Raw genomic sequence first — 241,692 nt, 5'->3', positions numbered from 1 at the left:
TCCTTCCACACAGTTTTCACTTCAATAATTAAATTAAAATCACGGACTTGTCGAGTGAAATGACATGTCTTGATTCCTGCTCCTTTCTTGCGCAATGTCCAGCTGTTCTAGTTTCCTTGCAAAAGTGAAGCCAGTAATATTAAACACTAAAAATAAACCCAGGGAGGTTGTGCTCAATGGCCGCTCTATTTATTTCTGCAAATTCCTTATATGGGGTCACATCGAACGTATCAGATTTATTTCCCCTCCTTAAGAATACAATGTGGCGCAAGTGGCAATACTGATGCACATTTCTAAACAAGAGGTCTGTCAGACAACTAAACATTACCCACAAAGGGGTCAAATCTACACTTACACAAATATAAGGGGGTGTTTGTAATTACACTAGGTGACAGGAGTGAAGGAGTAGGCAAGGCTTGTGGGTGGCACAGGGGTATAGTTAGTAGAGCTGCTGCCTCCCAGCACCAGAGACCTGGGTTCAATCCTGACCTTGGGTGCTGTCTGTGTGGAGTTTCCTCCCTGTGACTGCGTGGGTTTCCTCCGGGTGCTCCGGTTTCCTCCCACATCCCAAAGGCGTGCAGGTTGGTAGGTTAATTGGCCACTGTAAATTGACCCCATTGTGTAGGTGAGTGGTAGAATCTAGGGGGAGTTGTTGGGAATGTGGGAAGAATAAAAAGTGGGATTAGTGTAAATGGGTGGTTGATGGTTGATGCAGACTTGATGGGCTGAAGCACCTGTCTATATCCCTCCTTGACTCCATGTATATTGGGTGGGTGAGGGAGCAGGGTGAGAAGGCCAAGTGGAGTGGTGGGAGAGGGAGTAGGGCAGTGAGGGGCAAGGAGATGAGGATGGGTGAGGGCAAGGTCATGGTGAGTAGGTTAGTTGGAATGGCGGGAAGGACAGGTGAAAGAGTGGGCAGAAGTGTGAGGTGTTGGTTGAGGGTGCAAAGATGGGCGAGTGGCTGCATGGGACGGTGAGAGCGTTTAGGGTATGGGAATGAAGGTAGGGTGAGAAGGTGGGGGAGGGGAAGGTGAGTGGGGTCGGAGGTGTGTTGGGGGTGGAAAGGATGGTGAACGAAAGATTTTGCATGCAGTATATTTGCTATGTTTTGGTTTTCAGCCGTCATAAAAGGTTGTTTTATGAGGCCAGTTGAGGGCAAAAGGTTATAAACATTGTCAGCTACCACTGGAACCTGGAGGGGTATCCCGAGTGTTTAGCAATGAGGCTAGGGGGCAGGAAGTGGACAGAATGAACTCTGGTGCCTTGAGGGCCAGTCTTAGCCATATAATCATAGGAACATCTTCTCACAGAGTGTGGTGAATCTCTGGAATTCTCCACCCCAGAGAGTTATGAAGGTGAGATCATTGAGTAAGTAGAAACATTCTTGAAAGATCAGGGAATTGAGGGGAACTGGCACAGGAATTGAGGCCTGGGGCAGATCAGCCATGATCATACTGAAAGGCAGGGCAGGCTCGAGGGGCCGAGTGGCCTGCTCCTGCTCCTCCAGCATTTTTTTAAGCTTGTGGGGAGATTTCAGTGGGAGTTCACCAATGCAATTGAAAGAAACTTCTGCATTTCGTTGGATACAGACAGTTAGCTGTTGGAGGTTTTTTTCCCAATGCACTGGGATGCTGGTGAGGAAGCCCACTACCTACACTGGGGAATCCAGACGAACAACCTCGGTGGAGGTGAACAACTGTAATTCAAATTATCTTACAATTTTTTGAAAATATTTAAGGATTCTTGAATGTTTGCTGTTTTAAAATATTTTAGGGTTTTATTTCATTTCTTTTTCATCATTTGGTTTCTTTTTAGTAGTACTCAATAGTTTTGTTAGTGTTTCTGAATGTCAGAAGCATGCACAGTTTTGGCTAAGAAGGGTCATTGCTTGGTTGGAACTGTCTGTGCCTTTTTTCATCATTTGCTGAGAGTGCTTGTTCTTGCCTCGCCCACATGAGGGAGTTCTACTGCAGAAAGCACTGCCTTCACACAGATCCTCTCGCAACCAGTGGATCCGATTCCAGACTGGGAGAACCATGAAAGTTAAGTCTGAAATTTCTTTGAAGGTCTGTAGTGAGCACAGGCAATCAATGAAGAAGAGCAATCACCCTGTTCCTCAGGCACAATCTGTTCAGCCCACTGAGACTATAGATGCTGGAATATGGAGCAACAATCTGCTGGAAAAACTCAGCGAGTCAAGCAGCATCTCTGAGAGGAAAGGTATTTTCAAGTTTCAGGTCGAAACCCTGCATCAGGGCTGATAGTGGAGAGGCGAGGTGGCCAATATAGAGAGAAGAAAGGGAGTGGTGAGAAAGGAGTCTGTGGTGCTATAGAAGCGAGTCTTAGTAAGAATGTGGTTGAAGAGCTGGAGAGCAGCATAGACCACAGAGGGGGTTCAGTGAGAGAGGGTCTCACAGATGCCAACTTTGAAGAAGTTTTCCTCCTCTCTCTGCCGGGAGTTCTGTGAGACCCTTGCTGATACAGGTTTTTGATCCAAAATGTCAACAATTCCTTTTCTCCCACAGATGCTGCTCGACCCACTGAGATCCTCCAACAGATTGTTTGCTGCCCTGTTCAGCCCACATCATGGGTGATGAGTTTATCATGTATGCTTCCTCCAAAATGGCACAGTTTGGTCTGGGAGCATTCATTCCTGCATTGAACTTTGATATCTAATTACCCAGTATGCCAGAACTGCCTGGAGTGAGCAACCAATATTTCTCAAAGTCCCACACTAATCCAAGCTTGGAAGCATTTTGGGAACATTTCTGAGCTATTTTTACCAGTTTCAGTAACGACACGTCTCAGTGAAATATGTACAATGAATTATGACTGTAGTATATGAAGACAAGACTGCCTAAACAGGATACAGTCTCACATATTTTGACTAATCCTACAATCTTGCTGTCTTTAAAAAGGGACTAATTCCTGCCACTAATTTAAAAATGACTGCAATATTTCTCTCTGTCAAAACAGATCAAGCAAACTTCAGGAGACCACAACAGATCAGGAATCCAAGTAATCTCAGCTCTTTTACACATTTTCCAGCTCCTTTTTGAGTATATACTATTGCATGTTTCTGTAACCCAGAAAGTTACATGAAAGACTTATCAAATTCTTTCCACTGGGGACTGTCAGAGTTCATCTTGCTGGTGGGAGTTAGGTGCCAAATGGGTTATGTAAAATGGTGGAGCTAAAAAGTACCCGAAAATGGAATGGGAATGAATGAGATGGAGCATGAAAAGAAATAAGTGACTGAGTGAAGAGTTGGAGGAATTAGGAAGTGGGTAGTGAGAGTTCTAAAATATCTGAAGAGAGGCAATGTTCTGGTGGAGAAGCAGCATACAAAGCTTGTTGCTGCACAGATAACATGCAGAACATGCCAGATCAGAAATATAAGTAGAAACCATTAGGGAGGTGGATCATGTGCATCCCCAGTTTTAATTGCTCCACATTTGTTGGCTATAATTACACCTGCTATGACCCTGAAATTCCCCCTTGAAGCCACTTTTTCTCATGACCCTTTTTATCTCCTTTACAAACTTCCTCTTTGAGCTGGCTTCTGGTCATCTGTTGTAATGCAGCTTATTAGTTTTTTATTATTGATGACTATTTCTCTAAAGTGCCTTTATACATATTAAAGCACTATATAAATGCAAGCTGTTGTTACATTTCCTCAGTGTGGATGTATAGTAAATGTCTGAACTCAGGGCCAGAAACATGATATTAATGTGGCATGGTACTTGTGGACAGAGGTAGCTGTGTGAGTTAGTTAGTGCTACCTCCTTGCACTGCCAGTTATGTGTTTGGGTAGGGAAGGAGATTTTCGTGGGTTGGAAAAGCTGAATGTCAGCTTTAATATTAGCTACTATGGGACCAGGAAAGGTATTGAGTGGGTAAGGCCTGGATGGAGGGAGGTTCAAATGGGAAGGAGGTGGGTCCCATGGAAGAGATGAATTCAGAGAAGATTGGAGAGGTAATGAACTGATGGGAATTTGAATTTCCCTACATAAAGCTGGATAAAGTTGGAAGGGACGAAATGGAAGATGCAGCCTCACAGTCTAAGGAAGACAGAATGGATATAGCCACTCATGATACAAAAATTGAGGGCTTTCCTACAATATTTCTTCAGGATAGTCAGAGATGAGCAGCAAATTGCCCATCTTTCATGCAAATTCAAATTTCTGACATAAGGTTTTCGAAGTGCTAAGCAGGTGATAAAAATGAAGAGAAATTGAGAAAATTGTTCATCTCAAAATGAAACAGGTATTACACAGGTAAAAACAAAGGTAGAGTCATAGAGATACAGCACAGAAACAGGCTCTTCGGCCCACTGGGTCAATGCCAACCATCAACCACCCATTTACACTACACCTACATTAATCCCATTTCTTTTATTCTCCCCACATTCTCTAACCACTCCTCCAGATTCTACCACCTACCCATGTTTCAAGAAATTCCCTGACATACCTCTCCTAACCCAAGTTTTGCTCTGCATCAAAGACATTCACAGAAGAGTCCTTGGAAATGGGAATTTTCTTCAAAGTAAATGCAATGAATTTATGTTTATTTTTCCTTTTAGTTGACAACTTCTGGAAATTATGTATAAAACTCAACAGGCAAATAACATCTTAGCCATAATAAACCAACAGTTTATTATTCCTCAACATTCCTTCAGAGAACTCTACAAGGAGTGAGCAAAGACAAATAAGAATCTGGGCAGATATATCAATGTACATTTTGAGACTTGTGTAGGAACATTTGTTTTTAACATCCTTAATTTGCTCTGTTGCAGAGATAGACTTCCACTCATGTGCCATTGCTTGCAAAAGTGAATATCATTGAGAACATTCCAAATAATTTAACACAGTTGCTTTCAATATGCCCTGAACATATTTGATGAGATGCTAACAATTACTTAGAAAGTATTCGTAGGATAAATATGAATTGAGTTGAATCAACGTTTAATGTTCTCAGAACTGAAAACACCATTTGTTAATGTGAACTAAAAACCATTCCAATTCCAACACTAATCCCAGAAACACTCTCCTGAACAATTCCACTATCCCCTAACAACTCTCTACTGCTCATGTTTCATCATTTTTTAAACCATTCTCAGGCTTTACATTAAATTTCCATCATTTTAAACTTGCTCTGATTCAGAAATTACTTCCTTATAAAAAAAAGTCAAGCCTGAAGTATTAAATGTAACTCAAAAGCATGGCCACATGTTCCAGTCAGTGGGTATGCACTCTTCAACAGAACCTTCTCAGGTTTGGTGGAATGCACTTCCAACTTTCAGCTATTTGCCCTTCTGTGAAAAGTGAATGAACATAAGCGAATAGGATCTCTCCCAACATTACCCCTTGTGAGGGCTAAAATGGATTCATATTGGGATCTCATGCAGCTCAATACAGGTGTAGGGTCAGAAGTGAAAGTTTTAGGTTGCAAGATGGAGCAAGATGTAGTGCACATTCTATTATATGCATTGAAGGTGGTTCTCGAGAATCACCAAAACTGGTCAACTCAAGCACTGTGAAAATGCTCCATCTTTAGAAAATTGTAACAGAAATAGAAGAGTCGATTGAGTAAATGTCAATACAAGAAGTGCTCAAAGTTCAATTGCAGTAGCTGCATAGTCAAATAGATTTTTACTTAACCTCTGGTGATGATCTTGCAAACTTGTATCTTCAAAGGATAGACAAGCACTGAAGGCCATTCAAAAGATTGATTGGGGCTTATTCCTGAGATTAGAGGGTTGCCTAATTACATGCAGCTAAAGAGGTAGGATCCATATTCTTTGGATTTAGAAAATAATTGTACTGAAACATAAAAGATCCTAAGTGGGCATTACGGGGTAGACGTTGAGATGGTGGGAGAGTGTCAAACAAGGGGATACAGTTACAAGGGAGCAGTCAATTAAAACTGTGGTGTGTAGGAATTTCTTTTCACAGTGGCTGCTTGAGGTTAGATCATTGGTATTTAAAGAGAAAGTAGACAAAATTTTTTTTAAGATCATAAATTGAGGACTATGTAGAACCGAGGAAAGGAGATAAAACCTGAGACAAATCAGTTATTATCATATTGAATGGTGGAGCAGGCTTGAGGTGCTTGGTGCCTACTACTGCTCCTATTTTCTGGTCTTTATGTGTTTACAGGACAGATGCCTGATGCTGTGAAGAAGGCCTGTGACACATCCAGGTCAGCTGGGTGCTACATAGTACAGTAGTTATACTTCGGCACAACCTGTTACATATCGCAACAACAATAATAACCTCTGTCCAAGTAACATGCTCAGCACTTAAGAAGATAATACAGTAGATGACTACAAGTTTGGTCAAAGGCGCAGGTTTTAAAGGAACATATCAGAAAGTGGTTTCAAGAGGCAATTCCCAGGTTGACTCAATAAAGGAAATATTCAACAGAAAATAATGTTGATGTAGTGGGAAAACCTTGATATGATCTTAAAAATACGTGCATGTGAACAGCACTGTTTCAATTGCATACTTAGAGAGCTGAATGCCCACCCATCAGTATTTAAGCTTCAGGGTCCAGTCACACCCTACATTAAGTTGTAGACTTCCAATGATTAATAGGCACTTTTCCAAATCGTAGTCGAATTGTACTGGAACCTCCTGCATATCTGAAGGAGGAAATGAACAAAATTATTATTAACATCAAAAATGACAAAGTGGCAAGAATCAAGATGCTTCACAAATACTAAAGATGCTTCACAAAAGCAAATTCCACAAAATCTGACACCAAACTACATAAAGAGATAATTGGAACAGATGAAAAAATGTTGCATCACAATAATCAGGATTTTAGGACATATGCAAGGCAAGAAGAGCAATAGAGAGGTAGAGAGATTTAGTTATAGTGTTGTAAAGCTTAGAGCCTTGGTAGTAGTGGACAAGCTGACAATGGTGGACAAATTCCCATGAGGCTATTCAAGAGGATGGAATTGGAAGTATTCAGATATCTTAATGGGCTGGATTAGTATACAGTTGAAACATCACTTAACCAAGAGCTAACATAGGCCAGTGAGCAGAGCAATGATGAATGAATGAGATGGTGCAAGTAAGGAACTTGGGCAACCGAGGTATGGTTGACTTCATGGAGAGTGTAATGGGGCTGTAGTAGAAAGTTCTGGGATAATTAAGTGTACAGACAATAAAGACACAATAGACAGCAAGAGCTGGAGATGTATGGGGAAGGAATTCCAAAGCTTAGGATTTGGACAGCTGAATTCAAGACTGCTGGTGGCTGAGTATTTAAAACTTGTTTTTTATTCATCTAGATTCCAGCACCTGCAGTCCTTTGTTTCTCTAGGATACAGCCAGTCATGTTTTGGATATACTGAAGTTCACAGAGGATTTGAGCTAACCAAGAGGGCCATGAATTACCAACTCTTGAGATAATGAAAGGAAAGGTGAGACTTTCAGTATCAGTTACATTAAACCAGGGTCAGGGAAGGCAGACATTAAAGAGATGTGAGTAGCCAGTCTTCATGATAGAGCAGTTATGCAGTTGGAAGCTCCTGGGGCTCAAGTAGTTTGCCAAGCTTGTGAGCAACAATAGTTTGCATTTATACAGTAAAAATTCCCAAGGCACCTAACAGTGGCATTATCAAAGTCTGGCAGAAAGACACATGCAAGCTGTTTAGGCCTGGTTCTGGGTCAGACAGCAGGTGGTTTAAGAGCATATCTCATAGCAAATTATGAGAGTCACTCCCTTTCATCTTTGAAACTTTTCTTACAAAATTAAAACAAAATTTTACATGTAGCAGCCCAGAGATAAATATTTGGATTATTCAACTTCCCTGATCGCAGCAGTAAGAGTACTGCTTGGCCAAGAACAGAAAGAGGCTGGCGAATTAGTACATTATTTCTCATTTTCTCTCTTTCCCTTTAGCCTCACTGAGATAGTAAGTGAGCAATAAGTGTCCAATTAACTTTAAACCTCATGAGTTACCCCATCTATGTGCTACTGTTCCACCCTCTCAATGAATGGCCAGTCAAATATTACTGGGCCTTCTGAGTATGCCAGAATTCTTTATTACTTACTTTCAATTGTTGCAGTCTCATTTTTTTGTTATTTTGTTGCTGGAAAACTAATAGGTTTACAAACCCTCAGCTGAATACAATTCTACTATAAAATGTCAGCATGTTTTACCTGGACACTGTGTTGTCACACAATAAGGTTGTGCAGCTCCCACTATGTGGATCTTTTCCACCAGACATTCAGTGCAATACTGTCCTCTCTGATCAGCACATCTGGATACAAGGGGAACACATACACAGGTCAGCCTTTATAAAGATAGTGCGCATGTTAACATAAATGATAAACGTTGAATTCAGAGAGGCTATGAGTTGGTTATATACATTCATCTGCTTTCCTTATTAACAAAGGTGGGATTATGCAACTAATACATTCAAACTAGACCTTCTGGATTCAACTGCTGGTCCATGCTGAACCAATTGATTTCAGCTGCAGCCAGTTTAGGGCCTTGGTGCTCCTGGCTTGAGAATAGCAAAGTAAACCAAGGTTTTCAGCTCCCCAGCACTTAGCTGCCAGGAAATCCATGTTTGGATGCTGGGCCTTTGCTGTCATTCCTGTAAACAATTGATGCTTTGCCTCTTTCATGAATCATCGCATTTGGTCTGGATCCCAGAGAACAGCCTGTGTCCACCGAGAGATATTCCAGAACAAAGCATGGGAAGGAAATTGACACAACAAAGGAAATGTGAAGTCCTATCCTTCTGTGGACAGATTGGACTGAATATCAATGTGCAGTTTGCCAATAGTTCACCTCTCATTACCATCTGTGAATAATCTACTGTGATAAAGTTCTCTGTTAAAAAACATCAGACACTCCAAAAATCTCCATGTGAAGGATAATTAAACCTGCTTGCCTGCTGTCACTGATTCTTCACAGGATGATGTGAATATGCCCTAATCACCTTATCAAGACCTTGAAAAACTTTACATGTTTTAACCTTCTCTGCTCAAGTGGAGATACATTTAGTATCTCAAAACTCTCTTCATGAGAATAGTTTCTCATTCATGGTAACATTGTTATGCATCAATGCTCTTAAAGCTTCGTTCTGTGGTGGGCATTCCTCTCTCCCACCCTCTGGTCCCAATCCTTTCAGCTCTCAGTCTCTCTCTATCACTCCTCAAACCTGCCATCCATTCCCCAGTCTTACCCTCCTTTCCTGACTATAAGCCTTGTCACCAGTCAAATCACTTCCCTAATGGCCTCCCAACATCAGTCCACTGACACCCCTTGGTTCCCCTGTCTTTTGTTACCTTCTTGCCCAGCCACACACTTCACATGACTCGGTGCACTTGTTCCTTCCCACTCAAGATTTCCATTTATGGGCTTCCCCAAGTGTGTCTGACTCTCTGCAGTAGTCTTTGCAGGACAGGGATAGGGTGAAAGGAAAAGAGGGTGGTTGCTGCAGGAAGGCTGTGGTGAGAAATATTCAAAGCAGGTTTTCCCAGGCAGTAGCTTCAATGCACAGGAAGTTCATGGCCCAGCTGGAAGAATCCTAGACAACCTGGGAGAGCAGGCAATCTTAAAGTGTAATCTGGGCTAAAGAGCCTCTCACCATTTCCCATCGACTGCCAAATGGTTTTGATCAGGTTACTGGGACTTTGAGGTCCTGCTGTTGATATAAGATGAACTTCCCAAATATTCTTAGGAGCCAACACCTTAAGAAGGCAATTCCTGTAGGGAAACTAAAATCACCATCATTACTTTCTAGATAGGCTGCAAAATCCACACCTTTAGCATTGATTCTGCTCTTCAAGAACTTACTTCTCTCATCACCAAGATTACTCACTTCCACCACTGCAATCCTCCAATTGTTACTCTGTCACTAGAAGCCTGGGCATGGCTTCTTTCAGCACGGTAACCATACACTCCTCAGCAGACAACTAATCTGAGTGAGATGGCAAGGTATACCAAGACAACCAACCCCTTGTAGCCTTCATCTGGCATTGCACCAAGAAGTCAGCTCTTGTCATCTGCCTGCTTTACTGTTGAGGTTTTAAAATAAAATGGCTGTCTGTTATCTTCCCATTGAACTTGATGACCCATCAGGAATGTCGCGCTGGAGATAGGGTTGCACTAAGATTCAATGGTGCAGTGCAATCCCTCTACAACATCAAGGTTATGACCCATGGGTAAAACCAGCACTAGATCCTTTATGCTTTCAAAACCTCCCATTTAGAGATTTCCTTGCTATATTTGGATACCTTCCACAAAGGCCAAAGATTACAAAACAAGGAGCATCCAGTCCAATGCTTATATATGATCAAAGTCAAAGTCAAGTTTGTTCTCATATGCACAAGTACATGTATGCACAGGTGCAATGAAAAACTTACTTGCAGCAGCATCACAGGCACATAGCATCAGATACACAACATTTACAAGGAAAACATACATTAACAACAGAAATTATACAAAATTATATGAGAAAGAACACAATTAGAACAAAATAAATAAAATACATTGTAGTGCAAAGTAGTCATAGTGTTGCTATACTGAGGTAGTGATTAGGGTTGTGCTGGTTGGTTCAAGAACTGAATGGTTGAATGTTCTTGAACTAGATGGTGTGGGACTTCAGGCTTCTGTACCTCCTGCCTGATGGTAGTTGTGAGAAGATGGCATGGTCTGGATGGTGGTGATCTTTGATGATGGATGTTGCCTTCTTGAGGCAATGCCTTATGTAGATACTACCGATGGTGTGCAGGGATGTGCCAGTGATGTATTGGGCTGAGTCCACTACTCTTTCCAGCTTCTTACATTTGTATTCAACTACTTGTGTGTCTCCTTTAGATCATAAAAACTTCAGCTACTTTGGCCTTGTGCTCAACCCAACTTCTTCTGAAACTTCCCAACTTCCAGCACAAATTTAAATAAAAATTTTCAAACATAAATTTCTCGTATTAATATTTGTGCTCTCTTAACTCCTCCACAACAGCTTATTGCCTGGGATCTACAAAGTTCCTTGGGATATTTTCCAAAACTTCAGAACTATAAACTGAAAACCAATAAACTGCAGCTGCAACAAATCCAAAATAAATGTTAAATCATAATCTCTGAACTATAAACTTTAAAACTAGAATGTTAAATTGTTGCTTTTGAACTCATTTTGAAGATTTGTTCTCTCATTAAGTCTCTTCTTAGGAAAGGCCATTATTAAGGCTACAGTATAGAAAAGATTCGTATAGCAAGCCGTCTTAGCTAGATTCAAAGAAAGACTTATGTGGTAAAGTCTCCAGGTGAAAAGTGTTCTCATAGCAGCACACTTCCTTAATAAGGATTGACTACTGAGATATTCGCCCTCTGGAGACTTCATTATGAATATCAAAGCCTTTTATCCAGCAATTCCCCACATGTAAATGCCCCTCCAAATAAACTCAGACCTTAGCCCTGAATGAGTAACAGATGATACTCACACAGCTGAAAATATGTTGTCCTTGAAGATGAATTTCCGGAGCAAGAACTGGTTCTTACTCTGATAGTCAAATGAATGTCCATCATCAATGAATAACTTCCCTGTGGCTGTGTTCTAAAACAGGAATATGGGCTATCTTAGTCTCAAAGGTGATAAAACCAATAATCAATCAATAATACAGCATATTTAGGGGAATAGGACATAGATTATTTCTTTCCACTTATATAAACTCTTAAATGCAGTTTGGCAGAATGGGCTGGGATGGAATTACAGCCAGATGATTTTCAGGCTTGGGTGTTACACCAGAATGCCCATCTGGAGCCCCAACCCCATTCCAAATCACTGATATCAATTTGGTCTTAACTGTAAAGTGCTTCAGACCTCCCATTACAGCACAGGGTGAAATGCCAATATTACCACTATTCAGTGCCTGAACTGATAGCCTCCCCTCTGTGTTTAGAAGCCAAGCCAACTGCTCCACCCAGTCGAGCATGGTGAAGCATAACCATAACTGGAGAAGAGACTGATAAATAAAACTCTGCATAGACCACAGTAGAAGGATGAAATCTTCTGATCAAAAATTGACAGAGGAGGTAATAGTGCAATGGTATTATCACTGGATTAATAATCTAGGTACCCAGGGCAAAGTCCTGGGGACCTGGGTTTGAATCCCACCATGGTAGATGGTGATAAATTCAAATTCTGGAATTGAAAGGTCTAATGATGACCACGCATACCATTGTCGATTGTTGTAAAGACTCATCTGGTTCACCCATGTCCTGTAGGGGAGGAAATCTTACCTGGTCCAGCCTTACCTCCGTCCTGACCTAGTCTGGCCTCCAGGTGACTCCAGATCCACAGCAATGTGGTTGACTCTTAACTCCTCTCCGAAATGGTCTAGCAAGCCATTCAGTTGTAATAAACCACTAGAAAGTTGTAACCCTAACAGCTTTGTGAGTATACCCACACCTCAAGCAGTGCAGCCATTCAAGAAGGCAGCTCACCACCACCTTCTCAAGGGCAACTAAGGATGGGCAATTAAATGGTGGATCAGCCTGAGAAGACCACATCCCTTAAATTAATATTAAAAAAAGTGGCTCATGTCTGATCTCTAATTTGCCAGAGTGGGATTATCTGCAGTTATGATTCTCCAGTTTTCCGTAAGTGGGTCCATTATATGTGAATTTATTGGGCAATACAAAATTGGATACATGACAATTACAGTGAGTTATGAGATAACAGATATATCAGAGGTTACTCCCTTGGATCTTCTCCTAGCTGAACATTAAAACTTAGGTGAGAACACATTGACATGATGTACCCAGGAGTGGTTTTTGAAGCTACAACAGCCCAATCACAGTGGCGGTAAAGAGGTGCAGCAGGTAGTGCCGCTACATAGCTCCAGAGGCCCAGGTGCAGTCCTGACCTCTGGTACTGCCTGTGTGGAGTGTGCACGCTCTCCTTGTGACAGTGTGGGTTTTCCCCAGGTACTCTGGTTTCCTCACACATCCCAAAGACAAACAGTCTACTGTAAACTACCTTGACTGCAGGAGAACCAGGTTGGAGTTGATAGGTATGTGAGAAAGTTACTGTGAAATGAGTGGGCATTTGGAATTGATGGGTTTGCTCTGAGAGCTGGCATTACCTTGCTGGCCCGAATGACCTCCTTTTATGATGCAAGGAATATGAGAAACATAAACATAGCTTCCTGCAATGCAAGCTGCAGGGAGAACAATCATCAAGAGTAAGTGCAAGATGTGAGTGAATTGCCTTTCGTCAAAGAGAGTGCGAGTTGCCACTATCCGCCACCAACATTGTTGGATCAGGGACTGAATGGACTGCCTCTGGCTTTGAATATCTGAACATCTACGTCAAATACCAATGTGATATTTACAGTTTTTACAGCAGCCATTATTCCACTCTGAGCACTCACATCAATCAGAGCAGAGCTCTGGCAACCCAGATTCAATTTATTTGCATAGTTCAGCACGCTGACAGCAATGTCACTGGTAGTACAATTTAATTGAACAGAAACATCCATTACCTCAGAACTCAGTGCAACATGGAGGAAATAGGACACTGTCTCCATACTCTTTGTGGACATTTGTACTGATGTTTTCCTGGGGATGATGGTGCCACCGCGTTGGTAAACAGGTATCTGCAAAGGCACAGTTTCTGTCAGAAATTTTGTTTAAGGCTTATGGCGGAAGGAAAACTTACTTAGCTGGATCTGCAGAGTTTCGGCCTGGCGAAACCACAGAAGTCTCACTACATAAAACACGCAGTTCCTTTTTAGAAGAAAATGGATCATTAGAACTATGGAGGCGTAGGTGCTATTGGGGAGGGAGTTCCAGGATTTAGACTCGGTGACACTGAAGAAATGGCAATACATGAAATAAGAAAATAATGTCTCACTAACTTGATGGAGCTCTGAAAAAAATAACAGCAAGAGAATGATGAAGGTGTTGCAGAAAGTCTACAAATGGATTTTTAACAGGCTTTTGATAAAAATTAAAACCAAACCCAACATCATCATGGCTGATCCAAACTGAACTGAGCCCAAGTACTTCAAAATGTTTCCACTCATCATCAGTATAACCATCTCAAACATGCTATTAAGTGCTTGAGGGTGAAACATTAATTATTGATCAAGAAAAGAGGACACATGCAGTAATACTGAGCAAGTCACCCTGACCTGAATAAAGTGGCAAGATGGCATTGCCTGAGTCAAACCAGAATGTTTTATGAGAGTATACCCTGACTAAACCTGAACCCAGCACATATAGTTGGGTCCCATCAGGATCAGATCACTTGGCCAGGCTTCACATTGGGAAAAATGACATGCATTGAAGTGATGATGGTAACTTGGGCAAGTAATTAGCTGATGACTTAATGGAGTGGAGGATGCAGTGGGATTTGCAAAATAAAAATCTGTATTCAGCCCCATTGCTTATTTTACTACTTGTAATCATCTAGAAGGGTATAGGGAATTAATTTTGAAGTCTGCAGTAGATATAAAACTTAACAAAGTAGCAGACTTCTGAAGATGGTAGGGTCAGTGGTGGAATAGCCAGTGCATGGCAAGTATAATTGTAATGTGGATTGGAGTGAAGTGACACTCATCAGGAGGAACAATATAGAAACAAAGTATCATCTAAATAACTCCATCTTGAGGACTGGATTCCAAGAATGCAGATTCACAAATCACCCTGATCTGAATAACATTGAGAGAACTATTGGATATTGAACTTTGTAAATCAGGGCACTGAATACAAAAGCAAAGAAGTCATGCAAAATCTTTACAAGTCCCTGGTTGCATTTTAGCTGGAGTAGTGTTTATTCTGCATATGATAATTTAGGGTGGCCAATCCTTGAAGAAGGTTTGAGGAAATTGGGGAGACTGGGACTATTATCCTTAGTGTGGAAAAAATTACAGGGAAATCCACTAGAGATATCAAAAATGATCAGTAGTTATGGTGGAATATGGAAGAAAATCCCCTCTGACCAGTGGGTTGATAACCAGAGGTAATGAATTTAAAATAATTGGAAAGGAATGCAAAGGAATGGGAAGATCTTTTCCAAGACAGATCATTAAGACCATTAAGATCAAATATGCACAATCAGACAGGGTGGTGAAATCAGCTTGGAGAAAGCTTTTGAATGACAACTGGACATGCATTTGGAAAGAACAAATTTGTAGTAGGGGGTGAAGTTTGGGCAAGGGACTAAATTAGGTGGATGTTTCAAAGAACCAATACAGGCATAGCAGACTGAATGACCACATTCTGTGTGGTGAAATTCTCTGATATACTACTATTATTTCTCAGAATGCACTAAGTGTAATATACGTACCAGTACTAGCTCACTGTGTACTAGATGTAGATATATGTTCTGGCATCAGTTCATTGTGGACCATAAATATTCAGAAAAACACACATCGTAAATATTATCATGTATAGGGACATGTAACACTAATCCTAGTCAATGCAAAACTTCCCTCATTATAGGCAACTGTTATCTGTATTGACATCTGCTGGGCCAGGCGTGATCTTGTCTGAGTAAACTATCCAAATATGCCTGAACAAAGTTCCTTATTCGCGACTCCGCTGGCATTACATATTCATTCCTGGTGAGACCTCTCTATCTGACAGGTTATAATCTATAAAAGCACGCCTCCCCATGTAACAAAAGTTTCTCCTGACAATGATAGTTAACTTCCATGCTGAGTTATCTTCTCTTTGCTGAAATAAAGTTGAAAAGGGCTCCACTAGAGTAAAGCCTGAAACTACTTTGATACTTACATTGTCAAGGGTTACAGATACACACAGAATCTGATCACCATTAAACCGCTGTAATGTTCCAAGATGGTACCACACCTTAAATAAACAAAAACTATGGTTAAAATAACTTTGTCATCATTAGTGGTAAAGTGTGTAATTTCAAATAGAACAAAATGAGCAGGTTTGATTACACGGCAGCTTTAGCACAACAGAATGCCTCAAATATGCAACTAGAATATGCAACTAGAACGAGCTGGGAAGAGAGGAGAGAGGAGGGAGAGCAGGTGGGCATTACAGGAGGTGTGGGGCAAGAGGGTAGGGTCAAAACCAGCAGAGGAGAGAGATGGAATGGGAGGGGGGGTGGGGGCACAGGAGAGAATGGAAAGGTCAGGAGAAGAATATGTTGGAAGATCAGGATTAGTGATTAAAGAGGCAAATGAGATGGGAAAGATGAAGTTGAAGGTTTAGACGAGGGGAGTGAAGATGAGGTTGAAAAGGTAGATTTCAGCAGTGAATGAAAATATGGTTGAAAAGGGAGGCTGAACTGAGTGGAAGAACAAGAGGAGGTGAGTAAATATGATAGTGAAGAGATAGATGAAGTTTTCAGCGGCGTTTTGGAGGTAGAAATAAAACAAAGAAGTGCTGGCAATACCCAGTAGGTCAGGCATTGTCGCTGCACACAGAAACAGTTAACGTCTCAGGTCAATCATCTTCATCAGACAGACATCAACTCACCTCTCCTTTTCCAGGAAGTAGCACACTAACTTCTGTTGCCCCTGCTTCAGTCACAGGATGTACCAGCAAAGCTTCTCCTGCAGATTTGAAGGAAAATTAACAAAGTCATATTGATGAATTTAACAGACTGAGGTACTTATGCTGTGTTTTCATGCTTTCCCATTCCCAGGTGGAGTCCCTCCACTCCCATCTCATTAAGAGACAGAAGATTCCAATTCATCTCTATCAGGAGGAAGAGACCTCTCTTCATACCCATTAAGAGGAAGAGACCCCTCTTTGTCCCTATGACAGGGAGGATATTCTCCTCATTCCCATCAGAATCCCTATCACTCATCCCCATCAGTGGGTGCAGACCATCCCACCCCAACCAGCTCCACCCCATCAGAGGGAGGGCTTTTCCTGGACTTACCGCAGTGAATGCTTCAGTAAATCAACATTCTCAATTACACCTGCTCCCCTCTGTCATTGAGTGAAGCTCTCAAAAATTCTCTCTTTAATGAATTTGAAGGAAAGTTTAAAGTTAGAGAACAAGCAGTTGTATTTCTTGATTAAAGTGCAGTTGTATTTCTTGATTAAAGTGCATAGTGGCATTTTAAGCTGAAAAGCAGAGAGTGTCTATCAACAACCTGCCTTAACTCTAGGTTTTGAACATGCGATATTTTCATTCTATACTCAGCCCTCACACACCATCTCTGAATGAGATTTCTCTTTGACATTAACTCCCTGCCAGTAATTTTGTTTAGGAAGCAGGTAAACATTATCCAGCACAACTCTATGTGGAGCATTTATAATCAGCTGAAAGGAGACTTGTTTTTCGAACTGATTAGTCAGATTTTGTTTTTGCACAAATCCCAGAGATAAAAGGATGGTTAGCAAATGGCTAACCTCATGTACTAACCATCATCAAGGCAGCAATATTATTCAGGGCTGCCTATATCTTACTCCTACTGACACCATCATTGCTCTTCAAAGTCCTACCAGACAGTCACTGCCAATTTAGGCATAAATTCAAGCTCCAGTATTATGGTATTAATTACTCTAAACATATCCACCCATCACTCCAGTCCTCAATTACCTAGTCCTTGATAACCGCGCCCCCCCCCCACCCCCCACCTCACCAGCCCCTGTGGAGTGACATTAAAGCAAATCCACAATTGCAATTATCTCCAAGGCTTTGCCCTAAAGTTACTTCAGGACTTTTTTCTAGCTTTTTCTGCCTCTCCCTTGCTTATAGTTTGATCTCCTCAACTACCTTTTTCCTTCACTCAGTCAGCTGTATTGACCCCACTTTCTGAAATTTTCCACCAAAAACATTCCTTTTCTAATCTACATTAAACCCCTTCTCGAACCCTATGCTTCCTAATATTCTTCCTGGGACTTCTCCTAAACAACATGTTTTATGACTGCTTAATTCCTTATCCCAATGATGCAGGTACTGTTAGTTCATTCTGCGATACCTGTGAACACAAATCTGAACACCATCTTATACAGAATCCCACTTCCTCTTTCCACAGCACTGTAAATTCCTCTTTTACAAGTACGTTTAATTCCTTTCTCGAAGTTTTTTTACCTTTACCACCCATTCCAGACCATAAAGACATATTGTAAATCATGTTCATTCATCCACTGAATTTTCTGACAATCATTGTAAGCTTGTATCTTCTGTTTAGAGTTTCCTGCCACTGGGAACAGTTTCACCCAATTAAAACCTATTAATTGTACCATACTAATGTTTAACAGCTTCTCATTATTAAAACCTATTAATGTGCTTCAGTAATAATTTATAAAGTTTCTCCCCATTTAAATCTATTAATAGTGTCTCAGTGATAATTAATTAACATTTTCTCCCCATTAAAATCTATTCATAGTGCCTAAATAATAATTGTTTCTCCCTAATAAAACCAATTAATAGTGGCTTACTAATAATTAATTCTCTTTCCATTAAAACATATTAATAAGCTGTTCATTAATGATTAGTTAACAATTTCTACCCTTTAGTTTTGAACATCTCTACAGCTCTTTTGTTCCATATTCTATAACCTCCTTGACCTTACACAGGAACATTACAACAGGATTAGACCCTTGAGATATTCAGGTAGATTATGGCTGGTTTGTATCTTGACTCATTCAGTGTAGCTTGTAACCCTTAATACCCTTGCCTATCAAAAAGCTATCAATCCCAATCTTCATTAAAACCAACAGTCTTCGCAGTTCCAGTTTTCTGCTACCCTTTGTGTGAGGAACTGCTTCCTGATATCAATCTGAATTCCAGAGGTGTGGTGAGAGGTCTACCCTTGACCAAGTGTGACATCCAGGTATCCTGGAAGAACTTAAGTCAATGGACATCAAAGGGAAAACATTCCAGTGGTTGGAGTCATACTGTACACAAAGGAGGATGATTGTTGGAGGTCAATCACCCCAGTCCCACCACTGCAGGGCAGTATCCTAGGTCCAACCAACTTTGGCTGCTACATCAATGACCTTCCTTCCAACACGTTAGAAGTGGGGATGTTTGCTGATGACTGCACAATAAATATTGTGGCTACAAGAGCAGGTCAGAGGCTGGGTATCCTACAGTGTGTGACTCACCTCCTGACACCCTAAAGCCATTCCACCATCTACCAGACACAGAAAAGAGCTTGACGAAATACTCTGCACTTGCCCAGATGAGTGCAACTCCAACAGTTCTCAAGAAGCTCAACACCACCTAGCACAAAGCTGTAAATGCATTGCAATTACTCACCCAGGTTACTCCAACAGCACCTTCCAAATCCACAATCTTTACCACCAAAAAAGGACGAGCAACAGGTGCGTGGGAGCACTGCCACCTGCAGGTTCCCCTCCAAGTTGCACACCATCCTGACTTGGAAATATATTGCTGGTCCTTCATCAGTGCTGTGTCTAAATTCTGGAATTCCTTACTCAATAGTACTGTGGGAGTACCTTCACAAGGAGGATGCAAGGGTTCTAGAAGGCAGATCACCAGTACCTTCTCAAGGTCAATTAGGAATAATCATATTCACCTTACATCATGGGGAAATATGTTTCTCTTGAGCTCAGCCGAGTCTATGCTGCAGTACCCTTTTCAAGGCTAAGAGGAAGAAATTTGTCTTCATAATTTAACCCTTTTAGTGTTTCTATATTTCTAGAAAATCTCTACTGTACCCCTTGAGAAAATAATATAACCTTCATATGAACTGAACTCTAGACTTGGCTGACTACTGTTTCGACCACAGCTCTCGAGTTAAGAGACATTTCATAAAACTTTATAATTGCTTTTGTACCTGACTTCTGGCGTTTAGTAATTTCTTAAACCCCTAAGTCTTGAACCCTTACACCTTTGCTCATTCCCAGCTTCTTACCATATAGCAAATAAACTACCATCTTTTTAAAGTCAAAACTCCATCTGCTGAGGTTCTACCCACTGATTTCTATCAATGTGGTATTGTAACTTTCTGCTCACAATTACACTATCACCAGCAAATTTGGACACATTTCTATCTGTTGTTTATATATATTGTCAAGGTTGCAGCCCCAGAAGAACACCACCAGTCACATCTTCATTAAAGAGTTTATTCCCATTTTCCCAATCATCTGCTAACAAATTCCCTGTCCAAGCTAATTATCACTATTCACAATAAATTTCAAAACCAAACTTTAGCTGTTTTCCTTGATAGCCCTCAAAAGCTTTTACTTGCACTACTTGTTCAAGATGTTATTACTTCATTCCTTTGCTACACTTTGCATGTCACACACTCCACGAGTTTGCTTTTAGTTGAATACTCCCACCTCCCCTGTTGACACCAAGGTTAGTTGGTTCCACAAGATAAAGCCCTTTCACTTTAGGGCTATGTACAATACTTGTATTCTACCAATACATTTTTATCCATTTTAAGTCCCACACAGATTCTGTGGTAAACTTCTACCAAAGTCAACGTTATCCAAAATTTAGAACTATGATTTATGATTCTTCTTCCTCTTAAACATAAATTCAAATGCAATCAATATTAAGTTCACTGTTAGTTATTGAATAATATTGGCTCATTACTCGTTGATAAATTTAGCATGTCCAACATACTAACTTTAACAGTAACTAGTGAGCCAGAATTTCTGCAGGTAGCACAATGGCACTGCAGATAGTGCTGCTCCTTTACAGCTTCAATGACCCATGTTTAATCCTGAAATGCAGTAACACCCGTGTGGAGTTTGCAAATTCACTCTGTGACTGTGTAATTTTTTTCCCAGGTATTCCAGTTTCCTCCCATATCCCAAAAACATGTGGATGGATAGGTTAATTGGCTACTGTAAATTCCCTCTATGATGCAGATGGGTGGTAAAAAGATGGGAGGGAGTTGAAGGTGGAATAAAAGGAATACAAAACCTGATTTAGTGTAAACAGGTGCTTAATGATCAGTACAGACAGTGGGCTGAAGGGCTTGTTTCTATGATTATGACTGTAATTATTAGATGTAACTAAACATATTGTTCCAGAAATCATTCCCAACACTCGAGAAAATTGCTGCCTTTGCAACTCAATGGGTTCTGTTCTTGCACAGCCCTTTTCTCCACTGTACTTAGTCAGTATTTGGTTCTCTTCCCCACAGTCTTGCACCTTGTCCTCAAATATCAAGTAAATTTTGTCTGACAGAAACAACCGGTAGCTGGAACCTAATTCTCTTTCTTTTGTAGGCCCCTCCTTCCCTGATGACTGAAAGTCACATTTTCCGGTTTCTGCATGAATGTACTCTGGGACACAAATTCCTCCCCTTCCTTTTCAGCTCATGTATCTCTACTTCAGATTCCAACTGTGGCATGAAGAATAAGTTATCTAGCTATTTTCACATTAGGTTCTTCATCCAAAAGCTCTTCAAACAAAAGTTTTTCACTGTATCTCGGTACATGTGACAATAATAAACCAGTTAATCCCTGGTTCTTTCCAATAAATATCCTCTGCACTCTCGTCACGACCTTAACATCCTTCATATATTGTGGTGCTCAGAGTTGGTTACCGTACTCTCATTTATAGTGACATTGTAATATCTTTCCTTTCATACATTCTGGCTCTATTCATGAAGCTAGGGGCCATCTGTGCAGTTTATTTTTACACAGCCTGACAAACTTGTGCTGCTACCTACTACTTCTCAAGATTTCAAATTATACCATTTAGTTCGTGTCACTCTTTTCAGAATACATCACATCAGAGTCCTCTGGCTTAGCTTCCATCTACCATACGATGGCCTCTTAAAGCATCCTACTATCTTCCTCAGTCTTCACAATCTAGCCAGGTTACAGAATATGAATGCACTGACTAACCAAGTTATTATGTCATCGCATGACCCTAACATACCATACCTATCATATACTCATCATCAATTGCAAATGTGTTGTTCTCCTCAGGAAACTCCACCCATAAAGGCCTGTGAAAAGAAATGCCACCAATCATTTACTGAAATCATAAGGAGACACCATTTGTAGCAAAAACAAGGAAGATGAAATTCCTTCAATATTCACTTACTACACTTAAAAAGCGACTGCTTAGTTACTTACCATAACATCATAAAAATTACAGCATAGGAGAAGGTCATTCAGCCCATCATACATGCTCATGTTGGCATTATATTTGCAGCTCTTTACTCTAGTTCCCTCTTCATATTTCCATATTTTCTTTTTCATTTACATCAAACTCCTGAAAAGTGTGTAGTATTTCTAACTGATTTGCAAGCTTCTTAACCCTGAGCTCAGGTTAATGTCATCTGAAGACATGACACTCAAAGCCTGCAGGAGCTACAAGTTCCTCACAACAATGGTCCTCCTTGAACTCCCATACAATAGAAATAAAAAATATTGCCATAAGCAAGGGAAGAATAATTCAATTTTAAAGTAAATTGTTGAATCAAAGCTGACTGTACAGCAAAGGTCACCTTTAGTTTGAACTTGAATAATTAAATGAGGAAAGTTGGTTAAAGACACTTATGAAAATTAGTTCCTAAGTTTAAGGCATCTGACAAGTTTCGGGGGAAATTAATTAGGAATGCAAAAGGAAAACATCTGGGTATTCATCATCTTGTTAATTGGGCTCCCTCTAGACTCAGGAGTGTGACTGGTACTGAATGACACAGAATCAAAGACATAATTAGCAAAGAGGCCTGGTTTACCCAATGGATGTCAAAAGGAAGGAAATGTTTACGAACTCAAGAATCAGCTGTGATGGGAGGACGAGCAGGCATGGGAAAAGCTGCCACCAGCCGGCTTCACTGACTCAGTGAGTGAGCGAGTGAATCTGCTCAGCACTCCCAGCTCTGCTCGGCTCCACCCAGCCTCTAATTGTCGCAGCAGAAGATGCCTGCAGCCCCGCAGCAGCCGGCAAGTCCATCCCCATCCATCCTTCTGGTCTCCCAAATGCTCAATTGTATGTACAGGGTGCCCATAAGTTAGGCGTTTGTAACCTGAGGAGGACCTGTAGCGCAGCAGTTAGTCCTGCTGCCTTACCACTCTAGCAATCCAAACCTGATCTCCAGTGCTGTCTGTGTGGGGTTAGCACGTTCTACCTGTGACCACGTGGGTTTCCCCCAGATGCTCCAATTTCCTTCCACATTCAAAGATCTGTTGGTAGGTTAATTACCATGGTGTGGGTGAGTGGTAGAGGAATTGGAAGGAGTCAATGAGGACGCAAGAGAAAAATGGGATGAGTGTAGGTGGGTGTGTGATGGTTGGCATGGATATGGTGGACTGAAGGGCTTGTTTCCGATTTGTTTGACTCCGTGACTCTAAACAGTGAGAGAAATGGATAAAAAGTGGTGTTTGTAAAGGTATAGCTGGAGGAGTATTTAGGATATTTGATTTCAATCATTGTCTCACATTTGAATTGATTCAACCTCATTTCCAGTAGGTACAGGGGATCGAGATAAAGGTTAGAAAATAAAAAGCTGCAGATGCTGGAACCCTGAAATAAAAGCAGAAAGTTCTCCATGCTGCATACCTAGCTTTTCCCTGCTCTTCTCTACCTGCATCTCAGAGAAGAGGCACGCTGAGCATTTCTAGCACTGTGTTTTTATTTTTAATTTCAGCATGATTTTACTGCAAAATGGAGAATGGCAATCAGAGGAGGTCTGTGTATGCTGTGAATTAAAATTTCACATGGTGAAGTTCCAATCAAGGTAAATTGCTGGGACTAGACAGATGAATTTTGATCGATTTATATTTAACTTGTGAATGTTTATTGCTGAGACTGGGAATCAAAGTGAAGAATACTGGCTTGAAAAAAAACTTGATTCAGGACACAAATTATTTGCAAGTCACTCATTGTCAATTCCCAGAAGCCCCAGTGAGACTAATTCTGTGCATTGTATTCTGTTGCAATACATTTCTAAAATAACAAGGAAATCCAGTTACAGTATCCAAATACAGAATTGTGGTCTTTGCTGAGAAGGTCACATTTCTCAATGTATTGAGTGGGTAACCAAGTTTAATGGGCAGTGGTTAAGGACTATCCAATGATGATCTAACATAACAGCAAGGAAAAATATTCACAATGAGGTACCAGAGAAGCACTGGCAGTCAAGGAAATGATCCCCCAAAGCACCAACACTTTCAGGTAAAAGGTGAAGGTGAAGTTTGAGTAACAGTTCCTCCTACAGTGGTCAAGCCTGGGTTTCAAATACCTGTAATAAAAAACTTAATTTGTCTAATCCAAACCCTTCACTTTACAATTCCCTTATACGTAGATCAGCATTTGCCAATGAACACCTCCTGTTTATTGGAGGGCGTGGGAGCACTGATTACCTGATTACTGGCTCTGCTTTGGTGTGGGCCATGTAGAAGAGTGTGTACCAGAACGGCAGCAAGGCATATCGCTCTTGAATTGTTTTCCTGATGATCCTGGTATTTCCCTCTCCAAACAACCATGGTTCTCGTCGCTTTGTCTCAGTGTGGGAATGGTTCCTGAGGAAAGGCTGGTATGCACCAGCCTGGTACCAGCGAACAAGGAGCTCCGGTTCAGGATTCTGTACAAACCCACCTATGTCCGCTGAAGAAAAAGCAAAACATTTGTAAAGGGCAAAAGGTAGAACAGAAGTCAGAGTGCACTCCCCTTTTACTTGGGACACTTTTATCACTTCAAGGTTTGTTTTGAACTGGGACACAACTCGACGAAAAGCTTGGAGAAAGCAGCTTTGAAATAACTGCCAAATTGCTGCCACGTTGGGTCTAGTGACTAAATCTCAATACAATAGATACTGCACACATCACTGACCATGTGACAATTCTCCTCTGCTTGCAAATAAAGCAATGAGTTACAGAACAAAACTTAAGACACTGTGCTTTTTAATTTCAGAGTTGCCCTGATAATATTCAATTACAAAGCTGGAACCCTTTAAGCTATTTCATCCATTAATGTGTTGGCAAATGCATAACAATCAAACAAATTACTTTTGCTCTTTCCGTTGGCTTCTTACCTGCATCATAGCATTGCCTACACTTCAAAAAATACTTAATTAGTTATAAGGTGCTGTGGGATCTCGTGACAGCACAAAGAGTTGCTATTTAAAACTTCTTTTCTCTTTCTTTTTTATATTTTTTAGGTCCCTCCCCTGCATGTTGGTCTATTTCCTGATCATGGATGGCAAAGTGCCTTTCTCCCAAACCTCTGCTAAGTAACCAGCCTCCCTTGAAGCTTGCTTCTGCTTTGATTCTTTTTGTTACATAACTGCCCTTTTGGTTAAAAATATATTTACCACAGGGGAATTAGTTGAAGGGGAATTCCCTATATCAACACATACAACTTAGGTTGCCTGCTTGGCATTCCTTGAAGATGGCAATAAGTTAGACACAACTAATTCTGTTGCTATATGCTTTTTTTCTGACCAAGACTGAGATTTTTCTCCAGCTGCAACTGAAACGTCATACGACAGCTTCTCTGTCCCAACCAACTTTATCTGTTATAACATTCATTACCAAAATATAAAATCATGGTAGGACAAGACACAGAACTAAACAAAAGATTTCTAATTTTTAGGATGTCCTGTCCTCTGTTTTGTCCTTTTATTTCCCCATTCCTTCTAGGTTTCCAGCTCATGCAACATCAATCCACAGAACTCGGTGTTGAAAATCAAACAAACTGTGGGGGCTGGAAATCTGGTCTAAAAACAGAAAATACTGGAAACAGTCAGCAGGTCAGGCAACATCTGTGGAAAGAGAAACAGAGATAATGTTTAAGGTCAAGGGTCCTTCATTGGAACTGGGAAAGTGAGAAAGCAATTTAGCTTTATCCTGCAGAGGTTGGGGGAGGGGTGGATAAAACAAAGAGAATATCTCTGATAAGATGAGGTCAGGGTTGCCCAGGTATACAGAGACGTCTGGTTCACATCCAATGACGTACATTTGTTTTGATGATAATAGCAGTCAATTAGTGTACAATTAGACCTCATACAATGGTATCACTTGGGTAGCCCTGGCCTACCAGACATATTCCCTTCATCCCACCCATTCCACCTTACCCTCTCTGCAAATTAAAACTAAATTGTTTTCTCATCCTCCCAATTCTGATGAAGGGTCTTTGACCTGAAATATTAACTATCTCTCTTTCCACAGATGCTGCCTGATTTGCTGAGTGTTTTCAGCATTTTCCATCTTTATTTATGATCTCAATTTTATACATTCTAGCCTCACGTTAACAATACCTTAGAAACATGTTTGGAACGGAAGATTAAGCCATTCAAAATACTCCGTAATTCGATTAATTTACGTCCGATTTGTTTTATTTCAGTCTTGAAAGCACCAGCTGTCACATCACCCACAGCTTTTTGGAGCAGTGAACTTCAGATTTCTACCATTCTTCATGCTCCGAAGTAGAAAAAGCAATGTTTTATCAAGATGATACCATGTCTGAAATGTCTAATGGTTTGACGAGTGGCACTACACTCACCTGAGTTTACATGTTCAAATCCCCTCCTAAAGCCCTGAAAATGTGATCAAAGCTGACACCAACAGAGGCATTTTTCAAATGAGACATTCATCTGAATCCCTGTCCCTTCATTCAGGTTTAAGACCATAAGACGTAGGAGCAGAATTAGGTCATTCGGCCCATCGAGTCTGCTCCCCCATTCAATTACGACTGATTTATTTTTCCCTCTCAATCCCAATCTCGTGTCTTCTCCCCGTAACCTTTGATGCGCTTACTAATCAAGAACCTATCAACCTCTGCTTTAAATATACCCAATGACTTGGCTTGCAAAACCATCTGTGGCAATGAATTCCACAGATTCACCATCCTCTGGCCAAAGAAATTCCTCTCATCTAAAGGAACATCCTTCTATTCTGAGGCTGCACCCTCTAATCCTTGACTCTCCCACTACTGGAAACATCCCCTCCACATCCACTCTATCTAGGCCTTTCAATATTCAGTGGGTTTCAATGACATTCCCCCTCATCCTTCTAAATTCCAGTGAGTACAAGCCCATTAAATGCTCCTCATGTGTTAACCCTTCCACTCCTGGGATCATTCTGGTAAACCTCCTGTGGACCCTCTCCAATGCCTGTACATCCTTCCTTAGATATGGGGCCCAAAACTACTCACAATACTTCAAATGTGGTCTGACCAACACCATATGAAGCCTCAGCATTACATCTTTGCTTTAATATTCTAGTCCTCTTGAAATGAATGCTAACATTGCATTTGCCTTCCTTACTACCAACTCAACCTACAAGTTAACCATAAGCAAATCCTGCATTAATACTCCTAAGTCCCTTTGCACCTCCGATTTCTGAATTCGCTCCCCGTTTAGAAAATAGTCTACACCTTTATTCCTTCTACCAAAGTGCATGACCATACACTTCCCTACACTGTATTCCTTCTGCCACTTCTTTGCCCATTCTCCCAACCTGTCCAAGTCCTTCTGCAGACTCCCTACTTCCTCAACACTACCTGCCCCTCCACCTATTTTTGTATCATCCGCAAACATGGCCACAAAGCCATCAATTCTGTCATCCAGATCGTTAACATATAACGTGAAAAGCAGCGGATCCAACACCAACTCCTGTGGAACACCACTAGTCACCAGCAGCCAACCAGAAAAGGCCCCCTTTATTCCCACTCTTTACCTTCTGCCAGTCAGTCAATCTTCTATCCATGCTCGTACCTTTCCTGTAATAGCATGGGCTCTTATCTTGTTTAGCAGCCTCATGTCCAGCACCTTGTCAAAGGCCTTGTGAAAATCCAAGTGAACAACATCCACTGACTCCTTTGTCTATCCTGCCTGTTATTTCCTCAAAGAATTCCAACAGATTTGTCAAGCAAGATCTCCCCTTAATGAAACCATGCTGACTTTGGCCTATTTTATCATGAGCTTCCAAGTACCCTGAAACCTCAACCTTAATAATGGACTCTAACATCTTACCAACCACTGAAGTCAGGCTAACTGGCCTATAATTTCCTGTCTTTTCCCTCCCTCCTTAATGAGTGGAGCGACATTTACGATTTTCCAGTCCTCCGGAACCATTCCTGGATCTAGTGATTCTTGAAAGATCACTACTAATGCCTCCACAATGTCTTCAGCTACCTCTTTCAGAACCTAGACCCACCATCCAGTCCAGGTGACTTATTCACTCTCAGACCTTCCAGCTTCCTGAGCACCTTCTCCTTAAGTAATAGCAACTACACACACTCATGCCCCCTGACTCTCTCAAATTTCTGGCATGTTGCTGATGTCTTCCACAGTGAAGACTGATGCAAAATACTTATTCACTTTGTCCGCCATTTCTTTGTTGTCCATTACTATCTCTCCAGCAACATTTTCCAGTGGTCCGATATCCACTCTTGCCTCTCTTTTACTCTTCATATATCTGAAAAAACTTTTGGTATACCCTTTTATATTCTTGGCTAGCTTACCTTCACATTTCATCATTTCTCACCTTACGTTTTTTTAGTTGCCTTCTGTTGGTTTTTAAAAGCTTCCCAATCCTCTAGCTTCCCAATAATTTTTGCAATATTGTATGCCCTCTCTTTTGCTTTTATGCTGTCTTTCCCTTGTTAGCCATGGTTGCCTCATCCTCCCTTTCGAATGCTGCTGCTTCTTTGGGATGAACTGATCCTGTGTCTTCTGACTTATTCCCAGAAACTCCTGCCATTGCTGCTCTACTGTCATCCCTGCAAGGATCCCCTTTCCAACAGCTTTGGCCAGCTCCTCTCTCACACCTCTGTAGTTACCTTTATTCAACTATAATATCGATACATTCAATTTTAGCTTCTCCCTCTCAAACTGCAGGGTGAATTCTATCATATTATGATCACTGCCTCCTAAGGGTTCCTTTACCTTAAGCTCCCTAATCAAATCTGGTTCATTGTATAACACTAAATCCAGAATTGCCTTTTCCCTAGTGGGCTCGACCACAATCTCCACTAAAAAGGCATCTCGTACACAATCTACAAATTCCTTCTCTTGGGATCCAATACCAACCTGATTTTCCCCAATCTGCCTGCATATTGAAATTCCCCAAGACCACCGTAACATTGCCCTTTTTTATATGCCTTTTCTATCTCCTGTTGTAACTTGTACCCCACATCATGACCACTATTAGGAGGCCTGTATATAACTCCCAAAAGGGTCTTTTTACCCTTGTAGTTTCATAACTTTACTCACAAGGATTCTACATCTTTTGATCCTATGTCACTTCTTGCTAAGGATTTGATTTCATTTTTTACCAACAGAGCCACCCCACCCCCTCTGTCCACCTGCCTGTCTTTTTGACAGGATGTGTATCCTTGGATGTTTTGCTCCCAGCTCTGATCTTTCAACCATGACTCTGCGATGTCCATAACTTCATACCTGCCAATTTCTAATTGCGCTATAAGCTCATCTACCTTTTTTGTATACTGCATGCATTCAAATATAACACCTTCAGTCCTGTATTCACCACCCTTCTTCTCAAATTTGTCTCTATGTTGCCTGAAGTTAAATTCTTATCCCTTTCTAAACTTTCTGTCTTGTTCTTTATTCTGGAGACTTCAGTAACCTCTCCTGCACTCTCCTTCCCTTTTACTTTATCTGTACTTTTCCAATCTGTTGAACCCACCCCCCTACTATTTAGTTTAAAGCCCCATCTACAGCCCTAGTTATGCCATCTGACAAGACCCTGGTCCCAGCATGGTTCAGGTGAAGCCCGTCCCATCGTTACAGCTCCCTCCTTCCCCAAAACCGGTGCCAATGTCTCACAAATTCAAACCCACTTCTCCCACACCAATCTCTGAGCCACACATTTAACTCTCTGATCTTATTTACCCTGTGCCAATTTGCACGTGGCTCAGGTAGCAATCCAGAGATTATTACCTTCTTCGTTCTTATTTTTAATTTAGTCCCTAGTTGCTCAAATTCCCTCAGCAGAACCTCTTTCCTTATTCTACCTACGTGTTTGGTACCCACATGGACCAGAACAACTGGACCTTTCTCCTCCCACTCCAAATTCCTCTGTAGGTCAGATGAGATGTCCCAAACCCGGGCACCAGGCAGGCAACACAGCCTTTGGGACTTCCGATCCGTGCGAAAGAGAATTGTGTCTATTCCCCTGACTATACTATCCCCAATTACAACTACATTTCTCTTCTCTTCCCCATCTTGAAAGGCACCATGAACCATGGTGCCACAGTTCGGTTGCTCATCCTATCTACAGCCCCCACTCTCATCCACACAGGGAGCAAGAATCTCAGACCTGTTGGACAAGCTCAAGGGCTGACGCTCCTCCAGCACTACCTCTTGGATCCCCCTACCTGCCTCACTCGCAGACGCACCCTCTTGTCCCTGACCACAGACCAAATTTGAAGTAGTTAATCTAATTGGTGCAGCTGCCTCCTGAAACACAGGGTCCAGGTAACTCTCCCCCTCCCTGATGCGTCACAGTGTTTGAAGCTCAGATTCCAGGTCATCAACTTTGAGCCTGAGTTCCTCGAGCAACCAACACTTGCTGCAGATGTGGTCACCAGGAACCACAATGGGGTCCATGCAGCTACAACACCTCACCTGATCCTGCATCCTTATTTTATTTCGTCAGTTGTAATTTGGTGTCCTTTTATTTAACTGCCATAAAAAAAAACCTTGCCTGTTCTTACCTGTTACTCACCTGTGCCTCCTCGTCAAAGCCTCTTTGAGCCAAAGCCTCAGATTCCCACTCTCACAATGGCCACTCCAAAATGGCTGCTCCGCTTTACCCTACCTTTCTTTTATTGGCTGAGTTGTCACACACTTAGCCAATCACACAACTTTAAAAAAAACACTGCTAGCTCCTCCCCTCTGCTGTTCTGGCTGCTGCAACTGGAGAAAATCTGGAGGTTAAGTGAAAGATTCAATGGCACCAGAAGAACTGACAAGAGAATTCTTCTGACGTCTTGGCCAAAAATGTCAAAGCTAAGTATGGGGGACTATGATACTGTGGTTATTACTGAGACGCGGCTGATGTCAGGGCAGGAGTGGATATTGAATATTCCTGGTTTTTGGTGTTTTAAGAGGGATAGGGAAGGGGGGAGAAGAGGAGGAAGGGTGGCGATACTGGTCAGGGACACTGTTATGGCTGTGGAAAGGATGGATGTTGTAGAAGGATCATCTCTAGAGTCCATATGGGTGGAAGTAAGGAACAAGAAAGGAGCAGTTACTCTACTAGGAGTATTCTATAGGCCCCCCGGTAGCAGTAGAGATATAGAGGAGCAGATTGGCAGGCAGTGTTTGGAGAGAAGCAAAAATAACAGGGTTGTTATAATGGGAAACTTCAACTTCCCAAATATAGACTGGAACCTGCTTAGTGCCAAAGGTTTAGATGGGACGGAATTCGTTAAATGTGTCCAGGAGGGATTCCTGACGCAGTATGTCGACAGGCCGACTAGAGGGAATGCCATGCTAGATCTAGTTTTAGGAAATGAACCGGGACAGGTGAAGGATCTATTGGTGGGTGAGCATTTGGGGGACAGTGATCATTGCTCCATAACCTTTAAAATTGTCATGGACAGGGAGAGGTGCGGAGAGGACAAGAAGATATTTAATTGGGGAAGGGAGAACTATGAGGCTATAAGGAGAGAACTTGGGAGTGTAAAGTGGGATGTCCTTTTTGAAGGGAGATGTACCATGGATATGTGGTCGATGTTCAGGGATCTTATGCAGGATATTAGGGATAAATATGTCCCGGTGAGGCAGAGAAGGAATGGCAGGGTGAAGGAACCGTGGGTGATGAGAGAGGTGGAACAACTAGTTAGGGAGAAGGTAGCATACATAAGGTATAAGCAGCAAGGTTCAGACAGGGCCCATGAGGAATACAGAGGAGAGCTAGAAGGGGTCATGAAAAGGCATTGGCTAGTAGGGTTAAGGAAAATCCCAAGGCCTTTTTCACGTACATGAAGGTTAGGAGGATGGCTAGGGTAAAGGTAGGTCCGATTAAAGACAAAGGTGGGAGAATGTGCCTGGAGGTGGCGGAAGTGGGAGAAGTTCTCAATGAATACTTCTCTTCGGTATTCACCAAGGAGAGGGGTCTTGATGATGCGGAAGGGAGTGCTGGTAAGGGTAATGTTCTTGAGGTCGTAGATATCAAGAGAGAGGATGTGTTGAAGTTGTTAAATAATATCAAGACAGATAAATCTCTGGGGCCTGATGGGATTTTCCCCAAGCTGCTTCGAGAGGTGAGGGAGGAGATTGTTGAACCGCTGGTAAGGATCTTTGAGTCCTCGTTGTCCACGGGGATGGTGCCCGAGGATTGGAGAGTGGCGAATGTTGTCCCCTTGTTCAAAAAAGGTAGTAGGGATAGTCCAGGGAATTACAGACTGGTGAGCCTTACATCTGTGGTGGGTAAGCTGTTAGAAAGGATTCTAAGGGATAGGATCTATGAACATCTGGAGAATCATGGACTGATTAGGGACAGCCAGCATGGCTTTGTGAAGGGAAGATCTTGCCTCACAAGCCTGATAGAGTTCTTTGAGGAGGTGACCAGGAAGATTGATGAGGGTAGTGCAGTGGATGTGGTCTATATGGATTTTAGTAAGGCGTTTGATAAGGTTCCTCATGGTAGGCTTCTTCAGAAGGTCAGAGGCCAAGGGATCCAGGGAAGCTTGGCTGTGTGGATTAGGAATTGGCTTGCCTGTAGAAAGCAGAGGGTTGTGGTGCCCTCGGATTGGAGGGCAGTGACTAGTGGTGTCCCGCAGGGATCGGTTCTGGGACCTCTACTTTTTGTGATATTTATAGATGACTTAGATGAGGGGGTGGAAGGCTGGGTTAGTAGGTTTGCGGATGACACTAAGATCGGTGGTGTTGTGGATAGTGTGGAGGGCTGTCGGAGCTTACAGAGGGATATTGATAGGATGCAGAGCTGAGCTGACAAGTGGCAGATGGAGTTCAATCTGGAGAAGTATGAGGTGGTACACTTTGGAAGGACAAACTCCAGGGCAGAGTACAGGGTAAATGGCAAGGTACTTGGCAGTGTAGAGGAGCAGAGGGATCTGGGGATTCACATTCACAGTTCACTGAAAGTTGCCTCACAGGTGGATAGAGCAGTTAAGAAGGCCTATGGGATGTTAGCTTTCATAAGTTGTGGGATTGAGTTTAAGAGCCGCGAAGTGATGATGCAGCTTTACAAAACTCTATTTAGACCACACTTAGAGTACTGTGTTCAGTTCTGGTCGCTGCATTATAGGAAGGATGTGGAGGCGTTGGAGAGGGTGCAGAGGAGATTTACCAGGATGCTGCCTGGATTAGAGCTTATGGAATATGAAGAAAGGCTTAAGGTGCTAGGGCTTTATTCACTGGAAAGGAGGAGGATGAGAGGAGACATGATAGAGGTATATAAAATATTGAGAGGAATAGACAGAGTAGACAGCCAGCGCCTCCTTCCCAGGGCACCAATGTTCAAGACGAGGGGGCATGGCTTTAAGGTTATGGGTGGGAGGTTCAGGGGAGACGTCTGGGGGAGGTTTTTCACCCAGAGAGTGGTTGGTGCATGGAATGCACTGCCTGGGGTAGTGGTGGAGGCAGATACATTGGACAGATTCAAGAGTTTGTTGGATAGGCATATGGAGGAATATGAGATAGAGGGATATGCGGGAGGAAAGGGTTAGATAGTGTGAGGGTGGTCTGATGGACGGCACAACATGGTGGGCCGAAGGGCCTGTTTTGTGCTGTATGGTTCTATGGTTCTAACTAAATGATCAGTTATCTCATTGTTGTTTGTGAGATCCAGTTGTAAACTAACCTTCATCAATACAATAACACTGACTACTATCTTCAAACTTACATCATTGGTGGTGAAGCTCTTGAGACCTCTGAGAATGTGCTATGTTAATGCAAGTTCATTCTTTCCCCAAAATTGATTCTTACCTCCACAGAATGAGATGCCAGTTATACTGAGATTAAGTAGCATCGGGATTGAGATTTTAAGGTAGCTCCAGTCAGCGACATTGTCTCCTGTCCATACTGCTCCTAGTAAACACAACAGGCAATTGAAAAGTAGGTAAAGTAGTAAATAAGCTGTCCAACCTAGTCAATTTAGTGATTTTATAATTTTAGCGATATGGTTCACTTCATTTAAAAAGCACTTCATTTTTATACTCCTGTGAAGGGCAGTACCAACCACCCATCAAGCCCCCTAAACATTTACACCCTCCACTGGTGCACTATTGCAGCACTTTACATCATCTACAAGATGCACTGCAGTTCTTCACTCAGGCTACTTCAACAGCCACCCACCCAAACTCATGGCTTCTATACCAAGGAGAAGAACAAATGTGGTCAAAACCTGGGAACACCACCACTTGCTGGTTCCTCTTCAAGTAATATACCATTTTGACTTGGAAATATATTACCTTTCCTTCAGAGCTGCTGGGTCCAAATCCTGGAACTCCCTACCCAACAGTACTATCAGCATCTTACATGATCAAAACCAGTTAATGTTGCAGAATACCTGTGTTTTGTGAGATGACAACCTGCCAGGACAAAAAGAGGTCTGGGTTTGATCTGAAGAAATTTAGTGAATTAGTATTCAGTGCAAGGGCAAGGCAGCTACTTCTGATAAAGACTTTACATTAGGACAAAATGTCACACTTTTAAGCATTCTGCACCTTCCATGCACCAAATTGACAGGACACCACAGTTTTATACTTCATGGTTTGACAATGTGGAGAATGGTTTTCACAGCAGAAAAAATTCACCCAAAGGTCTACAACAATTTAATGAAGTGACTCAGCACTATCTTTGAGGGTGATTGGGAATGGACAATAAGTACTAGCCTTGCCAGTGATATCCATATCCCTGTAAATGAGTAAAAAATCTTGCATAACTCCCTCTGAAGTTGCACCAAAGAGAATTATTTGTGAACCTGGATACTCTTCCACCGTAGTGAAATAACTAGGAATGGACAAGTCTGTGGTAACTTATGGAAAGTACCAGGACCATGAGGACCTTGGAGCAAATTCCAGGTCACTGCAAGCCAAAAAGGCTCACCACATCCCCTCCCAAATAGCTGCCCCTCCCCAATACATAGAACTGTGTGCACACACAAGCTTAGAAATTTCAGAGTACAGGTTCCAATTGGTTCGTGAGCATTTGATATTAGGAGGCACTCTCATGCACACCTGTGTCCAGGCTGCATGTCTGCACCACAGATGAGTGCTGTGTACAAGTCAACGGAAGCTTGCAGCCTGAAAGATCTGAGTCAGCTCAATGGAAAGGATCCCAGCTATGAAACCAAGATTAGATCTTGCTCTCAGTCAAGATCCACAAATGTGCAAAGTTGCTGGCCAGTTTTCAATAGCGGGAACCTTTATTAACCCTCTCCCCTCACTTAGCCCAGTGATTGATGTTGTGTGCTATTTCAACTCCCCTTCCCATTCTCACACCAACCTCTCTGTCCTTGGCTTTCTTCACTGCCACGATGAGACCTAATGCAAACTAAAAGAACAGTATCTCATATTCTAGCTGGGTAGTCTACAACCCAATGGAATAAACATTGTATTTTCCACTTTCAGGTAACCTGCACCCTCTGTGTTCATTTCTCTTGTCTTCTGATTAACCCAGGTTCTCACACCCCAACTTCCCCCCCCCCACCCCAGCAGCAGCGCCCCCTGCCCTTAAGCCAGTATCTTTCCCTCCTCCCCCCTCCTGCACTGGTTCACCTGCCCATCATCCCTCCCTTATCTGACTCCACATCACTTTCCTTAATAGCCCTTTGTTTTCCATATATAACCTTCCAGCTTCTGCCTCTACACCCTTTCCTTCCCCCCACCTGGCTCCATCTGCCCATCATCCCCCAACTCACCTGATTCCACCTACCAGTCCCCATCTCACGCTTCTCTCTCACCTCTTTCTACTGGATTTCTCCCTCTACACTCTCAGTCCTGATGCAAGGTCTTGACCCAAAATGTTGATTATCCCCCTGCTTTCACAGATACTGCCTGACCCGCTAAGTTCCTCCAGCAGTTTGTATTTTGACCCAGAGTTAGAAGTGGGCCTTTGAATGTTAATGAAGACTTCTTCACTTTAATACTACTTTTTCCATAAATCAGGACTAAAAGGCAACAATTAAACCTCCCCTAAACTACAAGTAGACTATGATACATTTGAATAAAGTGAGGGTCAAACATTCAGGAAGGCTTGCCAAGATGGAGAAATCGATTGCCATCTAACTCTAAGGATTAAGTATAAGGACATTTAACTCTCAATGATCAATCCATGAAGTTATGAAGAACTTTCTCTTTGCATCCTAAACCTGGTGTGAGTTACAGGACAAGTAAAGACTTAGACTGTCAGCCAAGAGCTCCCTATCCTCACTACTTGCTTTGATTTCACTAACCATATCGCTGTGATCCAGCAAAGAAGGAACGAGTCAAAACAAATGGCCTTTCTCTTCCTCCAGACCGACGGATCAGACCTTCTGCAGATGCCCATTGCTGATGCAAAACACAAGAAAAATGTCAGCTGGCTTTGAGATTCTGTGACAGCGATTATAAATGGCCTTTTTTCTCTGGGAATTCAGTACAAGGAAGTTGTCTGTCTGGTTCCACCCTGCAATTTAAAGAAATTCTTCAATTTCCTCGAGGAAGAGGTTCCAGCCCTTGCTCGTTAGAAGATTTATGAGGACGTATGGAAAATGACAGAGCCCATCTGGTCTATCTAATCAGCCCCTATTCATTAAAATATAAACAATCTTCACTGAGACTATGTCCCTTCCTGGGGTTTGGTAGAAATTCAGGCCCATTTGGAGAAAAGCATTTCGGAATCTCCTCTCTGACACCACCTCATGTGATCAAAACAGTTCAGGAAACATTTTGGCACAAATTAATAGTCATGGAGAGTCATAGAGTGATACAACAGGGAAACAAGCCCTTTGGCCTTCTGGGTCCATGCTGCCCATGAAGTACCCATTTCACACAAATCCCACTTTATGCTCCCTACAATCCCAACAACTCCCTCCACGTTCTGCCCCTCACCTCCAAATTAGAGGCAATATACAATGGCCAATTACCCTACTATTCCACACACCTTTGGGACATGGAAGGAAACCGAAGCACTGTCAAGCAAAGCCTACATTTTATATGATTCATAGAATCATAGAGTAATACAGCATGGAAACAGGCCCTTCAGCCCAACTTGTCCATGCCAACCATGGTGCCCACCAAACTGGTCCCATTTGCCCATGTTTGGCCCGTGTCCCTCTAACCCTTTCCTATCCATGTATTTATCCAAATGTCTTTTTAATGTTGTTATCATATCTGCCTCAACCACTTTCTCTGGCAGCTCATTTCATATACGCACCACCCTGTGTGTGAAGAAATTGTCCCTCAGGTCCCTTTTAAATCTTCCACCTCTCACCTTAAACCTACGCCCTCTAGTTTTTAGTTCTCTTTCCCTGGGAAAAAGACTGTGTGCATTCACCCTGTCTATGCCCCTCATGACCTGATTCACCCTCCCCAGATGTGAGATCTTGCAACAGATCAAAACAATGGTATGCACTGAAACTGACTTTGTGCACTTCACACCAACAACTCTGATCTGGCAATCTTATGTTAGAAGATTGAGATTGTGTAGGTCTTTTAAAATTATTGTCAGCATTACACTGTTTTAGTGCCAGTAGATTCTGAGAAAGGAATTTCTAGGCGATACAGGCTCATACCACAAAAATTACCCTATCACCGCCTGGCCAGGACAAAAAGAGGTCTGGGTTTGGCGTGAATTCACCACAGGCATTCATTGCAAGAGTGAGAAGCCTGCTCTTGACAAAGTGTCAAGCTTTAAGCATTCTGCACATTCCATGCACCACAATTTTATACTTTATGGTTTGACAATGTGGAGAATGGTAGTTCACAGCAGAAAAACTGGTCAATACGACATTCATTGGTAATATCGTTCAATGGGAATGGGTAGTGTAGGAAAAAGAAAACTGAATGTGGCACACATTGGCTGATCTGAGCTTCGCCTGAGCTGTGTGATTGGCACAGCCTGTAGGAAGCTTTATATCTCATCTAATGCTCTTTTCATCTTCAGCATTAATGTCTCTCAGTTTAATGCTCATAAATGCACAAAAACTGAACACAAGAAGGAAAAATGCAATTATAAGTTATGCCATTTTACATGTGTATGAATTTTTTCTATCATCTATGTCATCAGCAGAGTCTATCAATTTCCAGAGAACAATCAACATACAAACAACGTCTGAATGGTAGAGTTTACCTGATAAAAGCCGTAGAGGTTGTGCAGTTCTCTATGCTCCCATCCACCTGCATGCACAGCATCCTTGGGCATGGTGAGCTCAGGTCCACTGAACACTGCCGGCTCATTCATGTCATTCCATACAAAGAGAATGTCTGTGGAATCCTGCAACACAGCAATGTATTCAATGAAGTTAAAAACTGCTCACTCAATTCTTTTTCTTCCCTGCTCAGAAGTATATTCCATGAGCACTCGTTGTCTTCCAATATCACGCTCAGTATCTCAAGAGTCTAGTCTCCACAACGGTAAGGAGATGAAACTGGCCGTCAATAGAAAAGCAAAATGGGCAATTACAGATCACCAGCATGTTTTACACCCAGCTCAAATGAAGACAAGGAAAAAGACATCAAATGAGGTGTTAAGTAACCTGACAAGTCATTACAGCTGCTTTGCACTATCACAAAATGAAAACAGTTTCACCACCTCACACAGGTTATTTACCAATGGAATACCAAATATGAGCTCGAGCCTAAACTTTGCTCTCTGCACCTCTGGTTTGTTTTTTCTCTCTGTTCTCTCCTTTCTTCACCCTCCTCTCTGCCGATCTATTCTCAGTTCCTTTGCCCCATTCTCAGATTCCCTCCATTTTGGGCACCCTTTCTCTTGCTCTCTGCTTTTTTCATCCTGAACTACCTTAGCATTTGCTTTGTGCTCCTCCAGCCTGGATCCTCATTATCTACTCCATGTCTCTCAGGTTTCTGTTCAATAAATCACTGTCCTCCACTTCCCCCAATTATCCAGGGAAGATCAGAGAAATTTCTACACAACAAATAGCTGACATGAGTGCCTGAATCTTAGATAACATTCATATTGCATCTGTGCTGCATGTTTAAGAGACAAATGTTCTAAAGTACAGACAAGCATATTGCAAGATGTAACTCACACTGCAAAAAATATCACGTCACTCGAGCATGGCGTAAGCACCACTTTTCTGCATATTTTTGGCTCCTGAAATGCCAGCAAAAAATATATGGAAATTGCAACTTAGAAAGAATGCACTAATCACACCCTCCCATCTTTTTTCCTACCTTTTGTGACAATGGGGCTTTAAAATGAGCATGAAATGAAACTTCACAATTACCTTATATTGGTCCAATCCATGCTTGTTGGCATACCAATCGCGAACTGTAGGGTTTGTGAAATCTAAATAGGTCGAGACACCTGGTAATACACAAAAAGAGAGAGAAAAAAACATTCAAACAGTGACACTGGAGACATACTTAATTTTTTTTAGATATTACATATCAGGATGACTCTTGAAGTTGCTGGGAACAGAGCAAGATTTGGAAAAATGCACTGGTGCCAAGGAACAAGCCAGAAACTAAACAAATAAAGAACTAATATTTGCATTGCAACATTCATAAACCTAGCTCATCCCCAAGCACCTCATTGTTTCTGTAATGGTAAAACACAACAGCCAATTATCCCACAGTGAGATCTCACAAATAACAGTGGGCTAAGTAACTGGACGTTCTGTGTCAATGATGCTGGTTGACCAGAATAACTTCCCTACTCAGTTTTGGAAAGTAGCAAAGGATGTTTTACATCCAACTGCCAACACAGAGAACTCTGTATATTATGTGAATCAAGTGGTGTGGAGTTGCTGCAATCAAGTGTACAAGGCGCAGGCTCAGCCACAATGTTGGTTCAAAGGTTTCCTTCTATTTCTTAAATTCAAGGAGGTCAGAGCCTAGATTATTTGCTCAATGATTTAGAGATTACACTTGAAACCAAGAGTTTTTGACTCAGAGGCAAAAGGTGCCATGACTAAGATGAGGTTAATCGCCCAACATGTGTTTTTGAAACCCTGGCTCAGCATATGTAGGTTAATTTGTGAACTACATGCACATGGACCAAAGCTACAGGAGACAGCATCACCCAAAAAGAAACTAAATCAGGAATATCAGGCTGCAAATAATTGTAAATATTTTACTTATAGTAATAGAGATGGGTCAATCTATCTTTTGAGGCTGTTCTTTATTTGAATTTATTTATCTTGCTTGGATCCATTGTACATGACACTTTTATTTAATAAAAATGTTTTATGTTCAATGTGTAAATATAGGATGTACTTTTGTACCAAGTGACACAGAACAAACAGAACTAATGGACCAACTTCCACCCTTAAGAGTGGATCCTAGTTCTGGTCATTGTGTATGCCTGTCCACATGCATCTGCTCTTCACTCAGAAGTTGTAACCTTTCCCTTACCTGGCCAACAGGAGCCTTGGTATTCCTCCCCATCTTTGTCCATCACAAGATACTTCTTGGATTTGGCTTCACAATAGATAGAGTACTTATTATCCACTTTGATGTGGGGGTCAATGATAACCACCAGCTGGGAACACAAGAGAAGATATTCTTAGCATTGAAGAACCCCAGTTTTCTTTCCTCTAATCTTTCTTTGCAGTCACTGAAGATGTTGGCTCAGGTACTATAGTTGCTTGCTAATGTCTGCTATCTGTCTCTCTCTTTCACCTTCCACTATTGGAAGGCTTTCCAAATGGACTAGGAGGAAAGATGTTGTGTTTCTGAGCCTATGCTTCATCTTTTTCTGGATGTATGTCTACATGGTGGCACCAAATGAAGTTCAACAACCTGAAACTATGACTGTTTCTCTCTCCACAGATGCTGCCTGACCTGCTGAGAATTTTCTGTTCTTATTGTGTATTCTATATTGATGAAACTTTACATTGGCTATGAAGGTCAATGGAAGTGCTTTATCAATACAGGAGTGATAAAAACAAGAAATGTGATGCTGAAAACTGAGAAAAATGCCACACAAGCAAGAGAACAGATTAAGGTCTGTTACCCAAAAAATCTGACAAACCCAAGGAATTCAATGAAAAAATTAGTAACACAACTCGACTAAAAGTTCATGATGTAACCATTTCTGAGATAGGGTGAGAAATGGGTATCATTATGACATACAGTAAATATCCTGGTGTCTCTGGGTTTTTGAAAGTACCAGGAATTTGAGAAAAAGGGGTATAATTTTGAAAAAGGTCACCATTACAGCATTAGAAAGAGAGAAATTCCTATAGCACGTGGTAGGAACACCCTAAGTAATAATGAGGAACAGAAAAGAATGCCAGACTTTGGGTGGAAGTTGATTACAGACCTGACAGTACGTGAACTGTTCTAACAACAGTAATAATTGAAGACTAATTTTTACAGATTAGGGATATAACAATCCAGGTACTAAGAGAGTGAATTTCTAATACATATTTGAGGCAGTTTTTTTTAAATTATAGCTCATAATTTTCTGCAAAAATAGCATTTTAATGATGAAGTCATATATTAATCTGAAAATATTCATGGGATAGAGAGCTCTTCCTCCTCAGCTTCAGGGAAGGAAGAACTATCCCATGAATTGCAACCAACCACGAGCTGCAGGTTAATTTGCCCCATTCCATTAGCTTTTCATTGACCTTTTCCTTGTTCTTTGCCATACCACTGTTTTTGTAAAGTTGCTGCATTTTCAAGTTAGATGCTGATGATACATAAAGTGGAAGTAATATTTTTCTTATGAAGTAATATTGTCAATGACTGTTAATCCACTTCCCTTCTCAAGAAAGTGCAGCATCTCATTCCTTCAAATTGTGAATTATTGCTGATAGCTTAAAAAATGTCAATTACTTTTAATTCTTATTTTTTCTTCCAGTCTTTTTTTCTCTCTCTTAACCCAGTCTTTCCCTTTGTTTCTGTACCTGATTTGATACTGAATTCAACTACACCCCCACTGTTCGTGCTCTGTGTTTTACTCAGTCTTCGATTCTCATTGCTTATGGAGACAAACTGGTTGTCCCAATGTCCTTCAGGATCTCAGTTACCCTCCTGTGCTCACAGCACTGCTATTAGCTGATACCTATAGTAAATAAAAATTAAAAACTTAAATGCACATCAACATCTCTAATAACCAAGCTACATCATGAGGTACTCCTTTCCAGCACAATCTGGACTAATATATTTTTAAACCAACAAGAAATGGTCATATTGGATGTAATGATGAGTAGAAAAACAGTAAAGTATCTAACATTAAGGAACAGCTTGCAAGTGGTACCAAATAACTTGACTGAATTTGATGTTGGCGTGAGGGAGAGAAGGACAAGGCAAAATCAATTTAGATACAGCTGACTGTGATGGGTCAATGAGAAATTTATCAGAGTCATAAAAACAAAAATATGTTTAGCAGGTCAGGCAGTAATCACGGAAAATAAAAGCACTGTTGATATTTCAGGTCTCTGTCCTTTCATCAGAATCAGACAACTTATTATAATAGACTAGATAGATATGTTGGCTTGTCAAAATATAAATGAACAGTGAAGTACACAAGGTTTCTATAAAGTAACATTCAAAATCCAGAGCTGGAGGAAATGCCCAGCCAGCCAGGCCATGCTAGTGGAGATAGAAAAACTGAGCCAACATTATGATGGATGACCAACAGCAGGACTGGCCAGGACTCAATGTTGAACTCAACAATGTCAAGTAACTCACTTTCTGCCTGTATCAGAACTGGCAAGTTTTTGTTTCAGTTTTCCAATATCTGCAGATTTTTTGATTTTCAAGACTTCAACCTGTATCTGAAGGGCAAGACCTTTGGAGACAGCAATAGAACTGTGCTAAACTTCTTATTCAACAAGGTGAGAGACAGTCTGAATCCGAAGGACCAGGCTTTAACAAAAATATCAATCCCACAGAAAGGGCAGATGAAAGATTTTACTTATAAGGTTAGGATGGAGGAACTGTGGTTGTTCTCCTTTGAGCAAAGGTTAAGTATTTGATAGTACAAATATTTAGTAAGGTAGACAAGAAAAAGTTGTTCTCATTAGTTGTCGGTGCAAGGACTGGAGCTCACAGATTTAAGGCTTTGGATAAGAGGGACAAAGGAAATGTGACAAAGAATTATTTTTAATGCAATGAATGGTTGTGACTTGGAATTATTTGCCTATGATGGTGTTGGAAGTGGAGACAATTAATGATTTTGAAAGGAAATTGGCAAGGCACGAGCAGGGAAATGGAATTGACTGGATTGCTCTACAAACAGCCAGATTAGATACAATGAACTAAACAATCTTCTGTGTTGTAATGACTTTTTGACCAGCAGCAAAGTGTCCCAATAAAAACAGACCAACAAAAACAAAATGATGCAAGAAAAATATCAAGGATCATGTTAAACATCTTCACAAAATGCGAGTCCAAAAATTGGTCTATGTTCAGGTATCAGCCCTGGAGGTAAGTCTTTATTTCACCCACTGTCAAGCAACCACCTGGAACTCATTGCTTAGACTTAAATGCAAATGCAATTAAGTCTACCAGGAATGTTAAAGGAACATAGCCAGTGCTATTGGAAATGTACTCCAGCATGAGCAACCAATGTCAGAATGAGAGTGTGGAAATTATTCATGCAATGCACCAGCTCTATAGAATAATAGCATCCAGTAATGAACAGACACATAAGTTGCTGGGCCTCCAAACACTGTGTAGACTGGCCTGCTGCATTCTGTCATATTCACCTTACGATCTTTGGCTCGTAGGTATTCCTGCATTTCCCGAGGAGTGGGAAATTTTGCTTTGTCCCAGGTGAAGTAGCGTTTCCCTTCAGTGTGGTCTATATCCAGCCAGAAAACATCACAAGGAATGTTATGCACATCAAAGCCAGAGTCCACCTGCTTCACCTCACTTTCATCCTCGTAACTGTAGCGACACTGGTGGTGACCCAGTGCAAAGAGCGGAGGAAGTGCCTGAGTACCTGGGGGGCAAACAGAATGATATTCAACAATCAGCTCCTACAAAAACTGCACAACTGGAACAGCTTCTGAGGATCATCACAAGCCAGAGAGATCCTTGCTCGTGTTGCTCGCTGAAGTTAGCTGGGGTGCTACTGTTAGTCTCAATTGCTCTGGGCTGGGGAGAGGAAAATCAGCCAGCAACCCTCTCTCCTGCTCACCCATCCAATAACTACAGCTACTGAACTTTGGGTGAGAACAAGATGATGCTCCAGTGCTTCAGATATTCAGCAGATTAGGCGATATCTATGGTGTCAAGAGCTGACCTTCCATTAGATCCAGATTTAGAGATGGCTTGCTTTCAGATTTCCAGTATTCACAGTGCATTGTTTTCATGTTGATTTAACTGTGTGGATCTCAGTCAATTTACCCGCCAAGTTACTGCAAAGTTTCAGAAAAATTTGAAAGCCCTTTGGGCAAGGTCTAAATGGGCTTTTGGCCAATGCAGGTCTGCTCTTCAGTGTGAATCAGTAGTTTCAGGAAAGTAGGAGCAGAGGGGAAAAGGAAAAGTATAGAACAAAACATCTTGCTTATTAGCTGTAGGAAATGGTCGCTTGTACATGAAAATATCAAGAATGGCAAATTCTACATACAGTATACATCAGTGAAATGTCATTGAATAACTATAAATCAATTCATAAATATATGTGATCAAACAAATAAGTGACATGTTTTCAAGATTAAACCATGTAAGTAACAGTGGTGTTTTAATTATATTCTGGACCAAAGAACATGTCTTGCCATACTGATTAAAGTACCCTTGTCTACAATCTGCTTATTTACTTGCCTATAGTCAGCAACCATCATACCTGTCAGCCTTGAGTACTGGTAAAACACATCCAAAGCACTGGGACCCATCAGAATATATGCATCGATTATCCCACTCTCAGACATCCAGCGAACATCTGTTCTCAGTGGTGCATCATCATCTGCCTTTAACTTCTTCATTCTGCCCAACGCTCCCTATCATTAAATATTTAGTTACTAGCTCACCAATGACCAAACAATTTGAATTCATTATTGATCCTTAAGTACATCTAAATATTCCCAATTCATTGCAGACAATATCAACATAGTTATGGTACCTTTCTGTGAATATAGACTCAGAGAGTCAGACATATGTACAGCACGGAAACAGGTCCTTAGGCCCAACTGGTCCATGCTGACCAAGGGGCCTACCTGAGCTAGTCTCATCTGCCTGCATTTGACCCATATCCCTGACACAATCTTATGGGTAGGCCTGCAATCCAGGAACACAGATTTATAGCAACCTTTGCAAATACTGAGAGAGTAGAGATAAGTGATTTCTGCTAGAGTAGCAGAAATCACTGCAGAGATTTCCATACTCATGTCTTAAGCATTGACCTTAAGCATGTCTTAAGTCTTGACCTTTTGCACCACCCGTTTGCAGAGCCCAAGATCCTACAGAGCCCAGTTTGAAACTGCATGTTGTAGGTTTCTGCAAAATTTAGCGGAAAGGATTTCACATCCTCTTACTGAGAGATGTAAATGCATTGGCCTTTCCACTGTCTCCATACTGTCAGGCTGCTTGATCAACATTCAACGTTGGATAAGGAGAAATTTCCTACAAGTACCTAGAAGGCCAAAGTCACTGCATTGAGTCCCCTCTTTCTCCAGCCACTGACTTGATCCCTCTGCCTGTCTGAGCCTGAACCAGATTTTGGTGTTAGAGTCCATAAAGTCATGCAGCATGGAAACAGGCCCTTTGACCCACTGAGTCTGAGCTGAGCATCAAGCACACAGTTACATTACTCGTACATGAATCCTATTTTATTCTTCCCACATTCTCTTTGACTCCCACCAGATTCCACCACTCAGCTACACATAAGGGTGAATTTACAGTCTCCAATTAACCTACCAACTCACAGGTCTTAGGACATGGGAGGAAACCATACCATCCAGTGGAAACCCATGCAGACACAGAGAGAATGTGCAAACTCCACACAGACAGTACCGGATGTCAGGACTGAACCATGTCACTGGAGCTGTGAGGCAGTAGCTCTACTAGCTGTGCAACTGTGCTACTATGTGCTGTATGCAATTCAAGAAAAACTTTAGATTACATATCCATACCATCACTGCCAGTTTATAACCCCTCTGTAAATTCATCCAACTTTGTCCTGACTCTGTTCCTGCACACCTTTGCTACCTCTAATCCTAACCATTCCAGTGCATTGCTGTCCAGTCTCCCTTTTCATAGCCTCTGTAAAGTTAAGATCATCTGAAACTCACACTGCCCCTTTCATATATCACTCTTGTGCTCACTGCTCTACACTGTGAATGATACTAAAATAGGTGGTGTTGTAGATATTGTGGAAGGTTATGAAAAATTACAGGGGGATCTTGATCAGCTAGGTAATTTGGCTAAGGATTGGCAAATGGCTTCCAATTTAGATAAATGTGAGGTATTGCATTTTGGGAGATCAAACTAGGGTAGGACATACAGTGAATGGCAGGCCCTTGGGAAGTGCTATGGAACAGAGGGACCTAGAGGTGCAAGTGCATAGTTCGCTGAAAACAGCATCACAGATAGATAGAGTGGTGAAGAAGGCATTTGGCATGCTGGCCTTCATCAGTCAGGGTACTGAGTATCGGAGTTGGGAAGTTATGTTGCATTTATACAAGTGTTGGTGAGGCCACATTTGGAGTATTGTGTATAATTTTGGTCACCCTGTTACATGAAAGATGTTATTAAACTAGAAAGAGTGCAGAAAAGATTTATCAGGATTTTGCCTGGATTTGGGGGCCTGATTTATAAGGAGAGGTTGTGTAGACTAGGACTTTATTCTCTGGAACGTAGGAGATTGAGGGGTGACCTGATAGAGGTGTATAAGATCATGAGGGGCATAGAAAGCAAATAGTCATTTTTTCCAAGGAGGGTGCTAAAAACAAGAGGGCACAGGTTTAAGTTAAGAGATTTAAAAAGGGACATCAGGGGCAGCTTCTTCACACAAAGGGTGGTGCATATTTGGAATGAGCTGCCAGATACAGTGGTTGAGGCAGGCACATTAGCAACATTTAAAAGCCATCTAGATAAGTACATGGATAGGAGAGGTTTGGAGGGCTATGGGCCAAACACGGGCATACGGAACTAGCTCACTGAACAACAAAATTGGCATGGACGTGTTGGGCCGAAGGGCCTGTTTCCATGCTGTATGACCCTATGACTCTATGACTGCTGGTTAAGCAATGTCTTGATTTTAAAGTTTTCATCTGTATATTCCAACACTCCATGGCCTTGTCTTTCCCTCACTAGATAATCTCTCCTAGTTTTATGCACTTCTTCACAATCTTATGCCATGGATGACCATGAGATAAGCTTCAGCCCAAGCTGGGCCACTACTTAGATTGACTATTCCCACCACTATTAGAATGCCTGAAAACCACAGTTAAAAATGCTTGGGTCAGGCAAAACAGGGCACTCTAAAAAGTATGAATGTTCAGGTTCACCATTACGGTATACCTGAAAGCTCGCTTCACTAGAACATTAACCTTTTAAAGTAGCATGTTCATTTTTGTCTCCCCCCTACCCCCCCTACCCCCCCCACCCCACCAAAGATGTCACCATTCTGACCTGGAGCACCCCAACTTTACTTGCTCCATCACTGCCAGTCGTGCCTTCAGCTGCCAAGGCCCTAAAGCTCAGGAATTCCCTCCAAAAACCTCTCATCCTCTCTGCCTCACTATCGTCCTTTGACACTCCTTAAAAGCAATATTGTTGTCCAAACTTTACTAACCCCTTGTGAACAAAATTTGATAAAAGCCCTCTTGTACACTTTGCTGGATTATAGATACTGTACAAATACAAATGCTTTGTGGGATATGTGAACTGACATAGTCTGACACATAACACCTACAAGAATATTCCTGGAGATTTATGGACCAGTATCTAGTGTTCCCTTTAAAGAGAACTGGTTAGGGCACATTAGAACCCAAGAGGTTTGGGGTAATATATTGGCATGGATAGGGGCTAGTTAACAGTGTCATGATGAACAGGGTCTTTTTCAGATGGGCAATCAATGGGGTATTTACAAACTACTGTATATTGAGGACTTGGATGGAGGGATCCAGGGTACTGTAGCCAGGTTTGCTGACGATACAAAGATAGGTGAATTGGCTGTGAGGAAGACACAAAGAACCTGGAGAGGGATATAGATAGGTTAATTGAATGGGCAAGAAGTTGGCAGATGGAGCATAATGTAGCAAAGTGTGAGGTTATCCATTTTGTAAGGAAGAATGACAAGGCATATTATTACTTTGAAATATGACTCCAAATATTGCAGTACAAAGGGACCAGTGGGTTCTAGTACATGAAACACAAAAAAATTAGCATGCAGGTAAAGCAAGCACTTTCAAAATGGTGGCCTTAATTGCAAGGAGTATGGAGTAAATAGATAGGGAAGTTTTAATGCACCTGGAGTACTGCATTGAATTTTGGTCTCCATTATTAAGGAAAAGTATGCTTGCATTGGAGGCAGTGCAAGGAAGCTGATGAAGTTGATTTCTGGAATGAAGGGGTTGATGTACACGGAAAGGTTGAGCAGATTGGGCCTATAACCAATGGAGTTTACAGGAATGTGAGGTGACCTTATTGAAACATATAAAATTCTCAGGGTCATTGACAGGGTGGATAATAAGAGGATGGTTTGTCTCATGGGGGGTGTCTAGAAATGGAGGACATAGTTCCAGAATAAGGGGTTGCCCATTTCAGATGAAGACAAGAAGCACTTTCTTCTCTTAGAGGGTCAAGAATCTTTGGAATTTTCTCAGCCAGAGAGCCGTGAGTGTGAAGTTATTGAATATATTCAAGGTGGAGTCTGACAGACGTTTATACCAGGGAGACCAGGTATAACCCTGGAGTGAGAAGGAAAGTGTTGTTGAGGCCAGGACTGGATCACCATGATCTTATTGAATGGCACTGCAGGCTTGAAGGGGCAAGTGGCCTACTCCTGCTATGTTATACTCACTGCCTGGGATGTATGAGGTCTGTTTTGGGTTGGTGTGGTATGCACCCATTTACAGATCTAATACAGTCAGGGAGCAGCAAAGATGCTTCCCATATGTTCAACTGCTGACCATGTATTAAGTCAAACAACAAACATCACACCACAGTTTACCAGACTGAAGAATCAGCACAATTTCACAGTAATTAAAACTCCTGGTGCCAACAATAATTAGAATCAGATAATTTAAATTGGGCTCAGTGTGGAGATGTAATTTACAGGCATGTGTAATATTTAGAACTGGACAGAAACTCGATTTATATTAAGGAAGTAAAAATAGAAACTGAACCTTAATATGTTTATTGAAAATATATAAAGCTTTAACCAATTTCCTTATGTACAGAGTAGGTGATACTAAACACAAACTCTGGTCTTACCTTATTCTCTTTGTTAGTACTGATATCCACCAAAGTCTCAGAGCTGTTCAGCCAAAAAATTCCCAGAGTTTGCTTTACTTTGTGTGCAAGGAGGAGTGGTATGGAACCATAAATACTCATTCGGCTGTACAACTTACAAGCAAAAACATCCAGGTTATAGAGCCTGTACGGTTCTTCCTGGCTGCAAAGACAAAGGTCAACAAATTAATGATTGGTCTTTTGGTTTAATTGATAGGACCCGGATTGCTTTTACATCTAAATGATATATCCAGCATTTGTGATTCATTGCAGCAATGCATTAATCATCCCCTGAACATTTCGCTTGTATGGGAGTAAATGACTGGGCCCTGAAAATCAGGTGTTGAAGTACTGTATCCAGACTGGGTTAGTTGACCACAGCAGGGACAACAGTGGTGCAGCTTGCAGAGCTGCTACCTCAGAGCTCCAGTGACACTGGTTCAAGTGCTGTCTGTGTGGAATTTGCATGCTCTCAAAGTGATCATATGGGTCACCTCCTACATCCCAAAAGTGTGTGGGATGGTAGGTTAATTGGCCACTGTAAATTACCCTTACTGTGTAGATGAGTGGGAGAATCCAGGGTGAGGGCAGTTCATGGGAATATGGGGAGAAGAATTTCAATTACGGTAGGATTAATGTAAAAATGGGTGCTTGATGGTCGGCATGGACTTGGTGGGCTGAAGGTCCTTTTTCTGTGCTGCATCTCTCGATGGCTCCTGTAATGCTGCAGATGGATTAAGCACTATGTAATGAAGATATGGCAGGGGCAAAATGATGTGTTTCTATCTCTGACAGACTTCCTGGTGGAAAAGTGTCAACAGGACTGTCACAAATATAAATCAAGCTCTTGTGAAGGGTGATGGCTTACCAACAGATGTTATCTGTACTTGAACAATGGTCAACAGGATGAGGAAACAGAGGGACACCAATGGAGTTGTGCTCAACAGCTGCCTACACATTCACTAGGTAAGGAGTAATGCAAAGAAAGTTGAAATGCAACTCAACCAATGAACTGCTAAATGGCATCCACAGCCCTTCTCCCAGCGTAGATGGAAGTCAAATTCTGCTTATGATAAATTGATGCAAAATTTCCATAATTCTTATTTCCAGAAATGGTGCATTTGACATTCTATCCCTATAGAACCATTATTAGCTCTGTCTGGTTTAGATTATTTCATCCCAGAATGAACCAGTGGATCCTTTAAACAACCTATAATCGTGTCTGAGAGAATCTACTTTGTGGACCGTCACTGCTGTTACAAGATTCTCAGGTTACTCCACTCAAAAGCTTGTACCTTGTAGTTTTCAGCCGTAGACCCTCAGTATGTTCTGGAATTCCGTAAACATGCTCAAACCCATGCAGCGAGAAATCCAACCCAACAGATGTAGGGCCTGTTAGTGACAGAAGTATTCCATAAGGCAATTCAGAATTATAAAAAGCCTCAATATCAATATTATTTGAAAACTAATTTTTTTCAAAACTTTCATTTCTAGAAGATAGCCACACACCATTTGACCGTGACCCCAGAAACATATCCAGTCATCATCAGGCTCGCTTCCACGGGATGCTACCCCTAATTTTCCTCTCTTCTTAACCAAGAGGACAGAGGAAAAGATTCAAGGATGCACTCAAAGCTTTCTTGCAAAAATACAACATCCCCACCAACTCTTCAGAATCCCTGGCTCATGACTGTTCAGAGTGGAGAAGGGGCATTCAGGATGTTTTGAAGACCTCAAATATCTGCATCAGGAACACATTGAAGCCCTTCATAAACAGCAGGAGTGGACTTGCTCACAAACTACCCATTCATCCACCAGGTCAGCCATCTCCTGCCCAATCTGTGAAAGAGTCTGCGGCTCCCACATTGGCCTCAGAACCCACAAAACTGGAGTGAAAGCAAGTCATCCTTGCCATTGAAGAGCCGCCTACTAAGAATATGGACTTGGTGAAATACCCTACTGTTACAATAATGGTGAGGCTGTTTACACCATAGTAAAAGTGATAAAATAATAGGATGTAAGTTTGTTCCGAAGTGCATTAGATTCAGAGTTTACTCTCAGCTGTGAAGTAGCAGTGAAAATGCAATACCTGTGCATTATTAACACATGACAAACTTTACCTCACAACAAATGAAAATCAAAATATCTGCAGATGCTGGAAATCTGAAATAAAAATAGAAAATGCTGGAAACACTCAGCGGTAAGGCAGCATCTATGGAAAGAGAAAACAGGGTTTAATATTTTAGGTCACAGACCCTTCATCAGAACATTCTTTGTTTCTTTTTTCCAGTGAGTGACCTGCTGAGTGTTTCCAGTATTTTTATGTTATTAACCTTGCTGCTTTGGCCACTGAGCAAAGAAGGCACATTTAGGCAGCAATGTGTAAATCAACCCACAAGCAGCAGAAACGGGATCAGCCACTGGGATTCTTTTGCCTTTGTTATTAATGAATTGCCATTCAAGGTGAGAAGCAATCTTCATGGGATTGCCTCAGTGCTGTAAAGCAAATGGATTATTGAAGGAAACAGAAATGCGGTTGTTCAGGCACCCCACTCTGTCCTGTCACCAATTAAATTGTGTTTGAATATTTTATGTGGTAATATAATTGTGTTAGCTAAAAGAAAACTCCCGGACAATAGGTTGAAGGCTTTAAGAAATACTACCGAGATGTATTACTTGCCATTGGCTTTGGTGTCTATAAACTCATGAAATTGCTCTTTCCACAGTCCTTGATCATCTTCACTCTCCTGAAAATGTAAACCACAATCAAAAATTACATAACCAATTGCTTCACCTCACAGTGAATCTAGCTCGCCAGTTTTATAGGGGCCTCCTTAATAGCAACAGGCACACATGATGCAGTACAACCTCTGCTGTCCAGGATCTCTGTGGAACCAAAGGAATATTTGACTACAATATTGTAAGGGATTTCAACCATTAAGGTGGAATGGGGAATGTTCAAAGCCTGCAAAGCTCATTGAGTTACCTATTTAAACCAGGGTATCCAGATACCTTAAAAGAAAGCTGAAAGATGGTAAAGAGGCACTTTAAAAGAAGTGTAACATTCAATTTGTGACAATGCAGAACTACTTTCAAAAGTAGCTCCACCTTCAGGATTGAGCTCCTGGGTTGGTAAAGGCATCGTTGGTTCACATTCCTCTCTGACAAACAGGATAGAATTGGAGCAAAAAAATGCAGTTGCTGGAAATCTGAAACAGACACAGAGAATGCTGGAAATGCTCAGCACATCAGGCAGCAGCAGTGGGGACAGAAACTGAGTCAATGCTTCAGTTTAAGGACTCTTCATTGGAAATGGAAATATGTGGTTGGTTTTAAATTGCAAGGAGGGGGAGGGATGGAGGAAACAGGGGGAACATCTGTAACAGAGCAAAGACCAAAGTCCTCCAGGTAACAATTATTTTAAAAACTGCTTTTCAGTACGTAACGGGGACACTGAGGTTCCAGTCATCTGTCACTTTAATTCTCTGTCTCACTCCTACTCTGAATTTACCTGTCTTCTGCCTCACTTAGACTTCATGAAGAACTATATTTCATCTTATAAGTTAATGCAAAACAAATGAGATTGCATTCCTAGGCATATTTTAGAGGCATGGGATTTTGTGATTTCTTGTGTATAAGTAACTAAGTGGAAAACAATAATTCTTATGATTATTGTTTAATGTGCCATTTCACCCATTTTATTAATGGCATAGTATAGGACTAGAAATTATTGCTGTCAACCACGTCTGAAGCCGTCTCAGTGCCTTCATTGGTTGTTCAATCACACAGTGCCTACCCACTGTCGACCGTAACATTTTAAAAAATAAATGCAAGTGGTTAACTCCATGGTATGTTGGTACTTATGTGGGTTTAAACAAATCTATTCTAATTGACTTCTCCACAGCTACAAATGTGGCATGTGTTCTGAGCAAAGGTGGCAAAACCTCTCCATTAACCAGCTACAACGTGATCCCAGCACGAGCTACATCTTCCCTTCATTACCCCTTCCTGCTTTTCACAGTGAGAACTTTCTCCGTGACTACCTGGTTCACCCATGCCTCCCCACCTATCCCTCCCGTTCCTCAGGCGTCTTCCCCATTAACCGTGTAACACCTGTCCCTACACCTCCTCCCTCACCACCATCCAGGGCCCTAAACAGCTCTTTCAGGTGAGGCAGAGGGTCATTTGCATCTTCTCCAACTTTGCTTACTGTATTCGGTGCTCTTGTCGTGGCTTCCTCTACATCAGTGAGACCAAGCGCAGACTAGGTGATCGATTTGCCAAGCACCTGCACTCTGTCCGCCATGGCCTTCTGGAGCTCCTAGTTGCTCACCATTTTAATTCCCCTTCCCATTCCCACACCAACATGCCTGTCCTCAGCCTCCTCCACTGCCAGAGTGAGGCCAAGGGCAAACTAGAGGAACAGCACCTCATACTCCATCTGGATAGTCTACAGCCCGATGGCATAAACATTGAAATCTCCAATTTCAGGTAACCTGCTCTCCCTCTATCCTTTTTCTCTCTCCCTCTCTTCTACTGATCCACCCAGTTCAGACTACACTCACCCCACCCGCTCCCCTCAACCTCCATCACCATGTTTCTTTTCCCTCCTCCATCCACTTCATCTGCCCATCACCCATGCACTCCTCCCACTGGGTCCCCTCCCCCTACTGTTCCCATCTGCCCTCCCCACCTCTCTTATTTGGTTTCATGCTGCACCTTCCTTTCCTATCAGATTTCATCATCTGCAGCCCCTTGTTGCTTCCACTTGTCACCTCCCAGCTTCTATTGCTATCTCCACCCTCTCCTCCTCCATCTGCCTATCACCTCTTCTCACCTAGATCCACCAATCACCTGCCAGCTCTTGCTCCATCCTTTCCCCTCATGTCTTTATACTGGCTATCTCCACTCTTTCACTCCAAATGAAGGGTGACCCGAAACGTTGACTATCCATTTCTCTTCACAGATGCTCCTTGACCCGCTGAGTTCCTCCAGCAGCTTGTTTTTAGTTCCAGATTCTATCATCTGCAGTCTCTTCGGTCTCTCCATTAACCACATAGGGTGAACTGAGTAGGCTACAAATAATTAGTCCTGGTTTCCTTGGGTCATCCTAACTACATTCTCCTCTTGTCCTAGGACTAAAAATGGGAAAGAAAGCAGAGTTTGAAGCTGTAGTCTGGCATCTCTGATATTTGGAGACTCAACGTTTTTGAGAAATTTCGACATTTAATAGTTTGTTACTAAAGTTTCCTCTGAAGACACCGTAACTGAGCCATTATGACCAGAAATTAAAATGCACACTTCCAATTTTGCACTGCGTTGGTTTTTTCAGTAGGAGTGCATAAAAATGGGTTTGACATGGCTCCTTTCAGAACTCCAAATATGGCAAAGTCAGGAAGGGTTTCTAGCAGTCCTCAGGGATTACCGGGACAGACCCAAAAGGTTAATTCACCAATAACAAAGGATGAGAATGAACTGTGCAACCAGTGGTCAAAAACCCCAGTTCACATACTTCAGGGGGAAAACGCCTCCGCTGGTTGGAATTATACCCAGCACAAAAGAAGATGGTCGTGGTGGTTGGAGGTCAATCATCTCAGCCACAGGACATCTCTGCAGGAATTCCTCAGGGTAGTGTCTGAGGCCCAACCATCTTCAGCTGCTTCATCAATGACCTTTCTTCATTCGTAAGGTCAGAAGTAGGTATGTTCACTGGTGATTGCACAATGTTCAGCACCATTTACAACTCCTCGGATACTGAAGCAGTCCACATCCAAATGCAGCAAGAACTGGACAATATCCAGGCCTGGGCTGATAGGTGGCAAGAACATTCACACCTCACAAGTGCCAAGCAATGACGATATTCAACGAGAGAAAATCCATTCACAAGAGACTGCAGAAGCTGGAATCTGGAGCAACAAAAAAAAATCTGCTGGAAGAACTCAGTGAGTCGAAAAGTATCTGCGGGACGAAAGGAATTGTCGACATTTCAGGTCGAAACCTACATCGAGGAAAATCCAGCTGTCACCTCTGACATTCAGTGGCATTACCATCACTGAATCCCCCCACTATCAATATCATGGGGGCTACCATTGACCAGAAACTAAACTGGAGTAGCCATTTACACAGTAAGTCAGGAGAGTGATGGAATACTCTCCATTTGCCTGGACGATTACAGCTTCAACAACACTCAACACCATTAAGGACACAGCAGACCATTTAATTGGCACAGATCTACAACATTTCACTCACTCCAACACTAATGCACAGTAGCAGCAGTCTGTGCCATCTACAAGATGCACTGCAGCAACTCACCAAGACTCCTTTGACAGCACTTCCAAACCCATGACCTCTACCAGCTGGAAGGACAAGGGCAGCAAAAGCATGGGAACACCACCAACTGAAATTTGCCCTCTTAACCACCATCCTGACTTGGGAATATATCACCATTCCTTCACCGTCGCTGGGTCAACATCCTGGAACTCCCTCCCTAACAGCATTGTGGGTGTACCCACACCTCAAGGACTGCAGCGGTTCGACAAGGGAGCTCACCACCAACTTCTCAAGGGCAACTAGGGATGGGCAATTAAATGGTAGCTCAGCCTGTGAAGCCCACATCCCTGGAATTAAAATAAATAAAACCTACTGAAAATATGATACAGATCATAATTTTTGGACCAATGTTTCCAAAGAAATCTGTGATTAAGACAGGTAGTCTTCAAACTTCTTTTCCGAAAAACACCTATACCGTCTACCCGAAACAACAGATCTGCTCTAATTCAAGGATTAAAATTAATTGAAATGAGTTCTTTATTCTAAAGGGGTCTGCAGGCTTTGTGTATGCATTGGCTGGACCAGAAATCCTTTTGGAAAATTATAACACTTAAAGTTGTGCATTGAGCTAAACTTTCAGGTGCTGTTAGCCTGTTGCAAGCTTGTATACTTCTCTCAACATCAACAATGGTCATGTGACAGACAGGGTGCGGACTGGACAAATCTGCTAAACAGATAAAAAGGTGCATTGAAAATGTTAACTCCCTACACCTTCACATTAAGAGACATAGGATAAATAGTGGTGACTGGTGTACATTTTTCATATCATTGGAAGCTGATTCTGAAATTCACTCTAAGTCATTGATTCACAAAGGAACTCCAGTGTCAGCCTGCCACAATCTGCTCTGGACCTCCTGAGACCACTTCCCTTAATCATTACGAGGCTGAAACAGAGCCTGAGAATACCTGCTCCTGAGAGATTTTTGTTGCTTTTACACCTCCTCTGCTTTCTAAGTTTGTGCAGGTCTCCAGGCAGCCAGCTAATTGTTACCTTCTGGGTCTCTGTGTCACGTTTCCTCTTGCTTTCCACTCTCTTTCCTTTTGTGCTTCTACTGTGAGGACGAAAAAGAAAGGTTAAAAAAAAGCTTTCTTTGGCAAATTCATTCAAGCATTATTTCTGGTGGTGCACTGGTAAATACATCTGAGTAAGGTTTCTTTTGTAGCGGTTGCTACCGCGGGAATAAAACAAGACGCTAGTCGGAGGATTGCCGAACAAGAACTGGTTTATTTTCCCGCCTTGCGCGGGCCCTTTAGGGAGACTGTTCCCGCCCAATGAAACCGGCAATGATGTAAGTATTACGTCATCAGGACTTTCCCGCGCGCGGGTTCTCCCCGTCGCTCGGAAAGACGAGGCCCGCCGCCATCTTGGGCCTTGTCGCTCCGACACTGCGCGACCCGACTGCCGAGCCGGTTCGCCCGACTAAATGGTGAGTCGCCACACAACCCCCCCCCAGAACCGGCAATACAGTCCCCAAGGTCCGTGGGCTGTGCCAGCTGCCGCTTAGGGGGGCCGGCCTCTGCGTCGCGGCGTTGCAACCTCGACAGGGTTGTTGCAGATCCAAATGGGCCGGTTTGAGGCGGTTCGCCGTGAAAACCTGTTCCCTGCCTCAATGTCCAAAATAAAGGTGGATCCGTTATTCTGTATGACTCGGGAACGGTCCCTCATATGGTCGTTGCAATGGCGCCCGAGGTGTGCCCCCTGCGAACGAAACCAAAACTTACAGTCCCGTAGTTCCTTGGGCTGGCAGGATGGGGCTTGACCGTGCCGTGAGGTGGGAATCAGGGCCAAGTTGCCAAGCTTCTCGCGCAGTCTTTGCAGGACTGCTGGGGGTTGTTCCCCTTGGTCCTGACGGGCAGGTATGAAATCCCCGGGGACAACTAGGGGCGCCCCGTACACAAGCTCAGCTGACGAAGTGCGGAGGTCTTCATTGGGGGCAGTGCGTATGCTGAGCAGGACCCAAGGCAGCTCGTCAACCCAGTTAGGACCCTTCAGGCGGGCCATCAAGGCTGATTTCAGATGGTGGTGAAAACGTTCCACCAACCGTTTGATTGAGGATGGTAGGCCGTGGTGGTGTGCAGCTGCGTCCCTAGCAGGTTCGCTAATGCAGCCCAGAGACTGGAAGTGAATTGGGTGCCTCTGTCTGAAGTGATGTGGGCCGGAACACCAAAACGTGAGACCCAAGTTGTGAGCAGCGCTCGGGCGCAGGAATCAGTTGTGATGTCAGTCAGGGGGGTTGCCTCAGGCCACCTCGTGAACCGGTCCACGATGGTAAGGAGGTACCGGGCTCCTCTTGAAACCGGCAGAGGGCCCACGAGGTCGACGTGTATGTGGTCGAACCTCCTACGGGTAGGCTCGAACTGCTGTGGTGGGACCTTGGTGTGTCACTGGATTTTTGACGTTTGGCAGTGCGGACAAGTCCTGGCCCACTCACTGACCTGTTTGCGCAGGCCATGCCAGACAAACTTGCTGGTGACCAGTCGGACGGTAGATCTGATGGACGGGTGCGCCAACCCATGTACCGAGTCAAAAACGCATCTCCGCCAGGCTGCAGGGACTATAGGGCGGGGCTGACCAGTCGCAACGTCGCAAAGTAGGGTCCGCTGACCTGGACCAACCAAGAAATCTCGGAGCTGCAGACCCGAGACTGCGGTTCTGTAGCTGGGCAGTTTCGTCGTCGGCTTGCTGTGCGTCAGCTAGGGCCGTGTAGTCGACACCCAAGGATAGGTTGTGGATGGTTGGTCTGGAAAGTGCATCAGCAACGACATTATCCTTTCCGGAGACATGTTGGATGTCAGTTATGAATTCGGAAATGTAGGATAAATGTCTCTGCTGACGAGCTGACCAGGGATCGGAGACTTTGGAGAAGGCAAAGGACAGAGGTTTATGATCGGTGAAAGCGGTGAAAGGCCTGCCTTCTAGAAAGTATCGGAAATGCCGGACCGCCAGATACAGTGCTAGAAGTTCCCGATCAAAAGCGCTGTACTTCAGTTCGGGCGGTCTAAGGTGCTTGCTAAAAAATGCCAAGGGTTGCCAGCGGCCTTCGAGTAGCTGTTCCAGTACCCCACCCACCGCGGTGTTGGACGCGTCTACCGTGAGGGCAGTCGGGACGTCAGTCCTAGGGTGTACAAGCATCGTGGCGTCTGCCAGGGTGTCTTTGGCCTTAACGAAAGCGGCCGCAGCCTCGTCAGTCCAGGTGATGTCCTTGCCCTTACCAGCCAGCAGCGAGAACAGCAGGCGCATGATACGGGCTGCTGCAGGGATGAACCGATGGTAAAAGTTGACCATCCCAAGGAATTCCTGTAGGCCTTTGACTGTGTCAGGGCGGGCAAAATGGCGGATAGCATCCACCTTGGCGGGTAGAGGTGTTGCCCCGTCGCTGGTGATTTTGTGGCCGAGGAAATCGATAGAGTCAAGTCCGAATTGGCACTTGGATGGGTTGATCGTGAGGCCGAAATCGTGGAGGCGGGAATACAGCTGGCGGAGGTGGGAAAGGTGTTCCTGGCGGTTACGGCTGGCGTCTAAGTAAATGAACACGAAGTCCAGGTCTCGGCCTACCGCGTCCATCAGCCGCTGGAAGGTCTGCGCGGCGTTCTTAAGGCCGAATGGCATCCGAAGGAATTCGAACAGGCCGAATGGGGTGATAATCGCAGTTTTGGGGACGTCATCCGGATGGACCGGGATTTGGTGGTATCCCCTAACGAGGTCCACTTTGGAAAAGATGCGGGCCCCGTGTAAGTTCGCTGCGAAGTCCTGGATGTGAGGGATGGGATAGCGGTCTGGGGTGGTGGCGTCATTCAGCCTGTGGTAATCGCCGCAGGGCCTCCACCCTCCGGTGGCTTTGGGGACCATGTGCAGGGGGGAGGCCCAGGGGCTGTCTGACCTGCGAACAATCCCCAGCTCCTCCATGTGACGGAACTCTTCCTTTGCCAGGCGGAGCTTGTCTGGAGGTAATCGTCGTGCTCGGGCATGAAGGGGTGGCCCTGTAGTAATGATGTGGTGTCGTACCCCGTGTTTGGGCCTAGAATTTGTAAACGAAGGTGCCAAAATTGATGGGAATTCGGCTAGGAGCTTGGTGAAATCGTCGCCAGAAAGGGAAATGGAGTCCAGGCGCGGGGCTGGTGGGGTGATTTCTCCCAGGGGATAGGTCTGGACAGTGCTAGAGTGGACTAACCGCTTCCTTCGCAGGTCGACTAACAGGTTGTGGGCCCGAAGGAAATCGGCTCCTAGGAGTGGTCGGGCGACGGTGGCAAGGGTAAAGGTCCAGGTAAAATGGCTGCCGCCAAATTGTAATTGAAGTGTACGGGTGCCGAAAGACCGTATCATTGTACCGTTGGCGGCATTGAGTAGAGGACCTGGTGGCCTGACACGAGTGTCGCGGCCGGTCGGGGGCAAAATACTGACCTCCGCTCCAGTATCAACGAGGAAACGCCGTCCAGATTTCTTGTCCTGAACGAAGAGGAGGCTCTGTCGGCGGCCAGCCGCCGTAGCCATCAGCAGCGGCTGGCCCTGGCGTTTCCCTGAAACTTGCAGGGTGGGCGGCATCGACGGGCCTCCGCACCCCACCTCTGATGGTAGAAGCACAGCTTGTCACCCGTGTCGTTGTCTGCATTCCTGGGGTGTGGCTGCTCGGTTGCTGGGGCTGGGCGAGGCGGGCGTTGGGCTCGCGGCCTGGTGATTTGACTGACGGACGAACCGCTCTCGCGCTTGGCCCTCCACAGGACATCTGCCCGGGCGGCCACCTCATGGGAGTTGCTGAAGTCGGCGTCAGCTAACAACAAGTGGATGTCATCGGGGAGCTGTTCGAGGAAGGCCTGTTCGAACATCAGGCATGGCTTGTGTCCCTCAGCCAATGCCAGCATCTCATTCATTAGGGCGGATGGGGATCTGTCCTCCAGGCCATCCAGATGAAGCAGGCGGGCGGCGCGCTCACGACAGGAGAGGCCGAAGGTCCCAATCAAAAGGTCTTTGAAAGCCGGGTACTTATCTTCCTCCGGATGCGACTGGATGAAGTCTCCAACCTGGGCAGCTGTCTCTTGGTCCAGAGAGCTAACCACATGGTAGTACTTCGTGGAGTCGGAGGTGATCTGCTGAAGGTGGAATTGCGCTTCGGCCTGGTCAAACCAGACGCTGGGCCGAAGTGTCCAAAAGGTGGGCAGCTTGAGGGCCACTGCGTTGGCTGCTGCGCTGTCGTCCATTGCGCGGGTCCAAAAGCCGTTTGGACCGTCGGGGTCACCAATGTAGCGGTTGCTACCGCGGAATAAAACAAGACGCTAGTCGGAGGATTGCCGAACAAGAACTGGTTTATTTTCCCTCCTTGCGCAGGCCCTTTAAGGGAGACTGTTCCCGCCCAATGAAACCGGCAATGACGTAAGTATTACGTTATCAAGACTTTCCCGCGCGCGGGTTCTCCCCGTCGCTTGGAAAGACGAAGCCCGCCGCCATCTTGGGCCTCGTCGCTCCGACGCCGCGCGACCCAACTGCCAAGCCAGTTCGCCCGACTAAACGGTGAGTCGCCACACTTTGTACAATACTTTATCCTCTAGAAGGAGCAAAAAAAAATCACTTCCTTATCACAGCAAATTAAACCCCATGGGCTTCACTGAAGGGAGTCACGTTGGAATTAAAGAACATATTCTCACTTCACCCAGGGAAAACAATCTCTGAGTGAATCATTTGGATTCAGCCTCAACAAGTCTCACTGATCTGGCAACAGTTTACTTTGCTCTAAACACATTATACTTTTAAGGCATTTTGCTCTTTTTCAATAAAAGTTTGGTACTAAATGAAACATAGAACAGTACAGCACAGGAACAGACCTTTTGGCCCAAATGTCTGTGCCAAACACAATGCCAAATTAAACTAAATCGCTTCTGCCTTTACATGATCCATATCCCTCCATTCCCTCTATATTCATGTGTCTATCTAAAAGCCTCTTAACCACCACTAATCTATCTGCTTCCACCTCTACCCCTGGCAGCCCATTCCAGGCACCTACCACTCTCTGTAAAAAAGAACTTGCCCTGCAGATCGCTCTTCTCACCTTAAATGCATGTCCTCTAGTATTTGACATTTCTACCCTGGGAAAAAGGTTCTGGCTGTCTACTCTCTCTCTATGCCTCTCAGAATTTTATAAACTTCTATCAGGTCTCTCCTCAGCCTCTAGCACTCCAGAGAAAACAACCCAAGTTTGTCCAACCTCTCTTGAAGTGCTTATTTCAAATTTGTTTCTCTTTCAAAGAAAACGTCACATTAATGAGACATTTCTCAATCCCAAAATGTGACTAAAAACTTACTGCCAATTAACACATCTGGAAAATCTGTGTTTGACTGGGCCTTGGGGAGCAGGGCTTGGAGATTGTTAAGGCTTTGGTAGGATCCCATCCGTAGTTTTCATTTCCAGTGCCCAAAGGATCTACTTGTCTTGGATTCACTGCAGTAAATTCACTAAATTGATTCCAGAAAGGTGGAAGTTGTTCTGTATGGAGAGATTGGGTAAGATTGGACAGCACTTGCTGGAGTTTAGAGGAATGATAGGTGCTCCCTCTGAGATGTAGAAGGGATTAACAGCATTGATACCAACCTGCTACTTCCTCCAGCTGGAGTATCCTGAACTGCACGCCATAATATCAGGATAAGAGGTTGGTCACGTAGGGCCGAGAAGAGGAATAATTTCCATATATTGAGGATTGTGCATCTTTAAAACTCTTTATCTCAGAGGATTTTGGAGGCTTGGTCATTTACTATATTCAAGGCTGAGAAGGGTAGATTTTTGGACACTAAGGAAGTCAAACAGTATGGGAACTGAGAAGCAATATTGGCTTGAAGCACAGATCAACAATGGTCTTATTGAATGGTGGGGCAGGCACGATGGGCCTCACAGCCTACTGCTTGTTCTCTATTTCCTATGTTTTTTTTCTGTTAGCTAAATATCATAGGCCATTAGGAGGTAGGGTGGTGCTGTTAATAAGGTCAGTGCAGTGGTGAGAATGATCTTGGCTTGATAGGTTATAATGTCGAATTAGAATCAGATTGAATGGAGCCATGTAGCAGCAAAGGACAGAAAGTAGATCTAGGAGTTATTTATAGATCACAGAACAGTGGTTTTAATATTGGGAATGACATAAATTAGAGAATTAGAGACGAATTAACAGAGTGCAGTGTTGTATGAAAGATGGAAAAAACATCCTACTTAGTTCATTAACACTTTGATATGTGCAACATATATTGGTTAAAAACCACCGTGGTAATGGTCAATATGTTGATAAGCTTAATTAAAGCTTGTTTGCTATGGTGATGTGTCATGTGACAAGAAGTTATTTGATCATGTGCTTCGAAGATTTTCCACAGACTTTGCTTTAGGACTGAGATCATTGAGTGGTGCCAAGAGCCATACACAGAAGATACTCTTGCATTTGCTATTGCCAGGAATCCAGAATAGCAGAAGCAATGCGAGAACACTGTTTTGCTTGACAACTGCTTGTTTCTTGGATCAATTGAGTGGACTTCACTTTTGAACAGTGAATCATGAGTGGTATTAAGGGCTCCTGATGACTCTTGCATTTGTTGTTAGCAGAGGTCTCCACTAGCAGTAGGGCTATGAGATTTATGTTTACTCTAATAGGGCAAGCTGTCTTCTCCTTGTTACTAACTGCTTAATAAAACAACTTTCTCAAATGTATTGATTGGATCAGAATCATGGTGTAATAACCAGCATTTTGCAACATTCAGTATTTTCAGAAGGATCCAATCAATATGTGAAAGAAAAAGGAAAAGTTTTCCAAGAAAGCAGAGAGAGAGAGAGAGAGAGAGAGAATATAGGACATTGGGGGTAGATGCTACCTGATGAGTTTAGTCTTGTTGCCCAGTTACTGATTAAAAATTGGGCTGCTGATTATTGGAATCAGGATATAGAAAACGCTGCAAAGAAACTACCCTATGCTATTAAGGAATGTTTAAATGGAAGTGGGTCTTCCAGATAATCCTAAGCAAAGTGTACATCAAGTTGGATGGATATTACTTACTACAGTTCAAAGTTTACAAAAAGAGAAAGATGTGTTAGAAGCTGAAAAAAGAGTGTGTGCAATTGCAGAGTTCCAAAGTTGCATTAGCAGAAGTCACCAAAGACTCTTACAAATTTCTATAGATGTACCATGGACAGCATTCTGACTGGTTGCATCACTGCCTGGTATGGAGGCTCCAATGCACAGGATTGCAAGAGGCTGCAGAGGGTTGTAGGCTCAGCCAGCTCCATCACAGGCACAACCCTCCCCATCATCAAGGACATCTTCAAGAGGCGGTGCCTCAAGAAGGCAGCATCCATCACTATGGACCCTCACCCCCCAGGACATGCCCTCTTCTCATTACTACCATTGGGGTGGAGGTACAGGAGCCTGAAGACCCAAACTCAATGATTCAAGAACAGCTTCTCTTCCACCATCAGATTTCTGACCGGTCCATGAACACTACCTTGTTATTCCTTTTTTTGCACTATTTATTTTGTAATTTGTAGAATTTTTAACGTTTTTGCACTGTACTGCTGCTGCAAAACAACAAATTTCATGACAATAAACCTGATTCTGACCCACCTGGTTTGGAGTTTAACTTATTATTTGTGATGCATCTCTTCTGTTTACTTTAAGTTGCATGCTGTTGAACAGGTAGTAAAAAGGGCAATGGGGTTACTAAGTAGAATGTAATTATCAAGGAGCAAGAACTTTGTAATCTGTTTAGAATAGTGATATTATACATACTAAGTTCATTAACACTTTGGTATGTGTAACTAATATTGTTTAAAAACCACTGGTAATGGTTAACAAACTTAAAGCTTGTTTGCTAGGGTGATTTGTCACATGATAGGAAGTTGTTTGATCATGTGTGTATACAAGGAGATTTCCACTGATGGAGTGGACCACCTTTGGACTGAGTGATTCCAAGGGGCAGAAGATACTCTTACATTTGCTGTTGCCAGGTGTCCAGACCAGCAGAAGGAATATGAGATTACTATTTTGCTTAAACTGTGTGTTTCTTGGATTAATTGAGCAATTTCCCTTTAGAACAATGGTCACCGGGGTCTCCACTAGCAGTAGGGTCATGAGAGTTGTTTACTTTAATAGAGCAAATTGGTCTCTTCTTGTTATTGATTATTTAAACAATTTTCTGAAATACTGGAACAGAATCATGATGTAATAAAACAGCACTTTGCATCAGAGGTAATACAGTAATCATGGGGAACTTTAATTTACATACAGGCTGGACAAGTCAAATTAGCAGTAACAAGGTGGAGGGTGAAGTCCTGAAAAACACATGACATGAATTTACAGATCAGCAAGTTGAGAAGCCAACTAGGGAAAACTATATTTGAGACCTTGTGTGATGAAAAAGGTTAAATTTGTTGTTAAGGGGCCTTTAAGGAACAGTGACCATAGAATGATAGTATTTTGCAATGTTCAAAACCAGAATCTTGTACCTAAACAAAGGAAACTAAGAGGAGTGAATTGGAGGCAATTGATTCCTAAAAATGTATAAGAAGATATGGTGGACAGGCAATGGCTAACAATAAAATAAATAGTGAGTTGCAAAGAAAAATATTCCATTTAAGGCACAAGAACACAGCAAGTGGTCCATCCATGGCTGAAAGAAGACAGTAAAGATGATATTAAATCAAGAGGCTGATAAAACTGCCAGAAATAGTAAGGCATGAGCATTAGGAGCATGTTAGAGCCAGCAAGGTAGAACCAAAAAATTGATGAGACAGGAACTTAAAGTTCCCTGACAGGAAACATAAGAGGCTGTAAAGAGCTGCTTCAGGTATGTAAAAAGGAAAAGATCAGTGAGGGCAAATGTGGGGCTCTTGCAGATGGAGAAGGAGAGTAATGGGGAGTAAGGAAAATGCAGAAAAATTAAACAAAAGCCTTATCTCTCTTCAAACAAGATACAAAAAATAGTCATAAATATTAGAGGATCAAGGGTCTGAGATTGAGGAACTGAAGGAAGTTAGTATTGATACTGTATTGGAAAAGTTTGAGACTGGAATTTGGAATCCAAAAGGATATGATCCCACAGTTTTGAAAGTGTTGGCAATAAAGACAATGTATGCATCAGTCAAAATCTTTCTAAATTCTACATATTCTGGAATAGTTCCTGCAGGTTGCAGGGTAGCAAATCTAACCACGCTATTAATAAAGGTGGGAGAGACAAAACTGGGAACTTGACCTGACAGCTTAACATCAGCAGCAGGGTGCTGATATCTACAATAAAGAATATAGTAACAGAACACCTTAAAGTATAGTGGAGTTAGCATGGATTTATGAAAAGAAAATAATGTTTGACTAATTTATTGGGATTACTTTTGAGGCTGAGATGAGTAGATGTGCTGTATTTGGATTTTTTTGGAAGACTTTCAGCAAGGTCCCACACTAGTGGTTGGTCAGTAAAGTTGCAGAAGTTAGAATTGGGAGTAATATACTGGCATGGGTTGAGATGGTCAATGCACAGAACGCAAAGAGTGGGAATAAATTGATCATTCTCAGGATGGCAAAATGTGACTGATGGTATACCCCAGTGCTTGTGCCCCAGTTATTTACAATTTATATTAATGAAGTGGCTGAGGGAATTGCATACTATTTCTATGTTTGCTGATGATACAAAACTAGGTAGAATTGAGTAGTAATGAGGATGTAAAGAGGCTTCAAGGTGATACCAACAAACTGAGTGGGTGTATGTTCCAGATGGAATACAATGTATAAAAACATGAGGACACCTACTTGGGTATGCAAAACAGAACAACAGAATACTCTAGAAATGACAATGTTCAAATGAACCTAGATATCCTTGTACAAAAGTCACAATAAGCTAACATGCAGTGTAGCAAATGGCTGAGAGGGCAATTGGTATGCTGATATTTATTATGAGAGGATTCAAGTAGAGCAGTAAAGAAGTCTTACACAGTTATACAGTTCCTTGATTTAACAGCATCTAGAATTGTGCATGTTTTTGGTCTCCTTACCTAAAAAAAGATACCCCTGCCTTAATGGGAGTGCAGCAAAGATAAACTAGACTGGTTCCAATCATGGTGGATTTGCCATACAAGAGATTGACTAGACTAGGGTTGTATCCTCTAGAGCTTAGAAGAATGAGAGGTTATATCATTGAAACTTACAAAATTCTTGCAGCAAAGAGGTTTCCCCTGGCTAAGGAGTCTAGAAACAGGATCACAATCTCAGGATAAGAGAGAGGTTGTTCAGGACTATAACATTTCTTCAGTCAGAGGATGGTAAATCTTTGGAATTCTGTGCTAGAAAATTATGGAGGCTCAGTCATTGAGTTTATTCAAAACAGATTGATAAATTTCTAAATATTAAGGAATTCAAGAGAAATAGAGATAGTACAGAAAAATGACTCTGAGGTAGATCAGCCGTGGCCTTGGTGAATAGCAGAGCAGGATCAAGGGAACAGATAGCTGACCCGTGCTCCTATTTCTTATGTTCTTCGCTGTCTAGATTGTGGGACTGGAGATGTGGTCTGACAGCATGAGAAAGGTGCTTTGACATTTGGAGAGAGGCCATTCCAGTAGCAGGAGAAACAGGGTTGTTTGGGAGAAAGATTCCAAGGCAGCATTTGGCCCCAGCTGATGATGCAACTATGCTTTGAAAATACTTACCCATACGCATACAAGTGTATGCCATCAATGTACAAGTCAATGTATCCTCTTTTTGGTCCTTACATTAAAATTATTACAAAATCAAATTACACAGCAGATTTAATGTTTATTAATATTGGAACCAATTTTCAGGGTTAGGTTCAGCAGTATACTTTCTCCTCAAAAGCAACAGTTAAATGCAGCACCATTTTTTAAAAAAAAATTCCTTCTCCTTTTCTTCTGTCTTCCTTTCTCACTGTCAAAGGCTTGAACTATAATGAATTGAACTATAATGAATTGAAACAAATTTAGCTTAAAGTTCAATGGCATGAATTTTTCGGCAGGAAAGTATTTTCAAACATGTAAGGTAGGTTTAGCCCTTGTTCAGGGTCACCTTATAGGACTGCCATAAATATGGAGCAAGCAAGTTGAATAGAGATGCAGTACTTAGTCATGTTAGAGGAGTATTGATGACTGGAAAGAAGTTCCTATTGTACTAACAGGCTTTACTTACTTTTGAGCTGGAACCTAGCCAACTGAATATCTCAGGCTGCAGGTTAAGCTTCAAAATAAACAATGAGAAATCATTTAGTAGTAGAATATAGGGTTAGTGCTAGAAAGTGGTGCAGAGGTGAAAAAATCAGTTTTTTTTATTGAATAGAGGAGCAGGCCTGCTCCTACCTCTTTTTGTTTTTAATGTGGGTCCCTCCGTGAAACAAGAGAAATGGTATTAGGGGATAAGCAAATGGAAGTGCAATTAAAATATCATTTGTCTGTATTCCTGGAATAAGTCACAAGAAAACCTCCATGGATAATAGCAATAGTAGAATTAAGTAGTTTAAGAATGTAAGAAAATAGGAGTAGGCCACTCAGCCCCTTGAGCCTGCCCCACTATTCAATATGATCATGGCTGATCTGCCCTAGGCCTCGACAACTCTTCTATTCCAGTTCCCCACAACCCTCAATTCCATGATATTTCAAAGTTATCCATTTCCTCTTTTAAATATTCCTGACTATCTAACTTCCACACCCCTATGGGGGAGAAAATTCCAGAGATTCACCACCCACTGCAAGAAGTTCCTACTCGCCTCAGTTTTAAATGACCGGCACCTAATCTTGCAACTATGTCCACTTGTTTAAGATTCTCCAACTGCTTTCAAATGTAACCTATGAAGAAGCTTTTGGTGTTGAAATGACAAAGACAGCTAAGTAAGCAAACACTGCTACTGTTAGTGAAGAGAGCAGACTACTGGCTCAGAGGAAGGCTATAATAGCTATGTTTTAAAGTGACAAGACAATCTCTTAATAGGCACTTGTATAAAGATTGTTAAATAATGTGATATCCATTGATACAATAAATTGTTCAGGGTATTAGAACCAGCCATTAAAAATGACACTCCTGAGCTTTGCACCATTGTAATACAGACAGGGGAACCCAACAAATAGGGTTTATTTCCAACCAAAGATGAGATCAAGGAAGTTTCCAGGCTGGCTATTTTGCACCTTAGCATATGGTTGTGGTCATATTTGTTCTGTCAATTGAGTCCAAAGAGCTCTTCACACTATCACAGTAAATGAAGGATATTTTGGGTGTCTGAGTTTTGTCCATGGAAACTTTCAGAATATTGACATGAACTATCTTGGGTTAAAAGTGTTTAAATATTTAGAGTTCTTGTCAGTTAAGATGGGCTCCCATTGTAAATGTGACTTGGTGGAACCATTTGTCCAAACACAAAATATTGAAATTATATTTAATCACCTGTTATCTTTGTACTTAAAGTATAAAAAATATAGAGATTCTCACACCTTGTATCTGTGCTGAAATAAAGACCTGTTACATCTACAACTCTAGTTCACAACAATAAATCAGTAAACTTTGTAAGATTATGATGCAGCTGCTTAATCTGGCCAAATATGAACTGATAATAAAGATATAGCTTGAATATGCAAACTCTTTTAACATAGAATCGCACAAGACAGAAACAGGTCCTTCAGCCCAACCAGTCCCCGCTGACCAAGATTCCCATCTAAGCTAGTACTGTTTTCCTGCATTTGACCCATCTCTCTCTAAACCCTTCCTATCCATGAACCTGCCCAAGTGCCTTTTAAATATTGTTAATGCACCTGACTCTACCACTTCCTCTGACAACTCATTCCATATGCAGACCACCCTCTGGGAAGAAAAAGTTGTCCCTCAAGTTACTATTAAATCTCTCCCCTCTCACCTTAAACCGATGCCCTCTAGTTCTTGATTCCTCAACCCCGGGAAAAAGACTGAGTGCATTCACCCTACCTATACCACTCATGATTGTATACACCTCTATAAAATCACCCCTCATTCTCCTACACTGCAATGAATCAAGTCCTAGCCTGCTCAACCTCTCTCTATAATTCAGTCCCTCAAGTCCTGGCAACATCCGCACATCTTTTCTGCACTCTTTCCCGCTTAATGGCATCTTTCCTATAGCAGGGTGACCAAAACTGAACATAATATTCCAAATGCAGCCTCACCAACGTCATGTGCAACTGCTACATAACATCCCAACTTCTATACTCAATGATCTGACTGATGAAGGCTAGTGTGCTAAAAGCTGCCTTCACCAACCTATCTACCTGTGACGCCACTTTTGGAAAACCATGTACTTTTACTTTTAGGTCCCTCTGTTCTACAACACTCCCAGGGCTGTCCTACCCTGATATGTCTTTCCAAAGTGCAACACCTTGCACTTATCTGAATTAAACTCCATTTGTCATTCCTCGGCCCGGTTACAAGATCCCACTGTAATTCTTGATAACCATCTTCACTGGCTATGACACAACTACCATCTTCACTGGCTATGACACAACTACTTTAGTGTCATCTGCAAACTTGCTAACCATGCCTTGAACATTTTCATTCAAATCATTGATATAGATGATAAATAGGAATGGACCTTGCACCAACCCCTGAGGCACACCACTAAGTCACAGGCCTCCAGTCTGAAAAACAACCTTCCTCCATCACCCTCTGCTTCCTACCATCAAGTCAATTGTGCATCCAATTAGCCAGCTCTCCCTGCATCCCATGTGATCTAACTTTATCAGAACATTATCAAAGGCCTTACTGAAGTTCATATAGACTACATGTCCCGCCCTGCCCTCAACCTCCTTGGTTACTTCTTCAAAAAACTCAATTAAATTTGTTAGACATGATCTCCCACACACAAAGCTATGCTGACTATCATTAATCAACCCCTGCTTAACAGTTTTACTCAGAAAAATGCTCAATCAAACAAAGCATCAAATAACAATAACCCTCTTTCTAAGAGCTTAAAAATATGAATGTGATCTAATTTTTACATTTCTCATTGAAGTTGATTTTGGGTAGAATTTTTATGTAAATTAATAATTTTAAATTAATAACTACTAACTTGAAAACCTTTTAGTAAGGTGACCTTTGTTCCACATTAACAACACCACAGTACAAATTCAGTATTTGGTTTCATCACCCCAGGACATCTAAGTGATGATACTATCAAAGTGTCAGTGCTTTCCTGATGTTACTTTGCTTTCTGTACACTTCAAAGGAAATTGATCTAACAGAGCAACTAACCTTTGAGTGCATCTCTCCTGGTATGAGACTAACACCGCTGTCACAATTGTTGAATGAAATTATCTTCTGTCAGCAAGATCTGGAGCTTAAAGGCAGAGCAATGCTTTTTACTCGCTCCCAGAACATGCAAGTAAATACTTGGTTACTTCCTCAGGAGGCTAAAGAAATTTGGTTTGTCCCCTTTGACACTCACCAACTTTTACCGATGCACCATAGAAAGCATCCTATCAGGATGTATCATGGCTTGGTATGGCAACTGCTCTGCCCAGGACCGCAAGAAGCTGCAGAGAGTTGTGGACACAGCCCAGCGCATCATGGACGCCAGTCTCCCCTCCCTGGACTCTGTCTTTACCTCTCGTTGTCTTAGTGAAGCAGCCAGCATAATCAAAGACCCCACCCACCTGGGACATTCTCTCTTCTCTCCTCTTCCATCGGGTAGAAGATACAGGAGCCTGAGGGCACATACCACCAGACTTAAGGACAGCTTCTACCCCACAGTGATAAGACTATTGAACAGTTCCCTTATACAATGAGATGGACTATGACCTATGACCTCACGATCTACCTTGTTGTGACCTTGCATCTTATTGCACTGCACTTTCTCTGTAGCTGAGACACTTTACTCTGTACTGTTATTTTTTTTACCTGTACTACATCAATGCACTCTGTACTAACTTGATGTAACTGCACTGTGTAATGAATTGACCTGTAAGATCGGTTTGTAAGACAAGTTTTTCACTGTACCTTGGTACAAATAACAATAATAAACCAATACTAATACTTGAACCCTGGAGCTTTGAGCATCTAACCAAATGCTTTCAAAGGAGAGATCAAACTGAATCTTTAGACTCAATTCTAACCTATTTATGCATTTGCAAACTAATACAGTACTCTGTAAACAGTAACATTTTAATTAGCAAAAGATACGATAGTTACAGTTAGTAAAAAGAAATGCTTCATGTTCTTTTTCTCCCTCCCCAAAATTAACCTCTTGTTGCTTAGGTCCAAAATGGATGGATTTAGGCAACTGATATTACATAGATAATGTTGGTGAGTTTCCTCCCCATCTATAAACGTCACCAAGATCAATGTGCTACTGGAATTGGACAGCATCAGGTTGCTCCTCTGCTGCCTTTGGGCATCAGCTTCAGAAGCATGTGCTGTACCCAGATGGCTAGATGTCTGCTGGAAATGAGAGCAGGCATTGCTTGGAGGGAGGCTGGAACTAAAAGGAAATTCCTGTCCACAAATGGCTCAAGTTGGTACTGTTTTCTGCTGCTTTGTATTGGCCCGATGGAGTGCCTGCTGATTCAGTGTGAATCACTCCATATCTATCAACCCATAACATTGTACGTGGCTTGCTGCACTTCTCGCCCCACAGTTAACAGAGCAATGGCTGTGGTTATGTTTATTCAGTAGTTCCTCAACGCCTAAGTTTTTATTAAATGGTGAAGACCCAGGAGAAGATGTGCTTATTCAATATTAATGTAGGATATTCATTCACATATAGATGACTGCTGTACAGTACCATTCTCATCACATTTTGATTAATCCTGAAGATGGAAATTTTAGCAGTTAGCTTGTTACATTTGAGATATGATCTTCCAAACATTCATTTAAATTGTGAGGAAACACTGCTTACACAGTTTTGCATACTAATTTTGCTAATATGAAATGATTAGACTACACAAGAAAAATAGTTAATTGGAATACTAGAGGCTTGTGTTTTATTGAAATTGCAGATTTTGAGATTTATGTTTTTTTAAAAAAAGTTCCTTTTATAAAGGGGAGCATATGCTATGTAGTTAATAATTGCTATGCAATTCTAATCATACTTAGGCATACCTGTCAAGCGTTAGTTGCCAAGACCAACATTCATTGTATTTGCATTAACAATTCTGTGGAACTAAGACTTGTTCACTGAAGGACACACTTACAGACAGAGACGATCGATCCCAATTTCTGATCTTTATTACTGTAAATCAGTTCTGATCCCAATTTCTGATCTTTATTACTATAAATCAGTTCTGATACTTGCAAGGCCATGGGAAAATCAATGAGACACAGAAGTTAAAAATACCAGAGTAAAAGACACCATATGAACTCTCAGCTTTCTTCTTTCCACTCATGCTACTTAGAGCTGTATAAGGCTGATTCATCTTATCATCCTTGCACAGTTTATATTTCAGATACATCATAGTAAAATTCTGCTGCCATGCACAGACCCACAGAATACTCTCAGTAAAACACATTTTACTAACCTGAGGCAATGCTGAAAAACTTGCAAGGTCAGACAACTGAGAAGACTTTCTTCCCAACAGGATAGCTTTGGGGTCAGACACCAACTTGTTACATCAACCCTTCTTCAGGTTATTTGATCATACTACCCCATGGGGCAAGTTCACAACCAGGGAGCATAACATTACATTACTGTATTGCCTACATGATAGCAACAGTCACTATAATCAAAACATTTTCATTAGCTGTAAAGTGCTGTGCAGAGTCCTGAGTTTGTGAATGCTGTTATTATAAATGAGAGTCTTCTTTTCCTCAAAGCTGAAGCCAAGAAATTCAAGGGTGAATTCAAATTTTAAAACAATGACTTACAGATTCTTATTTGGTATGGACATTAAGTAATATAAAACCAAGGCAAGCAAAGTTAGGAAACAGATCAACCATAAATTGGCATATTGAAAGCTTACTCTTCAGATTGTGACTTCTTGCGGAGATGTTCAAAGTATAAAAGACCGAGAGAATTCACACTCACGGACATTTGACCGTGTTCACGAACTTCCATTCTAAACGGCTTGGCTACAATTAGAATCCGAGTGCCTCCATCAACAGTGGCCAGTGTTACAGAGAGTCCATCCTTAGACACCACAACAAGTCTGGAAAACAGCAAAATGCAGTAAGCAGGGTGCCTGCCACACATTACAGCTTTTCACCTTGAGCAAGCTCCAGAAACAGCAACAAAGTGATTGTTAACAAATGTAAACAGAACAAAAATCATTCATATATCTTAATAGGTTAAAAAAAACAATTAATTTTAAAGATGACATTCCATGTATTGCCTAGAGTAGAAACCCGGGGATTACAACCACATTATTTTTGCCCACCACAACACCCAACTTTGTCTTGCTGACATTAAAACAAAGGCTACAAACAGTGTAAAACTGAAGCAGCTCATCGTGTTTCAAGGGTAATCTAGTTTACTTCAGCAGTAAGTAACCTGAAGTATAATTTCAGTCACTCTCACTTAAATTATGAGTATGGATTAAAATGCTTAAGAGAATAAATCTCCATTCATAAATTCACTTTCCAGAATTTTTCATGGTATCTGTTTGACTTTTCCTAGTTTTCTGAACAGTTTATACATTTCATATGGGTGTGAGGCTTTCAGATGTACTGAGTGAGCGAGAGTGAAGCAAAGCCTATAAAGTGAAGGTCTACAAAATCATGTAGCGAGGCTGTTATGAGTATATAATAGGAGTGTAATGCACTGAAGAGTGGATGAGGTTAGTGATGCAGTTGGTAGGATATGTGATTGGAATATCAAACTTGCCTTACAACTCACATATAACCATTCAACTAGTTCCTGCATTACTTGCCTGTCCCTGGAGCATTACTCTGGTCTTAACATCTGCTACTACTTCTTTCCACTGTCTTATGTCTGGATGAACTCCTGCCCCATGGGGATGGGGCAGGATGTCCTCTAGGATCTCTCTCCTTTATATATCTTGCAACAAAACTTCCAGAGTATTACCTGAAAACTTTAGTGCACACTCTTTCACAGTCTTAGCCATTCCACTATCACAACATAGATTCAGCATTAAGGCCAATATGCCCCAGCAAGTTACTGTTGTTACTAAGGAAAATACATATCCAAATTTTCAGTTATCCATAATTCTGTGATGATTTTCACAGTGTAATTCTCAATGATTGTAGTGAGTGTGACGAAGTGAATGTGATTTGCCTGTTTTACACAATGACCAATACAACAGGGTAGAGTTATAAAAAGAGAAAATGCTGGAAATACTCAGCAGATCAGGAGAGAGAAACAGGATTAATGTTTCAGATCGAGGACCTTTACTGAGTTCTGATGGAAGGTTATCAAATGAATTCTGTTCTTCACTCCACAGAGGCTTCCCGACCAAATATTTCCAATATTTTGTGTTTTTAATCTGAGATTTCTGGCAACTGCAGGTATTTGCTTTTAGATGTTTGATAAATACTAAGAGCACAGACTACAGACCCCCATCAAGGACTTATACATTTTAGGCCTTTCTCTCTACAGTATCTCTCCAGCACTTGAGGATCTGTCTTTATAGTGCTTCAGAATCAGACTGAGGCAGGTTTCACTATTCATCTGCATATTACACAGGAAGCATGACTCAGTATTTACTAGCCATAGTTAATCATTTAAGGTATTCAACTACCTTTTGGCAAACAAGTGTCATGTTATTAAATGATGAAGCCACAGGAAAAATAAATATTTTTCATTGAATAGTTTCCCCTGCACTAACTTGTAAACTTCAGACTGCAGGTCACAAAATCTTGAAGGATAGTGAAGGAGACTATTTGGCCCATTGCATTCTTTGAAACAGCAATCCAGTTCCATTGCATTTCTGCCATTCTTTTCAATTATGTATTCAATTCCTTTGGAAGATTATAACTAAATCTCCATGATCTTTCTGGACAGTATGTACATTTCAAATAAACACTTGCCCTGTAAAAAAATATACAACCCCTTGACTTTCTTACCAATCTTAAAGACGTTTTCCTAGCTATCATTCCTCTCACCTGTGGAAATAGTTTCTCTTTATTTTACCACAACTTTGAACACTTGTTAAATACCCCTATAACAGTGTCAGCTCAAAACAACGCCATCTGCTGTGGTCTCTTCATGTAACAGAACTCCCATATCCCTGGTACCATCATTGTACACATTTTCCTATTTCCTTATATCCCAGGGAATAGTGTCCAGGACTGGATACATTACTCTAGCTGAGGTCTAACCAATGATTTATAATGGTTTTCACAACTCTTTTGCTTTTATTCTCCATGTTCTGTTTGGCAGTCCAGAATCCCACATGCTTAATATTTTTTTTTAAAAATTGTTTATTTCTAGGTTAATCTGTCCTGGCTTCTTTTAAAACTTTACAACTTTAGTTTATATTTTCCTCAACTTCATTCTTCCTTCCAAAATACATCAGTCAGAATTTCTTCTTATTTTGCAACACTGATTAACATGTTAAACACATGTGTCTGGAACATTATTCAAAGAATGTTCAGATTCTAAATTTATACCAATTTACAACAGTTGAAAAATGTTGAAAGCATGTACACTTCCTCTTGAGGAGGACATACGGAAATATATAGAAGTCAAAACACAGAAACAGGTAATTCAGCTAAACAATCATGTTTGTGTTTATTTGCCACAAGAACATTAGCAGCAGATAATAACCCCTTGAATGGACAAGTAATAACTAGAAAAGGACTCACAGAATAGGGCTTAAGTAATACCAGAGAACAATACCACCAAATGGCAAAAAAACTGCAGATGCTGAAAATCTATAAAAACATTAAATGACTCAGCTGGTCAGGGAGCATCTGGGGAGAGAGAAACATTCAAGTCAATAACCCACAATATCTGAAGCAAAGTATCACAATTATTACATGGAGTTTAGAAGAGTGAGGGGTAATTTTATTGAGACATAAAGGATCTTATGGGAGCACAACAGGGTAGATATTAAGATGTTTCCACTAGCGAGAGATCTCGAACAAGGGGACATACTTATGAGATACGGGGTCAGTCATTTAAAACTGAGGTAAATAGGAATTTCTTCTCGTAAACGGTGGTGCTGAGCCCAGAGGGATTTAGAGGCTAAATCACTGGAGTCATTTAAAAATGATGCAATTACACTTTTGAAAGATCAGGGAATTGAAGGCTGATCGGCCATTATCATATTGAATGATGGGGCCAGTTAAAAGGGCCAAATGGTCTATTCCTGCTATTTTCTTGTGTTCTTGTGTAACATCTGTGTGCAGTGACATTCAGATATCATCCATGTACAGGCTGCAGCAGTTTCTAAAAAATCTTTCTACCAGGCTTTATATGTGGTACAAGATACCTGACCTTTGAGAGAGAAGCTCATTAATAATAACATCAGGCACTTCATATCTTGGCTTCAATGGATTCAACTCATTCACTTTTATTCTGATCACTTTATCCTCAAGGACAAAGACCTCTACAAAAAGTGAAACCTGAAACGAAAATAACAAGAATTATGCTTTTAATTTTATTTGCACACCTGCCTCTATCCATCCAAACTGTAATTACAAATAAAGAGGCTGTAATGAAGATATTAACAACGTATAAGTATGCTGCTAAAATCAACCTTGGATTTCTGATCCTAACACCTTGAATTCTACAATTACAACATGCAAGAGGTCGTTTCAATTTTGAACGATAATCTAGTCTGGATTACCTATTGTCAAATTTTCATCTCGCTCATTATTGTGATGAGAATTACATGGCTTCTAAAGTGGGTGGGCAATCTGCTCCTGAATATTACAACCCTTGAAATTAGACTAAAAAAGACCCCAAATATCAACATCGTTGACTGACCAGATTAACCATATCAATTCAATCCCAGTGACCGATGAACTTTCTTGCCACACTGTTGGTAGTGGGTCCCTTACTACAACAGTGGGAGCTGAACCTGACAATGGCCTCTTCCAGCGATCCGGGCTTCACTGAGGTTTTTGATGTCAGAATGGTGAGAGGCTAAATCCTTTTCTGATCTTCTCTCTCCCTGGTTAGGTAAAATTTGTAAAGATGCCCTATCAGCAAGTAAATTACAATCCTTTTATGAAGCAACTATCTCTTTAATTCTTAAAAAGGATAAAGATCCTACTGAATGTGCATCTTACAGACCTATTTCTTTATAGAATGTGGACTCCAAAATGTTTTCTAAAATATTGGCTTCTAGACTGGAAAAGGTACTTCCACAAATTATTTCTGATGACCAGACAGGATTTATTAAAAGTCGCTATTTGCATTTTAATATTAGGAGGTTAATGGATATTGTATATACCCCTTCACCTACAATTCCAGAACGTGTTATCTTGCTAGATGCCGAGAAGGCGTTTGATAGAGTCGAATGGGAATATTTATTCAACATGCTTGAGAAATTTAATTTTAGCCCAAATGTTATATCCGCGATTAAATTGATATACCATACACCTTTGGCTTCAATACTTACTAATATTCAGAGATTCCCCCTTTTTCAGGCCTTTTTTGAGGCACTAGACAGGGCTGCTGTTTAAGTCCTTTATTATTTGATATTGCCTTGGAACCCTTGGCAATTGCCTTTTGGGACTCTTCTAACATATTTGGTATCACTTGTGGAAAGGGGACCCATATCACTATATGCAGATGACCTGTTACTTTATATCTCTAACCCTGAGAAATCCATCCTTGCAGCATTATCACCGCTTGCTCAGTTTAGTGTTTTCTCTGGTTATAGATTAAATCTTAATAAGAGTGAGCTTTTCTTATTAAATATGCAAGTCCCAATTTATAGGCAATTACCATTTAGATTAGTGACTGATTATTTTACTTATTTGGGTGTTAAAATTACCAAGAAGCACAAGGACTTATTCAAAGTTAACTTTTTACCCTTAATCAATCATGTTAAACAATTGTTTACTAAGTGGTCCCCATTGTCTCTATCATTGATTGGTCGAATTAATGCGGTTAAGATGAATATTTTACCAAAATTTTTGTATTTATTTCAGGCAGTTCCAACCTTCATCTCGAAATCCTTTATCGATACTATTGATTCTAAGATTCTTTCATATATATGGCAGAATAAAAACCCAAGGTTAAGGAAGAAATATTTACAAAAATTAAAAAAGGATGGCGGTATGGCTTTGCCTAACTTTAGATTTTACTATTGGGCAATTAATATTAGATATTTAATTTTTTGGACACAAGATTTAGATGTAATTCAATGTCCCCGATGGGTGTATCTTGAGTATGAGTCTGTGCAAGGATTTTCGTTAGCTTCTATTTTAGGAGCATCACTCCCTTTTGCCTTTACTATATTGAGTAAACAAATGATTAACCCAATAGTTAAACATACAATAGGAATATGGTTTCAATTTCGTAAATTTTTTGGATTGAATAAATTCATTTTATCAAGTCCTACCCAATCCAATTTTTTCTTTCAACCATCCAGAATTGATTTAGCTTTTTCTTTATGGAAAATGAAGGGAATAACATGCTTTCGTGATCTATTCATTGATAACTGTTTTTTGTCTTTTGAACAGTTGTCTAATAAATACAATTTGCCTAGATCACATTTTTTTTTTGATATTTAGAGATTAGAAATTTTTTAAAAGTTATTTTACCCACTTCTCCGATGCCACATAAAATTGAAATTACATAAAAACATTTAGGTTTTAATCCTTATCAGAAGGGCTTGATAGCAATAATTTATGATCTGATTATGAAAATATGTCTACAGACACTTGATAAAATTAAGAATGAATGGGAGAGAGGACTCCAGGTACTTTTACTTATAGAGACATGGAAGAAAATTCTCCAATTAGTTAATACATCTTCAATGTGTGCCAGACACTCTTTGATACAGTTGAAGGTGGTTCACAGGACCCATGTGTCTAAGGACAAGTTAGCCCGTTTTTATCACCATATAAATCCTATACGCGACAGATGTAATTCGAAGGTGGCTTCCCTGACACATAACCATAGATACATAGAACCATACAGCACAAAACAGGCCCTTTGGCCCACCATGTTGTGCCGTCCATCAAACCACCCTCACACTACCTAACCCCTTCCTCCTGCATATCCCCCCATCCCACACTCCTCCATATGCCTATCCAACAAGCTCTTGAACCTGTCCAATGTATCTGCCTCCACCACCACCCCAGGCAGTGCATTCCATGCACCAACCACTCTCTGGGTGAAAAACCTCCCCCTGACATCTCCCCTGAACCTCCCACCCATAACCTTAAAGCCATGACCTCTCGTCTTGAGCACTGGTGCCCTGGGAAGGAGGCGCTGACTGTCTACTCTGTCTATTCCTCTCAATATTTTATATACCTCTATCATGTCTCCTCTCATCCTCCTCCTTTCCAGTGAATAAAGCCCTAGCACCTTAAGCCTCTCCTCATATTCAATACTCTGTAATCCAGGCAGCATCCTGGTAAATCTCTTCTGCACCCTCTCCAACGCCTCCACATCCTTCCTATAATGAGGCGACCAGAACTGAACACAGTACTCTAAGTGTGACCTAACTAGAGTTTTGTAAAGCTGCATCATCACCTCTCGGCTCTTAAACTCAATCCCGCGATTTATGAAAGCCAACATCCCATAGGCCTTCTTAACTGCTCTTTCCACCTGTGAGGCAACTTTCAATGAACTGTGAATATGAACCCCCAGATCCCTCTGCTCCTCCACACTGCCAAGTACCTTGCCATTTACCCTGTACTCTGCCCTGGAGTTTGTCCTTCCAAAGTGTACCACCTCACACTTCTCCGGATTGAACTCCATCTGCCACTTGTCAGCCCAGCTCTGCATCCTATCAATATCCCTCTGTAAGCTCCGACAGCCCTCCACACTATCCACAACACCGCCTATCTTAGTGTCGTCCGCAAACTTACTAACCCAGCCCTCCACCCCCTCATCTAAGTCATCTATAAATATCACAAAAAGTAGAGGTCCCAGAACCGATCCCTGCGGGACACCACTAGTCACTGCCCTCCAATCCGAGGGCACTCCTTCCACCACAACCCTCTGCTTTCTACATGCAAGCCAATTCCTAATCCACACAGCCAAGCTTCCCTGGATCCCTTGGCCTCAGACCTTCTGAAGAAGCCTACCATGAGGAACCTTATCAAACGCCTTACTAAAATCCATATAGACCACATCCACTGCACTACCCTCATCAATCTTCCTGGTCACCTCCTCAAAGAACTCTATCAGGCTTGTGAGGCAAGATCTTCCCTTCACAAAGCCATGCTGGCTGTCCCTAATCAGTCCATGATTCTCTAGGTGTTCATAAATCCAATCCCTTAGAATCCTTTCTAACAGCTTACCCACCACAGACGTGAGACTCACCGGTCTATAATTCCCTGGACTATCCCTATTACCTTTTTTGAACAAGGGGACAACATTCACAACCCTCCAATCCTCTGGCACCATCCCCGTGGACAACGAGGACTCAAAGATCCTTACCAGCGGTTCAACTATCTCCTCCCTAGCTTCTCGAAGCAGCCTGGGGAAAATCCCGTCAGGCCCCGGAGATTTATCTGTCTTAATATTATTTAACAACTTCAACACATCCTCTCTCTTGATATCTACAACCTCGAGAACATTACCCCTACCAGCACTCCCTTCCGCGTCATCAAGACCCCTCTCCCTGGTGAATACCGAAGAGAAGTACTCATTGAGAACTTCTCCCACTTCCGCCGCCTCCAGGCAAATTCTCCCACCTTTGTCCTTAATCGGACCTACCTTTACCCTAGCCATCCTCCTACCCTTCACGTACGTGAAAAAGGCCTTGGGATTTTCCTTAACCCTACTAGCCAACACCTTTTCATGTCCCCTTCTAGCTCTCCTCAGCCCTTTCTTAAGTTCCTTCCTCGCTACTCTATATTCCTCATGGGCCCTGTCTGAACCTTGCTGCTTATACCTTATGTACGCTACCTTCTTCTCCCTAAGAAGTCATTCCACCTCTCTTGTCACCCACGGTTCCTTCACCCTGCCATTCCTTCTCTGCCTCACCGGGACATATTTATCCCTAACATCCGGCATAAGATCACTGAACATCGACCACATCTCCATGGTACACTTTCCTTCAAAAAGGACATCCCAATTTACACTCTCAAGTTCTCTCCTTATAGCCTCATAGTTCGCCCTTCCCCAATTAAAAATCCTCTTGTCCTCTCTGTTTTGGTCCTATATGTTTCTATATGTTTTATGTTTTCTATATGGTTCTATATGTTTTGGTCCTGCCCCCTTTCGGAAAAATATTGGAAAGACATTTTCAATATTATTTCAACTGTATTGAATATTGATTCACAACCTCATCCTATTACTGCAATTTTTGGGATACCAGTGATGGATTCTGGCCATTTATCCGCTTCAGCTTGTCGTATGATTGCATTTGTTACATTAGTGGCCAAGAGATCCATTCTATTTGAATGGAAGGATCCTTATACCTCCTACCACATTTCAATGGTTTTCTCAAACTATAACATGTTTAAACTTAGAAAAAATTAGGAGTGGTACTGTTGATCCTTCACTTAAATTTGAGGAAGTTTGGGGTCCATTTATTCAGTATTTCCATATGATATAAGCAGACCTTTTTCACATCCCTTTCAATAACCTTTGAATATAGAGGAGTGGAGCTAACGACATAATAATGTTTTTTTTAACTGAAGAAATAACAGTCCAGCTTTTTTCTTTGAAGTTTTTGGTTTGCTTTTGTTTATTATTTTTTTTAATTTGGGAGTTCTCTTTTCATATAATTGAATTTCTTTTCAAATTCTTTTGTATCATGCTCACTTAGTAAGAGATTGGGAGGTTCAGATTATATATTTTACTCCCTGTGGGTGTATATGTTAACTGTTATTATTGTTATCCCGATCTCTTCGCACCATGTGTATAATCACTAATGTTTTGTATATTAATTTGAAGTTTAATTTGAAATTTAATAAAAAGATTGAAAAAGAGAATGGCGAGAGGCTTCTGATCGTGCGAGAGCCACGAAGCAATGGAGTCTTGGCTCAGTATGGTTTTCAGGGGAATGGAACAATTCCATATTCAACCTTTGCAAGTAACTATACAAACCATACCTTTTACATTTAAAAAAATCCATGTCCCATATAAAACCCAATTAACAGTGCAAACCTGTGTAGTCATGCTTATCTCTTTTGTCATCTCCTAGGAGAAGCAAGAAACACTGCAGCTAAGTAATAAGTAGCGATGAGAAATCTCTCTCTGACTTTCTCAGGTAAGCAAGACCAATAAGTTTTGAGGTTGTTAATGACCCTAATAATCACACTAAGCAGCAGGGAAGTCCTTGTAATTGCAAATGATTTTTTTTCCATGAGCAAGTTTGGATGTTCTTTTTCAAAGGCCTCCATGGCTATCAGTTAGTCCTGGAAGGTGACAAAAGGTTTCTGAAATACCACTTGTGAGCAACTATTCGGAGAGCCAGGAGCTGGAATACCTGTATATTTCATCCTCCCTTAGTCCTGCAATTACCATTTCTTTCAAATATCCTAAGTAACTGGTAACCTAAAAAGGAATCTTTCTGACGTATAATCTGTTGAATGCAGAAGTGTGGAAACAAGAAAAATAATGTCCCACAATTGTTTCCAGTCCTTTTATCATTTCAAAACTTCAACTACATCTCCTCTAGGTATATATTGCCACGTTAGTAAATAATTCCAGCCTGTCCTCATTACTCTAAAATTTGGCATTTTCATAACTGCATCTTATACAGAGCCAAAACAGCTTTGATCAAAAAGAAAAACTGCACAACAGTACATGCACAGACAAACCAATACATCTGTAGGTAAATATAATTAAGCCCTTGCTGTCCCTAGTAGCATACACTGGAAGGTAGGTCAATATCCTGCTTGGTTTACTACAGTTTGTACACCTTTTAAGGAATGATTGACTATCCCAGGATTTGTTCCTGATCTGTTACCTTTAATGGTTACCACTATTTGGGATGAATTTCCTAACTCAATTGTTGACATCTGCCAAATCATGCCATGTTCACCTCAGTGATAAAAATCAGCTTGCAACCTATTCATTAAGAATAAATTACTAAGCCAAAGGTAACATTCTTAAGGATCTACCTAAATTGCAAGATCAATGTGTAAAAACTGCAGCTGAATTTCAGACAAGTCAGATAAAAGTTTGAAAAAGTAATACTTTTGCTAACTGTGCTAATTTGCTAAAGTTAGCATGCATGTTTCTTTTTGTAGGCAAAACCAGTTTAACACACTATTTATACTTCTTTAAGACATTTGCATCATGCCACTAAATTATGCCTGTAGAATATTTTACCTTGGGAACTATCATTTTTCTCTAATAAACTACCTCTGGCACACTGCAATTCATCAATACAGTTGTCTTGGGTTTACTGCAGAAACAAGCAAGTCTGGGATGACCCAGGAACTGCTGAGAGGAAGGCCAGAAGCAGGAAAGATTATGACTAGCCCATTATTAGCCCAAAGATTAGCCCATTATGACCCCTGCATTTAAGGATGGCTTCTCTGTATCACTAATGAAAATTTATATGAAAGTCAGCCCAGAGCAGTAGCACAAAGTGCACCCAATTTGTAGATATAGTTATTCGAAATAAAGTTTACCTAGCTGCCACTTCAATAGTGTGATTTAAACCCAAATTAAGGAAACCATTCCTCACTGTGATAATTTTAACTTCCCACAGCAAATATCCATGCAGTCTGTTGAGTAAATTGTCAATTGTACAAATAAAACCTGAAACAAATGGTAAAATGAATAGGCAAGGGTTGTCTAACATTTTCTTCAGATATACTTGTGCACTGGAATGACTGCAAATATTGTTAATATAATTAATATTCATTAGGTTGACTGAATGTATTATTACGATGTATACTATTTATTCTGAGAGCTTCACACGAGCAAGGAATTCCATTGCACCCTGGTGTATATGACATTAAACTAATCTGAACTAATCTGATCTGACATTTCTTGCTGGAACATATTTATGATAACCAGCTGTGGGTAAGCTGAAAAGCAGGCTTTTGGGTGGGTGCATTTACTGCTGACATAATTGGCATGTGTGAGGTCTGGACAAGTGGTAAGAACATAAGAGGTAGGAGCAGAAGTAGGCCACCTGGTCCCTCAAGCCAGCTCCGCTATTCATCAGGATCAAAACTGCTCTTCCACCTCAGCACCATTTTCCCCACACTATCTCCATGTCGTTTGATTCACTTAATTCCCATAAATCTATTGATTCTCTCTTCATAGAGCAAACCAACCATTCTTGGAACCAGTCTAGTAATTTTTTTTGCTGCACTTTCTCATCCTTTCTTAGGTAAGGAGACCAAAACTGTACATAGTACTCCAGGTGGGATCTCACTCAGATCCTCTACAAGTGCAATAAAGATTTCATTACTCCTTTAATGAGGACAAATCTCTCCTAATAAGGGCTAGCAAGCCATTTACCTCCTATTCCCGCGCTGCATCTGCACATTGGCCTTTAGTGACTTGTGTACAAGCACACTGATATCCCTTTGAACATCAACACAACCCAATCCCACTCAACAGATTCTCTGCTTTTCCTCTATGTGCTCCAAAGTGGATGACTTCACATTTTCCCACATTACTTTCCATCTGCCACATTCTCATGAAGCTCATCCTGAATGAGATCTCCCACCTATCGGTGAATGGCACCAAGTCTGCTGATGCAGGGTCTCAACCCAAATCGTCGACTTACACCTTTTGCTTTCACAGATGCTGCTTGACCAGAGTTCTTCCAGTGTTCCGTTTTTTGCCACAGGATCAGCCTGCTGAACTCAGCTGGCAATTCAGCAGGCTTGTTGAGATCACCACAACTAGCTGGTGAGCGGTGGGTGGACATGGGTCGGAGGATCCAGCCCATTACATGGGTTGTAACAAATCACCTCCCAGCTCATCTGCATTCACCGCCTGATGAAATTCCTGCCGCAATATGGTGGTACAGCTGCTATCTCACAGATCCAGTGACCCAGGTTCATTCCTGACCACCAGTGCTAACAGCGTGGAGTTTATATGTTCTCCCTGTGACCAAGTGGGTTTCCCTTGGTACATCCAAAAGACAAGCAGGTCAGTAGGCCTCTGTAAATTGCCCCTAGTGTGCAGGTGAGTGGTGGAATCCAGGGGAGTTGACGGAAAAGTAGGGAGAACAACTAGGGATTCATGTAGAATTGGAGTAAATGGGTGCTTGACAGTCAGCATGGGTTTGGTGGTTTGTATGTCACTATGGTTCTAATACTTGCTTCTACTACAGATGTTTTCCCTGGTGAGGAACCTAAAATCTGGAAGTATAGTTTCAGGATAAGGGGTCGACCAGCTAAGGCTGAAGAGAAGTATTTGTTCTCTCAGTCTTTTCTCTGATATTGTGATCTATGGAATAATCTACCCCAGAGAGCTAAGGATGCTTTACTCAAGGCTGAGATGGACAGATATTTGGACTACAGGGGATCAGGCAGGAAAATAGAGCTTGGGCAGGGTATGGAGGAGGACATACGGCAGACAAAGTTTGTTTATAGAGTCTATTTTAAAAAAGTCTCCTGGATCTGTAGCAAGCAGAACTTGTAACTGAAACTGCAGCAACATTCTAATGAAAGGTAATTTCTTGAGGAGAATGCAGTAAATGGGGAATAATTACATACAAATTACATGTGAAATTATGCACATAAAATTAACCCAGTCACTTACAGCAGGTGTCACTGATTATGCAGTCAACTTCATCCCGGGCAGGAATAATAGTGTCACTGTAGGCACCCAACATTCCCCACAGTACTGCTTCTTGGTAAATTCAGCAAATACTCAGTCTACCCAAGCTGACTTCAGTTCACAGAGTCACAGCTAGAGCAATTATATTGTTAAGCCCAGACTTTTGGATACAGCTGAAAGTTTCAAGTAAAGTCTTTAATGATGTAATTTTAAAAATTCATTTGAAAAATTGTTACTGTAAAATTTGTATTTCTTATTAAATAATTTAATTCAAATTATGATTTTGGATATTAGAAATTTCAGTTGTGGAGGAAAAAAACATATACAATTATATTACAGACAAGTCAGTGCATAATATATACACTAGCTCAGTCACCCTGTGCACCAAAGACACTAGTCTCTACCATTTTGAGTGTAACAGACTATTATTTTATACCCTTATACTAATAATTCTGTAATATGCCAGTTCTTTTACGTAATCCTGTAGGTTTCACAGCCTAGCAACAGATTCACTGTGAAAGCAGACACTCTGGAAAATGTGTTAATTTGTGTTTAAAATATCTGCATTTCCGGGATAGTTATAGAGCCATTGGGAAATTAAGACAGAACCCTTTCTATCTGATGCTAACCTTATTCTCTTCATTCAGGAGTTGCAGTTTGGCTCTGCAATCTGATACGTCAATCGTATCCAGCAAGGCATGATACGGAGAATTCCCTGGCAACAACTTTTTCTGACGCCTGTAGAGGCAAGACAAAAAGTTTAAGATATTGGTGGCACACAAGGAATTTAATCAGACACACCAGTCTTCCACACAACCATCACAGATTCAAGTGCTGCCACAAGAGTAACCAACAGCCTGAACATTAACACTTGAACAAGCCTTTCTTGACACTTTGTAGATCAAAGTTGCTATTCACCAGCAAAATGCCCAGTGCCATTGGTGTACATGTAGTTCAGAATTTATTTCATTCTAAATGGCCGAATGTTAGCACCCCATCAAAAAATCGCCAGCCACATTCAGCAAGATTCTGCCTACTGTATCATTTGAAGATGATCAGCCAATGTCTCCTACCCAACATCAACAAAACAGATTATCTGGTCACATCTGTCATTTCCTGTTTATGGCACTTGTGCAAATTGGCTGCATTTGGCCACACAATAAATGACCACACTTCTTGGTTAGTGACTGTAAAGTGTTTCAGTCCATCCTCAAGCTTCAGTACACAATGCATTTTTTTCTCAAAATGTTTGAGAATGAAGCCTCCACATTGCACTAATAAGGCCCTCCAAATGAAACTATGACCACTTTTCCATTGTATTAGAGGTGTTCAGTCAAAACATCAATAATCTCACTACTTTGCACTACACATTTATTTTCATATTCTGTACAGGCCCACCATAAGCTAACTCTTGTATTATGCATGCAAGTCTTAATATATACAATGCACCAGTGTCTTTACTTTCTTAGAAGGTTAAGGAGGTTTGGTCTGTCACCGAACACTACCAGACCATGATGGATCCGGTCAGGGTAATTTCAGTACATCTGTAGAAATTTGTTAGTGTTCGGTGACAGGCCAAACCTCCTTAACCTTCTAAAGTAAAGACGCTGGTGTGCTTCCCTTATGATTGCATCTCTGAGTTGGGCCCAGGACAGGCCATCCAGTATGTTAACACCCAGGAATTTAAAGCTGCTGACTCTCTCCACTGCTGAAACCTCAATATAGACTAGCGCACATTTGCCCTTCTTCCCCTTCCCGAAATCAACAATCAGCTCTTTAGTCTTACTGACGTTGAGCAAAAGGTTGTTGTTGCGGCATCACTCAACCAGGTGTCCTATCTCTCTCCTGCATGCTGCCTCATCACCACCTGTGATTTGTCCAACAACAGTGGCGAATTTGTATATGGCCTTGGAGCTGTGCTTAGCCACATAGTCATATGTGCATAAGGAGTAAAGCAGAGAGTAAAGCAGGCAGCATCGAGGTGCACCTGTGTTAATGGCCAATGAGGAGATGTTGTTACCAATCCTCATTGACTGAAGTCTGCTGATGAGGAAGTCAGCATCCAGTTGCAGAGGGAGGTACAGAGTCCCAGGTCTTGAAGCTTGATGACAAGTTTGGATGCAATGATTGTGTTGAATGCCAAGCTGTAGTCGATGAACAGCAGCCTGACATACGTGTTCCTGTCATCTAGATGGTCCAGAGCAGAGTGAAGAGCCAGAGAAATCACATCTGGTGTTGAACTGTTGTGGCAGTAGGCAGATTGAAGCAGATCCAGGTTACCTGAGGCAAGAATTGATTCACGCCATAACCAACCTCTCAAAGCACTTCATTACTGTTAATGTACATGCTACCAGATGGTAGTCATTGAGACAGGTCACCATGTTCTTTTTGGGCATGGGTACAATAGATGCCTTTATGAAGCAAGTAGGAACCTCAGACCACAGAAGCAAGATGTTGAATATGTCCGTAAATACTCCAGCCATTTGGTCCACAGAGATCTTCAGTACTTGGCCAGGTATTGCTCAAAATTTTAACAGGTGCTCCATTAATCGCCTCCATTTTCTTGCAGGGTTTATAGAATATCAATAGCAAATACTTACCTTTTATCATCAGAAGATGGAAATTTTGCTTTTTTTAAATTCTCTTTGGTGAATTAATCATTGATTGTCATAATCACAGAGCTATGCAGCATGGAAACAGGCCCTTCGGCCCAACTCGACCATGCCGACCAAGGTACCTCCCTGAGCTAGTCCCATTTGCCTATGCTTGGCCCACATCCCTTTAAACCTTTGCTATCCACGTACCTGTCCATGAGTTTTTTTAAACATTGTAACTGTACCTGCTTCTACCACTTCTTCATTCCATATACCCACCACACTGTGTGTGAAAAAGTTGCCCCTCAGGTCCCCTTTAACTCTTTCCCCTCTCACAATAAACCGATGCCCTCCAATTTTAGACTTCCCTAACCTGAGAAAAAGACTGTTACCATCCACCTTATTATGCCCCTCATGATTTTAGAAACCATATTGTATCTGATTCCACCACCTCCTCTGGCAGTGAGTTCCACATATCAATCACGATCTGTGTTTAAAAAAAAACTTAACCTTCAGATCCCCTTTAAAAGTCCCTCCCACCTTAAACCCACATTCTCTTGTTTTCGGTATCCTGACCATGGGAAAAAGATTCTGATTATCTACCCAATCTACACCTTCTGATTTACTTTAGTCTGGTACCTCTATGTTTTAAAGTGGCTGTAAAAGTCAGGTTCCCCTTCAACCGAATTAAGAAGCTACAAAATAATGGAGGTGACATAATCATACTACATCAACCTAACATAATGTCACTTTGTAAATAAAACAAAAATACAGCAAAGTAAGCAAGCAAAAAAGCCGGCAGTTTGCATTCCCTCGATGCAAAGGTCTGTGTGTGTGTGCACACAAACATCTAGATGGCTAAACTGAAAGGCAAGCATTGCAGTAGATTAATCATTGGTCTCTACCCACTGAGCATGAGTTTCAAATCCAGTCCTTGGACTGCAGGGAATAAAAGTCTCCTCTGTCTTACAGATACAAAAGACCCAAATGTGTTAACAGCTTGGCTCCAAGCTAACTGATCTGAATTAGTCCCCAAATTTGTCTAATAAGTGACCGATGCTGATATTGTGTGAAAGTGTACCTGTGACATTTTACATTTTTAAACCACTATAATGAAATGCTTTCTTTGTGGCACCCAGTAGGCACAAGTCATTTTGTTTCATTTGCAAAGTCAGTGCCTTGACTAGGAAAGTCACTCAAAAGCCTTAGGCTCCAACACAAGGGAGGGATCATTTCAATCAGATGGCAACTCTGAATGACATCTCAATGTGCCTAAATCTTCAGTACCAGAGAGAACAATACCATGTAGTTGAACTCCAGTCTAGTTACCAGCAAAAGGAAGAAATAACTTTGGACTAGCTTAGCTACAAAAGTTGGGCTAGATAGAAAAGTAACATCCCAGTTTTGCACACCCTTGAAGTATAAAGACCAGGCTGATCTCATCGTCAAAGCAATGTACTGTCTTATATACTTTTTTCTGTGAAATGGGCCAATTTTCTGGAGTGAAATCGTGCCTCGTTCTCAGCAGTTTTTTTCTTTCATTTCAGATGTGTTGGCACACATTTGGTGCTGGTATACAGAGAAAGACATCTGTATCACAATCCCCAAGTCCTGCCAACAATATCCTGGACACTGAGCAGTCAAACATCAGTAATGGGCAGTTGCCAGCATGGATATGATGAGCTGAATGGCAAATTTCTATGATTCCAAGTCCACTTTCAGGAGTAGCTGGTAATGTGAATCTGAGAAAATCTAATTCAAAAACCTGCAAGCTGTTCTAATTGCATTGCCATCACAAACATCTATCACCTCGATGAGCATAAATCACAATTGGATTGGACAGAAGAAAAGAAAGAATTGGACAGAAGAATAGAAAAGTTAATTCCTGACCTGATTGCCTCCAAGAACAGAACTATACCTGTAGAATGCAATGTCTCCAATGGTCTTGAACTTACTGCTCTCAACTGCCTCAGCAAATGCACTATTAGAGATAGAAACAAAGAGAAGTTATTGTTGCTTGTGCTTCAATATTCAAAACATTTTTAACAGATCAGTATGAGATAAATGACAAAGATTAGAAAAATATCCTTTCCCAAAGATCAATACAATATATTCAATGAGATACTGAATTTCTAGGTTTTTTGTTTATTTTATATTATATTTATACATTTGTTCCAAACTCTCTCCTTGGCTTCCAGACCACTTCTAGAGCATTCCAATGCATCTCATTGCTGATCAACTGATTTAACAGAGAACATTGCTTTGAAAGAACTGGGACTTACTCAAATCTAGAAATGCTGTACATCTCAAATTTATTTCATCAGTCTATTTGAAGTCAATATTTATTTTCAATGCACTTGGTATAGTGTGAGAGACATCATATTTGAACCGTTTTAAGTCAGGTGGTTCAATTCTTGTCAATCCAGTTTTTCTTAAAAACATCCTGCAAAGGTATCCATTCACATTCTTGCACCATTGTATCTAGAGTCCCTTAAAGAACCAGTCAGCCTAATATGGTGACTGCATAATTTTCAGAGACAGCAGACTGAGACAGGGATGGAATAACTTTTAAAGACAACAACAACATAGGCCAAAATTAATTTGCACATGGATATAGGATGATAAATGAAAGCTAAGCTAGGCATGTTGAAGTCAAATTGCCTTTACAGTACTAACAACTTATTTGATGAGAGTTGTACCGTTCACGAAAATCAAAAAAAAACCTGCAGTGCTGGAAATCTATAGTAAAAACAGAAAAACCAGTAAACAGGTTTTGGTCAATACCTATCAAAGAGAAGAAGAGAAAGAGACACCACAGAGGGTGAACAAGGCAAGAGACAGAAAGAAATCCCATTGGAGAGTAGAGTAAGACTTCATTTTCTGTCTTTATTTTAGTTTTACATTACATATTGTGCATATGAACTTTTAAAAGGCTTGATAAAGTACCAGTTGTTGACAAACTGTGGCCATAAAAATACAAACTCAGCCATGGGTCAATAAGTAGAAGGTACTCGTGATAGCAGGCACAGTAGTATAGTGGTTAGCATAACGCTATCACAGCGCCAGGGACCCGGGTTCAATTCCGGCCGCTGTCTGTAAGGAGTTTGTACGTTCTCCCCATGTCTGCGTGGGTTTCCTCCGGGTGCTCCAGTTTCCTCCCACATTCCAAAGATGTACAGGTTAGGAAGTTGTGGGCATGCTATGTTGGCGCCGGAAGTGTGGCGACACTTGCAGGCTGCCCCCAGAACAATCTACGCAAAAGATGCATTTCATTGTGTGTTTCGATGTACATGTGACTTATAAAAAGATATCTTAGTTGTTTATAAGGCTATGGGATACACAGGTGCATCTCCCAGTGATCTTCATTAGGGCAATGTCCTTTCCTAATGTATTAGCAGCTAAGGCAGTACAGAGCTTTATTTCGAAGTTTGCTGTTAATACAAAATCCAGAAATATAACACAAAAATGAAAAGAATAATAATTTGATTTGAGACTTGAGAGGAGCATTAATGGACATGCAATGTGGTTGATAATGTGGTAATTAATGCAGGGAAGTGCAATAATTAGTTTTGGAGGAAGAACGAGGAGAGCTGTCATAAATTAAATACTACAACTTCAAAGGGGATTCAAGAACACAAAAAGTTAGGGTGGCACGTTTACAAGTTGAGAAGGATGTTTGCAAGACAAGTGAGATTATTGGCTTTATAAACATGCATAGAAGGGAAGAGCAAAGAACAGAGTTAAAGTTTATTCAACATCAGTTAACATTTATAAAACCAGTTAGACTCCAGCTGGTGTACAGGAGCACCACAGGTTAAGAAGATTGATAAGATGTTGGAGAAGGTGCAGAGAATTTTTTTTCTTTTCTTCCCCCCATAGGATTTAGTTATTTCTGGCAAGATCAGCATTTAATACCCAACATTAATTGGTTGCTGGGCTATTTTGGGGGTGGAGGTCTAGAGTCACATGCAAGACCAGATAAGGATAACTGAACTTCCTTCCAGAAAGAACATATTAGGTAGGTTTTTGACATCAGAATGGCAGTTTAATAGGCATTGTTCCAGATTCTGATATTTTTGATGTGTATTAATAACTTGGATATAGGTGTACAAGACAGAATTTCAAACTCTGCAGATGACACATAAGTAGGTAGTATGTTCACCAGTGAAAAGGATAAAAAGAGACTACACATTTTCTCCTACAAATTTACTGTATCGTCAGGAATCTCTAGAGATGGACAGCTAAAATAAAATAATATACTGACGTGTCCATGGGAAGTTACTGAGTGTATGAAACCCTCTTTTCTTGTTGCTGTAAAATGGCAAAAAGCATGAAGATGGGAATAGAGGGGGAGGGGAACCAGTGGAAGGAGTGTGTGGGTGATGGCAGATGGAGAGGGTGGAGGAGGAGAAAGAAACAGGGTGATGGAGGCTGGAGTGAGTATAGGAAGAACTGGGTAGATCATAGATGCTGCCTGACCCACTGAGTTGCTCTACTTTTTGTGTGTTGCTCCAGATTCCAGCATCTGCAGTCTCTTGTGTCTCCAGTCCTCAAATACGATTCTTTAAATGGTGCTAGGTTTATGGAAGGATTTAAATAATGAAAGAAGTCCTTAAAAAAATAAGTCACAGTCAAGTTTACTGTCTTATGTACAAGTACATGTATGCACAGGTGCGATGAAAAACTTACTTGCAGCAGCATCACAGGCACATAGCATCAGATAAGCAGCATTCACAAGAAAAAACTCCTAAAGTTTCATCAAAATATTTTCCGTATTTCCATACAACATAGAAGGAGGCCATTCAGCCTATTCAGTCTATGTCAGCTCACAGAGCAATCTCATTCCCGACAGGGAGAAACAAGAAACTGTAGATGCTAGAATCTGGAGCAACAAACCAGATGCTGGAGGAACAGTGGGTCAGGCAGCATCTGTGGAGGGTATTGGTATTGGTTTATTATTGTCACTTGTACCGAGGTACAGTGAAGAACTTGTCTTGCATACCGATCGTACAGGTCAATTCATTACACAGTGCAGTTACAGAGAGTTGATGGTCCATTGATGTAGTACAGGTGTGTCAAAGCTACAGAGAAAGTGCAATGCAATAAGGTGCAAGGTCACAACAAGGTAGATCGTGAGGTCAGAGTCCATCTCATTGTATAAGGAAACCGTTCAATAGTCTTATCACGGTGGGGTAGAAGCTGTCCTTAAGTCTGGTGGTACATGCCCTCAAGCTCCTGTATCTTCTACCCGATGGAAGAGGAGAGAAGAGAGAATGTCCCAGGTGGGTGGGGTCTTTGATTATGCTGGCTGCTTCACCAAGACGAGAGGTAAAGACAAGAGTCCAAGGAGGGGAGGCTGGTGTCCGTGATGCACTGGGCCGTGTCCACAACTCTCTGCAGTTTCTTGTGGTCCTGGGCAGAGCAGTTGCCGTATCAAGCCATGATACATCCAGATAGGATGCATTCTATGGTGCATCGGTAAAATTTGGTGAGAGTCAAAGGGAACAAACCAAATTTCTTTAGCCTCCTGAGGAAGTAGAGGTGCTGGTGAGCTTTCTTAGCCGTGGCATCTACGTGATTTGACCAGGACAGGCTGTTGGTGATGTTCACTCCTAGGAACTTGAAGCTCTCAACCCTCTCAACCTCAGCACCATTGATGTAGACAGGTGCATGTACACCACCCCCTTTCCTGAAGTAAATGACCAGCTCTTTTGTTGACATTGAGGGAAAGGTTGTTATCATGATGCCATTCCACTAAGCTCTCTATCTCCTTCCTGTACTCCAACTCATCGCTGTTTGAGATATGGCCTACAACGGTGGTATCATCTGCAAACTTGTAGATGGAGCTAGAGCAGAATCTGGCCACATAGTCATGAGTGTATAGGGATATGGACAGTCGACATTTTGGTTCAAGACCCTTCATCTGGACTGATTTTAGATCACTGGCTGTGCAACTGGGCTTGCTTAACTGCATTAAAGCAAGATATATTGTTTCAAATATGAAAACGTGCAGTTGGATGGATTAAACTAAAGCTTTGTACATTTCTTGATCCACTGTTCAAAATATTTTTGCACTATCAAAAACTTTTAAAATGGCATTTGCAGGTGGACATCTATGCATCTTCTCCATCTTGGATGCCTGACCTTTCTGATCAATAGTTCATAATTTTCCCAACATGAGCACTCAAAACAAGGGGCCAATTCAACCAAAACTGAATGTGCCTTGCTGCAAAATCGAAAGGTGGACACAAGCAAAATCCAAGAGGCTTGCAACCAGTCTTAATATTAATTAAATTCTGAAAATTTAAAGAAATATTTCAAACTATTTATGTTTAGAACACTTGATGTCCTTCCGTGGCAGGACCATTGATTAAGCATATTGACAAACACAGACTCACTGCTGCTTTGGCAGTTTGGCGCTTTGATGACAGTCTCATTCAGAAATTTCACAATAGCTGGTAAAAAAAAATTATTCAAGCTTGGTCAAAAGGCAATGCAAATGGAAGAACGCGCAGAAATTCAGAAAGCCAGGAGGGCTCTTAAAGCAACAAATGGATAAAATTGCTAAAGAGGAGTTAAAAAATTACAACTGAGCTGAACACAACTGATGCAATTGCAGGATTCTAAAGCGAGCAGAAGTATCTGAAAGAGGGAACAGGCAGGGGAGTGGGACAGCTGAAATGCCTTTACGCATTTCAAGACCTCCAACTCCTCCTCCTTAACGCTGATATGCTCCCTTCCTGAACTCACTAGCTTCCATGTCCTTCTCCATGGTAAATACAAGTGAGAGAGCTTCATTTAAAACCTCGCCCATTTCCTTTGGCTCCACACATAGATTACCAGACTGATCCTTAGGGAACCTACTCTCTGCCAAGCTACCCTTATGCTCTTAATAGACATAGAATATTAAAGGATTCTCCTCTATCTCATCTACCGGGGTCATCACATGGTCCCTTTTTGCCCTCCTAATTTCCTTCTTAAGTGTACTCTTACATCCCATATACTCTTCAAGGGACTCACTTGTTCCCAGCTGCCTGTACCTGACACATGCTTCCTTTTCCTGACCGGACCCTCAATATCCCTTGTCAACCAAGGTTCCCTAAACTTGCCAGCCTTGCCCTTCACTCTGACAGGAACATGCTGGCCCTGAACTCTCACCATCTCACTTTTAAAAGCCTCCCACTTACATGACATCCACTTACCTGCAAACAACTTTTCTCAATCAATCTTTGAGTTCCCAGATGATGCCATCGAAATTAGACTTATCCCAATTTGGAACTAACTTGAGAACCAGTCCTAAATTTTTCCATGACTGTCTTGAAATTAATAGAATTATGGTCACTGATCCCAAAGTGCTCCCCCACCAACATATCAACCATTTGCCCAGCATCATTTCCTAAGAGGATTTCCAGTGTAGCCCCTTCTCTCCTACAGCCATCTACATATTGCTTCAGAAAACTTTCCTAGACACACTTAACAAATTCTGCCCCATCTAATCCCTTAGCATTCAGGCAGCCCTAGTCAATATTAGGGAAGCTAAAATCACCTACTATTATATCTCTATTATTCCTACACCTATCTGTGATTTCCCTACATATATGCTTTAAATCCTGCTGACTATTGGGAGGCCTACAGTATAATAGGCCAGCCAAGTGATTTCCCCCTTTTTTATGTCTAAGTTCTACCCACATTGGCCTCACTGGACCTTCCCCTGGGATATCGCCTGAAGTACTGCTATGATGTTCTCCCCAGTCAATGGTCCAAACCTCCTCCTCTCTTACCTCCACCTCTGTCACGCCGAAAAAAATCAGTACCCCAGAACATTGAACTGCCAGTCCTGCCCATCTTTGAATTATGTTTGCGTAACAGTTCAAATATCACAATCGCATGTGCCAATCCATGCTCTGTTTATCTGCCTTACCGGTGAGGTTTCTTGCATTAAAGTAAATGTAGTTTAGTCCATTAGACCTTCCATTCTCCTTGTCCTGCCCTGCCTATTGGACTTTCATGTTTTAACCTTTATATTTCCTTCATCTTTCTCATTCCTACTTTGGTTTCCAGCCCCCCTGCCAGGCTAGTTTAAACTCTCCTGAGTTGCACAAGCAAACCTCCCCACAAGAACATTGGTCCCCCTCCAGTTCAGGTGCAACCTGTCCCTCTTATAGAGGTCACCTCTGCCCCAGAAGAGATCCCAATGGTCCAAGTAGCTGAAGCCCTCCCGCCTGCACCAATTCTTCAGCCATGCATTTGTTTGCCTTATCCTCCTATTGCCCACAGCACAGTGAGTAATCCTGTGATTACTACCCTAGAGGTCCTGCTCTTTAACCTTCTGCCTCACTCCCTAAATTCACTTTGCAGGACGTCATCTCTCTTCCTACCAATGTCATTGGTACCAATATGGACCACAACCCCGGCAGTAATTAAAATCAGGAATACACAAGAGGCTAGAACTAGATCTATGTAGAGATCTCAAAAGATTGCAGGGATATACTGATAGAAATTGGTATGAAGGAATTTGAAAGCATGAATGAGAATGTTGAAACCTTAGTGTTGCCACCCAGGAAACAATACAAGCCAGCAAGCATAGAAGTGATGGGATTGTACATAGTACAAGGTAGCATACAAGCTTTCCATGGTTTAGGATGAACTCAAGTTTACAGAGTGTCAAAAGTGGAAGGCTGGTCAGAATATTAGGACAATAAACCATGGATAAGGATTTCAGGAGCAGATAATATGAGCATGATTATTTTGAGAGATATTACAGAGACTTAAACAGATAACCTTGATCTAAAGCTCATACCAGAGTCAAATACATCATAAAGTCATTCAGGCAGCTGACAGGAAGAGGGAACGTCCCTTCTCAAACTATCCTTCCTACAGAAATATGATCTCACCCTATGAAGTTCTACTGAAGATTTATAAAGCATGGCCTCACCTGTTAAAAATTTGTGAGTTGAATCCAACTTGTGAAAAAGAAACTAATCGTGATTCTCTGTGACTTATTTCAATGCTTAAATGTAGATTCCGGCCATAAAGGATCCAAAACAAAAATGTAATTAAAAAACAAAAAAAAAAACAAATGAAGTGAATAGTTTTACAGAGGAAAGAGAGATAAAGGCAGAGAGGCAATTCCAGAATAGGGTTTTGGCAGCTAAGGCATGGTGGACTGTCTAAACATTAGAGCAAAAGGCCAGAATTAGGGGAAAACTGATATCTCACAAGGATATTGGGTTGGAGGAGATTACATAGCTAGAGAGGCTTGAGGCCATAGAGGGATTTGAAACCAAAAACACAAGGTTGCTTAATTTAGATCCACTATCATTATTTGGTAGTGATTGATGGAATTTGTCCAACTTGGGGCACAGATACCAGAATTCTGGATGACCTCATTCTAGATGTCCACTCAGGGTAGAAAACAGGTTGGCCAAGAGTGCATCCAAACAGGAATAGGATTTGTGAAAGGGACAAAACTATGATGGCTTCAATCTTCATAGTATTTGGAAGAATTTCTGCTATTCTTGTAACTAGATGACTGCATACAATCTGACAATTTAGGAGCTGTGAAGGGATCAGGAAAGGTGATGATGAGGTACAGCTGACTCTTTACACTTGCAATTTAACATCTTGATATCTACCATTTGCACCTCAGATAAATCTACAATCAACATTCAATATACTGGGTTTCCTAAAGATAAACCAATTACCAAAAGTAACCTGGGGAAAATGTTTGAGTGGTGAAAATCTGGAATGCACTGGTAGAGACACTCTCTATCGCCACTCCTGCCAGTGCATTTCAGATTTAATTCTATCATTTAAAAGGGAACTGGCTAAATATCTGAAAGGAAAGAATTTGGAAAGGAGAGGCTAGAAGAATGGGAACAGGCTGGAACTGAGTCAATGGGCCAAGTAGCCTCTTCTGTAGAGCAACTTCCTGTGATCCTGTGAATTATTTACTCTAATTTGATCGATGATTTGTTCAACATAGAAATTCGTTACCATGGCTACGTGTGTCACTTCATTTTCCTGTAACTACTCACTTCCCTGCCACATGCTCTATTCAGAATCATCATGTTATCAAGTTTCACAAGGACTAGACCTATCTTTATCAAGTTGTTAGCACCTCTACTCGCTTTCCTGGAGTGACGAATGTGTGTACAGGAAGATACAAGAGGTCAAAGTGTCAACGTTGTACAGCCCAGAAACAGGGCTTTTGGCCCAATGTCTATGCCAACCATGATGCCTCACTACAAAAGTGTGTATGTGTATGTGTTTATATATGTGTTAAAATAATTCCCATTTATAAAGTAACTGCCAAAGATCAAGTGGCGGTCTGATTAAATGCAAATCACACAGTGTTTTCCTGTACCTGGTCTCCTCGATATTTTCAGAATGGGATTCCATTTTAGTTGATTCTACGTTCAATCTTCCTTGCGTCTTGATAGTCTGTCAACATGGTGCCATTGAACAGGTGGTTTCTTTACTAAATTCTCTTTTGGCTCGCTACCAGCTGCCACTCTTTCTCTTCTATCCTGTCCTGTGACTTCCTTGGCCCATCACATGAGGGCTATGAAGTTTCAGAAATATAGAAATTCGGGCAATCAAAATCCAGAATTTACAGAGTAAACTACAATTCTTTAACTAGTAAATTAGAGTTGACGTGGTTGTAAGATGCAATGCTGAGATTTCTCTGCACTACTTCACGTCTTCTAACGAGGAATTTTATACTATTTGACCATGTTTCACAGCATTCATGCAATGCAATTTGGGAGGGTGAACTGCCAGCAGGGGTTGGTAAGTGCAAGCAGCAATAACAGGCGAGCTGAAGCACAATGACCATTAGCCCAAGGCAGATGGTGTAAAGTAAACCAGAGCCTCGCAACCTGGGCTGCAGCGCCCCCTGGGCGCGGGAGGACCGCAGTGTGCTCAGCCGGAGGCGGAAGTGACGGCGCGCTGGGTGACAGAGAGGTGGCTGCCGCAGGGCTGTGGGCAGTGATGATGTCTGGCCCGGGTGGAGGGTCCAGTTGGTTTTACCTACTCGTACTCGGCGCTTTCCGAGCCAGTGTTGCCGCCGAGGTGTCAAAATGGAGTATACCTGTTACGGAGGTAGGTTAGTGAGGTGACGGAGAACCTGTGGAAAATATGGGAGAGGAAGGAACGGAGGTGGGAACACGTTGTGAGGAATGGGAATGATGGTGTGGAGTTGGAGGAGAGACTCGGATAGTGGGGAGGGGGGAAGTGCGGCGGGGGTGGGGGAGTGCGGGACGGGCTGTTGTGGTGGAGGGAGTGCGGCAGGGGCGGTAATGTGGGGGGAGGGGGGCGGTAGTGTGGGGGAGGGGGTGGTGGGAGGTGGGAGTGGTGGTGGGGAGGGAAATTTAGAAACATAGAAAACCTACAGCACAATACAGGCCCTTCAGCCCACAAAGTTGTGCCGAACATGTCCCTACCCTAGAAATTACTAGGCTTACCAATATCCCTCTATTTTTCTCAGCTCCGTGTACCTATCTAAAAGTCTCTTAAAAGACCCTATCGTATCCGCCTCTGCCACCGTTGCCGGCAGCCCATTCCACACACTCACCACTCTCCGAGTAAAAAAACTTACCCCTGACATCTCTATACCTACTCCCCTGCATCTTAAACCTGAGTCCTCTTGTGGCAACCATTTCAGCCCTGGGAAAAAGCCTCCGACTATCCACACGATCGTTGCCCCTCATCATCTCAAACACCTCCACCAGGTCACCCATCATCCTCTGTCGCTCCAAGGAGAAAAGGCCGAATTCACTCAACCTGTTCTCATAAGGTGTGCTCCCCAATCCAGGCAACGTCCCTGTAAATCTCCTCGCACTTATCCGAATTAAACATTTTGATGGGAGGCATTGAAGGAGTGTGGTAAGGTGATGTAAGGAGGGAGTGGGAGAATCTGGGGAGGGTTATTGGGGTGGTTGTAAGGAAGTGGTGAGGGTGTGGAGTTGGCAAAATCCAGGGCTAAAGAGGAATTGGAAAAACTTTAATTATACAGCACGGTAACTGACCCTTCCAGCCCAATGAGCCCGCACCGCTCAATTATCAATTACACCCATTTCAAACTACTAACCCATACATGTTTAGAATGTGGGAGGAAACCAGAGCACCCGGAGGAAACCCACACAGTCATAGGGAGAATGTACAAACTCCTTACAGACTGCAGCAGGAATTGAACCCTGATCACTGGCGCTGTAATAGCGTTACGCTAACTTCTACGCTACCATGTCGCCTGGGAAGAGGGATCAGAGTGAGGTGGTTGTGGGGGGGGGGGCGCGGTGGAGGAGAGATACCAGGGAAGGATTTGGGGGGCTAAATGCAGAGGGAGAAAGGGTTGCAGTAGATGTAGTTGGGAGCATTGAAGTTCTGTTTCCAATTGGACTTATCTACTTTGAGCAAGACCATCAGAGGAAGGGTAATGTTGGCATTCAAAGAGTCCTAGATATCTTTGTACACAAGTCACTGAAAGCTAGCATGCAAGTGTAGCAAGTGATTTGCAAGGCAGATAGGATGTTGGTTTTTATTACAAGAGGATTGAAGTACAGAAGTAAAAATGCCTTTCTGTAGTTACATTTGTGTCCAGTTTGGTGTCCTGAAGTAGAAAGGATGTGCTTGCTGTTGACGGTGTGCAGCAAAAATTTGCTAGAACTGGATTCAGGAATATTATGTATAAAAATATGGAGGCATCCACTTCAGAATCAGGTTTATTACTACTGACATATGTTATGAAATTTGTTGTTTTGTGGCAGCAGTACAGTGCAAGACATAAAAATTACTAGATGTTACCAAAATAAATTAATAATGCAAAAGAGAAATAATGAGGTAGTGTTCATGGACCGTTCAGAAATCCGATGGCAGAGGGGAAGAAGCTGTTCCTAAAACATTGAGTGTGGGTCTTCAGGCTACTGTACCTCCTCCCTGATGGTGAGGGTCTTTGATGGATGCCACCGCCTTGAGGCACTACCTCTTGAAGACGTCCTCGATGGTGGTAAGGGTTGTGCCCGTGATGGAGCTAGCTGAGTCTGCAACCATCTGCAGCCTCTTGCCATCCTGTGCATTGGAGCTTCCATACCAGGTAGTGACGCAACCAGTCAGAATCCTCTCCACCATACATCTGTAGACCTTTTCAAGGGTCTTTGGTGACATACCAAATTTTCTTAAAATCTTAGTGAAGTCGAGCCACTAGTGTGCTTTCTTCGTGATTGCATCAATGTGTTGGGCCCAAGATAGGTCCTCCGAGATGTTGACGCCCAAGAACTTGAAGCTGCTCACCCTTTCCACTGTTGACCCCTCAATGAGGACTAGTGTGTGTTTTCCCAACTTCCCCTTCCTGAAGTCCAAAATCAATTCCTTGGTCTTGCTGATGTTGAGTACAAGGTTGTTGTTTTGACACCACTCAAGCAGCTGATCTATCTCACTCCTGTACACTTGATTCTGAAAATTTGCTAGAACTGGATTCAGGAATATGATATATGAAAATACGGAAGCATCCACTTGGATGCACAAAACAGAATCAACCATTGCACCACTCCCAACATTTACGCTAAGCTATCATGTCACCCCTCAGACTCCTTTGCTCCAGGGAAAACAGACCCAGCCTATACAATCTTATAATTCAAGCCCTCCACTTCAGGCAGGATAATAGTGAACCTTTTCTGCACCCTCTCTTGTTAAATCACATCTTTCCTATAGTGTTGTGACCAGAACTATGCACAATACTCCAAGTGCAACCTAATCAATGTTTTCTACAAGTGTAACATGATGTCCAAACTCTTGTACCTAACTGATGAAGACAAGCATGCCATATGCCTTCACCACCCTGTCTACACATGTTTACACTTTCAGGAAACTATGTACTTGTACCCCTAGTTCTCTGTTCCATGACACTCTCCAGAACCTCACCATTCACTGTGTATATACTGACTTGGTTTAACTTTCCAAAATGGATCACTTTGCACTTGTCCAAGTTAAATTCCATCTGCCATTCCCTTGCCCACTTTCCCAGCTGTTCTATATCTTGTTTTAACCTCAGATAACCTTCTTCACTGTCCACTCTACCACCAATTTTGGTGTCATCTTCAAACTTACTAGTTGTGTCACCACTATGCTCATCCAAATCATTAATAAATATGACAAACAACAGTAGACCTGGCACCAATCCCTGTGGCACACCACTGGTCACAGGCCTCCAGTCTGAATAACAACCTTCCACTAACATCCTTTGACTCCATTTTTATTTCTAGTTTCTACCCATATCGCCTTGCTGGACGCTCCCCTCGGGACATCCTCCCTAAGTACTGGTGTGATGTTCTCCCTTATTAATGATCCAACGCGCGCCCCCCCTCCCCCCACCTTACCTCCACCTCTGCCCTGCCAGAAGTATCAGTACACTGGAATATTGAGCTTTTTCTGTCCATTCCAATATCCACAATATTTTAATTTTTTTGCTAATTACATTTTATTGCTTTAAACTACTTTCTTTTTTTTTACTTAAGATACAGAAGGAAGCCATTTGGCTCATCAGATCAATTAGAGTTACCAGCAGAGCAACCCCAGCAGTCCCATACCCTCCTCATTTCTCTGTAACCCTGTAACTTATTCTCTTACATGACAAACAATTTCCCTCTTGCCACTCATATAAACCTAGGATAATTTATTGTAGCCATTTAACCTATCCTATCCTTGAGATGTGGGAGGACACAGGAGCACCCTGGGGATTCCCATGTGGTCATGGGAAGAAAGTACAAACTCCACACAGACAGCACCTGAGGTTAGGATCAAACCCTGATCCCTGGAGCTGTGAGGTGGTAGAGCTAACTGCTGTGTCACCATGCCACCCTATGACTTCTTTTACTCCTATGATTTACTTCAGAATTTAGGGCTTCCCTTTTCCACTTATTTCACTATAGTATGTAACTCTATATTTAAAAAAAATCAGGTGTTAATTATAAATATGCAAAGACTTCTCAGATGTATAGTGCAAAACGGGCAAATCCTTTGCACCACTCCCAGCATTTGTGCTGAGCTGAACTTTTCTCATGAAAGGGTATAGGGACCTGAAATATTAATTGTTATTGTTTCCACAGATACTGCCTGGTCTGCTCAGTACTTCCAACATTTTAGTTTCATGTACAGTATCATAGTAATTTGTTTTGAGTCCAATATGTGCATACTTAATCAATTATAGGTCGGCTCTCTTGTATCTGAAACAGATGGTTGTGGGTTCAAGAATAGATCTAAAATCTTAAGCATACAAATTTGGCTGATACTCCGGTAAAGGACTGAAGGAGTGCTACGTTATCAGAGATAAACATCTTTTTCATAAGACATTAAACAGAGGTCTTTCTAGGGTTCACACAAAAGATCCTTTGGCATTATTATAAAAAAAAGATGAAAGCAGTTACTCCCAATCTTGACTAATATTTATTTCTCCATTGTCATCACTAAGTAGATTGTTCATTGACATATTATTGTTATGGGATCCTGCTGTGTGCAAATTAAGTGCTTAGTTTCCTGCATTACAGTGCTCTTCAAAACTGCTTCATTAGCTGTAAAGCACCTTGGAACATCCAGTAGTGCTTAAAAGTACAAATAGCTGTGAGGAAAAAATGACAATGGAGCAATAGAATATATAGTTATTAAAAGCCTTTCTTAAGATGTAATTTGTCTTGTGTCGGAGCAATGTGACATGAATCACTGTAAAAATAGTTGCTGTTTTTTCTACAACAATGACTAAGAAAAGTATTTTGAAAGTCATAATATAATTAGGCAGTGTAAGTGCGGTTTCATGAGAAGTAGGGTTGCTGCAAATTTATTGGAGTTCTTTGAGAATGTGATCAGCAGGAGGAACCAGATAATGTAGTGAAGTTGGAGTTCCAAAAGCCACTTGAGAAGGTGCCACGCAAAATGTTACTTCCATCCATGGTGCTATGAATCAGCATGGATGGAGGTTTGGTAAACTGACTCAAAACAGAGAAGGGACAAATCTGTCAGTTTCAGGTTGGTAAACTGTATTAGTGGAGTTCCATAGAGATCATTCCTGGAGTCCAAGCTACTTAATCTATATTACACACTTAGTTGAAAGGAACAATTCTACACTGAAGTAGGAAAGTAAGTTGTAAGGAGGATGCAAAAAGACTTCAACAGCACATGGACAAGTTAAGTGATTGGGTAGAAAAAAGGCAGATAGAGTATAATGTAGAGAAATGTGAGGTTATTCACTTTGGTATGAAGAAGAGAAAAGCCGATTAGCACTCTTTTGACATGGGGCTAAAGAACTATGGTGTTCAGATAGATCTGGAGACATGGATCGACACAGCTAGTAGAGTTGTGACCTCAGTTCCAGTAACCTGGGTTCAATCCTGACCTTTGTGGGGAGTTTACATGTCCTGCCTGTGACCATGTGGGTTTCCTCCCATGTCACAAAGGCATATGGGTTGGTAGGTTAATTGGTCCTCGTAGAGGTTAGTGGTAAAATCTGGGGGTTTTGAGTTGATGGCATCGTGGAGAAAATAAAATGGAATTAGAGTCATAGAGTTATAGTGCATGGAAACAGGCCCTTCAGCCCAACTCATCCATGCCAACCAAGTTGTCAAGTTGAGCTAGTCCCATTTGCCTTCATTTGGCCCTCTAAACCTTTCCTATCAATGTACTTGTCTAAATGTCTTAAATGTTGTAATTGTACCCACCTCCAAGCTTCCTCCAGCAGCTTGTTCCATATACTCACCACCCTCTCTGTGGTGCCCTTCGGGTTCTTTTTAAATCTATCCTCTCTCACCTTGAACCCATGTTCTCTAGTTTTAGACCTTCCTACCTTGGGAAAAGACTGTGACGACTCACCTTATCTATGCCCCTCATGACTTTATATGCCTCTATAAGGTCACTTGTCAGGGAAAGAAGTTCCAGCCTCTCCTTGCAATTCAAGCCCTCCAGTCCTGGTAGCATCCTCATGAACTTTTTCTGCACCATTTCCAGCTTAGTGACGTTCTTCCTGTAGCTGTATGACCAGAATTGTGCACAATACTCATATGGTCTTACCAATGATGTACAGTTGTAATATGACGTCCCAATTACTGTACTCAGTGTACTGATCTTTGAAGGCAAGCATGTCAAATGTCTTCACCACCCTGTCTACATGTATCTCCCAGTTTCTGCAAACTATGTACCTGTACCCTAGGTCTCTGTTCTACAATACTCTCCAGAGCCCTACCATTTACTCTACAAGTCCTGCCCTTGTTTAACTTGCCAAAGTGCTACATCTGGCACTTGTCCAAGTTAAATTCCATCTGCATTCTTTAGCACGCTTCCCCAGTTGATCTAGATCCCATTGTAATCTTAGACCACCTTCTTCACTGTCTACTATACCACCAATTTTGGTGTCATCCACAAACTTACCAACCAGACCAATTACATTCTCATTCAAATTATTAATATAGATGACAAACAACAGGAGACCCAACACCGATCCCTGTGGTACACTGTTGGTCACAGGCCTCCAATCTGGGAAAACAACCCTTCGCTACCACACTCTGACTCCTTCTACCAAGTCATTTTTGTGTTCATTTGGCTAGCTCACCCTGGATCCCATGTGATCTAATCTTCCAGACTACCTTACCATATGGGACCATGTCAGAGGCCTTGCTAAAGTTCACGTAGACAATGTTCACGTAGACAATGTTCACTGCCCTGTCCTCATCAATCCACTTCACCTCTTCACAATATTCAATCAAATTTATGAGACACAATTTCCCATGCACAAAGCCATGCTAACTACCCCTAATCAGTCCTTGCTTTAGTGCAGGATTAATGTATCGTGTCCTTGATGTTCGGCATATACTCAGTGGGTCGAAGGACCTGTTTCTGAGCTGTATGACTTTGATTCCTTTATCTAGATATCCTTATGGAAGATCCACAAAGATGGCATGTAGGTACATAAAGCAATTAGTAAGGCAAATGGAATGTTGGCCTTTATTGCAAGAAGGGTGGAATGACAATTTAGAGGAATCTTACTGCAATTGTACAGGGCTTTGCTGAGATCATTTTTGGACTCCTTATTTAAGATATACTTGCCTTGAAAGCAATGCAGTGTAGATGCATTAGGTTGATTCCTTGGATGAGAGCCAATATATGCATTGGAGTTTGAGCTTAAGATGTGTTTGAGGGGTTTTGATGTGGTTGTTGAAGTGAGAATGTTTCCCCTGCTGGGGCAAATCTAGAATTAGGGAATGTAATCTCAAGATAGAAGAGTACCCCCATTTGACACTGAAAAGGAGGAGAATTTATTCTGAAGTTTGAAAATTGTTCTTTGAAACTTAGTATCTGTGAGAGCTGTAGATGCTGTCATTACATATGAAGTTATAAAGTCATACACCACTGAAACAGGCCCTTTGGCCCACTATGTCCATACAGTCATGAAGTACTAAATCACAATTCACAGCACTTGGGGTTGAGGTAGATTTTTGGACACTGGGCAATCAAGATTATGGGTTCAGGCAGGAGAGTGGAGTTGGGGCTAAAGATCAGATCAGCTACAAACTTAATGGTAGGGCAGTCCTGAGCAGATTTATGTTTGCCTCCAACTTATTAGCTCGTGTGTCCAAATGAGCCAATTGTTTCCTAATAACAGATTGTACTAAGTCGCCCAAAACTGACATTAGACTACAGATCAGTAATTTCCTAATTTATGTGCTTGACCCTTGAATAATGGAGTAAAATTAGGAATTTTTAAATGCAAGAAAACTGTCTCTGAATCCAGAGGATTTAGAAGATCTTGAAGAGATAATCTAGGACCATAGTGGGAATCTGGAGTTCCTAAAGATTTGCCTAATCTTTCTCTCCATTTTCTTTGTTACCTTATTTTCCCACGTATTAAATATTAAGTTCCTCCCTTTGATTTGGTCTTAATAATTCAGCTGTTTTCTGATTTTTTTTCAGTTGTAAAATCACCTGCATCTGTCTTTAAGGATCCCCAGTTATTCTTAGCCATTTTCTTAATATGCATTTCCTTTGATATATCTTCCAGGACTTTCATCGATTGTAGTTCTACCTCTTTCTACCCCTTTCTACTTATTTCTGTCCAATTCTGTGGACTCTTTGTTCTTTGTATTCACTTAAACTCTTATTTTAAACTATCTTTTGTTGACCTGCATTGCACAAGTAGAACTCTTGCCTTCACATTTTGTACTTCAACAAATACCACAAATGACTCTCTGTGGTTAATGCTCTGCTGAAAATAGTCCAACTATCATTTATTTCCCTCTTGAAGCTTTCAAGTGAAACAAAAAAAGGTTACATTCTTTTATACTGCAATTGTATAAAGTATTCTGACTACAGAATTTTCTCATTCCTTTTTCTTGTACTTGTACTCTTTCCCCATTTATAAAATCCAAAATGCACTTGGCTTTCTTACGGCAATAGTTTCTACACCTTTGGGTCTCTGTTCTTTAGTGCATAATTGTGAATTGAAATATGACTGTGTGTTGTAGATATAAGATCAAGATTTCTTTATTAGTCACATGTACACCAAAACACAGTGAAATGCATTTTTGTATCGAGTGTTTTGGGGGCAGTCCGCACGTGTCACCACGCTTCCGGCGCCAACATAGCATGTCCACAACTTCCTAACCCATACGTCTTTGGAATGTGGGAGGAAACCAGAGCGCCTGGAGGAAACCCACACAGTCACGGGGAGAACATACAAACTCCTTACAGACAACGGCCAGAAGTGAAGCTGGGTCGCTGGCACTGTAATAGTGTTATGTAAACCGCTACACTAAATACATTGAGCCTCTCTGAAACCTAGAGATAAATGATCAGTTAATGTGTTTGAGAATACCTATACAGTAATAAGTATAAGTTAGGAAATTTGAGGTACAACTTAATAACAGAAGTGCCACAGGAATTTTTGACTTCTAACAACATGAACATTAATGTCTCAGTACAATGCTCCAATCCTTGCGTAGAGGATGTTTGCTACTGATGGTGTAATGTTCTATTTGCAATAATCCATGATGCACACAGCAAGATCTGGACAATATTCAGAAGTGGGCTGATAAATGTCAAATACCATTCACGCTACAGAAGTGCCAGATAATGACCATCTCCCGCAAGAGAGAGTCTAACTACCTACCCTGGGCATTCAATGGCATTCCCACTGTCAAAGTCAAACAGGGAGTTGACAAGTCAAACACTGTCAAATACTGTCAAATAGGGATTTGCCATTGACAACATATTCAACTGGATTGGCGGCATATAAACTACAGGTCTACACGAACAAGTCAGATTGGGTATCCTGAGGCACCTCAAAGCCTTTCCACCATCTGTCAGGCACAAGTCAGGAGTAATGTGAAAGCAGTCCGTTTGATCTTCACATCATCAATCACCCTAAATGCTCACTCCCTCCACCACAGGTGCACAGTGGCTGCAGTGTGTACCATCAACAAAGTGCACTGTAGTTGCACATCATTGCTCTAACTGCACCTCTCAAACCTATAAACCCTGACACCAGCAAGGCAAGGGTAGCAGAGGTGGGAACACCACCACCTGCAGGTTCCCTTGGAAATGTATCATTAGTTCTCCACTGTTGCTGGGTCTAAATCCTAGAACTCTGTGCCCTCTGGGAGTTCCTTCACCAGAATGGCTGCAGAGATTCAACAAGATAACTCACCACCACCTTCAAAATAGTAGTTGGGAGGGAATAGATATGTGCTGTTAGCCACATATCCCCGAAACGCATTTAAATGAAGAAAAATCACTTTTAGCCTATCTTAATTCATCTACCCTCTGAAGAGTCTCAATGTGTTTTACTATGTTCATAGCACTACAAAAATACAAACTGTTGTTATTGAAAGAGTTATTATATTTGTTATGGTGCTGAATTGTTTGCAATCTTCCAGGTTTGAAACCTCCTCTTTCCCATTCAAATTGCAGATATTTAATGAAGTCTGTCCAGTAAATACTACATTGATTATAATGATCAACCTGTTGAACAGACTATGTAACGAGCAATTTCCTGATATCAGTTGTAAGCTTCACCCTTTATTAGTTTAATTAGGCATCATTAGCTTAATTAGTTCAGCACAACATCGTGGGCTGAAGGGCCTGTTTCTGTGCTGTACTGTTCTATGTAGTCTGAACTCATTTCAATTCTCATAATGTAAGGTAATGTAAACTATTCTGTAATCCCCCCCTTCTGTTCCTCTGTTTGATCAATCTCCTAAAAAAGATTACTGGTAATGAGCTCAAGTCTCCCTGGTTTTTCTATCTAGCTGTCCTTTTGTTGCAAAAGTCATTAACTTCATGCTTCAACTCTGTACTCCCTGTTAAATTTAATTTACCCAGTCTTTTGATCAGAATGTGATATTGCCCTCAAGATGCACTCTGGCCAGGCACTGGACTGGTCAGCATATAGTGTAATCATGACTTCATCTTATTATAGAGTTCAACGTTAAAGTTGACATCTACCCCACAGAATTTCCATTGTGGTTCCTCCTTTAAGTGATTCAGTTTTTGGCATATTCTTGAGCAATTTGGAGTCATTTTCTGTTAAAGCTGAGTTTTGTGTGAAGTAGCAGAATGGCAAAGCACACCTGGAGCCAATAAATGAGATTGAGGGTGAAGACAAAAATCTGATTAAGTTTGATAAATTTACTAATTTGAGACATTTGACATAATTATAGTTGTTATTTAAATGCAAGATGTTGCACTTTTTAAAAAAAAATACATAAATGCACTGTTGACCATAATTATGTGACCATTTTTACAGTAAAATCCCCACTACTTGTAGGGAGTGTAGCCATGTGAATGCGATTTGCCTGAATTGCACAATAACCAGTTTAACATTATAGGTTTAAAAATTACCCAGCAGGTCAGGCAGCATCTGTGGAAAGAGAAGCAATGCTTTGGGTCGATGATACTTAATTAGAAAACTTCATGACCTTTCATCTTCATGAGGTTAGTGTCTCCAAGATAACTGTGAATCATTCTTCTAAAGAATACCTTTCTTCTATTATGATGCCCTATCTGTTTGACCACCTAGCATGATGTCTCCTACACTGAATTTAGCAGAGAGAAATTAATTTTCCATCTTTTGGCATCAGTTTTCTGCTCAGAAGCTGTTAATAGCAGTCAACTAGAGAGACCTCTTCTCATACACCTAAAGCTTACTGTTGTACAATCTTTTTCTCATATTTCATAACATAGGAGGACACCATTTGGCCCATCAAGTCTGCGCTGGTTCTCAGAGCATTTGTTATCCCTATTCTTCCAGCTATTTCCCTTTAACCTATTCTCACATGCACCAGTCCAAATCCACTGTGTAAAACAAGTGAGATTTCTGAGCCCAGAGGTTTTGACCACTATTAACAGTATGTCTCCATGTATACCTTGACACAGCTGCAAGTACGTTCGGGAAATAATTTTCCTCACTGAAAAGTTTCACACAATGCTATTTGAATTTTCAGCATTCAAGATTTCTTCATGTGTACTCAAAGAAACAGAAACACACCAGTCAATATCCTTGGCATTACTTCTGGTAACTCAGGGTCTTTCTGTTTTATAATGGCAGCATTATACTACATATTTAAGTCTTGTATCGGTATATATTTCCTATGTTGTAACTTTTTGGATGGCCAGCTTTTAGAAATTGTTTAAGAAGTTTCCTGTCATTATCACTCAAAATTGACATGAGATGTCATTGTGTATCTCAGCCTGCCTACCATCTTAGTATTTTTAAATCTAATTGCACTTATCTAATTTTCTGGCCCCTTTCATGATATTTGGGGCTAACAACACAACCCATTGTTAATGCTGTGTAGTGGTCCCACTTTCTTCATGTCTGTCAGGTCAGAATACTTTCCTTTCTCCTTCCACTTGAACATCTGGCTGACATTTGGATCAGCTGGTGACCATCCCCTTCTCCTTTTGCCTTTTCACAAATGCCTAATGTGAGACTCCAATAAAGAATGTTTTTGTCTCAGAATAATTTTTTTAAAAAAATTAACTGATTTAGCCACTGTAGAGAGTGGCCCTAAAGATATGAGTTGCTATGTATAATCTCCTTAAAATGTTTGCAACAGAAGCACAAGTAGTTTTGAAGGAAGATATTAAGGTAGGCAGGGAGGTGAGAGAGAAATGGAAATTATGAATATGCTGTCTATCGATGGGTGAAATGAGTTGCAGATACAGATGAAGTCAGAATCAATGGAATTAGGAGTTGGGGAGAAGGGGTTGTAAGTGGCAAGTCTGGAAGTTAGACTCTTGAGTGAATCCATGAGGCTGAAGCAAGATTTCCTTTTGTAATGTACAAGAATTGCAAAACATGGCTCTATGCATTCCCAAAACGATATTGTCCTAAGATAAATTTTATATCCACATTTGTGGACTGATGGAAAGAGTTTACAGTGCACCTATTCACAAGGCATTAACCTCCATTTTTGTTTCTCCAGCTGGTTTCTAATTATACATTCAGGAAGACTCTTTTCAACAACACAACAATTTCTTTATGCTGTAAGTAATAGTTCTTGGATTGTGTGTTTTTTAAAAAAAAACCAATAAGGGAATAGGAATGTGTTAAGTGTTTTCAGAGGGAGAATTGACAGCTTTACAGCCGCTTTCGCAGTATTGCAACGTCCAACTGTGAAGCTGGTAGATAATTAATTGGCAAATGGATTGAGGTGGCTCCATGAACACCTTGCTACTTCATGATGGTGAAACCTACCACGTATTGTAATAGCTCAAGTGTTTGCCACCATCTTCCATCAAAAGGGTTGAAGATCTATCTCTGACTTAGGATTCCTACCCAAACAGAAGCCAAGTTTCAGCCAGGTTGATTCACTCCACCTGGTATCCAGAAATGGAGAGTGTAGTGGATACAGCAAAATCCGAAGGTCAAGCACTTCATTGGCTGTGATTCTAGCCAAGTTGTCCCAGTAAGGTTACAACACAGATCTCTCCAACAATGTGGAAAATTTACAAGGTTTTTCTTGCCCACAAAAAACAGGAAAAATACATTCCAGCCAATTCTTTGGCTTTGAGCTTCCATAAGGAACAAAATATCAACTAGGCCACCTGAGTGTCTTCCAGTGGATAATTGTGATTAGCCTTTTTTAATTCTCTCTCCATCATCGGCAGAGTGATGGAATGTCTCCTGAAAAATGCTATCAAGCAGCAGTTACTGACTAATAACTGCTCAGTAATATTCACTTTGAATTCTGTCAGGACCACTAGGCTTTGGAGCTCATTAGATTTTGCCCAACATGGACAAAAAAGTAAATTCCAGAGGCAAGATGAGATGTGTGTGACTATGACGCAAAGGCAGCATTTAACCAAGTGTGGCTTCAGGAACCCCAGAAAATTCAATAGGAATCGAGGGGGACAACTCAACAGTAGCTGCAGTCATACAAAAAGAAAGATGATGTTCGGCCCCAGAATAATGCTGTACGTACTCCTTGGGGCAGTGTCCTAAATCCAGCCACCTTCATTTAATGTCTTTCCCTTGATCATAATTTGAGAAGTGTAATATTCACAGATGATTGCACATTATTCAGCTCTATTTGCATCTCATCAGATGCTGAAACAGTTCTTGCTCGTGGGCATTAAAACCTGGGCACCAATCATGTACGGCTGATAGGTGATATCTAATATTCATACTACACAAGTACGAGGCGATAGCAGCTCCAACAAGGGAGAGTCTAACCACCACCTCTTGGTATTAAACGGCCACTGACCATTGACTGCAAACTTGGCTGTACTAGCCATACAAAAACTTCCAATACAGGACCATGTCAGAGGTTAGGTATTCTGTAGCAGTTCAAGGGGCAGCCTGCCACTGTTGTTAAGGACCATTGGAGAAAAAGATGAAATATGGACTTGCCAGCAACATTCATTTTCCCAAGAGCATGAATTAAAAAGACTGATTCACAATTATCTACAAGAAGACCTTCAACTAACCTGTTTGAATTTATTGCTGAATACTAAGGGTTGTCGCATGCTAAGTTAGACAATAAGATGCTCTTCCTAGAGTTTGGTTTGAGCTTCAGTAGAAAAGTGTAGGAGGCAAAAAATGGAGTTTGCAGTGGGGTAGACAATCAGTGATGGGCAACTGGAAGCTCGGGTCACCTTTGCATACTGAAGAGATTATTTGTAAAGTTGGCACCCAATGTTTTTTTAACTGTAGAGGAGATGTCACTGAGTATTGAGTGCAGTACATTTAATTGGCTGTCTCCTACTGTTACTCACTAGCCTTTATCACACTCTTTCAGGCAGCATAACCCCACCTGTGTCCTTCTCTCCTGGCTTCCACCATATCACAGAGCTTCCCCTTTTACAGTACAGCCTGCCACCCCTGCTTTCTCTGCAAACTAAAATCCAACTTTCGCCAGTTCTGGTGAAAGGTCATTGACCTGAAGTGTTGTCTGTTTTTCTCTCTCCACAGATACAGCCTGACCCACTGACTATTTCCAGCATTTTTGCCTTTTAATTTGTAGTTTCAGCAACTGCAGTTTATTGTGTTTAAAGTCTTTTTTTTCTCACCCATGAGAATCAGTGAGATAAAGAACAGAAAGAAGGATAGAACACAGCTCTCAGATAAAATAAAACAGAAAATGCTGAAAACATTCAGCAGGTCAGACAGCATCTGTGGAAGAAGAAACAAAGTTAAAGTTTCAGGCCTGATGTCCTGCGTTAGACCCTGAAACATCAACTTTGTCATGCTATCCACAGATACTGCCAGACCTGCTTAGTGTTTCTGACATTTCATGTTTTTATTTCAGATTTGCGGCATCTGCCGTTTTTTCCCCCCATAGTGCTTAAGTTATACACTGCTCCTCAAGAGCCTTTGATAAAAATGTCCAAAGACACCACATGGTGTTCACAAACTAATTGCCATTCATTCTTGTATTATTGCATCTAGTTCTCAATGAAAGGAAAGGATGCGATTCCTCGCTGACTTTTAATATCTCCTGGTACCTCAGGTATTCACACTGCTACAATGAAGTTTTCAACATGCCAGTAAGTCCTATTTGCAATGGTTTGAATGAGAGAGTATTTTATGAAAACAAAAAGTGCTAGCCATACTATAAGGCAATATATGTTGAGAAATGATGCTTAACTTTTCAAGTTGATTTTTTCATTTGTATTGGAGAAAGTTAGCTGTCAAGGTTTATCTAGGGAAGTAGGTAGTGGTCATGAGATTTAATGGGGAGGTAATAGGAATGGTTGCATTGTGTTTATCTTGATGAGATAGTAATCAAAGACCTAGACTTCAATGCAAAAAAAATTCTAGTTGAAGTCCCATCATGGTAGTTGGAGAATATAAATTCAGTTAATCTTCTGAAATAAGCTAATTTTGCTAATAGTTGGATTTAAAAACCCGTCTAGTTCACCTTTATCCAGTAGGGATTCTTGCCTGCTTCAGCCCATGTATGACTCCAGACACAGCAATGTGGTTGAATCAACTTGCCCAAACTTTCATGCCAAACCTAAAGACACAGCCAGTACAATGAGCTTTGTACTGTAAGGTCTTTTCTTGAGCACCTGGAACTTGCTTGAATTGACAGGGATGGAGTGACCTAGAGTCATAGAGTTGTTACAGCATAATAACAGGCCCTTTTGGCCCAATTCAACCACTGCAAACCAAGTTGCCTAACTGAGCTAGTCACATTTTCCTGCTTTTGGCCCATATCCCTCTAAACCTTTCCTATCCTTGCACCTATCTAAATGTCTATGAAATATTCAATTATACTCACCTCTACCATATCATCTGCAGTTCATTCCATATACCCACCACCCTCTGTGTGACAAACAGGCCCCTTGGGTCCCTTTTAAATCTTTCCCCTCCCCTTAAGCCTCTGCCCTTTAGTTTTAGACTCACCTACCCTGGGAAAAAGACTGATCATTTGCCTTATCTTTGTCCCTCATGATTTTCTACACTTCTATAAGGTCTCCTACTCTCCAGAGGATAAAAGCCCCAGCCTATCTAGTCTCTCCCTATGACTCAAGCCTTCCAGTCCCAGCAATATCCTTGTGAAGGTCCTGCTTCACCCTACAGGCACCCTTCACGTGGTGATACACTACACTTATGTTAAATGGGATAGAGTCAGAAGAAGAGGGTTTTGATAGAAGGATTAAATGGAAATGGCATTGAGGAAAATTACTTTCACTCAGAGGGTTGTGGGGGTGGGGGGAGGGAGGTGGGGGATTGGAACACACTGCCTGAAAGTGTGGTGTAGAAACCCAGGCAAAGTTTAAGCATTACTTGGATGTGTATTTGATGGGTGGAAAGGTGAAATGTAAGAAGTGGCAGGAGTACATTTCATATTTGTACCAAGACTCGCATGGTGTCTCTCTTGCCCCCTCCCCTCCCCGAGAGATCAGCAGGAAGCAGCCCTCTGGCATAGTTGCTAGCCATATTCATCGTCCCAAATACCGTCATAGAGATGAAGTTTAAAAAGTGCGCACAGAATTCTTCAGTATTGCACCTTTTGCCATGCTTGGTTCAGTAGTAGTAATTTGAATCGTTGGTTTGTAAACTTGTCCCATCCAGCAAAAATCCAGCACAGTTCGAAAGGAATGCTGCGCGAATGCCAGCTTTTAGATGAAGATGTTAAACTGAAACACATTCTGCAACCTCAAATGAACAGAAATGATTCCATAAAGAAAAAGCTTGATGGTTAACAATTGTGCCTCAAACAACTACACAACCACACAGGTTATTACGTTGCTATTTGTGGGAGCTTGCTGTGTACAAATTGTGTTGCTGACATTGCAACAGTGACTGTTGAGGATAGGAAAGACATTATAAAAATGGAACTCATTCTTTCAATTATCTTGCCTACTAAGAATTAATTTGAAGAAAGTTGCTTGTTAAGGTACAGATTGTATGTGAGATCAGAAGTAATGTATAGTTGCTGAATGCTATATAGTTCATTATAAAGGCACAATTCCCTTCCTTTGCTATCCCCACCCCTTGCAACCTTAATCCATGTTTCCATCTTTTCTAACCATCTCTTTGAATCACTAAAGGGTCTGATTATTTAATTGTCTTGTAGGATGAGCGGAATAATGTATACTTTGAAAGTAACAGAGAAGTCTCTGAAGGATGGTCTGGAAGCTACGCTCAAAATTACTTCATTGTTGAGAACTGCACAGAGCTCTTTAAGCCACAGGTATGATGGAACCTTTGTTGTCTGGGGACTGGTTGTGTAGAAGAGTATCATAGTCATCGAGTCAAACAGCACAGAAGCGGAACCTTTGGTCCACCACATCCATGATTTTGCCCATCTGTACTAATTCTATCTGAATTGATTCTTTTATTATTGCACAGTTGATCTTGTAGAATTGCAGAGAAAGTAAGTAAATTGTATAGTGTGTGAGCAGGGGCATGTTCTGTAAATTGTGGGGAGGAGTTGGAACATGTGTATTCTGTAGATAGTGGGGAGAGTGGTGCAGTGGGACCTGCAGATTGTGGGGTGCAGCAAGGTACTGTAGATGGCTGGGGAAGGGGTGACATAGTGGGGTTCTTGGTTATAGAAAATTCAGTCGTTTACAAAGTTCTAACTACTCTCCTTTCTCAGACCTACAACCCATCTTTGATCCCAGTGAGGAAATTGGAGCCACTGAAAGAGGTGAGTGGGCCTTGGGGTTAGATTTTTATTCTGATTAACAATTAAACGCTTTTAACACACATTATTAATATGAAGGGAAATTAATACATCTTTTTAACAGTAATCTCACAGGTTAATGGAAAAATTGTGTGTTTTTAATATTTAAAAAAAAGCTGATATTGGATTCTGGGATTAGGCAGGCACATGCTTTGAATTCTGTTTACTGTTGAACCAGTTTTAAGCAATGTTTCTGCTTGGTCCTCAGATCCACCTTGTTAAACATATAATTTCTTGAGACTGAATCTCGTGTTCTACTTTGCGTGTAACAAAAGCTGTGTCATTAATGCACTGAGTTAATCACGCTCATTAATATTGCAAAAGAAATGCACTATAAAATTAACAATAAACTTAAGTTAGAGCTTGACATGTTGCTTTGTTGAAATAGTGGGTGCTTGGGAGGAGATTAAGGGTGGCGAGAGAGTCACTTATGCGTGGTTCTGTTTTTTTGTGTAGTGTGAAGCAGGAGGTACCAGTTTAATTTGTGCCTTCAGTTTCACAGTTAACGTGGTGCGTCTTGGCTGTTGTGGGTAGACCCAGGACAGGCTCACTGTGTTAAGGGCCTGGGGAGCAGCTCATTATGAAAAGAATGGTTCCAATCAAGTTTGTCCAAAATTAGGTTGACTTTGGGCTTTGTTACTGGCTTTTCAGCCCTTTACTCACTTTTTGCCTCACAAGCCTGGCGAGAGACAAGGGAATCCGTTATTAAAATCAATCCTACAAAGGAATTAGAAAAGACACAGAATTTTTGATCACTTGTGAAACAAGGGTTGAATTAAGTATTTGTTGTGAAAAATCCACATGGATCTCACGTGACAGTAATGACATTGACTCCCGCTGACCGGAGGACAGCATTGCTCCTCTGATTGGAAGTGATACTACTGTCAATCAAGGTCCAGCTCCACCCACCCCTCAGGTGTGAGAGTACCTTTTGCATCTGAACTTGCCTGACCAGTATCCTTTGTCTCTGAACCTGCCTGACCATTGGCTGTGGCAGGAACCTTTGTCTTTGACTTCCACACCATTGACTCATTCAAATCATAAGCGTGAGGCTCCACCCAGCCTCCTAGCATGATAAAAAGGGCTGTGTCCACTAGCCCTTCCTCTTTGACGACCCCAGGAGTAGTGAGACAACGCTACAGAGATCATTGGTAAGAGTGCATCACCACATGGTCAGGGAGCATTTCACTCAGACTCGGGGAGCGTTAAGGGCCAATGCTAGTATGGGACGGGCATTGAAGTGTTGTATCCTGAAGTTGTACACTGTTACTGTGTGCTTGTGTGTGTGTGTGTGTGTGTGTGTGAGTGTATTTTACCCCAGTCGTGCTTCCCCTCTTGGGCTCGTGGTATCCTGTGCGTGAGTGAGCGTGTGTCTCTTCCCATCCATTCTGTCCTCCATTTGCCTTGGTGATTAAACTAGTTTTGGTCTACAAAGCTCGTTTCCAGAGTCCTTGATCCTTAGGACAGAAAAGAATGATTTCACACAACAGTATTCAGCTTCAGATCACAAGCTACTCAAAGACTGCAGGAGCTTCACAATGTGTCAGCATCACTAGGAAACTGAGCAAGTGAGTTTTGAGAAAAGGGGAGAAGGAACATCAAAGAGATGTACCAGTGGACAGGATGGTGTAGCAAACGGCAGACATGTCCCTGTTAACCAATCCAGACCACACCAGAATCTGAAATGAGTGAATCCATTTGATGAACTACCTGTTCTCCAGACACTGGCTTGGGCAGCTCCACATTTGGGGCGGTTTCCCCAGCACTGGGATTAGTGGCAAGTCCCCTCTGGGTCTCGTCTTCGGCATAAAAACCTGGGACGTTTCACAAATCCCAAGCACGAGGAATATCCAACAGCTTGCTCAAAGCAATTTTTGTGCAGCAGGAAGTATAGTATCAAGGCTGATCAGTATCCTTGCGTTGATGGGGGAGTGGGAGGGAGGAGAGAGTTTCTTGGAGCAGGAACAATATAACTGAAGACTTGGGTAACAGGCTAAAACAGGATAGCCAAAGAGTTTGGACTCGAAGTTGGGTTGAGTAAGATCAGAGTTTTAAATCAGGACAAGGATGTGCAAGATCAGAAGAGGAAGAATGAGGTTGAGGAAAAGTGGCTGAGAACAAATTCAGCTGTCTTTGTTTGTTTTCAGAATCTAAGAAGCACACAAGAGAGTGACAAAGACAATACAACAGTAGGATCAGTTTTGCCTCTAGTCCCTGGGTATGAGGTGAGTACAGCTGAATTGTACAATTTCACTTGTTTGCATTGGGTATCATTTCTTACAACTGATGTTTGAAAATATTTTTGCCAGCCAACTTGTATCCATACAAGGATACATCACTTTCAAGATGCTTCTACAGCCTGGGAGCTATTTTTGATATCCATCTTTATTATGCAGTCTCCCTGCTTTTCAAAGGACCTTGGACTACCTAGCATTCTACAAGCTAGGAGTTTTGAACCGGTGGCTGGATTTATTGATTTTTATTGCCGTTTGTCCATTGAATCTGAAGTAAATCCTGGAGTTTCACAAGAAAGTTGTGAAACGCAGACGTCCAGGACAAGGACTTCGATCTCAATCTGGCAAAGGATCCAAGACCACGCTAATTTCATGTGGGATTGTAGGGCAAAGATTTAAAAGGGAGATGGGACAGTAGGTTGATCTTAATTATTTTACTTCAGTTTAAAGATTGAAGTTTTTTAGTCAATTTTATTATTTTTTAAAATAATTTTTAATTCAATTTTAATAGTTTGTAAATCTCTGAATGTCAAGGACCTATGAAAACTAAATCAGTGACAGCTTTTATGGTTGTTAAAACCCACCCCAAATTTGTTGGGTTATTAGCATCGGACCTCTGCACTCTCTACCCAAAGTCCTGTCGAGCAGCAAGGTCGATGCTTTGAATCTAGCCTGGGTAATTGTGTATGTCAGGGTGGATGGGGAGGCCTGGGTAAGGAGAAAGTGCCAGGAATGTCCAGTGGAAGTTTTTTGTCAAGCAATGAGTTTTATCATTTATTTATTTTGCTTGCAATCTTTTTTTTCCAGCCTTGGTGGCATCCTGCACCATTAGCTTTGGGGCTATTGTGTTTCTCTAGAAACTCCCAAGTTATGAAGCCCCTCAAGCTAAAAAAAAATGTTTTAAATTCATCCATTCCATTGTTAACCTTTAATGCCAAGATTGGTAATTCAAGATTAAGATCGGGGGAATTAAGTTTTGCTGTCTTCTCTTTTTGTCAATATTGGTCTTAATGTCGGCTGAGTATTGCAGGAATGACTGTTATTTGTCAATGGGCAAAACTGCTGAAATTTGTGAATGAATGGAATCTATTTGAATTGTTTTGCAATCTTTCGCTCCCTTTTCTTGGCCATCTTCAAACTTTGGCTTGTTTTTCTTGTGGATTCTGGTGTCTCGTCTCTAACTCAATTGTGTCTGTGCTGTTTGTGTGCTGGAGACCCAGTCACAATAGTTAAACGATGTCATTCTATATTCCACTTATCATAAATAAAACCTTCCCAAATGGTGATGACTTTTGTTTGATTGTGTTGTAACTCTGTTTGGAATTGAGTCAGATAACAAACACCATTGCTACAGATTGGTATTTGGATGAAACTTGAATCTGAAAGTGTCAATTGCAGGTATTCATCCCCCATGGAAGAAGGGGTTAGTTGCCAAATTAACTAAGAGCACCAACAGCCTGTAGGAACATACTTGGGTGTCCCAGCAAACATAACAAATGTCAATTGCAGATGTGCTTTCTTTCATTGTCCCTCTGCACAAAACTTTCATGTTTCCAGTTTTGTATAATGTGATTGTAATCCAGTAGTAGAATTAAACAACTGTAGCAAGGTGGCAGCTTCAGGGGGAGGGCAATCCTGCTGACAGCTTAAGCCTGCCCTTTCGTCCATAGGCAATAATCCAACTTATAGAAATGGCAAGGTGTGACTGAAGAACAATTGCAGTCATATTTATCCCAGTATGGTGTACACATTTTCTTGTCCATTGCCCGAAAAAAAGATCATTTTTTTCTTTATCAGAAAATGTTGTTACTTTAAGAATCTAATTCATCTTAGATTTTGTTGCAATTTCTCAGCTTGTTTATTGTACTTCCCTTAAAGGTTCCTGGCATATTCAGAAGTTGGGAAGATGGACCATATTTGTTCATAATTAAAATCCAAGCCTCACAGAAGGAGACAAAGAATCAAGAAAGCAGTAAAGGCAGCAAATCCACAGGAAAAGCAACTGCTCCAGTGATGAATGATACTAAGGGGAAGACAAAAACAAAGAGGGAGGCTGCAGCAGTGAAGCAGGATGGATTGTCCCTCACAAGTAAGTTCTGATTATTTATTTGAGTGTATACATTTGAATTAAACTGTCCTGCCCTCCTCTCTCATGTCAAACTGATCCAAACAGAACTGGAAATGTGTTGAAACAGGAATAATGACAATCCATGTCTCATACATTTAACAGTATCCAATCATCTCAGGATACTGAATCCTTCAAAAACCCAGTAAAGCATTATGAAAAATGTAATCAGCATCAATTTTGGTTGAAAATTGAATGTTGACTGGCAAAACATTTTGCTCTTCAAATAATTCGGTGGGAGCTGTAATATTTATCATTTGTCTTCAATTGCACATTTCATTGCAGAGTTAAATAGTAGAAATGGAAATTCGGAAATAAAATGTTTATTGAGATCTGTGAATGTCTGAGATGGTGACAGATAGCTGGACAAAAGCCCACAGTAGAATGGTCCGTATCTGTGATGATATGCTGCGTGTATGTACAATGTTCAAAATAACATCTTGAGTAATTAAAAAAAATCAATGTCAGTGTTATTGGAGAAAAGAATTTGAATAGGAGAAGTGAATGGGTTAACTGAATTTGGTTTTAGTGCATTCTTAATGTCTTTTATCCTTTGCAGTGATTGTTGAAATGAAAGGACAATATCAATATATCTCCCCAGCAGACTGGCCTCTCATGATGGTAAGTAGCCCTGCTGAAATATTTGCAAGGCATGGCACACCCCAGTTACTGCAGTTGCAGATTACGTGCACGCTCCTCTCGGATGTTTTCCCATGCGGTCCCACCACAGGCCAGAATATCGGAACCCATCACTAGTGGTAACGACTTTAATGCCTGCCAGGTCACAAAGCCTTATCAGCCCTTCTGTCAGCACGGATTGGAGGTTGTGTTCAGATCTCACATGATATGTCAGCATTAAGGCACAGCAAATCACCCCCACCACCCCCCCACCCAAACACTTGCTTTACAGCAAGAGGCAAAGCCTGACACCTACATTTCCTTTATTCTCTAGCAACGTGGGAATAAAAGTTTGCTCGCTGCAAGTTTTCTCATTGTCTGTTTATGAACAATGTTTTTTAACCTACACTTTGAATTTTGATGTGTAGTAAGGGATTCTATAGTATTAAACTTGTTTTGATCATGTCCTTTTTAATGAAGTTTGAACAATTTTGTTTCAGTAAAATTTTAATAACAGCTCCTGTTTTGTTTCTGTTTAAACTTCTGTGGGAGTTGACAGTGCTGTTTTTTGTCCAGAATGTCAGATATATTTTTCAGTATATTGCTGATGGGGATTTTAAATCTACAAATCTAAAGGGCAATACTTTACAGTTAATTTTACTGCACAGTTAATCCTCCAAACAAAAACAAGGTTAACTCAGTGGTGATGTTCAGCACAGAGTAAACAAATCCTTTCAGCCAATATCTTCTGCATAGGTATTAGTGTGAGGCAGACTTTGCTGTCCTGTGGTTTTCTATGTAAGAGGCGAATGTTGCAAAGGCCTGTGTTTGTCATGGAGTGGAAGAGGCAAAGGGCAAAGACTGGTACCCACTGTGCCCTGAATTCAGAGTCATTGGCTTATCAGCAGTAATCTGGCTGAAATTAAGTCTTTGTGGCCTCCTCTTAGTTGAGCTGTAGCTGCTTTCGACCCTGTTCATTCCCAGGGTCTCTAAGGCAGAGGCCTTCTGTCATCTATTCTCCATGATCCACTCATCCATTTCCACCAATGATCTGTCTGACCCCTCCCTCCATGTCTTTCCCTTATTATCTGATTGACCAATTCTCCTGAGCGCCTGCTCCTCTCCAATCTCTTTGATCTCTTTCCCACTCTCTCTCCACCCCATGGTAAGTGAAATACTTCTTCCCTTGTAAAGTATGAACTACTGAGATAACATTCACATGGAGGACTGTGCAACATGTTTCATTGATTCCTGTGCTCAACATATTTCATCTCCTGATTGGACCATTTAATTATTCCATCTGATTCTTATCTCCACATATAAGTGACAGAAATTTGGGTGACCACTCAAGAGCTGGGAATGTAGTGAGCAACCAAAACCAACAAAGCAGTTCAGAGGACCCTGGAATAAGTTTCCTGATTGTGCTTTGTTCTTGCCTGCATTGTATTTAATAAACAAATACACTACTTATCACAGTTGTAAACTGGTGTAAAGTTCAAAGAACCAATTCAAAACCTTTCACATCTAGTACATCTCTGAGCCAAGTTTGATTAAACCTATCAATTTGTGTCTGATTTAAATAAACGTATGGAGTGTCACTACTGCTGGGAAATATACCGATAGGTGGTAGCACAGACGTTGGAGTAAGGTCTTTTGTTTCTTTCTATCAGTTTTTTATGGTGATGTGCATTGTGTACGTGCTGTTTGGAGCTCTGTGGCTTTTTTGGTCTGCCTGCTACTGGAGGGACCTGTTGCGCATCCAGTTCTGGATCGGTGCAGTCATCTTCCTGGGAATGTTGGAGAAGGCGGTCTTTTACGCAGAGTACCAGAGCATCCGCTACAAGGGCGAGTCAGGTAAGGAATTTTGCAAACCTGTTCTTTATACAAAGTTTTGCAATTCATTTGATAAATATCCTATAATGCTGCTTCTAGATGGATAAAATGTTATAGTTTTTAAGCCAGGTTTGTTGTTAAAAATCTGCAATTGCATGCAACTTGCATGTGTTCTAACCATTGGTGTGAGAGCAGAAAGCTGCTTTATTTCTAGCTTACCCTATGCCTGATATATGTGGGGCAGCACTCCATATCTTTTTCACCCACATCTCGCCACCCCTAGATATTTCATCAGAATATCGCTGAAATAGCTGGACCTATGACCAGTGTTAAGACCAATGCAGGAGGTGGGATTTGCAATGGAAGCTGGTTTAGCCCATTTTCACATAGCATCTGCACACCCATAGGTGTGGGATAATTGCTTGAAGGAGTGGGTTCTGTCGATGTACAAGCATAAGGATGCAATGGGAGTTGGTATAATTGAGGTGGGGGGTAGCCAGGAGGAGAGATGGTAGGAAGAGGAGGGAGATGCTTCAGTTTTTTGCCCCAGTTTTCTTAAAGCATGAAAAGCATCCGCAGTGGAGTTGGAACACCAAAGCCCACAAAGTAAACTTCCCTCTTTGTTTCACCAGCAAACACTTGCATGTATAGAAAAAGGCACATTGACATATTGCTTCCTGTATTCTCTCCACTTCTACTTGGTGTTTCAGTCCCATACTGAAAGGCAGCTGGTGTTTGTACCTCTCGTGCTTCAGCCATGGAATTATTTGTTCCTTTGGCTTACTAGATTGGTTTATGCAATGATTAGGGTTGGAAATGCCAAATCTAACTCTTGTAGTGCTCGTGATCAGAGTTTACCCCAAGCAGTTGAACTAGTTTTGAATCTGATCACAGAGGTGGATGAACAGTGTCCTTTTGCAGTACTCTGCATTTAATCTGTTTCCGACACTGTCATTCACCTCTCTGATCATAGTTATTCATCTAAAAGAAGCTTCGTGCCACTGGTTTGTTTGTGCCACATATTACACTGCTTCCTAGAAGAAACCTCCTTTAGCGGTATTGACGACATGACTTGTATTATTTTCTTTCTAAAAACAAAAGAGAGTACAGCTTGCTGGAGTTAAGTTGAACACACCATGTCCAAGTCATTAGAGGTAATTAAGTAGCTGATACACTCTCAGCGCTCTATACTTGTCCTCTGAGCTGTGCCAATTGGCCATCTGGGATCTTTTCATTTTTACTCTGAGGGTCAGTGAAAAATGTTGAGTTCAGATCTTCTGATGTGCAATTATGCCACCCTTGGTTTCAACACTGCCCTGCATTTGTAGTTTTCAGTGAATGAAGTCCTGTCGCAGTTCATTCTCCTGCTGAAGTTATTTAGTCTTTGTGTAACCAACAATTTTTTTTTAATTTGTTTAGTGCAAGGAGCAGCGATTTTTGCAGAAATACTCTCTGCGCTGAAGCGTTCCTTGGCTCGCGTTTTGGTCATCATAGTCAGTCTTGGATATGGAATTGTGAAGTAAGTATGAGCAGTAACAATGGCATGTGCTAGATCTTAGTGGCAGGCATAGCTCTCAAAACTGAGTATGACTATTAAAATGATGGGTTGAACTAAGTACATCTTGTGAAGTAATTCCTGTAATCCTTTGGAAAGCAATTGAGAAAGTATTAGAATTCATTATTAACAAAATGGTAACGGTACATAAAATAGGATTGGCAGAGTAAATATAGACTCATGAAAGGGAAATTATGTTTGATAAATCTGGATCTTTTCGAGGTTGTGACTAGCAGAATGGAGAAGGGTGAACCAGTTGATGCATATTTAGACTTTTTGGAAAGCTTTGATAAGAAGACACATGAGGTTATTAAACAGAATTAATGTTTCTTGGAGTAATATACTGGTATGAATTGAATTTAATGGACAAAACAGAATAGGAATAAATAGTCTTTTTTCAGGTTGGGAGACTGCAGGGATTAGTGTTGGATCAGCCTCTATTTTAATGATTTGGATGAGGGAATGCTCATCAGCAAACTTGGATATCTTACTGCTCATGTAAGATATGCAAGTTTGCTAATGATTCAAAATGGGGGCAATGTACGTTGTACAGAAGCATAGAGGCTTCAAGAATATTCATCCAGGTGAACAAGAAATGACATGGCCGACGGAATACAATGTTGTAAAATGTGAGGTCATTCTCTTTGGTAGAGAAAAAAAAAGAAAAGCTGCATAATCTTTAAATGGTGAGAGATTGAAAGTTTTTTTTAAAAAAAATTCATTCAAGGGATGTGGCCTTTGCAGGCTGATCCAGCATTTAATTGCCCATCCCTAGTGCCCTTATGTTAATATTCATGAGGACCTGGGAGTCCCTGTACATCACTGAAAATTAACATGCAGGAACATGAGGCAATTAGGAAGGCAAAAGTTAGGTTGGTCTTTATTGCAAAAGGAATTGAGGGGAAGAGTAGAGATGTATTGCTTCAGTTATATAGGGCCCTGGTGAGAGCACATCTGGAATATTTTTTTACTTGTCTGGTCTCCATACCCAAGGAAGGACATATTTGAAATGGAGGGAGTGCAGCAAATGTTTACCAGATGATTACTGGGATGGGGCTTTGTTGTAAGAGGAGAGATGAAGCTGAATGGGCCCATACACTTGCGTTTAGAAGAATCTCATAGAAATGTACAAAATTATTGCAGGGCTTGACAGGGTAGGTGCGTGAATGTTACCACAGGATGGGGTGTTGAGAACTAGGTGTTGTATCTCAGAAATAAAGGGTTGCCATTCAGAACTGAGATAAAAGGGTGGTGAATTTTTGGAGGCTCAGTTGCTGAGTATATTCAGTGTAAAAGATATCCACCAGAGTATACAGGAGTTGATGAGTGAGAGACTAATGTTCCCTATGTCCAGACCAGGCTAAGGGGCCAAATGCTCTACTCGTATTTCCATTTCTTGTATTGTTAAAGATGGTAGTGTGTTTAGGAGGAGGGGAATGGAAACTTGTCTGTGGGGGAAATGGTCAACTGTGGTGGAGAATATCATTCACTCTGCAAACTCACCATTTAATATTAGAGTAGCTCAGTTCTGTCACCATGGGGTTTGATCATTTCTCTGATTGTTAAAATGCTTAATATTGTTTTCTCCCAAAAACCATTATCAGAGTTGAAGGCAGTACCAGCTGCCCTAGGGTAAACAGATACTGGGCAGGCTTGACTACCTGCTGTCCCCCAGGAGCCTGGGTTGCTGCTGCTTCCCACCTCTACCCCTCTCCTCCAGTGGCTGGAAAAGCCTGATCTCAGCCCATTGCCTGGTCCTGCCCTCCCCCTGTTAGCAATGTCCTTACCTCAGAAGCAAGGAAGTACATGGAGGGAGTTGCAGAGTTTAGGCAGCTGGTAGAGTCTCTGTCTTGGAGGTAGTTAGAACACAGGACAGTACAGCACAGGATCAGGCTCTTCAGCCCACAATGTCTGTGCCATATAAGATGCCAAATTAAACTAATTCTCTTCTGCCTGTACATAATCCATACCCCTCTATTTCCTGCGTATTCTTGTGTCTATATAGCAGCCTCTTAAATGCCACTATCATATCTACTTTCTCTATTCCCCCTGGCAACCCGTTCCAGGCACCAAGCACTCTGTTTAAAGAAAAAAAAGCTTGTTCTGCATATTTCCTTTAAACTTTCCCCCTCTAGTTGCTAGAGGAAGCCAACTTCTTAGAGGTTCATTATGTTAGAGGAGAGGAACAAAGCCCCGGATGTATTTGAAACCAGGGTAATGCTTTGACAGAGTGGCACTATTGAATCATGGCAGAAAAGCATTGGTGTTTCATGTTTCTGTGGGGCACTAATGTGACTTTATTCAGCAACGTGCTGTTAAGATTTGTTATCTTTGCTGCACTCTTTGATCTGCATAACATATCAAATAACTGTGATGTCTTCTTTGCTCTAGGCCTCGTTTGGGAGCTATGTTGCACAGAGTGATTGGTGTTGGCATCCTTTATTTAATTTTCTCAACTATAGAAGGCAACCTTCGAGTTACTGGAGTAAGTAGCAGTTATACAAGGAGGTAGCCCATTGAGAGTAGGTACCACAGAATATGCTGAAGTTTGTCAAACGATGCCCTTTATCCAAAAGAGCAATTGTTGTTTTAATTTTAATCTCAGTTACTCTTGTCTGTGTAATAACTGTGGTATTGGTGTTGTTGGCCGCTCTAAGCTGATTATTCAGACTTTGCCGAGTCAGAGATTACTAACCAATGTCCGATCCCAAGCACTGTGCTCTGCTTTTCTTTTGATATCTGCAGCATCCTACTTACTGTGCAAATGAAATATCTGGGTGATTGTATTTATCAATTTTGCCCTCAGTTGCTTTGTAGCAACTAGTACAATGTAAGGCAGCAAACTCTTGTGGAGTCAGAGGTGCACAGAATGGAAACAGGCCCTTCGGCCCACTGTCCATACTGACCTACAACCATCCATTTACACTAATCCTACACTATCACTATTTTTGTTATATACTCTCCCCACATTCCCACCATCTCTCTCGAGATTCCACAACTCATTTGCACACTAGGGGCAAGTTACAGTGGCCAATTAACCTACCAGCCCACATGTCTGCAATATAGGAAGAAACTGGTGCGTCCCGGGGATAACCACATGTTCACAGAACGTTTCCGAGCTGCACCATTGTAAAAAAAAATAGTCCTTCCCTGAATTGTAGCAAGTGTTGACCTTTCCAGGAGCTGCAGTGGTGAGGGTGCCAAATGAGCATTGAATGCTCACCACCAGACCATCTCCAGACACTTTTTTTCTGCTGAAGTGGTCAAAAAATGGCACACTTCACCTCTAATCTTTTTCACTTTAACTAAAATTGGCCCTGTTTTGTTCCTGATTTAGGCCCCACTTGTTACCTTGGCTCTCATAGGGAACATCAGTCTTTCAGTCATCGACTCCTGTATACTCTGGTGGATATCCTTTACGTTATACTCAAAGATATTGACTTTTTCCTTTGTTACATTGATAAAGAAATTATTTTTCTATTTAAGCTTGGTTCTAACACACCTGCATGGCAGAAAACTGATGCTATCGAGTCCTGTTGTCCTCATCATTTATTTTCTATTTATGGTGGTCTGCTAACTAAGACAGTGAATAGCTCCAATAAATTGGGAGGACTTGTATTTGATTATTAGTTGATCATAAACTGATATCAGTAGGATTGCTGGAATTGGTTTCAGTGCTAGAAGGTTTGAAAATATTGGCTAGAGTTCTGATCCTCATTTGATTGTGTAATTATATAGTCATTGGGAGCATGCAATCAGGTTCTCTTGAGCTTCTTTCCATGGCTAAATCTTGCCTTGTTCTCCACATGAATTCTGAACACCTAGGTGTGGTAGTGGAAGCCAATTATATCTGTGGAACCATTACTCAGTATAGAGCTGGTATCTTCAGGAGAAATGGTGATAAGACCCACAGAATGGAGGCAAGTTACCAAGCTGAATGAAGCAGCTGAATGTCAAATCACTGCAGATGCTGAAAGCCTAAAAGAGGCAACATTTTGGAAAGGGAAAGAGTTAATGTTTCAGGTCAAAGAACCTTTGTCAGAATTGGAAAGGAGAAAACATGGGGTAGTTTCAAGTTTGAGAAGGGGGAAGGATGGACAGGACAAAAGGAATATTCTGATGAGATGAGGTGTTGATGAAGTAACCTAAACAAACCAACCAATGTAAGAGCTCCAAGGCATTTCCTCGGGTGAATGTTTAGGTCTATGTTGCAGCAGGATGTGGGTGAGGCATCTGCTGTCAGTGGTTGTCAAAATATGAATTCTGCCATTAAGGGACTGGAAGACTAGGTGGAAGCTGCAAAGCTCTTGACTAACTGCTGACTTTGGGGGACACTGGTGGGAAATAAAAGGAAGAAGTCAACAAGTCTCTGATCTTAACAATATTTGAGGAGAGTGGGAGCGAAATGGATGCAGTTTCTGCTGACTGGTGAGTTGATATCTGCCGTAGAGACACAGCTGTCGAGCAATGAGTCTGTAATTGTGTGGCTGGAGTTCTACCGTAAATTGGATATTAGCTCTGTACCAATGGAATGCAGGTTCCAATGCAGAGCAGTGTGTGTGTTATGTAATTTTTGCTTTGCTCCCATAAGGATAATTTAAAAACAATTTGGATTAATTCAACCCACATTGTCCATCATCAGTAAAGTGATATAGATGCATTGAAGTTAATTGTAGACCCTAGCTAATACAATGTTCTCACAGTTCAGTGTACACATGCCACTGCTGCTACATTGTGAATTCCTAATGTAACTGGAAATCATTATTTTCTTTCTTTCTCTTTCTTTCTCTCAGTTTCACCTGATGGTATCCTTTCCTTCCTTTTTTTTCAGGAGAATTTCGACCTGACCCTTCTGGCTTTTATCCCTCTGGCTGTTCTCGACACTGCCCTCTGCTGGTGGATATCCTTTCTGGATCTGGGTTTATTAAGCAAAGAGGATTTCTGTTCTATTTTCTATTTATTCCTTGATCAATAATAGAATATTCTGACAAAATCTACTCTCAAAACATAGTTTATAAACCCTTGGACTCTAACCAATCTCTAATTTCTTTTGGAAATGTCTGCCAGATAATTGAGGTAAACCATTCAAGTTTGGGTTTAGTAACAATATTACATTGAGAGTGATCTAAACTATTCATGATTTTTTGGCTTTAATAGCTGGAGAATAGAGTAGTTTAGCAAGAGTACTTTGCAAAAGGTCTATCTTGCATTGTGAAGTGAGAAGAATTTGGCAAAATTATTATGTTCTCAGTCACAGGTCTGGGGTATAAATTAATACGCAACCAACATGACTGATCAATCCAAGCCAGGTCTGAGCCTGAGGACATAGTTTTTGTGGTTGCTGAAACACGGCAAGTGCTGTGTAGATGGTCCCCATAAGCATCTAGCCTTAAGTGGGCAAGTTATAGCCTTCCACAGCACTTGCTGTGCTTCAGCAACCATGACCATTGAGTAAAGTCAACCTTTACAGGAATCTGTTCAGGTGTTGAGTTGGGAACAATGTAATATAAGATGTGGGAAGTGAATGCACGTAAACGTGATGGTATTTGGGGGTTGCTATTTATGTCCTGCACTGTTTTTGTTTGGAAATCAAATTGAGTGAGATGATGCTCAATTGCTGTTGTCCCTTCTTTTAACCTTTGAGCAAAATTGTGTCTGATTTTCTTTCCACATGTGACACAGTTGGATTTTTCATTTTGTTTTCTATCTATTTTCTTTAACCATTTGACACATCTTTATCAGCTTGACCCAGACAATGAAGATGTTAAAACTGAGAAGGAATGTTGTGAAGCTGTCCTTGTACAGACATTTCACAAACACACTTATCTTTGCTGTCATAGGTAAGCATAAAAACTGCTCATACTTAGCGTTTCTAGCTGGCCTAACTACATACTAATGAAACATTAAATCCCTGAGTTTAGGGCATCCAAAATTCAGTTTTCCTCTAGTGTGGACTGACCAGTTGACTAGAAAGATCTACAATAGTGAAATATGGGTTATGTCAGTAGAGTTATCAAGATTTGGTTGCCAGCTCTGAGGGCAAGGAGAGTGTGTACACTGATGGGCAATTATGGAGCACTGCAAGTTAGCTGGGAAGGTTGGGTGGAGGGGTTGGGTTGAGGTTTTCAAGCTTAAAGATAGGTCTGCCCAGGAGAAAAAGATGAAGTGAGTAAGATGTGACTATGTACAGGTCCTCCCAAGCCTTACGAAAGCCTGATGTGTACAGCACGTATACAAACGAGCATTTGGAAGGCTGGAGGGATAGATTTACCAGCTGTTTCAGGGCTGCAAGCGTATTCTGCCACCTGGGAACTTGTTTTACAGCCACACTTCTAACTAGTGAACTGTATGGGCTACAAATGGTTCACAGGAACGAAACCCTGTCATAATCTGGGGAGGACCTGTTGTTATTGGATATCTTACTCAACATTAGCGCTGATGCAAATGGAGTAAACTTGTTTAATCAAGTGTTAAATAAATTTAGTAAATCTGCGCTACAGTGGTATAGAATATCTTCATTTCCACCAGAGTTTGGAAACTGGAAACGTGCATAAACAGCCAAGATCAAGAATGCTGACTGGCAACTCATGATAGATGCAAACATACTTCAAGAGAAACTATTTTAAATCTCAGCACCATGGGAGCATTCCCTGAGGGTGAAGTGGGTTAAAGGTTCACAAAATACCATCAATCTGAATCATTTTTCCCTCCACAGCTGCTGCCTGACCTGAGTATTTTCAGCATTTTCTGTTTTTAATTTCAGATTTCTAGCATCTGCAACTTTTTTTTAGTTTTGGGTTATGGACTGATCTCATTGAGTAAACTAATCCAATTACAGAATAGACCACTGGTACTTGCTGGATTCACATGAAGAATGGGATAGTACAAACTGAAAGAGGAATGGATACATTACAATTCTGTTGACATTACAATTAACTGTGTGTGATCCCTCCATTTCAGAGGACATGATTTCAAAATACTTTGCTAGGTAGATAATTCCTCACAATCGAGGCAGGATGTCCTCTTGAAGAATACTTTGATTCAATGTGTCACTTTTTTTTCGTGTAGCATCAATATTTTTCATCATTTGGACAACAAAGAAGTTCCGGCTTGCAGACTGTCAATCAGTAAGTAAGCTCTATGCCAAGTTTATCGATTGTTAAAACTCCAAAGAATAGACTTTATGTAGAGTGGTTTTGGCACTCCTGGTTTGTGCCATCTTCCTCTAAGTTGAAGGTGCCAACTCCAGCTAACTTGGAACAAATGGCTGGAGTTGATTCTGTTTATCTCATTAACACCCACTTCAGACAGTGCAGCTACACACTTTTATCACGGGGGGATAAAAGTTCTCACTCTGGAGTTAGAGGACACCATTATTCTAACTGCTAGTGTTGGTATCAAGTACCCTATATTGTTCAATATAACATTATCCCTCACATTTCTGTGTACTTCCCATCAGTTTAAAAAGAAAACAGTTCAAGTACAAAGAGATTACTTCTAAGGTGCTGCTCAGCTTTGGGAAAGGACATCAAAACTTTGGCCTTCTGAAGAACTAATGTGTTCCTTGCTTTCCATCTTTGGTTCAAAATTATAATTTGCAGGTTACTAATCTCAGAAGCACTGTGACACTGTTACTATCTCAGACCAGCTAACTACTTACCCTCTCCTGGTTTGGACTCATTAAGCCTTCCATTCAATAGACTTAGAAGAAGATTAACGTCTATAAATGTTGGCAGACTTAGTCAATGGTTCGTTTGAAGACATTTTCTGTGAGTGATCAGTTATGGGATTAAAGAGAATGAAAAATTTAAATTGTGGCAACAGAAATTTGGTTTTCCTTTGCAGTAACAGATATCTAAAGTTACAGTATGGAAGATGATGGTAAAGTAGTTGCCCTATTTTACTAATGCACTGCCCATTGTGGTTCTAGCATAGGAACATCTCACACCTGTCCATCAAAGGCTTCTGCTGTGTCAGCTCCTGTCAATCAGGGCAGCATTTGCATCTCTACAACTGGTCCTAGTAAACATGCTAGAAAATGGGGACAAAAGTATGTGGAGGAATCTCTCCTAATGTCTGCATAGCTACAATGCAGTCAATATCAACTAAATCAATTCAGTCAACCAATCTTCTGTAAGAAAACATGCCCTTTTTGGATAAATTTTGAAGATTTCACTAAGCTGAAATGGAGACTGGAGTAACTTGGAAAAACCCATCTACTCCCAAACCCCCTTTGGGGATGAGATATGAAATGAGGGTTATGGCTGGTACTTGGGTCCTGCTGTGCAATTACATTTGAGAGGTGTATTACTAGGGAAAGGCTTTGCATTTTACCATCCACCTTTAGCCTAGCTTTACAGGGGCTCTGCTTTATCAAAGCAGTGTGTTGAGAGGAGTTCACTGTGCATATGGAAATATCCCCAGGGTGTTACCTGATGGTATTCAACATAGGAAGGGTTTCATTCCTGGGAAAAGTTTTTGTTAGCGAAATTTTGTAGTTCAGAAAGACTGGGCAAAATGTATTAAGGGTATCTTGCTGCTTTGCATTCTGTCCACTCTAGAAAGAAATAGAATCGTATGTTGAGGACACGTAGTGTGGAAAACCAGAGAGTGGAAATTGAAGTGAGTATTTATAAATCAAGGAATAACTCTATCTGGATCTGTACATAGTGGAGAATCTTCAAGAAGTGAGATTTAAAACTGCAATACAGATGCCATAAACAATATTAATCCCTCCTTCTGTATTCCCTGCAGGACTGGAGAGAAAGATGGATAGATGATGCGTTCTGGCGATTGCTATTTTCTGTCATCCTATTGGTCATAATTATCTTGTGGAGGCCATCAGCAAACAACCAAAGGTTTGAGCGTCATTTTTGACACAATTTTTCCAGGTGATTTTGTTCAAGCTGAGGATTAACAATGTTGAGAGAACAGATGACATGTGGTATACAAGAGTGGGTGAATCGTGACTGATGTAAGTGGGCATATTTTGTGCCAACACACAACCTAAGTAGTGGAGTATCCCCATAGCACAGGAGCAAAACTTAAGGTGAATTATCACTTGTCCATTCCCAACAGCTGGTTATAAAATGATATAGGCAGAAATACATGCAACAGAGTGCTATTTTCTGTAAATGGGAAGTCTCATTCTGCCAGAGAGAATTAACTGATTTCAGTCAGTTTATAGCTCATTGCCTGGCCAGCTGGAACAGCATCAGGACCTGCTGAAAATTCTTCCTCACGCTTACTATGAAACTCGTGTGATGGAAGCTGCGGAAACGATGATTGATTATCTGTTTGCAAATTTGTGTGTGTGTGAGAGAAGTACACCTACAAATATGAAGAGGTGCAGGAACCATGTCCCCGCTTGCCCAGAACTGCAGGGGAAAATAGAACATTAAACAGTACAGCACAGGAACAAGTCCTTTGGCCCACGATACCTGTTCCAACCATAACGCCAATCTAACTAGTCCTATCTACCCGCATATGGTGTATATCCCTCCATTTCCTACCTGTTTATTTGCCTGTCTCAATGCCTCTTAAAAGTTGCTTCCACCACCTCCCCTAGCAGTGAGTTCCAGGCAACTACCACCTTTTTCTTTTTGGGGAAAAAAAAAAGTTGCCTCACAAATCTCTTTAAACTTTCCCCCTCACCTTAAAGCTGTGTCCTCCAGTTTTTGATATTTCCACCCTGGGAAAAAGACCTGCCTATCTGTGCCTCCTATTTTTTATACTATCAGTTCTCCCGTCAGCCTCCAATGCTCCAGAGAAAACAATCTGAGTTTGATTAATCTCTCCTTATAGCTAATACTCTGTAATGCAGGCAATATCCTGGTAAACCTCTGCATCCTTCCTGTAATGCAACATCCAGAACTGCATGCAATACTCCAACTGTCGCCTAACCGAAGTTTTATACAGTTGCAACATGACTTCCCAACTTTTATACTCAACAGCCCAACCGATGAAGGCAAGCATGCCATGTGTTGTCTCTTCCACCCTATATATTTGCGTTACCATTTTCATGGAGCTGTGGGTTTGCATCCCAAGATCCTTCTGTACATCAATGCTCTGAAGGGTCCTGCCATTTACTGTATACTTTGCCCTTCCATTTGACCTCCCAAAATGCAACACCTAACACTTGTCCAGATTCAACTCTATCTGCCATTTCTCTGCCACATTTCCAGATGGTGTATATCCTGCTGTATCCTTTAACAACCTTCCTCACTCTCCACAACTCTTACCAATTTTTGTGTCATATGCAAACTTACTAATTAGCTCAGCTTCATTTTCGTCCAAGTCATAGAGATCCTGGCATTGAACCATGAGGAACACCACTGGTCACAGACATTCAGTCAGAATAACACCCCTCCACCACTACACTCTGTATTTTATGGCCAGGCCAATTTTGAATCCAATCTACTAAATCTCCATGGATCCTGCATGCCCTAACCTCTGGATCAGCCTACCATGAAGAACCTTGTTGAAAGCTTTACTGAACTGTACGTCTACAACATCCACTGCCCTACTCTTATTAATCATCTTTGTCATCTGCTCATAAAGATCAATCATTTGTAAGACATGACCTCCCCTGCACAAAGCCTATGCTTTCACAAGATGTGAGTGGATCCTATTGTTGTACATGCACCTGTCTACATCAATGGTGCTGAGGTCGAGAGGGTTGAGAGCTTCAAATTCCTGGGTGTGAACATCACCAACAGCCTGTCCTGGTCAAATCACGTAGATGCCACGACCAAGAAAGCTCACCAGCGCCTCTACTTCCTCAGGAGGCTAAAGAAATTTGGTTTGTCCCCTTTGACTCTCACCAACTTTTACCGATGCACCATAGAAAGCATCCTATCATGGCTTGGTACGGCAACTGCTCTGCCCAGGACCACAAGAAGCTGCAGGAAGTTGTGGGCACAGCCCAGCACATCATGAACACCAGCCTCCCCTCCTTGGACTCTGTCTTTACCTCTCATTGTCTTGGTGAAGCAGCCAGCATAATCAAAGACCCCACCCACCCGGGACATTCTCTCTTCTCTCCCCTTCCATCGGGTAGAAGATACAGGGGCCTGAGGGCATGTACCACCAGACTTAAGGAAAGCTTCTACCCCACTGTGATACGACAATTGAACGGTTCCCTTATACAATGAGATGGACTATGACCTCACGATCTATCTTGTCATGACCTTGCACCTTATTGCACTGCACTTTCTCTGTAGCTGTGACACTTTACTTTGTACTGTTATTGCTTTTACCTGTACTAACTCAATGCACTTTGTACTAACTCAATGTAACTGCACTGTGTAATGAATTGACCTGTATGATCAGTTTGTAAGACAAGCTTTTCACTGTACCTCGGTACAAGTGACAATAATATACCAATACTAGTTTCCCTATTACTGATATAAGACTCAGTGGCCTAAAGTTTCCTGGTTTGCTCTATTGTCTCTTTTAACAACACTGGCTATTATCCAATACTCTGGGACTTTGCCCAGGGGAGCTTTCCCTATCTGCTCAGTGTTAGACTTGCCTATACTAAAGTTCTAAGCTGAACTGCCAGGATTTACTGCGAGTGTCAGGCAGTTCGGTTGCTAAAGCCCATTTGTGGCTTTGTGGGCCGTTAATTTTTTTGTCTGCTTCTGGCCCTCTTGCATGATGACAACATGTTGCCCAAGAGCTTGCACTGGACAGGGCCTTGCTATTTTGAGTTGGGGTAGTGCCGGTTATTGGTGGATGTGAAGAAGTTTAAGATCCTACTCCCCATATGGGGCTGTTGCCTTCACTGTTGGCTCAATGCTGTAAGCAAGTTCTGGTCCCATGTTTTTCACTGGTCCGAGAAGCTCCAGTCTCGAGTTCATTGGAAAGCAGCATTGTCATCTGTGACATGATGAGCTACCTTGAGGGTGACGACTTCATCTCTCAGCACAAGCTAAAATGACTAGGCACAGTTGGTCATGGGCAGGCAATGATGCGGGTTGCTGCTTCCATACATGTCCAGCTATGGAGAAGTACTGGAATCCTGTCAGGAGTTTATTAATTGAATTTAATAGTATCTGCAAAGTAAAATATCTAAATGGAATAACAAAATTTATGACACAAGCAGGCCATTCAGTCCATTATATTGGTGCAAGTGTAAAAAGAGCTACTAACCCTGATCTTACTGAGTCAATTGCACTGCAGATCATTGCCCATCATATACACATCCAAGTACAGTTTAAATGTGATGAGTTTCTGCCTCCACCCCGTTTTTTTTCCCTTAGTGTGGTGACCAGAACTGTATGCAGCACTCCAACTATGGTCTAACAAGTATTGTTATATGGTTGTAACACAACCTTCCTGCTCTTTTCATCTACGTTCGTGACTGATAAAGCAAAGCATCCTGCGTGCCTTTGAACTGCCCTACCTTTTTGGTGGATCTGTGGACTCCAAGGTCCATCTGTTCCTCCACACCTTCGTTATCCTGCCATTTATTGTGTATTTCTTTGTTGCATCTCCCAATTGCATTACCTCACACTTCATGGGATTAAATTCCATTTGTCATGTTCCATCCAACTGACCTATATCTTGCTGCAGTCTAAAGCTTTCCTCCTGTCAACCACATGGCCAAATTTTGTATGATCTGCAAACTAAACCATTCATGTGTATTACAAAAGTAAAGGGATCGAGCACTAATCCTTCAAAATTTTGTACGTTACAGCTAAAATAATCTGTTGCTGTTCTTGAGAGTTTATTTAGTAAGTAAGGCATGTTGCACATGACAAATTAAATTTTGTTGTCGGGTACATTACTGATGTATTTGTATTTTGCAGTTACAATTGGTTAAAAGCGCTGTAACCCTTCTGTCTGTAGAGACAGTAAAAGTGAGTGGTAAATTTGGTAATACATTGATGTGTGAGAATGGTGAGAATGAAGTTTCTCATTTAAAAATGTGTTCCACTAGCACATCTAAGTACTGTTGCAGAGGTATTTAGTAAAAGCAGGATGATGCAAGATGGTTTAAACTTTTATATTGTTGCTGATTGCCGTAACAATGTATGCAGTTGGCAATGAATATAGTGTTAAATATTTGGCATTTATTGATGTAACAGTAGTGTGGGCAAGGAATAAATGTGTTCACTTACCTGAAGTGGGTAAGGAAATACATTTATTTTCCAGGAGCTAATGGAGAATCATTTCGCTATGTCTGTGGAGGTGACAGTTTCCAGATGCTTTTCATGAAGATGTACTGAATTTTCCTTTTGCATCGACTTGATCTCCGATTCACTGAGCAATAACATAGGATTTAATGCTTATACAGACTCTTTTTGTAGGTTTGCCTTCACTCCTCTTGCTGATGAAGATTACGATGATGAACTCAAGGAGCCAATGCTCAATGAAGCTTTTGGTAGGCCAAATCTATCAACTAGCAACTGCATTCTAGAGTAAAATATATCATGGGATAAACAAATGAGTAGCAGCAATTAACTCTTTGAATTGTAGCAGGGGTTGGGGAAAAAGTCTTTGACCAGTTTACCTTAGTTTGTTAGGTTAACATGGGTTGAATTTGAAAAATCCTTTACCTAGAGAACGGCTGAACAAAGAGCTCTTAAAATTGAGAAACATGATTATATTAAGAAAATTCTATTGTATATTTCTTACAGAGGGAATGAAGATGAGAGGTACAAAAGCAGAATCCAATGGCACTGCAAAACTGAATAAAGTGGTGAGTAAAATGGCAGGAAATGTTGATTTTTAAATAGAGTGAACCTTTGTAGATTTAAAGCATTGTAAGTGAAGCATATTGCAAGTTCATACGTTAAGGTGCATATGGTCTGGACGTTTGATTCATTAATTGCCCAGGGTGAGTTCAGTCACTCAACTTCTTAGCTAGATAAGGTGACTTCAGATGAAAGACTGGGGCAATTTAACTTTTCCCATAAAGAACTGAAGTGGATGGCCTCTGAAATGTTTTAACAGTGTGTGTAGTGAAGAGTCTTGAAGATGACTGCCCCAGTGAGCTTTCCCAGTGCTGCATTTCATCTCATGAATCCTGCTGGAAAATAAGTGTGCATTGCAGTTTCTGCTTTCTGATGGGTATTATATAGCACCATATGAAAAGCAGTGAAGCCTCAAACATGTATTTGGATTCAAACTTATTGTTAGATCATTGTTGTGAGGCATTGATCACCAAAGGAATGAATTGTTTAGATATAAATCACATTGTAAAAATAAGATCAGACTGTTTCCAGAAAGATGAACCCTCCCTGAAGCTTAGCAAGCTTCTTTTGCCTTCTTTCCAGTTCTGATGAAGGGTCTTCGACCTGAAACATTTACTCTGTTTCTTTTCCCACAGATGTGGCCTGACCTGCTGAGAATTTCTGTTTTTATTTTGTTTGCAGAAAGGGCTTGGATGAAGGAATTGTGTATATTTGAAGTAATAACTGTATTGAATTAAGTCGGCATTTATATAGTGCCTTACAAACATCTTTTCTAATCATTGGTAGCTGGTGCACCATCTGATGTACCTACGATGAGGCAAACAAACTTTAATTTAGTTACTTCCACCTGAACTGCCCAATTGCTATAGTGTTGCTTATGACCACTTCATACACCTCTGCTCTCTACCTGCAGTTCTGATTCATTCCTTGTAGGAGGAGCAATAATCCCCTACCTTGTAGATACTGTGATTTAGGATATGACTTTAATTTTCCCACTTCTGATCACATTGTTCCCTCAGGGATCCTGTTCCATGAACATCAGTGACCCTTGGAATCACGATTCATGTGTGAAGTCATAACTATGAATGGTATCAAGTGGTTTGTTGATGAGGAATCAAAGATGTTTATGCTAGACACTCCTTTAATGTACATGTTGAATAGAGGTTTCTATACGTATAGAGAATGGGCTCCTTTGAAAATTCTTTCTCTGACTATCTGCTTTGTAGTGTAAGCAAGGTTAAGGAATGGTAAATAGTAATAGCAATGGGAAACCTATCCCTCCCCCACCTATCTAGTTCCCAGTTCTGACAATGTCTTTGACTGGCAACATTATCTTTCTCTTTTCATTGATGCACCTGAGCTGAGTGTTTGCAGCATTTTCTGTTCATTTTGAGATTTCTGTCATCTGCAATTTTTTGATTTTCAATGTTGTCAGGTTACAGGAATGATTAGCAGGGTTCGATAAAAGCAATGATGTACAAATTAGTATATTTTCATGGAAAGTTAAGTTGCTAACAAAATTGAACTTAGGAGTAATGGCTACTTCCTTGCAGACTGTACAGTATCTACGTTTTTTTGTTTTCACTATTGCATCCTCCTCTCCCCTTACTCCTCTCACACGTGTTTCTGTAGTGTTCCCCAGATGCATCATGATAGGAGGCAAATTTGTTCTTGGAACTGGAAAGGCTGATCTACAAATTAGTTTGTTAGTTGGACTGAAAACTCATCAGAGCCGTTGCTGTTGTTGACAGGACGAAGATCTGAAGTGGGTTGAAGAGAATGTCCCGTCTTCCATGGCAGATGTGTAAGTGACTTTCATCAACATTGGCTACAAGCTATTTCAGTGCAACTCTACCCAGCTCACCCCTCAACCCTGCTCCACCATTCAGTGTGGTCAGGCTGATCTAACCTTGGTCTCAGCTTAAATTTCCAGCCGAATTCCTACAACTCTCTAAACTCAATCTGTCTGTCTCAGCCTTGAAAATATTCAATGACTCCACCTCCACAGCTCTGAGGGGTAGATAATTCCAAAGATTGATGACCCTCTGAAAAGAGAAATACTTCCGTCTCCATCTTGAATGAGCGACTCTTGTTTCTGAAACTTTACCCCCAGTTCCAGTTTTCCCCATGTAGGAGAAACATTGTTCACCACTCCCACGCCCCCACAGAATCTTGTGTTTCAATAAGGTCACTTTTCATTCTTCTAATCATCGATGAGTATAAAGCCCACCTGCCCAACTTCATTCAAGAAGTCAACCAGGTGAGACAAAACTGAGAAAACACCAAGTCTGATCTCACTGATACCCTGTATGTAAGTAGCAAAGCTTCCCTGTTTCAGTACTTAATCTGCCATGCATTTAAAGGCCCAGCAGAGCGAGCTGAAAGTACTTTTGTGTTCAGAAACATAACTGATGGATAATCTAAGTAACTTGTGTGGAACAAATTATTAGTAAAACATCCTCTGAGTCACTATGACAGGTTTATTTCTACAATACCTTCTGCTTCCATGGATTTTAATACCTAACAAATCACTTCCACGCAGCAGCAGACTGCAGGGATGCAAATTAACATCCCTGCACCTAGATATGGACCCCAAGGGTGCTTCTGGCTTTCTATCTTGTTTAACACCACTCTTAAGTTCACAAGATCTGAAAACAAAGTATAAAGCTCATTTGGCTGGCAGTGCTTTTCGCTGCTCTTGGTAAACAAAAGTGAGGCTTGAGTATGTGGTGATAAGTCATATGAGCAGCATTATACTGTACACGGTATCACTATTGATCACAGCTTAAAGTGTAACTGCTTTCTTTCAGAGCTCTTCCTGCCCTCCTGGACTCGGATGAGGTAATAAACAGTTTAAAGAAAATATTGAGCTAAGAAGCCTTTGCTAGTCTGCATGTGAGCAGGTGTTGTCTTGTGTGTGGGGAGTGGGCACATGCGTGGGTGTCAGTGTGCAGGCACAGGGAATAAGCTGGTACTGGTGTCTGTGCGATGATGTTGGCATGCATGTGGGAAGTGGGTGGTTGCCAGTTTGGAGGCTTTACTCTTGGCCGAAAGTACTCGCTCCACCTTCTGGAGTCTTTGATTAATATCAATGCTAAATGAATGGGTGCTGTTCTTCGGGCAGATCCATTGTATGCCCAGTTTTCATTAATTAAGATATTGCAGCAGTGGTGAGAACTCTTGGTATTTAAATCCTCACTAAATATTACAGAATCTCTTATAGAACTCAGTTTCCCAGTTGCCTCTGTGGAAACCCACCCTGACCCTACTCAACTCCATTTCCAACTCTAATGTCTGGTTGTGCTCTAGAACTGTGTGTATTTTCTCTTCAAGTGAGGTGAGCTGAGCTGAGCAAGAGGGTGTTTAGCTGTCGATATTCATAGCATTCAGGGAGATATGGATCATGGGGTGAATCTCCTGCAATAGCACCCCATTAATCCCCAACTGGTCCTGCAGCTGCAGGGAATGAGCATTAAGCATCTGGTGCCCATCAAATGGGAACAAGATTGAAAGAGATGCTGGCAACATGGGTAGAGGGGAGGTCAGGACAAATTGAGAAAGGCAGCTCATCCTTTCCCCAGTTTCCCTTCTCCTTTAGACATGGTTACAGTGTCTATTGTTGGCTGGAGTGGGAGTTGTGGCCAAAGGCCCTCTTTTACTTGAAGTAACAGACAAATGACAGCCCCAGCCCCGTCCTTACTAATTACCAAGCAGCAACATCCTGCTTATTTGGTGCTGGAGGCTCCCGTAACATGGATGCCTTGGTTCATGCACACACTTCTGCTGTGACCAAATAGCAAATGTCAAAAATCAGGCTAAGTGATAATGTTCTAGCAAGGCCTTGATCCAGATATGGACAAAATCCCTAATGGAAGATTCAGATGAAAAGGTTGTATCGACACATTTATCTAGGTTAAAAAGTTAATAATGAGTCATCCATTTAAAATTATCACTGGGATGGAGGAGAGAGTCTAACATGGTTTTGTTATGTGTATAGATATTGGAATGAGGAATCTTTGTCAACAAAAGTGGTTGAGGTGGAACCATTTCAGTTTAAGGGATAAGTTTGATAAATTTGTAAATATATGAACCAAAGGAAGATGCCAAGCCACAGGAGGAGAACTGGGGAGCGAGATTAGTTTTGGATTAATCAAGGAGAGATCTAGCATAGACGTTGCTCCACTCCCACTTTCATTGCTCTAAACTTTTGATAATTTAGAAGTAAAACTGCTAATGATTCCTCTGTTTTGCAGGAAATTATGACTACAAAATTTGAGATTTCGAAAATGGAGTGAAAATGAAGATGAGAAAACACCACTCTTGTTTTTGAAGCAATAGCTATCCAGAAGAGTAGGTCTTCAATCTGCACAAAAACACTGGAATTGTACAGTGTCACACAAGTTCAATGGGGTTAGGTGGGTGGAAGAGTGTATCTTATATGTTGCTGAAGTGCAATTCTGATTTTTGTCTTTAAAACCAAGTAAGTTATTTTGCTCGTGCTTGCCATAGGTGTCTGATTTGGATGGGCTTATACTTTTTTTGTTCAGGTAAATCTAAGAGCTGGTCTAGTACAACTGTTCCTAATCAAACTGGTCCACAAAGGACAGGCCGAAATTTACCCTTGCTGCCCTTCCCTCTTCCTTTATAACTGCATCCTGCCAAATGAAGTGGAAAACCTGTCTTTATATTTCAGTGCCAATTTTTCTCTGGCCTGAAACATGGGGGCATTGTACTTGTGTTCTGCTGCCACTTGTCAACTACAGCTCAAGTGGGTGGTTTCCTCTGTCCACAATATATGGCATAGTTCCTTCCCAAATTTGTGCGCGATTTCTGGGGAAGGGGTGAGTTTTCTAGACACGACTGTAAGTTTCTGATTGCTAGCTGTGCTGGCACCTTGAATGGTTATTCCAATCTCATTGGGAGTGGCATTAAAATGAAGTTTTGTAAACCTGGTTTTGGAGGTGTTTAGTAAAATTATCAAGGGAGCTTTATTGTGATCTTGTTTCAAATTAAATAAATTGTAGGGATTAAGTTCTACATCTGTTGATTTATAGTGCATGTGTAGATCTTCACAGTTAAGGCAGAAATCAAGCCCTTGTAGTTTGTTCTGTTAGATCTTCAAGTTGAATTATGGGGATATACTGTAATGTTTTTAATGAGTATGGCTCCACCTTTCGTATAGTCAAGGTTGAAGATATTAGTGAGATTGAAGACTATACTCCATGTGATCAAGGCAGTCAACAGCAAGGCACGAGGGCAGAGGTTAAAGGAAGAACTGCTGGAGGAACTCAGCATGTCCAACAGCATCTGTGGGATGGGGAAAAGAGTTGTCGATGTTTCAGGTAGAGGCTCTGCATTAGGACTGGGAGTCCTGGGTACAAGGTTAAAAGTAGGATGTTTCCCTGATTTTGGGGGTGTGTGGGAGTAGTTCTTTCAGGTGAAAGCATCTCTCATCCATGACCTAAGAGAACACTTTTACAGAGTGTGATCTCACTGTACTGCATTTGTTACCCCTTGTAGGAAACTTATTTTTCATACAGATGTTGTCATCCCTACATCTATTTTCCTTAAGTTAATTTTTTTCACCCTTCATCTGAAAAGTTGCAGCTTTTCACAAAAGCCTAAACAGAACAACAGCACAGAAGTACCACAGTCACTTTCAAACTTGTTCTCATCTGACATTAAGAATCACCACACTATGTTCAGCAGTGGAGGGCCTTGGTGGATCTTCTCCCTTCCCACAATTTAATCAAGTCAGGGGTGCTGAGGCAAAAGGCAGCAGCCTCGGTGACTCAACTGAACGTTCTCAAACATCTGCTATAAAATGCCATATTTCTGCTGTGTGATTGAATCAAAGCCAATTTGCACATTCGTCCTGAACTTCCTGTTGCACCATCTAATTTAGGCAGGATTCTTCTCCAGCTCTTTAATTACTAGTTAGAAAGTTATTTTTCACATTTCCTTACAACGTTGGAGGCTGTTTGGCCCATTTGGTCTATGCCTTCTCTGCAAGTTTTCAGATCCGTTCCATTCCCCCACTTTCCTGTGATTTGTTCTTTCTCACGTGCCTACTGGCCTGTACAATCCCTCCAACTCCCAATTCTCCTGCCTAGTTTTAGGAGTAATTTGGTGGCCAATTATCCTACCATCCCAATGTCTTTTTGATGTGGGAGTGACTAGAAGACCTGAAGGAAATTGATGTACTCATAGGGAGAATGTACAAGCTCTATACTGGAGGTCAGAATCAAACCAGGATTTCTGAAGCTGTGAGGCAACATTGCTAACTGCTGCTGCTGTGAGGATGTCCAGCATGATGGTGCGTAGCCAACATCCAATTTGACTGTTTTCTTGCAGATTTTTATCACAAGTGTTTGTGAAATGAGAAGATGCCATTGCCAAGTTTACTTTGATTCCTTGAAATGTTATTGGAACTTTATATTCTCTTGCTGAGCTGCTCCTCTCCCAACTAAAAGCTGTATCATATTTCTTGGTTGCCAAATCCTCTTGCTGTTCTTATCCATTCCAACATTTAAAGCCTCTGCTTTATTTGACCTTGAAGAATAGTGCTGCAGAGGAAAAGACCATTCAGTCCATGGAGACTGTGCTGGCTCTTTCAAAGAACAAACTAATTGGTCACATTTCCCTGCTTCACTACATTCCTGGAATGTTTTCTTTGATTATTTGTGCAACTTACTTTTTGAAGATTATTATTGAAATTGTATCATGTAATGTATTCCAAATATTAACCACTCATTTTATAAAAACAAAGATCTCTTAAGAACAGGTATAGGCCATTTGGCCTGTCATTACTTCTGTGCCATTTAGTAAGATCTGCAATGGATCCATGACCACTAAAATTTGGTTTTGACCATCCATATAACTTTAGAAAGATATCTTTAAGAGAACTTAATCCAAGCAATCTGATCAATTTGGGGTTCCAAGAGATTACAAGCAGTAACAAATTGCAATAATATAGTGCCTTTAATGCAGCAAAATGTCCTTGGGTATTACGCAAAATAATCAAGGCAAATTGGACACTGATCTGCAATAGCTATTAAGGCAGATAACCAAAAGTTCAAACCAGAGGTAGTTTTAAGAAGCATCTTAAGGAACGTGAGATTGATGAGTTTAGTGCCAGTGGGTAGATGGGATGGGATTTCAGAGATAAGGGTCTTGGCAGCTGAGGGTATGCACAGTGAAGTGTTTAAGATCTGGGATGCTCAAGGCCAGAATTTGAGCAGAGCAGATGACTTCATGGGTTCTGAGTTTGACTTTTATTCAGTTTGGTGTGTGAAGTCTACTGAACTTTTCAGTTGCATTGACAGTAAACATACAAGAAACAGACTTCCTGTGGTATGTAGTAGAATGAACTGGAACAAGTATTATTTCAATTGTGAGAAAGACAGCAGTTTCAGCATCTGTGTCTCTTGCACAGCACAAAATTGTTATGTTAGAGATTGATTCTATATTTTTAAATCTTTGAGATTCTGCACTGATGAGAGGCAGACAATTTCAATTCCTCACATTATTGTCAATTACTTTAGGTCCTGCAGAAGTAGCTTAAGTTGGTTTTATTGCAATAGAGGTACCCATAATAGGTACTGCAGCACTTCCATTCAAAATTCCTTCAAGTTCCATTTTTTTCCCTTTGACTCCGAAACATCTAGGAGCAAGTTTTTTTTTTTTGCTCAAATGTTCAATATAAATTTTAGCAGAGAGGTAGGTGAGGCTGCAGAACACACATCAATGCATCACTGGCACTCAAACCAGCAGCAGCCAATTTCTTATGTATTTTTAGTGATTTTTATGACTGTTAACACAAAGGAGTGGGTATCCTTTTCCATTTTGTGCATTAGTTTTTTTTAGTGTACCTTGGTGTACTAGAGGCAACTTGTCTACATGTATTACTGGGGTCTATGTGGGTTTTCTGTATAATAATATTTTCTGTAAGATATTCCTAATTAATTTTGCATGAAGTAAAGAAATGTAACATACATTCAACTGAGACCATGCAAAATTATTTCACTTCAGACTCCCATAGTTTGATTCCCATTGCATCTGTATCAAAGGATACAGAAGGTGACTCTTCAACTCATTTGTATCAGATTTCTGAAAGAGCTATCCAGTTAGTACCAAAGCCTATCCTTTCCCCAAACCATGCAATCTATATTTTTTTAATTTCAGCTCTTGCATTTGAACCCATTTTTTGTTTTAGATACAATTAGGAATAGGTCATCTCAGCAGCTTGGTTAGTTCATCCATTCAGTTGGATCTTGGTTGATCTGTATCTCAACTTCATTTATCCTTTTTGTTCCATAGGCATGATGTCTTTTCCTAATAAAGATCTGTTCTCTATCTTTAAGATGTTAAATGCACAGAGTTCATGTTGCCACTCTTCTTAGCCAATCCCTTGGGATGGAAGATAATTTGCTCCACTCTGGTTCTGTGTTGACTGAGGCCAATGTGGGAACTTCAGACTCTTTCACAAATGGAACAGGAGTTGTCTGAGGATGAGTAGATGGGGAGTTTGTAAGGAGATGTGTTTCTTCCATTGACACTGAACTTGAGCTTCTCTGTGCCACCCTAGATGCCCCTTCTCCACTTTGAGCAACTTGAACCAGGGATTCCCAGGAGTTGATGGGAGTGTTGCTTTTTTTTTAAGGTTCTGAACATTTCCTAGAATATTTTCCTCTATCCATCTGGGAATCTCTTCCCATGACAGTGTCATTTTCAGCAATCTTGTATCAGGTTCTTGAATGTTGTCCTTTGTCAAAACGTTTCCATATTTCACTTTTAGGATACTGAGCTCCAATTTTCACTTTTCTGAATCCAGAGGAAATGTTTTTCTTGACCCCACTGAGTTTATAATTATCTTGATTACAAGGTAGAGATGAGCAGCAAGTATAAAGGGGATAACATCTGAGAAGTCGATCGAGATGTACAAACTGGATTGGGGAAGAAAGATTTTAACTGCATTTCTTACAATAAGGTAAAATCAAGCTAAATTTTGTGCCCTTTGAACAGGAAATAACATCAGCTTTGGTTCCCTTTAGTAATCAGATTGAAAAATACATGTTTTGGGTTGTTTGAGGAAAATTGAGCTCGATTCCAATGGTCTTTCTACCATCTGGATATTCACTGAATAGGTAGGGTTGTACCAGATAGTGTTGAGACACCTGATCGGTAAGACTGGGAATGGTAAAGATGCATTTTGCACCTGTATTTTCTTGAAGCTTGAAGCTAAGGTCTGGTTCTCGATACTTAGGCTTTAAATGTTAGAACCTTTGTGATAACCAAAAGTAAACAAGAAGTGTATGTTATCTTGTATTATCTTGTACCCTTGGAGAGGGAGGGGGGAGAGAGAAAAACAAGCTTCTGAAATAAAATATTCAGGAGCAATGTGTTTGTACTGAATTGTTAACAATGAGTACATAACTTTTAATTGTTTTGAACTATAAATATACACAGATATTTTTGTGGGATGGTGATATAGGGAAATAATGGGTTGAAAATTACATAATTCTGCAGTTGTGGATTTATGACCCCATGTGTTCTAACCCACCAGTAACATCCTTCATTTCTGCTGGGAAACATTTGATTCATGAAATCTTGCATAATGCAAGGACCTTGTTTCTAATGCATGAAGGTGGAATAATTGTTGAAGCTGTGAATGCCTTTTTATTCATTCATGGGATGTAGCCATCACTGGCAAGGCCAGTGTTTATTGCCTGTCTATAATTGACATTGAGATGATGGTGGTGAGTGACAATATATAATAATTGGGATACAACTGAGTACTTTTTAAAAGCCATCTCAGCTGACACGTGTGAATCAGTCATATTGCTAAATGGGTCTGGAGTTCCACATAGCCTGGACTAGTTAAGATGGCAGAAGTTGAAAATAAGACTGGGCCCATTTAATTCCGGGCCCATAATGAGTTGGTGCCAAAGGATACAGAGGGACAAAATTGGCCAAGATTCCTACTGTCAGTTAACTCCTGAATTACTGTGGACACCAAATAAAGGACACAATGAAATATTCACCAGTCTTAGATCACACTTAACACAACTAATCTGGGGTACTGGAGGGTGACTGGGGACCAATATCCATGGAATCCATACTCAGCAACAAAGCTATACCTTCTGGATTGGAGTTAAAATTAAGATGATTCAAACCATCTTCTACTTCTCCAGCTGCAACTCTTGTATCTTGCAGCAAATTGCTCATTGCTGTGTTCTGTTCAATCAAATTGCTGATCCATTTTTAATGTAAAGTTTCAATTTTGGCTGAAAATTTTCTTATTTTGTCACAGAATTGGACATCAAGATTGTGTAATTGCTGTTGAGTCTAAGCAAAATGGTGAAAGTGAATTCTAACTGTATACAGCTATAAAATTGATGTGTGATAAGGAAAGGTTAACCACTTACGGGGTGGGAAATAAGTTTTGATTGACTTTTGCACCTCTTTCAAACTTCAAAAGTCATGATTGAAATTTAGACTTGACATCTGAAATTTTTATTGGACTTAAGGAATAAACAAAACAGGACTAATGGGTCAAATGATCTCCTTGTCTGGGATTATTCCATCAAAATTACTGCAACCACACCAAAGCGTGGAAAAAGTGTTTTTATTATTTGAGGACAGGAGGTTAACTTAATAATTTGAAATGGGGCTGGATGGTTCAAAATCATTCTGATATAAGCCATATTTTAAAATAAAAAAAGCTGCAAATGCTGGAAATCTAAAATAAAAACACAAAATGCTGGAAACAATCAGCAAGTCAGAATGCATGTGTGGAAAGAGAAATGGAGTTGGTATTTCAGGTAAAAGATGCTGCCTGACCTTTCCTTTGGTTCCAAAGCTTTTTTATTTCAGGTATAAACCATTGGCCTACAAACCAAAATTTGAAACTTTGGAAGTCAGTAAGAGATATAAAGGTTAGGTTTAATTGCTTTTCATCACAAAACACCAAAAAATCAGGCAAGCAAAATTGATTTTACAGAATGTGCATTATTGGATTCCTATTCACATCATATTGCATTCTGAGATGTATGACATTGGTACAGCTCCATTATTATGCTTAGTTGCTCTGAACTTGCTAGGCCCCATTGGAAGTTGTCAGTGGTCAACCATGTAAACAAAATCAGTCATGTGTAGGCCTGATTGGTATGAACAGGATCCCTTTCCTGAAGTGCATCAATGAACCAGACAAAATGTTGCATTAATACAGAAACTTTCATTTTTGACCTGACCCCAAAAGTACTGCAGCTTCTCAGGATGGAATTTGATTGGTGCCTCCTAGGTTCCTGGTTCATTGTGATTGGCTTTTATTATTTTAATCAAAACTATTATGCGAGTTGTCAATATTGCAGATAGTTTGATTTCAGTCCCAAAGTGTGCAGTTGATTACTTAGACCAATAGATCTAAGAGCTAATTTCTATACTTTTTGAGTATTGATTTAGGACAGGATAGTCCCAGGCATAACTCTTTGATCACAATAGCATCATAAATATTTCCTGTTTCCTAAACATCCTAATTCATGGTGCTAGCTAATGACCAATATGGATTCCTAACCCAACAATGTCTGCAGGAGAGGAGGGAGGAAAATTGGAAATAAAGTCTAAAGCATCAATGTAAGGATTCCAATTTGAGTATTGCTTTTGTAGGGTGTATTAGGAACTTGGTCTTTCTGGGCTGGGCTTTATATTGACCATTTGCACCTTGGCTTGCTTTAGTTAATGCTCACATTACTCCTTATTCTTACCTTGTAACATCAATAATAGCCATGGTATCTTCATCATCAACATGCATGCACATTCTTTGGCTAGCAAATTAATATCATATAGCACCTATATACATAAAGGGGCTCTCCATTGTACACAGGTAGAGATATGGTAGTGTTCTAGTTATGTTCGTGCATTTGTAATTGGGAGCCAAGTTCAAATTGCACCAAGAGAGCTGGTGAGTTTAACTATATTTCGAATTAAAGATAGCATTAGCAATTGTAACCATAAAATTTCTGTTGCCATAAAAAAAAATTGTGCACTTGTATCTGCAGGGAAGTGAATCTGCTATCTTTACCCTATCCAAATTGCCCTCTCCTATGGTCCAGCAACTCGTTCAATTCAAAGCCAATTTGGAATGGACAGCAAATGCTTGCCTTGACAACAATATTGGCATCCCATGAATTAAAAGAGTCTTTTCAGTTTTATTTTCCAACGTCTAATGCAATAAAGATTTTGGAAATCTGAACCGATGACTGACAGCAAATGGATGTTTTTTAAAAAATAAGGGAAGTTTACACAACAGGTAACATGCTGTTTGTGCATAGATTTCTTTTGAGGTCAGTGGTGAGTACCATTGCTGATCACAAGTGGAGCGGGAAATAATTTGGATCTTAAGAAATGTTTATGGGTACTTTTTTTTATTCATGAATATTTTCAGACAGCTTATTCACAAGATGCTCGTTGCAAGCTTGGCCCTTCCCACCTACATTCTAAAGTGTGCAGATTATCTTGTAGAGCAATGAATGAATTAGCACTCACACTTAACAATTAAATGGGGTAGTATGCTACCCAATCTTCTTCCTACCACTGTAGGAGATGTACAGTAAAACTGTTAATCTGGGATGCTCATGACTTTGGTGCCAAAACTGGGACAGGGAAAACGATGAGAGTACTGGGGAGAGTTAATTGGGAACAGCTTCTTTTTGGGCAAGTCTGCATCTGATGTGGAGGGTGTTTAAAGACCAACTGCACAGAGTACAGGATAGAAAGGACAAGGATGGTTAAGGCATCCCTGAATTACAAGAGGGGTGGTGAATTTGGTCAAGAAGAAAAAGGAAGTGTATGTAAGGTTTAGGAAGCTAAAAACCAATGGGACCCTTGAGGATTATAAAACTAGAAAAGAACTCGAAGGGAATTAGGAGAGCCAGAAGGGGTCATGAAAAGTCCTTGGCAAGTAGGATTAAAGAGAATCCCAAGGCATTCTACACCTACATTAAGAGCAAGAGGATAACTAGGGAGAGGATAGGACCACTTGAGGATAACGGAGGGAACATGTGCTTGGAAGCAAAGGATGTGGGCAAGGTCCTAAATGGCTTCTTCGTGTTGGTATTTACCAATGAGAATTAAGTGAAGGATGGTGAGATCAGTATGAAGCATGCTAATATGCAAGGGCATTTTGAGAGGTACTGTTGGGTCTCTTGAAGAACATTAAGGTGGATAAGTCTCCGGGGCCAGTTGGATATACCCCAGGTTATTGAGCGAGGCAAGAGATGAGATTGCTGGGACCTTGACCGGGTTCTTTGTGTCCTCTCTAGCTACAGGCAAGGTCCTGGAGGGCTGGTGAGTAGCTATTGTTCCATTGTTTAAGAGGGGAAATAGGGATAATACTAGTAACTGTGGACGATGAGTCTCACATCATCGGTGGGGAGGCTATTGGAGAGGATTCTTAGGGATAGGATTTATGAGCATTTGGAGAGCTGTAGCTTAATTAGGGATGGTCAGCATAGCTTTCTGCAGGGTAAGTCATGTTTTACTAACTTGAGTTTTTTGAGGAGGTGATGAAGGTGATTGATGAGGGTAGAGCAGTGGATGTTTCCTACATGGATTTTAGTAATATGTTTGATAAGGTGCCAGATAAGAGGCTCATCCAGAAGATTTGAAATGCATGGGATCCACAGTGACTTGGCTGTTTGGATTCTGAATTGGCTTGCCCATAGAAGACAGAGGGAGTGGTCAATGGAACTTAATCTGGTTGGAGGTGACTTGTGGTGTTTCACAGGGATCCATACTGGGACCTCTGCTATATACTCAGATGAAAACGTGAGTGGGTAGCTTAGTGAGTTTGCAACTGATGCAAAGATTTGTTGTTTTGTGGATCGTGCAGAAGATTGCCAAAAGATACAGTGGGATATAAATCTGTTGTAGACATGGGTGGAGAAATGGCAAATGGCAGAATCTGGCCAGGTGTGAGGTGTTGCACTTTTGGGAGATCAAATGTAAAGGGACAGTAAAAAGTTAATGGCAGGACCCTTAACAGTGTTGATCTACAAAGGGATCTCGTGGTCCAAATCCATAGCTCTCTGAAAGTGGCTGCATAAATTGATAGGGTGGTAAAGAAGGCATATGACATGCTTGCCTGTATTAGTCAAGGCACTGAGTTCAATAGTCAGGAAGTTATGTTGCAGCTTTATAAAACTCTGGTTAGGAGTATTACATGCAATTCTGGTCGCCCCATTATAGGAAGGATGTGGAGGCTTTGGAGAGGGTGCAGAAGAGGTCTACCAGGATGCTGCCTGGATTCAAGGGCATGTCCTATGAGGAGTGGTTGGACAAACTTGGGCTGTTTTCTCTGGAGTGGCGGAGGCCGAAGGGAGACCTGATAGAAGTTTATAAGATTGAGGGGCATAGAGTAGACAGGGATAGGATAGGATCTCTTTATTCGTCACATGTACATTCGAAACATAGAGTGAAATACATCTTTTGCGTAGAGTGTTCTGGGGGCAGCCCGCAAGTGTCGCCACACTTCCGGCGCCAACATAGCATGCCCACAGCTTCCTAACCTGTATGTCTTTGGAATGTGGGAGGAAACCGGAGCACTCGGAGGAAACCCGCGCAGTCACGGGGAGAACATACAAACTCCTTACAAACTGCGGCTGGAATTGAACCCAGGTCACTGGTGCCGTAATGGTGTTACGCTAACTGCTACACTACCCTCAGCCAGTATCTTTTTCCCAGGGTCGAAATGTCTGATACTAGAAGGCATGCAATTATGGTGAGAGGGTGTAAGTTCAATGAAGATTGCGGAGCAAGTTCTGTTTTACAGGGTAGTGAATGCCTGGAATGTGTTGCCAGGGGTGATAGTAGACATAAATAGGATAGAGGTGTTTAAGAGGCTCTTAGATAGGCACATGAATATACAGTGAATAGATGTGTAGGCAGAAGGGACTAGTTTAGTAAGCTTTTAATTACTAGTTTAATTAGTTTGGCACAACATCATGGGCCAAAGTGAATACAGGCCTGGTTAACTTGGTCTCTTCTCATACAATGGTCCTACCATCCCTGGAATCAGTTTGGTAAACTTTCACTGCACTTTCACTTTAGATAAAATGCTTCTCCAAGTCACTGACAGTTATTGTTCATTAGCTGGAGCCCAAGCACTGATCCCTACTGTGCTCCACTAGTCATTGCTCGGCAGCTTGAAAAATACCTGATTCCTGTCAACCAATTTTCAATCTATGCCAACATATTACCCTTAATTTTGTACTTTTACACAATAACCTCTTATGTAGTACTTTATCAGAGGCATTCCAGAAATCCAAACACATCACATCTACTAATTTTCCCTTCTGTATTCTACCAGTTATATCTTCAAACAAAATAAAATCCAGTACATTTTTCATACACAGCTTTCAGTTCCATTAATTTCTCCAGCTCTTTATTTTTTGAAACAATTACTATTTTCCTTTAGTTCCTCTTTCATTAGGCTCTTGGTTCCCTTGCATTTCTGGGAAGTTAATTGTGTCCTCTTTGATGAGGACAGAATCAAGGAATTTCTTTAACTGCTCTACCATTTCTTTGTTCCAAATTATAAATTCTTCTGTTTCTAACCATAAGGGACTCGCATTTATCTTTACTGATTTTTGTTTTATTCTTACGAAGCTTTTACAGTTCACTTTTATGTTCCTTGCAAGTTTACTCTCATTCTTGGGGGGGGGGGGGGGGGGGGGAGAGAACGTGGTCAGAACATAAAACGCTTGGAATACCTAAAAACATTAACTGTTTCTCTTTCCACAGACACTGCCTGACATGCTGACTGTTTCCAGCATTTTTTATTTTCATTTCAAATTTGCAGCAACTGCAGCTTTTTTTGTCTGTGACTGGTCCTTTCCATTCAGCAGTTCTGTAAACTAAGAGGCTTGTAGATGAGCTCTCCCACAGAACTTGTACCATTTCATCATCTTTACCCATCTCATCTGCTGGACCCAATCATTATAACCTGGCTGCTGCACCTTTTCCTTACCAATCCATTCGATACAGCTGATTTCTTAAGACTCTGAGAAGTGCCTCACATTATTTTGGATAAATTGCAGACTTTTCCTCTGAGCTACCTGCCCTAGGTGAATGGTCCCCTTCCAAAATTCCTGAGTCCCCATCAGTGACTTCAACTGCTACAGACCTGATGAGCTGAATGGCCCCTGATGTCATCAAGAAATTTGGGGAAAAAAAAGATCTGGGCTGCTCATTATACGCTCTTGGTCTTGGCTTACATCCTCCCATTCACATTCAAATCCCTTGACTCACCTCATCCTGGTCGAATTCTTTTCAAATCCACTATTTCACCAACTTGTTCCCTTCCCCATAATTCAAATGGAGTCATAGAGTCACACGGCACAGAAACAGGCCCTTCGACCCACCATGAGTATGTTGACCATAAAGTACCTGTTTACACTAATCCCATTTACCAGCACTTGGTCTGTAGTCTGTGTGTTGGAGATTCCAGTGTTCATTCATATGTTGCTTAAATGTTATGAAAGAACCAGACTCTACACCACCTGCTTGGGTAGTGTGTTCCACATAGCACAACCAGTTGAGTTAGAAAAATTCTTCCTCTGATCCCATCTAAATCTCTTACTCATGCTACAAAATCACATCTCTGTTATAGTTCATCCTACTGCAGCACAATGCCTTCTCCACCTGCTGTATAATTTATCTTAATTTCTTTTTCTCGTGAATGTTGTGTCTCTAATGCTGTGTCTGTGATGCTGCAAGCAAGTTTTTCAATGCACCTGTGCATGACTTGAATTTTGATTTTTTTTAAACCAGCTGCAAAATATACATACACTCAGATTTCCCTGTCACTCAAACCCCAGGAACTTTCAAGCCATCAACCCATGTCCTGGGCAAAACTCTCATTCTTAACAGTTCTCTGCATACATGTGACAATCCTACATGTTCGCACTAATATTGAATCTAGAATTTCAAACAACTACATCAGAATCCTTTCGTCTACCAGTCTATACTTAAAAATCTTGCGATCTCTAATCTATGATGGTCTGAAAGTTGCACTTTTTGGTCAAGGTCTTTAGTTTGAACATACATCCATGAACTCTGTCCTCTCATTCTTAGTTGCATGAGCCAAACTTTGAACATCTCAAATTTCTGAGCATTGGATTCAGATGTATTTTCAAACTGTGCCCTTGCTTCTCACGGTACCTCTGCAGTAGTTCATGCTGTCAAGAATTAACAAGTCTCTTTCACTGCCCTGCTGATATCCCAACCTTGTTGCCAATTGTATCTGTGGGTTTCTTTTAAGTTGATAAAAGATAAATGCATTCATGCTATAGTAGAACTTAACCAACACGTTCTTTATTCCAAGCAACTAAGTCAGTTACTCTCTGGGATACTCTTGTTTTACATTATAAGAACGTAAGAATTAGGTAGGCCATCTGGTGCTTCACTCTTGCTCCATCATCAACATATTATGGACATTTATAGAATCATACATCACAGAAACAGGAACTTTGATCTATGGAGTCCACACCAAACTTCAACTATCCATTTACACTATTCCTACACTAACCCCATTTTCTTCTCTATATATATTCCCATCAATTCTCCCTAGATTCTACCACGGACCTACACATTAGAGGCAATTTACAGTGGCTAATTACCCTACCAACAAACATGTCTTTGGAAGGTGGGAAGGTAAGCGGATCCCTGGGTGAACACCACACAGACTGCACCAGAGGTCAGGATTGAACCCAGGTCCACTGGAGCGGTAGCAGCTGCTCTACCGCCTGTGCCAATTATTCTCATATTTCCTAAAAGGTACAGAAGGCAAATTAGGCCCATCGATTTGATGTCAGAATACACCCATCAGTCCCAATCCCCTACTTACTCTCTACCATCAAATCAATCAACCCCTACCCCACTACCAAGCCGATTCTCCCGCCAATCTTATCCATTTACACCAAATTTAAACACCAGCACGTCTTTGGGATGTGGTAGTAACTAGAAACCTGCACAGTCACTCTACACAGACGGCACCCAATATCAAGATCAAACCTGGACTGTTCATGGCTGATGTTCTACCGCATCATTCTCCTGCACTATTCCTTAATGCACAGAAAGCTATTGATCTCTGTCTTGAATAAATTCAATGACTGGCCCTCTGCAGCCTTTTAAGGAAGAAATTTCCAAAGATTCCCCGCCCTCTGAGAGAAGAAATATCTCATCTCAGTCCTAAATCACCGATCTCTTATTCTGAAGACGCACATATCCACTACAGGCCGCTGACTCGGATGTCCTAGCACAATGTACAGTTGTTTCCCCTCCGGATTCAGTAACACAGCGCTGACCGCAAATCTCTCCCACTGCGGCTGTGGTCCGGTCGGCGCATGCGCAGACCTGCGGGCGGTTGTTGGTGGGGGGGAGGGTGGTGCGCGTGACGTTGGTCACGGGACTGCCCTGCGCACGCGCGCGGTCCGGCGGGCTGAGGGCGCGCGGGGGCGGGCAGGCCCGAGCGTCGGGTGTTGGTTTCGGGCGGGCGGGTGGCCGCCCGGGGTGGGGGGGGATCTGGGGTGTCGCCGCCAGGATGCACGACGCGTACGAGCCGGTGCCGATCCTGGAGAAGCTGCCGCTGCAGATCGACTGCATGGCGGCCTGGGGTAAGGGGATGTGGCAGGGAGGTCTCTCGGCTGCGGGCTAAGGATGACGGGCCGGGGGGTGGGGGTGGGGGGGGGGAAGGGATCTGAGAGGAAGGACAGGGGGCGCCGGGGATCCCAGGTGGGATGTCAGAAATCGGTGGGATGAGGCAGGTCTGCGCCTCCGTTAAAAGACACACCATAATAGTTAAAAGTAACGGCGCCGGTGCTGAGGGAGGGGGCGCAGAGGAACAAAGTTTGGGTCGCCTGGTGATGACATCATCAAAGTAACCAAACCAAAAGCGGTGGTGGGTCTGGAGATGGGATCAACTGATCCTCCTTTGTACGGCCAGTTTTCTGTGTGAAATCACATGTTGTTATTATCTGTTAGATGTAGATTTGCACGAGTTTCTCTTTAACTTGTAGCTCAATTAAGGCGTCACGATGTCCCCACACTCCAACAAATGCTGGTTGTGAGGAAAGACTGGTTGCATCAACCTGTGATTTCCCTACTTTGGCGCAATTGAATTCCTTTCATTGAATCCTGACCGGACACCTGTTTGGCTCATCCATTCCTCCTTGTGGAGCAGTTTATTTATTCCTGTTCTCCTGTGCTTTCCTTGTGGCTCTACAAATAATATTCCCTGATGTTCCTGTCTAGTACTCTCTTGACAGTTACTCTCTACTCAGTTTCTCCTACCCTAACAGTCAATGAATTCAAGATCATAACCATTCTGTGTTTTTATAAACAAAAATGACTATGCATTTTCTCACACTTGGTTTCTGTTCTTTGCTTCTCGAACTATCCGCTAACACAGGATTATTGCAATTTACCCAATCTATATTTGTCATGACTTTGTACACCTCTCCCAAATCTCCTCTCAGCTGCCTTTGCTCCAAGTATAATAACACTAGCTTCTTCAGTTCTAACCCTACAGTTAAGTCCCTCATTCCCGGAGCAAATATAGCAAATCTCATCTTCACCTTCTCCAGGACCTTTTAGTAGAATTAATGAAACCCAAGATCTCACTACTTACTGTTCTCTCAACATGCTCTGCATTTTCAAAGATCTATGCAGAAATACATGCAGGATCTGAGCGGTTGGAAGAGTGTATGAGAGGGAAAGATAGGTGAATTGGTGAATGGGGTGGAGGGAAGCTGTTTGAGTGTGTCATTAGATTCGCTACGATTCTGTGATACCAAGGCTGAAAGATTAAATTATGAGGACGGGTGGCAAAGACTTTGCTTACCTTTTCTCACATATAGAAGATTAAGAGATGATGTAATTGAGGTTTAAGTTAATTAAAGATGATGGAGTAAGTAGTGGCTATTCCCCTGGGAAGTCCAGAACTAGCAACAAATGTGTGAGTGGAGGAGGTGGGTTGTGAAGAGCAAGACCATTCAAGAAACATATTTTCCACAGAAAGAGCATGGAGATTTGGATCTGTCTTTTCCAAAATCTTACTGAGGTTGAGAATAAATTAAAACATATATGACTGATCTTGCTATGTCTTGTTAGACAAAATCTATTATATTAAGCAATCAAGATAATTAAATAGAGAATGATACAGATTAGCCAAGATTTAATTGAATGGAAGAACGTGCTCAACAGATACAATAAGCTACTGCTATATTCCTTCCTGTCATCCTGCACTGTACTAATAACATTATGTACACATTAAGCTGTGGCTCTAATATGTTGCACTTTAAAATAATTGTAAGAGGATCTCTTGATTATTTTTCAACGTGATACAGGATTATAATGTGTACATCTATAGAAACTAATGAAAGATAAACTGGGATCTGAGGCTAAATATAATGTCATCTTTCTGGATTAGCTTTGGTTGTGTGGGCTAGGATGATGGATGAAACAACCAAGTCATTGAGAAAACGGTGATTTATGCTTGTGATTCCTTTTGAAGTTGCTACAATTCAGCCACTTAAACAATTGTAAATTGACAATGTGTGCACATCTGTTATCAAACGTAAAGTGTGGAATAGCATTTTCTTGCTGAGTTTCCCAGCACCACATGGAGGAATCATTTTTCAGATCCTGAGCCACATCTCATCTGGTACATTGAACTCAAGGGATTGTAGTGCTTTGGGTTAGGAGAGAAACCAGTTGTCAGTTAACTTTTTTAGTCTTCATAACATTTTAGTTTATTTGTTTTAATTATCATTTGTAATAACTGTTTGAGTATCAAAGGCATTTCAAAAAAAACATTAAAGACTCCTCAGCTTTACAGCCATCAAAGTTGGGTGTGGGGCTTTAATTGTCAAAGTTGTCAGGGAAATTTTGGGAGCTTGGTCTCCTCATTGATGTGTCAGAGGCCCTGCTGCTGTTGGGACCGTGTTACTGGTGTTCAGGATCTTTGGATCCATGGGGTTTGTCTTCTGACTCTGGACCAGTGTGGGCGATGGGTGGCAATCTTAGGATCAGAGAACTGGGCCAGCAATTTCCAGCCCATTGAGAATGGGAAGAATGCATTTTCCCAAACAAAAATTTTGAGAAATGTGCAGAAATACCTTAAGCAGAGATGTTTTTTGACTGTGCTGAGTCATGAGGTTATAGGTTCAAGTGCCACTCCAGGACTTGAACATAAAGTCAAAGGATGATGCTTGAGAGGAATATTGAGGGAGGTAGTATGCTGCTTTAGGGTAAGACATTAAGCCAAGGCAGGTTCCAGAAAGTCCTTTAAGTTGGACTTGTAAATTTTATTTGGCAAAGACAATGAGATTTCTCCCAATATCTTGGACAAATATGTCTTAGGCATGCTCTTGGGTCAAGGATGATTTGATTAACTAGTTCTTTGGCTTCTCAGCTGGCTGATCTGTCCTAAGTGAGATCCACAGACCCTCCCATAGATGGGGCATATTGAGCTTGAAGGGGCACATAAATGAGTTGTTGAAGCAGTTGTGCACTGCTTCCACTTTGTCCGCATGCCTTCATCATAATTCCTCCTATTTGTGGCCAAAATTACAAAATAGATTAGCTGACCATTTGCTTCATCTTCTGAGCCTTGTGTACAAAATGGTTCCCAGCACAAGAACAGGATCCACTGGCAGTTGGTTGAAGCAGTTGGTATGTATGAAAATGGTGCTAACTGTTATTGAAGTTATTTATAGTATCTTCCTCTCCTGATCAAACCCTAGATTTGTGAGATCCTGTCCTGCTGGAGATTCTGTCAGAAAAAAAGGTTACTTGGAGTATCTTAACGTGCCAGTCCCTCCCTATCTTTGATTGTACCCTGATACATTTTTTAAAGAATTTCCATATTTTGTGTTCAAAGAATCACCAAAATGTAAAATGTCACCATTCAAAAGCAAGACTCTTGTTGCCATTCTATTATAAGACAGATTGATCGAAATAAATTCAAACCTTAACTCTAGCTTTAATCATTTAATTGAATTCTAGTTATTTGGGCTCAGCTGAATTGCCTTGAGAAAGTGTAGCAAGCTGCTTTATTGAACCTCTGCAACCATATATTATTGGGTAGGGAATTCCAGAATTTGGACCTGTGACAATAGTCAAGATGGTTTATGCCTTGGAGGTGGTGGTGCACCACGCACTGACCTTGTCTTTCTTTCAAAGCCTTGTTGGCAAGGCCAGGATTTATTGCCCATTTCTAATTACCTTTGAGAAAGAAATAGTGAATCCCATTCTTGAACTGCAACAGTCGTTCCAGTAAAAGTGCTCCCAGTGATATTGGCTGGGGATTGCCAGGCTTTAGACCCAGTGATGAATGAGGAATAGCAAAACATTTCTCAGAAAGTACAGTGTTTTTCTTAGGGACAGGAGCTTGGAAGTATAGGAATTCTCATGTATGTGCTGCCCTTGCCCTTCTTCGTGGTAGAGGTCGCAGGTTTGGGAGGTGCTGTGGAAGAAGCTATGGCATGATTCCGTCTATCGATATGTACTAATGGCAGCCAGGGTGTGTTTCTGATGGGGAGAGATGAGTGCTGAAGATGGCCATGGAATATTAATTGAGTAAGTCTTTTTTTCTCCTGGATGGCATTGATCAGAAAGGCTGGGAGTGCTGGTCTATACAACTTGAGTAGTGGAGTTGAAGAGGGTAGAAGTTAGACTACAGATGCATGCAGACCTGGTTGGACCACACATGAATTACTGAGAGCAGCTCTGGTCACCTTACCTTGAGAAAGAAATATTAGCTTTGGAATATCTGTGCCTTGATTTAACTGACTAATTCTTGAACTCAAAATGTTATGAAGGTAGATTACAATAATTAGGATTCTTCCCGGTATTTAGAACGTTGGGGGTAACTTGTTTGAAGCTTTCAAGATATGCAAAAGGACCATATTGAACCTCCTCTAAAATACTGATTTAGCTGCCACTTGAGGATTGCATCCAGTTCTGGTTACTGCACTATTGGAAGGAGGGAATGCGCTTTTGGAAGGAAGAAAGGAGAGTTTAAGAGAATACAGTAGAGGTTCAGTTGAATGACCCAGAGATTACCCAGGTAGGCTAGAGGGGCTGGGTTTGTTGCTGGGGCATTGAAGACTAAGAAGCACTTTGACAGAGGTATTCAAAATCAAAAGCTCTGAACGTAGTTCCTGGACTAAGATTGTTCCTGCTGGTGGAAGGATCAGAACTAGAGGACATACATTTAAAATGATTGGTGAAAGAGCCAGGGGTAACATGAGGAAAACTTTTTCATTCAGCAGTTGATCTGGAATTCTGTACCTGAGTTTCTGTGTTCACTTATACTTTTGAAAACAAGCCATAAAAAATATTAATTCTGTCCTTACAATTTTGGGTCTTGTTTGTTGTTTTTTTTATGGGTAATATACTGACTGTATAAATAATGTGATGTATATATTTGTTGTATACGTGACAACAAGTGCTCTGGTTAATATATATGAGGTGTAGCACCTCAAAGAATTGGGAGAGGGTTAATGTGTTATTTTTCTTTCTAAAGAATATTGCATTGTAGGCCAAATACGCCCTATTGTGACACCATAGCCCCAGCAGCAGAGCAGCTGGAGTTCTCTGCAGATTGATAGTGGAGTAGATTGTTAATCATGAAGGATGTTTTCAAATACTTTAGCACTTTAAGAACTAGTATAACCTCGCACCATTTTTTTTCCTCTTAGAGGATTGGCTTCTTGTTGGTACCAAGCCAGGACATCTCCTCCTCTACAGGATCAAGAAGGAATTAGGCAAGTTGTTTCTTTTTGGACTGAAATTTGTGTCACGTAAATGCTGTTTTCAGTTGTATGTAGGATCTGCTGATTGTACTATGAGGAAGTGAGAACTGACGTGTTAGCAAACCTTGCTGCATCGTTTCAAATTCCTCCACATCATTCCTTTGCCTAATGCTATTGTGTGTTCTTAATTTGTAATCTACTAGAACACATACAATACTAGGAAGCTATCAGCTAAAGTGAATTGTGTCATTAGGGAATGGTAGGGGCATCAAGAACAAGAGGGCATAGGTTTAGGCTGAGGGGAAGGAGTTTTAAAGGGGATTTGAAGGGGAAAGCTTTTTTTCTACACAGAGTGGTTGATATCTTGAACTTGCTGCCAGAGGAGGTGATAGAGTCAGATATAATCACTGCATTTAAGAGATATTTGGACAGGCACTTAAATCGGCATGGCACCAAAGGCTACTGAGCTAGAGTGGGCAAATGGATTAGTGCAGATGGGCAAAAAGGTCGGCATGGATGTGGTAGGCCAAAGGACTCATTTCTGTCCTGTATAACTCTGACTATAATTGAGTGGAGGCTTCAGGCCAAGTTATTCATCAGCTGAGAAATTTTGTTGGTTTTGGAGTATTTGAATGAAAAGAAAAATGAGTTAATTGGTGAGTTATAATTTTCTTCTCTTTAAACAGGTAGTAACAAATTTGAAGTCTTACTAGAAAAGTCCAACAAAAACTTTTCAAAGAAAATTCAACAGGTATTTACTACTTTTATTTCAGTGGTACAATATTGTCTGATTGAAGATAGATATGATACGTCAGTGATTTTAAAATCCCCATTGCTTTCTATCAAGTAGGCTACCTATTTTTTCTCTCTAATTTCCAGCCCTATTCTCCTGAGAACTGTGACTTGTGCTGTGTTTTTATTCACTGGTGTTATTTAGAATCTTTATCACTGATCTACCATGCTAATTCAATGACTAATAATTTGAATTTATTGCAGTTATATTCAGTAAAGTAGGTTTTAAAAATCCCAATTTAAATGCTTCTTGAAGCTGCTTCTAAATTCATTATTTTTCTTCATCAAATTTTCTGATCATTTTTCTTCCTAACAATCCCATTTTGCTACAGTTTGGTTTCATTTTCACTAGATGGCTTCACCGTTAGGAATTATTCATGTGTGAGCAATATGGTGCGCACTGGTGAGCTATTTGTCTGACTGGAGTGGGGAGCAACAATATGACCAAAACTGATGGTGCTTTACTTCTGTTGCTCCTATACTTTCTGAGCACTTTGACCAATATCCCTTTTTAATTGTGTTTTACCCAGCTGCTTTATGCTTTCAAGGCAAACAAAAGAACACAAGTCTGATCCCAATGCAAAATCAGCTTTATTGACACGTATACTTAATCACGTAACACTTAACTTGGGCTCTAACTATCAGTCCCAAACACCATCTGTTACACTTGGGGCCAGTCATAGGCATCTTCACTGCGCTCCCAGAATCCAGGGTTCTCTGCTCTTCATGGAGGTTGGTCTACCTCGGGTGGTGCCTGTTCTGTCTTCTCTCCCTTGGTTGAAGCCCTCTGAGAAGGCTGGCTGAGGTCCTTGCAGGCTGCTGTCGAGGTTCTTCACTTTTGACCACCAGGGTGGAGTCATTCCTGCTCTGGCTTGCAGAATGGGGTTAGTTATACCCCTGCTGTGACCTTCCAGCAACTTGGCTTGACCAATTGAATGGCAGGGTGGGAGGGCCACTGCTAGTCACGTCAAAGGATAATGAGTTTGGGGAAAGCTTTGTGAGTGCAACCCTCCAAGTGAGGAAGGGGCAGGAAACCTAGTCTCCATTCAGTCTGCCTCTCTATGCTTATGTTAAATATTCATTCACTAATCAATGGACCTACATGTGGTCAGTAGCACATATTCTTGCCATAGTATCATTAACTTGTGAGCTCAGACTGAATGTCTGGCCTCCCTTGTTTTGTGGATTTGGATCTTCTGCTAGTTTAAAGCCAAACTTCCTATGATTCCCAGCTCCCTATTCTGAGGTGCTTGGTCACATCTCAGTATGCACACATTTGCTCTCCAGCAAACCTTGGTTAATTTTATTTTTTCTGAGCACAAAACACAAATGGCACTTACAGACCTTTGCCCTACCTATGCTCAGGTAAGATGAAACCTTGTGCCTATGTGGCTCATCAAATCATTTTCTTTTGTTGATGTATGGAAAAAATCAGGTTCCTTTTTGCCGTTTAGTAATAGTGGCACATTGATATGCCAGTATGGTGCCCAGCACCATGATTAAACTGTGCTGCTTCCTTGTGGCATCGCTAATTGCACACACTACATTTCTCAAAGGGAAAAAACAACAAGATGCTGGAGGAACTCAGCAGGTCAGGCAGCATCCATGGAGAAAAGCAGGTGGCCAACGTCTTGGGTCAGGCCCCTTCTTCAGGACTGAAGATAGGAAAAGGGTAGCCCAATATATAGGAGGGAAAACAGAGCAGTGATAGGTCAACAAAAGATGGGAGGCAGGGTGGGCACAAGGTGGTGATAGGTAGATGCAGATAAGAGATAGTGATAGGCAGATGCAGGGGAGGAGGGGAGAGCAGATCCACTGGGGATGGGTCAAAGGTTTGGAGGCAGGCGGTGAGGTGAGGGGGGGAGAGGGAAAGGAGAGAAAAAATGGCGTGGAGAAAAAAAGAGAGAGGATAGGAGAGGGAAGAAAAGAAGAGGCAAGGTGGGGTGGGGGGGGGGGGAAGAGGGTTAATCATCTTGTTTTTTCATCTAGATTCCAGCATCTGCAGTCCTTTGTTTCTCTAAGGAATCTGTTTTTGAAGAAATGAATAAGCTGCATGCCTGATGACAAGTAGAGAGTTCAGAGGTGGGCACTTGCCTCTCCTGCAACTGATGGACCATGTTGGAGGGCCTTGTGACAGGAATCAAGACCTGCAGCTTTCTGTTAGTTCCTCCTGCTTGTCTACCAACACTTCAGTTTTAAATTCTTATTCTCATATTCATATATCTGTATGGCATCATCCTGTTTCTTGTTACCTCCATCCTATAACCCTTTTGAGAATTTTGTATTCCTTTAATTCTGGCCTTTTTTGCTGTTTCCTTGAAGATCAGAATCAGGTTTATTATCACTGACATATGTCATGAAATTTGTTGTTTTGTGGCAACAGTACAGTGCAAGACTTAGAAATTACTATAAGTTACAAAAGTAAATAGTGCAAAAGAGGAATAATGAGGTAGTGTTCATAGACTGTTCAGAAATCTGATGGTGGAGGGGAAGAAGCTGTTCCTAGAATGTTGAGTGTGGGTCTTCAGTACCTCCTCCCTGATGGTAGTAACGTGAAGAGGGCATGTCCTGGATGGTGAGGGTCCTTAATGATAGATGCCAGCTTTTGAGGCACCGCCTCTTGAAGATGTCCTCGATGGTGGGGAGGGTTGTGCCCATGGTGGAGCTGGCTGAGTCTACAACTCTCTGCAGCCTCTTTGGATCCTGTGCAGTGGAGCCTCCATACCACCAGGTGGTGATACAACCAGTCAGAATGCTCTCCACCGTTTTTATTGCCATTCCATTGATGGCAATATGTCCCCTTAATGTGCAGAATTCACTTGCTAAGTCTCTCTTTACTTTCACCTTTTAAGGTGCTGCTTAATTATCACCTCTTTCCCCACCTGTCCTAATATTTCCTTTGGTTTGGCATCAGTGTTTATCTGATTATTCCCCTCTGATATGGGATAGAACAGATTTGGCAACTAAAAACTGGGCATCCATGAAGTGCTGTGGACCATTTGCAGTAACAGGAGTGTACTCCACCACAATCTAACCTTTTGGCCCACCATGTTCATCACCCAGCTATTACAGTGAAGCTAGTGGATCAGTCCTTGTACAGAGGAATGCATAAAGGCAAGCCAGGGCAGCTCCAGATGTACAAAAAATGAGATACCAATCTGTGATGCTGCAGTGCAGGACTGTATGAGTGCTAAACAACAAAAAAAAATGAATGCTGTAAAACTGCTAAGTGAACCCACACCCAGCTGATCAAATCAAACTCTGCAACCCTATGAATGGTGCCAACCCCAGCAATGGCAGAGCTTAACATGTGAGTGCTAAAGACCATAGAACGATACGGCCCAATACAGGCCCTTCGGCCCACCATGTTGTGCCGCCCACAAGGCTGAAACATTCGCAACCATGATCAGACAGAAATGCTGTGCAGTTGATCCATTTCATCTTTCTCCTGTGATCACCACTGTTGCAGAATCCAGTCTTCACCCAGTTTGATTTGCCCCGCATGTTATCAAGAAGCAGCTGATTGGATATAGCAAACTCTGTGGAATCAGACAACATCCTGTGTAGTTCTGAAGGCTTCTACTTTAGAACTATCTGTGCCTCCAGCCAAGTTGCTCCAGTACAATTACAACACTGGCATCTACCCAACAATGTAGAAAATTGTGCAGGTGTGTAATGTTCATAAAAAAACAAGAACAAATCCAATCAGCTAATTCCCACCCACTCAGTCAAGTGAAAAACAGCACTTGCTCTCCAGTAACCTGCAAAGCTCCAAAGGCTGGTCTCGTACTTAGTACAAAAATAGGGGTCAATCATCCTGGCTCCATCTAGGAAGAGCTAGACAAGGATCAAATGTGGCCTGATAAGCAGCAAGTAACAAATAAGGCACAAAACTGCTAGATAATGACCATCTCCAACAAGAGAGTGTCTAATTGTCTATCCATGATGTCAATGGCGCAACCTTAGCTTTAATATCCTGGAAGTCACCATTGAACAGAAACTCAACTGGACCAGCCACACACATACAGATTAAAGGCTGGGCATTCTGTGGCAAGTGACTCCTCTTCAGACACCTACTGAAAAATGAATAAGTAAAAGAATAAGAGACCTGGAATATTTTATTGTATTAAGTACATTATGTAAAGGCAAGTGTTATTGTTTCCCTCATGGGGGATATGTTTATTTAATTTGTACATTTTTCAATATTGAAGCTCCTGGCTTTAAAGATAGATCTGATTGATGTGACTTTGGAGCTGATGGTCCTGTGTCTCCTTCCCATATTCTGTCAGTTGGTCCTTGTATTGAGACAATTTTGGGAACTGGAGAGTGGAAGAGCATTAAGTGCTGTGGTTCCTTAATTTATAGCAATGTGATGTAATGCTCTTTGAACAGAGCCTCTTGGTTCCGTCTACAGAAGTAACCACACAACTTCTCTTTTATCTGAATTTCCAAATTGGAGGAACCAGTCACTTTGCATTGCCTTGAGTCTGGTGATACTGTTCCATTTTTGAGACATTTGCTCCTCTGTCTTCCTGCCTCAGTAATAATATGTCTAATCTCATTCTCAGTATAATTGTGCACCCAGACTGATTCCCTGTTTATTTACATTTAAGTGCAGTTGTTCATGTGTTACTTGTATGAGGACATGGGGCATCTGAATGACTAATTTTATTTTTTTTGTGTTACAAATCAGCTGCTGTTTGAGAAATTCTGTTTTAAGTTGCAAGCAGTTCTGCTCCGTTTTGCTTATTTACCATTCTGGTGCATCATGTGTGAATCCTTTATGTCCATTTGCTTGGCTTACTACCTCATTTCTTTCTTACATGCTACAGTATGTTTCCTATTTGCTCCAATTGAATGGAATTTTGAATATGAATAGCAGGCAGTCCCATGATTAGTCATGATGGTGATTTAACTGACTTACTCCATAATGTGTTTTTATTTTGGTCTTCCAGCTTTATGTGGTATCCCAATTTAAGATACTGATTTCGCTCTTGGGTAAGTAAAAGTTAAAAGCTAAACTTTTACCTTTGAATCCAATCATAATTTTAAGAGAATTTAGCCGTTTGTGGGTTAATTGTTGTACGTAATAAAATGGAGGGTGATTTGCTTCTAAAAGAAAAGGAATTGTGTGCATAACATTTCATTTGCTTCATTATCTTGTTTGGGGTTACCATCATATTTTCCGTTGTGATAATCATCTTGACAAAATTTGCACCAAAATATCTATGGATGGCTGCTTATTTCAAGCTGCCTGGCAGTTGTCCCTACACAAATAATCTTCTACTAAGTAGATGTTAAGGAATAAATAAAACAAATTGAGAAACTGAACTACTGGAAAAGTAGCCCTGTGTCTGTTCAGGGAATAGGTATCATGTCTTTCATTTGGGTGAAGAGGTTAGACAAGCCAGAGTATAATTTGGACTTGCACTTTTCTGAAGCAAGACAAAATATTGAGATGTAGAAAATGTGATGCGCACATTATTCAAGATCATTACGACACACAGGAGGAGGCCTATCAAGTCTGAACAGTCCTTTGTTGGATGCTTAACTTCATCCCATTTCCACGCTTCTTTCCCAAAGGCTGTGCTTCCTGGTCCTTGAACCATCTGCTACATTTACCCATTGTGAACTTGTATACCTCTATCAAATGTCTGCTCAACCTTCATTGTTACAAGAAGAGCAGTCTCACTTCACCAATGTAACCTTGTATCTGAAATCCCTCATAGAATTACTGCATCAGGAAAAGTTAAAGTGCAGGAGGAGGCCATTTGACCTGTCAAGCCCCTGCCAGATCTATCCAAGAACTAGCCTCTGCCCCAATCCCTAAGGGTCTTGCATTTCCTTTCCTTTCAAGTTCTCTATGAATCCCACAAAAGAATCTGCCTCAATCTAGCAATACATTCCAGATCCTAACCAGTCACTGTATTTATAAAAATGAGATTCTAGTTCTGATTATGTCACTTCTGATCTTTTTACCAATCACATTAATTTACATCCTTTGGTTCTTAGGTGTATCAATGAGAATAATCTCACTTTTGTCTAAAATCTTTGTGATTTTGTACACTTTTTTCAAATCTGCTCTCAATCTCCTCAGTCTCTAGACAACAGTCCCATCTTCTTCCGTCTGTTCACATAACAAAAACCTGCTGTGCCTGCAATCATTCTGATAAATCTCTTCCATATCTTCTCCAAAGCATATTGGAATTGGTTTTGGAATTGGAATTAGTTTATTATTGTCACATGTACCAAGGTACAGCAAAAAACTTGTCTTGCATACCATTCATACGGATCAATTCATTACACAGTGCATTGAAGTAGTGCAAGGTAAAACAATACAGAATGCAGAGTGCCACAGCTGCAGAGAAAGTGCAGGTAGACAATAACATGCAAGGAGATAACGAGGTAGATTGTGAGGTCCAGAGTCCATCATATGGTACTCGAGAACTGTTCAATAGTCTTATAACAGCAGGATAGAAGCTGTCCTTGACAGAGTCCATGGAGGGGAGGCTAGTTTCTGTGATCTGCTGAGCTGAGCTGTGTCCACAACTCCCTGCAGTTTCTTGCTGGCCCGGGCAAAGCAGTTGCCATACCAAGCCATAATGCATCCAGATAGATGCTTTCTATGATACATCAATAAAAGTTGGTGAGTGTCAAAGGGGCTATGCCAAATTTCTTTAGCCTCCTGAGGAAGTAGAGGTGCTGGTGAGCTTTCTTGGCCATGGCGTCTACATGGTTGAACCAGGACAAGCTATTGCTGATGTTCACTCCTAGGAACTTGAAGCTCTCAACCTTCTTGACCACATTACCGTTGATGCAGACAAGAGCGTGTGCACGTCCCCCCCACCCCCCTGAAGTCAATGACCAGCTCTTTTGTTTTGCTGACATTGAGGGAAAGGTTGTTGTCAAGACACCATGTCACTAAGCTCTCTATCTCCTTACTGTATTTCGACTCATCGTTATCTTTTCTAAAGAATGGAGTCCAAAACTGCACGTAGTACTCCAGTTGCAACCAAACCAGTGGCTTCTAAAGTTCATTGTAACTACCTTGCCCTTGAGCTCAATCTCCTCTTGAAGTCCAGTACCATCCTCCTCATAGTTCATTGTGCTTCCAAGTTTTGCGTTGTCTGTAAATTTGGCAATTGTGCCATGTTCCCCCGCATTCAAATCATTAATATAAAGAAGAGTAGTGGGCCTAGTACCAACCACAGGGCAGCACCACTGTACACTTCCATCTAGTCTAACAAATAGAATACTAGTGAATGGTTACATAAAAACATAAGAAATAGGAGCAGGAGTAGGCCATGTGGTCTGTCAAGCCTGCTCCGCCATTCAGTAAGATCATGGCTGATCTGGCCGTGGACTCAGATCCTGCCTTTTCCCCATAACCTAATTCCCTGCTATGCAAAAATCTATCTAACTGTGTCTTAAATATATTTAATGAGGTAGCCTCTACTGCTTCCCCGGGCAGAGAATTCCACAGATTCGCTACTCTGTGGGGAAAAGCAGTTTCTCCTCATCTCTGTCCTAAATCTATTTGCCCGAATCTTGAGGCTATGTCCCCTAGTTCTAGTCTCTCCTACCAGTGGAAACAACCTTTCTGCCTCTATCTTATCTATAAGGTCCCTCTCATTCTTCTAAATTCCAGTGAGTATAGTCCCAGGCGACTCGATCTCTCCCCGTAGGCTAACCCCCTGATCTCCAGAATCAACCTGGTGAACTTCCTCTGCACCGCCTCCAAAGCCAGTATATCCTTCCTCAAGTAAGGAGAACAGAACTGCATGCAGTACTCCAGGTGCGGTCTCATCAGTACCCTGCACAGCTGCAGCATAACCTCCCTGCTCTTAAATTCAATCCCTCTAGCAATGAAGGCCAACATTCCATTTGCCTTCTTGATAGCATGTTGCACCTGCAAACCAACCTTTTGCTATTCATGAACAAGCACTCCCAAGTCCCTCTGCACAACAGCATGCTGTAATCTTTCACCATTTAGATAATAATCTGATCTATTTTTCCTTCCAAAGTGGATGACCTCCCATTTACCAACATTGTACTTCAGCTGTCCACTTACATAACTTATCTATATCTCTCTGCAGACTCTCCGCATCCTCTGCACAATTCGCTTTTCCACTCAATTTCGTGTCATCAGCAAACTTAGATACGCTACACTCTGTCCCCTCTTCCAAATCGTTAATGTATATCATGAACAGTTGCAGGCCCAGCACCAACCACCAACCCCTGCGGCACCCTGCCCCCAACTCCATACATCCTTATCTAATGGATAAGTCTTTCGTGCAGCACCTTATCGAATGCCTTCTGGAAATTCAAGTATACAGCATCCACCTTTTCCCCTCTATCCACTGCGCTCATTATATCATCAAAGAACTCCGGTAAGTTTGTCAAACAGGACCTGCCCTTCCTGAATCCATGCTGTGTCTGCTGGTTGCTTCATGTCACTTGGCCAATATGCTAAGTGTTCTAAGGCTGCAGCCTCTTTTAGTCCATGGGCTTCAATCTTAATGACAAACCTGTTATGCAGTATTTTATTAGAAATCTTTTGAAAGCCCATATAGTGCTTTTGATGTGATATTTCTTCATTACCCCGGTATACTTCCTCATAAAAAGGCTGCCCAAGTAAGTCATCTTTTCATTCCTGGAACCATTCTATAATTTTCTTCTCCAGCACCCTTGCTTCGTTTCTGAATTAATGCAGTGCTATGTTTGTGGCCAAACAGGGCTTTACAAAGGTTCAAAGTAATTTTTTTTGCCCTTATATTTCCACTTATGAAGCCCAGGATACCTTGTGCTTTATTAACTGCACTTTTAATCTATTGTCAAAGATTTAAGCACATGCATACTGAGATCTCACTACTCACCCTTTAAAGTAGTGCTGTATGGTTAATATTGAATTTTCTCCTTCTTTCTGCCAAACTAATGAAATTCTTAAATTTATTGTAATTGGATATAATAAACTCAGAAATCCTCAGCAGTGATGGAGGAAATCATGAACTTTACAGCAATCAAAAGCAAAAACCCACTTGAGATGGGAAATCTGAAGTTAAACCACAGTATGCTGGAGATGCTCACGAGCTGATGAAAGGTTAACTGCTTCCCTCGCCATGAATGCTGCCTGACCTGACAATCTCCAGAATTTTCTGTTTTTGTGAACTTTAAAGATTTTTTTCCCCTCACTTTCCTGGAAACATTGGCTTCCTCTGGAGAAAGGTAGGATTCTACTTTCTATTTATTTCAGACACCTCCAGCAACTTTCCTTCCTCTTTTAGCACTCCAAAGGAATCATTCCTTCCATGACACTATTTATGGTTCACTCTTTGATCATCAACATTCCTACCTCCCTTCTCATGCAAATGTAGGAAATATGACACCCTTTTGCTTCCTTCCTTTCCAGAGTCTAGGCCTCTGAACACTCCAGGTGGAGTACCAATTTACTTTTCAATACTGTGCTTGCAACCTACAATAGTCTCCCCTAGATTAGAAAAGTCCAAAGGCAAAATGCGTGACTGCGAAACATCTCTGTCAGTTTTCAAGTTGACAAGGGAAAGGTGGTGGATGTTGCCTACATGGACTTTAGCAAGGCCTTTGACAAAGTTGCGCATGGGAGGCTGCTCCAGAATGTTAAGTTGCTTGGCATTCAGGATGAAGTAGCCAATTGGATTCAACATTGGCTTAGTGGGAGGACCCAGAGAGTGTTAGTAGATGGTTGTCTCTCTGACTGGAGGCCTTTGACTAGTGGTGTGTCATAAGGATAGGTGCTGAATCCTTAGTTGTTTGTCACCTATATTAATCATTTAGATGATAATGTGGTAAACTGGATCAGCAAATTTGCAGGTGATACCAAGATTGGGGGTGTAGTGGACAGCGAGGAAGGCTTTCAAAGCTTGCAGCATGATCTTGACCAGGTAGGAAAATGTGCTGAGAAATGGCAGATGGAATTTAATGCAGACAAGTGTGAATTGTTGCACTTTGGGAGGACAAACCAGAGTAAGACTTACATAGTAAATGGTAGGGCTCTGAGGTGTGTGGTAGTACAAAGGGACCTGGGAATACAGATCCATAGTTCCTTGAAAGTGGCATCACAGGTTGATAGGGTCATAAAGAGAGCTTTTGGCACTTTGGTCTTCATAAGTCAAGGCATTGAGTACAGGAGTTATGTCAAAATTGTACAAGACATTGGAGAGGCCGAATTTGGAGTATTATGTGCAGTTCTGTCACCTACCTACAGGAAAGATATCAATAAGCTTGAAAGAGTGCAGAAAAAATTTACAAGGATGTTGTTGGGACTTGAGGACCTGAGTTATGGGGAAAAGTTGAATAGGTTAGAACTTTATTCCCTGGAATGCAGGAGAATGAGGGGAGATCTTTTAGAGGCATACAAAATTATGAGGGTCATAGATGGGATGAATGCATACAGGATTTTTCCCCTAAGGTTAGGTGAGACTAGAACTAGAGAGAGGTTTAGGGTGAATGGTGAAATATTTAAGGGGAATCTGAGGGGGAACTTCTTCGCTCAGAGGGTGGTGTGAGTGTGGAACGAGCTGCCAGCAGAAGTTGTAGTTGTGAGTTCAATTGTAACATTTAAGAGAAGTTTGGATAGGTAGATGGATGGGAGGGGTTTGGAGGTAAATGGTTAGGTGCAGGTAGATGGGACTAGGCAGAAGCTCAGGTTGGCATGGACTAGATGGGCCGAAGGGCCTGTTTCTGTGCTGTAATACCCTATAACTATATAGACTCAATGCTACTGGCTGTTCGTCACTATAATTCTCCATCCCACTCTCACTGTCACTTCTCTGACCCTTGACTACTGTATTTCATTGAAGCTTAATGTAAGCTCTAGGAACAACACCCAATCTTTAGACTAGGCATGATGCAGCCTTCGTGTTTCAAAATTGAGTTCAGCGGTTTCAGATAATGTTTCTGTTACTTCCATTTACACCAACTTGAGATGAAAAGTCATTGTACTGGAATATTGCCTCTGTTTCTCCATCTCCAGGTGTTACCTTGTCTTTTAACTATTTCAACATTATCTGTTTTTATTTTAGCCTTCCAGCATCTTTGATTTTGTAGTGTTAGCAGGTATTGTGACCTAGACCAGAGTTGGTGAGGTTAACTGATGCTATTTCATCAGAGTTTAGCTAACTTGGCTGAAACCACAAATTGAATTTTGGGCTTTTTGCTTTGTGCAGTCTGTAAAACATGGCTTTCAGAGTCATAGAGAGAGACCATATGGGAACGGGCCCTTCGGCTCACCAAGTCCATGCTGCCCACCACCCACCCATTTACACTAATCTCATTTTGTTCTTCCCACATTCCCATACCATTTGAGCTGTGAGATGTCTTTTTCTCCCTGCTCCTTGATATGACATGTTTCAAATTTGTGTACTAAAAAAAATCACATTTGCACATAATTTAGTAATTTTCCCATGTACGAATATTTAATAGGTCGATTTCATCCTCTCTGACATCCTATGATCATGTGACAGTGGCTTAAGGAATTGCTGCAAACACATTTGTAACTAATTTAGATCTGGTGACAGGAGCTGTGACCTTAATAATACTATGTTACAGTATCTGTGTCATCTTGCATCACTGAGCTTAAAAAATATTTAATACAGCTCTGACCAACATATCTCCCTTTCTCCTCGAAATCCCTGGAATGAGTAGTTTTATGGTAGTTTTTAAAATAAACGTCATTGTAAATTGTTCATATGTATTTGCATAAGGGAGCACAAAGCTGAATTTTATCATGAACAATGTTTTTATTTGTTGACCATTTCATGGATTTTGACATACTTGCAAATGTTTTGTAGAATGCTTGTAACATTTTCTTGTTAATAACTCTGAGTTCTGTGGAATTCTGTATCAATGGTTGAACATAGTAGTGCCATTCAGTGTTTAAAAAAAATAGGCACTGCTCATGCTGAAGTTTAACATTGAGAAACCAATTTAAAAAGTAAAATAATAATAGAATGGTGGTCAAGGTAAACCGGGAAGTTCTCACCAGATAATTCAGAGTTTAAGTTGTTCTTTCCACGTGGAATGGAAGTTTGAGATGGTGAGGACTTTTGAAGTCCTGGTGAAGAATGAGTTAAAGTCAGAGACTTTAATTCCAGGCAAAAGGGTGTCTTGAACTTTAACAATATATAGTTTATTGGAGCAAGCAGAATTGATGCATTAATGTATACTGACTAAAATGAGACTTCTAGGCAATTTGCAAAATAAAGGCAATAGGACACCAGTACCAGTGAAATTGTTATGCAAGTAAGGGAGAAATATTTCTAATGACATTTTTATATATATATTTTCTCTTTCCCTCCAGAAAATAATATTTATGTTCATGATTTACTCACATTCCAACAAATTACAATGGTTGCAAAAGCTAAAGGTGCCAGTCTCTTCTCATGTGATTTGAAGGTAAGAGGCAAGGTGTGCCAACAGAATTATTACTTGTACCTAGTATTATTACTTGAATAATATATCTAAAGATGATGGTGAAGATGTGTACAACTTCATTTTTTTTTCAATCTAGTCTCACCTGTAGACCTGACAGAAAACAAGAGAACATTTGAATACATGTTTCTGGGCTGGTAATTCTTCCCCATTTCCCACCTTACAAATGCAGAGTTAACTCAAAAAAAAAGCAAAATGTCCCTCCATCTCCTTGTCTTTCATAGTGTTCTACCCACCTCTTCTGTTGCTGCTGAGTACATTTGCCCCATCAGGTACCTTGTTCAAGTGTCCTTCTTTGATGATTCTCAATAGCCCTATCTTGAAGTTGAGGATGAGTAGGGAGAGAGAAACGAGGACAAAAATTAAAGAAAACACAGTAGAATGGAAACACTGAAGGTAGGGAAATCAAGGCACAGAGGCAAATAGGGCCAGAGTACAAACAAGATTAAAAATTATAAAAAGGCAAACCAAAAGAAAACATTGGTTGGAGGAGTGTGTGACCCCTCCCTCACCGCCACCCCCCCCCCCCCCCACGACACCTCGCCCTACTCCCCGATAGAGGCCACACTGTAGGAAAAGATATAACTCAACAAATAGTGAAGCCGCATAAAAAGAACAGAACAATAATTATGGGAGACTTTAATCTTCATGTAGATTGGGTTAGTCAAGTTGGAAAGAGTAGCTACGAGAACATATAGTGTATTTGGGATAATTTCCTAGAATAATATGTTATGGAGATAACCAGGGAACACACTAAGTTGGATCTGATAATGGATAATGAAGCAGAATAAAAGATCCTCTGGCATAATATGATATAATTTGGTCTTCCATTTGAGAGGTAGGAACTTGGGTCAGAAACAACTGTGTTCAAGTTAAATAAAGGGAATTACAGTGGAATGAGGATAGAGTTGGCTAAAGTGTATTGCACTGATAGATGAGAAGAAAAGACAATAGGCAAACAGTGGCAGGCATTTAAAGAGGTAATTCATGGCACTCAGCAAAGAAGTTGTGGGGAGGGAAGATTACAAGGGAGGGATGAACCTACCATGTCCAACCAAGAAAGTTTGGGAGGGTATCAAGTTGAAAGAAGTAAATGTATAAGGAGGCAGAGGTTAGTGGTAGACCCAAACACTGGGATAAATTCAGAATCTAGCAAAGGAGGATAAAAAAGATAAGTGAGAAAATGTACACCATGAGGGCAAACCAGCAAAGAATATGAAAACAGACAAGGATTTCTTTACGTATATAAAAAGAAACGAGAGCTCCAAATGAACATTGGGTACCCCAAAAGAATGAGGCTAGGGAAATAATTTTAGGGAATAAGGAAATGGCCAAGGGGTTAAACAGTTCTTTATAGTAGAGATACCATGAACATTCCATTAATATTGAATAGTGTTGGGGGAGGGGCAGGGGGTGGAATTAAATATAATTCCAGTCACGGCAGAATTGGTTTTAGGCAAACAAATGGGACTAAAGGCTGTTAAGTCTCCAGGCCCCACGTGGTCTGCATCCTAGGATACAAAAAGAAGTGGCTGCTAAGATAGTGGATGCACTGTTGGAACCTTTCAAAAATCCCATGATTCGAGAGAAGTGCCAGAGGATTGGAAAGCTGCCAGCATGGCACCTCTTTTGTGAAAGGGAGGCAAAAGAGCAGGTACCTTTAGTCTGATTAGCAGTATGTCTATTGTCAGAAAAGTAATAAAATAAATTATTAAGGAAATAATATCAACACATTTGGAAAATTGTAATCTAATCAAGCAGGATCAGCATGTCCTTGTGAAGGGGAAATTGTATTACAAATTTGATAGTGTTTTTGAGGAAGTCTTGTTCAGAGTAGATAGGACAGAACCAGTGGAAGTATTCGGACTTTCAAAATGTATTCAACAAGGTACCTCACAAAAGGTTAAGTTGCAAGATAAGAACCTATATTAAATAACATAGTAACATGAATAGAGAATTAGTTAACAGGGAGGAAGCAACAAGTAGGTATAAGGGAGTCATTTTCAGGTTGCCAACCTATGACCAATGTGGTACCAAGACTGGTACTGGGACCACAACAGTTTATAATATATACAAATATCTTGAAGGAAAGAGGCAAATGTATGGTAACCAAGTTTGCAGAAAACACCAAAATATGTGGGAAGGCAAGTCAAAAAGAAGATACAAGCAGTTTGTAGAGAGATATTGATAGGGTAAGTAATTGCGCAAATGGAACGTGGGAAAATGTGAAGTTCATTTTGGAAGGAAGAACAAAAGAACAGTGTTACTTAAATGGAGAAAAATTACAGAAAGCAATAACACAAAGGGATCTGGGGACCCTGTGTATGAAATGCTGAAAGCCAGCACAAGTGCTGCAGGTAATTGTGAAGATCAAAGGAACGTTGACCTTCATTTCAAGGGGGTTGGAGTGTAAATTATTACTGCAACAGTATAAGGCATATCTAGAGAACTGAAAAATTGTGGTCCCTCTAAAAGAAAGAAATTATTTCATTAGAGGTGGTTAAGAGAAGGTTCACTCAGATGATCCTTGGTATGAAGGGATTATCTTATGAGGAAAGGTTGAAGAAATTGGGACTCATTGGAGTTCAGAAGAATGAAGGTGATTTTATTGAAACATGTAAGATTCTTGGGTGCCCAGACAGGATAAACGTTAAGAGGATGTTTCCTCTCATGGGAGAATCCAGAGCCAGAAGGCATGGTCTCGGAATAAGGGGAGGCCATTTAAAACTGAAATGAGAAAGAATTCCTCAGTGAAGGTTGAATGGTGGAGCAGCCTCAAGGGACTGCATGACTTGCTTTTGTCCCTAGTTATGGTCTTGAGAGGGCCATGGTGGTGAGAGGGTACATGTGGCAGCTGACGTCCACATGCATGTTTTTTCTCCACAGAAGTCACTGGATAGATGCTTTTAATTCAAGTGTATTGAGACCCAATGGTCTGGACCACAAATGAAGCTTTGAACGTCAGATTAGCATGGGTTAGTGATACACTAACCTGTTTCATTAATTCTGTTGTACTCTGGAAGACAGGTGTAGAACTTCCCTAAATCTGTGCAGATTCAAGAGGCTAATTGACAAAGTGCAATTAGATATTAGAAAGTGATTCTGTCATAAATTCCCTTATTAAGTTTGGAAAATTTGAAGGGCTGCTTTATGTCTGGACTTCAAATTACATGTGTATGCAGGAAACTGAACTTTTATTGTCTCATTGCAGAAAATTTGAAATATAAGATACAATCTTGCACCTCCTCTCAATTTTATTTTAGTTCTTCTGTCTTTCTGCTTTTCCTGACCATTGATATTTTCCATTCTCTAACAAGGGAAGAGAAATTGTCTCCTATTTTGAATCTGATTTGTAGGGACCCCACTGAGCAACACTGCTGCTTGAGCTTTCTGTGTTTTCATTAATCTCTCCCATGATTTTTGTAACTATTGTTCTCCATCTATTAAATTGATGAAAACTTCCTCCTAACGTATGTACATAGGGGTGCATATCAAAAATGGGTCCTTTTGCCTACTTTCCTCTTCCCTAACTCTGAGACTAGCTAATGACGTTGCTGCCGCAGCAACCTACCTGTTATTTGCAAATTCAGTCCAAGCCTGGGACCTTTCTTCTGGCGAGGCTGTGTCAGTCTCTTATATCTTTAACCAACAGAATAATTAGACGGATCCTGAAATTGAGTTGCCTTGAATTTGATTAATTGTGTTCCACCTTCTACTGATCATAATTTAAAAAGATCTGGTTACAGTGGTTCTGTAGTCAAATGTACAATAGTGAAAGTTAAAATTGCTGATGTAAAATTTACATAATTGAGGGTCAGTTTAAAAACTGAACTTATATTTCTTTGGTGTTATGTTCTTATTACAGTGTTATATCAATATTAAATAGTATCCACTGTACATCAGAATCGGGTTTATTATCACTGACATGTGAAATTTGTTGTTTTGTGGCAGCAGTACAGTGCAAAGACATAAAAATAGCTATAAATTGCAAAAACAGTACATAAAAAAGGAATAACGAGGTATGGTTATAGTTACATGGTTATAAGATCATGTGTTCATGCACCATTCAGAAATCTGATGACGGAGGGGAAGAAGCTGTTTCTGAATCATTGAGTGTCTTCAGGCTCCTGTATTTCCTCCCCAGTGGTAGAATGAGAAGAGGGCATGTCCCAGATGGTGACGGTCCTTAGTGATGGATGCTGCCTTCCTGAGGCACTGCCTCTTGAAGATGTCCTTGATGGTGGGGTGGGTTTTGCCCGTGATGGAGCTGGCTGAGTCTCCAACCCCCTGCAGCCTCTTGCGATCCTGTGCATTGGAGCTTCCAGACCAGGCTGTGATGCAACCAATCAGAATGCTCTCCACCGTACATCTATAGAAATTTGTAAGAGTCTTTGGTGGCATAGCAAATCTCCTCAAACTCCTATCAAAGTAGAGCTACTGGTGTGCCTTCTTCATGATTGCATCAATGTTTTGTATTTGTAATGTGTAACATATTGTATGTTCTGTAGACATTTTGATCCAGAGTAAGGTATTAGACCACCAATGTACATTTTGAATGTAGTTGGTAACATGCATACTATATTTTCAGCGACCTGATGGCGATGAGCTGGTTCTCACTATGTGTGTAGCCGTGAAGAAGAAACTGCAACTCTACTACTGGCAGGGCCGGGAGTTCCATGAAGCGCAGGTGAGGCTTTTTTAGTTAAAGCAAGCTCCAGCAAAATAACCTAAAATCCAGACAGGTTGCTCAGAAAATCATAACATGATTAGGCAGAGTGATTATAGATTTATAAAAAGGAAATGGAGCTTGACGAACCTAAAAGATTCAATCTATATAGGAGCAGGGACAAGGTGGAACCAGTGGATATTTTGGATTTTCAAAAGACACTTGATAAGGTCATATAGGACTGTGAGGTTGGGAGAAATGTTAGAATAGGTGGTGAAAAGAAAACGGGGTCAGAATGGGTAGAAGTCAGAAACAGGAAGGGGGCATTCACTCTATTGAGAGTATTCTATGGGCCCCCCCAATAGCCACTGGGGCACTGAGCAGCAGACAAGTAGGCAGATTTTGGAAAGGTGCAAAAATAACAGAGTTGTTGTCATGGGTGGCTTCAACTTTCCTAATACTGATTGGCACTTCCTTAGTGCAAAAGGTTTAGATGGGGTAGAGTTTATTCGGTGTGTCCAGGAAGGATTCCTGACACAGTATGTGGACAGGCCAACAAGAGGAGAAGCCATATTGGATCTAGTACTAGACAATGAACCTGGTCAGGTGACAGACCTCAGTGGGCGAGCATTTCGAAGATAGTGACCACAACTCCCTGTCTGCCGTGGCCAAGGACAGAAGCAGACGAGGTGGGAAAGTATTTAATTGGGGGAGGGCTAACTATGATGGTATTAGGAACTTGGGTGCATAAATTGGGAACAGATGTTTCATGGAAATGCACAGCAGAATGTGGAGGTTGTTTAGGGACCACTTGCATGGGGTTCTGGATAGGTTTGTCTCACTGAGACAGGGAAAGGGTGGTAGGGTGAAGGAACCATGGTTGAAAAGAGAGATGGAACATTTAGTCAAGAGGAAGAAGGAAGCATACTTAAGGTGTAGGACGCAAAAATCAAGCAGGACTCTTGAGAATTATAAGATAGCCAGGAAGGAGCTTAAGGAGGGACTTAGGAGAGCTGGAAGGCGACATGAGAAGGCCTTGGTGAGTAGGATAAGGAAAACCCCAAGGCATTCTACACTTCCATGAAGAACAAGAGGATGACTAAAGTGAGGCAGAGGGTGGTGGTAGATGGATTGTATTCTGCCTGGAGGTCGGTGACTAGTGGTGTTCTGCGGGGATCTGTTCCGGGACCCCTGCTCTTTGTGATTTTTATGAATGACTTGGATGAGGGGTGGGTTAGTAAGTTTGCAGTTGATACGAAGGTTGAAGGTGTGGATACTGTACAAGGTTGTCGTAGGTTATAACGGGATATAGACAGGATGCAGAGTTGGGTGGAGAAGTGGCAGGTGGAGTTCAATCTGGAAAGGTGTGAAGTGATACACTTTGGAAGATCAAACTTGAAGGTGGAGTACAAGGGTAATGGCAGGTTTCTTAGCAGTGTGGAGGAACAGGGATCTTGGGGTCCAAGTCCATAGATCCCTCTAAGTTGCCATGCAAGTTGATAGGGTGGTTAAGAAGGCATATGATCTGCTGGCCCTCATCAGTCAAGAGATTGAGTTCAAGAGCCACGAAGTAACGTTGCAGCTCTATAAAACTCTGGATAGACCACACTTAGAGTATTGTGTTCAGTTCTGGTCACCTCATTATAGGAAGGATGTGGAAGCTTGAGAGAGTGTGAAGAGGAGATTTACCAATATGCTGCCTAGATTAGAGAACATGTCTTATGAGGAAAGGTCGAGTGAGCTAGGGCTTTTCTCTTTGGAGTGACGGAGAATGAGCAGTGACTTGATAGAGGTGTATAAGATTATGAGAGGCATAGATAAAGTGTACAGCCAGCACCTTTTTCCCAGGGTGGGAATGGCCAATACCAGACGACATCTGTTTAAGGTGAGTGGAGGAAAGTTTAGGGGAGATGTCAGAGGTAGGTTTTTTTACACAGAGAGTGGTGGGTGCCTGGAACGCATTGCCAGGAGGGGTGGTAGAGGCTGATACAATAGAGACATTTAAGAGATTCTTAGATAGGCACATGGATGTAAGAAAAATGAAGGGTTGTGGGCTGTGTAGGAGAGAAGGGTTAGATTGATAGTGGGTTAGGTTTATATAGGTCGGCATAACGCCATGGGCCCTCTATGTTCGATGTTCTAAATGTCCACTGAAGCATCTTGACTGACTGATCCCTTAACCTAATTTGCCACTTCACTTTAGCCAGCTTTGCTTTAATGCCTTCATAGTTGCTCTTATTTACATTTAAACAACTAGTCTTAGAACCATTCTTCTCTTCCATGGACTGTAAAATTCAATCATGTCATATGGTTGTTGCCACCATGGGTGCCTTTGTGGTGAAATCATTGATTAATCCCATCTCATTCCAATAGCAAATTTCATATAGCCTGCTTGCTATTTGACTCCAAAATGTGCTGTACTAAGAAACTATTGCAGCAACACACTATGAATGCCACATCTAGGTTGCCTTTTTCCATCTAGTTTTTCCAGTCTATAGTAGATTAAAATCCACCATGATTATCACTGTACCTTTATTACAAGCACCCATTATTTTTTCTTTTGAACTCTATCCTACCTTGTTACTGTACATCATTCCCACATGTAACTTCTTGCCTTTCTCATTTCTTGCTTCCACACTCTATATACTAGTTTCCTGAACTTAGCTCATCTCCCTCTATTGCTTTAGAACCATCATTAATTTATAGGGCCACTGCTCCACCTTTTCATTCTTTCCTGTCCTTTCTAAATGTTGAGTGCCCTTCAGTACTCAGGTCCCAGTCCATGTTATCTTGCAGCAGTGTCTCTGTAATGACTATAATTTACAATATATAGCAGCACAGTAGCGTAGCAGTTAGCGTGATGCTATTACAGCGCCAGCGATCGGGGTTCAATTACTGTCGCTGTCTGTAAGGAGTTTGTACGTTCTCCCCACATCTGCGTGGATTTCCTCCAGGTGCTCCAGTTTCCTCCCACATTCCAAAGTATGGGTAGGTTAACATGGGTTTAAGTGGGCGGCACGGACTCATTGGGCCAGAAGGGCCAGTTACCGTGTTGTAAATAAAGTTTAACGTTTTAAAATTTAATTTCCATTGTCACCCTCAGTTTATCTGAGAAATTGTTTCTAGAATCAGAGAACAGAAGTTTAAGATAATTAGCAAAGAGATTAGAGAGAGGAGAATTCTAAATACAGCAAACTTTTATGATCTGGAAGATCAGAATCAGATTTATTGTCACTAACTTAGATGACATGAAATTTGTTGTTTTGCGGTAGCAGTACAGTGCAAAGACATAAAATTACTATAAATTACAAAAATAAATAGTGCAAAAAAAAGGAATAATGAAATAGTGTTAATGCGTTCATGGACCATTCAGAAATCTGATGCAAGAGGGGAAGAAGCTGTTTCTGAATCGTTGAGTGTAGGTCTTTAGGCTCCTGTACCTCCTCCCCGATGGTAGTAACGAGAAGGTACTTGGGTGACATAGTGCTAGATTTTTGCCTGCTATACTTCTGCTCTTCCTCATTTGTCCTACATAATTTAACTTCTGCAGCCTGTTGTTTCATCATCCATCTGACTTTAAAGTTCAAAGACCATGTGACATATGTAATACTCATAAACTGACAGTGTATTAGCCATTGTTTATTGATTGCCTCCTCTTTGTATGAACAGTTTATACAAACTTATGCACTAGTGTGTTCATTAAGAGAGTGCAGACAAATTTGACAGCTGCATAGCTTTTGAGGCAAAAGGAATTAATGAATAGTGGGGAGAGAGTGCAACATTTTCGTTTTACTTTTAAGCTTTAATCCCATCCTGCTGAACAACAGTGGTCTGCTGACTCGGTATATTTCTATTTTAAATAAATTACATTCAAAACATGTCTTTGTTGTTACAGGCAGATTTCAGTGTTCCCGATGTTCCCAAATCCATGGCCTGGTGTGAGAACTCCATTTGTGTGGGCTTTAAAAGAGATTATTATCTTATCAGGGTATGTAAAATGTAGGTCAAAGGTTTTCAGGACTGCAGTTAGCAACAAGTTATTTTAGATAGAAAATTAGTACGGTATGTTTGTAACCTGAGTTTAGAACTATCTGTGATGTGCAGTTGATAGCCTTGTGAGAATGCTGAAGCATTTAAGGGGATGGACAATGAGAACCAATGTGCATTCTACAATGTATTTGCTGTATCAGTAACCCAACAAGAATATTTGAATGATCTCTGAATGTTAGAGTTAAAGGAACAGATGTAATGGAATTGCTAATCTAAGATGATTCAGCATGACAGGAAGTGGGAAACTTGCTATTATTCACTGTATGGTTTGTCTTTGTTCACTTTAAAACCATCCACCCAGGCTCTGTTTGGAGATGATATGTTCCTTATATTTGAAACAGAGCTTTAAGATCTAAAAATTAGTGAGTATCATCTTGTTTACTTTGCATCTTGTCCCTGATATAGTTCATTCATCTCCAATTCTCTGTGGCCATCTATTTTTTTTTTGTTGAATGGTCAACCAGTTTATTGCTTCTGGTGATCACACGGGTTTCATTCAGCAGTTATATTTGGAGTATTCCACAAACAAAATATTGTTGTCTTTGCTAACATGTTTTAGCTGAGTATGATTTACCAGATGCATATAACAGACTTTGATGAAACTATAGCATTGCTGTAGCTCAAAATGATTCAAAGAATGAAGCATACATTACTTGTCCCTCCTTTCACCTCATAATTTATTAGTAACTGCTAATTGATTCAGTGTTTCCTAAAACATCATCCCATTGTTCTTGGATCTCAATTTCCAATATGGTTTAATGTGGTCATGTTCATCCAGTCCTGAGTACTAGAGCCTTCAACATCCATCATGGTCAGCTGGCAATACACTATGAAAAAGAAAGCTAAATAATCCTTGGTTGAGGGTAATGTGTGGTTGTTTTGTAATGCAGATAGTACCTCACACTCTGTTCTGAGCTGAATGAATAAATAACAGATGTACATGATTTTCAGTTTAAGAAATTCCCTGCAGAAGGAAGGAGCACAGTTAAAAGAATGAGTACTTCAAGGCATACTGGTCTTCTAAAATTATTCCACATTGCCATGAATATTTCTGGGTGGTTCTTTCTGCCTAAGTGACACATGGAGTTCCAAGTCCTCATTTGCTATGTACTTCTGTCTAAGTTATAGAGTGCAAACAGGCTCTTCAGCCCAACTCGTCCATGCCAACCATGGTGCCCATCAATCTAGTCCCATTTGTCTGCTTTTGGCCTATATCCCCCCAAACCCCTCCTAACCATGTACTGATCCTAATGACTTTTAAATGTTGTTATTGTACCTGCCTCAACCACTTCCTTTGGCAGCTCATTCCATATACACACCACCCTCTGCATTGAAGAAGTTGCCCTTCAGGTTTCTTTCAAATCTTTCACCTTAAACCTATGCCTTCTAGTTTTTAGTTTCCCTTCCATGGGAAAAGACTACGGTAGCATTCAAAAGGTTGGGCATCCCTGGTCAAAATTTCTGTTACTGTGAATAGTTAAGTGAGTAGAAGATGAACTGATCTCCAAAAGTCATAAAGTTAAAGATGACCCATTCTTTTCAACATTTTAAGCAAGATTAGTGTATTATTTTTGTTTTGTACAATTTTAGAGTGAAAAAAGGGAAGGAGCACCATGCAAAAGTTTGGGCACCCCAAGAGATTTGAGCTCTCAGATAACTTTTACCAAGGTCTCAGACCTTCATTAGCTTGTTAGGGCCGTGGCTTGTTCACAGTCATCATTAGGAAAGGCCAGGTGATGCAAATTTCAAAGCTTTATGAATACCCTGACTCATCAAACCTTGTCCCAACAATCAGCAGCCATGGACTCCTCTAAGCAGCTGCCTAGCACACTGAAAATTAAAATAAATGATGCCCACAAAGCAGGATAAGGCTATAAGAAGATAGCAAAGCATTTTCAGGTAGTCGTTTCCTCAGTTCGTTATGTAATTAAGAAATGACAGTTAACAGGAACGGTGGAGGTCAAGGTGAGGTGTGGAAGTCCAAGAAAACTTTCCGAGAGAACCGCTCGTAGGATTGCTAGAAAGGCAAATCAAAACCCCTGTTTGACTGCAAAAGACCTTCAGGAAGATTTAGCAGACTCTGGAGTGGTGGTGCACTGTTCTACTGTGCAGCGACACCTGCACAAATATGACACTCATGGAAGAGTCATCAGAAGAAAACCTTTCCTGCATCCTCACCACAAAATTCAGCGTCAGAAGTTTGCAAAGGCACATCTAAACAAGCCTGATGCATTTTGGAAACAAGTCCTGTGGATTGATGAAGTTAAAGTAGAACTTCTTGGCCACAATGAGCAAAGGTATGTTTGGAGAAAAACAGGTGCAGAGTTTCATGAAAAGAACACCTCTCCAACTTTTAAGCACAGGGTTGGGTCGATCATGCTTTGGGCTTGTGTTGCAGCCAGTGGCACGGCGAACATTTCACTGGTAGAGGGAAGAATGAATTCAATTAAGTACCAGCAAATTCTGGAAGCAAAGATCACACTGTCTGTAAAAAAAAAAGCTGAAGGTGAAAAGAGGATGGCTTCTACAACAGGATAACTATCCTAAACACAACTCAGAATCCACAATGGACTACCTCAAGAGGCACAAGCTGAAGGTTTTGCCACGGGCCTCACAATCCCCTGACCTAAACATCATCGAAAATCTGTGAATAGACCTCAAAAGAGCAGTGCATGCAAGATAGCCCAAGAATCTCACAGAACTAGAAGCCTTTTGCAAGGAAGAATGGGCAAAAATCCCCCAAACAAGAATTGAAAGACTCTTAGCTGGCTACAGAAAGCGTTTGCAAGCTGTGATACTTGCCAAAGGGGGTGTTACTAAGTACTGTCTATGCAGGGTGCCCAAACTTTTGCTTCGGGCCCTTTTCCTTTTTTGTTATTTTGAAACTGTAAAAGATGGAAATAAAAAAGTAATCTTGCTTAAAATATTAAAGAAACATGTCATCTTTAACTTTGTGCCTTTTGGAAATCAGGTCATCTTTTACTCGCTTAGCTATCACAGTAACAGAAATTTTGACTAGGGGTGCCCAAACTTTTGCATGCCACTGTATATGCGTTCACCCTATCTATACCCCTCATGATTTTATACACCTCTATAAGGTCACCCCTCAATCTCTTTATATTCCAAGGAATAAAGACCTAGCTGCCCAATCTCTCCTGATAGCTCAGGCTCTTGAGTCCTGGCAGCAACCTCATAAATCTTCTCTGCATTCTTTCCAGTTTAATGATGTCTTTCCTATGACAGGGCAACCAAACTGTACACAATACTCCAAGTGTGGCCTCACCAACATCTTGTACAACTGCAACATAACCTCCCAACTCCTATAGTCAATGCCATGACTGATTGAAGGCCAGCGTGCCAAATGCCTTCTTCACCATCCTGTCTACCTGTGACACCACTTTCAGCAAACTATGTACTTGTACTCTTAGTTCACTTTGTTCCACAACTCTCCCTGGGGCCTGACCATTCACTGTACAAGTCCTACCCTGATTTGACTTGCCAAAATGCAACACTTCACACTTATCTGAATTGAAAGCCACTTGCCAATCCTTGGCCCACTTACCAAGCTGATCAGGATCCCTCTGTAGTTTTTGATAAGCTTCTTCACTGTCTGGGATACCACCTATTTTAGTATCATCTGCAAACTTACAATCCATGCCCTGTATGTCCACATCCAAATCATTTATATAAATAACAAATAGCAAAAGTCCCAGCACCGACCCATGTGGCCCACCACTACTGACGGGCCTACAGTCCAAGAAATAACCTTCAACCATCACTCAAATGCTCAAGCCAGTTGCAGGTTAAAATGTTGAATGTTGTCTTTCTAACTTCAGGAAGTGTGGAAGGTAGCATAATAGCATTTAGTTTTCTGGCGGCACAGGGTTCTGAGTGTAACATGTACACTCGTCTTAGGGCGTTGCATAAATTCTTCATGTTGCTACTGGGTAATCCACCAACAAAAGACGTCATAAGTATTGCCATTAGTATGCCCTGACCATAGAACAGTAAGTGATTCAAGTAGAAGTTGTAATCAAATTCTGCTGACTTGCTAACAAAGAATTGATGAGAAGCAGGATATGAAGGATGGGCTTGTTACCATATTAACTATTGTCTGAACTCCTGATATTTCCTCTCCCTTCAACACGCCACACACGCAATCTCACTGCTGAAGAATGCTTTACAATTACAGGCAGAAATTGGGAACAAGGCAATAAAAGAATCTGATTGGAATGATGATGTACAATAAGTAGTTAGTAAACCTATTTGCATCATTAATATGAATGAAAACTTTTTAACAAGTGAAGGTTATATTTTTGAGGGATAAATTGATTTTGAATCAATAATGTACAGAATTTTTTTTCTTTTCCTTTTCAAACAGTTAGATGGAAAAGGTTCAATAAAGGAACTTTTTCCGACTGGGAAGCAACTGGAGCCTCTTGTAACTCCCTTGGAGGACCAAAAGGTGGCAGTTGGGCAAGACGACTTAACAGTGGTTCTGAACAAGGATGGAATCTGCACTCAGAAGTGTGCCCTTAACTGGACAGATATCCCTCTCGCTATGGGTATATAATATTTAAATTATTCCAAGTTCTTAATCTTTTCTATTGATATTTTCACAGGGTTCCTACAAACATTAGTACTTGGAGGACTGTGCAAGGATGTTAAATGATTGATAGAGCCCATTCAGAGCAAACTGCAGCTCTGGATTTGTACCTCCAGGAGAATTTGAAAAGCTTAACAATATTTGTTGTTTTTCTTTCCATAACTAAATGTGGAGGCAAGTTTTGCACTCCCTCCCCTCACTCTTGTTATTTTCTGAATTTTCCCACTTGCAAAGACAAGAAAAATGATTGGCAAAAGAACCAAAAGTGACAAGAGGAAATATTTTTTGCACAGCAAGTAGTTATGGGATGGATTGGCTGCATAAATTATCTTCTTAAAAGGAATTGAATATGACAGTAGTCATGCAGTTATTAGTAGTTACACTTGCCCATCATTTTTGTCCTGATTATTGTTGCTGGAACTTTCTCCACTCCTAGTTTATTTAGTTTGGCACATCATCGTGGGTCAAAGGGCCTGTTCCTGTGCTGGACTGTTCTGTATTCTACTGGGGTTAAGCTAGTTGCTCTATAGTTACTGAAGTTATCTTTTCAGCCTTTTTTTGAACAAGCATCTCCCCCAAGTCTGCAATTTCTTTCCCATGCCAACCTAAGGTACTTTCTGGACCAAGTGCTTTATCCAGCAAATGAGGACTGCCTTTCTAGTATTAATTTTTATCCCATCCAGAATCTCAACTACATCTCCTGTTGTTGACACTCCAGCAGTGTCATCTTCATTGATGTTTCTGGATATTTCGCATTGACATTTGCTTCTCTTGGCCTGGTATATTTCCCAGAATTAAGTCCAAACTTTTCTCATTGGGGCACAAAACCTACTGATCAACAGAGTTCTCTTGAACACACTTCAGAACCTCTTTTTGCCCCTTGTGTTGTTGCTATTTCAGTCTATTTTTGGATAGTTGAAGTCCTCCTATTTTCATTAATCTATGGCTTTTATACATATCTGGAATTTCCATGCAACTTTGCACCTCATTATCCTTCTGACTAATTGGTAGCCTATAGAATTGTCCAGAAGTGTAAAGACACCTCTTGTTTTATTCACTCTAAACAGATAGATTTTGTCCTTGATCATTCCAAAATGCTGTCTCTCTCCAGCACAACTGTATTCTGCTTTGTCAATATTCTCACCATCTCCCCTTCCCCTGCCACCATCCTCCTTTCTTTCCTTACTGGTTCCAGCTCTGTTAAAGTGCAGTACACTTGACCTGTGCATGTTCCACATTGTCCAAGAATCTAATGTCTTCCCTCCTGCACCATCCTTCCAGTCACATATTTGTTTGCTCTCTTCCTGGAGTCATACAGCACAGAAACAGGCTCTTTGATCCACCATATCTACACCATCAATACTACTCCTGTTTTATGTGCTTTCTGGATGCTCTGATGCATGGCTCATAGTCAACTTGACTTCCTGATAACTGATCACTTTGTTTGCATTCTATTTCATATGGCAACATGGCAGCTGAGCCTAATTCTATATTCACCAGGTCTCCACATGTGCTTTCCAAATGTAAATCAATGAATGGTTTTATTCCCTCCCAATCCACCTCACAAATGACACTGTCTAACTGTAGAACAGCAGATGATCTGCTGAGGCCAGATAATTCGGCATAATTCAGGAATTCATATTGAATCTATTCTTGAGGAAAGTGATTTGCTTGAAGAATACTTAGTGGAGTGGAGGGGTGATGGAAACTGGATCATAAAACCAACATAAAAGAATGTCCAAAATTACTCAGCGAAAGTTGTGTTTCTCATCACTCATATCCATTTAATTTTTTTATGTCTCCAATAGAACATCAGTCTCCTTATATCATAGCAGTGCTGCCACGATATGTGGAGATTCGTACTTTTGAGCCACGGCTACTGGTACAGAGTGTGGAGCTGCAAAGGCCCCGGTTTATCACATCTGGGGGGTAAGTGCACACTATCCTTTCACTATTGCATTGTGCCCCAAATCAGATGCAAATCACAAAGCAAGGAGGGTCATCAGTAGGAATTTAATCCTTCCAGGATAGCCTCTGTGACTTGGCCAGGAACTACAGCACCTCAGTTAGAGAATTCAAGTGTAACATTTCAGACTATTTATAGTGCACATAGATTAGTCTGAAATGTAGTGATGCATTAGGAAGGATATTACCAAGTATTCTCTTTGGTACTGCTCGAGTATAAACCCATGAGAGAGGGACATTAAAGGTTTATTAAGTCTGTCATTGGTTCATATTTAAACTAGTACTGAAGGATGTATCCTTGCTATAGTGTGGATCTGTATATTGCAATAGTATTTTTAAGATATTACAGGCACTGTTAGACTTGTTTTTAATCTACTATACCGATTGTGTTATCATTACAACAGAACAGCATAGAATAGGGTAATTCTGCCCATTGAATTTCGATCAGCTCTTTCAAAAGATGAGCAAATTAGTCCAACTTCTCTGTTCTTCTGCCATGTTCTTGTATTTCCTCTTAAAGTAGTTATGAAATTCCCTTTTAAATCTGATTCCATCATGCTATTGGGAACTGTATTGCAAATCCTGTGTATTAAAATCTGCTCCCCAGGCATTGTCATAGACATTGCAAAGTTTCCCTTTTCTATCTATTTAGTACAGAGAAGAACCATCCAATCATCTAATAATAATCCAACAATCACTAATCCATCCAAAAAAGTGTAATCCATTATCACTGGAACAGTTCGGGTAAATCTCTTCTATATCCAATCTAAAACCTTTAGTCTTATGCTAGTGATTCAATTCGTTTTTTCTAAAAGGACTGAATTAATAGCCTAATTTCCTATAATCTCTATCTGTTTATGAAGCTCAGAATCCAAATGCTTTATTAACAGCTTTGTTAACCTGTCCTGACAGTTTTGCATATAAACTAGAGTGCATTCTCTTTAAATATGTAGCATTTACTGTGTATTGATCATGATTCTTTTGACTGAATGCATCATCTCACAGTCTCCTATGCTGAACTTCATTTGCTATTTGCTTTCCCATTCCACCAGCCCGCGTTAAAGCCAACTGCTATCTTTCCCAGTCTTAATAATATTTTCATGTTTTGCTGTCTGCAAATGTTGAAATTATGTCCTGCACCCTAGGTCAGAATGTAAATTGATAAATTGGTTTATTATTGTCACGTGTACTGAGGTACAGTGAAAAAACTTTATTTTGCATGACATCCATACAAATCATTTCATCACATCAGTACATTGAGGTAGTACAAGGGAAAAACAATAACAGAATGCAGAATAAAGTGTTACAGTTACAGAGAAAGTACAGTGCAGGCAGACAATAAGGTGCAAGGCCATGACGATGTAGATTGAAGTCAAGAGTCCATCTTATTGTACAAGGGTACAATTGAATAGTCTTAAACAGTGGGATAGAAGCTGCCCTTGAGCTTGGTGGTATGTGCTTTCAGGCTTTTGTATCTTCTGCCCGATGAGAGGAGAGAGAATGACCGGGGTGGATGGGGGTCTTTGATTATGTTGGCTGCTTTACCAAGGCAGTGAGAAGTGTGGACAGAGTCCATGGAGGGGAGGCTGGTTTTCATGATGTGCTGAGCTGTGTCATACAAAAAAAACAGCTGTATTTCCATTACCGAATTTAGGGGAACACAAATGTACATCTTCCTCTTAACCTAAGATTTCATTTGTGCTTTATTTTTATTTAAGTTTTACCAATTTAGGTTCTCCTTTAATGCCCCGTGAACCTAAATAAATTTTTTTCTATTCTTCACTGTACTAAGTATATTTGCATTCCATCTGTGATTTTTATTTAAACGCTGACCTGTGAATAAATGCACCATCAATTTTCTCCCTGTTTCTAAACTGATAACATTTTTCTGTTGCACAGTATATCAGGCAATCTCAGAACCTCATAGATCATTGAACAGTACAGCACTGGACAAGCCATTTGGCTCACGATGTTGTGCCAATCTTGATGCCAATTTATATTAAGTGTCCTCCTCCTCCTGTGTATCATCCATATCCCTCCATTCCCTTCATATTCATGTGTCTATTTAAAAGCCTCTGAAACTCCACCAAACTGCCTGCTTCCACTACTACCCTGGTAACCTATCCAAGGCACCTACCCTTCTCTGAGTTTAACAAAAAAAAAATTGCCCCTCACATCACCTTTTAACACACCCCTCCCCCAACCTTAAAGGCATGTGGCATGTCCTCTGGTGTCCTACCAATGAAGGCAAGCATGCCATATGCCTTCTTTACCACCCTATCCACTTGTGTAGCCACTTTTGGTGAGCTATGGACCTAGACCCAAAGATCCCTCTGTACCTCAAGGCTATTAAGGGACCTACCATTAACTATTTACTTTCTCCTTTCATTTGACCTCCCAAAGTACAACACCTTACACTTGCCTGGATTAAACTCCATTTGCCACTTCTCTGCCCATATTTGCAACTGATCTATATCCCACTGTATTCTTTGATAGTCCTTTACACTGTCCACAACTCCATCAATCTTGGTGTCACCTGCAAACTTGCTCATCCACCCATCTAAATTTTCATCCAAATCACAAACAGCAGAGGTCCCAGCACCAATCCTTGCAGAATACCACTGGTCACGGACCTCCAGCCAGAATAACAGCCTTCCACCCCTACTCTCTGTCTTCTATGGACAAGCTAGTTCTGAATCCAAATATGCAATTCACCCTGGATCCCATGGATCTTTATCTTCTGAATCAACCTACCATGAAGGACCTTATCAAATGCCTGACTAAAGTCCATGTAAATAACATCCACTGCCTTACCCTCATTAAGCTCCTTTGTCTCCTCCTCGAAAAACTCGATCAAGTTTGTAAGGCATGACACAAAGCCATGCTGCCTGCCCTTAAGCTGGTTATGCCTTTCCAAATAGGCATAAATCCTATCCCTCAGTATCCTCTCCAATAGCTTCCCTACCACTGACGTGAGGCTCACTGGCCTATAGTTACCTGGATTATCCCTATTTTCCTTCTTGAACAAAGGCACAACATTTGCTACTGTCCAGTCCTCTGGGACCTCGCCTGTTGCTAGTGAGGACACAAAGATCTTTTTCAAAACCCCAGCAACCTCCTCACTTGCTTCTTTCAGTACTCTGGGATATATGCCATCAGGCCCTGGGGACCTGATGGCATATATCAGAAGATCTAGATACCATCTCCTTAATCTCAAAATGTCCCAGCACATTAGCATCCCCCACTCTGCCTTCACTATCCTTCAACTCCTTCTCCTTGGTAAATGCCAACACAAAGTACTTATTTAATACCTCAGTCATGTGCTCTGACTCCGAACACAAATTCCCTGCTTTATCATTGAGTGAACCTACCCTCTGCTTAGTTATCATTTTATATTAAGAAAATGCCTTGGGATTATCCTTGTTTCTGCTGCTCGCCAAGGACATTTCACCTGCTTGAGCACTTTCCTGCTGTCTTTATATTCTACAAGGGCCCAGTCTGATTTTAGCTTCCTAAACCTTGCATATGCTTCCTTTTTCTTCCTGACTATGTTTAGGACCTCTTGGGTCATCCAAGGTTCCCCTACCTTACCATCTTTGTCCTTGCTCCATACCGGAACATGCCAATCGTGAATTCTGATCATCTGGTCTTTGAACAACTCCTACATGTCAGACATGGACTTATCCAACAACAGCTGCTTCCAATCAACGCCCCTTAGCTCCTGTCTTTTCCTGTCGTAATTTGCCCTCCCCCAATTTAGTACCTTCCCGCAAGATCAGATTTTATCCTTAGCTTCCTTTTCCTTCACTGTGAAATTATTATTGTCATTAGCTATAAGGTCTACATGTCGTGAATACCTGTTTGTACATTTGTTGACTTCATTGAAATAATGCAATTTTTTTTCTTAGTTGGAGAATGTGAAGGCAATATGCTTATCTGGATGCTGCTTCTACCTTGCGTCCCTTCTTTTGAAGAAGGCTTAATTTCAAATCAAATGAGTATTTTCATTTGCTTGTTATTAAGCTGAAAATTGGGCAAATATAGTGTCTGATGCAGGTTTTCCTCTCTACCTTTCTCGCCTGCTGGCCACATTTTTTCTTCCCAGGTCTAATGTTGTCTACGTGGCCAGTAATCACTTTGTGTGGAGGCTGGTACCTGTTTCAATTGCAACTCAGATCCGACAGCTTCTTCAAGACAAGCAATTTGAACTAGCATTGCAGCTTGCTGTAAGTATTTATAGAATATACCTCTGGATATTGCATGTCTTTTTAAATTACTGTTAAAATACAGTCAATATCTACATGTAAGGCTTTACTATCCTTGTGTCTCCTGGTGCAGGAGGGTATAATGATCTTGTCTTTGGTAATACACTTGATTGCAGTATTTAATGTACTTAATCAAGTGATATTGTATAGTAATTGTTTGCAAGTTCATGCCTTACGTATGATTTTGGGAGATGCAATATATATATTGGACTATTCTACACACTTTTCATTGAGAACTTGTGTAAGGAAGTGAGAGAGAAAATGCTGGAAACACACAGCAAGTCAGGCAGCATCTATGGAAAAGGAAGCAGAGTTAAAATCAAGCTGAAAACCCTTTGTTAGAATTGGGAAAGAGAAAATTTGTTAGTTTATATTCGGAGAGAAGGTTGGAGACGAATGATTCCAAGGATGAGATCTGGTAAAATGAGGCAGGATTACAGGGGATTAAGTTGTAGGAATGATCCAGTTGATGGGTTAATGAGGCAGTGTGTGTGAGAGAGAGAGAGCATGAACAAAAGCTATGAAAGGAATACCCACCCTTCCCTGGGAAAGAGAAGGAAAAACTTTCGCAACCTCTCACTTCATGAACACAACATTATACTTCCTTGTTTGTCATAGAGTCAGAGTCCTACAACATAGAAAAAGGCACTTCGACCCCTGCATGTCCATGCCAACCAAGATATATATTCAAGCTAAGCCCATTTCCCAGCACTTGGCCCATATCTCTCTAAAATCTTGTCATCCATATACCTGTCCACATAACTTCTTAAATGTATCTAATGTACCTGCCTCAACAACTTCCTGGGGCAGCTGGTTCCATATACCTATCAACTGCTGTGTAAAATAGTTGTCCCTCAGGTTCTTGTTAAACCTTTCACTCTAACCTTAAAACTATGTTCTCTAGTTTTTGATTCCCCAACCCTGGAAAAAAGACCACTCACCCTATCTATGCCCCTCATGATTTTATATACCTCTATGAGATCACCCCTCAGTATCCTACGCTTGAAAGGAGTAAAGGCCCAGCCTGTCTAACCTCCCTATAACAGTTCCTCAAGTCCTGGCAACATCCTTATAAATTTTTTTGCACTCTTTCCAGTTTAATCACACCCTTCCTATAACAGGGTGACCAAAACTGAACACAGTACTCTGAGCGTGGCCTCACCAACATTTTGTACAATTGCAATATAACCTTCCAACCTATTTTCAATGCCCTGACTGATGAAGGTCAGCATGCCAAAAACCTTCTTCACTCTTCTGTCTACCTATGACTCCACTTCAAGGGAGCTACTACAACAGTACCGAGGACCCTTCAGTTCAATGTAAAAGTCCTACCTTGATATGTTCTTCCAAAATCTAACACTTCACACTTAACTGAATTAAATTCCATTTGCCATTCCTCTGCCCACCTACCCAGCCGATCAAGATCCCACTGCAATTCTTGATACTCCTCTTCACTGTCTATGACACCATCTATTTTAGTGTCATCTGCAAACATACTAATCACTCCTCATATATTCTCACCCAAATCATTAATATAGATGACAAATAACAATGGCGCCACCACTGACCCCTGGAGCATACCACTAGTCACAGACTTCCAGTCTGAGAAACATCCTTCCACCATTACCCTCTGTTTCCTACCATCCAGCCAATTTTGTATCCAGTGTGTGTCTTTTATTTTATGCACCATCTGCTCTAGCTTACTTTGTTCATGTTTTCTCTCACTACCATATAGAAATGGTGAGTGGGGACGAAGGTGGAAGATTTTCGCAGATAGAAAATTTTGGAATAGAGAAGTGGCACTTAAAACGTTGTTGGTGCTGAGCAGAGATAAACTGCCTGACCTATAATGGAGTGTATGCTGAACTGCTGAAGGAAGAAGGATAGAAATTGTGAAGATTGCTCCCACAACCATTCATGGATCTCTGGGTATGCAGTGTATTAATGACAAAGGAAAATATTACATCTCTGTTCCATAAGGCAAGAGGATTACAATTGGTTACTTCAGTTAGTCAGTCAAGTGTCATCATGAAGCTGAGACTGGGATCTGGAACAATATAGAGAATTTTAAAAAGAATGCACTAATAAAAGACAATGCTTAACAAACATGATTGAAATCCATAAAGTAATGAAAAAAGGTTGGTGAAGGAAGTGCAGTTAATACTTACTTTGACTTTCATTAGGAATTTGAAGAAAGGATTGTTCTCCTTGGAGCTTAGGAAATCAAGAGAGATCTAATAGATGTGCTCCAACTGGATTTATTTCTTCATCTTAAAAATCTGTTGCACTTTTGTCTTAAACCTACTCAGTGAACAAAGATTCATGATTCTCCTATGTTGAGTATTTCAAGGTTCCACAACCAAAATGAAGAAATGTATCCTCAACTAGGTGGTTCTAACCTGACAGTAAATGCTAGGATGATGATGTGATCTTTGGCATTAGCTGAAGGGTATTATTCAAAAGTTTTATATTTTTGCAGCTCTTTGGTAGAATTGACTGGTTTGCAGGCTACTTCAAGGGACAGCTAAGAGTATTGTTGTTGGACAGGAGTTGCTCAAGGCTAGACCAGCTAAAAGATGTGAATAAACCATTTGTTTCAGTTAAATAACAGTTTTATTTGTCTTTCTTCTGTTCCTTTTCAAACTTATTTCAAACCTTAGTAGGGTTTGAGTTTCCTAAGTTACCACCTCGGTAACACAATCATTGGTGCTGTCACTTAGCAATTAGCTGCCAGCTTAGATATTCACCTAAATGGGTAGGATAAATATTAGGCAGCACTGAATATCTGACTGAGATAAGAATGATCTGTTCCAGGACCACCTTCAGTTCACAGAGGAACTTGTGATTATTAATCCTCCTACTATTTACAGTGGCATGCAAAAGTTTGGGCACCCCTGGTCAAGATCTCTGTTACGGTGAATAGTTAAGTGAGTAGAAGATGAACTGATCTCCAAAAGTCATAAAGTTAAAGATGACCCATTCTTTTCAGCATTTTAAACAAGATTAGTGTATTATTTTTGCTTTGTACAATTTTAGGGTGAAAAAAGGAAAGGAGCACCACGCAAAAGTTTGGGCACCCTAAGAGATTTGAGATCTCAGATAACTTTTACCAAAGTCTCAGACCTTCATTAGCTTGTTAGGGCTATGGCTTGTTCACAGTCATCGTTAGGAAAGGCCAGGTGATGCAAATTTCAAAGCTTTATAAATACCCTGACTCCTCAAACCTTGTCCCAACAATCAGCAGCTATGGGCTCCTCTAAGCAGCTGCCTAGCACTCTGAAAATTAAAATAAATGATGCCCACAAAGCAGGATAAGGCTATAAGAAGATAGCAAAGCATTTTCAGGTAGCTCTTTCCTCAGTTCGTAATGTAATTAAGAAATGGCAGTTAACAGGAACAGTGGAGGTCAAGTTGAGGTGTGGAAGACCAAGAAAACTTTCCAAGAGAACTGCTCATAGGATTGCTAGAAAGGCAAATCAAAACCCCTGTTTGACTGCAAAAGACCTTCAGGAAGATTTAGCAGACTCTGGAGTGGTGGTGCACTGTTCTACTGTGCAGTGGCACCTGTACAAATATGACACTCATGGAAGAGTCATCAGAAGAAAACCTTTCCTGCGTGCTCACCACAAAATTCAGCGTCAAAAGTTTGCAAAGGCACATCTAAACAAGCCTGATGCATTTTGGAAACAAGTCCTGTGGACTGATGAAGTTAAAATAGAACTTTTTGGCCACAATGAGCTAAGGTATGTTTGGAGAAAAAAGGGTGCAGAATTTCATGAAAAGAACACCTCTCCAACTGTTAAGCACGGGGGTGGATCGATCATGCTTTGGGCTTGTGTTGCAGCTAGTGGCACAGGGAACATTTTACTGGTAGAGGGAAGATTGAATTCAATTAAATACCAGCAAATTCTGGAAGCAAACATCACACTGTAAAAAAAAAAGCTGAAGATGAAAAGAGGATGGCTTCTACAACAGGATAACGATCCTAAACACAACTCAAAATCCACAATGGACTACCTCAAGAGGCACAAGCTGAAGGTTTTGCCATGGTCCTCACAGTCCCCTGACCTAAACCTCATCGAAAATCTGTGAATAGACCTCAAAAGAGCAGTGCATGCAAGATAGCCCAAGAATCTCACAGAACTAGAAGCCTTTTGCAAGGAAGAACGGGCAAAAATCCCCCAAACAAGAATTGAAAGACTCTTAGCTGGCTACAGAAAGTGTTTACAAGCTGTGATACTTGCCGAAGGGGGTGTTACTAAGTACTGATCATGCAGGGTGCCCAAACTTTTGCTTCAGGCCATTTTCCTTTTTTGTTATTTTGAAACTCTAAAAGATGGAAATAAAAAAGTAATCTTGCTTAAAATATTAAAGAAATGTGTCATCTTTAACTTTATGCCTTTTGGAAATCAGGTCATCTTTTACTCACTTAGCTATTCGCAGTAACAGAAATTTTGACCAGGGGTGCCCAAACTTTTGCACGCCACTGTATACTTTACCTATGGAACTATATTGTTTGGACATAAGTTTCTGCAAAGCAAGTTGGTTTCAGAGTTTAGTCAATAAAGTACATGATTTTTGAAAATATATAATACAAGCAGATGTAATGTGCTAAATGTGAACTGCATCATGATTAATTAGAATTCAGTTGCACTGAATACCTTGGGCAATGAAGATGATCAAGCACTGTTTTCTCCAGCCAAGCAATTGTGCAGCACTTGGCTACAGATGCTCTTTAGATTGCAACAGAACTTTATGCTGTCTGCCTTTCTCCTCCCTCACTATGTTGGGTGTACAGTGGCACAGCAGTTGGCACTACTGCCACACAGCTCCAGAAACCAGGATTTCATCCTAACCTCTGCTTTCTTTTTCAATCTTTTTATTGAATTTCAAATTAATTTCAAATTAGTATACATAACATTAGTGATTATACATATGGTGCGAAGAGATCGGGATAACAATTATAACAGTTAATATATACCCTCACAGGCAGTAAAATATATAATCTGGACCTCCCAATCTCTTACTAAGTAAGAATGATACAAAATAAATTTTGAAAAGAAACTTAATTATATGAAAAGAGAACCCCGAAATCAAAAAAAAATAAACTAAAGCAAACGAAAAACTTCAAAAGAAAAAATGGACTGATATTTCTTTGGTTTAAAAAAAACATTATTATGTCTTTAGCTCCGCTCCTCTATATTCAAAGGTTATTGAAAGGGATTCGTAAAAGGTCTGCTTATATCATATGGAAATACTGAATAAGTGGACAAACTTCCTCAAATTTAAGCGAAGGATCAACAGTACCTCTCCTAATTTTTTCTAAGTTTAAACATGTTATAGTTTGAGAAAACCATTGAAATGTAGTAGGAGGTATAGGATCCTTCCATTTAAATAGAATGGATCTCTCGGCCATTAATGTAACAAAAGCAATCATACAACAAGCAGAAAGGGATAAATGGCCAGAATCCATCATTGATAACCCAAAAATTGCAGTATTTACAAAAATTAAAAAAGGATGGCGGTATGGCTTTGCCTAACTTTAGATTTTACTATTGGACAATTAATATTAGATACTTAATTTTCTGGGCACAAGATTTAGATGTAATTACGTCCTCGATGGGTGTATCTTGAGTACGAGTCCGTGCAAGGATTTTCATTAGCTTCTATTTTAGGAGTCTCACTCCCTTTTGCACTTACTATATTGAGTAAACAAATGATTAACCCAATAGTTAAACATACAGTACGAATATTGTTTCAATTTCATAAATATTTTGGATTCAATAAATTCATTTTATCAAGTCCTATCCAATCCAATTTTTTCTTTCAACCATCCAGAATTGACTTAGCTTTTTCTTCAAGGAAAATGAAGGGAATAACACGTTTTCGTGATTTATTCGTTGATAACTTTTTTGTCTTTTGAACAGCTGTCTAATAAATACAATTTGCCTAGATCACATTTTTTTTCAATATTTACAGATTAGAAATTTTTTACAAGTTATTTTACCTGCTTTTCCGATACCATATAAAATTGAAATTATGGAAAAAATTTTAGGTTTTAATCCTTAACCGAAGGGCTTGATAACAATAATTTATGATCTGATTATGAAAATACGTCTAGAGACACTTGATAAAATTAAGAATGAATGGGAAAGAGAACTCCAGATACTTTTACCTATAGAGACATGGAAGAAAATTCTCCAATTAGTTAATACATCTTCAATGTGTGCCAAACACTCTTTGATACAGTTTAAGGTGGTTCACAGGACCCATATGTCTAAGGACAAGTTAGCCCGTTTTTATCACCTTATAAATCCTATATATGACAGATGTAAATCGGAAGTGGCCTCCCTGACACATATGTTTTGGTCCTGCCCTCTTTTGTAAAAATATTAGAAAGACATTTTTAATATTATTTCAACTGTATTGAATATTGATTTACAACCCCATCCATCCTAACCTCTGCTATCCCTGTGGAATTTGCATATTCTCGCTGTGACCACTTGGGTTTCCCCAGGTGCTCCAGTTTCCCCTCTCAGCCCAATGACATGCTGGTAGGTTAACTGGCTACTATAAATTACCCATTTTGTAAGTAAGTGGCAAAAGTATTAAAGGGGGAGTTGATGAGCATGTGAAAGAGAGAGTAAGTTACAGGGCTAGAGGGAGAATAAAGAAGGGGGAATGGGACTGATTGGAGCTGGCATGGACTTAATGGGTTGTAATAAGTCCTGAATTATGTTGGGTGCCCTCTCGTAGACAAGGCATGCATCGTAGGGCTTACTACATCACAGGATAACAAGAATATTTTGATTGTTAAAGTTCATAGGACATTTACAAAAGAAAGCCAGGTACTTTGTTTACTTGTTTCCAGTCCAAAATTGTCATAAGCCAATTGGTTCATGCTTCAGTGTGCTGTGCTCTATGGTGTTTGCTAATAATGACTGTCCACCTATCCTTGAGTATTTGTCTGAAGAGTTGCCATTTTGTTTCAGAAAATGAAGGATGATTCAGACAGTGATAAGTGGCAACAGATTCATCACATTCAGAACCTTTTTGCTTTCAATCTGTTCTGCCAAAAGCGCTTTGATGACTCCATGCAGGTTTTTGCTAAGCTTGGCACAGGTAACAGCATGCCTATATTATTCTTAAATTGATGATGAACCAGGAGCCAGTGCAGGACAGTGCCAGGAGTGATAAGAGCATGCAAATAAGCGAAAGAAGTTGAAACTCTTGTTAATAATCTCTTACTAATTCTTGCTTCCATTTCTATAATCAGAAATGTTCATTAGGTGAAGCCATAATGGGTATAATGGAAGTAGAGAGCAAAAAGTAGTAGTAAGGGACTTAATAATTTAGAAGTTCTGAGAAAGTGATGAGTCTTGGTTTGAACGTGAGAAGGAGCAGTGTAGTACTGTTTACTAAATAACTTGATAGAAATGAGAGAAGCAGCTCATAATGGTGTCATCTCCAAACTGAAGGTACATGAAAAATCTGAAATATTAACTATTTGGATCTTAAATATTAACTATATTTAAGGAGCACTTAATACAGACATATTTAAAGCTATAGATATACACTGAAGTTTTTGGATATTCTGGATTCCAAAGGGAATTGAATTATATTCTATTTATTAAATGTATTTGATTCATCAGATCCCACTCATGTGATTGGGCTGTACCCAGACTTGTTGCCGGCTGACTTCAGGAAACAACTTCAGTATCCAAATCCTCTTCCCACACTATCTACTGCAGAGCTGGAGAAAGCACACTTAGCACTCATAGACTACTTGACCCAGGTAAATGTCCCTTCTTGGTAAGGGCCTGAATAACTTTAAAATAATATATCATGAATGCTCCTGGGGGCTTGTGACCTGTCATATTTGAAGGGTTCATTGAAAGGTTGGTTCAACTCAAGATGCAATTGCACATAGAACAACAGTGTCAGGAATACCTGGATGTTCTACACTAAAGTGAATGCACCTGAGTTTGGATTCAGGCAGAAAGATGGGCATTCTATCTGTTAAGGGCAAGTACAGTTAAATTTAAAGTGACTTGTCCCTTCTTGTGAGAAGACATGCAGATTACCTAATGATGGGTGGACACTCACTGGGTACTGTGGAATGAGTCTTGTAGTGATGTGGTAGTAAGCTACATTGTGGGTTTAAAGCCAAATTTGTTTATGGCATTGTAAAGCTTTATTAATATATTGTTTATAATTTTGTCAATCTTCCTAGAAACGAATGCATTTGGTTAAACAGCTGCATGATTCAGATCCCTCTACCACTTCGCCACTCATGGAAGGAACGCCAACCATCAAGTCAAAGAAAAAATTGCTCCAGATTATTGACACAACATTATTAAAATGTTACCTTCAAGTGAGTAGGGCAGTGTTGCAGTTTAGTAGCGTGGTTTGTCCAAATGAAATGTTGCACCTCCTTTTCCCTTTTGAAATGTTGACTCAGTGCCTCATACTGAACCATTCTATTTTTACCTTTCAACATTGTGGGTGGTGTTGTGCAGCAGGTGCTGGCTGGGAGAGTCGCAGCATGGAAGCAGGCCTTTCAGCCCTACTCGTCCATGCCAAGGTAGAGGACCTTTATCTTGCAGATGTTAAGTGTAATCCTCAAGCTGCAAGTGATAAGCTTCGGAGAGACTAAGTCGACAAAGACTTTCTTGGCCTCTGAGCATACACAAACATCAGAATCACCTACATTCTGCAGCTTGGCTACTAGCTTTGTTGTAACTTTGTTTCTAGAGGGTAGTCACCATAGGATGAAGTTTGCCATTAATTTTGAGAATTAGCTATACTCCCACAGGAAGGATGTTTGTGGTGAGAAAGATTGGGGAAAAAAAAGTGATGAGGACAAGGAGCACTTGAGAAAGTATTGAGAACCTTAAATTCATGTATCGGAAGCACATAGAATCTTTGCATAAGTAGTAGAAGAAGCACATGACCTCATAAACTACCCATCCCCCTGTCCTGTCAGACATCTCCAGCTCCATCTGTGGAAATATTTACAGTTTCCATATTATTCTCAACAGTTACCTCAGAATCCAGAAAAAAAACTGAGCAGAATCAAGTCATCCTCAGTGCTAAGGGACCTCCCTCAGAAGCAAATTAAAGTATTTTGTGGAGCTTTATCTTCCTTTTGTAATCTGTGCCTTTACTAATAAAGCTAAGTGTCCCATACAATCTATTTGATAACCTTCCCAACTTGTCTGCGTACACCATTCTTTGAATTTGGTAGGCCACCGGGTTATTCTGATATTGCATTCAATTTGAGATTGTTAGTTCACTTTACATCTGCTTATTCCACCTATTGAAATATTTTTCATTCTTGCAGCAAATTTCATTTACTATTTGCCCATTACACCTGTCTGCCTTTCTGAAGCCTTTAGCTGTCTTTCTTGTTATTTACAGTTGTGATTTTAAAATTTGAAATTCTTACCCGCGTGTGTGTGTGTGTGTGTGTGTGTATGTGTATATGCTGAGAAACAACCATTCACTTCCACTCCTTTTGTCCGTTAGCCAGTTTTGTATCCATCATTGCTCCTTTTAGTTCCATAGGTTTCAATAAACATCATCTTCAATTAAACAAGATTGTTTTCTAAATTTTGACCTGCAGCATTTGTTTCTCCCCACAATGAAGATGGAGATTTCATCTGAATATGTTTATATTTGAGACACAAATTCCCTTTATTCCCTTCCACTCTAGCATTCTGACAATATTTTGGCTTCTATCGGTACCTTACTGCATCAACAGTACTTGCATTTATATGGTGTATTTCATGCATTAAAACATCCTGAAGTGGTTGTTAATACAAAGAATGACACTGAACCACATGAGATATTAGCACAGTTAACCATAAACCTGGTCACTTGGAAAAGTTAGAGGAGAGAGAAATATTCAAAGCTGAGAGAGAGAGAGAGATGCAAAGGTTTAGTGGTGACATTTCTGAGCTTGGGGGTAAAACAGTTCAAATTACAGCCACCAGTTGTGGGATCTTGAGGGAAAATTTGGAGGAAACCAGATGTCATTGCATTGTTATTTAAGGAAGGTTTGATAGGGAGGGATGTGACAATAGATTTGAAAGCCAGAGCATGAATTTTAAATTTGAGGTAAGCATTGGAGCCAAAGGTGATTGAGATTTGTTACAAATTAGAAAATGAAAAACAGGATTTTATATGAACTGCTTCTGATGAAAGGTTGTGGGCAAATTACCAACAATAGGCATCTCATGATACTGGAAAGATACTACCTACAGTTTCTCTGCAAAATCCTCCAAATTCATGGGAAGTATACAAAAACCAACTTCAGGTGTCCTCTCATCAGTCAGCTTCATTGGGCAGGCGACATGGTTCTCCTGCCTGGCACCAGACTTCTGAAACAGATGTGTGGCCACAGCAGAAAGAGGGAAAGGTTCAAGTAGGTACTCGATGTTTCCTGGACTGACTCTTGGTCCTTCCATCCCTGGTCCATGACTGCCAAAAGTGGAGAATAAGTATTCAGAAGGAACTCTCATCCATGCATTGGGAGCACACACAAGTGGCTGGATTATAAGCCTCTGCTTAAGCACTGTACTACACTTTTTTTTGTCACTGCCCTTTAGGAGATTTGCCACAATTGTGCGAAGGGGCAGGCATAGAGAGACAGAAGTTGTTGCAATTATTTATCATCAGAATGGTCAGATCTAGAAGTAGCAAAGGCATACAGCAGCAGATGGGCTGAAGCAGGGCCATAGATGGAAAATATTTACAGGGTGGTTTTGGGGAAGGAGCCATTTTGGAATTAACAGCTGATTTTAGGATTAACTGTATTGTCAAGATTTCAATGGTCAACAAGAGGAATGGAGAGGACATTTAGGAGATAGTAGAGAAAGTCAAAGACGATGGCTTCAGTCTTCCCAATATCTAACTAAAAGAAATCATGGCTTCTTCCAGCACTGGATATTGGACAAGTACTGTGACAAGGCAGTGGAGGCGATGAAAAAGATGATGGTGAAGTAGAGCTGTGTCATTAGTATACAAAAAGATCTCATCATCCTCCTTCCTGAATGCTGGCTCTGTGTGTTTCAGACTAATGTGGCACTTGTGGCCCCATTGTTACGGCTGGAAAACAACCATTGTCACATTGAGGAGAGTGAACATGTTCTGAAGAAAGCACAGAAGTACAGCGAGCTGATTATTCTCTATGAAAAGAAGGGTCTACACGAGAAAGGTAAAATTATAAACTTAAATCCATTATAGTTCTATTTCGTTTTATAGGAACAGGAGTAAACATTCATCTGATGAGCCTGTTCTGTTATCCACTTCATGATTGATCTCTTAACAACTCAAAAGAATTAGCCACCTGATTACCATCTTCCTTAGCTGATGAAGCTGTACTTCTCCGATTGAAATTCATTCTGGATAGGGTTTCAATGTCCAGCATCGAGTAGCAAGGTATCACCACCAGTGACTGAATTGTCCAAATCCTGATGAACATAGTTGTCAGGTATTGTCAGTGGTGATAGTGTCAGCCTAGCACAAGGGATGAACCTGCCTGACCTCGTCCTCAATTTGCTTGTGGCAGATTCATCCATCCACAATGGTATTGGTAGGATTGTCCATAGTGAGGATGTCGTCCATTTACTTTTGTGGCACTACCATCACTTTCACATTCCAAAATGGGGAGCGATTCAGAATGGAACTGGCAACCATGAGGCATTGTAAATCATCACAGAATTATATTCCATTATAACCTGTTAACTCGTACCCCACGTATCTCTCACCCTACCATTTCTTCCAAATAAATGGGCCAACCCTGGTTCAATAAGGATGTGGTAGGACACATTCTAGGCAGCAACTGATATTAATAAATGAGTTGCTAATCCAGCAAGGGCACACCACAAGTCTACATATGTGTTTAAATACCACGCAATAAACGCAGGTAAGTGATTTGACAATCAACAGATCAGATCAAAGCGCTGCAGCCTGTCAAATCCAGTTGTGAATGAGGAAGATCTGGGAAGGTCTAAGAAAATCTCCATCCTCAAATGGTTGGGTGCCAAACACAAGACTGAAGCATTTTTGGCCATAAGTGCCAAATGGATGAGCTTTCCCCTATGTTGCCTGCTAAACGGGAAGGTTTTCAACCAATTTGATTCAAACTGAGCCCTGAATGCAGAAAAGGCTGTAAAAAGAAAGAACACATCAGAGGTAATGCAGAAGACTAGTGTTCCCGAAGTAGCCACACCTGTACCCAAGTACTTGCAGTACTGTTACAACACTGGCATCTGCTCCACAGTATGGAAAATTTCTTGGGTATGTCCTGTCACATAATAAATAGCCAATTATCACCCAATAATTTAGTCAATCACCAGAAAGGTGACAGAATATGCCATCAACTTAATTACCAATAGCTTCTTAATTTGGATTTTCCTATAACTATTTGGTTTCAATCTGTTTTACATTTGATCCAAATATAGATAAAAGAGGTAAATTCCAGAGGAGAGGTGCAAGTGACTACCCATTGCATCAGCCACCATTTGACAGAAAGTGGTAACAAGAGTCTTGGTAAAATTGAACTCATTGGGAGTAAGATTAAACACTATTAGCTATATCTTGCATGAAGAAAGGTGGTTGTTGGTCAGTTATCTCAGATCTAGGGCATTATTGCAAAGGTTCCTCAGGACAACGTCCTGGGTTCAACTGCCTTCGGCTGCTGCCTCAGTGATAATTATTCCATCATGATGAGGAGATCCATTGATAGCACAATGTTCAATTCCATTTGCAATTCCTGAGAAAAAGCAAAGTGTGTAGCAAAGAGCTAGACACCATTTGAGCAGGGGCTGATAAATGGGAAGTCAGATTGTCACATAAATGCCAGGCAATGGTAGTCTTTAGCTCGAGAGCATCATGCTGCCTACTTGTGATATTCAATGCCATTACTATCACTGAATCCCCCACTTGAACATGTTGTGGGTCACAAATGACCAGAAGCTCAGCTGAGTTAGCTGCATAAATATTGTGGCTACAAGAGCAAATCAGAAATTGGTATCTTGCAGTGAGTGACTTATTTCCTGACACCCCAAAGTCTTTCCACCATCTGCAAGGCACAAGTTATGAGTGTGATGGAAACTTTACAATTGTCTGGATGAGTGTATCTCCATCAGCACTCAGAAAGCTCAATACCTTTCAGGTCAAAGCAGCCTGCTTGATTGGCACCCAGCTATCACCCTAAACATTCATCCTTCATGCAGTGGCACAGTCTGGCTGCACTGCGTACCATCTACAAAATACTTACTAAGACTTCTACAATAGCAATGCACATGCTGTAAATATTAACAAAAAAGTTACCTGCCATGGTGCCATAAACCTGATTAGCCTTGCCAAACAAAAACCTATTCATTTCAGTTTCTAAAATTTTCAATTGGCCTAGCCTCAACTGCTTTTGATTGCACTTGTGTAAAACAGTGTTCCCTGGAATCAGTGTAGTGGTAATTTAATGCCCCTTGTTCTAAATCTGTCCACAAGAGGAAATAGTTTCTCTCCAACTATCCCGTTGAATGGTTTAATCATCTGAAGCATCTCAGTTGCATCACCCCTTCCATTTATATATTCATAGATAAAATCCTACTCTATTGCATGTTGTCATAAATTTTAAGGGATCTTTTAAATGCTTTGGTGTTGTAGTTATATTTTCCATTATAGCTGTGTCTACCACTTCTTGCTTTGTTTTTGAATAATATTTCATGTACTGTTATGCTTTCCTTGCAGCTTTGCAGGTCCTACTAGATCAGGCAAAAAAAGCTAACTCACCACTGAAAGGACATGAGCGAACTGTGCAGTACCTGCAAAGACTGGGTTAGTAATTATTATTAATGTAATAATGGTTACTGCTGATACCTTGCACATTTGCAACCCTAATAACACTGTAAAGAAACCAGTTAAATAATTGAGAAGGTGGATCAGTGCTCCCTAGTGAGTTCCCTATTCTGACTCCTAGCCGCAATTTTCAGGTTGCAATTAGGCTCAAAGTTTCTGGACTGTGAAGAAGGACACTGCTGCAGATCCAGTGAGTGTACTATTATGTATGAGTCACTGAGCCAGTGACTCGTACGTAATAGTACATTTATGCAGACATTGAGTGAAGACCAGGTTGGGGTTAGCTTTGATGCTTGCTGCTGACAAGCACTTCTGTTCGAATTTATCAGCACTAGTACTTAATGTGTGCCTAGGATTAAAGTAAAGAATGTCTCATATTGAAGCTGACAGGAAGGGTTTTTGGAGATATTGGCTTCAAGTAGCCTTTTGCAGCCTTCCAGTAAATCTGGAGTTTTTACATTTGGAATTTGATTTATTTTAACTTGTTACAGTTAATTTATGCAATGGATGTATTCCAGAAGAAACTTTTCTTCACCTGCTTTCTGATATGTTTCTTTTCTTTTCAGGGAAAGAGAACTTGAATATTATTTTTGAATTTTCTCTCTGGGTCCTGAAAGCATGTCCTGAAGATGGGTTAAAGGTAGGTGTTTGGAACAGGCTTAGTTTTGATCCTTAGTTAAAATCAAAACGATGTTTTGCTATAATCAGCTTTCAGTTGAGTTCTGCCATCTGCTCGCTATACATGTAATTGTCAATGTTATTTGACACTGGCTGATAAAGTTTTAAGGAGAGATTGTGCTATTTAGCTGCAGCGCTATGATGGGACTTTATCACAAAATGTGGCATGACAAGGAGATGTCTGTCAGGAGCAGAGTTGCTCAGAGTTTGAGCACCCAGATTAGTTGACCAGACGGCACAACAAATTGGTCCATTTTTTCTTCTTTTGGCCTTCGTTTAGATATTTACAGAGGATCTCCCTGAAGTGGAAAACCTACCGAGAGACAAAGTATTGGAATTCCTGAAGGAGAGCTGCAAGGAGCTTGCCACTCCATATCTGGTAAGAACTGTTCATATCTAGAAATAGTATTAATATTACACCTAATGATGTGCCTATTTTGTGACACTCCATGGAGATATGTCACTGGGTGTTCACCCTTCCCCCACACTTCAGTCCCTTTAATTTGCTGGTTGTTCCTTCAGTATTTGGTCAAGAGTTCACGGTTGAGTTTTGGCAAGTTGTTTTCAATTCATTTGATGTCCATATCACCAGGTCATGCATGTTGACAGAGAACAGAGTAGGACCCGACCAGGATAGACATATAAAAACTAAACTTGTATTTAAATGGGAGGTTCCATTACACTACAGCCAATTAAATGCTTTTGGAGCTGCTGTTATCATTGTCATGTTGGAAGTATGCACAGCAAGCTGCCACAAGTAACAATGTGATAATGGCGATATCTGTGTTAGTGATGTTGATTGGATGATAAATATTCGTCCAGAAATCCGGGATAACTCTTGCTCTTCAAAGTAGCACCGTCCACCTGTGAGTGTGAAGAGGCCTCCATCTAATGGGTTTCACATTTTTATGTTCATACAAGGAATGTGGGCTTCACAGGCTGAGCCAGCATTTACTTCCCCATCCCTAGTTGCCCCTGAGAAGGTGATGGTGAGCTGTCGCCTTGAACCGCTTTTAGGGAGAGAATTCCAGAATTTTGTCCCAGTGACAGTGAAGGAACGGTGTTATATTTCCAAGACAGGATGGTGTATGGCTTAGAGGGAAACTTCCAGCTGGTGGTGGTGTTCCTATACTTTGGTTGCCCTCGTCCTTCTAGGTAGAGGTTGTGGGTTTGGAAGGTGCTGTCTAAGGGGTCTTGATGAATTGATGCAGTGTATCCTGGAGATGGTACAGACTGCTGCTACTGTGCTTCAAAGGTGGAGTGAGTGAATGGTTGTGGATGGGGTGCCTATCAAGTGGACTGCTATGTCCTATAAAATATCGAGCTTCTTGAATCTTGTTGAAACTGCACTCATCCAAGCAAGTGGAGAGTGTTCCATCACACTCCTGACTTTAGCCTTGTAGATGGTGGACAGGTTTTGGGAAGTTAGGAAGTGAATTACTCACAGCAGGATTCTTAGCCTCTGACCTGTCTTGTAGCCACATTGTGTATGTGGCGACTCCATATATTGATAGTGGGGGATTCAGTGATGGTAATGCCATTGAAGTCAGGGGGTGATAGCTGGATTTTCTCTTCGATATCGTCATTGCCAGGCACTTGCGTGGCACAAATGTTACTTGCCACCTATCAGCTGACCTGGATATTATAGTACAGTGAATTGACCCCTTTATTGTAGGTTTAGATAAATATGTTCATGCTGCAAGTTTAGTGGCACCCCTTTTAGCAATCCAAAAGTAGCTTGCCTTCTGGAACATTCTGGTTTGCCCTTTCCGATCCACCAGTGCCCATATCCCTGCCAATGGCATCACACCTACCCTTTTACGTCTTCCCCTAATGAAGCAGCAACTTATTTGCCCTATTTAGTATTCTGCATTTGTGGTCAAAATGTTTTCTCCTCAGGAATAAGGAAACCAGTCACAGACTACACATCTATATTGTAGAGTATCTTTGTCAAGTCTGCAAATGTGATCCTCAGTTGCCTCTCACTTTAATTCTATGTACTCCTTGCACTATAACTGTGTTCAGCCTCTTACAATATTCCAGTGAACAAGTTTGAGAAACAACATCTTATCTTTTGATGAGGCACATCACGATCTTCCAAACTTAACAATAAATTCAACAAATTCAGGCATTCAACAAATTCAGGCATTCATCAATTCCCTTGTTTTTAATAATTTCATATATAATTTGTCTTCCCTTATTTGCATCAACACCAGACCTACCCTTTGTTATCCACAAATGCCCTTACCATCTTTTTTTCGCTCTGCACCATTTTTGTCGCTTAATCTCTCTTGTCCTCATTCTGTCACAGAGCTTTCTTTGTATTTTTTTCTTTCCCTGCCTCCCTTCTCTACCACTTAAAAATTTTGTCTCTAACTTTTCACCGTTCTGATGAAAGGTTATTAATTGAAATGTAGAATCTGTTTCTTTCTTCCTAGACGCTACCTAACCTGCTGAGTATCTCCAGGATTTTGTGGGTTTTTTCAGATTTCTAGCATCTGTAGTGCTTTGCTTTTAGATAAGCGTATTGTGGGTAATTGCATTGACCTGATGTAATTGCGTCCTCTCCTGGCCATGCCTTCCATCGCTTGCTCTGCCACATCCACTGTTCATTACCAAATTGTACCTTGCTATGTTTCCTTTCTTCTACAGCCTCTTTGAGCATCTTGCTTCATTCAGCATTGCTTGTGTTTTGTTTAAAGTAAATAAACTTTTTTCCTCTGCTGCCTTCTCATTTAAAATTAATTAAATGAAACTCAAGATACATAAATGCTTTAGAAATTTGTTTGTCAGTGTTCTTTACAGCTCCTGGGGAGATGCTCTGGAATTTGATCTCTCTGACACAACTTTACTCCTGTAACTCACTATTATTCTATGTGTAAATTGAGATGGTGAGATTTGGCAAAGTATTTTATCGCTCTGGGCATAAGCCTGAGATCTAGCTCACCATTGCCCCCTTACCCATCAGCCATTGTATTGGGTCTTTATGATGATCGTTGTTTATCATCTTCTTTCCGAGGAACACATCATTTATACTTGGGATGAAACGGGGTCAGTCTTCCACAACTGCCTGATCCAATTATACCGTGAAAAAGTGCAAGCCCTCATGAAGGACTACCTCAACTCTCTACCTGAGGGTAAGGCCCATGTCTGCAGAAGATCTGTGCTGCAGATCAATTTTTTGTTTCTGAGTTGTGAACAAAATGATTTTGTTTATGTAGCCAATTTTTCAACCGTCCTTTTATGAAAGCACTTGCTTGGGAATTTCACTAATCTCTGTTGCTGTGATATTGCACTAAGCTTCCAAACTTGGTGCATCTTAGAGCAATATGTATTCCACCCTGCCATCCTACGTCTAAACCAGCAGCACTTTGCCATCATGTTGCAAGAAATAAAAGTAAACAATCATCTAGCACAGCTCCCTGTCCAACAGCAAGAACATTAAGTTGTCACATTTTCCTTTCTTCTTTTTGATGGAAATTATACAAGGTTATATTTTAAGTGAAAGATGAATTAACATCTAATGAAGTAATACTGTGAGGCGGCATTGAATTTTGTATCATTTGACTTAGTTCTTTTTTTCTCTGATATCTTTCATCCTCTAACCTCTTTTACTGGGTGTGCAGTTATCATATTTATGAAAGTGAGAGGATATAGGAAGAAAGGCGTCTTCAGTCCACAGTGTGGCATAGCTAGGCGGCACAGTGGCGCAGTTAGTAGAGCCGCTACGGATTACGGTGCCAGAGACCCAGATCCTGACCTCGGGTGCTGTATGTCTGGAGTTTGCATGTTCTTCCTGTGACAGCTTGGGTTTCCTCCCACGTATCCCAAAGAAGTGCATGTTGGTAGGTTAATTGGCTGCCATAAATTACCTTGAGTCTGTAGGTGAGTGGTAGAATCTGGTCGGGGGGTGGGGGGGAGTTGATGGGAACGCTGAGAGAATTTTAAAACAAAGGGATAAATGTTCTGTTAGTGCAAATGAGTGGTTGATGGTTGGCACCAACTGGATGGGCTAAAGAGGTTGTTTCTTTAATGCTCTACCAAGATTTTTCCATTCTTTGGGGCAATTGAGATTAAATATTTTATATAAGCATTTATTATAATAGCATTTAAACGTGCCTATTATATCAAGCAGCTGTTTGCATTTCTGTTGTCATTTACAGCATCTACAATGAGACACACTCTGGCTCAATTTTAAGGCACTTTTACAAGCTTTTTGTTTAATTGTGCTAAAGATAAGAGAGCATACTTGGGTTGTTTAACTCAAAATCCTTCAAATATCTTTCCATTGTTCCTGTTATGGTATGGCTGCCTCATAGTAGTCACTCAGCTAGTGTTTAGTCTGGATATGCAAGGTATTTCATGGTGCTAGAATATTTAAATAGTAAATGGAGAGGCAAGTGCTCTAATTGCAAAGTAATCTGTTATTGTTGGAGAACTCCTCGAAGATATCAAGGATATATTTCTCTTACGAGAGGGATCAGTAACTGAGGTGAGGGGAGGGAATAAAGATTTAAGGACTAGAGTGAATTGAGGATAAACTGTTACAGTGGGTGTCTGGAATTTTTCTGAAACAGTTATTTTATTAAATTCCCCCTAATCTTTGGTGGTTTAACAAAAAAAAATCCAACTTCTGTGGTATGTCTTTGTAATTGTATTTCCTCATACCAGGCAGCATTTTGGTGAAACTGTTTTGTACCTTTTTCTAAAGCCTTAATAGGCTTCCTTTAATGGAAAGCCTCATCACCATGTTATTGTTGTGGCTAACCTTCTTTGAGGTTGTTGAAAAATAATCTTTGTTCATTTTTCTGCTGTTTGATTAATGCACTACAATAATGCCAAGATGCATTGCAAGCAACCCCCAGCTGTATAGAAAATACCTGAAGAAGCTGGCTGTGAAAAGGGAAAGGTGTTTTGACATTTCATACACTCTCTTGAGAACCAAGTTTTATCCACTTCAGAGAATTTACTTTCCTCTTCTGTCTTAACTGCAAGATTTTCAAGCTGAAAATGCTGCACTCAACAGAATCCATTGAGAGCAACATATTTCCAGCCACTTCTCATCAGAATCTTGATGCACTTGAACCAGTCAATATAGAATAGCTAGCAACAAGTTCAAAGTAATTCTGAACTGTATGTAATGAAACTGTCTAAAGCTGTATTCAGAACTACTTAGTCTTGAATATTTTGTCTCACTCATTTGTCATTTCTGAGCCTACATACGAAGCTTCATCACCCCCAAGTTGCCCATTTTTGTCAGTGTCATTTATGGCAGAGTTTATAGTACTGTCACTTCTGATTCAGGAGTTCTGCGTTCAAGTCCTATTCCAGAGACTAAGCAACAAAACCCTTAGTTGATTACCAGAGCAATACTGAGGGAGCATTGCATTGTCGGTGTTGTCTTGTGAATGTGATGTTAAACCAATCCATAGTACGTTTTTTCCAGGAAGGTATAAAAGGTTCCATTGCATTATTTCAAAGAAGAACAAGGCAATTAAAGCTGATTCCCAGTATTTATTCCTCACGTTCTATTAAAATAGATTATCTGGGTGTTTGAGGGAGCTTCCTTTGCCCAAATTATATAATAACAGTTACTTTATTGTCTGTAAAGTGCTTTGGAACACCCCAAGAGGGTCATAAAACATAGTAAATAAATGGAGGCTTTTTTTCATTCTCTAATGACTTGTATGATTATAACAATTTGATTATAATCACCTTGAGTTGCTTTTTGTTTTGTAGATGAGATTCCTGTTCCTGCTGGAATGGAAGAAGGGGAGTTGGGAGAATATAGAAACAAACTATTGTCATTCTTGGAAATCTCGACACATTATCAGCCCAGCAAGCTCATCAGTGACTTTCCATTTGATGGTGAGTGGTCAAATATCCAGCAAAAGTTAATAAGCGCAGCTTTCATTCCTTTGGTGAAATGTATAGTGTGTAGATGGCTACTTGCGGCTAACAGAATTTTGCTAGGTTTATGAAAGTAATCTGCCAAATTACCTGGAAGTTTTCTTTTGGTAGAAAATGCTCAACATTAATATGAGGGTTAAAGGCTGGAATGAAAGGTTTGACATACGAAGAGAGGTTGGACCTATTATGCTCATTGGAGTATCCACTTGAGAGCGTATCTAGAATTGGGGAATATAGTTTCAGAATAAGGCATTGCCCATTTCAGATGTATTTCTTTTCCCAACGGGTCATGATTCTTTAAAATTCTCTACCCCAGAGAGCTGTAGAGGCAGAGTCATCGAATATATTCAAGGCAGAGACTGACAGATATTTAAACTGCGTGAGTCAAGAAAAGAGAGTAGGAATGTCATGCTGAGGCCAAGATTGTTTTAATGTTTTATTGACATGGAAATTGAAATGAGGAAACTGCTGTCCTAGCTGCATCAGGTTTAAAGCACCAGATACAGTTGTAGACCTTAGGGTGTGCAGACTGATATCAGGACTTCTTTCTCAAGGCTTATGATCTGAGTAAACAATCGACTTCCATAGGAATGTGGAACTGTTTGGATTCCAGTTTTTACAAGAATATACCTATCTGGTAGTTTCTAAAAGTGGAAAAAAGCAAAAGTCATCGGAATCTCTAAACATGCTGATGACACACAAGGCCATGACCCAATTTCTCTCCTATTTCTGACCCATCTGAACCCTGCCCTGGAAGCCAAGGACTCCTCTGAGAGCCCTAATGCTCAAAACGTGAGCTAGCTTTCGGGCACTCGGAAGTTGCCGTGATCAGGTATTAGCAATGATGGCCACTGAGACTGGATTTCAGCACAAATGAATGAATGTGCAATATTTATAGACCTTTCATCTGGACATGACATTGGAGGAAAAAATGCTTGTTAAAGATGGTAATCATCAATGTGCAGATAACTTCTTGCACAAATAAACACACTCCTAACAAAGCATAGATTTGAGAAGGATTTGAGCTGTGTACTCAAGAAATCTTCATGAGTCTGCACCTTCCCTCATATGATATAGCATTAGCCACACTAGGTGCAGCTACATTTTAAGATTAATGTAGGTTTGAGTTTATCCAGATACTGCCCTGCTACAGTCTATCAATCATGACTATGGGATTAGATTTTTTTTATATAAGCACTTTTGAATATAGTTTGCACATTAATCATCATTTTGGGTAAACTAAGAAGATTGGGGTTGAAAATTTCCATTAATCTTAGTTTCTCCTATTTGCAAAATTTTGCTTTCATATTTCAGGGACATCCTTGTCCAATTTTTAATTATAAAATCCTGTTTGCACGTTTACTAACGAGGCTACATAGGAAGATAGCATGCTGTAATTGCATACTTCCAATAGAGGTGTGTGATCTTGGTGTGCTGAAACACCAGGTTTGAGATCCCAGCCCTTCACCCTGAACTGCGGAGATATTGTCTCAGAATATGGTCAGGCTGAGGATGAATGGCTTGCTACTGCTGTATGCACTAATATGGATTTTCCAGCAGAAACCTACTGGATGAAGCTACCATAATCTTCGATGAGGTTGTGCAGGACCTCTTCCATATAAATCCATCACATAGAGCAATCAAAACAAGCGTCAGCCATGAAACTGAAAGAAGTCTTGACAGCCAGTTCCTGGCTCAGCCGATTGTCGGAACTCTCAAAACTTTGCATGTTTCTAACTGTTTATTATCAATCGATCAAGTTATTAAAAACAAAATTTTAAAAACTATAAAATACTCCTTGGATGCATCGTCTAGACCCAGGGATCACAGTCCCAAAATGAGGAGTCAGCTACTTCATTTGAAGTAAGGAGAAATTTTTTCATGCAGAGGACAGTAAATCTTTGGAATTCTCTACCTAAGACAGTGTGGAAGCACGGTTGCTGAGACAGAATTTGATAGATTTTGGATAGTAAGGAAATCAAAGGATTGGTGCAGGAATATGGCACTGAGGTAAAAGATCAGCCATAAGGAACCAAGTGGACAACTCCTCCTATTTCTTATTCAATATGGTCTTAAACAAAAATAATTAAAAGAATTGAAATAAACTTAAACAATTTAGAAAGATGTAAATTAACTAAGACTTGCCTTACCCTCTCAGCTGTTCTTCATTAAAATGAGTGGAGGTACCAAGTCTTACTTGCTGCAGGTTTGAGCAGATTCCCCAACATAAGTGCTAGGTTTTCTCCAGAACTTCAGATTCTGAATCAAAACTCTCATATTCTAATTCTTTCTTTCCAGTTGGTTTTGGTTCCTGAAATCTAATCTAATAATTCCTTTCTGAATTTTCTCATCTTTTCACTTCAGCCTTGACAATTTTGTAACACATGGCAAGTCGGTTTTCACTTTGAGCCTCTTATTGCAGGAAGAGGAATGGAAGTGTGCTTGATAAATCATATTTCTGGTTGCATTTTAGGATTGCTGGAGGAGCGAGCACTGCTAATGGGTCAAATGGGTCTTCATGAGCAAGCCCTTTTTATTTATGTCCATGTACTGAAGAATATTAAAATGGCAGAGGAGTAAGTATATTCTCAGACATTGTTACTTCAAATGACTTGAGTTTTAATTAATATGATCTGTTTTAAGAGTTAGATATCTCTATCTTCTTAATTAATCAAGTTTTAGTACGGTAATACTTGGGTTCAAGGCTTAAATCTAATGCCGACCAATGAATGAGCTTGGCTATCTTTGTGTATAGATGGTTCTCCACCAAGTGGTGGCAAGGTAAGCCCACCACTTCAGCTTGTACAGTTACACATGTGTACATGGGTGGGAGGCTGGGTAGCAGAGACTGCAGAGATTTTGTGATGGTGAGAGTGAAATATGAACTTGGTTTAGCCCCCAGATTCTGGTGAAATCTGGCAAAGCAGTATAAAACGTCAGGGAATATAAAACTAAGGTGGGTTATGAAAGCATTGGTTTAGTCAGTTTGGCTGGAATAGGTCCTGCCTGGAAAACTGCCTCCATATCAAAACAAAAGTGGTGAGTTTGCAGCAATTTGCTTATTTGGGGGAGGCTGTTCAAATGCACTCATTTTCTTGTGTCTTTCTAAAAAAATATTTTCCTAATATTAGACTACATTAATTTACTAAATACCTAGTATACATTAATGTGACTATTAAGTGGTTGATGATAAGTGTTTATTTTCTGATTTTCAAATTGCTTAAAGCAGAGGACTAGTTAATGTGTAAATTTTGGTGGCAAATATATGTTCAACTGCATTAATAAATCATCAGATTACCATCCCTAAATAGGGGGGAAATACATTTTAGTGTAAAGAAACAACCAATTCTGTAACACTGCCAATTTAGACTGGTTCACTGAAGATTTGGGGTTTGTGAAGAAGCAAACGTATATTTCATGCCTCTACTGAAATACAGTTTTAGCGGTCCTATTTCAATGGCATCTTTTGTGTAATTTCTCAATCAAACCTGGTAGAAATGCTGTGCCTTGTTATCTACATTTGAACAAAAATGGTCACTTGACAGTAGTCTTCCTGGATCTCCCTCATCTGGTGAGCTGTACCCTTGCAACATGTGGAGCTGTTGGGAGGGAAGAAGAATGAATTGAGATCCACAAGGGAAAGCATATGAGCAGATATACATTCTCAGGCATCTATTTAAACATTTGTATGCAGAAATGAAGTTGAAAAAGATCTGCTCGGTTGATTTCTCAGTATTCTTGCTATCTTCTGTCAAACTTTGCCCACTTTAGAAAATTGATTCTTGAGCCGGTTTTACTTGTTTGGGCAGGCTGTCTCGGAGTAGCAAATGAGTTCCATTTGTACAAACATCTTTAAATCGATTTTGTTCATAAGTCGGAAAATACACAAAAATCACTCTGTGGTTACCATATCTCCACAGTATTGTACTGAATGGCATCAAAACTCCATAAGACTAATAAGAAAGAACAATTACTAAAAATGAAGCGAGAGGAAACTGGTTCTGCTGTTCGTAGGATTGACCCTATGTAGACTTTATAATTTAATATTATGGTAGCTGGTTCATATATGGGGGTGTCCATAAATTGAGTGTTTGTGACCCGGGTACAGCCTGTAACTTTAACAGACTTATTGTTTGGTTTGAGATGCTTTTGAGCTATTCTCTGATTTCAGATACTGTCACAGACATTATGATTGGAGCAGGGATGGCAACAAAGATGTGAGTACAAATAGTTCTAATTCTAACAGTGAGGAACTTAGCGCACTGTCTTGCTTTGTTGCTATGTAGAGGATGAACAGCAGGGATTATTGTGTTACCCTGTAGAGGGCAACATTGTAGAATTTAACTAGTCCTTGGCAGATTGGAACTCAGACTAGCTACTGGCTCAGTTAATCAACAGTTTGGTCGATAACTTAAGGTTCACCCCTTGGTTGACATTTTTCAAAACTTGTTAAATTCTAGGATGGCACCAGAAGGTTGGAAAATAGCCAATGTGACTCCCTTGTTTAAGAAGGGAGGACGGCAGAAGGCCAGTTATTTTAACATCTACAGTTGGAAAGATGCTAGAGTCAATAATAATGAAAGAAGCAATAACTAATTGTTTAGGAAAGCTGAATATAATCAATGTGCTTTTATGAAAAGCAACTCTTGTTTGACGAATTTGCTTCAATTCTTTGAGGATGTGACGGAGAGTTGATAGAGAGGAACCAGCAGATACGGTGTATTTAGATTTCCAAAAGGAATTTGACAGTAAGAGGCTGGTACATAGACGAAGAGCCCAAGGTATTGGAGGAAGTGCTATCAATGATTGAAAACTGGCTGTGACATAGAGAAAAAGAGAGAATCAGAATAAGGTTTATTATTATTATCACTGCCTTAAATTATGTGAAATTTGTTGTTTTGTGGCAGCAGTACAGTGCAAAGACATAAAATTACTATAAATTACAAAATAAATAGTGCAAAAAATGGAATAACAAGGTAGTGTTTATGGATTCATGGACCGTTCAGAAATCTGATGGTGGAGGGGAATAAGCTATTTCTGAATTGTTGAGTGTGGGTCTTCAGGCTGCTGTACCTCCTCCCCAATGGTAGTAACAAGAAGAGGGCATGTCCCAGATGGTGAGGATCCTTAGTGATGGATATTCTAGTGCATGAATTACACAATGTTAGCAGGCAAGTACAAGTAACTAAGAAGGCAAACAGCATTTTGGTTTCTTTACAAAAGGGGTTAGGGTTTAAAAATAGGAAGATTTTGTTACAATTTTACAGGGTGTTGGTGAGGCCACACCTGGAGTACTGTGCACAGTTTTGGTCCCCTTATTTAAAAGATGATATAGCAACATTAGAGGCAGTCCAAAGGAGATTCAGCAGGCTAATTCCTGGATGAGAGGGTTGCCCTTTCAAGAGGGGCTGGACAGTTTAGTTCTGTATTCCTTGGAGTTTAGAAGAATGAGGGATGACCTTATTCAAGTTATAAGATCTTAAGGAAGCTTGACCAGTAAATGTTGAGATGTTTTCACTAGTGGAGGTGTCTTGACAAAGGGGGCATAGTTACAGGATAAGGGGCCACTCATTTAAAACTGAGGTACATGGAAATTCCTTCTCTCAGAAGGTAGTGAATCTATGGAATTCTCTGTCCCAGAGGGTAGTGGAGACCAAATCATTAGAAATATTTAAGCTGGAGATAAATATTCGAAAGGTCAAGAAACTGAGGGCTATGGGGAACTGGCACAGAAGAGAAGATGAAGCCAGCGTAGATCAGCCATGATCTTACTGAATGGCGGGGCAGGCTCGAGGAGCCTGATGGCCTACTCCTGCTTCTGTTTTCTTGTGTTCTTGTTTGTTGCATGCACCCAGTCGTCATGAGTTATAATTAAGGTTTTGTTAGATCTAGTTCCTTATTCACACAATATTGAATAGCAAATGGTCACCTGAACAATGTCTTTGTTTCACTTAGGTGTACCTCTCTTTACTGCGTATGTACTTATCACCACCTGACATTCATTGTGTGGGACCAATCCGGCTGGAGGTACCAGAGCCACAGGCAAACCTGCAGGCTGCACTGAGAGTACTGGAGCTGCACCACAGCAAGCTGGATACCACGAAGGTACTGACAGGGTAGCATTATACTCAACTGCAAATGTCAGGAACCCCAACTGACTAAATAAATTATTGCTTCAGTGTGCTTACAATTCAGGTCTAGCATTGATTTTGAAATATGAGGCAGTCTAGGATTCAAACTCACATTGCCTCTGCACCTATTTGCTACGTAGGATGCCTACTCTCTTTAATTATGTGGCCTTTTTTTTAAGTGTTTGACCCTCTGATGAGAGCAACCTATCTTTAATGAGCATAAATATTCATATATACTCATTCTTGTATACATGTGGTTACAGATCAGCTTAATCCTGTGTCTTTTTTTTAAACTTTTGAGATGTTTACTTAATTAGGATACTACTGTAAACCTTGGATTGACGAGCAGCAAGTGTATACAGTTCTCTCAATTTTCCATATTATTTCTGTGGTGGTATTCTGATTTTCAGCTCACATGTACCAGAATGCTATGAGTTGCCTCACCACCTTGTGTAATTTCAATACCTAGATAATCTATTGTATACCTTTTTATAGCTTACTTTTACATGTATTTATGTTAATGGAACAAGGTGATGAACTATATATCAGTTTAAAATGTGTTAATTTCTGTTCAGATATACAGGTATATGGGCTGTGTACACTTCTGAATTAAAAAAAACATGCTCAAGAATCCCTGGGTTCAGATGCAATTGGGAGGTGATTATCAAGGATAAATAGGGTGTTTGTCTTGCAAGGCTGAGTTATAGCAGTTTTCTTACATACTAACCATGTTTTAAATTCCAGTTTTTGCATGATTTATGGGGTACTTTATTTGCACAATAGAAACTGGTTGCAATTACCATAAAACCACCAAAAATTAGCTTTCAGAGCATTACCTGAAAGGAATTCCACTCATCCAATCGGTCATAGTTCATAAAGTGCATGTCAGCAACCCGTCCATTTATCAAGCCCATACAGCCGAGCCCCATACCATTCTAATCCAAACATTTTCCAATTAAGGCCAGCATTCACCAATAAAAGTAAGCTTTGAAATTCTCTGACATTTCATTATTAGTGCTTCTCTTGATTATAAAGTGACTGATAGTAGAATGGGTATTACACCAAAGTAAAGTGTTAGGTTTTGTTATATTCATAGATCAACATTTCTCACTGTTTACAGGTAGGAGTGTTTTGATTCTTTCTGTAATGTTCCATAGGCTTTGAATCTGCTTCCTGCCAACACACAAATCCGGGAGATCCAAGTATTTCTGGAGAATGTTCTTGAAGGAAATGCTCAGAGACGACGCTCCAATCAAATTAAGAAAAGTCTCCTTCATGCTGAATTCCTTCGTGTAAGTCATTAGATCTGAGTCCAAGATAATTGATTAAAAGTATTGCTTCAAGATATTCCATATGCATGATCAAATTGTAGCATCTTAACCAACAAAAGTGCTTCCCGTTTCCTCTGACTATTTAGAATTGCAGTGATAAAATGAGTTGCATTCCTGCTGCTGCATCACTTTCTGGTGGATTAAACAATATTCTATCTTTCTGACTGGATCCCTAATAGCTGAAATTGGCTGTACCATAGCTGAAACTAAATACCTAACTAAATAACTGTACATTAAATCAGGAGGCACACATTGAAGACCAGGCATTCCCAATCAGATGGAAAAAGAAAGCATTGAAAGTCCCACTGCAGTGGCCACTAATCATCCCTTTCCAATAACCCATTATAACATACAAATCATTCATCCAAGACTTATTCAAAATCAAAGCAGGAGAATGAGTCTCTGACTGCAGAGCTTCCATGAGGAGTGATTTTGGGCAAAGACCCATGTCACACTAGTGCCGCTAATTTGACAATCTTATCTGGAAATTCTGTTAGTTGACTCGAATGCAAAATGGGGAAAACTGTCTCATTCAATTTGGATAGGCCAGATTGGAGGAGCTGCAGTCTGCATTCACCTTACAGTCCCTAACTTTGAGGTGTTTGGTGGTGAAAGGGTTTAAAAGTTAAGAAATAAAAGCAAGGGTAGGGATAGATGAATCTTCTTTTTGGTGCATCTTGTAAAGACCAGGCATGAATTATTTGCTGACTGGTGAGCTGGCCAGACTCTTGGGTAGCTTGCCCTTGAAGCACATTCTTTAAGGTCTTGGACACAATCTTTCATTGGGAAGCAAGTTGCCAGTTGACCAATTAGGCTCAGTGTCATGCAGGACCTTTCTAATTACAGGTGACCCCCTTATTACTGTTGTTCAAATTCAAAAATTTGAGATGCAGAATAAAATTCACTATCATAGAATTTGTGGGGGGAAAAAGTAAACAAATACAACTTATTTTTTTCAATTGGCATTTTTTGATGCATGCGCAGGTGACACGGCTTCGCATTATGGAAACTCGCGATATAGACCAATGCAAACCCTTCCCTTCCCCCCCCCCTCCCCCTTAATGTAGGGTTTGCCTGTAAAGTGGTAGACCCAGCACCTGAGATGCAGGTTAAGCCCCGCCCAGGCTTTACCAGCTCTTCATGGTCTCAAGGTTGAATGTCTCTGAATGCCTGATTTCCATTTTCAAAATCGCTTAAAAAAAATTAAAAGCAAAAGTTTTTTAAAAAAAAGCATTCAAAGCACAAGGTAATAATTATGAACAATTAATTTCCTTTCTTTCTGAAGTTTATTTAAATGCATTTACTTTGCAATTGCTTTTTTGTCTGCATCCATTAATTTCAGTTGCCAGGTTGACCTGATGCAGGTTCACAGTACATTTCTTACACTAGATTTCTAAGTACTTTAGGTATGCTTTCCCACTGGACTCCATGTATGTGAAACAAGCAGATGTCTTGGCTTCAGTATTCACTCTGCAGTCTCTAGCTCAGCCACGTAGGTAAAAGCCAGCAAATGGGCTTAGCTGGTAGATGTTAGCATATGAACCAATGGTGGAGAAATTATATTTGGGACTGATCTAGAAATGGGCCACAGAGATCTCACAATATTGAGGGAGTACTGTATCTTTGGATGAGATAGTAAACCAAACTTGTCCCCTGGATAGATATATATAAATAAAAACTCAAGACACTATTCAGAAAATAGTTGGTGAGTTTTCCTGCTGTTCGTTCCAGTATCTTATCTAATCGCAAAAGCATTAGGTTATGTTGATCTCATTGCTTTATGTGGGATCTTCCTGTGCAGAAAGTGGATTCCTGCTTTGCAAATGTATTTTAAATGAATGTCATTGCTTGTTAGGAGACACAAGAGACTGCACATGCTAGAACCTGGTGTAAAAAAAAACTGCTGGAAGAACTCAGTGGGTCAAGCAGCATCTTTCAGTGGTGGGGGGGGAGCAGGAATTGTCAATGTTGTCTTTACGTCATGAAAGATAACATATGAATGCAAATTCCATTCTTCATTATCTAATAGATCCAAGAGCAGAGGATTTACCATCAGGAGGTGAAATGCATCATAACTGAAGAGAAAATCTGTCGAGTCTGCAAGAAGAAAATAGGAAACAGGTTTGGTCACTTGATATTTCCCTTTGAACAGTTAAACATTTATTGAAGTTTGATCTCTTAATTTAGTCAAGTAATTAAGCTTGAAGTCGCTAGATTCTCGTCAACAAATAATACTACATGTTCCAATTGATCTGTGAATAACACCCAGGATAAGCAACATGGATTTTCACTTGTGAGCTCATCCACAAAGATCCATTTTAGCAGTATAACACTAAGGATGAAACACTGATGGTAAAGGCTAGATCTAACCAGAGATGATGAATTAAAAACCAGGGCAATGAGTTAAGACCATTGGATTAGAGATTTATTGCACAAGATTTTACGGTGCAAATTCTCTGTTGTGCATATGCCTTTCTATGTCCCCAAGATTGCACAGATAAGTTAAGAGTGAAGGTTGTAAATTCAAGGAATGTCAATTTTACTAACTTGAGAAGTGAACTAGCAAAGATGGAGTTGAAAAACTTAAAGGTGAGTTAATCTCCGAGCAATAGAACACATTCAAGTTCAGGCTAAACATGTTTCCACAAAGGACAAGTGTGGGGCTGTCACATATAAAGCCTCCTGGATGACGAGGATGTTAAGATAACAAAAAAAACAAATCTTATATTGGGACTTGAGATCTTAGTACTGCAGAAAACCCAGAGAAAACATAGAGATGAAATTGAAAGGGAAAATAAGGTAGTAACAAGGACATGAAAAAAAATATTAGCAAAGGAAATCCAAAGAAGTTTGCTAAGTACTTAGAGTCATAGAGTCATACAGCACAGAAACAGGCCCTTCAGCCCAACTGGTCCATGCTGACCAAGATTCCCATGTAAGCTAGTCCCATTTCCTCGCATTTGGCCCATATCCCTCTATACCTTTTTTATCCATTTACCTGTCCAAGTAGCTTTTAAATCTTGTTAATGTACCTGCCTCAACTACGACTTCTGGCAGCTCATTCCATATACTGACCACCCTATGGGTGAAAAAGTTGCCCCTTAGGTTCCTATTAAATCTCTCCCCTCTCAACTTAAACCTATGCCCTCTAGTTCTTGATTCCCCAACCCTGGGAAAAAGACTGTGCACATTCACCCTATCTATGCCCCTCATGATTTTATACACCTCTATAAGATCACCTCTACGCTCTAATGTAAAAAGTCCCAACCTGCTCAATCTCTCTCCATAACTCAGTCCCTTGAGTCCCGACAACATTCTCGTAAATCTCCTCTGCACTCTTTTCAGCTTAATGGCATCTTCCCTATAGCAGGGTGACCAAAACTGAACACAATATTCCAAATGCGGCCTCACTAACATACTTGGAGCAGGAGGATGACTAAGGGAAAGAGTATAGCCTGTTAGGGATCATAACTCTTTTCCTTGCAACTGAGGAGTGTAAAGGGAGACTTCATTGAGATATATGTTGGAATGTGGAGATGACTAGATAAATAGGAAGGAGGTGTCAAAAACCGGATGGAATAGATTTTTAAGCAATTGGCAGCAGGATTTGAGGGGAAATAAGGAAAATGTTTTCACCCAGATGGTGATGGGAGTCTGGAACTTGCTGCCTAGAAGGATCGTGGAGACAGACACAGGATCGGATCTAAGCAGTATTTTCATGTGAACTTGAAGAGCCATAACCTACGTGGCCTTCAACCACGTGCTGGGAGGTGGGATTAGTCCGTGTAGTCCTTTTCAACAAGTTGAATGGTTTTCTGTGCTGTAAATTTCCAATGATTCTACTATCACTTGTCCATACCGCTCACCCTTATGGAGGTTTTTGTATTTCTTGTTTTTTTTTTGAAGTTTTACAACTGCAGGCTAAAAACCATGGCCTCCCATAGACAAACAGAAAGAGTATGGCTTTGGGCTCTAAGGATGAGCAAGCATCCAGATAATATCAGGATTGTCCATATATGAGCAGCTTTATCCCATGTCCTGACCAAAGTACTTTGTGCTGATGCTGGAATCTGGAGCAAAAAATAAACTGCTGGAGGAACTCAGCAGGTCAGGCTGCATGTGTGGAGGGAAAATGGACTAACAGTCAGATGAAGCATCTCAACCTGAAACATCGACTGTCCATTTCCCTCCACAGATGCTGCCTGATCTGCTGAATTCCTCCAGCAATTTGTATTTTGTGCAGGGTTTGCATTGTTATAGTGTAAAAGAAAGCAACCTTATTGTGCAGAGGGAGCAGCATATGCGTGTGTTGAACTGCCCTCTTACAGGCACCATACTAAAGTATGGGGCCATCTGAGACACAGCAACTTCCTCCTGTTCAGCCAACCCACTGCTAACCTTCGCAATAGTGAGTGTAGGCCTCAGGCTGCTCTCCTGTAAAGCTGTGCCTCCTGTCCCAGAGAGTGCTGAGCAGAAAAGGCCAAGCAAGATGTGTCTATAGCTGGAGAAACCTTTATTCATGAGCCCATAGAAGTTGAGGGATGCACAGTCAAGAAATGTGAAGCAGTTTGACACAAATGCAGAAATTGTCACATTCATACTATGTTCATTTGATATGCAAAATCTACAGCACTTTACAAGAAAATTCATTAGCACATTGAAAAGGCAGGGCAATGGGCATTATCAGAGGAAGAAAATGATGGTGGAAAATTCTATTTTGTGTGATAGTGTAACATGTAGGAGAATTTATTTCATAGCTGATCCAAATGTTTTCAGGCTGGCTTAGGCTAATTATCTGAAGCAGAACCAAGGTGAAACTAATTAAATTCCTTAACCTTTGGTTTTACTCTGATAACAATAAGAACTTGTATTTGTGTCACAGTTTAAGGTAGCAAAATGTCCCAAAGCATTTCACAGGACCCTTTTCAGACAAAATTTGAAACCAAGCTATAGGAGGTGGTAGGGCAAATAACCAAATGCTGCTTCAGGGATTAATTAGTGCCTTAAGCACATAGAGGTAGAGAGGCATGAAGATTTAGAGAGGGAATTCCAAACTTTAAGTAACAGTGGCAGCTGAAAGCATAGCAATTAATGGTGGATTGGAGATCTGCGAGAGACCAGAATCAGAGGGGAATAGATATCATGAGGGTAGAGTTGCTGGGGGATGAAGAGGGGCAAGGTGGTTCTGGTGATGTTTTGGAGCTGAAGGAAGTTGTAGTGATGAGGAGGAGTGAGGGATTTGGAAACATGGATGAGAATCATAAAATCAGGGTGTCCGTTGACCGGAAATCAATGTCTTTCAGTGAACATGGGTGATGGGCAAACAGGAATCTGCAAGTTAGGACAGGCAACAGCTCATAAATTCTGTGGAACTGCGGGGGCAACGGATCTTTGCGGGCTGCTTACGTACGAAATCCACCTAAAGTTATCTGTGGTCTACCTCCACATTTATTGATAAGTAGAATGTTATCTTATTTCTCTCATTAATGAAATGGTACAGATGGTAGCTCTGGAACAATGTTCAAGCATTTCATATCAAAGGTTGGAGCTAATAATAGGTATGGGTTTCCATTGGAGGCAATGTGTATGGAGTTGTGAAGCTGGGTTCCAACATACAACACTGACTTCTGAACAAGGTGGTTTTAGAGGTTTTGGTAAAGCCATGTTATAAACATAAATGGTTCTCATTATTCAATATTACATTGTAGCAGCGATGAAAATTGGTCCCACTATGAACGCAGTATGGCTCTTTGCAAAATAGACCTTTATTCACTGAGCAGCCAGATTAAATAAATATTGGAAGCCTTCCAAATAAGTGAATACTTATTGACAAGCATAAAGCCAGCTAACCCTCCCTCACCCACTTCATAAATACTCATTATTATTCAAAGGACAAGGGTCTGCTTCACATATCAGAGGCTGGGATGACCAGCCTATATATTCAGTGTGTTACATTTTAACTATTAACAAAAGCATCCTGATTTTTCAAACTTGCGATCTGGCAACCCTCACTATTGTGTTTAGAAGGCATGAAAGGAATTTGCACCTGCATATACAGTTTCAGCATGCACAAACAAGATCCTTGCACACTGATACCATCATACACTAATATACATGAACACCAAAGCATGGCCCACATGCATATCCTGTTTTTAATATCTGCTCAAGTGCTGCCAGCAACTCTGCTATTGCCTACGTGGTGAGGTGTTGTGGGGGAACCACTAAGTCACCAAGGGGGATTACTAAGGAGATTGTCCTGACCCGGTGTTCGTTGAAGTTCTGCATTTCTTTATCATTTTCACTTCATGTCTTCTGCATTGTTATATTTCAAAAAAATGTCGAGTCACGGGTGAATTTCTCAAGGGTTGGAAGTAATCTTTGCTAGTTTAAAAGTTCATTTATACAAGATGTTATCAAAATGAGTTGATGGGTTTGTTTGCCCTTATTCACCCTTTTCAGGGTCTTTACATTGTAAAGCTCTTCCTTCCTCCTTCATTCTTCAGGGACTTAAAATGCCAGTTTGAGATTTAAAAAGGAAACTATATTTTTCCAACTCGTTGCTGTCCTGCACAATGAGCCTTGGTTCTTGCATTTACTAATATATAAATAGAATGCTGCCTTTGGTCTTGTTCCTGCTGCGTGATGTGGTACTAATACATTTTATGAGTCTGGGTACATTACTTATTGCATTGCTTCCCTGTCGAGAGGAAGAATGTGGAACATTGGCAGTCACTTATGAGCAACTGGACTGAATTTGGGTGCTTAGCTGCCCTGTTGGTTCGGGATATAGTGTCCTTACTGCCAACACTTTGTCAGTCAATGAATGGAAGGTAGTTGCAAAGTAAAGAAACTCAATTTACTCAATAAATGTTTAATTAAAGAAGAGAGGAGAAAATGCACTAACTTAGAAACATGGAATGGTTATAGAAGGGAAGCCATTCGGTCCATCATGTCTGCTCCTGCTCTGTACCAGAGCAACTCACTAGTTCCACATTTATTTCCCCCCCCCCCCCCCCCCACTCCTGATCCCTTCTCTTTGGCCTTGCAAATTTATCCAGTTCCCCTTTCAAGGCCACAGTGGAACCTGCCTTTGCCACATCTGCAGGCCCTGCATTCCAGATTCCAACCGCACACTGCTTTTCAAAAAATATTTTCCCCATGTCACTATCAATTTTCACCCTCTTTATGTTATACCTGTGCCCCTAGTACTTGATTTCTCCACCAATGAGAATAGCTTCCCACTATCCATTCTGTACAGACCCCTCATCATTTTATATACTTCTATTAGATCTCCCTTCAGTCTGTAAAGAAATCAGTTCCTGCTGCTCTATTCTGACCTTTTAACTCCAGTCCCATCCCAGGAGCCACTCTCTTTTCTGAGTCTTTTCTGGACCCTCCCTAAAGACTTCACATTATTTCTGTATTGAAATGCACACAATACTCCAGTTAAGGCCGAGCCAGCATTTTATAAAGGTTTGGTATGCCTGTTTTCGTACTCTATACCTCTTCTGATGTCCAGTATGCATTGTTAACTGCATTCTCAACCTGCCCTGCCACTTTCAGTATTACCTTTCCTCATTCTTCCTATCAAAATGCATTACTTACATTAAATTTCATTTGCTAATTGTCAGCCCATTCCACCAGCCTTTTTATGCTGCAATTTATCACTATCCCCATTGCAGTTCACAATACTGTCAAGTTTTGTGTCATCTTCAAATTCAGAGATTGTGGCTTGCACCCCCAAAAGCTCTGTCATTAATATAGATCAAATAAAGTAAGGGCTCTAAGAAAGACCATTATTCACCTTCCTACAATCTGGTTTTCTGTTATCTGCAACTTAACCAAGTATATATCCATGCTATCAGTGTGCCTTTATGCCACGTGCTGCAACTTTTCTGATAAGCCTTATTGTGGCATCTTATCAAAAGATTTGTGGAAGTCCATGTACACACATCAACTATGTTATCATCAACTCTTGTCTGTTACCTCATCAAAAAAATTTCTATCAAATTGCATAAACATAATGTGCCCTTAATAAACGCGTACTGGTTTGCCTTAATTAGTGTATTTTCTCCAGATGACTATTAATCCTGTCCTACATTAATGTTTCTAAAAGCTTTCCCATTCCTGAGCTTAAACTCACTGGCCTTTTAGTTACTGAGCTAATCTTTACTCCTTTTTTTGAACTAGGAAGTAACATTTCCCACGTTCCAATAAAAGGAAGGTAATTTCTCCAGAAAAATGCAATGATGAACAATAGTTGTCTATAAATTGTTTACAAAATAAATCTCAGTCATAGCTGGTGATGACAGTTGTGTGGTTTTGGAAAATTAATCATTAATTGCAGATTAAATTACACTGTCAAACGACAATGGAATACTAATTTTTTGAATGGCCTTGAATTTTTAATGATCTAATTGAAAACACTTTCCTTTAATGACGCCAACAATATAATTTAATGTTGTTATTGTGTTCACATCCCTCCATGAGTTTGCACGAGTCCTATGAGTCTTGGATCTTTGGCTGCTGCATCTGCACAGGACACAGCCCCTTCTGTCTTGATGCCCACCCCCGTGCTCCCCCTCCTTGTGAGAGCCATTAATATTAGTTCAGTGATGCGCATGCGGTAGGTGAAATCCGCTCTCGTCATCAGCTGTTGCCAACGTAGCAGAAAGGAGATGGTTGACTCGTTCCGACAATGAGGAGCCATGATGGAGAGGTCTGAAGTCTGAGTCAGTCATGGGATAGGCGGGCTGACAGGACTGAGCAGGTGGGGTTGGTTTGCAAGTACCATGCCTGACTGTGGAGTGGCGTAGGGCTGAGTTTTGAGCTGCAAAGCAACATGCTGGCCTAAAAGTGGCCTGTGGAAGCCAGTGTGAAACTTGTTTCCTTGCAGCACACAAAAGGGGGTCACAATAACTTGCATTAGAACTCGTTATTGGCATTTAATTGATATTATACTATGGGATTGAGTTTCAAAATATAAGCCTTTTTCCTTTGACAAATATTGAAGGCCTTAGCTCTGTGTTTTGCTGCTTTAAGGGATTCTGAAGGAGAATCAATTACTGAGTGTTGCAGTCATATTTGATTAGTAGTTAAAATACTGTGATTGCCAAATATTTACAAGTTGTCTCATTGCTTAATGAATATGCTCAAAAATGGTCTGGGACTTCAACAAATTAAAGCAACTAATATATTGATCTCAAGCTTACTGTGTCCTGCCGGGTGAATTGTTGACATTAGGACTCTATCTTTTCTGAGCATATGGAATTTCTTGTACTGTTTTATACATCTTTATCATCTTATTTTTATAGCAATTTATGGATACTACATTCCATGAAGGGGTTTTTGGTTTGCTTGAAAGCCATCCTGGATATTTAGCCTTTATAACACGTAAAGTATCTGAATAGATGTGCATAGGTGTTTGGGCTAAATTTTACATTGCCCATCAGAACATTGGGAAAGTGATGGGTTTGAGCCTTTTTATTCTCTATTATTATTGTGCAGCAGTCAAGTGTTGCTCCTGTGGGATACACGGTTACTTCAGGCTGCTGTCTTATGCTTATTAATAACTTAAGAATCAATGTTGGCACAGATTTAACTGCTCAACACCTGCCCACTTAGTACCTGATGCTGAAACATGAACAAAGATGGTTAAGAAAATAATATGGAGATAGGAAATAAAACAGCAACAAAAAATACCAGGTTGGTCTGGATCATCTGGTGATCAATTAAATACTTCACTCTTTGTCTTTCAGTTAGAATTAAATGCATCTCAAGTTGCTTATTCCCATTTGTATTATTTTTAAATGTTTTTCTCCTCTTCAGACTGATTACTTAACATTGTTTCTCTTCCTCTAGTGCTTTTGCCCGTTATCCCAATGGTGTTGTGGTCCATTATTTCTGCTGCAAAGACCGAAATGTTTGTCCCACAGAGACGTGAATGTGCCACCCCATTTGGAATGCAGGAATCTATTTGCTGTCACGATGGACATTTGGATAAGATGGAGGTTTGGGAAGGTAGCCTGCCCTTCACTGAAAGATGAGCAACTGTTGGGCAAATGACACGCACTGCGTGATAGACACTGTTGGCGTTGACGATAACATGAATAACTGTGTATATATACTATTACTGGCATGTTGGCTTTCTGCTTACATTGGGGAATTAGTGTAAAACTGGAAGCTGTTTCCTGTGTAAGGTTGTATATTTGACTTTTGCCACTTTCTGAAAGACAGTTGCACTACATGATGGTAAATCCCCAGGGTCTGATGGCACTGTGCTGAAGTACTTTGTTAAAGGGGCTGTTGATTTTTAGCCTGACCAGGGATTAAATCTCTTCAAAGCAAGATGACATTTTGAGCATTATTCTCATTTACGTCATGTCTTGTTCCAAGCTCTCTGCTCATAGCACTTTTGGTTTGTAATTCCCTGATTTTTATTTCCACATCATGTTTTCTTTGAGTGTGTGCCTTCGTCTAACAAGAAAAACTACTAACTAAGCTTCCAAAGCAATGCATTGTACAGAATAATCTACTTAACTGTGGTATAGCACTCCATTTGGAGTTTGTCCCAATGCTATAAAATACATTTAATGATCTTTCTATTTAAGATCTTGAATCTGTAAATGTTTAAAAGAAAATGTGGGTAGATATACTTAGAACCCTAAATTTTGAAATGCAGAACATTTCTTGTATGTCTTGCCACTTTGTATTTTTTCACTTTAACATCCTACTTAATAAAACAACAGTACAGAATTATTTCCCACTTGTTCTCGGGTTGGGGTAGGACACGTGATACTGCAGTTGATTTGGTTCCCTCTCTCCTCTCTGCCTTTCCACTTTGGAACAGGATTCTTGCAATTGAATGCTACCATACATCCAGGATGGAAAGTGCACACATGTGAACCAGGTTCAGTTGTAAAGTCACCCACCCAGAGTTATTTAATAATCATTGTCTATTGCCAAGTGGTTGAGGTGTCAGAGCATCATTGCAATTGTGTTTTTGTTACAGTACCTCAAGAGAGGAGGAGGAAAAAAAATGTACAGAAATGTTCCTTTGGCTCTAGTAATGACCATAAAGTTGTATTTTAAACAGTTCCTCAAATCAATTTGGCTGGTTTTGTTTGTGTGATTGCAATGGACTGTACTATTGCACTTGTTCCAGCAAGGTATTAAACATTGGTTGAATTTAAGTTCATTGCGGGTGGCTAGATTTGTAAGTGAATTTATTTTTTTATTTTTCCTGCAGTGATATATATTTAAAAAGATTTTCTCCACCCTGCTAGCTTCACCCCTGTCCCCGTTGTGGCCTTCATTCCAATGAAAGGAGTGTACTGAAGGTGTAGATGTAATGAGTAAGCATACAACAAGCTGATGCACGTGTTTACTTCACTTTCCAACAGCATAGCCAACATGATGTGGAAACAACCACTGAAGATTGGAAAACGGGGTTGAGTTTTATGATACTTGTAAGGATAAGTCTACCAAAGCCTAGGAGAGAAAACATCTCAGCTTGTCAGTCTTCCAACATTTAGCTCTGCACTGAATGCTGTGTTTTGGAATTAAATCCTGATAATCTTACAAGGATTTTATATTTCAACCAATATATCTTTATATTTCAACCAATATATCTTTATATTTACCCCCAGTTAAATTTGGACCAGTTCCAAGGCAAGTCTTTGCTGAGCTGTCTACCAGAAAGTCTTTGATACTTCATTCTATTCATTTCTACTCAATTATATTTATTGATGAGCTGGTTTTGGCCAAAGTTGACCACAGGTCTGAGTAACTGTGGGCGTTAGTCTGCATACACTTGGAATGAAAAGAGGACAGGAAGAAAATGAGTATTTTCTTGGCTTCAAAGTAAGCCAAGCTTTAATTTTTTCCATGAAATGGGAAAAAATTAAAAGAGAAAAAAATAAGATTATTTGGTGCAATAGATGATGCCAGTACACCAATAATAAGCACACAAGGAAAAGGTGCAATTAAGCACCACACAACTCTTAGTTCAAAAAAATAAATTGGAAACCGTGACAGCACTGTTATTTTTTGAGCTATGAACTGAGATTGAATCTCCCACATTTCATGTTTAAATATGACTTTTACTTTGTTCCTTTTCGTACACTTAAGGATACCCAAAGGAAAACTTCTGAATGAGAAATCTTTTTTAATTAACCATCCAGATAGGAGGCTGAATGACCATGTGAGATTCAGCTCAAACTGTGGTTTGCTTATAGATTTACTTTTCCTGCAGCCTGTGGGGAATTGAGGTGACCATATTCTCAGCTCTGTTCCATAGCAATTTGCTACATAATTATTTTCAGAAGCCCAATACAAAACATATTAAACAATGCAAAGTGGAAGTTGTGGATGTTTTTGAGATTGCCCTTAGGTTACTGAGATTATTAACAACCCTGAACCCACTTGTTTTACAGCAATAGTTACATCAATGTCCGACTTCCTGAAGTTAATTCTGACATTTGGAGATCTTGTGCTTCGACTGACTTCAGTTTCTTAGCATTGTGCATCCGGAAATGTAAAGGTTCTTTCAATCTTGCTCCTGCATTTCAGCAAAAACTGTTTGCCTTTCTGTGGATTTTTCTCCCTTGAGGAATTTTGAATTTTAAAGGTTAGCTGTGGAAAGTCATATATCTTTATGCTCCTGTCTGAAACCAAGACTCATCATCCACCCTTTCTCTCCTCACCCATTAAAAACCAAGGCATTGAATTCCCAGATGACCCATTGATGGAATATATTTATTTTGCTCTAACCTGAAGGTTCAATTGTGCATACCCGACCATGAGATCCAACAGTAGATTTCTGAATAAATCCAGCAAGTGGCAGCAAGAAAGCTTTTTCTCAGTCGGTTGATCTCAGTCAAAGCAGTTTTGGACAGTAAAATTAGTCATTTACATGGCCATTTATTCCGCCAGTAGTCAGAGTTGGGTTCACCCACAGAGTGCCATCATCAGCAACAAACAATCTGCTGGACGAACTCAGTGGTCTTTTCTGCTGAGTTCCTCCAGCAGATTGCTTGTTGCTTCAGATTCCAGCATCTGCAGTCTCTTGTGAGTGCCATCATCATAGAAGCTAATAGCTGGCACCTAAAGATTTATAACACTGCATTTGTCACTGCCTTCAAGAGATAGTACACCCACAAAACCACAAACTATACATTAATATTAACATAACGAAAATTGTAATCACTGCTAGAATTTGAAACAAAAAACTGCAAATGATGGAAATCTGAAATAAAAGCTGGAAATACTCAGCAGGTCAGGAAGCATCTGTGGAGAATTTTAGGTTGAAGATCTTTCGTCAGAACTAGGCATGGTTAGAAAACAAGAGGAAGAGGTGGAGAGAATAAAGGGAATGTCTGTGTTATGGTGGAGATCAGGAGAGACTGAATGACACAAGTGGTGGTGGTGACAGCTGAGAGAGGGTGGTTGAGGTTTGTTAATCGTAGCTGATCTGTCCAGAGGAGAAGTAGACAGGAGAAATGAATCAAGACAAAGGTAAGTTGCAGAACACTGCATTTGCCAAAGTAAAAGAAAATGCTCAAAATACCTAGCAGATCAGATTCATCTGTGGAGAAAGAAAAGCTGAGTTCACATTATAGATTGATGACCTTTCATCTGAACTGACCGTAATGTGCCTGGTTAGAAGGTGAAGGGTTGTTCCTAGATCTTACTGGTTTCATTGGAACAATGCAAGAGGATAAAGACATGTCAGAGTGAAAGTGGGATGGAGAGGGGACTGGAACCTCAGGGTCACCCTTGTGGACTGAGTAGAGGGGTTCTTCAAAGCACTCACCCATTCTGCGTTTTTTTCCAAGGTAGCAAAGGCCACATCGTGAGCACTGAATGCAGTGCACTAAATTGGAAGAAGTACTAGTCAATTGCTGCTTTACCGGGAGGAAGCGTTTGTATCCATGGATGTTGGAAAGAATTGAGGTGAAAGGCCAGGTGTTGCATCTCCTGCAGTTGCATGGGAAGGTGCTGTAAAATGGAGAGTGGATATTGGTGGAAGTATTATTCAGGGAGTTGTGAAGGGAGTGGTGCCTTTGGAATGCTGGAAGTGGAGGGGAGGATGTGTTTGGTGGTAGCATCATGTTGAAGGAGGTGGAAATTAGAGGATGATTCATTGAATATGGAGGATCATGAGGTAGAAGGTGAGTCCAATCTTTGCTCAGAGTAGGAGGAGAAGGCGTGAGAATAGATGTGTTGGAAATGCACCAGATGTGGTTGAGAGTCTTGTAAGCCAGAGTGAGAAGAAAGCCTTTAGAGAAAAATGAAAGCTTCCCCTTTAGTTCAGGACTCTCAACCACATTTGTTCCATTTCATCCATTTCTACTCTTGCTCCTCCTTCCACCAGTGCAAGGATAGGTTTCCCAGAACCAGCCTTCACACTCAATGGATCATTGTTTGTAATTTCCATCATCAACATGCTGCCGCCAGCAAACACACCCTATCCCCTTTCAGCATCAAACCAAAATTCCTCCTTCATTCTTGCATCTCCACCAACACTCATTCCCCTTTGCACAGCACTTTCCCATGCAACAGCTGCCCTTGACCCTTTCACTCCCCACTATCCAGTGTCATAAGGAATCCTTCCAGGTGAAGCATCGATTCACTTGTATTATGTACAATTTGGTATATGCAATTTGGTGGTCCTCTTCCATCGGGTAGAAGATACAGGAGCCTGAGGGCACGTACCACCAGACTTAAGGACAGCTTCTACCCCACTGTGATAAGACTATTGAACAGTTCCCTTATACAATGAGATGAACTCACGATCTACCTTGTTGTGACCTTGCACCTTATTGCACTGCACTTTCTCTGCAGCTGTGACACTTTACTCTGTATTGTTATTGTTTTTACCTGTATTACATCAATGGACTTTGTACTAACTCAATGTAACTGCACTGTGTAATGAATTGACTTGTACGATTGGTTTGTAAGACAAGCTTTTCACTGTACCTTGGTACAAGTGACAATAATAAACCAATACCAATATTGTATTTGGTACTTATGATGTGGTCTCCTCGATAATGGAGAATCCAAATATAGATGGGATAATGGCTTTGTGGAATAACTCTGTTCAGTCCACAAAGTATAACTTTTCAGTTAACTAATTCTCTCCAGTCTTCCACTCTGACCTCTGTCTTTGGTCTCTTGGATGGTTCTGACAAAGCCCAACATAAGCTCGAGGAACAGCATTTTCTGACGCAGCTCAGAGCTCAACGTTGAATTTTGGAATTTCAGGTAAGCAGTCTTTCCGCTTTGTCAGAACTGGCCGGTTTTCATGAAAGCCTGTAATGTTAACTCAGTTGTTTTGCTTTCTCCATGGATGCTGCCTGACCAACTGAGTATTTCCAGCATTCATGCAAATTTCAGTTCTCCAACATCTGCAGTATTCTATATTTCACAGCTCCATCATTATTTTTTCTCCTTGCACCTCATTCATCTATGTATAGCTCCAGACATAATAGAGCATAAAAGGATATAGTCCTAATGCAGACAAACAGGATTAGTGTAGATGGGCAAAAAGTTTGGCTTGGGGGGACGGGGAGGGAAAAGGGCACATTTCAGTGCTGTACAACTGTTACTATATCTATACCTTCACCATCCTTTCTCAGCAAGCACCACTGCCATTGCATCACAGTCTCCCTTCATTTCCACGCCATCAAGACATTTGTTCTCTTCACCCCTGCCCCTTCTCTGCAAATTAATAAATGTTTTAGTTTCCTAACTGCCAAGGTCCAATGAAAGAATTCTCCACAGATGCTGCTTGACTTTACAGCATTTTCGGTTTTTATTTCAGCATGCAAGAATTGTTCTTTACTCCCAGTTCCTTCACTGAGCAGTTTGTTGATATGTCAAATTCTTCTAATTTCATCTCTTCTCAAAGCATATACCATTGGATGCTGAAGTACAGAAAGTGGAAAAGGTCACTCCATTGAGACAGCTGTTAAATTGCAAGTAGTTCACTTGTAGCTCCAGAGAGACACGTGATGTTGAGCATCTTGAATATATTTAATAGGTTCCAATAACTAGTGACATGATTCACTCAGCATCAGTTTGTTTAAAACTGATAAATTTCAATGTTGGAATAAAGAATTGCTGTTTAACCACCATACCTTCTAAATGAGCCCATCCACTGTGAGTTCTTTTATTCCTTCCTGATTGTAAGGGACTAGTATAAAGGAGAACAGGAAAGGAGAATATTGTAAATATAACACACCCTATCAATTCATTTTTGGAAGAGCAACCACTAATGCAGCAATACAAATCGTGCTCTTCTTAGACCAGTATTGAAGCTCTACGTTTGATGGCACTTTGTCATACTTATGATTTACAATTATGTGCATGTTTTAGTCCTTTCTTCAAAAAAAATTATAAACATATGCTCTTTTGTTTAACAGGATCTCCTGTAAAACAGGATTTAACAGGAAAGATTTGAGAACCTGGAGTGGCCCCTTTCCAGATGGAGAAGATGGAGAAGCTTATGGAGAGATTTAATAAAGGCCTAAAACTGAGTTATAGAATCATAGAGCAATACTGCACCGATACAGGCCCTTCAGCCCAACCAGTCCACGCTGACCATATTGCCCACCCAGCTGGTCCCAATTTCCTGTGTTAAACCAAAAACCATAGAACTATACAGCACAATACAGGCCCTTCGGCCCACCATGTAGTACCAACCTTTAAATCACACCTAAGACTATCTAACCCCTTCCTCCCACATATCCTCCTATTTTAAATTCCTCCATATGCTTACCTAACAATCTCTTGAATTTGACCAACTCCACCACTACCCCACACAGCACATTCCATGCACCAACCACTCTGGGTGAAAAACCTCCCTCTGATATCTCCCTTGAACTTCCCACCCATTACTTTAAAGCCATGCCCTGTTGTATTGAGCATGGGTGCCCTGGGAAAGAGGCACTGGCTGTCTACTCTATCTATTCCTCTTAATATTTTGTATACCTCTATCATGCCTCCCCTCATCCTCCTCTCCAAAGAGTAGAGCCCTAGCTCCTTTAGTCTCTCCTCATAATCCATACTCTCCAATCCAGGCAGCATCCTGGTAAGTCTCCTCTGCACCCTTTCCAAGGCTTCCACATCCTATAATGAGGCGAAAAGAACTGGTCTAACCAGAGTTTTGTAGAGCTGCATCATTACCTCGCGGCTCTTAAACTCGATCCCACAACTTATGAAAGCTAACATCCCATAAGCTTTCTAAATTACTCTATCCACTTATGAGGCAACTTTCAGTGATCTGTGGATATGAACCCCCAGATCC

At 40.9% G+C, this 241,692-nt stretch overlaps 3 protein-coding genes across 4 annotated transcripts; 2 read left to right on the top strand and 1 right to left on the bottom strand.

Annotated features, from left to right (window-relative positions):
- Positions 1 to 4,724: 4,724 nt before the first annotated feature.
- Positions 4,725 to 99,917, bottom strand: LOC127570643 (neutral alpha-glucosidase C-like). Its single transcript, XM_052016394.1, has 24 exons — positions 99,466 to 99,917; positions 91,018 to 91,080; positions 87,135 to 87,243; positions 77,113 to 77,240; positions 73,679 to 73,864; positions 56,737 to 56,797; positions 52,096 to 52,162; positions 50,711 to 50,807; positions 49,398 to 49,578; positions 44,806 to 44,959; positions 43,724 to 43,959; positions 40,419 to 40,545; positions 39,290 to 39,369; positions 38,170 to 38,313; positions 36,293 to 36,389; positions 33,823 to 33,924; positions 24,266 to 24,509; positions 21,836 to 21,900; positions 16,484 to 16,560; positions 15,770 to 15,844; positions 13,513 to 13,626; positions 11,470 to 11,582; positions 8,176 to 8,276; positions 4,725 to 6,643 (listed from the first exon to the last, which is right to left on the bottom strand). Exons 1-24 carry the CDS (start codon positions 99,498 to 99,500, stop codon positions 6,531 to 6,533), a joined length of 2,769 nt encoding a protein of 922 aa, XP_051872354.1. The 5' UTR covers positions 99,501 to 99,917; the 3' UTR covers positions 4,725 to 6,530.
- Positions 99,918 to 100,056: 139 nt separating this feature from the next.
- Positions 100,057 to 150,807, top strand: LOC127570933 (transmembrane protein 87A-like). Of its 2 annotated transcripts, XM_052016898.1 has the most exons (21): positions 100,075 to 100,202; positions 110,980 to 111,068; positions 112,562 to 112,622; positions 115,027 to 115,124; positions 117,164 to 117,280; positions 117,689 to 117,739; positions 119,923 to 120,000; positions 121,888 to 122,098; positions 122,694 to 122,755; positions 124,423 to 124,606; positions 126,005 to 126,104; positions 128,532 to 128,625; positions 129,478 to 129,551; positions 131,874 to 131,980; positions 133,209 to 133,267; positions 134,895 to 134,998; positions 139,454 to 139,527; positions 139,784 to 139,845; positions 141,592 to 141,644; positions 142,651 to 142,681; positions 144,094 to 150,807. In XM_052016898.1, exons 2-21 carry the CDS (start codon positions 111,048 to 111,050, stop codon positions 144,133 to 144,135), a joined length of 1,683 nt encoding a protein of 560 aa, XP_051872858.1. In that variant the 5' UTR covers positions 100,075 to 100,202; positions 110,980 to 111,047; the 3' UTR covers positions 144,136 to 150,807. The 2 variants fall into 2 exon arrangements, with proteins under 2 accessions (XP_051872852.1, XP_051872858.1); XM_052016892.1 differs by lacking the exon at positions 110,980 to 111,068 and having other exon boundaries at positions 100,057 to 100,202.
- Positions 150,808 to 158,311: 7,504 nt separating this feature from the next.
- vps39 (VPS39 subunit of HOPS complex) lies at positions 158,312 to 239,404 on the top strand. Its single transcript, XM_052010606.1, has 25 exons — positions 158,312 to 158,514; positions 163,603 to 163,668; positions 164,343 to 164,407; positions 169,404 to 169,446; positions 176,786 to 176,880; positions 181,505 to 181,603; positions 185,478 to 185,570; positions 190,014 to 190,197; positions 192,047 to 192,167; positions 196,309 to 196,429; positions 203,461 to 203,590; positions 204,121 to 204,263; positions 204,702 to 204,842; positions 207,545 to 207,686; positions 210,227 to 210,313; positions 210,901 to 210,974; positions 211,293 to 211,391; positions 214,032 to 214,149; positions 216,752 to 216,880; positions 219,396 to 219,498; positions 221,094 to 221,139; positions 222,878 to 223,027; positions 224,211 to 224,345; positions 226,414 to 226,505; positions 234,246 to 239,404. Exons 1-25 carry the CDS (start codon positions 158,442 to 158,444, stop codon positions 234,325 to 234,327), a joined length of 2,631 nt encoding a protein of 876 aa, XP_051866566.1. The 5' UTR covers positions 158,312 to 158,441; the 3' UTR covers positions 234,328 to 239,404.
- The last annotated feature ends 2,288 nt before the right edge of the window (positions 239,405 to 241,692 follow it).

This window comes from Pristis pectinata, chromosome 1 (genome assembly GCF_009764475.1).
Source record: "Pristis pectinata isolate sPriPec2 chromosome 1, sPriPec2.1.pri, whole genome shotgun sequence".
Lineage (NCBI taxonomy): Eukaryota > Metazoa > Chordata > Chondrichthyes > Rhinopristiformes > Pristidae > Pristis > Pristis pectinata.
This window is presented reverse-complemented; position numbering and strand designations above follow the sequence as displayed.

What these genes read in the sequence shown, in the direction of transcription:
- LOC127570643 (XM_052016394.1), bottom strand. Translation starts at nt 99,500, where the DNA reads ATGGAATCCCATTCTGAAAATATCGAGGAGACCAG. An exon ending in GGAGACATTGCATTCTACAG is followed by an intron (nt 87,244 to 91,017) that starts GTATAGTTCTGT and finishes TTGCCTCTACAG; the next exon opens with GCGTCAGAAAAAGTTGTTGC. An exon ending in TGTGACAACACAGTGTCCAG is followed by an intron (nt 6,644 to 8,175) that starts GTAAAACATGCT and finishes TTCCTCCTTCAG; the next exon opens with ATATGCAGGAGGTTCCAGTA.
- LOC127570933 (XM_052016892.1), top strand. Translation starts at nt 100,092, where the DNA reads ATGATGTCTGGCCCGGGTGGAGGGTCCAGTTGGTTTTACCTACTCGTA. An exon ending in GGATGGATTGTCCCTCACAA is followed by an intron (nt 122,099 to 122,693) that starts GTAAGTTCTGAT and finishes TATCCTTTGCAG; the next exon opens with TGATTGTTGAAATGAAAGGA. An exon ending in CAGACTGGCCTCTCATGATG is followed by an intron (nt 122,756 to 124,422) that starts GTAAGTAGCCCT and finishes TCTTTCTATCAG; the next exon opens with TTTTTTATGGTGATGTGCAT.
- vps39 (XM_052010606.1), top strand. Translation starts at nt 158,442, where the DNA reads ATGCACGACGCGTACGAGCCGGTGCCGATCCTGGAGAAGCTGCCGCTG. An exon ending in TATTAAAATGTTACCTTCAA is followed by an intron (nt 204,843 to 207,544) that starts GTGAGTAGGGCA and finishes TGTGTGTTTCAG; the next exon opens with ACTAATGTGGCACTTGTGGC. An exon ending in GCAAGCTGGATACCACGAAG is followed by an intron (nt 223,028 to 224,210) that starts GTACTGACAGGG and finishes AATGTTCCATAG; the next exon opens with GCTTTGAATCTGCTTCCTGC.